At 44.8% G+C, this 210,103-nt stretch overlaps 2 protein-coding genes across 7 annotated transcripts; one reads left to right on the forward strand and one right to left on the reverse strand.

The window, feature by feature from the left end:
• Nucleotides 1-45,329: 45,329 nt before the first annotated feature.
• FLI1 (Fli-1 proto-oncogene, ETS transcription factor) lies at nucleotides 45,330-166,598 on the forward strand. Of its 5 annotated transcripts, none has more exons than XM_048512867.1 (10): nucleotides 45,330-45,608; nucleotides 49,742-49,849; nucleotides 118,413-118,624; nucleotides 125,139-125,296; nucleotides 130,861-131,064; nucleotides 136,930-136,998; nucleotides 161,856-161,921; nucleotides 162,237-162,299; nucleotides 163,147-163,194; nucleotides 164,994-166,598. In XM_048512867.1, the coding sequence occupies exons 2-10, from the start codon at nucleotides 49,784-49,786 to the stop codon at nucleotides 165,524-165,526; spliced, it is 1,419 nt and encodes a 472-aa protein (XP_048368824.1). In that variant the 5' UTR covers nucleotides 45,330-45,608; nucleotides 49,742-49,783; the 3' UTR covers nucleotides 165,527-166,598. The 5 variants fall into 5 exon arrangements, with proteins under 5 accessions (XP_048368824.1, XP_048368825.1, XP_048368828.1 ...); XM_048512868.1 differs by having other exon boundaries at nucleotides 49,742-49,822; XM_048512871.1 differs by lacking the exon at nucleotides 49,742-49,849 and having other exon boundaries at nucleotides 45,331-45,608.
• Nucleotides 166,599-182,641: 16,043 nt separating this feature from the next.
• On the reverse strand, nucleotides 182,642-196,594 carry KCNJ1 (potassium inwardly rectifying channel subfamily J member 1). 2 transcript variants are annotated; one of them, XM_048513153.1, is made up of 2 exons: nucleotides 196,535-196,594; nucleotides 182,642-183,916 (listed from the first exon to the last, which is right to left on the reverse strand). In XM_048513153.1, exons 1-2 carry the CDS (start codon nucleotides 196,542-196,544, stop codon nucleotides 182,778-182,780), a joined length of 1,149 nt encoding a protein of 382 aa, XP_048369110.1. In that variant the 5' UTR covers nucleotides 196,545-196,594; the 3' UTR covers nucleotides 182,642-182,777. The 2 variants fall into 2 exon arrangements, with proteins under 2 accessions (XP_048369110.1, XP_048369111.1); XM_048513154.1 differs by lacking the exon at nucleotides 196,535-196,594 and adding an exon at nucleotides 194,646-194,761.
• Between the last annotated feature and the right edge of the window lie 13,509 nt (nucleotides 196,595-210,103).

A 210,103-nucleotide genomic window follows, 5' to 3' on the forward strand; every position in this document is an offset into this window, starting at 1 on the left:
CTCCAAGAATTTCCCAACAGAGCCAAAGTAAATGTACCCCTTAGGGTTGTTTGCAAATGTGGCAGTCGGCAAACTGCTCACTACAGACCTACACAGTGTCATAGATTTGGAAGGGGTCATACAGGCCATTTAATCCAACCCCCTACTCAATGTAGGATCAGCCTCAGGCATCCCTGACAAGTCTCCTGCACAGCAGTTCACATTTTTAAAATCCAAACCTCTGATCTACCAAAGAGCAGCTGCATCAGGATTCAGAAGGGAAAAGCTGAGGCAAAACAAAACAATCTTACTATATTTTGCAGTCGAGAGATGCACTAAATTTTGACTGCTGAGTTGACACAGGCTTGCTTTGTTTTAGTTCAGCCTAAGTGGATGGAGCAGCCTACTTCAGCGAGAGTTTGGATTTATACCTCACCTTTCTCTCCTGAAGGAGACTCAAGATGGTGTACCAACTCATTTCCCTTTCTCTCCCCACAGCAGACACCTTGTGAGGTAGGTGGGGCTGAGAGAGTTCCAAAGAACTGTGACTGGCCCAAGGTCACCCAGCAGGAATGTAGGAGTGCAGAAACACATCTGGTTCCCCAGATAAAATAAAACCATGTAGTTCAATCTGCAGGCCTGAGAAGAGGACAGGATGTGTGTGCTAAAGAAGCCCGTGAGATGCAGAGGTGGGATCCAGCAGGTTCTCACCAGTTCCCGAGAGTGGGTTACTAATTATTTGTGTGTGCCGAGAGGGGGTTACTAATTGGGTCCGCTTTTCCATCTCCACACCCTCGCCTCCCCAAGAGGCATACTGCCTTTGAACATGAAGGTTCCATATAGCAATTGCGACTAATAATGTAACTCCCTGAACTGGGTTAATCCCTTTCAGGTACTGCAATTCATTGATTCTCAGCCTTTCGTACCTTTTATCTCACCAGTCTCTATTAAAGAACCTGTGTGTTTCACCATTGCTGTGTCAGATTTGTGAGTTGGGGCATTTTCTTTAATGTGATGATGATTTAGAAATGACCTGGTGCAAAAAAAATGTTGGGGTCGTGGTGGGGTGGCTGCCCATGGGGGGGGGCATCCAACTCAGGTTTTGCCCAGGGCTCAGGTTTGCCTAGGTATGCCTCTGCCCCCTTTGCTGAGGGGGGGGGGCTGGTGAGGGAACCTGTTACTAAAATGTTTGGATCCCACCACTGGTGAGATGCATATATAAAAATGTGGCGGCGGCAGAACCCATTTTGGCTTGTGGAGCCAGAACATCCCAGCAATCCAAACATTTGACTTATACATGGTAAAGTATGCCTGTACAATAGCGTATCCTGACTTGGATATCCCAGGCTAGCTCTATCTCTTCACATCTCAGAAGCTTAGCAAGGTTTGCCTTGGTTAGTGTTTGGAGGGGAGACCTCCAAGGAATACCTGGGCCAGAGGCAGGCAACGGCAAACTACCTCTGAATGTTGCTTGCCTTGAAAACCCTACAGGGTTGCTCTATGTCAACTGCAACTTGATAGTGCAAATTAAAATCAGGATCAGTCTACCTTCCCATCTTAAGCCCACCTACGTAACATGTGCATGATCCTCCTGGCTATTTTCATTCAGGAAATTATTCAAAGGGTTTTCTGGCCTTTGATGCAAATCTGAGCACCATAAGAATGGAACTGATCCAACATTTGGTATCTAATCTGGACCTCTCCTCATTTCTGCAAGCGCCCTCTGTCGGTAGGAAAACGCTTTGGAGGTGTGTTGTGGTTGCCTCTCTGATAGGTGGGCCTTTTTTTTGTCCTGTCAGTTCTTGATCACCTCCTTTTAAATTACAGTCCCAAATGCTACACCCACTTGTTCCTGAGTAAATCTTAAATCTGTGTTGGAGACCACAGGCAGTATTGTTGTAAAGGTGAGGGCCGTGCTGGAAGTCATGCCAAAGTGGAATTGAAACTGCTAAGAATCCCAGCTCATGATTTTCAGTAAATCATCATTTACTTTTATTTTCATTCGAATAGCATGAAACTCTGCAGCCATTACTCATAACAGCACCCCCATTTAAAAACCAAGTGGAGTTTCATCTTCACATTGTTTAACAGGCTTTTTTGGACCTATGTAGACAATGGCGCTGAGGGACTCTGACAACTGAGCTGGGAACCTGAAAAACTCACTGGCCTTCTCAATTATGTGGTCCCTGTGACCCACCCTAAATCAACATTCTTACCGCAGCATCCTGTACCAATGGTTAGTGTTTGGACACCCTTCAATGGCAGCCCCCATGCAGATCACATTGCAGTAGTCTATTCTCGATGTTAGCAGGACATGCACCACAGTGGCCAGATCTTTTTTTTACCCAGGAAAGGCCACAGTAGGCTCACCAGCTGAAGTTGGTAAAAGGTGTTCCTTGCAACCATTTCTACCTGCTCATCCAACAGGAGGCCTACATCTAGAAGCAACCCCAAGGTGTGACCTGGCTCTTCCAGGGAGACTGCAGATTAGCCCTCATCCTCATCCTGAAAATGCCTCCAGGTACTGAGTCAAGGTTTCCATGGCCTCTCTGGTATGAAGAGCAAGATAGAGCTGTCATCTGCATATTGGTGGTCCATATCTCTGGGTGACCTCATCCCAGCAGTTTCATGCAGGTGTTAAAAAGCAAGGGGGACAAGATGGATCCTTGCTGGACATCTTGGCTAATGGCCAATGGCCAAGGAGCTGACCATCACCCCCTTCAGAAACCTCCCTACCTGCCTGTTAAGGCTGAAACCCTGTCATATTGGTGACACCTACATTCAGAGTTACAGAGCATTTACATTTGGGCTGGCAGTGCTGTTTTCAGAAATCCCTTGAGATTTGAGTGGAGCCAGGGTGGGTGAAGTTTGGGGCGAGAAAGGACTTCAGAATGCTGAAGAGTCTGTCTCCAAACCTGTCACTTTTCCCAAGGGAGCTGAGCTCTGTAGTCTGGAAATTCTGGGAGATGGGCAGCTCTGATGTACACCAGGCTCCATATTTCTTGTAACTGTTATATGACCTGTATTTACCCATTATGTCCCCACAACAACCCTGTGATGTAGGTTAGGGTCAAGAATGTGACTGGCCCAAGGTCTTCTTGTGTGGATTCAAACCTAGGTTTCCCAGATCCTTGTCCAAGACTTTAACCTCTACACCACAGTGGCTCTCTAACTTCAATGCTCTGGGGACATCCTCCCTGCAAGCCACCAACTGGCTATCTTAAGTTACCAACAGCTGAGGCAAACACAACATAGCAAAGGTTTGATCATGACCAAGGATTGGACAAAACCCAAGGCTGTTGGTGGTGTTATGGTCTGGAAGAATCTGCTCTTCTTGCTGAACTGCTACTGCCCCCGGCTGTCTATTGCAGACTGCCCCCGAAGCCAATTATAGAGTGCCAGGGGAGGAATGTCAATGGAACAGATTTCCTTCCTCGTGGTCTAATTTGGACTTTAATAGATCCTTCTTCTTATCTCTTTTGGAATCAAAGCTATTGGCATGTGGCACATGGCACACATGTTCATCCTCTGTGATGCTGGCCCACATCTGGATTACAGGTGCTTGAACATCTCCGTTTGCCAGTAGCCTCAAGAAAGAAGTTGGAGTGTGTGGTGATATGGCTTCCCTTTCTTTCCCCTCCCACCCAATGTAATTAAAGATAGAGATTCTCTTATTGTAAGAGCTGTTTCCCCAAAGGGTGCATTCCAGGGTCAGGACTAATTCTCATCTAGTTCAACAGGAGTCGCTCTAGTTCTGCTACAGAAATCAAGCGTTGTTTTGTCAAACAGCTATGGCTGATCTATGTGCATAGGTATGCTAGAGTGCTCCAAGAGAGCAATCAGTATGCCAGTAGGAATGAATGAGGTTGTTAAAGGGTTCAAGTGGCCCTATAGCACCATTCACAGAGGAGGGTGCCTGCTGCAACTCTGCATGAGTCACAGTTCTGGTCTCACTTTCTCCCAATCACTTTCTGTTGGGAATAAGTTGTCTGCATTTCTGTCTAGTTGACTGGATCATTCTATTGCTGTGGTTGTGGAGAGACGGCAGAATTATCCTGTTTCGTAGAACACTGCATGTTGCATTTCTGCCTGCAGTAAACAAAGTAAATCAATTTACTGTACAATTCACTTAAAATACAAATTAAAAACATAGGTCTTGAATTTAACCTCTAGGTAGAAACCACAAAGTAGTCCTCAATGCACATTAAATAACACAAATAAATATCTACAGGTTCATGACATACAAATAAGACCACATTCACAATAAATAGAACAAAACATGTTTCAGCCCAGTGGGCCTTCTTCAGTGGTCACTAGCACACAGAGACACAGACACACTAAGGACAATTGTTGGTATAATAACCAAAAACAGGTATTGGATTATTCTTGCATGTTTTGTAGTGTGGGGCCAAACGGTGCCCTTATTAGATCAGACTGCCGGTTGATGTACACATACACAACACAAGGGAATGAATTGACAAAATTAGATGTAATTTTCAACAATATATTTTTATGCGTGAAATCATGGGTCCTAATAAGAATCACACATTATCAGAACAGAGAAGCTAAGCAGGATTGGCCACATTTAGCACTTGGGGTTTTTACCCAGAAGAAGACCACGACAAGCCACCTCTGCTCATTTCTTGCTTGAAAACCTCACGAGGGGTTGTCACTTCCAACTCCATGGGCACTCTTTGTCTTTGAGTTGTGGATCTCCCCTCCTCTACTCGGCATCCCACTGTGAGATTCCCCATCGTCACCGGCGAGTGGAGTGGTGTGTGGATAATGGGCAAAATAATTTTTGAAAAAAATGATGGCCTCTCTCTAAACAGTGAGTTCTCCTGGATAGCACAGTTAGGAAGGGGCAGAATTGCAAGGGAAAGATTTTTTTTTCTTATTGTAGCTTGGCAACCATACTATTGTATGGAGGAGAGGGAGACATGCTTTTACTGGAAGCCAGAGACCTTCCGGAGTCCTATAATAGCCACTAATAATGGCAAAACCTTAATCACTGCTTGCATTATATCTGGAGACCTACACTTAAAGCGGGAAGGGGAGATGTGTGGGTGAAAGGGCTGGTGTTGTCGCCCACAATCTGCACATGTGCAGTCAGTTTCCATCCATATAAAAAAGGTAAAGGTAGGCCCCTGTTCAATCACCGGGTCATTACTGACGCACAGGGTGAGGTCACATCACAGTGTTTACTAGGCAGGCAGACTGTGTTTATGGGGCGGTTCATCATTGCCTTCCCCAGTCGTCTACACTTTAACAGAGAAAGCTTGCGTTAATGCAGTGCTGATTCGCTGATTCTGCCACATCCCCAGAGGCATTTTAGCAGAGTAGAACAGAAGATGCTTTTTATAAATGAGTTTACCAACTATAAGGGAGGGTTGCATAAAGATAAAATAAGAAATCCTTTCTTTCCTGTTAACACATCTACATTACTGGACGTTTGGTTGCATCTTGCTGCTGCCTCACATGATGTCGTCTACCTCTTGTCTCCTCTGGTGTCGTGTCTGCACAAAGAAACAGAGTTAACTGTATAACTTCAAATGTACGTGCTCACTAACATGTAACCAATAGCTGTTTGACTGACCAATAGCTAATCAATAGATCAGGTCACAAACAGTGACTCCAGCAGCTTGTTTACATACAAACGGTTAACCCTTTCATAACTGAGTTGTGACAGGCACTTGCAAAATCCCAACAATTATTCAGTGAAAGAGCACTCATGCTCTAACCTCTGCTCATGAAGATGATCCCTTGGAAATTGCCTCCTCGTGTGCCGGCTGCTGGGGAGAAACAGGGAAGATGTGTTACCTTCAAAACCGCAGCATAGGTAGCACATATGATATAGGAAAGTCATTACATCAGACATCTGTTAGTGCGATCCTAAATAAATGTACACCCTTCTAATTTATTTATTTATTTATAATCAAATTTATATACCGCCCCTCCCCCGAAGGGCTCTGGGCGGTGAACAACACAATCATAACAGCAATAACATTAAAATCCCAGTTAAAACAGCGAATTAAATAAAATTACAGCGGCATCTGACAAAACTTCATAAAACGTAATACACCCACCCTGGAAACAGACCCAAAAAGCTGAGGGCCCCATAAAAATTAAGGGCCCAGAGCGTAAAAAAGGAGGGGAGGAGGGGGAGGGCGCACTTCAGCGGTCAGCCCCTCCAAACGCCCGGTGGAACAATTCGGTCTTACAGGCCCTGTGGAACTCTCCAAGATCCCGCAGGGCCCAGATAGCTGGTGGTAAAGTGTTCCACCAGGCAGGGGCCAGGGCTGTAAAGTAGAGTTAAGGAGTAGGAGATTGCCTGTAAGTAAAACTAATATCCAAATTATAGAGATCCGTTCCCCGGGAGAAAAGGGCTGCTATGGAAGGTAGATTCTGTGGCATTATACCCTGCTAGCTCACTCCATTCCACAGACCCCATCTCCAAAATCTCCAAGAATTCCCCCAGAACTGCCAACCCAATCCTAAGACCATCAAAATCAAGGGGCCACCCTTAGAAAGGTGCAAGTTTGCTTAATACTGCACTGTGAAGGTGCTTTTGATTCTGGGTTGTGGGAAGGAGCACATTTGGGGCCAAAATAGATGTCACACCAGGCCCGTGGCTGCTGATGCCCTTTTAGAGAAGAACTCGGGCATTTAAAAATGGTGCTCAGTGGGACCAGGTGAATCTTGTTCCTTCTCTATGCCATTTCAAGTGCAACAATGGCCATGCTGTTTTCCCCCTTGAAAGGGAGTAGGGGACACCATCTTCTGGTCCCCCTGTGTAGCATTTTTAAACAACCCATTTCTTCTCTCCAGCGGTGTCAGCAGCCACGGGTCAGACCAGCAGCTGCCATACAGGTCGAATCCCCACTACCGTCTTAGCCAGGTTTCAGAACACAAACTAACCAGGTTTGAGGTCATTTGTGTTCTGAAACCTGGCTAAGACGGTAGTGGGGATTCGACCGGGGAGGTCGTCCCTCAAACCTGGTTAGTTTGTGTTCTGAAACCTGGCTAAGACGGTAGTGGGGATTCGACCACAGTCTAGTTTTGCTCTCCAAACAAAGCTATGGTAAATATTCCCTCCGCAAATGGATTTTCCCAAACTCATGCTTTCCAAGTTTAAAGGACTCCTTCTGAAAAACCTTAACAGAACCTTAATCACTGCTTGCATTATTAATTTGGAAATCTGTCAGAACTGAGTCAGCTGGGCTGGGAGACAGAGCTGAAGAAAGACTGCTGACCAGGGATGGAGAAGAGCCAGAAAATCTCCCTCCTGGGGTGAAGAGCTGTTTCCCAGCAGACTTACACATCAAGGGGGAACCCTGCCTGCTGATCACAGCTTGTGGTTTCTACTCCACTGAGGACAAGAGGAGAATCGTGACTGTGTAGAGTCACGGGAAAATGTATCCCAGTACAAAATCTGAGTCTCCCCCTCCCCCTTTTGGGCGGCAACCCTCCCACATCATGACCAAACAATGTTTTTTTGCACCAGGTCTTGAAGTCAGTGTATGGACCCAGGGGGAAGGAGGAGGGGTGTGGGGGAGATTTTCCAACCCCCCCATGTGACTAAATGACCGCAGTCCAGGGACATATGTCCCCCTGGGTGGTGTGCCCCTGCTGTACTCACTGGACTGTGGTTGAGGGCAGCGATGGCTTCTATCTTGCTGGCCACCCTTCGCCTCCCCTTCTTTTGTTTCTTATTGCAAAATCCCTATTTATTAATTTATTAACTCTGTCCCTTCCTGATGAGTGAGCCCCTCACTGAGTGTGGCACATCTAGTTTTATTACCAGTCTGTGATCAGTTTTATCTTGGGGTTTACATATATTTATATATTTAATTGTTATACTGCTGTGTTTCTGTTGGATGCTGCCCGGAGCCCAACTTGTTGAGGAAGGATGGGGCATAAATCAATCAAAGATGTAAGCAAACCTGTGAGCCAAGATTTTGGATGCCCGCCCCAAAATCCAGCCCTGACTGCACCACTTCCAAGGGGTGGGAGCAAAAGCAAAGCAACACAATTTTGCCGCCCATCCTCTTGACGTTCCTCTCCTCCCAATTTGCATCCATCGGCTTCGGACAGCTCCTTCTGCAACTCTTTCATGTCCTCCAAATCAATGGGAGACGTATTATATCCGCTCTAGCTTATAGGCAAGGAACTGGGAGTAGGGGAAGAGGAAGGTCATTCTTGGGTTAGATGATGAAATGCAAAACACTGTCTGGAAATGCTGGGTCGCTGCTCTGCACCACCAAGATGGAGAACTCCCAAAGAAAGGGGTCACACAGCTGCCCGTGGATCGGAGCCTTTATTCTGCAACCTTCAAGGGGGGGGGGGATTCCTCTTTGTAAAACTCTTGCTGTCATTTTAAAGCAGGCTATTTAAAAGCTGTCTGACTTAGGAAAACAATCTTGCATTTGAAATCAAGCGAGGCTCTTAGCTCAAGATTTTTCCATTCTGTTCAGCGTAGCCTGGGCAATAAACAAGCCTTTAATGCTCCTGGGGGTGGGGTGGGGGGTTTGGTTTAGGAACCAAAGCAAAGAATTTTCCTCCTAATGGTGCCAAGTGGCACAGCCTGGGCCAGTGATGGTGAACCTTTTCGAGACCGAGTGCCCAAATTGCAACCCAAAACCCACTTATTTATCGCAAAGTGCCAACACGACAATTTAACCAGAATACTGAGGTTTTAGTTTAGAAAAACCGGTTGGCTCTGAGGTGCATGTTAAGAACATAAGAACATAAGAACAAGCCAGCTGGATCAGACCAGAGTCCATCTAGTCCAGCTCTCTGCTACTTGCAGTGGCCCACCAGGTGCCTTTGGGAGCTCACATGCAGGAGGTGAAAGCAATGGCCTTCTGCGGCTGTTGCTCCCGATCACCTGGTCTGTTAAGGCATTTGCAATCTCAGATCAAAGAGGATCAAGATTGGTAGCCATAAATCGACTTCTCCTCCATAAATCTGTCCAAGCCCCTTTTAAAGCTATCCAGGTTAGTGGCCATCACCACTACTCTGGAGTAAGCTTGGTGAAGCTCCGGAGTAAGCTTGGTGAAGCAACCATGCAACGCTTTGAATGGGTGAATCACGACCATAACCCGATTGCCAGCAACCGAGCTTACTCCCAGGTAAAGGAGTGTGCCCAGGCTAGCCTAGATGTGTGTTGGGGGTGTGTGTGTGATTTTCCGCCCCCCCCCCCACGATGAACTCTGGGCTCGCATGCCCACAGAGAAGGCACTGAGTGCCACCTCTGGCACCCGTGCCAGAGGTTCACCATCCACTGGCCTGGGCTAACCTGGCTATCCACTGGCATGATAAATTACACCGAGAACTTCAGTGTATCTCAAGGTATCAAAGACTCACTGAGCTGTAACTTTAAGGCTGATTCACCTATGTATTGGCAGCCACTTGAATTTGCATCGGTTACTTACCCATCATTTGGGGCTGGTGTGCACAGTCATGTACTTTACTTGGTAGCTCCACTCTTGATTTCTGCACCCTGAATGACGGTCGGGTCACATTGGTGGCACACCAGAGAGGTTTCTCTGTTGTGGCTCAACAAATTAAAGATGTGTAGTAGGAAGTGCTCACAGACTTTGTCCTTAGTGAGGAGTGCAGCAAGGGGTAATGGGGAAAGAGGGGCTCAAGCCCCGGGTACCACTTCCTGAGGGCGCAATGCAGGGCAGCATCCCCCCTTTGCAACTGTGCCCCATCCCCAAACTCCCTGTGGAGTTTGAGACAGGGGCACAGTTGAACGCCAGCCAGCAGGTCTGGGATCTTCTGCATGCCAAGCAGGCCCTTGACTACTGAGCCACACGTCGTCATTTACCGTGCCTCCACCTTTCACTCAGTTGGTAGCTGATGGTCATCTTCCAGCTGTGTGTTCCAGAGGAAAACCACACCTGCACTACTGAAAGAAAAGGTCCCAGCTGAGTATGGAAAGACCAGTTCAGAACTGGATTCAGAGCTGATTTGAGCTACTGAGTGTTGAGTTTCCAGGAAAGGATGATTAAAGGTAGCCCGGGAAAATACAATGGCACACGTATCTCCGTGACTGATCATTTTCCCAAGCATGATATTCATCAACTCTACTAGGAAATGCCTTTGCAAAGCAGACTGGCATTTGTGATAAACTACAACAGTCACGCAGGTATGATAGCTGGGCAGACCTTTTAAAATGAGTCACTTTCCATACCCGCCCTTATCAAAGGCCCCCTACCATCATTCTAAGGGCCTGGACTTCTCTTACGTTCCATATGCAGTTTTAGTATCTTGTGAGTTATGAAAAATGTCAAAGATTTTGTTCATTGTGACCTTCCGATTGGATTTGCATACTGATGCTTTGCTCCACTTGGCCATAGTTTCTCACCCAAGCCCTGCAGCCCCCACACAGTGCAGAAGAGAACTGTTTTCCTACCCGATCTTCTCAGCATCTGTGAAATTGTGCAACACTGGTTAATGGCTCAGTAATTTCCAAATCCTCCCCTAGGAATATGCCTCACTACCTTGTGCCATCAAAAAAAATTCCAGTTTTTCAGCGTATCTGCAAAGCAGGGTGGGGGAGGAATGCACATAAAAACAAATATGACCATCCAAACACTGAATTCCCTTGCCACTCTCTTGCCGTCACAAACCTTCAATCAGAGGAAGTGTTGGTTTAAATATAGAACTTCCAACTCAAACGCCAGACACTTCCCCCCTCCTAGAAGTTCATACTACAAAACATCTGCTGAACAGTTTCCTATAACTGTTTTTGGACAGCGAATCAAAGAAAGGCGAAACAATGCCCCTTTTTTTAAGGGGGGGGGGATAAGTAGGCCTTCCTCTGAGAACAGGAAGATAAAGATGGAAATAGAAAGGAGAAGCACCAAAACATCTTGAGCCCAGACAAGGGGGGCTGCAGGTTCAGGTATCTTGGCTTCACCTGGACACTTCCCCCATTCATATATCTCAATATTTGAAAGGGGGCAAGGAAAGGACAAAGCACAGCAGAAACCTCGCAGAAGAGTAAGAGCTGTTTTTAATACCCCACTTTCCTTTACCAAAAGCAATCTCAAAGTGGCTTCCAATCACCTACTCATCCTCTCCCCACAACTGGCACTATGTGAGATAGATTCTGTGAGTGTTTGGAGAAAACTACAACTAGCCCAAGATCACGCAACAGGCTTCATGTGCAGGAGCGGGGATTCAAACCCAGTTCTCCCGATTAGAGTCCACCACTCATGTGATGGATTGGGGGATCAAATGTGGTTCTCCAGATTAGAGTCCACCTCTTTTCACCTCTATGCCACGCTGTCTCTCTGTGTCTCTTTCTGAAAATGCCAATCAGCTCTGGGTGTTGGGTCTTTTCTGTTAAGTATATGAAGTTGATTTGAACAACAAAGTTCAACCATAGCTGAGCTCTGGACATCCAGGGCAACTCAACTAATATTGACCAAAGGACTGGTGTATGCAGACACTGTTTTAAAACAAGTTAATGGGTTACACATCCACAAGACCCCAATTCATTTCAATGTTTAGTTCTCGTTTAAGCCCATTCATTTCAGTGGGCTTTTGATCTGGTGTTGGGTTTTTCTGTTTGTTTGATATGGGTTTGGTTTGGTTTTTTTGCCATCAAGCCATAGCATTTTCAAGGCAGGAGTCATTCAGAGGTGGTTTGCCATTGCCTGCTTCTGCATCATGACCCTGGTATTCCTCAGAGGTCTCTCATCCAAATACTAGCCAGGGTCAGTGCTGAGTGTGTAACTGGCCCAAGATCACCCAGCGAGCTTCCATGGCACAAGCAGGGATTCTCATCTGGGCTTCTTGGGTCCTATTCCCAACTCCTGAACCACTACACCATTCTGGCTCTCTCAATAGACTTACCCTGGAATAAATCTACATAGGATAGGCTTGGTCAATACCCTAGAAATTTGATAAAATTCGGATTTATTGAGGCATAAAATTATCTGGGTATATCCCAAATATTCGGATATACCCAAATATTCGGATATACCCAAAAAATTCGGGTCCACTGTTTTTTTTTTGTTGGTATTTTGGTGTTTTTTTTCACGTTTCAGCATGCAGGGGGTGGATTTTTAAAGCTGGTGGCACCAAAATTTCAGGGTATCATCTGGAGACTGTCCTGTTGATACCAGCCAAGATTGGTGAAGTTTGGTTTAGTGGGGCAAAGTTATGAACCCTCAAAGGAGTAGCCAATCTCCTGTTAGCTCCCATTGAAAACAATGGGGTGGGACACCCCCTTTGGGGTCCATAACTTTGGTTCCCCCAAACAAAACCTCACCAAACTTGGGTGGTATCATCAGGACTGTCTATGGATGATACCCTTAAATTTTGGTGCCACTAGCTTTAAAAATGTGCCCCATGCAGGTCAAAAGGTAAACAAAACACTAAAAAATACTTTTAAAAAGGCCAAATACCTTGCATTTAGATTGTTCATATTTCGGCAGGACATATTTGGCCTATTTTTGCCTGAATATTCCCGAATTTGCCCAGATTCGGGCCGAATCTGGTATTTGTTGCATTTGAATCTCCTAGCCTGAATAGCACCATTTGTCTTGCTTTCTGCAAACTTTCCTAGCATTGTGAGATTGTTTTGAAAGGGGAGATAGCTTTTAAGCTTGGAAGAAGTGAGTGTGAACCACAACTTCGCTCTCACAATCCTACTCCCCCTGTGGACCTCCATCCCAGCTTGTTGCTCCTCTCCTCCAATCTTAACCATTCTTTTCATTCATTCACTCACTAATTCATTCACTCACTTCACGCAACACGTGATTGGTGTTTGGAATATGCTGCCACAGGAGGTGGTGATGGCCACTAACCTGGATAGCTTTAAAAGGGGCTTGGGCAGATTTATGGAGGAGAAGTCAATCTATGGCTACCAATCTTTTCCCGTGATTCTGGTCTGGATCTGGGGTAAAGTTTGGATTAGGAGAATTACAGAGGCACACTTACCCGGCTTAACAATTATCTAGAAGAAGAAGACTTTATTTACGGTCAATTACCAAATATAACAATTATCTAGGACACCTCTTGAGCAGTCAAATTATATCTGGAATGCTTACTATTAGGACGGGCCTAAGCATCGGCTCTGACGCAGCTAGACAGATCCGCACAACTGTGGAGCTCCAGAAACAGCGTATCTGGCACACTCCCATATTCTATTCCAAGGCTCCTACGCTTGTGAACCACAAAGATTATTTTAATACAGCTGCTTTCTGCCAGCATTTTCAGGGAAACAATTGGGCCCTTGACTTTAATTTTGGCACAGCCTTCCCTTAGCTTCAGTCTACTCCTGTGGTGGTGGGTGGGTAGCTTTCATGTCAGAGGGTTCCAGCTTCTCTTCAGAATGATGCTGTGGTCACACCTCTTTGGCTTCTTGGAAGCCGAGCTTTTCCCATTGCTGTTTCCAGCCAAGTCACAGGATGGAGTGACGGTGACTTCAAATGGCAACAGAGACAATCAAAGATTGTCTGCTGAGCAAATTCTAAAAATGGTTTGTTGGATTAACACCAGCTTCTCCCCTGAGGCCTTTGTCATGAGAGTAGGGTCCAAAATCTGGAAATGGGTGGGGGCAGTCTAATCTCGCTTCCCGTGCGTCAGGGGGATCACATTTATCCCAAACCCACTGACCCCTGGAAGTTCTAGCTTTTTTAGGAGGAGAATTTATACCCAAAGACTGAAGTGGTTTGCTGGCAAAGATACAACGTAAGGACTTGACTAAAGCAGTCGAAAGCAGGCGCATGGGATAGAAATCATTCAATACATTTATATTTTTAAAAGTCCCTTAAAAACTGTAATGAAGCTCAGCAGCCCCTCCCCCTTTTTCTGGTCACAGACAGGTTGATAATATTCACTGCAGCTCTGTGACCTTTTCTCCCAGCCTGCAGATAAATGTGGTACAGTCCTGACACAAGTTTCATGCATCTTCTGTTTCAATTCATTCAACAGTATGTAGTGATGTATGGAATTGCCCCTTTCCATAGTGGTGAAAATAAATTTCTTGCCAATGTTGTCTCTCTCAGAGTGCTTGAAGTAGAAGGTGGGAGGTCCAATTTGACCACTTCCTTTTTTATTTGTTGCCACTGTAAACCTGGGTTTTTGCTGTGACTTGGTAGCAAAAAGGACAGCATTATACCCAATTTATATTCTGTTTATACACAGAAATAAAAATTTTAAAATCTGTCATCATGTCTTAGGGTTGCCAGCTCTGGGTTGGGAAATACCTGGATATTTGAGGAACAGATCCTGGAGAGGGTGGGGTTTGGGAAGGAACCTCAGTGGGATAAAATGCCATATAGTTCATCTTTTAGAAACAGACATTTTCTTCAGGAGATGATCTCTGTAACCTGTACACTAGTTCTAATTCCAAGAGATCTCCACCTACTATTTAGAACTTGGCAACCGTAGCCAGAGATGCCATCAAAGCAATACCTGGGCCAACCAGCGTGGTGTAGTGGTTAAGAGCAGATAACAGACAAGTTGCACTGAAACAGAAATATTTCCCCAAAGAAACTTTTGGGGGGCTGGTTTCCAGGCAAAGGAGACTGATGGCAGCTGCCCCAGTTCCCCCACACCCTATCTCCAGGATTCTCACAAATAAATTTGGAATGAAAGCCAGGAGGACGGAAGTGGGAGGCGCAGGACTGTGTCGAATCAGTCTGATCCCGTAGCAGAGAGGCAGTAATTGAAACAAGGCCTCTGCACGTGCCCAGGAAAAGGATGAGTGCAGAGAAAGTGGCCTCCTCCTCAGCCTTTCCTCCCAAAGGAGGAATAGATCATCTAGTCCCCAGCCGAAGAACTGCTGCTATCAAACGCAGGGTTGATATTACAGAGTGAGGCAGTGCAGACAGAAAGACGGTGGAATCTGCTAGAAAGGCAGGCCATGCGTAGGTGTAGCTGGCTTGACCACAATATTTGGCCTAAGTGGGTGGGTCGAATTAATGATATCTTAGAAGACACTCAGGTGTTACAAGAGTTTTATTTTAAAAATATGGACACTTTTGGGGCTATCAGCGTGGTGTAGTGGTTAAGAGTAGGTGGCTTCTAATATGGAGAACAGGGTTTGATTCCCCACTCCTCTACCTGAGTGGCAGAGGCTTATCTGGTGAACCAGATGTGTTTCCGCACTCCTACATTCCTGCTGGATGACCTTGGTCAAGTCACAGTTCTTTGGAACTCTCTCAGTCTCACCTACCTCACAAGGTGTCTGTTATGGGGAGAGGAAGGGAAGGGAGTTTGTAAGCCACCTTGAGTCTCCTTACAGTAAGGTGACCAGACGTCCCGCTTTTGGCGGGACAGTCCCGCCTTAAACCAATCTGTCCCACATCCCGCTGGGTTTTTTAACTGTCCCGATTTTGCCTTCTGGGGCGCTCCCCTTTTCCCGCCCTGTGACAGGGCGGGAAAACAAGGAGCGCCCCAAAAGGCAGTGCGCTCCTGCGGCCGCACGCACATGCACGCGCGCGTGCCTGTCCCGGTTTAAAAAGGTGACAATCTGGTCACCTTACCTTACAGGAGAGAAAGGTGGGGTATAAATACAAACTCCTACTCCTCCTTCTAATTGCCCCACCCGGATCATCTTTCCTTTAGAATCCTCCGCTTGGGTCCTAGTGCTATTAGGGGCAACAGTGGGGTATAATGCCATATAGTACACTTTCCAAAGCAACCATTTTATCCCAAGAAACCTGCTTTTTGTCATCTGGCGATCAGTTGTAATTCTAGGAAATCTCCAGCTTCCACATAGAGCGTATAAAAGCAACAAACAAGATACCACTGCACAAATCCAAATGGTTTTTATGTATCACAAATTTTAAAATACTCAACCGTTAACTTCATGGATTAACATGTAAAGTTAATGGTTAAGTATTTTTTTAAAAAAAATTGTGATATATAAAAACCAATTTGGATTTGACTAACAAAGAGGTGCTCCAAAGGAGCGGCACGTGCAAACTCCATACCATTGTTGCACACAGAAGACTTTGACTGCTGACCACATCCTTCGCATGTGTTTGGGGCTGTGTAGGGATGGGTGGAGGAAGGGGAAAGTGAGGATGGGGTATGAGTCTGAAATTGTATGAGTATGATGTATTGTATGAAATTGTATGAGTATGATGTATGAGTCTGAAATTGTGTGCATCGAGGAATGCTGCTGTAAATTTCGTTGTGCGTGCACAATGACAATAAAATGCTTATGCTTATGCTTATGCATGGAGAGCTTTCAGATCCCAAAGACGGCGTTGAGGTACATACCTCTTGATGGCAAACAACAGCGAGGATGCCCCCAAAACACCTGGTGGAGAACATTCGAGCAAGATCTGAAGGCACTCAATGTTGCACAGGAAGAGGCTGAAACATTCACCCAAGACCGGAAATGCTGGAGAGCCATTGTTGCCTGATATGCTACTTAGTGTGATGGATTTGATGATGATGACGATGATGATGATGATGATGATAGTGGTATCTCATTTGCTACCTTTATAGACTTTGGATCCACTCTCTCATGCAAAGACATAATTTCAAGGCAGGGAAGAGAGGGCCTGCATTAATGTCTGGTCACCGGTGTGGCCCCCACCCCAATTTCTCCTTCCTTTTCTCTCTCATATCTTAGTTTTCTTATGCAAATTAAGGCAACCAGGCTTGCTCTCACTCAGACTGTGGTAGATTCATTCATTCAATCCTTTCACTTCCCTGCAGATCTTTCTTTCCTAGCACGGGCTTTATTTTTAGCTGTTTGAGCATTCTGAAGATGTCAACGTTATTATTATGCCCAAGTCATGACTTGGTAAGGAAACAGGCAAACACATCTCCCCATTACTGCTCGTAAAGGGCCTTATCATCTCCAAGTCAGACTCTCTGGGAGGGGTTTTTATCTCCAACTTCCTTTTCTGGATTCATACCTTTCTTGTGGGTTGCCTTGTTCATTCCTTCTTCCTCAAGCCTGGTTTTCAGCTTCCTGCTTCCAAGACAGGCAGAAGATGATCAAGGATTTGCTATCTTATGCTTCACAAGAAGTGAGTGTAATGTGTAAAACTCCCAAGGGGAAGTCAGTCCAACTAGCGATAATGTGACCCTCAGAGATGTGCCAACTCCAGGTTGGGCAATTCCTGGAGATTTGGTTGCCAACTCCAGGTTGGGAAATTCCTGGAGGTTTGGGTGGTGGAGCCTGGAGAAGGGGAAGGAGCTCAATGGAGTATAAGGTAGAGATAAGGTTACATATAGACTCATAAAGTTGAAAGAGGCCACAAGGGCCATCAAGTCCAACCTCATGCCATGCAGGAATGCACAGTCAAAGCACTCCTGACAGATGGCCATCCAGCCTCTGTTTGAAACCCTCTGAAGAAGGAGACTCTACCACATTTTACACTCCAGGATTCCTTCCTTATGTCCATTAGGCTTTTTATCATGACTGGTAAAGGCAGCCTCAATGGCAAATCTGGGTTTGTTTTTGTGAAATGGCCCTTATACTCTAGCCACCCCTATGGTTTCCAGGACTCCCCCCCCCCCAGGTCACTGACTTGCCAGGCTGAGAAGCACCTGGAGATTTGGGGACAGAGTTTGAGGTGGGCAAGAACCTCAGTAGGGTACAATGCCACAGTGCCCAGCCTCCAAAGCATCCATTTTCTCCAGGAGAATTCATCTCTGTAGTCTTAAGATCAGCTGTAGTCTGGATTTGAGGAGATCCCCAGGCCTCACCTGGAGGCTGGCATCTTTAGCCACCCCTGAACAAGCCTCTCTCTCCGAGGGTTGCAAGCTTTGGGCTGGGAAATGCCTTGAGATTTGGGGGCAGGGCCTGGGGAGGGGAAGATTTGGGGTATAGAAGGGAAGATTTGGGGTATAGAAGGGTATAATGTTGTGGAGTCCACCTTCCAAAGCAGTCATTTTTTTCCAGAGGAACTGATCTCTGGAGCCTGGAGATGAGTTGTAAAGCAGGAGATCTCCAGGTTTCACCTGGAGATTGGTAACCATGCTCTCTCCCACCTGTTGTGGTGGTCTGCCGCATATAGAAGTAGCTGGTTCCATTGTTTGTTAGAGAGGGAGAGGACCCTCCAGTGGATGGTGTTTGTCCAAAAAAAATCAGCCAGTTTACAATTGCAGAGTCAAAACACCCGGCATGAGGAAGCCAAGGTTTCCTGGGCTGTTCCCAGTTGCTAAAATAAAAGACAAAGGAAAGAGCAATTAGATGCCATTAATTGTTGTGAGTGGCCCAGGCTGTTTTCAGCCAGTGCTCTTCTCCAAGCGGATGCAGTCCCGGAGTTACCCAGCAAAGCTGCAATAACACTTGTCTGCAGATTGTGTTTGTTTTAAACTCAACCGTGCGGCTTTGGTCATTCTGCTTCTTTCCTACATGTCTTCAACCCCTCACCCCTCCAAGTCTCCATTGTTTCCCACTGATGGTCCAGGAGGGATTAAAACCACTAGCAATCATGTCTGATGTTGAAATCTGTAAGAGCTGGACTCAGGCAAGTCATCAGGGCGATTCCTTGGGTTGACAACCTCCAGGCGGGGGCTGGAGCTCTGTAATTACAATTGATCCCCAGACAACAGACGTTTAGTAGATTTTGATCCCGCCCTTCAAATACATCACAGGGCTGGTTACAAAGTCTAAAAATACATTTAAAATTACAATAAAAACGTTATATACCAGATTTTAAAAAAACTTCTAAAAACATGCCTAAAAACAATTACCTGGAACCCAAAAATGTACCCCCTCCTTAACCCCCCAGGTGTAGGTGGAGGGCAAGTACCAGGAAAGTCAGTGGTCTGATGGCATCAGACAGTCAAACGCTTGGGCGAAAATGACAGTCTTAGCCAGGTGCTGAAAAATGTCAGCGCCTGTATCTCTAATGGGAGGGCATCCCATAAAGTGGGGGCTATTGCAGAAAAAGCCCTCCACACAGCCCTGCCCCCTCACCTCAGAGGGGAAAGGAACCGCCAGCACCTGCTTACACATTTGATTCTTCTATACATAATGAGTACGTGCTTGAAGGCTGACAGTCGAATGTGTGAAGGGATTCCATGGGAAAAGATAGGAGGAATGACACAAGGTCACACCTAAATCCTGTCTGAAGGGCCAGACTGACCTGCGATGACCCATTCACACATTCTGTGCAAGTCTTCATTGGACACAGGAGGTCTGAAGCAACAGGAATGTGCTCATGACCCCTTTACTTGCGGGGCTTCCAACCAAATTGGACACAAACGTCTTGCTCGACAGCTTTAGTGTGCTACCAAACTCAGGCTGTAGAAGTTGTTTGTGTGATGTCAAAGTCCCCAGACTTTGTAGGTCACCCCTTAAGCTTCTCCCCACCGCTTTCTCAGAAAGCAGCATCTCCTGTAGAGAAGCCGGCGTAGCCACAAGACGTTTCTTTCTGTGGAATGAACAGGAGAGACCAAGAGGTGTTTTGAATGCCCTGGTTCCTTTCCCATATCACTGAGAGTGCTTCTTTCACAGGCAGCTGAAGTCTGCCCCCAAGAGGAAGCCTTGCACAACTCTGGACCAGAGGTGAAGGGCTTACCCAGCAAGCTGGACACCAGCCATAACGTTTAATTAGCGTGTCTTGTGTGATAACCAGGCTGCTGGCCCCTGGGACAAACTTCTGAGATTTATTTGAGTGTTTTGTCTTTACCTGTTAGCTGATCTCCTTGGCTATGACACTGACAAGGTGTCAGAAAATGCTATGCTCCATAATTTCATTTTTTATCTTACCATTTGGAGTCTGCAGGGTTGGGATATTCCTGGGTATAATGATAGAGGATGGCCTGCAGCCCCGCCTCCCAAGTTCCCTTCCAAGGTGCCCTGAAACTTTTGCTCTGCACAGAAGTTTATTTCATTTGATCTCACAACCATCCTGTATCGTGATAGTGACACATGTGACTGTGCTCTTGTCAGATGGGGACTGGAATGCACATGTCTCAGATACCGGATCACACATTGGTCTTCTGAACTCTCTGTCCTATCGCAGGGCTTACTGTCAAAACGATTCAAAAAATAGGGCTGCTAGGTTGCAGGGCAGAGATTTGCATTTCTGGTTAAACGTTGTGCAGTCGAGGGACAGGATGAGTCAGTATTTCCAGAGGGGTAGTCTGATGCAGAAAAAAAGAAAACAAAAAGGAGCTTGTGGGCACCTAAAGGCTGATTCACAGCCCACTTTATCTCACAACCATCCTGTAAGGCAGTCCAGGGTCATGATAGTAAGATGCAGAGTGGACCCTTGAATCCTGTCCCCAGCACACAAGCTTCCCCACATATGCCCCCACCGTCTTCACCATCCCCTGTGTACCCTTCAACATGTGGTGAGTAATTCTGACTGAACTTCTTTCCCACTAGACTAATCCCATGGCTGAAAAACGATAGCCATGTTTTACAAATATTCATTACTTTCCAACTGGCTCCCAGTTGCTAAAATGTGCAAAACGTGACAGAGAGCCCTCTGACGGCTGATGTGTGCTATTGCAACATCTGGATGGTGAAGCGGAACAAAACTTTTTTAAAACAAAGTCAAATGGTTCTCAGTCAAGCATGGCAAAAAAAATCCCCTCCCAAGATCAAGGTGTTTGATAAGTGCACACGCACTTCTAGCTTAGAAAAGAGCAAGCACACGGGCTGATTTCTCCTGTTTTTATTATTTGCTTATGCGATATACAATAACAGTTTCACGTAACACAGCTGTTTGAGATTATAGTGCTAAAGGTCCAGCCCTGTATATACTTTAGTTCCATTTCTGAGAAAACCCTGATAAGATTGTCAGTTAGGATTAAGCTACGCATCACATGGGAGATCCTTAATCTCACACACAGTGCTGCCTTCTGCTAGGTGAGGCCAAGGGTTTGTCATAGTCTACTCTGACAGGCAACGGCTGTCCAGGGACTCAGGCAGAGATGTTTCACATCACCTCCTACCTGTATTGGAATAAGAACCTGATCCTAGCATGATTCCCAAGCCTTGAACGGCTTTTGGAAGTGTTTTGGGAGACTGAAGATGGGACTCACCAGAGGTGGATTTAGGCACAAGTTAACAACCTGCAGTCCAGGGCCTCAAGGTATGTATGTATATGCCATCAAGTCATGACTAACTTATGGTGGCCCCAGCAAGGAGGTTTCAAGGCAAGTGAGAAGCAGAGGTGGTCTCCCATTGTCTTCTTCTGCAGTCTTCTTCGGTGGTCCCCCTTCCAAGTACTAATCAGTTTTCAAGATCTGATGAGATTAGGCTATCCCAGGGGTCTGCAACCTGTGGCTCTCCAGATATTCATAGACTACAATTCCCATCAGCCCATCAGCCCATCAGCCAATTGGCCATGGTGGCAGGGGCTGATGGGAATTGTAGTCTATGAACATCTGGAGAGCTGCAGGTTGCAGAACCCTGGGCTATCCCATTCTACCTTCCCTTCTCTGAAATTATAAGCAGCCTCTATTTTTTTTTAAAAAATTACTAAATGACCATTTTTGGAACAATAATACTATGAGGTCTCCAACGCTTGAAATAGTTTAGGCCGGTCACAGCAGCTAAATCTGGGCCAGTTGCTATCCAGAGGTTGTCCCAAACAGAGCTGATATGGTGTGAATCTCTCCTACAACAATCGCAAAATGGGAGAGAGATGTCTCCTTAAGTTTACCTTCTTGCCTGCCCTTCATAGGAGGTGTTGGGTGAAACTTGAGAGCTTCAAGGCTTGATATGAGGATTTCAATAAACTGAGGGTGCCAGTGTATTTTCCCCTCTTATCGCTTTTTTCAGCCAAACACTTTTCTTATCCCTCTTTACAGCTTCTAAATATTTCCCCAGGAGGGGAAATCATGAAAGATAATTACATTTCATTATACAACCTTCCTCAAGTGAGGGAATTATTAGCTGAAACTGGATCCAGGGATGATGGAGGGGTGTTGGCGTCTTCCCACCTCCCCCCATAGAGCACACCTAAGCCAGTTTCTATAAATCACATTTAGTATGAATCAGTGTCAAAATCTTTTATCGCACTCAAGTCCGGTTTACAGTCCCTCCTGAATGCTATTTTGAACCAGAATTCTGAGGTAAATTACCTCAGGTGTTGATTGCTGTTTCTCAGTTTCGTATAGAATTGGTTCAGTCAGTTCTGTGTAAAATCCATTGTTATATTTGGCTAAGTTTTTCCTCATGAAAGAAAAATAACATTAGTAAGTTTCAGGGAGCAAATTGAGTTCAATATTTGCAGAAAACCAGCTGAGAATCATGTGGGACATTAAAGCTTCATACCTTAGCTGCAGGTAGCAATGCTTTGTCCTGTTGACAGCAGTGTCAAACATAGGGCCTACAGGAGCAGCAGTGGCGTAGGAGGTTAGGAGCTCGTGTATCTAATCTGGAGGAACTGGGTTTGATTCCCAGCTCTGTCGCCTGAGCTGTGGAGGCTTATCTGGGGAATTCAGATTAGCCTGTACACTCCCACACACGCCAGCTGGGTGACCTTGGGCTAGTCACAGCTTCTCGGAGCTCTCTCAGCCCCACCTACCTCACAGGGTGTTTGTTGTGAGCGGGGAAGGGCAAGGAGATTGTCAGCCCCTTTGAGTCTCCTGCAGGAAAGGCGGGATATAAATCCAAACTCTTCTTCTTTATAAGGACACCTCTGCAAAAAAAACAACAACACTGATTAATGAACCATTTTTAGTAAAAGTTGTGGGTGGGGGAAAGAGAAAGGAGATTGTAAGCCCCTTAGAGTCTCCTTACAGGAGAGAAGGGGGGTATAAATCCAAACTCTTCTTCTTCAAATCGATCCTTGACATCTCTCAGCAAGGCTTCATGTGGAGCACTGGGAAATCAAACCCAGTTATCCAGATTAGAGTCCACCATTCATGTAGAAGAATGGGGAATCAAATCTGGTTCTCCAGATTAGTGTCCGCTGTCCTTAACCACTATAACACGTCTCTCTATCCCTTTTTGGATGTGACACTGGAAACTTGCAAAGCAGATTCCTTGCTTGATCATAATGGCCGAAGCCAGGCTGACCTCGCTTTTAATGCGGGTGACGGCCAACTGGGTTTTTTTTCATTTTGACATTCTTCATGTTAAAAAAAAAAGAAGACGCTTTCAAAACCTTGACAGTTGTAACTGATGCAATAAAAAAGCTTCTTCCTGCCCTTCATTTCATTTCTGTGTTATGTTTCAGAACCTTTTCACCAGACAGATGAAAGTAAAATACATCGCATTAACTGGGTGGAAAGATCATTTGCTGCAACTGCATTGACCCACCGAGACAATTTTACAACTAGAATTCTTTCATCTTTCTTTGATTTAGAAGAGGGAAGCACTTCAGGAATGAATGTATACCGTCAAGAGATGAATCAAATGCTTTTCCTTCATGACACCACTTTAGGCTGCTAAAGTGGTGTCATCCGGGTTGGAGAGATCCCTTTGATGATTCTGCTACAAAAAAAAATCTCCCTGCACACAGAAAGCCAGAGTGTCAAGGAGAAGATGAATTTCGGCTTTTTCTCCTGGCTTGCTAAGGGTATGTCCTGTGCAGGCATTCAGATATGCAGCCCTCCTGCTGCTGTAGTGGAACAGCAAGTATTGATTGTGCTGATTGTATCAAGTTGTTCAGTTCCTGTTGTTCTAATGTGGCAGGAAGCAGATGGAATCTTTGAAAATGCCTCACAGCCTTGACAACGGGGGTGGCAGGCAACAGTGCTCTCGCATGCAAATGTGCCCTAAAAATAAAGTGGAATCAAGTTAGAAGACAGAAAGCTTTACCTTGTTCGGGTTTAGTCTACAGCAGAGTAACATGGAAATATAGAAACATAGAGCTGGAAGGCATCTCAAGACTCATCTAGTCCAGCCCCTGCATAAAACAGGAAATTCACAACCACTTACTGTCCCCCCAAACCCTCTGTGTCCAGAAGAAGGGGGGAAAAGTGATCACTTGGGGGTAGGACCACTGCCATGTTGCCTGCTTCCCCCTCATATCACATCACATCACATCACATCAGAAGGGTGGTTCTACTCCAGGCATTAGTGTGCATGCGCATATGCTTTTAATGTTCATGCAGATACATTTTACTACATATGCATTAGAGTCATCCACCCACCTACTCAGAGGCTAAAACTTCTAGAGATGCGGGAGAAGGAAGCAGACTAAATTCTAGCAGTTCATAGTAACAAACTATTAACTAAGCATTCCCCAAAGACTATTTAAATCAGATTCTCGCCCCTGTTCTACCAGAGAGATCTCATACTGAGGTCGTTTTCCCACTTACCATCTGCTGTGTGCAACTGTTGCCAAGTTGTGTGGGGTCTCCCGGCACTCCCCACTACAGGGGCGGCGACAACGCAGCCGCCCCGATGCTGCCGCTCTTGCACCCCCTCAGTGCGCGTCATTCCTGGCGCTCCTCAAAACTGCACCTTTTGATGACCCGGCGCAGAGCGCGGGGTCGTGGGAAGCCCAGGAGCGCGCCAGAAATGACGCGTGCTGAGAGTAGCGCACAGCAAAGGGTTGTCATGGTAAGTGGGGAAATGCTCTGAATTATACCGGCCTTAAGCTCAGTCGTTTTAGGCTGGGAAAATTCTGCACAGGGCTGTGTTGTAAATTTAGCTTCCTTTTTTTAAATCACATTATTTGGTTTGTTTTTAAAAGGTGATTTTAATAACCATTCTGGGTGCGTTGTACACCCTCAAGAGTATAGCAAAGGGGTCTGCAACCTGCAGCTCTCCAGATGTTCATGGACTACAATTCCCATCAGCCCCTGCCAGCCTGAGAATTGTGATCCAGGGGAAAGAATGCAAAGCCAACTGACAGACAGGTCAGAAATTCTTAGACAATGAAACTAATTTGGCTTAAGTCTGATCAGCATTTCTTCGCAAACACTGTCTGCAGTCTAGGTAGACGATGAATTTGTGAATCTGGGCAGATGGACTCAGTCACTGTCAGCCAAAGTCGGGAGAAGGCATCCAACTCTGCTTTGCATTTTGTTTGAGTCTAAATCATTTTACTTGCTCAGCATCCAACTAAGATATGATCTGGGATGAATTCCAGCTGGCTTCAGTCCAGCACAGGCAAGCCAGAGGTAATACTCGAAGATACAGCATCTTTCAGAGCTTCACAAGGATTTTAATGGTCCAATCCTATCAATTTACCTGGAGGAAGTGAATTTCTCAACAGTCCTTTTCATGTAGCAATATGTTTATTTTATATTATTGACTTCATTTGTACCTCATCTTTCTCCCCAGTGTGGATCCAGCGTGTGTGTGACTGGCAGCAAGCTTCCCTGGAAGAGTGAGGGTCCAAATATGTGACTCTCAGATCCTAGTCTCTCTAACCATTATACCACACTGTCAAACAAATCTTCTGTAAGTGAACAAATATTGACAACAGATTTCTACGATTTTATTCGATCTATGCACTATGTCTCCACTTCAGTCAGAGTGAATGAATATCTTGACTGAGGATATATCTGTACTACATCATATGCTGTGAGAATTTACCAAGGACAATTCATATTTTTTCACATTCATATTTTTTTTTGTTCTTCCTTTTGCCTGTTAGGGAGAGTCTGGGGGGTATATGTTTAAAATTTGGTTAGGACAAATCTCTACTACAATTGCAAATTTTCTGCATATCTTTGACCTTTTAAAAGCCTCTTGGATTTTTCAAGCAGGGTGGAAAAATAAGGTTGCAGCTCTGAGCTGGCGATTTTGGGGAGGGAAGGAAACTCAGCAGGGATGAGACACCAAAAAGACCACCTTCCATAACTGCCATTTTTTCCCCAAGGGATTGGATCTGGAGATCATCAGAAGATCAGTTGGAATCCTGGGAGAACTCTCGCCACCACACCACGTACAGGGCAGACTTGTAAGAAAAAGCGACGTACAGTGAACAGAATGGAATCTTTACCAGTAGGAATTAGGCATTAAATCCTGAGATTCAGAGAGGTATAAGGATGTTTTCATTTGTGAAATGTAACATACTTTCCTACATGCTTATGCCAAAGAAATGCCAGTTCAACCAAAAAAAAAATTGGCTCCTGTAGTTTGACAAGGGGGTGAAAATTCTCAGAAGATTCCCTAGTTCTTTCACCTCTCAGAAATTCCATGCCCAGAGTTCCCAGAACAGCATTATTTATAATCCTTTTCCATGCTTCAGTGTAGTAATATTCTAAATAGTATTCTATTGTGTCTCTCAATTATCACAAGGGGGCAGTGTCTCAGAACATTTTTGTATATAATTCAGGCAGATGGATGGATAAATATATACATATCTAGCTGTTAGTTATTACTATTATATTTTGTTTAATATCTCAGCTGCTGGTTCTTTAGCTGGTAGTTGGCCTTTCATTAACATTCAAGCCCCACCCAGAGGCCTAGGATGTTGTAATCTATTGAAGTAGTATCCGTGCAGATCCAATCAGGGCTGCCTTTTGAATCTGACAGATGTTAATTTAGTCAATTTGAAGATGCAGCCTAATGTTTTCAGAATGTTTTCAGGGTACCAATTATCACTGGTTTGTGCCACAGTCGCTGAATCTCGATCTTCAAATCATGATGTTTAATGACCTTCTCATGTTCTTTTTCAACGATCACACCGTCACCAGGTACTGCTATGTCAATGGTGGTCCCTTTCTTGTCCTCAATCACTGTGATATCTGGTGTGTTATGTGCCAAAACTTTGTCCAATTGGATTTGAAAGTCCTACAATATTTTGACCTTTTTGTTTTCCAAGACTTTCTCTAGACAAGGTTCCCACCAGTTTTTTGCTGCCCTGATGTTGTAATTCTTGCGTGAATTCCACTGGATCATCTTGGCCACTGAGTTGTGCCTCTGTTTGTACTCAGTCTGGGTGATCTTTTTGCAGCAGCTGAGTTTGTGATCTATAGTTTCGTTGGCTTCCTTGCACAATCTGCAAGGCACCGTCCCTTTGCTTTCTGACATTCAGGCTTTGTTGAAGCACGGGTTGATTACTAACAAAAATGACTGAAAACACATTCCTATTTCCTAACGTTACATCCAGCAGTGTAATCCTAGCCTGCTATCCCTACATATGGATGTCAAGATGTAATTCCTCTAAGCTCCAAATAGTTCCCTGATCTCCAGATAGGGCCTAATTGGTGAGAGGCAGAAGCCGCAGGAGTCTCTCCTGGGATGTCAGGATTACCCATTTGATTAATGACTTCTGCTTTGACGCTCTCCCAAATCAGCCCAAATCTATGTCTTTAGCCCTTGAACGGCTTGTCTGAGGAAGCAGATGAGCCCCAAGATTTGCACTTGGCCTTGTTATCTGAAACCCAGCCGGGATCAAAAAAGGCCATGATAAATCCAGCCAGGGTGTGATTCCACAGCTCCTTTGCTTCAAAAAGATCGCTGTCTCTGAACCTCCATGTTGTAGAGTAGGGAACTGATATTCTTAGAGATATAGAGCACAGAATTCCTGGTTTGTAGCAGCGTATCTTAACCCTTTACAGGCATTCCGACAAGTAAGTGGAGAAGTAATTCAGAATTCAAGAAGTGAGAGCAAGTACTAGGAAAAATGGGCCAGTTAATGAATCTTGAAATACAGTTCTAAGGGTACTTCCGCACATGCCGAATAATACACTTTCAATGCACTTTGCAGCTGGATTTGACTGTGCAAAATAGAAAAATCTACTTGCAAACAATTGCGAAAGTGGATTGAAAGTGCATTATTCTGCATGTGTGGAAGTCCCCTAAGTTTGTCTTTCTATACAAAACAGTATGGGTTCCTTTGCTGTCTGACAGTGAAGGAACCCACCTTATATTTCCTCTATAAATTGAATATCATGACCAAGCTACCCTCATAGGTTATTATTAACATTTATCATTATTATTGTTGTTGCTGTTGTTGATGATGATGAATCCCTGCTTTTCTCCCCAATGGGGACCCAGAGCAACTTACCACATCATGCTTCCCTCTTTACAATTGCAGTCTGGAGGAGGGGGAAGTACCAAGTTTGAAGAAGTGGTCTCATTTTGGAAAGAGTTCAGTCCACAGTCTTGCATGCTTACCCAGGCATTCACCCTCTTTCACTCAGCAGTCATTACTTCTGAGCAAACGTGTGCAACTGATCTGCAACACTGACAGTAGAGAATATTTTGTGGTCTGAGAACATGCATTCCTGTAATTGACATGAATTGGGAATAAAATGGGAGATTAACTGCACAGCACTGGGCCTTTAAAAATCAGGTATATCTGTTGATTTCTGGGGTTCAACAAAGAACAACCAGGGTTTGACTGAAGGTTTGTCTTGTTAGTATTTGGCTGATGCTTTTTTGTGATATGAACACAATCCAGGACTTAGCATTTCTTTTCCCCTGTCAAACTATTTTGCAATGGTTTCTAAATCATGGGGGTTGAATGAGATGGCCCACAACAGCCCATCCAGCTTGTTGATTCTATGATCTTACACTCCCACCCCCTGAAAAATAATGATGCCCAAAAATTCCCCTTCTGTCCTCCCCTCCTCCCAACCGTAACTGGATGATGATGCTTAGCAGCCAAATGTGACTTCCTCTCTTCTGAAGGTTCCCAAGGGTGTCAAGAAGGCTAAACAGCTGGGCACAGGGCATAGCAGGTCGAGTTATCTGGCTACGAGATACCAGTACACATTTGGATTCTTTGGGTAAAACAGAGGGTAAAAAAGCTATCTCTTTCTTGTGTCTTCATTCAAGCCAGTTACACCAACTTGACAAGGGACCACTGGAAAGTACGGTATATGAAGGGCATGCCCCTGAATCTGAACAGGAGTTCCCAATTCTCAATATTTTTTAAGGACCCTCAAATGATGATATGGACTGAGAACAGGTGAATTTCAGTGGGAGGGAATTGACCTCCAGCTGGCTGCCCTTAAGTAAGCCATATTCTCAATGCAGTCCTATGCCGAGTTAGGCACTTCTAAGTCCATTGAAGTTGATTATCTTAGAAAGACATAACTCTGTTTAGAATTGCACTGAATTGGGGTCAAGTTGGACAGAACTGGTGAGCTGTGATCAGTGTCTCCAAAGGGACTGGGGATGCAGTTCATGGGAAAAGGATCTTTCTACCTTGTACTTCTCCCCAGACTGACAATCCCTCAATCTCTGTTGCATGTAGATGGGGGATAAAAGATTGTCTTTGGGTGTGTGTCTTTTTGTCTCTGGTGGTAAAAATTGCTGTCAAGTCTCTGCCAACTTATGACAACCCTGTAGGGTTTTCAAGGCAAGATATATTCAGAAGTAGTTTTCCATTCCCTGCCTTTGAGTATACCATAAAATGTAATACCAGTTCTGTAGTAACGTTGAGTACACTGTTCAGGTGTGTCTGTGTAAGCAGAAAATGAACTTTTGATTTATTGACATTCATTTACTTGCATAATGTTGCCCAAACATTATGCAAAATTTTAGCAGCAAAATCCTGAAGCTGGGGGAATTTGGAACCCAAAACTGGCAACATTTGCTAATGCCAGCTTCAGAAAATTTATTCTTCAGCATGGTATTACACTGCAGGTCAATTATTTCCATCTGGAGCTCCAGTGGAACCTCGTGGACATCCAGAGAAAATGAATTATAGAAGAGTCCAGAATCTCTGCATAGGTTTCTGAAGGCAGAAAACATTTCTTGGGATTAATTTCTCAGTTCTGATTATTTTTTCCCCCAGCACTTCTTTGTAATATATGGTCACTAAATAGAGATTTAATGGTTGGATAGTGTGCCAAATTATTTTCTTCAACTTCAAGAAAATAACTTCAAGAAAATAAAGCAGAAGCTTCAACTCAAAGACACAAAGACTGTCATAAAACTCACTGACAACCCAGCACCTTTCTGTTGAGACTGTCCAGGTGTTCTATAATGTCCACCATAAAAGCCAGATCTTGAAAACATTCATTATTCAGGGTCATCCTTTCCTTTCCTTTCCCTTCCCTTTTTCCTTCCCTTCCCTTCCCTTTCTTTTCCATGAACTCCTGTATTTCACTTTGGTAATCTTTCTAGAAAGATGAGAAACAGCTCAAATTTCATGCTAGGGCTGGCAGAGACTTTTCCTGGTACCAACCAAGTGTTTTTAGAAGTGGATGGGCAAGTTGGGGCTCTTACCTTGCCAGATTTCTGATTGACCCCTGGAGTCAATTTCATTGGCTGAGCTGATTAAAATCTTTCAGCGGCAGCAGCAGCTGCCAGTGTTGCTTTTATCATCTCGCACTCCTCTTTCCCAGGGTATTTTTTTAAAATTACCCCTCTTCTACTCTTCACCTGGTCTTCCAATGTATACATGGTTCTGCCTCCTGAGGCAACCATTTCCTAGTTGTACCCACTGCCCTATGCCGGTGCCCCCGGGCTCAAAAAGGTTGGCAACCCCTGTGCGAAGGCATGGAGTCTGCTGATTCCCAGCCTCTCCTTGCTACTGGAATAGCCAAAACCCGTGATTCCATGAGAGAGTGCATTTGTGTCTCAGAAGCTGCCGTTAGCAGTGGATTATTTATAATTTCATCCCTTCAGCCCACAGAAATGAATCATGTGGGTTTGAGGTGGGGCTCTCAGCCGGTGACAGACACTGGACTTGAAAGATGATTCCCTGCAGGAGACCTCAAAGCCAAGGCACAAATTTTAAAAAGAAGGGATATTATGTGGCCGTTTCATAACGGAGAACATAATGTGTCTCAGGTGGGCCGTCCCAGGGGCCAAGGAGCCGTCAGTCTAGCTGCTGAAATCTGGGCAGGACAGAATTACCTCGGCAGGCCCCTGAAAGAAACAACCTGTGAAGCGTTCCAAGTTAAATAAAACGGGCACTCCGCTTGGCTGCCTCCGCCACCTGCTGAAGTTCATTTGGAGGATGGGTGGGGGTGTTGGGCGGGTTTTGCATCCAAGCATGTTGCTAGAGACTTCTCCGTCCCTTCATCTGCCAAAGTGGCGCTGCCAAAGAGAGAGTGGGCGGGTTGGTTTTGGCCAAACGGCCTGAGCTCCTGGGGACTGCAGGCATGAATTGGGGTGGTCTCCTTTCCTTTCCATTCCCCATTGATGTGTAATTGGTAGGAGAGGAGAAAGCTGGTGACGTGGCGTTTAGAGGGCAGGCCAAAGCACATGTAATATATTTTATTACCACATTTATTCTGCTTATTGCATTTTTAAAAAAATGGAAACATCATATCCGCCAAGTTCTTTAGCGTTGTGAAGGGTGTCTGTGCTGGCAATACTGCTAGGCGTGCCCACCTATAGGTGGTGGCTAGAGATCTCCTGGGAGTACAACTGATCTCCAGGTGCTTTAGTTCAATTCATCTAGAGCAGGGGTGTCCAACTCTGGTGATCCAGATGTTCATGGGCTACAGTTCCCATCAGCCCCTCCTGGCATGGCCAAGAGCCTGACTTAGCACTTTTCAAGTTTCAAGTCCTGAGGTAAATTCTGTTCTTATTTATGGTGATCCCATAGAGTTTTCAAGTCAAGAGATGAGCATTGCTTGCCTCTACGTAGCAAACCTGGTATTCCTTGCTGGTCTCCCATCTAAATGCTGACCAAAGCCAACCCTACTCAGTTTGCAAGATCGATGAGGCTAACCCTAGGCTAAGCTAGGCCCCTTCCACACATGCAGAATAATGCACTTTCAATCCACTTTCACAATTGTTTGCAAGTGGATTTTGCTATTCCGCACAGTTGCAAAATGCATTGAAAGTGGATTGAAAGAACATTATTCTACATGTGTGGAAGGGGCCTTAGACTATGCATCTCAAAGCATAGGAGCATTCATGCTTCAATATTTTCCTTCCTTCCTTCCTTCCTTTTTTGTCAAGAGTTCCTGCTTTTCCCATTGCCTATCAATGTGCTGTTTCATTCATTTCAGTGTTGTTTCCTGTTCCCATGTTTTGTTTTTGGAATTCCACACACATTTTATAGATTAGCTATACACATTTGGGACATTTTATACATTAGCTATACACATTTGAGACAAATGTATATAGCTAACCATAAGAAATTGTTACAACACAGTGAAACAATCATTTAAAGATGTGTATTTTCTGATGAATGTAAACAGAGGAAAACACAATTTTCACCATGCTTGCTCCTTTTGGGTGTTGTGCTGGAATAGAAAGTGGTGTTTGAATTGCAGCCAATGAGATATTGAAAAGCATTGGTAGAGCGATAGCTAACGAACAGTTTAATAAACAGAAGCTGTTGTTTTTGTTTGAAGAGCTTTGGGGTTGAGCAAAGGCAGCCTTTTGGTCAGGCACCAATATAAGCTTTCTTGATTCAGGACAAACAAAAGAAACTACTTCTTCACTTGCCAAGGAATTAAACTGTGGAATTCACTGCAGATGGATGGATGGATGGATGGATGGATGGATGGATGGATGGATGGATGGATGGATGGATGGATGGATGGATGGATGGATGGATGGATGGATGGATGGATGGATGGATGAGGATGAGGATGAGGATGAGGATGAGGATGAGGATGAGGATGAGGATGAGGATGAGGATGATGGCGGCCAAGGTCATAGATGACTTTAAGTGAAGATTTGATGGTGTGTGTCACATTTCCGGTTATTTTAAGCCAGTCCCACTCTCTCAGACTAGCCTACCTTTCAGGGTTGTTATTGTTAAGAGAACAAAATGGGGAAAGGAAGGGATTTTTTAAAAAAATGTACTAAATAAGTAAATTGGGAGGAAAGGCGGCATGGTTTAGCTTGATCTTATCAGAAGCTAAGTAGGGTCAGTACTTGGAAAGAAGACCCCCCAGAAAAAAAAACCGAGGAAGGCTCTGCAGAGGAAAACATTGGCAAACCACCTCTGCTTAATAATTTGCCTTGAAAATCCAACCGGGGGTCCAACCGGGGGTCCAACCGGGGGTCGATATAAGTCAATTATTACTTGACAGCACTCTCCACATACAGCAATAAGCAAAGTAGAGGGCATTCCTATGCAGTTACTCCATTCTACACTCACTGAAATTAACAGACTGGAATTACTCAGCATACAATTGCATCATGTAGCACCTTCCTTGGCTCATAATGAGTGGTCAGTGCCACAAAGAAAAAGCAATTTCCTTGTAATTTTCTTTTAAAGAGATGGGGGGGGGGAAGACACTCAACAGTATTCCAGATATAAAATGCCCCAGGAAGCACTGCCTTCCCATTCTTTTTCTCAGGGTTGCTTCTGCTAAACTATTGCCCAGAAAAGTAATGGAATCTTATTTGGAATGGCTAACATTATATCTCAGCATTGTACTCATTTTCTCGTGTGTGTGTGTGTGTGTGTGTGTGTGCGTGCGTGCGTGCGTGCGTGCATGTGCGTGTGTGTGTGTGTGTGTGCGTGAGTGAGTGCAGGTAGGTGGAGGAACATCAAATAAAATCAGCCTCTTCCTTTGCCACTTGGATGGCCATGGTGCGTGCAAGCAATTAACTGATCCCAGTGTTTGAGATCAGTATGGACAATAGTGAGGGGAAAAAATGATGCAAGGCTTAAAAGGAATGATTTTTATCTTGGCCCTCTTTCCGCTTCCCCCAGGAAAGGATGCTTAGCACTGCTCCATTTCCCTAGGAGGTCATGGCTGGCTAGTCGGTACAGGGACAGGAAATAGAGTCCAGCACTGGAGAGCTGAGATGTAAACAGTGTCATTATAAATGGGATGTGGGACATGACAAAAGGATTCCCCTCCCCTCCCCCCCCCCCAGTATGGCTTGGCACCTATGGCAGCTAATGTTGGTGCTTATTCCTTGTACCATTTGAGCTAAGAAGGGATTAATGTGTCATATCCAAGTATTTTGCTCCCTTTTATGGATATGACACTGTTTGACTTGATCAAAAGATTAACTTGTACCTCTCTGACCACTATGGCTGACAGCAACTCTCCACAGTCTCAGGAAAAGTATTTCTCTGAGATCTTTCTGACTGGGGAAGCCAGTGATCAACTCTAGGACTTCATGCATAGAGACATACAGAATTACAAAGCCCACATCTAACCCAAGGACTTTGCATCTGGAGCTCAGTATGGGGGACTCAGTTCCTAGGCACATACAGACCTGATGTGGACTGGGACCGCTGGGTGCCAGGAGAACAACCTTCAAGCCTTCTCTCCTGCATTGTCCTCCCAACCTGAAATGGCTCCTGGGAACTATAGCTGGTGGTGCAGTGGTTAGGAACAGTGGAACCTGCAGAATAGGGTTTGATTCCCCACTCCTCCACATGAGTGGCAGACTCTTATCTGATGAACCAGATTGGTTTCCCCACTCCTACATTCTTGCTGGGTAACCTTGGGCTAGTCACAGTTCTCTCAGAACTCTCTTAGCTCAACCTACATCCCAAGGTGTCTGTTGTGGAGAGGGGAAGGGAAGCTGATTGTAAGCCACTCCAGTTAAGAAAAAGTAGAGTATAAATCCAAACTACTCCTCCTCCTCTTCTTTTTCTAATCTGGCAAACCAGATATGTTTTCCCACTCCTACCCAAGAAGCCTGTGGGGTATACATCCAAATTCAGCTTCTTCTTCTTTTTTCATTTGGGAAGCTTATGTGAACCCATCAAAAAAGTTTTCCTCATTTAAGTTTTGATTTTTTTTGCCACCTCGGGAATCTATGGTTTATACTTCCTTGTTTATTCTGTGGCACATCCTCGCCTTTGTAGCATCCCCTGCCTTCCAGGACTGTGCCAACAAAATGCCTCCACTTTCTTTTCCTGAAGCATTTCAGGATTGTAGAACTTATTCCCTGAAGTAGAAAAAAAATCTAGGGAAAGGGTAACAGTGTTCAGCAGCTTATCTCCCAGGGCTGGTGCTTACAAGAAGCTGTGAGCCTGGAAGGCAGGTTTTCGAGGCTCCTTTGACTGCAGGAGAGGGTGTCCGGAAGAAAGGGAAATCTGCTAGGCAAGATAAGTTGAGGAAACTGAGCTACTGACTGGGACAGAGACAAAGTCCACAAATCAGCTGAGATATCACACCGGCTGGATCCCCAAGAATGAATGACTCTCGGTCATGACACAATCCCAGCAGGGCAACTGTGTCAAAGGCTGCTGCAGCCAAAAGAACAAAGAGAATTGGCACCCCGAAGACTAATGAATTCATTGTGTTAGAGGCTTTTATGAGCCAGAGCCCGCTGCTCGCCAAAGCTGTGGCCACAGTAAGCTCAATAAAGCTGCATTGTCGCAAGACCTGTTCTTTGATTGTCACGACTCTCATTCCTGCACAAGAAGGTGTATCCAATTCATTGATGAATTCTCCTTTAAAAGGTTATGCATGGAAAGAGGGACCTATTTTTTTTTTAAAAAAAACAACACCTACCACCTTAGATGCCAGCAACCTTTTAGTATCAAAGAGCCAGATGATATCAAAATTCAGAGCAAGAAAGCAGCAGAGCCAGTGTGAGGAAATTTATTCACGTAACTGAAAACAAATGGTTAACCTTTTGATTAATAGTCCATGAAGTTTCTGCAGCCCAAATGTCTTTTATTACTAAAAACAAACAGAACATCACGAATAAGTAATAAATACATACAGGAGCACTCTGGGCAAATGTATTGGCATGCAGGTAGAAATCCTTATGTGATTCACACTTGGATAAAAGGCAACTGTTCACCTCTATCATTCTCCTTTCCATGGAGCATCTCTCAAGGGCCCTTTAGTCTTACAGGAATTAGTCCTTCAGCCCTGATTTGTAATTGCATTTAGCATTTTTAAAAGGCTTTGAAGTGTTTAAAGTGGTACATAAATATCTTGTGTAATGCATATGACAACTCTGTAAGTTTAGGTCATTTTAGGACCGCAGAGGTAACATCTGAACCAGGGACTTCCAGATTCATAGACCACTCTTATAGGCAGCAACCCCAAGTAGGTCTACTAAGAAGTTAGTCCCATTTCAATTAATATGGCTTTCTTCTAGGCAACTGTTCTTTAGATCGCAACCTTCCTGACTTTTTGGGAAGGGACTTCAGTTGAATAAAATGAAACTGATTTCTGAGTAGACCCATGCAGAGAGTTGCAGCAGCTGTAACTCTGAAGGAAGCAGTAGAGAGAGAGGTCTTCATTCCAGTCACATGACCTGGAAGGTTGTATTCTTCCTACCTATGAGTAGATCTGCTCAGGGGTTAGTGTTCTGGAGAAAAGAAATGTCTCTCCTGTGAGGATCTCTCTCACATGCACACATTTCTTGTCATGAAACCCTAAGAGAGATCTGAATAGAGGTAGATGTTTTCCAGCATTTACCACTAGATCATAAAGATTTCTCACTTTTTCCTCATTGTATATCCTGGTGAATTTTTAAAACACCATAAACAGTCTGTCTGGCATCCAGAAAGCAGAGCTTGTTCATTTGGGGCCTTGATATTGGCATTTATAACCCATGCTCGATCCATAAACTGCTAATTTTATATTGACCTGCTTGGGTTATAATTCATCCTAGAACAACCCCAGGGTTGAAGTATCAAGTAACCCCCCTGCCTTAAAGCAGCCCTTGTGATGGCTTTAATCAAATGCAGCTGCCTGCTCCTCGAAGCTCCGGTTGCTTCTTTTAACGCTTTGCTCCGTCTAGGGTTCCCTCCAGTCTGTCCTCTCTCAAAGCATCTTAGAAAAATGTGAGGCATATTTTTCGTGACTTGGAGCTGATCCATTTGTTTTAATAATTCTCAAGCACGATACTGTGGACAATCTATCATTCGCAACACTGGGTCCCTAGCTTACCAGAAAAGAAAATTATCTGGGTTCCTTAGCTTTAAAGGTTTGTCCAGCTCAAAAAAGGCATTTGTTCAGGTGGCTAGGCAGATCAATAACTGCTAACCATGGTAGCTAACAGGAACCACCATGTTCACTGGTACTGTATCTGAGTCCCAATGAATGCAGATGCTCTACACTGCCATGAAAATTTGCTTCCAGTCACTGTCTTACAGATTGATTGTTATGTATGGTTGCAAATTCCTGGCTGGGGAATTCTGGGAAATTTAGTAGGAGTGGAGCCTGGGGAAAGTGGGGTTCAGAACAAGAAGGAATTCAGCAGCAAGGGATAATGCCATAGAATTCACCCTTCTGGGCAGCTATCTGCTCCAGGGAAGGTATTCTCAGTACTATGGAAGCCACTTGAAATTCTGGGTAATCCCCAGGCCCTGCCTAAATATTGGCAACCCTAGTTGTTATAATAAAATGGTGGTGAGTGAGAATATGCTTTGAGTCTTCACTGGATAGAAAAGTTGGGCATAAGTGTCTAAACTAACAAAGACATTTAAGCCCCTAAAGTCTTCTAGGGATGAACAATGAACCTTCTAATTTGCCACAACCCAGCATCTGTCCTGTTCAGAGGAGTGTACCACCCAGGGGAACATAGGGGGTCAAATGTCCCTGGGCTATGGCCATTTAGTCAATTCAATTCAATTCAACCTTTAATAGCATATCTGCCATTTAGTCATGTGGGGGGGGGGCGGAAAATCACCCCACACCCCTCCTCTTCCCCCTCCCAGGTCCATACATTTTCATACTCCACACACTGGTGTGAGAGGGCGGCCGCCCATATGAGGGGGGGACACACTCAGATTTTGCACCAGGCTACATTTCCCCTAGATACGCCTCTGGTCCTGTGCGAGGTGTGGAAGTATGTCTTATGAGCTTCAGTGGAAGTTGCTTCCTAAGAAGTGTATGAGGTTCTCTGCTGAAGATTCCATAGACATCTTTAAGTGCTAACTGGGGATGGGAAGATTGAAATATTGCTTACATTCAGATCACTTAAAGATTGCCAGTGAACTCTTGAGAAGGCAGGTTGGACTGAATGCTTTGTGTCTGCATGCACAAAGCTTCTGTTAACTTTTGCTTGGGGTGATTTTTTCCCCCTTTTTTTTTGTTTCTGGGACTTCAGCTGTTTCCAATTTGCCTGCAATTTTCTTCTGGGCTAGTAAAGCTCTAGAGATGGCTTAAACTAGTCTCATGGCATCTGGACTCTACCAGAAGGGTTAGTTATAAAGACAGGACTTTGGGAGACTTCAAAAAGTCGGTCTGTTTTTTTTATTTACAAAAAAACAGAACTTTCATCAGCTCCTTAGACCTCCCTTCCCCACAAAATGTGATATTCATATACTTTCTGCAAGTTGCCTTTTAACTGAGTTTAAAATGCCCCCAACGTAGAAATGGGTCCTGGGACAAGGGCACCATTTGTAAAAAGAAAACCACTAAAACCCCCATGGGACGCTTTAAATTCTTTCATGGCTTCTAAGGAAATTCTTTCATGGCTTCTTAGGAAAGGTGGACATTTTGTATTTCAGATTTGGGCCTTAAAGTTTTGTTCTAAAATTTGTTTCCATACAATCCTGGATTACGCATGAGGGAGCTCACTGATTTCAGCAGCTTTAAACAAAGGCCCCTTCCGCACATGCAAAATAATGCATTTTCAAACCACTTTCACAACTGTTTGCAAGTGGGTTTTGCTATTCCGCACAGCTTCAAAGAGCACTGAAAGCAGTTTGAAAGTGCATTATTCTGCGTGTGCGGAATGAGCCCTAGTTAGGTGTTTTTAAGACCACTGAACTAAATTGGTTTACAGTCGCAATCCTAAGAGTACTTTCCCGGGATTAAGCCCCAGCTGCTAACATGGGGCATTGTCTGTATAAACCTGTTTATGAATACTCCTCAGCACTCAACCCTAAACAGGTCTATTTAGTGGGTCTTACTGCTAGGAAAGTGTCCTTAGGATTTCACTGTAATGCCAAACTCATTGTTGGATGGAGTCTATGTTGTTCATTGTGTACCAGTAGGATTATCAACATCAGGTTATTAAATCCCAGGAATGTTGGAGGTGGAGCCTGGGGAAAGTAGGACTTGAGGGTGAGGAGACATCTCAGTAGGGAATGATTCCATAGAACCACGGCACCTAGTGGCTTCCCTCTTTCCCCATCCCTCTTCTTCTCTGCCTTTCTGTGTAGGCTATAAGGATTTTAATGCCTTAAAGGTTGAATTTCTCCCCCATTGGGATTATATTTTTTTGCAGAGACGTGTTAGTTCTTGGGATGTTGTTATCTTACTGTGTTGCTTTATGATGGAAGCTGCCCTGAGACCACAAGGGGAAGGACAGCCTCCAAGTGAAATAAATAATAATGATGAGTTTGGATTTATACCCTGCTTTTTGCTCCTGTAAGGAGTCTCAGAGCAGCTTGCTAACTCTTTCCCTTCCTCTCCCCACAACAAATACCTTGTGAGGTTGGTGGGGCTGAGAGAGTTCTGAGAGGATTGTGATTAGTCTAAGGTCACTCAGCAGATTTCGTGGGTAGGAGTGGGGAAACAAACCTGGCTCACCAGATTAGAAGAGTCTGAACTCGTACCTCACTTTTCTGTACATTTAAGGAGTTTCAAGGTGGCTTACAATCACCTTTTTTCCTCTCCTCACAACAGACACCTTGTGAGGTAGGTAGGACTGAGGGAGTTCTGAGAGAACTGTGACTAGCCCAAGGCCACCAGGCAGCAAACTTCTCAGGGGTTCCTTGTATCTACATGTTGTCACCAGATTTCAGCCAAGACCTAAATGATGCAGTTGTTGTCTATGTATGGAGGAAGGTGGCTTGCAGTCTAGACAAGCATCACTTCATCAGGTTAGAATCCACCACTCTTAACCACTGAACCACAGTGACTATAGTGATAATAATCCATCCTTCAAAGCAGCCATTTTCTTCAGGGGTCCTGCCCTATACAGTCTGATATTAGCTGTAATTGCATGAGATGTCCAGCCCCCACCTGGAGGCTGGCAACCATGTGTGCCAGTGTAAATGTGACAGTCAAAAGTTTCCCTGGATTAAAGGGCACTTTATGCAGAACATAAATTGGAAAACATTTGAAATCCACAAGTTTTAATGGAGCTCCTTTAGAGTAAACAGATTGTGAAGTGGAGCCTTAGTTCCACTTAACCACATATGTGTTTGTGTGCATGCAGGTTTCAGTTACCATAAGTATCAATAAGCTATGAAAGTATAGTTTGCCCAACCTCTGGCAGAGCATACATTCAAGATGAAATTCAGCAAGGCTTGTTCTCAAATTAATATAAATAATATAATAGATTGCAGGTTTAATTTACCAAACTGCCAAGGAAATATTGCAGGGGTGGGGGAGGGTTGCGTTGCATTTTGTGTTTCAGCGAGCTGTAGTTTATAAACCTACCTCTCAGTTTAGTGTGCCATCTGTAAACTTTTAAAAATCTGGAAATCAGGAGAGTATTTGGGGGTCTGATCTTAAAACTAGTGTGTGAGTCAGTCTACTAGAATGGTACAGCTTGTGAATAAACATGGGGTCCTTCAAAACGGTGACCTGCATGCCTCTGGCACTTCTGCCTTCATAAAATGCAAGAATATTTTTTTCCTCGTGGCCTTTCTTTTCAAACACGCAACTTTTACTTTGCTTACAAAATGGGTTTTCATGACAATCGCCCTCAAAGGAGGGAAAAATCCCAAGAATGCCGTCGTCCAAAAATGTTTTTGCTAGCACTAGAATATACATATCAGCTGTGTTGTTTTCTTTAGGAATTGTCAGGAATTCTGTCTGGTGGAGAAGTAAATTGTATATAGGCACGACTCCTGCGCTGCCCTTTCACCCCGTCACTTTATACACCCCCCTTATTAAGGAGGAAAATGTTTCAATATGTTAGTCTTCAGGGGTAAACCTGAGAGAGAGGAGGGGGAAGTGTAAGCCAGGGGACCAGTTGCATTAAAACTGGTGCCATGCTAGATTCCCCTCATAAAAATCTAATAAATAAAACATTTTATCTATCAAAATATGCATTCACTTTTATAAGGCATCTCTTCTGGGGCAAATACATGTAAACATGCCCAGGGATAATCCCATATTGTCTGATTAGGGGAGATTAGGCCATACTGCTTTACACTCCTTGGATGATGGTTGCCAATTTCTAGATGGGGTCAGGAGATCTTCCAGAATTACCAGTGTTCTCCAGACTGTACAGATTTGTCCTCTGGAGAAAAGTCCTCTGGCTGCTTTGAAGCGTGGATTCTATTTTACTAAGGTTCACACAAATAATAACCAGAACAAATTCACTACGCCCAGGCTACAAACACAGGCAAACGGTTGCTAACAAACATGCAAATGTGTTCTAACCATGAGTAGAAACGAGATGTCCTATGTGAGAATCCAATGTCCTATGTGAGAATCTGCTTCCAAAATTCTCGTCTTATTGGGCAACTATCTTTAAAAAACGTTCAAAGAGTCCAATATGCAGATGAGCGTCCCTAAGTATACCCGTTTCATGAAAATCTTGTCCACTTCATCAGCGAGGTAATTCAGTCTTGCCCATAATATTCTAGGATCACCATCATATTGTATGCCATAAAATTCTAGAACCAATTTCATTGAACGTGTCTGTTCCAGTAGGGCTAAGATAATGGGCCTTTCCCCACGTTTCCCTTGGCCGCCGTCGCTGCGTGCAATTCCCAGCGCGCGGCATCCCAGGCTTGCGCCCGGGCGTCCCCACGACCCTGCGCTCTGCGCGGGGTCATCAAAAGGCGCCCTTTGCAAGGGCACCAGGGATGCCTTGCGCTGAGGTGGCGTGACAGCGGCCTCTCCTCAAGTAGCGCGGGGCTTAAGGTAAGTGGGGAAAGGCCCAATGACTATTCAGTGCTATGTTGCCAGTTCTGGGTTGGGAAATACCTAGAGAATCCAGGAATGGAGCCTGAGGAGGGTGGGATTTAGGGAAAGGAAGGACTTTAATGGGGCATAATGCCATAGAGTCCAACTTTCAAAGCAACTCGCAACTCTTCAGGAATTTCCCAGTCCATAGATTAAGGCAGAGAGGAGGAAGGCTCCCCCTTTTCCAGGGTACAATTCTGGTTTTGTAGGCCTTTACAATTATAGCCATGTGAGTCAGTGGGGTTAGCAGCTAGCTTCGAAGAAATGCATGGGAGATATAGGATTTAGTTTCCCTTGCCTGCATGCACCATCCTTGTTTTAAAATATGCCACTCCCTTATAGTTACCAACTTCCAGGTGGGGTCTGGAGATATCCTAGAATTACAACTGATCTCCAGATGACATACGTCAGTTCTCCTGAAGAAAATGGCTGTTTGGGAGGGTTGCCTGTATGGCATTATACCCCACTGAAGTCCCTCCCCAAATGTTCAAATATTTCCCAAGCAGGAGTTGGCAACTCTACTCTTCCATTAGAGTATGACCCTGGAAAATCCCCTTGCTACATCTAGTAGGAGCTTTGAAAATCTCCGTAATACATATAGTTTGGCCTTGTGTTGTTGAAGCTGTCTTGTGTCTTTTCCTTCCTCAAGGCAAATGGCAGCAAAAAGAGGTGATTTTGCTTAGCCTTCCAGTTTGGCTTCCCATAGCTGCTCTTCAGGAACATTAAATATCTTAATGGCTCTCAAGTCCTCATTGTAAATGTCTACCATCATGATTTGGCTCTGAATCTGTGTCTGCCTCTTGTGTTACTGACTGTAATAAACACACACACACACACACACACACACAGAGAGAGAGAGAGAGAGAGAGAGAGAGAGAGAGAGAGAGAGAGAGAGAGAGATGGCATTGCATGGCGTGGCGTGGCGTGGCGTGGCGTGGCGTGGCGTGGCGTGGCGTGGCGTGGCGTGGCGTGGCGTGGCGTGGCGTGGCGTGGCAGACACAGCTGAGCATCCCAGGGTGATTCTCTGTATTCCCCTCTGATTTGCGACACCTGCCTGTTTGTATACCAGCAAAATATTTGCCTCTGCATAACTACCCAGCATCAGCAATGACCACCACTGGGTCAGGGCAATAGTATTTACTGCATCCTTTCTCTGTCTGCAACATCACCTGTTCTTTTGCTAACCTGGGCAAGTAGAATATTTAACCTCTGCATACACAGTCACAGCATCAAAGCAAGCAGAGGATATCTAGTGCTTATAGGGCAGGAGTCCCCAATATGACACCTTTTCTGGTGTCCACCATATATTTTGGGGAAGTGGGTGGGACAAGATAGTGATTTTGCTTAACTAGGCTTCTGATTGACTGTTGTAGATTTGAGAGGCTGTGCAGATGTTTGTTTTTTAAATGTTGCTTTGATAAGAGTTGCCACCATAACCCAAGGATCACTGTGTTACTGAAACTGTAGCAATCTTTGTGACTGACTCCGCCTCCTGCAGCAGCCATTTTGTTGCTATGCCCACCATGTCTATGTCAGACTTCCAAATGTGCCTGCAAGTTCAAAAAGGTTGGGGACCTTATGGACCCCTGTTATAGTGAATGAGATCAAAGTCCTCACCAAGCAGTCAACATAATTTTTGTAAGCACCATTTTGGAAGGACAAACCTATCAATGTGGTTCTCTTTGGTGACAGGATCTGTGTGTAACTGTGAGGACTGATAAATGTCCCTGTAAGTTACCTAATTGCTTCACTGTGCCCATTCCGTCTGACCTTCTGGAACTCTATGACAGATGGTCACTTGCTAGAATAGCAACCTGATCCAATGGTTTCTGAATAATATTACTACTTTTTCAGTTTGGGTTAACTAAGGAACAGGACAATTTTAACTTCAACCTCAGTTAGTTAATACCTGCATACCTGAATATCTGAGTTCACACAGGCATGTACTTCACTTGATTGTTCAATTCCTGGGCAGTTCACTGCTGAATATGTGAATTGGGTCCATTTCAGTTGTTGAAACTTCTATAGTCCAACCCCTGTGCATGATCTTTTGTGCGGCCGCCATTTTGTGTGAATAGGAATATTTTTCCACTTTGGTATATGAGATCAGAGACCCAGGTTTTTGAGCATATGCTTTTTCTGCACACAAAGGCCAGAGAACACACACATTGCCTCAGTTACACAAAGTGGCAACCATGGGTTTGGAGAAGCATTCACTCCCACTATGCAGGACTCTTTGTAGATCACAGTGTGAAACGGTTGTATTGGAAGAGACAGAAATGTGACTTGGGGTGGTGTTGGGGGATGAATAATTTCATTGGCGGGAAGTCATGGTGGTGTGCTGGTTAGAGTGCCGGGCTAGGATGAGGAAATCTGGGTTTGGCTCACCTCTCAACCATGAAGTGCTCATTGGGTGACATCAGCCCACAGTCTCTCAGCCCAAACTGCCTTACAGGATTGTCGTGAGGAAGAAATTGAGGAACTCCTTGGATGACTTCAGGATAAAAATGTGATTGATTTGGTTGAACGTACATGTATGTGTGTGACAGAACCATCTCTGCCACCCCAAAACTGGGTTCTGTATAAGGATTCGAGCAGATCTGCTCAGAATCCTTTTTTGGGTCTATTCAGTGGGACTTACTCCCACAACAATGTTTTCAGGATTGCACTGCAGTCCTAAATAGAGGCCCATACCCTTCTAAGCACATTGAAATCAATGGCCTTAGTAGCCCTCATCTGGATAGCATCAGGCTAGAGTGATCTCCTCAGATGTCAGAAGCTAAGCAGGGTCAGCCCTGGTTAGTGTGTGGAATACTAGGGGCAGACGTGGAGAGAAGCAAATGGCAAACCACCTCCAGACATCTCTGGTCTTGAAAACCTTACAAAGTCAACATAAGTCAGTTGTGAAAACCTTATGAGCTCACCATAAGACAGTTGTGAGGCACCCAAAAAAAGAAAAAAGGCGTTACTGTCTAAGCATGTATACTCAAAAGTAAATATTGTTGAGTTTGATGGAACTTATTCCCTAGTAATGTTCTTAGGAAAACATCCTTGGAGAAGGACCAGTGATCCTGGAGATCCCCAGTACAAATTTTACCTCAGCTACACAGAGGAGAAAGTCTCAGGAAAGCCATTCTCCCTCAGAATTCATCCCCATTGCCAGTTTGGGGATAATAATCTGGGTCTGCCTGAAAAGCTGTTGCCCGTGATTGCCCCCAGATAGTGACTGTGAAACATTTTGAACCTTAAAAACTCTGTTTGTCTCCTAAATACTCTTTTTATGTGTCAAGTGCCTTTACCACACTGTTCAGTAACTAACAAGCTGCCACGTCACATCTGGAAACAGAGAGAATTTCTTTCTGGTTAAAGATTGTGAGTTATAGGGCAGCTTAAAGTCCTAACACCTCTCCTTTTGGAAATGAAATGCAGCTTTCCTTCCATGCAAGAGAAGTCCAGAATGAAGGACGATGATTTAAAAGTATCATTTCAAAGCATCGTTCTTTCAAACCCACGTCTTAAAATAGGACTTGAGCTCCACTCAGTGTCTCTTTTGGGGCTGGCTTTTCCACAGTGCTCCCCCCGCCTTCCCCAAAAAGTTGTTTATTGTTGTACTTTTATAGGTTTCTAGAAGATGAAAGCCGTTCCAGTGGAAAAGCCGAGTCATCGAGCAGAGCGGGCCGAGGCAAAGATGCCATCTCAGGGTGATTTATCAAAGAAGCAGTTGAAATATTGATAAGTGTGGGGGGGGGGAGAGGAAATTGACTGAAAAGAGGAAAGGAGGGAGGCTGCCTGGTGGAAGGAAGGGGGGGGGATTGGAAGCAGGCCGTTGGATGGAGAGCATTGCAGATACCCCCCTGAGGATATGTGAGAGCTGATGCCGTCTGTCTGGGAAGAAAGAGAAACTTTTCCTCGTTTTGGCCGGCTGGAATGCCACTGCCAGGTTAATCTCCCTACTGCAGACATTGCAGAGCGCAGCCAAAGAGAGTTATGTTGTAACACCAAATTGCTGGGGCCTTTCCTCGGTTTCCTCAACATCCTGGAACTTTATAGCTTGGTCTTCCAACCGGTGAAGGAGAGAGAGTGTGTGTGTGCATCAAAAGGTGAGTGTTTTATTTATTTTTTTAACACATTGTCAGCAGCACTATCAACAAGTAATTTTTTTTCAAATGGCTTGGAGTTGCAAGGGGGAAAGGATGTCTGTGGTGTTTCTGAGGATCTTGATATGATCCACTGAAAAGATTGCTCAATTTATTCCAGGCTTTATATAAGGTATGGAAATGTCCAGAGAGGGGGGAAATGACAATTTTGAAACCCATCCTGACCTTAAAAACCTTGACTCTCAAATCCCTCTTTTGTTGAAAGTTCAGATGTTACAAGTATGTGTCAGAAGGAGAAAATGTAGGATAAGCTAGAGCCAGTTTTACAGTTGGTTGCCTTATCAGGTGAGTTGGCTGGATATTATTTTTTAAAGGTAATATAAGTCACTAAGATGCAAATAAAATATGCTTTATGTGCAGGATTTTTTTAAAAAAATCAAGAGTTGTTTTAGGGAAAAGTTTAGTTTCAAAGACTTTGAGAAAAAAAACATAGGAAAGTTTTTGCTGCATCATGAATAGGGCCAGTATATAAAACCTTGGATCTGGTTTTGAAGAATTGCAATGGGGCCCCAGACACAATCCAGTCAGAATTTCTCAGCTAGAATGGGTGCGAGGTTGAACAGGTTCCATAAATGTGGACACAGGGACTGTGGTCTCATCAGTTTGTCTAACTTTCAGTGGGGTTTGCACAGGACATTGGTAGCAATCCTAAAGTCACTTTCTTGGGAATAAGCCCCGTTAAAATAACGTGAAATTTACTCCCGAGTATACATGCTTAGAATTTTTCGGTGTCCTAAAGCTAAAAAGGAAGCTGATGGCATGAAGCCTCAACATAAATTTCTGGTTTTGAAGCTCAATGCTATTATTTCAAAGATGGACCTTATTTTGTCAAACTGAACTGGGAAGGAGTAATAATGGCAGTAATGAGACTTGGGCTGAAAACCTAACACATTGGCTGTGTTTGTTACTGTAGAGCATCCATCTCAGTGCTAATCTATGTTTGAATTAGTTATCAAAAGGGAATATTGTGTGTATTTCCAAACATCTAAAATTAGCATAAAGATCATTTAAATCTTCAGGAATCAAGAATTCTGAGTAGCTCTGGCCTCTTGTTTCAGTAATTGAAAAGAGTGAGAAAACACAGTCACCCCATGGTTTCTGAAGCATTTTGTAAAAAGAGTCAGTCTTTTCCAGTTCAGGACTATACCAGCTGTATGAAGTGGTGTTACTCTGTTGTGTTACCTTCCACTTTATTTGGGGGCTTTACCGTGTTTCCCCGAATATAAGACAGTGTCTTATATTAATTTTTGCTCCCAAAGATGCGCTATGTCTTATTTTCAGGGGATGTCTTATTTTTCTGTGTTCTGTTTGTCGGGCATGCTTCCAAACAAAAATTTTGCTATGTCTTACTTTCGGGGGATGCCTTATATTTCACACTTCAGCAAAACCTCTACTATGTCTTATTTTTCAGGGATGTCTTATATTAGGGGAAACAGGGTAGCTGAAGACATAGTGTGAGGGGATCAGTAACTGGGATCTGTAACCTATGTATACCAGGATACTTCTGGGTGAAAACTCTCAAATGAGTAGACGGGGGTATAATTTACATTGGTTTTTATTAAAGAATAAAAATAGTAAAACAAGAACTATATATTAAGCAGTGAACACATGCACAGAAAGCTTACCGGAGCTGACTCAGAGAAAAGAGAGGAAGTCAGATAGGATTTCAGGGATGGGCAATAGTTACCAGCCTTGAAGGGACGTCCAGGAAAAACAGCGCTGAAGAGGAAATCGACCAGCATTTCTAACAGTAAAGGAAAGAGCCCACACACAAATGGGAGGTGCATGCCCAGATTCAAGACACACACACTGTGAATGGTCAAAGAACCAATAATTATATCCCCAAATGGGACTTGAGGTGGCATGAGGTAAGCTGGCAAGAAAGTCAGAAACAAAGAATTAATTGCTTTCCTAGGGTTCAAATAAAAAGATAGGAGAAGTTTGATGAGTCACCAGGTCCTTGGACTATTCTCCTAAGTACTGATTGATTGGTGGGATGGGAGCAGATAGGGTAAGTAATGGTCTGCTGAGAATGCTGATTAAATCACTTTAGGGTGGCATAATGGCAATTAGCTAGCCCAATTTGTCCAGCCAGGCACAACTTTGGGCCAAAAGAAATTTCAGTGAGAAAATCGCCTTCCTGCCCAGGCTAGACACACAAGATAGATTCAAAAATCCTCTGAGTGGTATCCATTTTGTGTGGAGTGGATCTTACGCCAGCCTTTGGTCCCCGTGCCTCCATGGCATATCTTAGCGGAAGGAGGGGATCATCTGCTTACAGTGGCTTATTCTAAGGATAAATAATCAGATACTGCATTTCCACTCTATTTATTTCTGCTCAGGGATGTTTCCCAAGACTAACATCCCAGTTTTAAAGAAATTGCTTGGAGGTACTATTGGAACCAGGCTTTTAACAGAATACAAAATGCACTACGCTTAAAAACGATCAAATCCATTCAAATTGAGCTTTGATATACTTTTCTTCCTTTTCTTTACACTCCTTTCTGCCTCGGGCAGTCCAATGCATTTACTCAGAAGTAAGCCCTATTAAATTCACTGGAATCTCTGCCCAAAACGGTGTGCACATGGTTATTGCTTGAAACCTATTCATGGTGAAGTTGAGAGTGGCATGTAGGTTTTACAGAATTCGACATTATCCAAAGGGATGTTATTTTGGCAGCAGTGGTAATGCTAGTAATGTTATCTCCAGTGTTGATAGGGCTCACTCAGAAGTGTTTACATGATAGAACTCAACAGTAGCCATGACTTCTGGGGAGCATTTCTGGAAGTCTGATGAAGAGGTCTGATGAACTTTCAAGTTTCTACAACGTTTTGTGTCATTTGAGTCAGCCCCAATAAAAGGCATTACAGGGATTCTTCAATTTTTTTCTCTGAATTCTGCACAAGCCAGTTTGGCTGTTTACAACTTTTCTCCTCAAATTGGAAGAGTCTCCTATTATGCTCATCTGGGAGTTGCTGTTGTGAACTCCTGTATCCCTGATACACATACCAATGATTATTTTACCCATCTAGTGAAGATATAACACCACCAATGCCTTCCTCTGAAATGTTGTGTATCTATGAGATGCAAGGAATCAGAGATGGCTGAGCTAAAGCATCGTGATTGATAATTTCTGATGTCTGCTTACAGCTGTTACCATTTGCACACCTACAGCTGATAGGTATCACCAGAGGGTATGATCCAGCCCAAAGTATACATGGTCAGTCCCCTTGATTTGTGACTGGCAAGAGTTATGCGTGTATTTTACTAACCAAAATGAATGGACTTTTGAAAGTGCTCCTTTTGGACTGGCTGTTGGCCAAACTGTTGACATGTATGCCTTTGTGTGTGGGCATCCGTGTATATTTGATCAGTGAGCAAATCAGTGACAGCAAGACCATTTATCACTGGATGTGTTCAGACATACATACATCCTATGCTCTGTTCCACTATCCTCCTATGATGTTTTCTCTCTTTAACTCGTGTGAAAATTGAATGATCAGCAAAATTTCATAAACTGTCACCTGTGAGTGTGAGGGATGGATTATCAATTATGCCCCCCCCCCCCCACACACTGGAGTTATTTGCTCTTTTCATTTATTGTTTCTGCAATCTGTATATAATCTAAATGTCATATTTTGGGGACAAATATATTTATATCAATGAGGCCAAGCTCTGGCAAAGAATACAATGAGCAGAACAAGGTTGTTGTTGTTTTTTTTAAAAGCAGAATTGGATACAATTGTGCTCCATTTTACAAAGTAAATCCTGAATGCAACCAGTCTTATTTTAAAGAAACGGATATGTCTTTTCATTTACTGTAAATGTAGAAATACAGTTCATCATAAATGAAATACAGACTATTTTGTTTCTCAGTCAGTCACCCTCAATCCACCCTCTTTCCCATCCTTGCAATCAAGCTTTGGAGGTCACAAAACAAATTTATTATTTCCATTATTATCTTAAAAGCAAGTTGTTCTTCAGATTGTTTGAAAATGTTTGCCTTTTTTATTATCAAAAATCAAACATTTTGGGGGGTGGACTTTTTCTTCACTCTTGTAAATTACTCTTCCAGGCCAATTTTGGGGCTTTAAGAAACGTCTGTTTCTGAATAAGGATGTTTCAGACGGTACCAGATACTTCGTCTTACGTCAAGGTAAGACTTGACAGCATCTTTAAACAGGTAATGTCAAACATTTACAATCCTCCCATCTTCAAAAGCTCTGTATTGTCTGTTTAAAGATGTGACTTGATGTTCAAAGGCATAAACTGAGTGGTGTGTGGCCGTGTCCTAAATGGGATCATCAGCCAGCTCCTGTTTCTGTCGCCATGTTTTGTGATGTAATTGCTGAATTAAATGGAACTGTAGGGGTTTCCTGGTAAATGTGATATGTGTATCATGTTGCTTCTAATTCTAACAAGGAACTCAGTATCGATAATACAATCCTTTCTGCTCATTGCAAGCGATTTTACATTATTGGGGGAATCATCCAGTATTGTGCACCAGTAATATCCTTGTCTGATGAAACAGCGTCTGAAAATCGATTTCTTTCCTAAACAGCAGCTGGAAATCGACATTGCTTTGAACTTAAGAACATAAGAACATAAGAACTAGCCTGCTGGATCAGACCAGAGTCCATCTAGTCCAGCATTCTGCTACTCGCAGTGGCCCACCAGGTGCCTTTGGGAGCTCACATGCAGGATGTGAAAGCAATGGCCTTCTGCTGCTGCTGCTCCTGAGCACCTGGTCTGCTAAGGCATTAGCAATCTGAGATCAAGGAGGATCAAGATTGGTAGCCATAGATTGACTTCTCCTCCATAAATCTGTCCAAGCCCTTTTTAAAGCTATCCAGGTTAGTGGCCATCACCACCTCCTGTGGCAGCATATTCCAAACACCAATCACACGTTGTGAAGAAGTGTTTCCTTTTATTAGTCCTAATTCTTCCCCCCAGCATTTTCAATGAATGCCCCCTGGTTCTAGTATTGTGAGAAAGAGAGAAAAATTTCTCTCTGTCAACATTTTCTACCCCATGCATAATTTTATAGACTTCAATCATATCCCCCCTCTGACGTCTCCTCTCCAAACTAAAGAGTCCCAAACGCTGCAGCCTCTCCTCATAAGGAAGGTGCTCCAATCCTTCAATCATCCTCGTTGCCCTTCTCTGCACTTTTTCTATCTCTTCGATATCCTTTTTGAGATGTGGCGACACATTTTCCGGTGCGGTCGCTGCAGCTATATAAGGGCATGACAATCTTTGCAGTTTTATTCTCAATTCCTTTCCTAATTATCCCCAGCATAGAGTTTGCCTTTTTCACCGCTGCCATGCATTGAGTTGACATTCCCATGGAACTATCAACTAAGACGCCCAAATCCCTTTCCTGGTCTGTGACTGATAGCACTGACCCCTGTAGCGTGTATGTGAAGTTTGGATTTTTTGCCCCTATGTGCATCACTTTACATTTCGCTACATTGAACTGCATTTGCCATTTCTTAGCCCACTCACCTAATTTATCAAGGTCCACTTGGAGCTCTTCGCAATCCTTTGTGGTTCTCACCACCCTACATAATTTGGTATCATCTGCAAACTTGGCCACCACACTACCCACCCCTACTTCCAGGTCATTTATGAATAGGTTAAAGAGCACTGGTCCCAAAACGGATCCTTGGGTGACACCACTCCCTACATCTCTCCATTGTGAGAACTTCCCATTTACACCCACTCTTTGTTTCCTGTTCCTCAACCAGTTTTTAATCCATAGGAGGACTTCCCCTCTTATTCCTTCATTGCTGAGTTTTCTCAACAGTCTCTGGTGAGGAACTTTGTCAAAAGCCTTTTGGAAATCCAAGTAGACAATGTCCACTGGTTCCCCCTTATCCACATGTCTGTTTACACCCTCAAAGAACTCTAGTAAGTTTGTAAGACAGGACTTGCCTCTACAAAAGCCATGCTGACTCTTCCTCAGCAGATCTTGCTTTTCTACATGTTTAATAATTTTATCTTTAATGACAGATTCTACTAATTTACCAGGAACAGATGTCAAACTGACTGGCCTGTAATTTCCCGGGTCCCCAATAGACCCTTTCTTAAAGATTGGTGTGACATTGGCCATCTTCCAGTCTTCAGGGATGGAGCCTGATTTCAGGGATAAGTTGCATATTAATGTGAGAACATCAGCAATTTCATGCTTGAGCTCTTTAAGAACTCTTGGATGAATGCAATCTGGGCCAGGGGATTTGGTAGCATTTAGTTTATCAATGGCTGCCAGAACTTCTTCCTTGTCTACCACTATCTTCGCTAGTTTCTCGGATTCACCTCCTAAGAAGCTTGGTTCAGGTGCAGGAATTTTCCTCACCTCCTCTTGGGTGAAGACAGATGCAAAGAATTCATTCAGCTTCTCTGCAATCTCCCTGTCACCTTTTAGCACACCTTTTGTTCCTTCATCGTCTAACGGACCTACCGCTTCCCTAGCTGGCTTCCTGCTTTTGATGTACTTGAAGAACTGTTTGTTGCTAGTCTTGATGTTCGCAGCCATACGTTCCTCATAATCGTTTTTTGCCTCCCTTACAACTAACTTGCTTCTCTTTTGCCACCATTTGTGTTCTCTCTGGTATTCTTCATCAGTTAAGTTGGACTTCCATTTTCTAAAAGACATCTTTTTTTCCTAATAATTACTTCAACCCCCCTTGTTAACCATGGTGTTTTTCTTTGGACTGGGTGCCTTTCCTAACCGCGGAACACATTCCAGCTGAGCTTTTAAGACTGTGTTTTTAAATAACCTCCAAGCACCTTGGACATTTTTGACTCTCTTGATTTTCCCTTTCAGCTTCCTCCGCACTATCCCCCTCATCTTTGAGAAATTTCCCTTTCTGAAGGCAAATGTAACTACATTAGTAGTTGTCACTTGTTACGCATGCAGAGATACTGAATCTGACAGCATTGTGGTCGCTGTTCCCTATCGGCTCAACAACACTGACTTCCCGCACCAGGTCCTGGGTCCCACATAGAATTAGATCTAGGATCACATCTCCCCTGGTTGGTTCTACAACCATCTGCTCTAAGCCACAGTCATTTAGCATATCCAGGAATGTTCTCTCCTTACTATGACCTGAACATGCATTTTTCCAGTTTATGTGGGGATAGTTAAAATGCCCATTACCCGCGACATTTTGCTTTTGTTGGCCTCTCTAATTTCTTTTCCATCTCAGAATCCTCTTGTGCACTTTGGTCAGGGGGACGATAATATATTCCTAATGTTAAACTTTGCTTCACCCCTGGTATTGATATCCACAGTGCTTCTGTAGAGGTAACTGGACCTGCATTGTCTATTTTATGTGACACTATGCTCTCTTTGATGTAGAGGGCCACCCCACCCCCAATACGCCCTGTCCTATCCTTCCTGTAGAGCCTGTAACCTGGGATAACAGCATCCCACTGGTTCTCCTCATTCCACCATGTCTCCGTGATGCCCACTATATCAATGTCCTCCTTCAAAACTCTGTACTCCAGCTCTCCCATTTTAGGTCGAATGCTTCTACTATTAGCATAGAGACCTCTGTCCTTAACCTGGGATTTATGTGTTTTGCCCTCTAGCCTTTTGTAGACACTATCACTTATCACATTGCTATACGCTTGTATGTGGTTGATTTAGAAAAACCTCTCTCTGTGTCTGCATCCCCATGGACTCTGTATTCGAACCGAAGTCACCTCAGCTCCTGTCGGCTTTCCCCCAAGGATCAGTTTAAAAGCTGTTCTGCCACCTTTTGCCAGCAGCCTGGTTCCTCTTTGGTTAAGATGAAGCCCGTCCCTTTTGTACAGAGCCTGCCTTATCCCAAAAGGTTCCCCAGTTCCTGACAAAGCTGAAACCCTCTGCCTTACACCACCTTCTCATCCACGCGGCCCCAGACCCTGTATCTCCTCTTGCCTAGCTCTCCCCTCGCGTGGAACAGGTAGCATTTCTATAGCCACCTTGGGGGTCCTGGATTTTAACCTTTTTCCTAGCAGCCTAAATTTGCTTCCAGAACCTCCGGCTACATTTCCCACTGTCACCGGTACCAATGTGGACCACAACTGCTGACTCCACCCCAGCACTGTCTAACAGCCTATCTAGACGAAGCCGTGACATCCGCAGCACCAGGCAGGCAAGTCACCATGCGGTCATCAATGCCTGTCACAAACCCAACTCTCTATATTCCTAATGGTCGAGATCACCCGCTACAAGGCCCACCTCCCGAGGGGTATCCTCAGTCTTGAGAGGATATCTGACCACCAGCTAAGGAAGGGGTCCCATCTAAGGGAGCATCTTCCACCACCTCAGACTGGCACCCTCCGTCACCCAGACTCTCATTCTCCATGACATCTGAAGAGATGTCACCTTGGGAGTGGGACCTGGCTGCTAGGTCCCCGAAAGCCTCGTTTGTTGCCCTCTCTGCCTCTCTCAGCTTCTCCAGGTCTGCCACCTTGGCTTCAAGAGAACGCACATGTTCCTTGAGTGCCAGGAACTCATTGCCAACTTCTGCCCTAGTGGCAGATAGTCATACATGCGACACTCGAGTGCAAAACACTGGAAAGCCCCCATCCCCCTGCTGGCTTCCTGTCTTCATATCTAATTTTGTTTAGATATTCAAATACTAATTTTAATTAGTGCCTCCCTCTTAAGATTTCTATACCTTCTACTATCCCTTAAAATATGTTTTTATTTAGTAAAACACCTGGTTCCAGAGACTAACTGAAAAGATTTAAAAATGTGAGAAGCCCCACCCCTTCAGCACTAACTGAAAAGATTTACAAATGTGAGAAGCCCCACCCTTCAGCAGCTTCCACCAATCAGCAGCCCTAGGACAAGGAGAAAAAAAGAGAAACCCCCTGTTTAAAATACACTGTTTAAAAGATGTGGCTTTGAGAAAAGCCCTCTGTCAAGCTCCTCAGCCCTTTCTGGCCCACTGCTGTCCTCCACTGCTCCTCTTCTCTGCTGGTTCCAGAGACTAACTGAAAAGATCTGTTCTGTTTGCTCCCATTTTGCTATTTACCTCTCGCCTTCCGAACTGGCATAATGGTAACCAGTTTTCCTGTTGTCTGTAACCAGTTCTTTTTTCTTAGTTTTATTAGCAAAATGGTCATGATTCTGATACCTCCAAGGAGGCAGAGGGTTTCTGTGCTCACTGCTTACAGACACTGTAACCCCTTGCCCCTCCAAATCAGTGAGAGCCTGCCATAGCGCAATGGTTCAGAGTGGTGGACTTTAATCTGGAGAATTGGGTTTGATTCCCTACTCCTCCACATGACGCCTGGTGGGTGGCCTTGGGCTACTCACAGTTCTCTCAGAATGGCCTTGGCCTCTCCAACCTCACAAGGTCACCCTTGCTCACATTATTCTTGACTGTCCGAGATATGTGGGCATTAGGAATGTCTCTCCCAGGCTGGCCCTAGGCAAATCTGAAAGAGACTCTGACAGTTCTGTTGTGGAGCCTCTGTTAAACAATACAGATGTCATGCTCTTGGAAACTTTCTAAGTAATGTACACTGCTATATACAGTCTTTCTGTCTGCATTTTGAATGTACTCTTGATTTGTACTTCATAAATGTCTGGTAATGCTCTAGAGCCCATTTTAAATGCCTAATAAAGGTTGTTGTTGTTGTTAGGTGTGTGTTGTAGGGAGAGGAAGGGAAGGAATTTGTAAGCCTCTTTGAGACTCCTTATAGTTGAGGACAAATCCAAACTCTTCTTCATGTCAGGGGTGTAGAAGAGGCTGAAGTTGGTTTCCCAGTTCCTTATTCAGAGCATCTGCCCAATTTAATCATAGATGTGGTGGAAAGTGCTGTCAAGTCACAACTGACTTATGGTGACCCCATAGGGTTTTCAAAGCAAAGTATATTTGGAGGTGGTTTGCCATTGCCTTCTTCTGTATGAGCTGAGAGAGTTCTGAGAGAGCTTTGACTGACCTGAGGTCACTCAGCAAGCATCACTGGGGAATTGAACCTGGTTCTCCAGATTACAGATCACTGCTCTTAATCATCCACACTGGCTCTAGAGCCGTGGTGGCGAACCTTTGGCACTCCAGATGTTATGGACTACAATTCCCATCAGCCCCTGCCAGCATGGCCAATATCCCCAAGTTCTTTCATCTGCATTTCTTCTGGGAGTACTCCACTTAGCAGCATTTACCACAAATACTAGACCTAGTCCCTGGGATGGCATAGGGCCTCTTATAGAACAGAGTTCCCTTGACGTGAGGGTGTGTGGTTTGTGGTAATCCAGTGCCTATATCTGGCTGCTGAGCTTTTTCAGTGTCATCATTGTGGTTGGATATGTGAATAAGGAACTGGGGACCAAATTCAGCCTTGTGAGTTGAGGGCAACCGTTAAATCCTTCCTGTGATGACCTTTCACCCAGAAGGTAAGATTCTGTGGCTGCCACTCACTTAGTTGGGAGAAAGCAAAAGGACATGGTTCATTGGGTTGCCAGCTCTGGGTTGGAAAATACCTGGAGATTGGGGGGGGGGGTGGAGCCTGGGAAAGGGAGGGCTTGGGGAGGGACTTCAATGGGGTATGATGCCATAGAGGCCATTTTCCAAAGTGCCCTTTTTCTCCAGGTAAACTGATTCTATGTTACTTGGAGATCAGTTGTAATCCAAGGAGATTCTCAGCCACCACATTCAGGTGAGGGCTAAGGTCCTTTCAGCACATGCAGAATAGTGCACTTTCAATCTACTTTCACAATTGTTTGCAAGTGGATTTTGCTATTCTGAACAGTAAAATCCAGCTGCAAAGTGCATTGAAAGTGGATTGAAAGTGTATTATTCTGCATGTTCGGAAGGGGCCTAAATCTTTTCCAGCCTTTGCAATCTTAATCATAAACAACCAAGCCTACTTTTACTTGCATTGCCTCTTATTCGGTCTCTGTTCCTTGGTCATGCTACGGTGTGATAGAAGTCTGGGGACCGGGGCGGGGGGATGGCACCTTATACTTAATAGAAGTCTCCAGGAGTAAGGCTGTGTCATCTGCAACTGTGTGCCGACAATCTGGATTAATGCAGTGAGAGGACAATATCCAACATCACTCGGGTGCACCTTGAGTTGGGTAACCTAGACCTAACCCAATCATCTAGTTTGGCACTCAGACAATTCTAAATTGAGTCCGTCAACAGTTCTTCTGCCTTGTCTTGGCCCATCAAAGCTACAAATGGCTAAGAACAGCATCTCCCAAATGTAGTCCATGCACCATGTACAAATGGCGAAGGACGCAGAGAGAGATTTTCTTAATGGACGCCTTGCATGTTTGGCTTTGCTCCCCTACGACATACACTGAGGCCTCAACCAGAATATTTTCCAGCCATAGTGTAAGCCTTTTTCTGTTTTCCTTGGCAACCTGAGTCTGACATGTAGACTGTTTTTGTTTTTAGACTTCCCCACCTTTTGAGCTCCATCAACTTAAAGAGTGCTTTGCAGAGTAATGAGGGTAAAAAGAGGGGGACCCACCCCGAGGAGTTTATGTTGAAGGGCCTAACAATGCAATCCTGAACACAGCTACATGCTTCTAAGCCCAGTTTTCTCAACAGACTTAGAATGGTGCAACAATGCTTAGGATACTATTGTCAGCACATAATATAAAGTTCTGAGATTAGGTTTGGGCCTGCCATGGGGACTGTCAGAGGTTGTGTTTGCATCAGTGAATCCGTAGGCTTCCTGGCACCATTTTGATCCAAACTGTGGCACATGCAAAGAGACTTTTTTTGCCAAGGTTGTCAGCTCTGTGTTGTGAAATACCTGTAGATTTGAGGGTAGAGCCTGATGAGGGCAGGGTTTAAGGAGGGGAGTGACATCAATGGGGTATAATGCCATAGAGCCAACTTTTCAAAGCAGCCATTCAACTGCGAGCCTGCCCCTGAACTCCATGTGGAATTCAAAGGCATGGGGTGGTACCCAGATCATGTGCCCTGCCTTGTCCCACCCTAGATACGCCTCTGCATGTGTCCCCATCTTTTTGAGCTTGATGGCATATTTGGAATTCTGACACAGCCTGTTGGATACAGTCACAAAATGGCTGCTACAATATGATCCCTGCAGGAGGCAGAGCCAGGCACGGAATGGCTTCTGCAGCTTACCTTCAGTCACACACTGAATATCCTTGTGCTCTGGGGCCAGCTGTCGCCAACGCAACATTTTTAAGAATCTGCATGCCAATGGAATTTTCAATGACAATGTACAAGCCTTGCCATTCAAAAGCTCCACCTAGCCCTGTTCACTTTCTAAAAACAATTGGAGGGCTCCCAAAAAGGTTTTGCAGGGATCATGGCGTCCATGGGCACCACATTGCAGACCCCTGATATAGCAGTTATCAGGCTGAGATTTTCTCCAAGGGGGTGAGAATGTTTGCATTGTAGAGTCAAACGAAGCAAATTTCAGGAGGTTTTCTTTGGATCTAAACTTTTTGCCTTTTGAGGGTGTTTGACCCAAGTTAATGTTCACAGTAGAGATGCAGAATCTGTGTTTTTTAAAAAAAGCTCATCATAGCCCATATATAGAGAGGAGGGAGGGAGGGGTTGTCCCTTTTCCACAACAGTTCTCAAGAATGTAAACAAACCAGGCCAGAGACATCTGGATTACACATTGAAATTGGGCTTGAGTACTTATGAGAATTTTTAAAAACAGGCAGTTTCTACTTTCTTAGCCTCTCTAAGCAAATAAGGGTGTGATCCAGCCATGCGCGGTGTGAAATTTGCCCCTTTCCTCTTTTTCTGGGTGTGTTGAGATTGTTTGCAAACAATAATAAAGTCGAAAGACAGACCCACAGAGTTAGACCGGTTCTGTCATCAGTGTAATCCAATCCTATGCATTAAAAAAAAAACCTGGCGAGTCTCACAGTCAGCGGCAAAGCACATGCTTTGCATACAGATGAACACAAGTTCAATCCCTGGTCTCTCTGGGTTTGTTTGTTTTTTTTAAATCCCCAGCAGTAAGTCTGGGAAGGGCCTCTGGGTGAAACTACTGCTGTTGGGTTCCCAATCTTGTGGAGCCCGTGGGCTGTTATCTGAAGCCCAGTTGTGGGTACCGCCATCAAATGGCTGCTGTATGGGAACTGGGGCCAGATCTAAACACTGGGAGAATCCAAGTTTAGCATCCTCAGTGATGAAGGTAACTGGCGTTCCATGCAGGCACAGAGATGGGTCCCTCTTGGGTCCCTCTGAAACCATTGTTGCTTTGAAAACAAACCCAGGATTGCTTTGATGAAGAAGGAAATGGGAACTGGAACACACATGAGAGGATGTCCCAGTGTCTGTAGGAACCATGCTTGGAATCACCAATCGAGACTAACTGTATAAGGTAGCTTAATGGAGTGGAAGTGACTTGGGAGAGTTTGTTCTGTAATAATGCTCAAAGACTGGCCAGGGGCTAATGTCAAGTATTCTTTGGTTGTGGGGTTGGGGTTGGGGGGAATTCCAGTGTGTTATATTGATAGACTTCCCACAGGCATACAACAGAGAAGCCACACCCCAAACCCATGCCCATATTGGCTATTTTGTGATGCAGATGGAAGAAGCATAGTTTTCAAGACTGAATTTGGTATGCTCCAATGTATTGTTGAAGGCTTTAATGGCTGGATTCTACTGGTTGTTGTGGGTTTTCTAGGCTGTGGGGCTGTGGTCTGGTAGATCTTGTTCCTAACATTTCGCCTGCATCTGTTGCTGGCATCTTCAGAGGTGTATCACTGAGATAAGTCTGTTACACACTGTGACCAGGTTGTAACACACATCTCTCTGTGATACACCTCTGAAAATGCAAGTCGCAGATGCAGGTGAAACGTTAGGAACAAGATTTACCAGACTACGGCCACACAGCCTGGAAAACCCATAACAACCAGTTGGCATGCTCTGTTTTAAAATATTCATAATTGGGAGGGGGGGTTCTAGGAGTATTCATGTACAGGTTGCCAGTATTTCCCTTCTCCCATCACCACCAGCTCGGTTCTCATCCCCATACTAGCTGATCCATCTTCTTTTGACATGGGTTATTAATATATTCCTCATAACATGAATATTTATGTCTCACTTAAATTCATCACACCAATCTGTGAGCTATGGATGACCCAGTGAAATGACAGAGACTTGTGCAATCCTTGTTGCAGATCAAGTGAAGGCTTATACAGTAGACAGCGCATGCAATTTGAACCCTGAAACTAGATTTACACCTGCTTTCTTCAATAAACGAAGTTTTTTCAACCCTGAGAATGTGAAACCTGAGGCAGGAAATTAACAAGTTTCCCTGTGCTTCTACAACAGCAAAATAACACTTTACTAGTCTTTAATGGTTCTGGAAAGCTGTCACTGGAAAGGGCTGCCTTACCCTGCCTCACTGTAAACAATACAACCCAATATTATCTCTTTACACAATGCATTTGTTTTTATCCCTCTGATTCACTATAAAGCTCAAGGAAGACATTGGTGGGTTCTGTAGGTAGAAGTAGGTTGACGAAGGGAAATATACTGGTTTGGGAAATTACTTCGCACAGGTCTCTGTTTTATCCTCCTGACTAATCTGTAGTTAGACTGAGATGGCATTACTGGCCCAAGGACTCTCAACAAACAACATGGCAGAGTCTAAATTTGAACCCCCTCGGGGATAGGGCGGTATAAACACCCTCGGGGATAGGGCGGAGCCCCTCTGGGATAGAGCGGTATAAAAATCGAAATAATAAATAAATAAACAAACAAACAAACAAACAAACAAACAAACAAACAAACAAACAAACAAACAAACAAACAAACCATATACCGATACTCTAACTACTATACTACATTGGTTCCCACTTCCGCTGTTGGATAACAATTGGATCAATGTGACCCTGAGGATAACAGAGTTCCTCAAGCTGATCTTTCCTTGGTTCCCGTTTGTTCCAAATCTTGCTTGCCTCCCCTGATGTCGATGGCGAAAAAAGCCCAAAGGCTCACCTATTGAATTCAATTACAGTTTGAATGAGTCATTTGTAATGAGACAGTTAACTGCATCTGATAGGCTGTGTTCCAAAGAAAAGGGCCTGCAGACGTTTTCTGAGTAATGCTCCCCAGACATTGCCAATAGGGGCTTTTCTCCCCCAACCTTGTTTGTTTGCTTCATGAGAAAGTCTTTCTAAGATTGGGCCTGTTTTCACTATTTCAGTAGTATAATGCTAAATGACTCATATAATGATGAACATGCACCCGTAGACACACATGCTGTGCGCTTTGATAAAAATCAAGTCTGAATGAAGTAAATCTATAGCATTAGCCATGGGTCTGCAACAGTTTACCAAATGTAAAAGGAGAAGAACATACAGAGATATTTTTTTAAATCCCGTTTATTATCCCACAAGTAATAATGTACAAGCCGGGCGGTGCGGAGGGGAGGTTCAGACAGTTTAAGCAGGTCTGAGAAAGCCACTGTGTGGGTGGCAGAATGGCTAGATCTCTCCCGTTGCTCCATAGATAATGCCTTCTGCAGTGTGCATCATTTGCAATTTGTTTCCAGGATGATTGGGAGTTTATGTCGAGTGCTTCTTTATGTCGAGTCATTCTCTCCAACGTGACTAAGGATGGCCTGCGATGGCTGGATGGCGGAGATGGGTTGGGGGAGGCAACTGGCATCCCTAGCGAGATTATGTCACATCTGGAATGACCTGGAAGTGATTTCATCATCGCCGTGGTAAAGCTGTAGTATTTGCCTAAACTTTTACGGGTTGACCATAGCAATTTGGGGCAAATACTGCAGTCACCCAGTGATGATGTCATGTCTGGGTTGGTTTCCTGCCAGCAGCAAGTAGCTGGTTACACTCACATTTCAGAGCATTTAGACAGGAGTAACTGCATAGGATTACACTGTGTTATATCATGAAGTGACATTATTGGTATGGCAGAGGGAATCATTCTGCTGTAAGAACACTCTTACCAGCCTGTTAAATTCAGATTCGAATTTCAATGCATAGTTGGGAGGGGTCTTAAGCCTCCACTCCTGACTCTTTTTTAACCAAAAAACACTTCCTAGGCACTGTTATTTCCCACTTAGGGTCCCACAAGTGGGTCAGATACCTGGGTCGCAGGGGCTGTTTCAAGTCAGAAAAGTGGTATTCCAGTATCCTGATGCTAATCATGCACCTGGGAATTAACTTTCAAACACATTAAGAACATAAGAAGAGCCCTGCTGGATCAGCACAGTGGCCCATCTAGTCCACATCCTCTTTCACACATGCCCAACCGGTTCCTTTGGCAGCCCAACAAACACAGCATAGAGGCCGAGGCCTTCCCCTGACGCTGCCTCCAGAAGCTGAATCACCATGACCAGTAGCCACTGGTAGACCTAGCCTCCATCAGTCTGTCTATCAGGGGTGTCAAACTCTGGCCCTCCAGAGGTTTATGGACTACAATTCCCATCAGTCCCTCCCAGCATGGGCATTGGCCATGCTGGCAAGGGCTGATGGGAATAGTAGTTCATGAACATCTGGAGGGCCAGAGTTTGACACTCCTGGTTTAATCCTTTCTAAAGATGTCTACTGCTCGTCGGCTTCTTCGGATGCCTTTCAGCATTCCCAATAGATAGGACCAGTGTGGGCCATAATAGCTTTGTCGGAGTGGAATCTCCTTTAAGACTTGAGAGAAGATGAATTCAAAAACATTGGCAAATGTGAGAGATATTAGCATATGAGAGATCTGAGAAGCCCATTATGAAATTCTGTTTCACCTTGACGTCTGACAACAGTCTCCTGGGCCAAGCCGACTCGTTTCATCCCAGAAACTGATTTTTTACCCTGGAATTAAACTAAGATCAAGAATCCTAGGTTGTGAGGAGGAAGCAAAGTGTGATTTGTCCGGATTTCCATCTTTAGATATCATGGAGTTTGAAGCAAGGTTTTGCAAGGATTCTCAGATCATTTATTGTGCCCATCATGAACATACCTCTGATGGTTGTGATTAATGATGGTTAATGCAGCACATGTGTTCTAGAAAACTAGTACAGAACTGTGGTTAAAAAAACTAATTAAGAAATTGGAAGCCTCCAATTGAATGCCATTGTCTTTATCACGATCTCTGTAGCGATGAGTGAAAGGTTGGCAGTGCGGTGAAATGATTAGAGCGTCATTTGGGAAGACCCAAGTGCAAACACCTGCTCTGCTCTCAGCCTAACCAGTCTAGAATGATGGTCTAACCTGCTTTGGGACCTACTGAAGAGAAAAGTCGGGTATAAATATCAGTGGGGGGAAGCAGGAGTATAAACGTCTTCAGCCCTGTCCAGTGGATGCTAGAATATATTATGGAATTGTAAAGTTTACTAAAATAAATACAATTCTATCAAATGTTGCCTATTGTGCAGTGTCCCATGAGAACTAGGTCCATGGCTCCATTTTGATAAAAGGATCTGGGTATATGGATTTTCACATTTGTTATTGGCTAAATTGTGTTTGGGGGTAAAGTCACGGGAGATAAGTTTAATCTTGTGCCATTATATAATACTTGATATCCATCTGTATATTAGATTTCCATATTACAGTGAAGTTGTGGTGTTCTGACTTACCTGTTGCTGTTGAGGGTGCAGTATGTGGAGTCTCTCGTCAAGATATATAATTCATTGTGATAGGCTGCATGATTTGAACTGCATCATGCCAAATCAATTGATTTTGCAGGTGGGGGTTCAGGAGGACAGTATTTGGGAGGGGAGAGACCTCATCAGGGTACAGCGGCATAAAGCCCACCCTCCAAAGTAACCATTTCCTCCAGGGGAAGTGATCTCTGTGGTCTGGAGAACAACTGTAATACCGGGTGGCAGCTTTACCTAGGATTGCACTAAAGGAAGATCAGGGGGCTCAGATGATGCCCACACATGGAACCCACTGGACTCTGCCCTCAGCTCAGGGGGAAGATGCCCACTAATCAAACCCTGTGGCAGCTGCTCCTCTTGCCCAGAACACAAGCCCAGAACACAAGCCCTCCGTGTTCTCCCCACAACTGGCAAGCCAATAAAAGGCAGTGCAGTAGCACAATGCTTGGCTTACAGTCCATACTCCTGCTTCAGCATCTGATCATGACTCTGTTGTGTGTAGTTCCTGGCACAATAGAGTCTCAGTCAAGCCCTACCTGGCTGGAGTTCAGGAGAATCCTAGAGCATCCCACAATGCAGTGACATCAGTTCTGGTTTCACAACTGCAAGTAATGTTCCAGGGCGATGTTTTGGGTTCCGTATTTGAAGGGGTGGCATGGAAATATTCTAAATAAATAATTTGCTTCTGATACACTTCAGAGATGGTTTGCAAGTGAATTTTCCAGTTTTACACAGGAAAATCCCATGTCAAATCATTGCTAAAGTGTCTTGTGAGTATATTATCCACTGTCCATGAAAAGAGCCGAATGAGATTAGAGAGAAGTGTCTTTTTAAAAAGTAGTTCATATGGCATGGTTTTCTTGGCAGAGCAAGCCACATTGAAATTCCCACTAAGTATCCCCAAGCTTTTGAATGCTGTTAAATAGTTCTTTCCTTCCCTGCAAATGCCACATATCTGTTGGTTTGGACTACAAATAATCTATAGTTTAAGGGTTAAAATGAGAGTGGGTCCAAATCTCTCCAAGATAAGTGCCCTGATGTTGTATCCGTGGTTCCTGATTCTGGCTGTGTTTTTTTAAGGCTAGTAAAATATACTCTGTACATGCTCAGAGGCAATGATTCCAATCCCAGTGCAGTTGAAGAGGAAGAGAGAAGCTAGAAGGGACTTTGTTGCCATGATTGCAGCCCAGTTTTGGAATACAGAATAGTGGGGCTCAACATTCGTTGATGAACCATGGCTGGAAATTAGATGCTGAAGTAAACTATTCTCTTGTTTTAATTATAAAGGTGATTCAGGGCTGCTTCATTCATTGAAATAACATATTTGCTGTCATCAAGTACCTTTGCAAATGGATGATAAATCAAAAAATCATTTCAGAGGAGCATTTATATTAACCTACAGATTTAAATCTCAGACTATAGCCCAGGATATATGACTCTATGGGGAGACAGCTGGTAGTGTAGCATGAGAGATAAAATAGAAGCGGAGGATACCTGCTGCACCTCTGCATGAGTCAGTGCTGTTCTCCTGCCACTTAGGGAGGGGTCATTCTTTCCTCTTTCCATCAGGGGTGTTTATATCATTCCATCAAGTTTGAGGCAAAGATGTTGCAGAATTATCCATTCTCAATGGAGGCTGCCTGCTGTATCTCTGTATGGGTTTGCTTCTTTCATTTCAGGAGGCACATCAAAACAGTGACATAAAAATATAAGAACAAACCTTCTGGCTCAGGCTAATGGTCCATCAGGTCAAGCATCTTGTTTCGGTTCAGTTCAGCAGGGAAACAGTTCATGTAAATCTCTGGTCAGAACTCTGTGGGTTGGGATCATGTATAACTGAGTCCCAGTGAGCCATGGCAAGAGACTGACTTTACCACACCTTGTAGAGATTCTGCACTACAATCCTCTTAGTAGCAATTGTTGCAGACACATCTGCGCTCCCTTTGCACCCAAATAGGGTTCCCAAGGTGACAAGCATCAAAACAGTAAAATATTTCCGCATCAAAACGTTTGAGATGTTAAAACAACATAGAAGAAGAAGAAGAAGAAGAAGAAGAAGAAGAAGAAGAAGAAGAAGAAGAAGAAGAAGAAGAAGAAGAAGAAGAAGAAGAAGAAGAAGAGGAGGAGGAGGAGGAGGAGGAGGAGGAGGAGGAGGAGGAGGAGGAGGAGGAGGAGGAGGAGGAGGAGGAGGAGGAGGAGGAGGAGGAGGAGGAGTTTGGATTTATATCCCCCCTTTCTCTCCTGTAGGAGACTCAAAGGGGCTTACAATCTCCTTGCCCTTCCCCGCTCACAACAAACACCCTGTGAGGTGGGTGGGGCTGAAAGAGCTCAGAAGAGCTGTGACTAGCCCAAGGTCACCCAGCTGGTGTGTGTGGGAGTGTACAGGCTAATCTGAATTCCCCAGATAAGCCTCCACAGCTCAGGCGGCAGAGCTGGGAATCAAACCCGGTTCCTCCAGATTAGATACATGAGCTCTTAACCTCCTACGCCACTGCTGCTCCTTGAAAGGAAAGTATACATGAAAAATGTAAACAATTCAATAAAACATATAAACACACAAAACAATTCAGTTAGGGAGGGGGGTTTAGAGGATTCAGGCAGCCCCACCCAATGAGTTGGGCACCTGGCATGGCGCCGTGGCTGTGCAGGCCTGCTGCCCCCCAGGAAGCTTCTCAGCAGCACTGGCAGACTCAAAATGCCAAAAAGCCTCCCTGCCACCGGGAACCCACCTTAGAACCCACTAACTAGTGAAACTAACATCGACTCCTCCCCCCAGCCACGTTCCTGGACGGTCCCCGATGTGCTACTGTGGATAGTAGCAGGGACACAGGAATGCCAGCAGATTTGTCCTGGGAAGGGCAAATCTGCCAATGCAGCCCCTGTGCCATCCCACTGATGGATTTATCCCTTCTCAATAGGGCTATAATAATCTTTGGGGGGTTTTTTTTGGAAGAAGAAAAGGAAGAGTTTGGATTTATACCCCACCTTTCTCTCCTTCAAGGAGACTCAAGGTGGCTTACAAGCTCCTTTCCCTTTCTCTCCACACAACAGACACCTTGGGAGGTAAGTGGGTCTGAGAGAGTTCCCAAGAACTGTGACTAGCCCAAGGTCACGCAGCAGGAATGTAGGAGTGTGGAAACATGTCTGGTTCACCAGATTAGCTTCTGCCACTCAGGTTGGGGAGTGGGGAATCAAACCCAGTTCTCCAGATTAGAATCTACCTGCTCTTAACCACTACACCACGCTGGCAGAGGATTAGGGTGCCAAATTTCCCCTTTGCTCACATCTCATTTTGTTTGGAGGGAGGTGATTTGTCTTCTCATTTTGTTTGGAGGGAGGTGATTTGTCTTCTCATAGCTAGCTCCACCTTTCTGTTTTATGGATGCATGGTGATGTCCAATCAACAATGTCCCTATATAATGGAGCTGGTGTGGTGTAGTGGTTAGGGTAGAACTAGGAGACTCAGGTTTGAATTCCCAGTTTTGTTATGGAAGATTGCTGGGTGCCCTCTGGAGCTGGCGCAGCCCTGCACCGGTGGAGGTTCCCACCCTGTCTGCACAAGGGACAAATACACCAGCAGAAGTGTGATTTAACTGGTCTGGTGTTCTGCCTTTCCCTAGGCCCACCACCGCAGAAAGCTGGGGGCATTCTGGGGGCAGGCCAAGGGGATCAGCTAACACTGATGGAGTCAGCCTTGGAGATATTCCATGTTACCCCTTATGGGGGATTTTTGCCATCTTTTTTGGGGCTTCCTGTGCCATCCCACCTGCCCACCCAATCTAGATGGGGATGTTAGACTATATCTTGTATGTGAGGGTTCAAATCCTGATTCATATAAACTCTTCCCATTTGACCTGGGCAAATCACTGGAGCATGGCTACACTTCTGTGCTTGTGAAAAAAGGAAGCAGCTGTGAGATGATTCTTTGAGGGTTAGCTGTAAATAAATTAAAAAAGATGCCCTATGAGGAGTGGCTTAGGGAGCTAGTTGTGTTTAGTCTGGAAAATGGAATGACATGGAAGCCATGTTTAAATATTTGAAGGGACACCATATCGAAGAGGGTGCAAGCTTGTTTTCTGCTGTTCTAGAGACTTGGGTGTGGAGTAATGGGTTCAAGGTGCAGGAAGAGAGATTCCACCTAAATGTTTGGAATAATTTTTTGATGGTAATGGCTGTTTGAAAGTGGAATACACTGCCTCAGAGTGTGGTGGAGTCTCTTTAAAGAGAGGCTGGATGGCCATCTATCAAGAATACTTTGATTGTGTCTTCCTCAATGGCAGGGGATTGAACTGGATGGCCCTTCTGGTTTCTTCCAACTCTATGATTCTATAAATACAAAAATCTATTATCGTATATTTCAGCATTTCCCACTTGTGGAAACTACTCCAAGCGGATTCTTTAATAGGGCGTTTAAGTCCACTAGGCTTGAAAAGGGACCTCTTCCCTGCTCAAATGAAATGAGAAGAAAGAAATCATAGTTCCTTACAGATTTTTTGCCTTTTTAAAATGGATTTTCATACTCCCATAATGTTTTTGGTATGGCACAAAGAAGCATATTCATGGAAGGAAAGCAACGGGGGAAACGGGAAACAATATTTGACTTGTTCTTAGCTTTGCCCTGTCTGGAAGTTTTGAGAAGCGGGTTTTTTCCCCCCAGAGAAGGAGAATTGTTAATAGCCAGAAAGGTTGACATATGCACCAAAAGGATAATATTAAAGTCACTGATGTGTCCTAACACTTCCAGGCTATCAATTTTGAACTTCATAGTATGATGAACTCATAGCAAAATTACAAATGAGAGGTCAGTGGAGTGATAATTATAACCAATGGTTTCTGTAACACTTCACATGGGGCAACATTTATTTATTGGGGGATAAAAGAATCTATTTATTGTGCTATGCCGCTGTTGAATAGCCCTTTCCATCCGGAAATTCTTTCCCTGCACCTTGAACCCATTACTCCATGCCCTAGCCTCTGGAGCAAAATGGTATAGTGGTTAGAGTGTCGGACTAGGATCTGGGAGGCACAAGTTTGAATCTCCACACTGCCGTGAAATCTTGCCAATAAAGAGGCAAAAAAGGCCCCCAGTGTACTACCACCAGATATGGCTTTTGCATGATCTTTGGAAGGGCTGTCTTCACACTCCTTGGACACCCACACTGTGATTCACTGTCATATCAGTTGGATCCAGACTCCATTTTTCATTGGTAGGCCCATGCTAAAATGCACATGGATACAGAGTTCAAAATGGGGGCTCCCCCTTTGAAGGAAACTCCCTGGTCATCATTAACAGCCATGCTCAGATCCTGCTGCCTTCCACTTTTCCTAGTATTATTGTCTTTTTCAGTGACTCTTATCTTTTTATAATGTGACCAAACTGTTTAGTCATTTTAGCTTCTAAGAACAGTGCAGGCTTGAGTTAATCTAGAACTTGCTTGTTTGTCTTTTTGGCAGTCCTAGGTAGCCGTAAAACTCTCCTCCAGCACTTAAAGGGGTCTGCTTTCTTCCAATCAGCTTTCTTCATTATTTCACACCCATACACAGTGAAGGAGAACACTATGGCACAGCAAAAGGTCAGTCAGTTTGCAAAGCCTGCAGCCCAAGCATCATTAGCTGGCTGAAATGAGCGGGAAAATCTGAGAGTATCTAACATGGCAACCGTTAGTTTTCCTGTCAGCAGTGCCGATTCATATATGATGTTTTCACCACTTAAATATTTCTGCCTGTTCATACCAAATCCTTGTTGCTTTTTAAAGGGCAGAGTTTGATTGTTTGTCCAGATGAACAATTTTAGGAAACCTGCATAAAGAAGGTTTTTCATGATTATCTGATCTGTCTCTTCTAAGAAACAAGAGAACTGTAGTGAATGCTTTCTTGAGCTGTCTTTTAAGGTATAAAGAACAGGCTTATTTGTCCTGGAAAACTCAACATGCTGAATTTGTAAAAAGAAAACAGGGTTTTTTTTAAGGGAGGCATAAGGGGTGAAGTTTAACACGGCAAGACTCCTGCTTTTCCAGACACCAAAATGCAAGTAACCAAATCCCTGTCAGTAATTCACTAACTCAACTGACCTTCTAAAGGTTCCATTACAGGCGAGAGTTAGAGAAAAGTACACCTTTAAGAAAACATGCTGTAGTTTCTAACAGTCTAGTCTGCTGAACTGCTCTCTCTCTCCCCCCCCCCCCACAACTCTGCCGGGGAGGTGGATACTGGAGGGGGGGGGCAAGCTTTAAATCTTTCCTTCAAATCTCCAAATATATGAAGTCTGAGGAACAAATTCAAAGCAGGCACGGATGCCTGAAGAGAAGCTGGAGAGAAATATTCCATTTCATTCAAGCGCATCAAGGGTCTAGCTGGAGTCTTGTTTGGCTAAGGTCAGACGAGACTGGGCTCTCCAATAAAAACAAATCTCAAATTAATTATGGCCTCAAGCGAGGGGCCAGACATTTGGAGCTGGTGCATTGCAGTCTGGTTTTCTGGGCTTCCATTTTTTTTCTCCCCACCCCCCACCTCCCCACCCCCAACCCCATTTTAGCATTTCGGCAATTGTCTGGTGGTTGAGCAAAATAGGGATGGAAAAACTGGATCTGTTGATAAGTATTGTGGTCAGATCCCTGATCTGTCCAGGAAAGCAACTTGTGGTGGCAACAAACAAAGTTTATTTTGACAAGAGCCAGAAGAGAATATATGACAAAATAATGATGAGGTAGTGCCTCTGAACATGTGCGAATTGCTTTTTTTGCTAATTAACTTCAGATAAAGATAACACAGTGAATAGACAACTTTTCAGTATAAGAAATATCTGGGTCTTCATTTTTTGTGTGTGTATGTGGACACTGTTGCAAGATGATGGTGCATCCTTATCTAAACACTCATGTATTAGTTTAGCATCAATACTCACCTGGAAACTTGTGTCACCAGAGCCAAGCAAATATACTATAAGGAATAGGTCTGCAGAATGTCTAATCCATTAAGAGATGAACCAAATGGTACTTCTTTTCTGTTTAATACCAGAATGACAGAAATTTTGTGATGTTGCTCTTGTTGCTATTCTGCAGAAATCTCCTCTGTTGAAAAGATAGCGCTGTGTAGTGATTAGATTCTTAGGCTAAGATCTAGGAGATCCAGATTCAGATCCCCACCCAGTCTTGGAAGCTTGCTGGGTGATCCAGGACTAGGGTCAAGACTGTGTCAAACCAGCTCCACACAAACACAGGATGACCATAGACAAAAGAAACAGGCCAGGATACTTCTATTCAGATGCTCCCACCAGTGACCTTGCTATCTACAGGGTTACTCCCAGGCTATAGTCTTCATTGTTACTCATACTTCTATTCAGATGCCCTCAACTATTGACCTGGTTGCCGCCTTTGTTACTCATAGACAAGGTTTCCCCACCCACCCTGGACACTCCCCACACACCCTGGACAGATATATACTCCACTTGCTTTTCCAACATCAGATCCTCTGAAGATGCCAGCCACAGATGCAGGCGAAACGTCAGGAGAGAATGCTGCTAGAACACGGCCATACAGCCCGGAAACCACACAGCACCCAAGTGTGGATTACTGTTGCTTTAGTCCTGTGCATACTGACCTGGGAGTAAGCCCCATGAAACACAGAGATATTTAGTTCACAGTAAACATGCATAGGCTGGTGATGAGAAAAAGAACTAGGATCTTGCCCATTGCCTTTATTTAACAAATTCGCCCTAAAACTAAAAACCAGTCCTGTTCCAAAGCTCTGAGCCTTGGATCCTAAGTTCATGAAGGCTGACTGTTTCCAACAGAAGTTAATTTCTACCTGATGTGTTTAGAATGGTGGCATAAGCAACGAATGACACATTTTGCTGCCAAAAATAGGATTTAACATGGCTAATGAACAGTGCTTTGATTTTTAACCCTGCCACCCTCATTCCCAGTCTTTGTGGGAAAACCTAAGTCATTTGCAGACTCCCCTGGCAGCCTTCCTATTGTAAGTTCCTTACAGGCAGAGAGTTTTTAGCTTCTGTCACAGCAGAGCGGCCTGAATATTCGTGGCATAAACACCAATAAATGTCTATGGGTTTTCCTAGCTTGCTTTTTTATCCTGGTATCTCAGCTTCACAAGATGTACTCCCCAATCCTGAGGCTGTTTTACTTCAAAGTAACTCTCACTGTCTTCAAAGTGAATTACTTCCAAGTAAATGAGCATGTGATTGCAGCCTCCATGTTCCTCTGTGAGCTTCTCTGCATACAGCAATGGATGCAAAGGTATGGAGTGGCATTTTAATTTTCATTCATCCATACCCCACCTTTCTCCCCAGTGGGAACTCTAGGCAGTTTACCTCATTTTCCTCTCCTTCATTTTAGCCTCACAACCACCCTGTGAGGTAGGTTAGTCTGCAGAGTGTGTAACTGGTCCAGTGTCACCCTGTGAGTTTCCATGGCAAGTGTATCGATCTGGGTCCCTCACATACTAGCCCAACACTCTTAACCGCAATATAATCAACGATAGCACGAAATTGTAATTTTGTAGGGTTCTCACTCTAAGAATCCATGCCTAAAATCCAGTATTGGCTGACACCACTGGAATTTATCTGCAGATAAATGTAGTCACAGGCTGATCCTGTGCAGGTTTGCTCAGAACTATTCTGTAGGGCTTGCTTGGAAATACATTTTGTGCACACAAGAGTGCTCCATATGCTCATGTACCATCTCTTGGCAATTATCTCCTTTACAAATTTCAGCCACATATTCCAAGCATTTCTCCCTGAATCAAATTGTCAGTCCTCCTGAGAGTCAAAAGAATTAACCCTTCTTGTGCTGGATGCTGGAAGAGGAGAGGAAGGGGGAAAAAGAACCCATCCTGAATTATTTAAGATCAACCCGATCCTGTGCTGGTAGGCACACCCTGATCCTATACAGTTAGGTGCACTGCTGCCTTGCCGCTCCCAATGAATGGTGTATTTAATTCTGCCTCAGCTCAGAATCCAGCTTTTGTATTAAGAAGAAAGCAAGGAACCTAGATGACTGGACTAATTTCTTGCTGTTGTTTCCAATGCATTTTGCAGTGGGACAAACGAAAAACCCATTGAAGAACAACCCCGCCCCCCAGTCTGCTTGTGGCGGGGCGAGCAGATGAGGCGCTAACCCTATTCAATCGCGTCTTGGACTATCCAGTCGATCTAACAACGATCGGGGAACGAATTTTTATTGTGCAAATCGGGAACCACCCCAACGACAACTGCTGCAGCCAAAAACCGCTGAGCTTAGGTACAGGTGATACTCCCAAGTTCGCATCGTCATGACTTGCGTCCTATTTCAATAGTCTTCCAGCGTGTTGAATTAACCCAACCATTTCTCCACTGGACGCAGCATTCCGCATTCTCGATGCGCTTTTTAATGCGCTGTTCAGTCTTGAACCAGACAGGCGAAGTGTTTTAAGAGGTATCTGACCAGGCGGGCCCACCCAAATGTTAAGGGTGCCGCAGGATGAAAGGGGTTGGCTGCCCAACCGGAATCCCTGGGTTAGAACCTGTCAAAAAGACATGTGTAGATGAGCAAAATCTACATGGCAGATGTGTCCACCCCTAGACAATCCTCATCTGCCCCATTTTACCCAAGTAATGTAGTGCACCCCACCCCACACATACAAAATGGGGAGATGGAAAATCCCTACAAGGGAGCTCTGTATTCCAGACTGGTCATTTCCCGCCTTTCCCTCCTGCCTCCACCTGTCCGCACTCGTGTTCAAGGGTGACACTTCGAAAGGAAATCGGCGGAGATTTCGGTTCCTAAAATAGAAATGCAGAACCAAAACTCTGAAAGCGGAGCAGCCAAACCCGCTTCTTGGTTTGTTCCAAATGAGCGACAACAATTTATATATTCAGATGCGGCGATTCCCCCCCCCCTTTTGCGTTTCTTGTAAATTTCAAAAGTTCTCCCTCCCCCCTGTGCCCCACCCCTCCCATTCCCGACGTAAAACTCTTGTCAATTTCAGACCCTGGAATTCACTAGCGACTTTTAATGGCTGCCAACGCGTAGGTCACCCGAAGGTCAATCATACCTTTTAAAAGGTCCCCCTCACTCTCGAAGTGACCTGGGGGGGGGGGCTGGAAGCTGACCTTGGTCATCATTGTATTTATTATTAATAACTGAGGCTAGTGAAACCTCCACGCACACTCTCCCTCCCCCCTCCTCCGGCTTTGATAGATCCAAAGTTTGGTCGGGGCTCAAAAGTTTTCTTGCCTTACGAGCAAAGCCCGCTGCTACTCCTGAGCAAGCAGGATGGAGGGAGTTGGAGCGTAACGTTGGAAAGCAGTTTGGGACGGGTGTGTGTGTGTGTGTGACTCCTAGCTTTGGCGGCGGCAAACGCTCCTTGCGGTTATAATGGGGGGGGGGGAAGAGTCTGGGAAAGGCAAGGCGGAGGGCAGCGAAGGGTTAACTGCGGTGCCTTTTAATTGAATGCCAATGCCCGTGGCCCCAGGCAGAGGGGGACCTGACCCCGCTAGCAGCATCCAGATGTGCAGCTCTCCGGGGACGCCGCTACAGACCCAAGGCTGGATTGTAAAGTAGACCGGGAGGGGGGATGGAGAGGACGGGGAGGAGGGAGGGGAGGGGAGGCGGCCGCTCTGTCGCCACCCCCCCCCGCACTGCCCCCCTGCCCCCGGCCTCCGCATCTCCCGGGCTGGAGGCGACTCCAGGCGCCGGAGCCAGCCACGTGTGCCCACCACTTCAGGTTCAGTCTCTGGGGGAGGGGGGCAGGTTGAAGCTCAACTGATTCAGGTTAATTTTGGAAGGGAGGGGCTGGGGGCAGGTCTGCTGCCGGGTCTCCTCTTGGAAAGCTGGGACGCCTCACCAGGATCTTGGCCTCGCAAAAGCCAAACACGTCCCTTGTGAAAGGGGAGGGGGCGATGGGGTCTGGCCTCTTCATTCGGGGGACCCACCGTTTTACCCCCTAGTTGGGCCCAACATCCGGGGCTGGGGGAGACTCCGGACGTTGCAAAAGGTAACGCGCTTCTTTGGATGGAGAGAGATACTGCAAAGGAAAAGCGGGAGACCCCCCCCCTACAGAATCCCCCCCCCCGTCCATTGCTCTCTAGAGCGACTGATCTGTTGCGTGATGGGGCAGACTTTGGGCTGTCGAGGGAAAAGAGAGGACTGTGATTTGTCTGTTGGAAAAAGTTTATAGTGTTTGGGGAGTTTGTCCAGATCTTGAAAGGGTGGGGGTGGGGGAGGGGGAATCCCAATCCCCAACAAGGAATAAATGTTGTCACTTTGGGGTTGGAGGAGGCGCTGCCCTTGGAAATGCACCCGGGGCTCGCCAGATGTGCATGTTGCTACAGAGGGGGTGTTCGCAAGTCCGCAGGAGGAAACGGGTAGCTTTTTTAAAACAAACCTGAGAATCTCTGGATTAATGAGTGGGAGGTGGGAATCACGGCCCCACCCAGCCATTATGGGATCGCCTTGTGCACGCTTACTTGGAAGTAAATCCCTTGGAAGGCAACCCCCTCCGTTTGACACAGAGACACTTACTTCCGAGTAAATCCGCACCGCGCTGACTTAAGTGGAACTTTGCGCACCGGCGTCTAGTATGAGGATCTGATTCCCTCGGTTGGACGTTCTTCCGAGCAAACGTGCACACGATCGGGCCTCGTTACAGGCGCCGTTTCTTGAGCGCGTTGCCCGCCCTGAGTCCTAAGACTAAGCGCAGGCTACCTGTTGTCGCACACACCCCCACACGCATCTAAAGCAAGAAGGCGGAAATAAAACTTCAACGCAAGAACCATCTGGAACTTCCATTTAGCCCCTTCTCGCTCCCGGGTCTGGAGTTTCTTTCAGCAGAGCTGTCCCGTGAAACGCAGCCAGGCGGGCATTGCCCATTTGCAAAGGAGACTCCGCTGAGATGCCAGTCTGAGATGCCGCGTTCCCAAAACACTCTGCAACACTCTTGGAATGGGGGTGAGCCCTGCTCACATGCAACTGCCAGACCCGGGAGAACTGCCAGACATACGGGAGAATTTGCTTTCTGGGGAGTCAGCAAGCGACCGTCTCCCTTGGTCAGAGGTGTGGGTTTGTTATCAGGCTGACTTTAGGTACCTCCAAGTGAAAGGTAGAAAAAGTCAAACCGGATCGGTGCCTGATGGAGGTTTGGGAATATTGTAACGGGGGGGGGGGGGCTTGCGTTGTTGTTGTTTTTTGCCTTAAGTGTGTGTGTATGTGGGTGTGTGGGTGTGATTCTGTTTAAATATAGGAAACATTTCCTATGCATTTGCAAGAAGTGTGTGCAGTTGTGCCCAGTTACCTGCGTATGCCCCATTGAGTCGAGAGGAACTGGTTTTCGACTGAACATCCATAAAGCTTTCATAATTTCGGGGGGGGGGGGGGAGCAGTTTTCCAAAATCCATTGAACATGTAGCTCTTGGCTATGCTGTTTGCTTTATTTAAAAAACCCCATCCGCTGAGAGGTACGCCCCTAAATAAAACAGCGACTTCGTCTCTTCCCCCCCCCCCCTTACCTTAGTTGCTCTTTTCCTGGCACTCACCGAGGGGGGTGGGGTCAGATCCTAAAACAGGCCGTCGAAATGTGGCTTTCTACTTTCAAAGCTTAACATCGACGGCTTTTAACCCGCCCCCCCCTCCTCCTAAGGACCGAGTTAGACAGATGCCTCCCAGCCCGAAATGTTGTGCGGGACTGGAAAAAACATTAGCGTTTTAAAACAAAGAAAAGTGTGGGAGGAAACGGCGATTTCGGACTGCGTTTCTAAGCCCCGCCGACTAGGGAGCGCGTCCCGCAGAGCGCAGGCGACTTGCTCGCGAGGAGCCGCGGTCAGGATCGCGCCGCGTGGCATCCCGGGCGCCGACTTCCCTGCCCCTGGATCGCGCCCTGGCCCGAGCCCACTTTTCCAGATGCCCCACAGCGGAGAGAAATAGTAGCAATCGGGGGCCGTCCCGGCGGAGGAGCAGCGCGCAGGGCCGCCTGGCCATTGTTCTGCGCCTTATCTAACGGGAGCAAATATCCTGCCTGGGGTGTACCCCCCCCGCCCGCCCGCCCGCAGTTCCCGATCCTATTTCTGACGGCGCAGGCAGGAGCCCTTCAACGTCAGGCACGGAGCGGCCTCCTCGAGTGACTTCACTTCCCAAAATTAGCAGGAGGGAAAAGTCCATCCGGTGAAACGTCCCTCTTTCGTTTTGCTGCGAGGCGCCCCGAGAGAGAGAGAGAGAGAGAGAGAGAGAGAGAGAGAGAGAGAGACGAGCGCGCAGAGGAGCCGCCGCCGCCGCCGCCAGCCCGACGGGGGGTGGGACAGTCGGGGACCGGTCGGCGGGGCTTCCTCAGGTCGCAAACCGAAGCCGGGTCAATGTGTGGACTAGCGGTGCCCTCGGCTGGGAAGCTGCCTCAATGGACGGGACTATTAAGGTGAGCGGCCTGAGAAGGGATGGGAGGGGGGAGACGGGGGAGGGCTATTTTTTGCGGGGGGGGGGGTAAGACTTGTTTGCGCGCTTTGGGGGCTGCGGAGGAATAGTTGAGCGGCCTTGCTCGTCCCTCCATCATCTCCCCCCCCGTTTCTCCCCCCCCCGGCTCGCGCCGCTGCCCGGCTGCGTACTTTTTGCACCGGGCCCCCGTGGGTGTGGCAGAGCGCCCCTCTACGCGGGCCGCGTTGATTTTTGCCGCCAGTTCCGCCGGCCTCCCGAGGGCTTTACAGTTCTTGGGGGGGGGGGCGCAATTACTGGCGCAACCCCCCACCTCATGGACGAGCAGATCGGGACTACTGGGAAGGGGGAGGGCAAACTGGAAGGAGCTGTGCGTGGGAGACTGGAGGCTGGCACGCTTTTCTTTGCGCGTAGCTTTTGGGACCGAACCGAAACTTGGGGAGGGGGGAGGTAGGGTTAAAAAGCGGGGCTTTGCGCGGGTCGGAAGGAGCGCGTCTGCCAAGAGCGGGGCGGGCGAGGCTTTCCTGCCAGGGTTGGCCTGCGAGAAGCCCAGCGGCGTCCCAGTCGTGGCGCTGCTCGCTCGGAGAGGAGGGCGAGGTTTGGGCTGGGCCCGGGCGCGTCTTTTGACCCGCGAATAGCGCGTCTGCAACCCCGTGCGGAACAGAGCCACTCTGCGCGGGTGAATGCCCCGATCCCACTGCGGCCACCATGTCATCCTGCCCCGCCGACGCCACGCACGTTCACACGTTCGGTCCGTAATCACGACCCAGCCGCCGTGGGGAGATGTCGCTGATGGAAGCCGTTGCCCCCTCCCACCCCGAACAACAGCCATGGTTGGGGAGCAACTTGTTCCTTTGGGGGGGGGGCAACCGGGTGGCTCAGAAGCCGGGATCGGGCCCCAGGGTCCCAACGCGCAAAGAGGCTTTGCCGCAGCCCTGCGATGAGATCGGGGACGGCGAACCTGGGCGGGAGGTGGGGAGCTCTGGGCATGTTTGGGGTTTGAAGGATCTGGGGGCGGGGGGGGGGCAGCACCCCTTCCTCCTCCCCTCCCCCGATCCATTGATCTCCACCTGCCCGAGAGGGGCAGGCTGCGAGAGCTCCGCCTGCGCCCACCTCGACGGCAACAAGTGCACGAGTTCGAGGCCGGAGGGAGGCAGGTCGAAGAACGTGCGGCGGATGGTGACCTGGCAGCCGCCTGGCTGTTACGAAGGCTCCAGCTATTCGGCTGCTAACCGCCGTTTACTGGAGGGGAGCCCAGTTCCCGAGTCAGCCGCCCGGGCTCTAACCGCAGTAGTTTTCTCCCAATTCCCTTTTTACACATGGCTCTGCGGCCTCCCGGTTAGGGAAGGGCAGATGGAGTGCGTTTGCACGCAAAGACTTTGGCCGAACTGGGTAGGGTATTTGCTGGCAAGTTGCAGGCGACTTTTGCCGGCCCTGTAGGTTTTCCAAGGCAAGAGGCATTGGGAGGAGATTTGCCATTGCCTGCCTCCGCCTGTAGGCTCTGGATTTGGCCCTGGGCTTTCTTAGTGGTCTCCCATCCAAATATTGATCAGAGCTGCCCCAGTTTAGCTTCAGAGAGGTGACAAGATCAGGCTGAGCCATCAGTAGCATTGCCTAGGGACATGGAGGAAAACGAGCGGCCCGTTTAGCACATGAAGACAGGCAGTTGAATAATCAGTTGAATAAAACGTATTTATTTATTTATTGGAGGAAAAACAAATTATTTGCTGGCAAGTTGCAGGCAACTTATGGCGGCCCTGTTGGTTTTCCAAGGCAAGAGGCATTGAAAGCTGGCTTGTCATTGTCTGCCTTGGCCTATAGACCCTGTATTTCCTTGGTGGTCTCCCATCTAAGTACCTAACGGAGCTGCCCCAAGTTAGCTTCAGAGATGTGACAAGATCAGGTCAGCCAGGGCCATCCAGAGCATTGCCTATGGGTGTGGAGAAAAATAGGCTGCCCCTTTAATGAAGGTTTTAATATGTGAAAACAACCAGTTGAAGCTTTCCAGGGCCTGGAGGTAAACAACATCCTGTTAAAGGGGCAGCACATTTTCTCCACACCTGATGGCAACTCTAAGTGTTCAGGTCGAGCAAATGGTGATTACAAAGAAGAGAAGAAGAAGAAGAGTTTGGATTTATATCCCCCCTTTCTCTCCTGTAGGAGACTCAAAAGGTCTTACAATCTCCTTGCCCTTCCCCCCTCACAACAAACACCCTGTGAGGTAGGTGGGGCTGAGAGAGCTCTGAGAAGCTGTGACTAGCCCAAGGTCACCCAGCTGGCATGTGTGGGAGTGTACAGGCTAATCTGAATTCCCCAGATAAGCCTCCACAGCTCAGGCGGCAGAGCGGAGAATCAAACCCGGTTCCTTCAGATTAGATATACAAGCTCTTAACCTCTTACGCCACTGCTGCTCCCTTTGCTTCACAAAGAAGTGAGTCTTAGAAAAAACCGAGAGCAATTGATCTCTTCAGCAATTATGTCCTGTTTACACATCCATCCACATGTGTAGTAGCAAACTTCCATTTGCCATGGAGAATATGCCTAAAAGGGATGCCAGCTCCTACATTATATGTCTTTCTCTGTTTATACATTACATTATTACAGTAAAAAAATCATTGGCTATACACTGAAAAACACCAAAAACACCTGAAGCGTCCCCTGATCAAATTTTTGTCACGTCCACTGTCAGAAGTGTGTTCCAGCCACAGAGGTGCAGTGCCAATTGTTTTGTGAAAAATCTCTGTGTTGCATAGATATGTGTATTGCCTTCAACAGGAAGGAAACAAATATACTTTGGTGTGTGTGCTTAATAGGATTCATAGCATAGAAATGTACAAGAGACTTGACATGGGGAAGCTAAGCTATGGAAACGAAGTTTATGCTAAGGTGCTTTGATAAGGATTGAATATTCCATTGTTTTTGTGACCTCAGGGAGGAGGAAGGAAAGTTGGTGAAATTGAGGTTACTCAGTAAAATAACTTTAGCTTGTTCCCATAAGGGGAAGGGTGGCATTCATATAACTACACTTAATTTTATAAAGTTGGGAAGACTGCTGATCACTGTTGCTATAGAATCAGCACCATGCTCTCTTCCCTTCCGCACAAAGCTGCTATAGAAATGCCCATTGGATGTGAGGATATCTAGGCAAACCTCCCCATAAAGTTGAGTGGAATGGTTTGGTCCTCCTTCCCTCCACTCCCTGTGGATGCTTCCATTCATCATATGATACTTTGCTTCCAGGCCTGAGAAACATACTTTCTAAGCATGCGGAATAAGGAGATGACTAGAGGTTGGTGGTGTAGCCAGTGTGATATAGTGGTTAAGAGCAGGTGGATTCTAATCTGGAGAGCAGGGTTTGATTCCCCACTCCTCCACATGAGCAGCAGACTCGTATCTGGTGAACCAGATGCGTTTCTGCACTCCTACATTCCTGTTGGGTGGCTTTGGGCTAGTCACAGTTCTTGGGAACTCTCTCAGCCCCACCTACCTCACAAGGGGTCTGTTGTGGGGAGAGGAAGGGAAAGGAGCTTGTAAGCCCCTTTGAGTCTCCTTACTTGAGAGAAAGGTGGGGTATAAATCCAAACTCCTCTTCTTCTTCCTCTTCTTCCTCTTCTTCTTCTGGTTGCTGATGTTACAGAAGCCTTGAGGTCTTCCTAATACAGTGATTGTTTCCCTCCTGTGCCAGCAGTCCTCATCCTGTTTGACGTGAGGCCAGTTTCAAAGGTTACTGTGTTTGAGGGCTTTCAAACTAACCCTGTGCTGTTTTCCCTTTCTCCCAGCATAGAAACCTAGAACATGGCATCATGTCCCCCCTCCCCAGTTTTGAATACTTTTAAACAGACGGTATGACTGAGCATCGGGCCTCATTCCTAGCTATTTCACATATTCTGAGGGGGGCAAACTTTAATTGTAGTTCATGAACATCTGGAGTGCCATAGGTTCACCACCACTGCCATAGAGCCTCTCAGAGCTCCTTATCTGGCTCAACCAGTTTCTCTTTCATCTTGCCCTCATGACCCACTTGCAAGAAAGTCCCAACTCATTTTTCAATCCTGACCTTCAGTTTGCCGTCTCCAGGAGGAAAGAGAGGTCCTTTCCTTGCTGGGGACATCAAAGCTCTTCCATTCAGTAAAAGTATTTAGGAGAAGATACATAGCTTTTGACTCAGAGTCATGGAATTGGAAGGGGCCATACTGGCCATTTACAGCAACCGCTTTAATGATTTGTCTATGCCGTGGTGGCGAACCTATGGCACTCCAGATGTTCATGGACTACAATTCCCCTCAGCCCCTGCCAGCATGGCCAATAGGTTCGCCACCCGGCATCTTTGACAAATGTTGGTCCAGCCACTGCTTGAAGACTGCCAGTACAGGGAAACTCACCATCTTCCTAGGCAGCCTAAGCCACTGCTGAACTACTGTAAATATTGCCCTAATGTCCAGCAGGTACCTTTCTGCCTTCAATTTATATCCATTATTGTGAGTACTATTCTTTGCAGATTTTTGTATATGTGTCGTTTAGGTGGCTTGGATTCTGTGGAAATTTACTGCAGGTGGTAAGATATTTACCCTTGAAACATGACTGTCTCGCATATCCTCTCCCACTGCACCCTGAAAAGCTCCTCTTGGGGGACAGCTCTCCTCCCCCCAGAAGAGCATGAAGATGGAGCTGCACTGGGAAATTCACAGTAATTACTCCCCATTTTGCCCCTGCAGATTTGTCCAGGATCCAACCTCAATCAACCATTCTGCACCTGTTGATGCTAGGTTTGCAAATAATAACAAGGCCCTTTGTGAAATGAAACTCTTCTCTACAAGTCGTCCGGTCCCTGCACTTAACCTATCCAGACAATGGTTTTTAGCCCTTCAGCAAACATCTGGAACTTAAAAAAAAATAACTGATATATTTAGAAAAAACAATTCAGATTGTTTGCCAGTTTATGCTGGTGGTTGCAGTGGTGAGAAACGTCCTCAAGCGCAATAACAGCTTTTGTATGGTCTCTCTGTTAAAAAGCCTCAGGAGATGGGAGGGAGGCCATGAGTCACATTGCTGGCTCTTGCCAAACAGGAGGCTCCTTTGGATGCACCTGGCAAAGTCCTAACGGTAACGGGCACTTGGCTGCAGCTGGCGCTCCTCTTCGGTACAAAGTTGGTTTGCCGCAGCATAACGGATTGAGGAGGGCAGCTCATTCAAAGGATGGGCAGGGAGCCGTTTGCACTGCCCCAAAACTACAGAACAGTTTTCCCTCAAACCTGTCCTTTCTGTTCATTCGTTGTCAAGTCTGTGTTCTGTGTCTGTCCTGTAGCACGGTGCCTGTTTCTGTAATCTGAACCATATCCCTGACCTGTACTGTCTGCACCTCATTTAGAAGGGGACTTCTGTGTGGTACTGTAAAGAACAAATCAAACTGTAAACAAATATAAAATGCATATAATCACGTGAATAAACAAAGCAAATTCAGATGTGGCGAAACTGGCAAAATGACACAACTGTTTCCGATAAATAATAAAAGTATCTCTTAAGTAGGGATGATGCAGCGGTCTGAAATGCATTGTATAAAAGAAACCAATCCAAGAGAATCCAGAACAAATGCCCAGATATTTATTCATTTTTGTGGAATTACTGTCCACTTTTTCAGCATGTACAAATCCCTATGCCCATTCTATCCCAGGAATACTAACTAACCACAAAAAGCACAATATGAACTACACTTCATGCATCCATTAACGTATAAACACTCAAATACATTGCATATATATGCGTCTAATGCTTAATATCCTTGCACATGCAATTTAAAATATTTTTCTCAGTATATAATGAATCTCATACACATGCATAATTAATAACTGCAGTAACATGCGATTTAAAATATTTTTCTCAGTATATAATACATCTCATACAAATGCATAATTAATAACTAACAATCAAATCACAGATGCAAAGTGATAACTACATATTTAGAGCATAATAAGCTTTGGGGTGTTGTGTGGTTTCAGGGCTGTATGGCTGTGTTCTAGTAGCATTTTCCCCTGACGCATCACCTGCATCTGAAGATGCCAGTCACAGATGCAGGCGAAACATCAGGAGAAAATGCTACTGGAACACGGCCATACAGCCTGGAAGCCACGCAACATCCCAGTGATTCCAGCTGTGAAAGCCTTTGACAATACATAACAAGTTTTGCTCTCTGCAATCCCCTGATGGTGATTTTACACAGGGCCCCAAGAGCCTTAACTGGTACATGTTAATCAGCCCTGTCGATCTTCTCTTCCTTAAACATTGGAAGAGATGTGTACATTTTAGTGTGTATGCGCCAGTTATTTATTCATTCTCTACCTTTTCCGCCAGTGGGGACCCAAAGCAGCTTACATTGTTCTTCCTGTCTCCATCCCCAAAACAACCCTGTGGAGTAGGTTAAGCTGAGAGGGTGTGACCTGCCAAAGGTCATGATCTGATACTGCTGCAACGTGCTGGCTCTTTCTCATGCTCCTTTTTCCACCCCTCATTCAGGTCACATCACCTGCCACCTGATCCTATGAGCTGCAGATGCTAACAATTGAGCCTGGGAACTTCTGCGTGCTAAGTAGATGCTCTAGTGCTGAGCCACAGCCTCACCTGCCCCTCCCCCCCAGAGGTTTAATCAGAATACTGATGCTTTCCATTTGTTAAGTGCAAACATAGAATCTGAATATGGGTTTATATTTCATTGGGATTATTCTCTAGCAGGTTGCTGAATCCAGCAGTCATGTATGTGTGGGCCCTCCATCCATTGTAGTGTCTCCGTATCTGCTGTATTTGGTTTGAGCTGTGTGCCCAAAGGAAGGCACACCCAGAGCCCCTGCTGAAATGCAACAAACTCGGGTATTGGGGTGGGATGATGCTAGCCCCGGATGCTAGCCCCACATCACTGAAACTGGGAGTGTGATGTGTTCCCATTTATGATTTCTGATTGCATATTCACAGCAAGAATTCACATTTGCTGTTTTACAAAAGAGAGGGAATAGAGTTTTTTGCTGTTTAACAAATAGAGGGAATGGGTTTTGAAAACCCATTTGGTCATGTGAAAACTCGGGCTGTTTCTCACCATGTGTCTCTGCTCAGAAACATGGCCTGTGATGCAGCAGTGTTCAAATGCTGTTCATCTTCTGTACCTCTCAAGAATTACTTTCATTTACTCGTTCAGAGTAACATTTGGTGATGGTTGTGATTCCCAGCCTGTGTGATCTTCCCGGAGCCTAAATCCTTGTTGCGTTCATTTGTGCGTTGGCTCCGTTGTTCTAAACCAAACTCATTTCCAAGAAAATTTGTTTAGGATTCTAATCCCCAGGCGTCAATCATACGCTCATTTATTTTATATTATGTCCTTGAACTTTCAAATTAGCAGGCATATAAATGGGTTGGCGGGTTGCTGTAATCCTAAGCAAGGTTTCTAAAGCACTAGGAGGAAAAACCCAACTTCTGAGCGGATGGTTTTGAATTGTCAAATCCTCAAAGTGTTTGGGTCATGATGGTCTCACCTTTTGCTTCCTGGGTGGAACCAGTATTGGAAGAGTCTGAGAACTGCAGAATTACAAAAGGAAACGTACCGATTTTCTCAGCTATAATCCTATTGATATTAATAGGAATTCCTTTCAAGGACCTCTGAACCTTAAAGGATGGTTGTGCAGCCTCAAAATCATAGAGGCTTCAGTTTCCAGAGTACTTGGCTGGTTTGCCCCCCCCCCCCCCCACTAAAAGTGAGTTTGATTTCTAGTCCTCATGAAGGGATGACCTTACAAAAAATTGGATGGGCTGAAGCCCCAGAACAGAACAGATTGCTTTAAAAAAAAAAAACCCTTCCAACAGTCAGAATTTCTAACCTTCTTTGGTTTTTGAGAATTTGACTACAGGGATTTCATATTTTCCCCAGTATGTGCTAAAACAATTTCTTGCACTGACTCAGCATGTGCAGTGCATTTTTGCACATTGAACGGAATGTAGTTAGTGGCACATCAGTCAAAAGAAGTGATGAAGCAATCCATTCACAATCCATTTTAAGTATGATTTCTCTCCCCACCCCCCTGCAGTATAAATTATGACCCCAGCCATGCACCGGAGTGAACAAAGAAACATTGAATTAAGCAGATGAAATCTGTAAGCCTTCATATTAGTGCTGCCATCTGTCTTTGGTCAAACACAACTTTGTTTGATTTCTCCCCTGCCGCAAATTGATGGCCAAACAAAATAATTGTCTGAAAAAACTGCAGGACGTGATGGTCCCGAGTTGTAACGTTTAAACAAAATTTGTATCTCTGCTCCTGGGCAACTGCTAGTGGTGCAACTCGACTGTTTTGCGTGGGACTGGACCACTACATCTCTAGCCACCACATGTGCCATAGTCTCCTTTTGCAAAGATGGCTGTCATCCAGAAAGGGGGCAGATTTTGCCCAGGGGCTACCAGTTGCGTATCCCTAATTAATACTGAGCAAAGTTACAATAAGCTATACTCGAATCAGCATCCTGCTCTTTTCCCAAGGAGTCATATGCAGTTTGTTTGTGTTCACTTTTATCTTGACAACAGCCCTTTCAGGTAGGTCAGGCTGAATGGGGGGCTGGCTGAAGGTCATTCAGTGAGCTCTGTGGCGAGGGGAGGCGCCTGGGCATACCTATATAGACACCAGGCTGTTGGGTGGCATTGCCTTAAGTGTTCAGGAATTGCATGCAATAATGTTTCATCTCTTTGTACGTGCATAGGGTAGACAGGGCCAGGAAAGAGAAGAAATGATGGGAGACCCATCTTTCAGGACAGCTGGATTGCCATTTCTGATCTTGCAACTAACTTTATATCTTACAGAGAACGCTAGGGTCCTAGAGACACAGCCTGGAAAGCAGGCCTGCACAACAAAATGCAAGATTTAGACAATAAAGAGAGGCCAGTTCTAACCCTCTAGTCTGCCCTAGGCTTGCTGGCTAAGTCAGTTCATCTTATGAAGATGGAAAAAGAAGAATTGCTTTCATAGCCTGCTTTTCTCTACCTATACGGTCTCAAAGCAGCTTACAATCAACCTTCCCTTCACCTCCCCACAACATTGTGTGGTAGGTGGGGGTGGGAAGGAGCTGTGTTGTAATTAGGCACATAGTTGACTATTATACAGAAGAATTACCCTTCAGCAAAGGCAGAGTAGAATGATCTGAGCAGTGACTCATTCAGAAATGCAGTAGGTGGAATCTTGGGGACAGTTAATTCTACTGCACCTTTGTCGTGAATGCATGTGAGATGTATCAAAATTGTCTGCTCTGATAGAGGTTGACTGAAGGGAAAGGAGGCCCAAATCAGTAACTCATGAAGAGATGCAACAGGCAGCCTCCTCTGTTGGCATTTTGGTTTCTCAAGGCACTCTAGAGTTTGAGAATGATTGTTCTGCATTAAGGTAAATGGAATACAAAGACAGCTGATGGCCACACTGATTGGACCGTGACCTCTCCTTTGCTTGCTTTGTTCAAAATATAGACTTGCAAGTGCCTGCCAGAGAAAGATGTGTTCTGATACCTGCAAGCTATCTCATCTGGTTGTCAGCGGAAACTGTCTCTCTGCCTGTATCATCTCTGCCATCCACCCATTTCTTCTTTCCCTTGAGAAAGAAAGTAAAATGCAGCAAAGAAAGGGTCCACTGCCTTTCATGGATTGAAAGCTTCTCCTCAATCGTTTCCGGACTTCCCCTTTTAAAAAGCACTTCAGAAAATTGGTTAAATATGTTACATAAAATGCTAGTCAGATAAATGGTCGACACATGTAAATCCTGAATCTGCTTTATCCATGTACTGTGGAGTTCAGAGGAGTCTCCTGTTCTTGTGTCCACCGATTCAGAGGAGAACTTGGGATTTGTCAACTTTTCTCACAGGGAGCCTTCTCAGTTTGCAAAGCAAAGAACTGAAGCCTGTCCGAGCAGGGCTGAGATGAGGTAGAAGAAAGTCATCTCGTTCTCAGTTAAGTTCAGGTCGGGGCAACGATCCTGGGAAGCATGAAGGAATACAACCTGTAGCTTGCGTTAATGTCTCAAAAGAGGTAGAGGGAGTTTCTGGTTGTAACTTTGCATTCCCCCCAGCCAACATGGAGGGAGAAGCAGGAACATGATCCCCCACTTAGGAAAGCACATGCAAGCCTGCAGGATTGATTCATACTGTCATTTCCCTTCAAGTAAGGGAAAGGACATTGCACACATTGTGGTTCAGTGGCTGGGATACCATCAACAAGCTTGGAGCTGCTTCCTCCTGAGTCAGACAACTATCAGTCCCTCAAGGCTAGTATTGTCTACTCCAGAGGCATAGCTGGGCCAAACTGCGCCCAGTGCACATTTTATATTTCCCCCCTTCCCACACTTACCTTAGTTCCTTTCCTTTTTGAGAACTTTTTCAGGCTGCAAAAGGCCTGTTCTCAGTAAAAATGGCTTGATGGGAACTATACTTCCCAGGAGACCTTGTGAGCCCCAAGGTCTCCTGGGAACTGTAGTTCCTCAGGGCGTTTTTACTGCAAACAGGCCGTTTGCAGCCTGAAAAAGTTCTCAAAAAGGACAGGAACTAAGGTAAGTGTGGGAAGGGGGCAGGGGGCGCCACGGGGGGGGGGGGGGGAAAGGGGGAAGGGCCTGGGGGTGATTTTCCGCTCCCCCCAAGCATGTGTTCGGTGCACGGTGCACCCCTCGTCCCCTTGTCTACTCCACTGTCAGTGGCCCTCCGGAGGTCTCACACATTGTATTCTACTAGATCCTTTTGAACTAGAGATGCTGAGATTAGAACCTGGGAACTCCTGCTTGCAAAGCTAGCCCTCAATCCTTCCCTTTACATGCAAGAAGTATCTGGTTCATCCTTCCCCAGAAAAGGGTGTCAGCTCTGTGTTAGCTTTGCAGAGGAAAAATGGATGTAGGAACCAGAAACTGTTAGATAACATACGTGGGACTCCCCATCTAAGTAAACACACATTGAGTCGGGCTGCGCCTTCGCTGTAGTGAATAGTTTTGCAGTTCTTTATGCAATTCTAATATTTTTTTTAAAAAGCTTCATAATTGCTTCTGAATGCCACCCCTTATTCTCCCAAGCTCGATTGACTTATAACTGCGTCCCACCCCACTGCGCATGAGCTCTTTTTATCAAACCAAGGGAGATTTCCTGTGCTCCGCAGCCTGGCTTCCTGATGTTCTTCCTTTTCCCTTTTAACAGAACAAAGGAAGCTATAACTCCTCGGCTGCTCCTGTTCCAACTCTCCGGGGGAACTTCACATAATGTTTGCATTGAATGTTAACCCCCCCCCTCCCCTTTCCCTTTTTAAAAAAAAAAAACAGGGATTGTCTAAACGCTGGCCAGTGTGTTTTTCATTTCTAATAATGCTTTTAACAGCAAAAGAAAACCACAGGCAGGAATTGTTATATTAGAGCACTATGCACCAAGCCTAGAAGGGGGAACACCAGCGAGTAAACTCCTCCTGAGAGTCTTATGTGGGGTCAGCGCAAAGAACATGGCCTTCCAAGTGAGAGATTCCACTCGGAAGTAGTTACATTAGCTTGCAGTCATACTTGTGTATACTTGGGAGTAAGCCTCATTGACTAAAATTCCAGCTGGGCAGGCAGCTGTATTCGTATGTATACTCTGTCTCAATTAAAGATGTTATATCCGTGGTGGCGAACCTTTGGCACTCCAGATGTTATGGACTACAATTCCCATCAGCCCCTGCCAGCATGGCCAATTGGTCATGCTGGCAGAGCTGTCAGGAGCAGTCCTAACATCTGGAGATCAAGAACCCTTCCTAATATTCCTATCAGTCAGTTAGCGAGGGTTCATGGGGTGGAGAAAATCGTGTGCTTCCACATTAGAATATAGTCCCGATGGAATATGAGAATTATCATTCATTTTTTTGTGCTGTCTTTGTCAAAACCATTATTTTGTGCATTATTGAATATAGTACTTCTTGATACAAGGGCATTTACAGTTCATTAAATGACTACCACCAATACTTGCCTTTTGCAAAGGAGAGAAGAGTTTGGATTTATATCCCCCCTTTCTCTCCTGCAGGAGACTCAAAGGGGCTGACAATCTCCTTGCCCTTCCCCCCTCACAACAAACACCCTGTGAGGTAGGTGGGGCTGAGAGAGCTCCGAGAAGCTGTGACTAGCCAAGGTCACCCAGCTGGCGGGTGTGGGAGTGTACAGCAGGCTATTCTGAATTATGAATAAGCCTCCACAGCTCAGATGGCAGAGCTGGGAATCAAACCCGGTTCCTCCAGATTAGATACACAAGCTCTTAACCTCCTACGCCACTGCTGCTCCACTGCTGCAAACAAGTAGACATTGGGACCCAGGCAGAGCATTCTACAACAAAGAAGGTCCGGCGTGTTGAGTTCTGTGGCAGAGAAATACACAATCTCATTATCATATTTTCTGAGTCAGATAGCAGAAAAAAAGCAACAGGTGGTCAGGGGCTCCATAAAGATTCAGGCAATGTATTGTGGTGCACAGTTCAGTGAGCTCCTTTGAATCTCCTTACAGGAGAGAAAGGGGATATAAATTCAACTCTTCTTAAATGGAATGCAAAATGAAAATGCATACTTGGGATTACTTACTGCAGATGAATTCATTCTTTCTTACTGGGAGATCCTCAATATGTACCCTTGCTTTATACATTTAAAACTTATTGTAAATGTTAGTTTTAAAAATGGACATTGTATTAGTAAAGTCAAGCCACCTCTATCAAAAAGATCAATGCAGACATGACTCTGTTTAACATAACCATGAATAGGGATAAGAGTGTCACATGAGTGGACCTGCCCCTTTATTTCTTTCTCCTCCTCTCTTACATAACTTCTTCCATTCCTTCCCAGAACTATACTCTGTTCAGATGAAGATGACAGGAGATTTGTGAATTCATCCACCATTTCCTGGACCTTCTTTGTTCTGGAATGCTGTGTTTGGATCCTGGTGTTTTGGGGACAGAACTAGGTAGGCACTAGGACCCAAGTGGAGCGTTCTAGAAGATCCAGAAAATGTCAGGTGAATTCACAAATCTTTATCCTGAACAGAGTGTATCCATGGTTAGTATTACATGTTTCCCCCAGATTTTCAACAACTCTGGCTATAGCCAGGCTTGAAAACTCTGGTTTGAGCTAACCATGGTTAGCATTGCGATAAGTTTATGTACAGTCCTAACCATGGATAGCACCTGCAACAAAAAGGCGAACTGCAGAAGATAGTTTGGTGTAGTGCTTAAGAGCAGCAGATTCTAGTCTGGAGAGTCAGATTTGATTCCCCAGTCCTCCACAAGAAGCCTGTTGGGTGATCACGGTTCACTCAGAACTCTTTCAGTCCCATCTACCTCACAAGGTGTTTGTTGTGGGGAGAGGAAAGGAAGGTGATTGTGAGCTGTTTTTGAGATTCCTTAAAGGGGGTAGAGGTAGAGAAGTGGGGTAAAGGTAGAGAAGAAGAAGAGTTTGGATTTCTACCCCACTTTTCTCAGCTGTGAGGATTTTCAAAGTGGCTTGCAATCCTTCCCTTCTTCTCCCCGTCTGAGTCTTCTAAGCATCCTTGATCTCCTAACCATGGTTCACAGTCTGGGTGGTGCTGCACCAGTACCGGCTCGAGATGGGTTGAATGCTGAGAGGTTGCGGAGGCATTGACTTTTCCCAAGCTTATTAGCATCCAAGCAGATGAACATGTCACTGCAAACCGAAGAAAAGCAGCCAGCCATGCGCCAAAGGGTCGTGTGAACTGACCCTGGATGGGAACTAATTAGCCTTTCTTTTATTATCTATTTGTATCATTTTTTTCCTCCTTGGTGCAAACGATGTTTGCAGATCGGGACTGTCTTCTGTACACAGCTCCTGAATGCCAGTGGGACACCTGGATCGGCACCTGCCAAAACACGATGCAAATAAGCCCCACAAATCTGGGCTCGATCAGTTTTGGCATAATAGAGGCGAGAAGGTCTCTGAATGGGCCACGCTGGGACGTAGCCTCAACTGCATTCATTAACAGTTTGCAGAAAGGCAGCATCGCTCTTGTGCAAAAAAGCAGCCGAGACAAAAAAGGACTTCTCAATGCCTTTTTGTCACTGTTTATATTTGTGCACGCTTATATATGTATGAATAAAGCAGGAACCTTCGTTACCACTTCAAATGATGTTTTTGGGGAGCTCTGATGTATTCCACATATAGAAGGAATGTCCGATTCTGTTGCCCGAACTGAAATAACGGGGAAATCATTACTGCTTGTTCATAGTAATAACAGTCCCAAACATTACAAGGCTGATTTTTTTTCAGACTGCTACTTTAAATCAGCATTTATGAGAGTGTGCAGGGCCTTCAGTGACTAAGAAGAGCCATTTTGGATGACCTTTTGTGATTTCTAAAAGTGACACTGATGAGATTGTGGACTAATATCTAAAACCCAGGTATAACCGTCTTTTTCAAAGATGTCTTTTCTGTGTCTTTTAGGTATCTTTATTTGCTGTGGTGGCTGAGTGTCCATTTTCAAGTTCTGTCATTTGATATTGCCGAACTATGACATGGGTTTCCCCCCTGCGGTTCCTTTTCTCTTCAGCTCTCTTCACTGTATTTAGAAATGCTGACTGGCGTTAGTAGGATTCTCTCTTTTTTTCGGTCCTGGTCTTTGGTTGAACTAATAAACTTCAGCAGAACTCGGTGCTAAACCTTTTCCTGTTCTATGCTAATTGAGGCTACTGGTGGGGAAACTGCATATTTGAGTTCCTCCCAATTGGAAAAAAGACTCCTCTAAGCAGAACCTCTTGCCCCAGGATGGAAAGCAGAAATCTAGTCTGAACGCTTTTTCTTGAAATGCTGATTTTCCAAGTATGGGAAATTTTAAAAACTGGATTTGATTCATAGGTGATGTTCCCTGCTCTGTTGCAGTCTAAAGTGGTCAGTAAATAATACTTGACTTGTTTCTGCCGCACGTATAAAATGACTGTACTGAAACGACATAAAGCAAAACATATGTTTGTACCCAGAATGTATTTATTAGAGCCCTGAGCTACCAGAATCAGCAAACCAACCATCCCTGATAAATAGCAACAGGTGGACTGTATGCCATACCAAGATGTATCACTGGTCTGCCCCAGTCTCAGCACCTCTGTATGTTCACATGGTTTAAGAACAGAAGAAAGGTTACAAAGCGAGCCTGCCGAAAAAGGTGCAGAGTGTGGTTTTGAGTGTTGAATTCACCTTCCGGGAAGTCTTCAGCTTTTGGGTTTGATTAGAAGCAAAAGACCGGTGACACTTGGAGGGCATGCTTCAACACACGGGGAGGGGCTGTGGCTCAGTGGCTGAGCGTCTGCTTGGTATGAAGAAGGTCGCAGGTTCAGTGCCAGCCACCTCCTATTAAAATAATTTGGTAGCAAGTGATGTGAAAGGCCTTTTACTGAAACCCTGGAGAACCCTGGAGTAGTCAGCATTGACTTTGATGGGCCAGTTATCTGCTTCTGCACGAAGCAGTTTCACGTGTGCCTGTTGTAACCTAAAGAGGAGGAATATGTCTTTAACAGTTATGGGAGGAGCTTTATTGCCCACCATGGCTTCCTGTCTTTCTGACAAGCCAGAGGCCAAACAATGCATGTCAAATGGTATCTTTCGAACTCCCCAAATAAACCCCGAAAGGGGTCCACATTTCTTGGTGCATGCTCTTATTTGTTACAATAAGTTGGTTATTTATTTTATTCTATCTGATCTATTCAGCCCTGATTATAAATCTTGCTGGACAGGGACACTTGCCACATTTCTTTAGTGTTTTCAGAGCTGCTTTGAACTGTAACTTGTGATATGGAGCCCTGTTTAATGTAAATACTAAATTCCTTTTCCTAAGCTCTGTGTTGTTGTCTTCCTGATAATTAGAGTTGTCTGTAGTCTTCTAAATACATTATATACCGTGTTTCCCCGAATATAAGACAGTGTCTTATATTAATTTTTGCTCCCAAAGATGCGCTATGTCTTATATTCAGGGGATGTCTTATTTTTCTGTGTTCTGTTCATCGGGCATGCTTCCAAACAAAAACTTTGCTACGTCTTACTTTCGGGGGATGCCTTATATTTCGCACTTCAGCAAAACCTCTACTATGTCTTATTTTTCGGGGATGTCTTATATTCGGGAAAACAGGGTACAAGCCATGTACAATGTACATACTGTTTTCTTGGAACATGCATGCAGGGCTTGTATGTAAGGGGGCAGAGGTCTCTCTCAGAGAATGCTGAGTGCATGCATCAAACTCCAGTTTTGCGGATTGGGGGAAAGGGATAAGCAATGATAGTTATCCAGAACTGAGATAAATCTGTACAGTCTTCACTTTGATGAGATCGGGGTAGGCTGGGTTATCCTGGTCGGGAGCCATAGCTTACTGGCAGCAGACATGCTACATATGAAGAATGTCCCAAATTCAGTCTCTGGCCCTTTATGCAGTCTTTACCCTGAGGCCGTTTGCTTTCCCAGGGAATCTCCCCACATTTCTTACACATGCAAGGAAATGCCCTGTTGATTCCTCTGAGCCCAGCTGCCATTCTGCTTCCAAATCAGGAAGCTGTTTGCTGTTTTGTAGGGAGCCGTTTTAACAATCTATAGCTCCTGCAATAGACCGAAAGTGTCAATTTTATTTAAAAAAGAAGCCCTATCAATCTCCCGGAAATGCCAGCTGAGAAGCAGGTGAAACTGCTCCTGCATGGGTGCAGGGAAACAGGGAGGGGCAGAAAACCCGAAGGGAGGCAAACGTACACTGGCAGGGGAAAGTCACACTTTGCCTGCTTTCGCAAGCCACGGGGCTTATCTAACCTGCAGCACGGGAGCAAGAAAAATGTGTGCAACCAAAAACCTGACCCAAAGAAAATGAAGGCTCACTGCAGGGCAGACCACATGTGCATAAATGGCCTCTGACAACTGCCACAAAAGGAGCTCTGCAGGTGTTTGGAAAGGATCCTCCTCTCCAGAGGTGGGATCCAGCAGGTTCTCACAGGTTCCCGAGAGTAGGTTACTATTGATTTGAGTGTGCCGAGAGGGGGTTACTAATTGGTGATTTTGCCACATGATTTTTTGCCTTAGTTACGCCCCTCCTCCGCTCCTCAGCAGTAGCAGCATGGGGCAAGCAGTCCCCAGCAGGAGGTGCACGGTGCGTGGCAGCCTAGCCTGCGTGCGACCGTTTCCATGGGACTGGCTGTGGCTGCGTCCTTGCCACAGCCCTTCCAGGAATGCCCATACGGGAATGCCAGGCCACGCCCGTGGAGTGCCCCACCCAGCCTACAGTTTGAATCCCCACCATGGGAACCTGTTACTAAAATTTTTGGATCCCACCACTGCTCCTTTCTGCCAGGGCTGAACAAGATAGGACAGTGACCTGGGCTCATCATGAGGCAGTGTCTCTTTTGAAAGCCTTATGCTGATGGACTTGGCACAGTTCACCTTTGCAGGGCTGTGCTGACCTCTTGGTCCTTGGCCCCCGGCCAGTACACTAGCATCCTTTGCCACCAAAAGTTTTTTCTTCTTTACCTTACCTCCATTTTTTTTCAAACTGTTCATCACAGTCACTTCAGAATGTCACATCAGGATAAACACAATAACTCTATAAATACCCAGGGCTGTTTCCTGTTGTTCTTCCTACAGCTTGTGAACACTTTGAGTCTGGGTGAGGGTGTGACTCTAATCCGCACCATGACACATTCACTAACCATCTCCTCGGCTTCTTGTGCCCTTTTGCCATGTGGCCTGGAATATTTTCTGCTGCTTGGTACTTATCCCATACCAGGTTTTCTTCCCATACGAGTAAGTCATTTTTGCAAAATGTGCTATGTATATTTAAGGAACAGATGCCTATATGGAGATTTTTTTGGGCATGCTATGGGTTTTTGTTAAGGAACTACTTTTGGAAACAGTTCAGCTAAAAGAGATGAATGATGTAGGTTTGGTTATTGCTCCTCTGAAGTGTGGTCACATGTAGCATTGGAGGGCCCACTTTAGCTCTGGCAGCATAGTAGATGGGAGCCAGCGTGGTGTAGTGGTTAAGAACCATGGACACTAATCTGCAGAACCAGGTTTGATTCCCCACTCCTTCAGAAGTTGATTCCCCACTCCTTTAGATCAGCAGAATCTTACCTGCTTTCCCGCTCCTCCACATGAAGCCTGCTGGGTGACCTTGGGCTAGTCACAGTTCTCTCAGAACTCTCTCAGCCCCACCTACCCCACAAGGTGCCTGTTGTGGGGAGGAAGGGAAAGGTGTTACTAAGCTGCTTAGAAACTCCTTAAAAAAGAGAAAGGCGGCATATAAATCCAAACATTTCTTCTAGATGTGGGAGAGAGTATTTCTGCCTTTCTTCCTCAGTTTTCTAGGGCAACTGCAATTATAGAGCAAAGCCCCCATCCTTTAATGCAATGTTGCTGAGTCACACTGAGCACTGGGTCACTTCCAAAGTACATTCCCTGATAGTACATATAATTGCTGAGTCAGGTCAGACGAAACCCCCCAGCCCTGCCCTAACATTACATTAATGGAGTGCAAGATGTGAACCCACATTTTGGCTGGGGGGAGGTAGAATTACATGCAATTCCCCATTGATTGGAATAGTTGATAGTCAATAGAAGCCCACTTAAGGAAGAACACTTGACTGTGCTTTGTTATCTACAACTAGGTGTAGCATGCTAGACCATTTTATTTGGCACACAGGACTCATTCTCCTCCAAATTTATTTATTTATTTAAGACATATTAATGACTCCTCACTGGGAACTTTCCTGAGATAGCTTAAGTCTCAGAGGAACCATTGGGACCCAGCTGGGATCCAGCTTAGTTCCAGTGTGTCTGGCCAAGTATAATCCGCATTTCCTTCACTCCTATGTTGATTCTTTGGCCAAATATCTTCACAGGTAGACATTGTATTGTATTGTATTATTTGATTTGTATACCACCCTCCCCCAAAAGGCTCAGGGTGGTGAACATTACAGGAGGATTGGCCCTTAGACCAAACATTTCATCTTCTCCCTATTGTATTTCTCTTATTGAGTGGAAACCTTTGATGCTGATTGGCTGAATTGGCATGACATCATGGAATGTTCATTTGCTCAGGGAGTGAGGCTGTTTATAGTCTAGCTTCTGTGAGGGAAGGGTAGATTGTCAACTGGGCTGGGATAAGAACCTCACATGGGCTGGAGAAGGGCAAGTGTTGGCATTTTGCAAGTGCCTGTCACAACTCAGTTATGAAGAAAGGGACCCAACTGTTTGTATGTAAAACAAGTTGCTGAAGTCACTGTTTATGATGACCCTGATCTATTGATTAGCTTTATTGGTCCAGTCAAGATAGCCATTTGCTTACAACCTTAGTGGTCATGTACATCTGAAGTTGCTCAAAGTTAACTCTGTTTCTTTGTTTGAGCTGACACAACCTTGCACTGGGGGAGAGAGGAGGCACAAGGAGTGGGCTGACATCATGTGAGACAACAGAATAGAGTACCAAAGATGTACAATAGGCGTACAGTGAAATGTAGACGTGCAACTTAGGGAAAGAAAGGATTTCTTATTTTTATCTCCATGCTTGACCCTCCCTTATACAGTGGGAGACCTCAGTTTTGCCTTTGGTAATCCGTCTAGAAAAAATCAATAGAAAACGAGAATGATGAAAACGGAGTCAAAGAGCTTTTCCATAGGAATCAATGTATAAATCCAATTAATCCGTTCAGGCACTCCAAGAGCAATACCCCAAACCACTTTTTTTTGGTGGAGATAAATATCAGGCCCGTTTCCATGCGGCCCATTGTTTACTAACGACCTGGGAAACCAAAGCGCCCCAAGGCGCCGCTTACGTCTCGCTGGCAGCTGCTGCAACGCAGCAGCGGCGACTCTTCTTCCTCCCCAGGGGTGAGCGTCAAGCCGCCCTGGCAACAACAACTGCTAAAGGGTTGTTGTTGTTGTTGAGAGGCCGTCTTCGCGGCCTTGGTGCAAACGGCGCCTCCGGAAGGAAAAAACGCTGTCTCCGATCTCCAGCTGTACTCCGCGGTGTCCTCCTGCATTATTACCTGCGAGCGTCGCCCAGCCCATGCCCACACTGTCCTCCGACCTCCAGGGGTCCGGAGGCAGCGTGGCGGGCAAAGACCACCGCTCAAGAGCGACGGCATTACCGTCGAGATGAAGGCGAGGGAGGCGCAGAGAAGCTGGCTCGTCGCGGAGCCAGCCTGCCCGTCTGGCCTCCGGCGCTTCTCCTGTTAAGCATTGCTTGCATGCGAGCAAGGACTTCGCCCTGCGCTGCCAGCACTCTTAGGCGTGATGAAGGCGCCTAAGAAACGTCTTGAAAGGAAAGCGGCCATAGTGTTTAATGCTGAAAACAGTAACAAACAATAACACTAGAACCAGCTTCAGAGCCAGTGGACCAATGTCACACCAGAAAGCTGTCCAAAGTGGTCTGTTTCTGACACCTCTTTAAGATTTGTCTGAAATGGGGCAAGAATTACCATTAAACAAGTTGCGAACCAAGCCCTGCAACAGCACATTTGTGGTTCAGGTGAATTTTTCCTCCACCAAACCCCTGCACCTTACTGCCGTCGATGAAAAGCCGAGAGCCGTCGACAGGTAAAACCGGTGATAAAATTTTTCTACTTTCAGAAAAGTGCGATGAAAACCAAAGGCAATGAAAAGTGAAGTTCCACAGCAGTTAGTAAACTCACTTGTAAAAAGTAACTGAGAATCTGTCTCTTCGGTTCTACTCTGCTAATACACACATACACAAACACACACACACACCCCAGCAAGAGGTTCCAGGACTATATAAATGAGGCTTATGAGGGAAGTGTGGGTGGAAGCTGAAGCTAAGGGAGGGATTGTGATACTGGCAGTAAATACGCTTCGGTTGAATTGCTATTTTGCTGGCACAGTCCCGGTTACTTTAAATAATATTTTTCTTAGACATGGGAATGATACTTGAGTACTAAATACATGCTGTAAACATCATAATTCATCCTGTTATCTCTATTTTTTTTTAATGAAAGAGGGTACCATATCTGTATTCCATCGGGGCTTGTATGAGTGGTGGGATTCAAATAATTTAACAACTGGTTGCTTACAAGCACCATTTTAACAACCGGTTCTGCCGAAGTGGAGCGAACCTGCTGAATCCCACCACTGGCTTGTATCTGTTTTAAAGAGGTCAGCTGCTAAAAATGCTTGCTTGCTTAGTGCAGATTTAATGCTTAAATTTTGTACTTGGGTATCATGCTCAATATACCCCACCCAGGTCTGAAGGTGGTTCAAAGACTTAGTTCTGGCATTAAATCGTCTATCCAATCCAAGTATGACAGCTTGACCTGGGAGTTTGTGAGTTGCAGCGTCAGACATAGAACTGAACTTGGCTTTACTTAGCATACAGCAATGACCCAGACACAACTTACAGGAAATACCTGGGCTGAAACAGGCTGAAAAGATTTTGGTGAGGGAACCCACAGGTATAGCAATGTGTGGAAATCGGAGCAGAAATGCCAGGGCTTAAATGCAGGTGACATTGTATGTGTAAAATGGTAAAGTTGTGTTAAAAATGCAATACGATTTTAGAAACCAGGGGTGCAAATATCCCATCCGTTCTCTCACTTTTATGCTTACTGGGATGTTGGAAGGTGGGTGTTGGGTTTAATAATCTCCAGGGAGTCCTCAACCCACAGTTGGTAATTGAATGTAAGAGGGAGAATTTGGGGCTAGATTTAGTTTAGCTTCAATCTGACCTAGCGTCTGTCTGTCTGTCTGTCTGTCTGTCTGTCTGTCTGTCTGCCTGTCTGTCGCCTGCCTGCCTGCCTGCCTGCCTGCCTCTCCCTCTCTCATTCTCTCTCATTCTCTCTCTCTGTCTCTCTTTCTCTCTTTATCCTTCCTTCTTTCTCTCCTTTTTCTCCAGTCGGATTGTGAAAAATATCTTGTTGTATTAGGCCAGTGAAACCAAGTTTTTTTGGCGTGGGCGGTGGGTGCTTAGGCTTACAGCAAAGAATCCCCCCATACATACACCCTCATGCAAAGTTAGTTTTGCGCACCCACACGTGGCCTGAGTCGCCTGCGCCATGAATAGACGCCTTTGTTCCCTGATGGGATCGGCAAGACAGGCTGTTTAGTTCATGTCTGTGCCTCGGCAGAGGAGGAGAAGCAGGCCTGCAAGACAGATGTGGCCTTTAATTGCATGGAAAGGTTAGCAGATTGTTTAAGCCCTTTTTGACGGGGGTTCCTCAAAGTGCTGGGGCAGCAAACTGCGGGGACGGCAGCAGCCCCCTTCTGTCCAACTGCCCCACAGTGCTTGTGATTCTCACACATAGATACCCATGTTATATATTTTGCAAAACCCTTTCTTCTGGTTTCCTTTTGATGCTCTCTTCGTCAGAGTAAAGGATCTTGTGGTGTAGTGGTTAAGAGCAGTGGACTCTAATCTGGAGAACTGGTTTTGCTTCCCCCACTCTGCCACACGAGTGGCAGACTTTTATTTCACTAACTGGGTCCCCCCCCCCCCCACACACACATGAGCAGTGGACTCTAATCTGGTAGACTTAATTTGTTTTCCCTGCTCCTCCACATGAAGCCCTCAGAGTGACCTTGAACTAGTCACAGTTCTCTCAAAACTCTCTCAGCCCCACCTATCTCACAAGATGTCTGTTGTGGGGAGAAGAAGGGAAGGAATCTGTAAGTTGCCTTGAGTCTCCTTACAGGATTCTTCTTCTTTAAGGTGTTCAAACAAAGCAAAGGAGTCCATTCCCTGTTAAGTGTGGCTGCGTAATGAAACCCCCCCACTTAGCAGATAAACACCCTGCCGTCATTTGTTCAACTGTCTGAAAAAGAATTTCTTCCTCTGGTACCTCAGGTAAGAACCTCTCAGGGTCTTAGGCTACCTCTCAGAGTTGTTGTGAGGCTAAAATAGAGAAGTGGAACTTGAACTCCTTTGAAGAAACTGGATAAAATGAACTGCACAGATAGAGTAGCTTGTGTGAAGCAGATATAAAGAAATGGAACTACAGAGAGGAGGTCCTTGGTTTAAATCTGGCCTTTTTCATAAGCCTTAGCTTCAGATCTCTGTTAAGTATAGCTGCATAATGAAACCCCCTTTTAGCAAAAGAATATAGGCGACCAGATAGTAATACTGACTTACCAATCGTATTGCCCTGACCTGCATGTTCCAGGCTGGCCCAATTTTGTCAGATCTTAGAGAACTAAATAGGGTCTGTCCTGGTTAGTACTTGAGTGATCACCAAGGAAGTAGGGTTGCTATGGAGAGGCAGAGAAGGGCAAATCACCTCTGTCTCATTCTCGAAAACCCCATGAGATCGCCATACGTTGGCTTTAACTTAACAGCACTTTCCACCACACTAATGGTATTGTTTCAAGGTTTACGGTATGAATATGTATGAAGTGTTTCCAACATTGAAGCAGCCAGTTCTAAATAGAAAAAGAACTCACATATATAGTTTCCCTGGCAGTGATTCTCACTTGCCATAGTTGAGCAGTAAGTAACATATTGTAAGGCTGAAATGGGGAGTTTTGAATTGAGATTGCCAAGACTTTTCAGTGGCATGGACTTTATCCATATGGGTAATTTGGAGATGTTTAATCTGAGAAATGTTGAAAATCTCCCCCCCCCCTTTTTTATTATAAATAAGCTAAAAACACAATAAGACTCCATGTGTATATTTGAAAATTTACACATACTTCATTCTTAGTGCCATTGACTAAATATAGAAGGGAAAAAGTAATCCTATTTCTGAAAATGATCACACTAAGAAAACATGCATACTTCTAATCCTTGAGCTAAGTGCATTGCAAAATCTGTCTCTCAGTTTTCATATGTTGGATTATTCCTATCCCAGTACTTTATAAGAGGTAACCATCTTGGGACAACCCTAAGATATTTTGGAAAGAAAGAAAAATACCCAAGGGGTCCTTTAGGGTTCTGTGTTCAGACAGTAGTAGACAGTACCAGGAGTATAGGGTAACTGCTTAAGTTTGCCAGAAAACTTTCCACTGTGCTGTGGATATAAAAACAGAGGGTGGTGCATGTAGATTTGAAGGAGAGGACACCACACTTACTGACCTGGCTGGCACAGAGGAGAGCCAGTTTTGATGTTTGAAGCAGGGTTTGGTGCCACAGAGGGTGGGAACGAACATAAGAGACCAAACATCTAGAGTATCCCTCTCTCCTTGGTATCTGATGAAGGGAACTTTGATCTTATTGCTCTCAAAGGGGCTGCTGGACTTGAATATAGTATCTCTCTTTGGTTGCCAGTTTGGTTTCCCCCACTCCTTTTCCTTGCGATCCTTTTCCTCAGAACTTTGTACTTGGGAATGTACCTTCTGCCAACTGAGCTTTTGGGTTTATGGGGTAACACCTGTCATCCTGGGACTGGGGGGGGGGGCTGGGGGAGGCTGATGTTCACATTTTGCAAACTATGTTTTCAGATTTAAAATATCTCCCACCTCCACTGACAGTTTGGATTGTGCAAAGGTAGTTTAGGAACCAAAGATTTGTGGCAGATTCCTCTTTTTCCCATCCCAGAGACTCTTTCTCCAGCTCAACCAGGGTTTTCCTTCCTCCACTTTGAGTGATGTGATTTGTCCCTATAATACTGTACTGTTTCCTGGGGAACTCTTTTCAGTGCTACAGGACTCCTGTTTTGTTTTGCTCTGGTAGACTAATATAGCTACTTTTCTAGAATCATTGCTTTGTTGGCAATAAAGTGCACCACTCTGGCTATTCAAACTAGTTCTCCACCTCTCCCTGTATTGTTCCTGCTTTATCAGATCACTGGGACATTAGGATTATTTTGTATCCTGAGATCCCTGAAGGATCCCAGGGTGGTCACTGGAAAGGAAGCTTGTTGATTACTTTCCCGAGTGCGCTACCCTGTTTGAAACTGAATCGCACATTGCTGTGTTACCCTTGGGTGTGAGCCCAGTTCTTGCCATGCGCCAGGAGCCCATGACTGCGACCCACGGAGTCCCACAGACACCTCCCCTCCATTTTTCAGAGACGGAATCTTTAATTTTTGCAGAAAGATGAGGTCAGTCAAACCACCCCGGAGAAGTTTCGGTGGTGAAAGGCTGGATTTTCTGTCCCCGTGGTGCAAATGTGACAGACAAAGAAAATATCTTGATGTAATCCTGTTGAGATGTTTTTGTTGGAATGCCTTGAACAGATGCGTTTGCAAAAAGAAAAAGCTATCCACCCCCCACCCCCCTGCCATAGGCGTGTGCAGAGGCAAGCTGGTCAGTGTGGAGCCAGAGTCTAGGTTGCCTGTGTCAAGAAAACACAGATGCCTGCCAGCCCAGTGGGGGCAGTTCTTCTGGGCTGCGTTGCCAAAGGAGGGGCCTACTCAGGGGCAGAGAGGTACAGCAGTTCAAGGGGGGAGAACACTTGAGGTGGCTTGCGGTTGCATTTCTGCAAAATCCAGATGGGCAGTACTGGCAATGTCCAGAACCATCCCTGGGCATGGCTAGGGACAGTCAATAGAGATGAAAGTTGAAGAAGGAGAAGGAGGAGGAGGAGGAGGAGGAGGAGAAGGAGAAGGAGAAGGAGAAGGAGAAGGAGAAGAAGAAGAAGAAGAAGAAGAAGAAGAAGAAGAAGAAGAGGAGGAGGAGGAGGAGGAGGAGGAGGAGGAGGAGGAGGAGGAGGAGGAGTTTTGATTTATATCCCCCCTTTCTCTCCTGCAGGAGACTCAAAGGGGCTCACAATCTCCTTGCCCTTCCCCCCTCACAACAAACACCCTGTGAGGTAGGTGGGGCTGAGAGAGCTCCGAGAAGCTATGACTAGCCCAAGGTCACCCAGCTGGCATGTGTGGGAGTGCACAGGCTGATCTGAATTCCCCAGATAAGCCTCCGGGAATAAAACCGGGAATCAAACCCGGTTCCTCCAGATTAGATACACGAGCTCTTAACCTCCTACCATCAAATCAACTTGCCACATGATCTTACCCAAAGTTGTGTCCTTTTAAGTTCACTGAAGTGAATGCTTACTTGTTTTCTTTTTATCTTTATTTTGTTTAAAACAATTGTCACCTGCCTGTCACCTGCCAATTAGGGCTCTCAAGGCAGCAAACAGCAATTAAACATACATTCAGAATCAACTTTAAACTATAAATATATGAAGCCAGCATTTAAAAACAAACAAAAAGGTTATGGGGTTGATTTTTATTGTCTTTTTCATTTTTTTTTCTGCCTTCAGGACCCCAATTGTGCAGAAAGGCTGTTTACAAATGTTTTAAATAAAATAAATGAAATGCCAAAATAGACAAGATAGAAAAGTTTTCACCCACGAACAGAGGACAGTGATTGATGGGAATAGACTAATTTTCCTCAGGAGAGGATTCAGCAGCAAGCTTTTATTGCATAGACAACAATACAGCAATAGTAAAGGACTGATTTAAAAAACACATAAATATACAATGCTGGAAATAAATGTTAAGTGAAAGGAAATCTACTGGCATTTAATAATGTCCAGGAGAAAGTCTGTCACTATCATACAGAGAAAAGGATCAGGATTGTCCAGCAAGTAGTGTAAATCTAAATAAATTGGGGAGATTGAGTAAGTGTAAAGGAGTAAGATTCACATACTTGGATCTGTTTTCCTTAAATAATTGGTGGGCCAGAGATTCAATTGAGCCAGCATTACACGGGCACAATCTTGTAGACTTTTCTTGCTTTTTAAATCTACCATATAACAAGGCGGCAGGCATAACATTAAACCTGTTGAGCATTATGGCTCTCCTTTGAACGGGGTTTATTAAGCAGTACAGGTAGTGTGCAAGGTGGCTCTGTTCAAACGGGATAGAAAAATACAGGGGGGAGCAAGTTTTCTCGGCTGCAGTGATTAGGATAGAGAACTCCAGGAGAGGATTTCATAATTTCCCTCAGGAGGAGATTCCATAATTCCCCTCAGGAGGGGATTCCATAATATTGGTGCCATGACCAAGAAGACCCTTTCTTGAGTTGCAGCTCATTTAAGCTCAGATGACAGAGCCACCTGAAGCATTTTCTCTGAAGGTTATACTGCTTAGGACTGCACTGCCAATTGCTCGCAGGTTGTACTCTAATCTGATAAGGGCATTTTGGTTCCTTTTTGTAAACAGATCTTTACAGTTCTTTGGAAATCTACATACCCCTGAACCAAGGTTTGTGAAGGCACATGGGACCCTCTAGGCACACTGGTGCCAATTTATTAAGAGGAGTCATGGATCAAAAACCAATCCAATGAATTGTGCCTAGAGCTCCACAGGAAGGCAGTGCAGATGTTGGAATGTGAATATAATGTGCTTCTGTGGCCTCTTTGCCCATTTCCTAGCAAGATAGGGTTGGCCACCAGACAGCTGTGAAGAACAGCCCTTCCCACAACATGTATGGAATACATCTAGATAGTTTGTAACCAGCAGTTTCTTCTTACCAACTAACTCAATTCCTGCTGCTGCAAATCAGAAGGGACAAGAGAAGATGCAGCGAGAAAGACAGGGTGCACATCCAATGCTTAATTAAAGGGTCTCACAGATCAGCCCCCAACAAATCCATAGATTTTCCAAGTGGAGTCTTCACATGGTCTTGATGGCACTAACAGATGCTCCCTTTTAGCCCCTACCTGAAATTGGATTGAAATGGCTATGTATGAAAATGCTTTTCCTGGTGGCAATTACTTCAGCATGCCAAGCAGTGGCATACCTAGGTAAACTGGAGCCCTGGGCAAAACCAACTCTGAGCCGAGCCCCCATGAAGTGCTGCCACCACCTCCCTACACATGTAACTAAACAAAGATTTTTTTCCACCAAGGTTGTTTCAAAGTCACTGCATCACATTTTATAGGACATGCCCCAACTCACAAATCTGGAACAAACTTTAGCAGGGAAATATTTTTTTTGAATTTTTTTTTCAAAGATGCTTTCCAAAGATGCCATTACTGCTATACAGGAAACATTTAGTAATGGTGTTGTATCCAGTTCCCCCAATTGGGGGAAACAGCATCACTTTCAATGTTATTTAAACTGGGGACCCCAGATTCTCCCTTTAAGGTGGATTTAAAAGGAGAATCTGGGCTCCCTAGTTTAAACAAGTGATGCTGGAATCCACCCCCAAACAGCATCATTTTCAATGGTGTTTAAACTAGGGAGCCCAGATTCTCCTTTTAAATCTAGAGGGAATTTGGGGTCCCCAGTTTAAATAACATTGAAAGTGATGCTATTTTGGGGTGGATTATCCCCCCACCCTGAAACAACATCACTTTCAATGTTTAAAGTGGGGACCTCAGATTCTCCCTTTAAATCCATGCCAAAGGGGGTGGATTTAATAATAACAATAATAATAATAATAATCATCATCATCATCTTTATTAGGTATTGAGAGAATAAAAGAAAGAAAGAAAGAAAGAAAGAAAGAAAGAAAGAAAGAAAGAAAGAAAGAAAGAAAGAAAGAAAGAAAGAAAGAAAGAAAGAAAGAAAGAAAGAAAACAAAGCATTGGCATGGAAGGGAAGGGTGGATTTAAAAGGAAAATCTGGGAAAATTTAGGGGGTGCCTGCTGTCAGGGATGCAATTATTAAGATAGCAGCACCAAAATTTTAGAGTATCTTTGTGAGACCCTACTGATGATACCACCCAGGTTTGGTGAAGTTTGGTTCAGGGAGTCCAAAGTTATGGACCCTCAAAGATGCAGCCCACATCTCCAATTATCTCCCATTGGAAACAATGGGGGATGGGGGCACTCCCTTTGGGAGACCATAACTTTGGACTCCCTAAACCAAACCTCACCAAATCTGGGTGATCTCATCAGCAGAGTCTCCTGAAAAATTCCCGAAATTTTGGTGCTGCTAGCCTAAAAACTGAGCCCTCTGCAGGCCAAAAACTGAAAAACACTGAAAACGCAAAAAATCTCACAAACGAACCTGCAGTTTTTGCGCTCCCCCACAAGGCGGCACCCTGGGCAACTGCCCACTTTGCCCAATGGGAGGAACGACTCTGATGCCAAGTATCAGAACTAGGAGCACTGTCTGTTAAGTTGGAACTCTCTGCATTCCACAAGAATGAGGTGGTCCTAAGACCAGACCCTACCATCCGACTGAAAGCAGCATCCAGGTTCCATCTGGCTCAAAAGCTGTCCTTCTGTCCAAAGAAGGAGGAAGTTTGGCAAAACCTGGATGTGCATAGAACCCTTGCATTTTACATGAAAAGGACTGAAAGCCTGAGGAAATCCAGTATGTTGCTTGATTCCATTAGCCCTCCAAAGATGGGCCACCCTATGTCTAAGGCCGCCATCAGTTCCACTTTGAAGGCTTGAAGACCCATAAAGCCAGAAACGCTTCAGTTCCAGCAAGCGTTACAGAACATTCTATCTATAAAGTGGCAACTAATGGGGTGCTAGTTAACCACACCACTCTGGTGGAAATTTGTAGTGCTGCCACCTGGCCACACCTTCATCAAACACTATAAACTCAACTCATATAGCTTGGCCAAGGCCACGTTCAGCTGTAGGGTTTTGCAGCATATCTTAGAACCACAATTGATAACCCACCCTGAATTGGGTACACTGCTGGGGGAGGACCCGCTCAAGATGTCCTCCTGTACTCAAGGGAGAAGGACCCTTCATGGTGAGGACTGTTCTCTATCTCTGCTCTATAAAAGCTACTCTAATCTGTGAGCTCATTTTATCCTCTTTCTCCAAGGATTGCATTTTCTCTGCTGGTGAGGATTTTCTTTGATTTTTTTCCTTTGTTTTTCTGCTTCCACTCCCTTAAGTCATCTCATGCTGGAAGTGAATGTTTTGGTCTCTGTCAGACCTCTATCAGCACCATGTGAATGTTTCCTCCTGGGCTTCCACTAATTGTTCTGGGAATGCTGTTGGGGTAACAAAACAGGATGTATTCACACAATGCTGATGATTTTAGATAGAAGACCGGTGTCGTGTGGTAGGCAAAATAAAAATGAATGGACGTTAGTTTGGGTGTCCAAGGAAGGAGGTGTTGAGTCACCATTCCAATCTACAAAAGGGTCTGAATGTTCTTATTTTTTTAAAAATAATCTGTATTACTTTTATAACATTTATAACAAAAACTAACATGAGAGGGGAAAAGACAGGTATCCAGTCACCTTATTTTATTTACTACATAGGTTGATACTACAAAGGCTAAATATGCTATAAATGGCTTCCCTCCCAAACCCTGTTGATCTTATCTATCACATTTCTTCATGGTTTATTTAACTTTCAAACCCAACCTAGATTCCTGCTTTTTATTAAATCTTTTCTGGTTTATCATCTTAAAATTTGTGGTAACTTATAAAAAGTAAAAAAGAAAATATGTTATTCTCCTAACCTAGTTTCCCATGGTCAAAAGTTTTTTTTAAACACACACCCCTCATAAATTTACCCTTTCTTCTCTTTCACCCTGCTCTTAACCTTATAATTAAATTCACCCTTCTAGCTTTATTTATCATTAATCTCCAGTAAGCTCATTTTGTTGAATCTTACAGAACATTTTGCTTTAAGGTATTTTTAAAATTCTCTTGGAGATCTCTTTGCCATTCAAAATTGACATTATTCTTTGCTGTTGTCCCTTGCAAGTGAAAAAAAAACCCTTCCCATCTAAGCCATGAAAATTTTATCTGGCTTCTTAAAATGTCCAGCAGAAATGTGCATTCTTTACTTTTATTTGTTTGTTTGTTTGTTTGATTTATATCCTGCCAAATTCCCGAAGGGCTCTTCATCACAGTCACAATGATTTCCTTGTCTTTTATCTTGATCGATGACTTCTTGTGCACTTCCAAAATCTGATCTGCCATTTCTTTAGAGTGGAAATAACAATGTCTCTACAAAATGCTTTCACTTTGGGGGAGGGGGAGTTATGTGACTCTACAGATTTTCTCAGTCTGAAACACAATTTCTTCTTCTTATTTAACTCCTCTTTTGCTGGATTTGAATCCTCTGGTACATTTCTCAGTCTTAAGACCTTCTCTTTAATTTGATATTCCAGTCAAAAAACAGTTAAATTATGCGTTGTAACCTCCAATTGTACAGGGACCACCTCCTGTTTTAAAGATTTTACTTCCTCTTTGGTCTTTTTCACTTTCTCTTCTATTTGTGCTACTTTTTGGAATTCATCTTTCATCTCTTTGATATCCTTGCTGAGCTGTGACAACATCTGGGGGATGCTGGTATTGACAGAATCTTTCAGCGAGTCTATTTCTGCTCTGAGACTTTGCATATTGGCAGATACGATCTTAAAATTTGTGGCTATCACAGTTTATTCAAGAGACACTGAGCTCTTTCTGGTTGCCAAGTCCAGTAGATCTTTCAGTTTCCACAGTTTCACCAAGTTTTCAGTTGTTTAATGTAGGGCTCAGATTTCTTCTTCGGTTGCCAACATAGTAGTAAAGTTGTTTCTTTTCCAGTTTTGTTTTGGCAACTTGGCAAATGCGAGGGGGAAAAAATCTGGAACTTTTTGTCTTAAAATGGCTATCTCTCTCAAATGCCTTCTCCTCTGGGATTATCTTTTAGTATAGCTTTTTAAAAAACTCTTTTTCTACATTCTGCAATTGCTCAACATTCTGTACCTTTTAGGAAGATCTCCAGTTTTTTGTTGGGCTTTTCAGCAGCAGTATAATGACTCATCTTCCAATCTCTTTATGCCTTCATTCCATAAGAAAGGGATACACAGCTTGGATGTTTCCTCTTGAAGGGGATCAATAGCTTAAGTTGGAAAAGATGGCGACTGCTGCTGCCTCCAACTTCTCAACTTTAGAGGACTGCTATGGTGAGTGTTTCCATGCAATCCTACTTGGAAGAAATTACTTCAGGAGTGCATGCAGCTTTCCCTTTCTCTCTCTCCTTCATCTGGAGAGGCTTATGCAGATCTTTTCAGAACTGCATCTTGAGCTTCAGTGCGTGGCAAAGCTAGAGGCAAAACAGGCTCAGCTACCCAGTACCGTATTCTGTGTTGGAAGTCAGCATCTGACTGATCTTTGACTTCTTGGAATGAGTGGTATAATCCAATGGTTTTCAGACTTGAGCTACTGACCCCCTTTATTTATTATTTGATTTATACGCTGCCCTTCCTCATGGGTAGAGCTCAGGGCAGCTTACAAAACAAACAAACCTCGATTAGAATCCCAGTTTCAATGTTCGGGTAGCACATTAATGCGCTGCCAACTTCAATGCACCACCCTTGCAAATTTCCTAACTGAAGAGATTGAAGGAAGATTAGATAAAAGGGAAAGGGGAAAAAACCAGGGACAGGGGAGGCCAGGTAAATCTCACAGGCCTGACTGATGCCTTATATGAACGGTGCACTCTCTAAAACATGTTCCTTATTGTTCCCTCTGTGAGATGCAGGGTTTTCTTGGCAAATGAATAGAGTCAGTTGAGTAAAGAAATCAACACAGCAAGCTAGGAAGTTTGAACAAAAACATCCCTGGTTTAGTTTTGTCAAGGGGACCTTGGATTTACATTGTGGTTTTGCATTGCTTTCTGATGCAACGTGTTTCAGAAAGGCAGATAACGCTCTGCCAGGAAGGTTGTCCTTTCCTAGTTTCCTATATTTATTTATCCTTTCTTAGTAGGGAAACCGAGCTTCAGGGGCAACAAACAGATAGACCCTTTGTTGTTTTGGCCTGGTTCAAACAGTACCATAGTAACTTGACCTTTCCTGTGCCAGGAATAATATAGAAGTTTCAAAATGTGGGGGGGGAGAAGGTGGGGAGGGCATGAAAACTAAATATACTTGACCTTGGGCTAGTCACAGTTCTCTCAGAACTCTCTCAGCTGCACTTTCAGAAGGTGCCTGTTGTGGGGAGAGGAAGGTATTATGACTGTAAACCTCTTTGAGACTTTAAGGTAGAGAAAAGTGGAGTACAAAAAAGGTTCTTTGTCATCGTCTTATTATTATTTGAACCAAAGTTTGGAGTTAAGTTGAGAAGCGATACCCAGTTGAAGTGGGATTCTCACCCAACTTAACTGAAAGCCAGTGTGGTGCATTTGATTCCTTACTCCTTTACCTGAGTGGCAGAGGCTTATCTGGTGAACCAGATGCGTTTCCACACTCCTACATTCCTGCTGGGTGACCTTGGGCTTGTCACAGTTCTTCGGAACTCTCTCAGCCCCGCCTACCTCACAAGGGGTCTGTTGCGGAGAGTGGGAGGGAAAGGAGCTTGTCAGCCATCTTGAGTCTCCTTAAAGGAGAGAAAGGTGGGGTATAAATCCAAACTGTGCTCTTCTTCTTATGTTGTTGTTGTTGAAAGTGCAGCAGAGGCTTACATTTGTGGAATCTTAGCCATTGAGGGTGGCCTCCTTGTTCAAGGGGATACTTGATGCCATTTCCTGGGGTTTTCAGCTTTCCTTTTTAAAAAGGTAGCCTGTAGCCCTGTTCATTAGAAAGGGAAAGATCCATATAGCAAAATTTTACCCCCTTGCTCAGTAGAAAAGAAAATTCCCATTTCTAGTATTCCAGCCAATTTGTGTAACGGAACCCAGGTGACTGATAAACACTTTTATTTCTGTTTTCAATAACATTATGAATAAATAAATGTAAATGATAAACCAAATAACATCAAGTGAAATTGGACTTTCATTTCCAGTTGCTTGTCTATATGTGTGTTTGTATATGTGTATTGCACTTTCACCGAGACACCCAATTGGCTACTATGTAAAAAAGAAGGGATTTCCCTTCCTCCTAAAGAGAGGATATAAATCCTGGCCTTCATCTGCCCATCCTTAGATATTGGGCTGTTGGTGCACTATAGTAATAACACGTGTGTGGACAAGTCAGTCTAGCTGCAGATGATTCCTGTCATATAATAAAAGCACAATATCCAAAGATTTGCAAGTATGTTTTGGACCACCCTGGTCTTAGTTCAATGCTCTAACCATTACACCACACTGACTTTCAAATTAGAAATAAATAAAACCGTTGCTTGGCGGCACTTTAAACATTAACATAATATATTCCAGCATAAACTCCAATGAGTCAGGCTCGCTTCACCCGATGTATTGAAATAAATTCAGTTTGATCCCTTGATCCAATTTCTTCCGAACTGCTCAGCATTAAAACTAAAGCATCTCTGAGAACTGTAATCGCTTCCAGTTCTTTCCATCAAAAGAAACCGTTTCAACTTCAGCTGTAAACAAGACAAAATAAAGCATCTTGCCGGTTTCTGCTGCGCAACGTGCTTCATATATTTATTTATCGGGGGAAGAGGTTTAGTTTGCAATGCAGCCAGTTCGCGAAACCATCTTCTCCCTGGCCCCGAGCATCTCCAGCTGAAAAGACCATAAAACCTGCTAAAACAATATTTACAACTGCGTCTGCAATATGTGACTGTGTATTTATAGCCCTGGGTCAATGCTGACAAATAGAGATGCCTAATTATTTCCCAAGAAAATGAAGGCAACAACTGGGGAGAGCAAGGGTGGGGGAATCGAATCAGTGCATACAAGCTTCTCGAGAGAACATGTTTCCCCAGGCGTGGTCTGTGGGCAATTGAGCAGTGCTGTAAATTGTTATGTACATACCAGATGTAAGCAAGCGTTCAGGGGAACATGGGGCGTCTCTGGTGAAGGAGGCAAGACTCGGAGCTTGAACTGATTTGCCGGCTTGGATCAAGCTGTTTGGCCCAGATGGTTATTGTTGGGATTAGCATGACAAGTTCAGCCGCATTGCCAAGTCAGCTGCAGCCTTTTTGGCTGGCGCTGCTCCGTTCCCAACCACGAACAGGACCCAGAAGCCCAGATATTTTGTTGATGCAGTCTAAACAGTGCCACATTCCCTCTTCCTCTTTTCCCATCGTGATGCATATAGCATCTGGAAGAGAAGGATTCTGAAAGCCATCCACCCCAAGACACGGTTGACTTGGGTCAGCCCCATGAGGTTTTAAAGGCAAGAGACATTCAGAGATGGCTTGCCATTGCCTGCATCTGTGTAGCAACTCTGAACGTTCTTGATGGTCTCCCATCCAAATACTGAACAGGGCTGCCCCCGCTTAGCTTCTGAAATCTGACAAGACCAAGTTAGCCGAGGGCGACTATCCTGATCAGGGCCAGAATGGAAAAGAGGAAGGTTGAGAAAAGCAGCTTACAATCTCCCTCCCTTCCTCTCCCCACATCAGACACCTTATCAAGTAGATGGGGCTGAGAGAGCTCTGAAGAACTGTGTCGACTCTAGCCCAAGGCTTCCTGTGTAGGAGTTGGGAAACAAACCTGGTCGACCAGATTAGAGTCAACTGCTCTTGTGGTGTAGTAGGGAATCAAACTTGGGCCGTTTCCGCATGGCCCATATAACTCAGTAACGGCACCAGGGGCGGTAAAAACGCCGCCCCCAGGCCGCCGTTCGCACAGGCGTTGCAGCAGCGGCGACCTGACTCCGCTTCCCTCCCCCCAGGGCGGCGTCCGGCCGCCCTAAACAACAACCCTTTAAAGGTTGTTGTCTCCCTTCTCCTTCCCACCCATTACTGGCTCCGGCTTGTAGCCTGCTGCCCATTGCGACCCATACGCTGTCCTCCTCGACCTCCAGGGTCGGAGGACAGCGCGGGCAGGGCTTCCACGCAAGCAGTGCATGGCCAACCGGGGACAAATAGTAATAGTGGGAAGGAGAAGAGAGGAGGGCGACTCCGCGGTGGAGCCGCCCGGCCCGTCTGGCGGCCTGCTGCTCGCCGTACGTTCATGCGGAGCGGGCTCTCGCTCTCACGCCAGTATGAACTCTCGCCCAAGGCGTAGAAGCTGACCGGAGGCCGTGTGGAAACGGCCTCTGTTCTTCGGATTAGAGCCCACCATTCTTAACCACCACACCATGCTGGCATGGGGGAGGTGGCACAGTTGCGAGAAAGGAAGGGGTTTCAGAATAAGCTTTGAAGATGGCTTCCATTGCAGCAAGATATGTATACTCTTAGATCAGACCAGCCATTTTGGAATTCAGGCCACCCTATGTATGCTAGGTTGCCAGATGCTTGACAGTTCTGGTGTTCTGCATCCCCAGAAAGGCAGCAAACTGGGAGGAATGTGGCTCTTTAGGAGAGCACATGATCAGCTTGTGGAGGGTATCTGTTCACTCTGCAGATTCCAGGTGTTGGAAAGGAAGACTTTGTTACGCTCAAGATCATGGACAGTTGCTGTCAGTCATAATTGAGGCTATTGAGTTGGGCGGTCAACTTGAGAGAAAGCTGTTCCATGCATTTGTATTGACCCCTGGTGGACTGGCTGGTGATGTGAGTTCTATGGGCCATGTTTGGATGCACAACGAAGCAAATGTAAACCAGATTGTGTACCAAAAAAAGCAGACTTCCCAGCTGTTTTTGCTTTAAAAGAAAAAAAAAGCTCTCTTCCATTGCCCTTAGCACAAACCTGATGTGCAAAGACTTAAAAGGTGAACCTTTGCAGGACAGAGAGAAGATGGCAGACAACGCCTTATGTCTGGTTGGCAGGTTGCTGAGAAAGGTGCAGGGTTAGGGCCAGACAAATGAGGCTGCTTCCCCACAGTGACCACACACACACACACACACACACACACACACACACACACACACACACACACACACACACACACACACACACACACACACACACACACACACACACACACACACACACACACACACACACACACACACACACACACACACACACACACACACACACACACACACGCAGGAATCCCTAACATTAGAGCCAGTGGGGTGTAGTGGTTCAGAGTGGTAGACTCTAATCTGGAGAATTGGATTTGATTCTCCACTCCCTCACATGAAGCCTGCTGGGTGACCTTGGGCTAGGCACAGTTCTCTCTGAACTCTCTCAGCCCCACCTCCCCTCTCACAAGGGGTCTGTTGTGGGGAGAGAAAGGGAAGGCATTTGTAAGCTGCTTTGAGTCTCCTTACGGTTGAGAAAACGAGGGTATAAATCCAAGCAATGTTCTTGTTCATTAAAAGAGAATGTTCACCTTGCAACAAAACATGATTGCCAAACATGATTGCTGACAGTTGCTGACAGACAAACATGATCATGGATGCATGCATATGTCCATTTACCTGGTTAAATAGGTATTTCAGGTTTCTGAAATAATCGAAAGCCTATTCATCCAGAACAGAAAGTATGGGGGTTCGTAATATGGGCAGCAATAATTTCCCCCAAGTGGCTTAAGCACTCTTAAATGAAAAGTATGGTTTCACTCTAAATAGCAGTATACACACACTTGAGACTGTACATTAGTTGGTCAAAAGCAAGCCTTATTCAGGAAAAAATGAATCCCATTTTGTTACACTTTATATGATCAACAAAGCATTCTCCCGTTTGTAAAAAAATATATATATTGAGTCAACCTTTCTAGGAGGAGGGCGAACCTTTGATCTTTTTGCAGGGTCCCTTGTAAATGAGGTCAGGACTGGAAAATTGACTGCGGTCCTGAACCAGGAATCCACACAATGTTGGAAGGTAGCAAAGAAAAGCCTTCTCATTGTGGACACATGACAAGCACACTGATGGCTTCTTACTGCGTCTCACTCCGCTGGATTTTGCAAACAAGCCAAAGAGGGAAGATGAGACACCCTGGATCAAAAAGCAGCAGAACACTAAAAAAAAAAAAAGAGAGAGAGAATTCTGAATATATAAAGACCATCCAAATACATGAGACAAAATTTCAAATGCAAAAATGTTATGCAGGATCTTAATCATGCCTTTTTTAAAAGTCTAGTGCTCTAACCTACAAACTTGCCCAACTTCTAAAGAGAGGTTGGACCGCTGTCCAGATTCTTCTTTATGGAGATGCTGCTTGGTATGCACCAGTGTGAATATCCTGCTCAAAATGGTTCATTGGAACAGGCTGCCACAGCGCTTGGGCAATGGCGTACCATGCAGAGGGACCTGGAGTGTTGCCCCAGACAGAGCAGGTGTTGCCCCAGGTGCCGTTTCCTCCTAGTACGACTCTGCACTTGGGGAAGGGTTTATTTCAAGACCAAACTGCATATGATGTTGAGGATCTGTGCATAATATATCTGTAACAAGTAACTGCAGGGAAGGTTGATATGCTCTGGTTTTCTTTAAGTCTTGACACCCATGATATCCCTTTCTTTTCTACCCATCAGATATAAAATCTGCCTGGGGGGTAATTTTTGATTACCTGTCTTGGGAGGGGAGAGTTAAGCTACTCATCCCCAGAGAACATATGCCCCTCCCATTTGAGGATGCTTTTTGTAACTACATGAGGAATCAGATCATAGATGCCCATGGTCATATGTATTTTTGTGGTAAACCCCCCTGTTTCACAGTTCTGCACTTAGTTATTGCATTTTGAATTGTTCTGTTTGGAATGTCTGGGTTGTTTGTTGTTAGCAGTGTTTCTGGTCATTTCGTTTGACCGCTTGGGAAGGGTTAGCAGTGTTGCTTTGATTGAATTTTTCTGCATGCAGTTGTTGCCCTTATGTTACTATATAGGTTGCTGTTTTATCAGTTTGCCCATTTCATCCTCTGTTTTTGGGGTGGTCGTTGGCCAACCTTTGGAAAGTGAATGTGCAATCTGGGGAGCACTGATTGGAGAAGCTGTCAACAGCAGCTCAAAAGGGCTCAGTAGCTTTGCCAGCAGAGGAGTCATTTTACCCTATCAGGAATCCAGAGGTTATTAACTCCCAGCTGTTATCTTGAAACAACAATCCCTGATTGCATGGACCAGCCGGGTCAGCCACACCCTCCTGTTGATTACTACGGTACCTTCATAGGGCACTTGTCTTTCTCCAGGGAACGCTTCACTCCACCTGCTTCTGTGCACAACAGATAACAATTCGGCTGCTGTTCACATGATTATGTAGCCAAAGATGACAATAATGTCAATTAAAAGTCCCTGATCATTACCCACAGGGTGTTGCTTCCATCTAACTTTAGCCTACTTGCTTCAATGTGTAATTGGATTTCTTCACAGACTCGCAAACTATAAGTACGGTTGCCAACTTGGGGTTGGGAAATTTTGGGAGATTTGGGACTGGGGCCTAGGAAAGGTGGGATTCGGGGAGGGGAAGGAGGACCATAGAGTAGATCCTCTGAAGTTGCCGTTTCTTCCAAGATGACCCATGTGTCTAGTTTGGAGATCAGTTGTCATTCCCAGAGTCTTCTTCAGGCCCCACCTGGAGGTTGGCAACTCTAAACTGTAACTTTATATTTAAATTCTACATTGCTATCTAAAGTGGGATGTTCAGAAGACCCTTCAGTTCAGAGTGTAAAATTACCTGACTTCTCTTGAATCACAGTCTTGCTGGAATCACAGTCTTGCGTGCTGTCACCAGCATGTGGTTTTTAACTATCCCAGAGATAGTTTTAAGAGGCCCAGGCTATTTCACAGTTATATAGAAGTGCTTTAATTTTTTTCCTTCTGAAAAAAGCAAATTTCTTCTTTGGTTAATTGTGAAGAAGTGCTTGCAAATAGGGTCATGTGTGCTGAAAGAAACCAGACAGGAAAGAGGGGGCAGAGATGAACAAGATTTCCTGCAGTCAGAGGTGGGGCTTCAGTGCCCCAAATAACTCTTAGCCCTGCCCCATCACTATCAAAAATAGAATAAATTTTATGTATTCAGGTTGCATGTTTAGCTTTTCTTGTTGCTGGATCATAATCTTTGTTTGGCATCAACTCTCTGTCGTTCAGTGAGCTTAGGGACAAAGACAGTTAGTTTGGAAGCAAGAATGAGACTTTTTGTGACAATTCAGAGACCTTTATATGATACCAGAGCAGTTTCTTATAAGCAGGGACAGAGCAAGGGAGGACTGCGCCTGGGGCACACATGTACCCTGCGCCCCTGCCACACCCCCATCTGCCCTGGAACGCCCCCAGAAAATCCTTACCATGCCCTTTAGAGGCGCACGCCTGGTGTATCATGCACCCCCCTCCCCCCAGTTCCCTTGGTACTACGCCACTGCTGATAAGTAATCACTGCTCTTAAGGTAAACTTTCTCTGGCTACTTTCACACATGCAGAATAATGCACTTTCAATCCACTTTCAATGTGCTTTGCAGCTGGATTTTACTGTGCGAAATAGCAAAATCCACTTGCAAACAATTGTGAAAGTGGATTGAAAGTGCATTATTCAGCATGTGTGAAAGTGCCCTCTGTCTCTCTCTCTCCAGTAGTGTATACTGAGCCCACAAGAGAAAGGGCAGCATATAAACATAATAAAATAAAGTTTACCTGCATCCAGATCTATAACACAATGTGAGATTTAACATTGGACTTCTATGGTAACTGGATTTTCTCTAGCTCTCTTTGGCTGATTTGATTTGCTTATTCTACCTTAGTTGGCCTAGCCCAAGGGTACAACTTTGAAAATCGAGTTTTAACCTTCAGTGTGATTTGATGGGCCAATCCTTGAATCTTGGTCTGCATGAAAGTTCAATACCCCACAAGTATTGCCAACCTCCACGTCAATCCTGCAGATTTCGTGGAATTCCAGCTGATCTCCAGACTACAGAAATCGGGTCTCCTGGAGAAAACACCTGCATTATATGCCACAAGTCCTTCCCAAAATACTGCCCTCCTCAGGCTCCGCCTCAAATCTCCAGAAGAAGAAGTAGATTCTCTCACCTGGAAGATGTTCTGTAGGGTTCTGAGCTTGGAAAAAGGTGGAAAGATAGCATAATGTCCAAAGCCAGGGACATGTTTTGGAAATGTTTAGGGGACTTTGAGTCCCAAACCAGCATCCTGTTTTGTTTTTGTTTTTGCTGCTTCACTTTAGAAACATGCTCTAGTTTTTCACCCCAGGAATGGAAATTATTCTTTCTAAGAATTCTCTCCATACCCCGTCTAGTTCTCAAGGTGTTTTTCCTAACCGTTCTTCAGTTCTTTAGCAGCCGCCGCCATCAAAGCCAGCATTCAGGATTCAGCTGCACATCTGGCTCAAGAAGACAGCAGCTGTTTTCTGTCGACAGTCGCAGGAACCTGGTCTGGGCTCAGCTCTGCCACAGACGGAGCCCACAGCGATATGCCAGGAATGTGACTTAAAATTAAGGAAAGCTGGGGCTGGCCCGTTCCCAAAGACCATACTGTGCGAGATATAAACACAAGGCTTCAGTCTCAGTCTAGCCAGCTTTGACAACGATCAAGGCAAGCAGTTGCATGGAGTGGAAAGAACTCTCATTAGATGGTGGTGGTAGGGACTTTATCACTCTGAGGAACTTACTGTTATATTACATGTAACTAAAGATTGCAGAGGAAACCCATATTGAAAATGACACATTTTGGGGGATTCGCTGGTCATTGCATGCTGACCATTGGTGTCTACCCATTCTTTCTTCCGTGTCAGTGTATATGCATGTGAGTCTGGGAATATATGTGTATGTTCATAGGCACTTATGTATGTTACAGCAAAAGTTCAACATTTACATGGAAGTTCAACATTTAATCACATGAGATGAGCTAGCCATCTCAGATTCATGAAGCATTTGAAGTTAAAGAACAGCAACTGTTAAAAGTTCAGTGCACTTCAAAAATAAGTCAATGATTTCATGACACCTTGAGATGTTCTCCTCCCAATTTTTGTCCTTGGATTAGTACAGCTTTTGTACTGCTCACATGAATCATTCCTTTTAGCTATTCCAAATTTAGCATCCTGCTCAAATAGGCAAGACCAGTTTTTTTGTGCTCTGTCAATCTTCTGTTCCTGACTTCAACAAAAATTATGGTACAAAACCCCAGAAGTTTTGCCTGGCAGCTGACAGATTCAGTCTGCAAGTCTTTGGCAAATGCCAGTTCGCCAGCACAAAAGCTATCTTGTCGTAATGAGGGAATTAATTCTTTCTTCCTCCCTTCTCTTTGATACGCAGGAGGCTCTCTCGGTGGTGAGTGAAGATCAGTCACTTTTTGATTCCACCTACGGAGCTGCAACGCACCTTCCCAAGGCAGACATGACGGCCTCAGGGAACCCGGATTATGGCCAACCGCACAAAATCAACCCGTTACCTCCTCAACAGGAGTGGATCAATCAGCCAGTCCGGGTGAATGTGAAGAGGGAATATGATCATATGAATGGATCCAGGTAAGAACAAGTGAAGTGTCCTGGAGATGTATGAACACTGAAGGAAGATTGTTGTCTTCCAGATTTTGTATTGATTTATTCATGCATATTAAAATATTAGTATAATAAAATACTGCTTTCCCATCCAAAAGCGAAACCCCAGGAGATTTATGCAATGGGTAATTTATGTGCAAATTTATGGACTACTAAAATAATAAAAACAGGTACATATGCACTATTAGGCCCCTTCCGCACGTGCAGAATAATGCACTTTCAACCCATTTTCAATGCACTTTGAAGCTGTGCAGAATAGCAAAATCCACTTGCAAACAGTTGTGAAAGTGGATTGAAAATGCATTATTCTGTGTGTGCGGAAGGGGCCAAAGAGTTCCATTGGTGCTGCAAATTGGAAAGCCCAGTTTTATGCAAAAGTGACAACAGAGTAAGGTGGACAAAAGAGTCGGAAAAAAAGTCAGTGTATGGGATTCTTTAGTACTTTTAAGGACACATGCAGTGTCCCCATGTTGCAAACTGGACACCCAACACTGCAGTAGGAAAAGAATTCCACTCTTAAAAGTTGTTTTGTCTTGAGTAAAGCCTTTTGCCTGGTACCTTTTGGCGATGTTGCAGGAATGAAGTGAGTGGTCAGTTGGTGATACATATTCGCCTGATATTTTTTTCACAGGAGTGATTGTCAAAGATGGATGGAGTCGTTATAAATGCTTCTCTCTCTTTTTTTGCACTCATGACCTTTTCATCCTGGTCAGTTTTCTTATGTGATTTTGCTGTTTCTGATGGAGTTCCATCTGTTTCGCTTGATATGTGAAAATTCAGAAGCAGAGCCCATGGGCAGATAGAAGAGGAAGAACTGGCACGTTCAAAGGAATCTCATCCTCCAAAAGAAATGGGGACAATATGTAAGGATCTGCAAGCCAAGCCATTTAAGAATTGTCCTCCTAGCAAGGAACCAGATAAATATTTTGAGTGCGTGTGTCTGCATTGGATTAGCAGCTGTTATTGTTTCAGAAATATGTCCTCAAGGAGTGCAGTTTAGTAGAAAGAATGTCTGACTTTCCTTTTTAAGGCTGATACGTGGGTGTAAGATGGTCAAGATGGCTATTTCAAACCTGGTATCTGATAAATTACAATGTCAGCTATAGTTGTGGGAGGGCAAATTAAGTATTGATTTACTGATCTATCCTGAGGTATCTAAATTTAAACCGATTCCATCCCCAGAGTTGTTATGTAACCAATTTAATCTCATTTTCATATCACATTTTTTTGTCCTTCTTACAAGTCTTATGTATGAACTTCCATGTTCCTGCTTAGGGATTCCAAGTGCTTGTAAAAGCACATCTTTTATTAGGATTGTGGTGTGGAAATGGTTTGTGGGGACAGGAAGGTGTTTTTTGGACTGTTGGGTGGCTGTGACTTATGTAGAAGAAGAAGAGTTTGAATTTATATCCCTTCCTTCTGTCTTGCAAGGAGACTCAAAGGGGCTTACAATCTCCTTTCCCTTCCCCCACCCCACAACAAACACCCTGTGAGGTGGGTGGGGCTGAGAGAGGGCTGAGAGAGCTCCGAAGAACTGTGACTAGCCCAAGGTCACCCAGCTGGCACGTGTTGGAGTGCATAAGCTAATCTGGTTCACCAAATAAGCACCCGCATTTCAAGTGGTAGAGCGGGGAATCAAACCCAGTTCTCCAGATTAGAGTGCACCTGCTCTTAACCATTATACCACGCTGGCTCTCTAACTGCTTGCACACACTAACTGCTTGCATATACTAACTGCTTGCACACGCAGCTGCCCTATGGAGCAAAGAACATCTCCTTGACTCCTTGGGCTGTTTTGGCTCTGTAAAACAGCATGGGGAGAAAGTCAAGACCCACCCCCTCCACTGCAGTCTCAGTAGTGTAAAGGTCGCCAATCCCCGTGTCAGCTCATGTAAATCATAACAGGAGCATCCACTTCACGTGCAGGAGGTCACAGGATCATTTCTCAGTATCTCCTCAGCCTGAGACACCTGCAGAGCTTCTACCAGTCAGAGCAAACACTGACCTTGACAGATCAGTTTCAGAAGGTAGCCATGTTGGTCTGCAGAAGGACAGCTGAGTTCAAGTCCAGTAGCAACCCACAAGGTTTTGGGGGATATAAGCTTTCAATACTCAAAGCTCCCTTCACCAGATTTGTATCTGACCAAAGGCACTTTTTGAGAGATCAAACCCCAAAAATCTTATTAGTCTTAAGGTGTATCTTGTGTCTAACTTGATAGACCCGTGGTTTAAGGCAGCTTCATATGGAACTGTTAGGGGCCAGTATAACTGGCCCTTCAGCCCTTAACTTTATTTTGTTGTTGTTGCTGCTGCTGCTGCTGCTGCTGCTGCAATGGAGGGGTGGGAGAATGGAACAAGGCAGGCACTAGGACCCAGTAGAACATTGAACTACAAATAAGATCCAGGAATAAGTAACTGATGAATTTAGAATTCTACTTAGATTTTTTGATGGAAAAGAATTTAGGGACATATATTCCTCCACCGTAGCATCAATAGGCCGGACCTTCTTTGTTGTAGAATGCTCCACCTAGGTCCTAGTGCCCATCTATCCATGCTTCCCCCCACATCCGTTTAAAAGTTTGAGAGTGAAAATACATTTTGGCATTTAGTTTAGTTATACAACACTATAATGCATAAATAATAGTTTATACTAGAACAGTGGTGGCGAACCTTTGGCACTCCAGATGTTATGGACAACAATCCCCATCAGCCCCTGGCCATGAAATTGGCCATGCTGGCAGGGACTGATGGGGATTGTAGTCCATAACATCTGGAGTGCCAAAGGTTTGCCACCACAGTACTAGAATGATAATTCTCATGTGATAATTCTCATATTCATTTGGGACTATATTCTAAAGCAGAAGCATATAATTTTCTCGACTGCTGCACCTCAACTGGCCATACTAACATCTTTTTCTGAGACAGAATATAGCAAAATAGCACAGTTCATACTGGGTCCATGGCTCTGGGAGAGGATGCAAAAACAAACCACTGCAAGGGTTTGTTCTGATGCATTTGGGTTATTCCAAGGGAAACACTCCCACCCGTTATGGAAGTCTCCCCATAAGCTTTTCTGACAAACAGAGATTATGCATCATTTTGAATTTTTCTCATGGCTTTTCCCCCCACTTACCCCATCTCTTGATGACATCCTTCCCTTCCATAATGCTTATCTGTTCCCCACCCCCTTGCTTAACTCATTAACAATGCCAGAGCCATCGCAGGAGAAATCCTGGCTCATTAACTTATTACTGGTTGCTGCGATTCTTTGTTTCCTGGCTTATTATTTTCCTTCCTCTAGCCACTTGGAGATGGGGACTCCTTGAAAAGCTGGGCAAATTATCACTATCTTTGTGCGGGAGAGAGGCCCCCTGGATTATTTTAGGTGTTCTGTGTTTCCCCACCGCAAGGAAGAGTCGGTAATGAAAACTGAGTCGTCTCGATACACTGTAACCTTTTAGCCTGAGTGACACAATCAGCAAATTAACCTGGATAACCAGCTTTGTGCTCTGTGAAAAGGCCTTCCCCGCTTCCTGTGATCACGCAGAGGTGTGAGCCTTTTGGTGGTTCATTGTCTCTTCTCCAACCTGTCCTCGCTCACCTGTTTTCTGTGCCCATCATCTGCCTGGTGAAGTTGTGACCTCTTTCGTGGCTTCAGCATACCCTGCCCTTTGGAATGAATAATCAATGCCTCTTTCTCTTCCTTTCTCCTCCCACCCCCCCGACCCCCGAGTGTTTCCTTTTTGTGGGCAGCTGCCTCCTTAGCAAATAGCCCTTATTCACCTTGCTATGTGAACTGTAAGCCCTGATGTGGTCACTAGATGGCTTGGATTCTCCAGGGGGGAGGGAGTGGTTAAGATCAGGTGGATTCTGATCTGGAGACCCAGGTTTGACTCCCCACTCCTTCACCGGAGTGGCAGAGTCTTTTCTGGGGAACCAGGTGTGTTTCCGCACGCCTACATTCCTGCTGGGTGGCCTTGGACCAGTCACAGTTCTTTGGAATTCTCTCATCCCCACCTACCTCACAAGGTGTCTGTTGTGGGGAGAGGAAGGGAAAGGAGCTTGTAAGTCACCCTGAGTCTCATCACAGGAGAGAAAGGTGGGGTATAAATCCAAACGAATCTTCCTCCTCCTCCTCCTCCTCCTCCTCCTCCTCCTCCTCCTCCTCCTCCTCCTCCTCCTCCTCCTCCTCCTCCTCCTCCTCCTTCTTCTTCTTCTTCTTCTTCTTCTTCTTCTTCTTCTTCTTCTTCTTCTTCTTCTTCTTCTTCTTCTTCTTCTTCTTCTTCAGCTGAATGAAGCTTCTCCAGCACCCCAAACACCACATGACACTGATTTACCACTTCTTGTGTGAAATAACTTCAATCCAAAGACTTTTGCACAACTCTGTTCTGTACTGAAACTAAGCATGTGGAATTACATAAATGCATATCTTCCCCTCTATAGCCCCACCATTGGCTTCCCTGCCTACCTGTTAACATATTTTCTATTTCAAATTTTATATTGTAAGTAAGCACTACTCTCTCCAAACATTCTAGCATTTGGGCAGAAACTCTGTGGTTATACTGTAGAGTTTTTGCAGGATACTAAAGCATTTTAAGTATGCCACCAGCGCACCCCTCTTTTCTTTCCCCCTCACCTCTTCACGCCAGTGCCAGGGCACTGGCTGGCATCCAAGCAAATTGCCAAGTGATTTCTTGCTACAGCAGGTATAAGGCCATATAATCTACCTTCCAAAGCATCTGTTTTCTCCAGGGTAACTGATTTCTGTAGTTGGTATCAGTTGTAATTTGGGGGGGGGGGGGGGTCTCCAGACTCTTACCTGGAGGTTAGTAACCCTATGTGTTAAGTGCCAGACAGCCTGTAGATTGAGGCAGCTGTAGTTATGTAAACCAGCACTCTGCTGCTTCACGCACCAGCCCTTTTAGGCCTGTTGGCAACCAAGACAGGGCTTTGGAGAGCAACTTAATCCCTCAGGATAAAACTCAGCGGAGCGCCAGACATCTTGCACTCCAAGTACTTGCAGCTTTTAACACCTGACACTGAGAATTTCTGCCGCGAGTGAAAAAAACCCCCTCTCTCTCCCATCGCTTGCAAGGCCGGCCTGCCCTGCAGTCGCTCAACCCCTTCCCTGATTGCCACGGGGACCTTAAAACTTCAGCAATTCGCCTCTCCAAAGACCGCCTTTGGTTCCGTGCCTGGAAAAACAGTAGGCGAAATAATACAACCTTAAATTTTAACATGTGTAAGTTGAATGTCTTATTTCCATTTCCAAGCCACGTTCCCCCTAGAAAAGACATGAGGAAAAAATTACCATCTGCCTCAGAATATCTCAGCAGAGTATTTATCTCCCAGCCATGATAACTACATTGGAGTAATTCTGCCTTCACAAACAAATGTGACGTTCTCCATTGGAAAATCCTCAAAGCTTGTTCAGCAGATAGTTTTTGCTTCCCAGGTTCTTTCGGAGCTGTTGAGTTGTTGTTTTCATGTGTGTTGTTGAAAAAACCTGTGTGGTGAGTTGGAGGGGGGCTATTGTGGGAGGAGTATGAAGCCTTAGGATCTAATTTATTGAATAACTGAGTTCAGTGTTATATTTCCTTGCAGCCATATTTTTTTTTGGGGGGGGGGGTGTTAGATGGGTACAAAAAATGTTGTGAGAGCCAGCATGGTATAATGGTTTACAGTGATGCACTCTAACGTGGAGAACCAGGTTCAATGCAATGATGCGTCCTGTAGATTTTAACTGGGGTGAAGAAACTATCAGGGAGAACTATTGCGTGCAGATGGTGAGACCCTTCTCCAGCAAATAAACACACCACAAACAGTGCTTGGAAAATGGATCCCTGCAGCTTCGGCTCTAGCGTCAATTCTGCCCACCACCGGGTCGGGTTCTTGTACAGTCGGGCCTGTCTGGGCCCGCACCCTGTTCAGGAGCGGCCTACCCCTTCCCTAAGGGCAGCTCCTTGCTCCTGCTCCGTTTTGGGGGCATCGTTCCACCCTTCCACTCGGCACCCGCAGGAAAGGGGGGGGTGAAGAGGGGGGAGGGGATTAAGGGGGGGTGAAGAGGGGGGAGGGGAAGTGTTCACGGCTGTCTGCCTGTACTGTAGCTGGCTCCCCTCACTGGGATCACAGCCTTCACCAGTCTGTTGATCTCGACCGCAGGATTCCAAAGCTCTTCTTGGCCCCGATCCGCGACTTGATCAGCTGACGCGTCACGCTGCTCTTGAGCCTCGGCAAGCCAAGAAGGCCGAGGCTCAGGGTGTGGCGCCTTTTATCTGCTTGCTCCTCCCGCCTTTTGGACAGGAACCAATTATTGCAGCTCCCTGCAGTTTGGTGCCTTTCGGCTGCAAGGTCCCTTTCTTTGCCTATTCTGCTCCCCACAGCCGCAATGGCTGCCCCCGTTGAATCGGTTGCTGCTATTTATATCTAAACCAAATTAGAAGATTGAATCGTTCATCAAACTTTGATGTTTTTATTGCAGGGAATCTCCAGTGGATTGCAGCGTCAGCAAATGCAACAAGTTGGTTGGTGCAGGGACAGAATCCAACCCCTTGAATTATGGCACCTACATGGATGAAAAGAATGGCCCTCCTCCCCCCAACATGACAACCAATGAAAGGAGAGTCATCGTTCCAGCAGGTAGGGTTTCTGGTTTTGATGCCAATCTTAGACAAAAGTGCTGACTGTATGAAGTTTGATCTTGGACCCAAACTTCATGGAATGTCAAAATAGCGTTTTCTTGTTTTACTCATAAACCAAGACCACAAGCCACTGTTGAATCTTGTTTTGAAATCTGATTTATAGGCAGCAGAACAAACTAGGCTTTGTTGTTTTGACCAGATTGGACATCATGACCAATGTGGTGCAAAGCAGAAGTTCTTAATCTCTGAACTCACTGGAAAAGACATTGACCGTTTCTGCACGGCGACGATTGGAAGGGTTGGAGTGAGCGGTATTCCCCGCGCCGACCTTCAACCCCTGCGGCTGGAAACCATCTTCGCACGAAACGGTCCTGGTAGAAACATGCCGGGAAGACGAGCGGCTGGCGGGCGCCGTTACAGCCCAGTCGACCTCACCATGTCCGTGGCAGTCACCAGCGCTGCGTTGCGAGCCTGGGGACAATGCCCCCCTTGCACCCTGCGCGAGTGCTGCGGCATCAAAAGGCGGGTATCGAGGCAGTGTCCCCAGGCACTCTCGGCGACACCTGGCAACGGACCGCCACGACACAGTAGGTAGGTAGAGGATGAAGGGCGGAAGGAGGGCGCCTTGGAGCCACTGCCGATCTCGCCGACGACAGCGGCTCCAAGCCGCCGTTTTTCCATAAAACCTCGCTTCCCAAAGCGAGGGTTGGGAAACAGCGACCGCTTCGCGCTTACCGCTCAGGCCCGGAAGGCGAGAGCCCGGTCACCGGCTTCACCGAAGCAGCTGCGCCCCCTGTGCGAATGGCTCCCTGGGGATGGCGTTTTTGCCGTCCCCAGGGCGCCATAATCTGCCCGTGTGGAAAGGGCCAGTAAAGCTAGGAAAACAGAAAGACCCAACATGAGATGGAATGATGGAATGTTCCCTTCAGACTTCTTGATGAATTCAGACATATTCTAAATTCTGGAGATAGCAATGTAAGAACCACCTTGTTGAATGATGGTTTATATGATGAAGGTCCACCTAGACTACTGTTCTGTTTCCAAAACTGGTCACCCGGATGCCTCTGGGACTATACCACAATGATATAACAATGATAGCTACACCCTATTGTTTGTCCCGGGTATCTGATATTTACAGTATACTGCCTCTATACATTGAGCTTGTAAAGCCATCTTAAATAATTTCAAAGCCATCTTGAACAAGTCTTGTGACGATTGCGATGTCTTGTAGGGGTCTTTAGTATGCATTTTGTGAAGAAATACCTCTTTTTGTCAGTCCTGGGCTCTTGCTTGCCCTTTGAAATTAAAAGAATGAGAGTCACAAATGTTAAGAAACAAGTCAAACTTTTTCAGGTGGAGGAGACTGGAAATCAAATATTTTGAACAGGGCTGCATGTCTAAAGGTCCCTGTGTCTAAACTGCTTACCCACCCCCCGTAGCTTGCACAAAAAGGAGAAAATGGTATATTTTGCATGGCACTCCATTCTCACAATTCATCTTCTCTGCTACTGAATCGCAACCCTTTTTCTCACAGTGTATCACCAAAATAGACCCTTGAGAGCAACTTCCGGATTGAGCACATATGTTTAAAATGTTGACTTATGCTTGACTGATCAAAGTTGTGCACTTGCAACAAAGATCACAAAGCCTCTTGGAAGAAGAGGAGGAGACCAAACATACTAGATAAATAAACAACATGGTGAAGATCTGGTACAGAGCTTGCTCTCACTTTGTAACAAGCAAAAGCTCTCAAACAAGTGTCTAGTCGTGTTTTAATTGAACAGCATTTTCTTTGGCCAGATGATGTTCCTACTACTATAGTTTCTTTACCCATACTGATTCCACACCCATGCCAACACCCTGTTTCCTCTCCAAGAATCTCTATTTTGCAAGGAGAAAGAAGTTGGTGAAGGAGGTAGACTTATTCAAATGGCAATTATTCAGAGGGCAGAAACCGCTGGAGCAAATGAGGAAGATAGAAGATAGCTGTTGATAATGTGTTGTGTGTGTGTGTTTTGATAGGGTAACTGGCATTTCAGATAAGAGTCATCACAGGAAGCAGCTAAAAATGCAGATATTTTGTGATAAGGCGAGCTGTAAAAATAGCAACCTGCTCTACTGGCGGAAATAACAGACATTTATAAAATTGTAAATGACACATAAATACCTTTTCTCCTTTCTCCCTCGTAGACTGGCAGTGTACTCAAGGTTAACTTAGTCCAGTCCACAACAATCCTGTGTCACAAGATATGGTGGTGGCCATGAGCATGGATGTTTTTAGAAAAATATGATTCATTTAGATCATAGGTGTCAAACTGCCCTCCAGGTGTTCATGAACTATGATTCCCATTAGCCCATGCCAGCTGGGCCAATTGGCCATGCTAGCAAGGGCTGCTGGGAATGATAGTCCATGAACATCTGGAGGGCCTGAGTTTGACACCTATGATTTAGATCATTAGGTCCCACTTTTCTTCCCAAAGGGGTCCCAAAGCAGCTCACAACATCACTTTCCCCCTGTATCCTCCTCCCTACATTTCTGCCTTCTCTCCTCCTGGCATCCCGCATAGCTCCATTCACCCTTTTCTCTGCCTCCTTCTCTCCTTCTCAGCCAGTTGCCAACCTGTCTTCTGTCTGCTTCCCATGTTCAGTTACATTCATTGTTTGTTTGCTTCATTTATACCACACCTTTTCTCCATAGTGGAGGCTATCCTTTTTTTTCTCCTCCTTTTTCTCCTTACAGTAGCCCTGTGGTGTAGATTAGGCTGAAGGTATATGAAGGGCATGTAGCCTGGAGAGCTTCCAGTTTGATTCAAACCTGGGTCTTCCATACCCTATTCTGAAATTCTAATTACTATACCACACTGGCCTTCATAGGGTGGCTGCTGTTGAACAGGAGCAAATGGCCAGGCCTATTTGAGTCATGCAAGTTGGCTGTTGTTCAGTCATCTAGATTCCTGGCTTAGGGCTGCCAACTAGAGGTGGGACTTGGATATCTCCCCGAATTACAGCTGAACTCCAGAGTCCAAACAATAGATGTCTGTCCCCCTAGAGGAATTTACTGCTTTGGAGGATGGTCTCTTCTGCATTATATTAGGTGAAGCCTCTTCTTTCCCCAAACCCTGCCCTCCTCAGACTCAACCACCAAATCTCCAGGAATTTCCCAGCCTGAAGCTGGTAAGCCTAGTCAAGCCTGGCCCCAACGAGTCCTCCCTGAACGTCCAAAAATATGTCTCTCCTTCTGCCTCTTTACTCACAGAAACCCAGCGTGAAAAGCTGTGTTTGCTGAGCAGCACCCATTGAGGGAATCAGTTTGTTTAAGCTACAGGCACTCCTTTTATCATTTGGGGGGCGGGGTTAAGACCCCCAGTGGTGGTGGAGAGGTTGTTTGCTTGTTTTTTTATTTTATAATGGGCAATCTTGGAGCCCCTTTCAAGTTTATCAAAAGATATGCCTTGTCCATTCATAGTTCCAGTCATCAGATTTAAGTTTCCTCAGAACTGGCCTACTTGGCTATTAGCATATTGATGATGATGGTGATGGTGATGGTGATGGTGATGGTGATGGTGATGGTGATGATGGAGTGGAACCTGCTGGATCAGACCAGTAATGCATCTAGTCCAGCATACTGTTTCATATCAGGAAAAGGGTAGGGGCATAAGGGAAGGTGAAAGCTTTCTTCACACATGCTATTGTCATAATCCTAATCAGCACAGGATGTGACTATTATGTGGGAAGCAGGGCAGGGCTTTAGACCCAACCTGTGTCATTTGTGAACCTGCCTGCCACAGTACCTTGTTGCCCTGACCTCCACCAGGCAGGGTGGCATTTCTTTCTCACCTGCTGCATTGCAGAAAACATCTGGGGCAGCCTCCAGGGAAAAATCAGCATCATACTTAACGTCACCACCAGTAACAGAAACCCTAAAGCTGGATCTTCATTTGACAGTTGGCACAAAAAGTGGCAGTTGTGGCCAGGATTCAGGGCCGTGTCCTCCTCCCTCTGTGTTGATTCAGAACGGCCTGCATTGCAAAAGGGTTGAGTGAGTGGGAGTGAAAAGTTTGTTTTTGTCAGTATGATTTGGAGCTACAAGTCAGACATATGAAGCAAAGTTGTCTGAGCGTGGAGAGGTCATTGAATAGAATTTACTACTTTCTGGAGCCTGGTCATAAGCAGCCCTCCAAAAAGTTTAATAACCATCTGTACAAAATTTATCATGGGCCAGATTGTTGGAACTCTCTGTACTCTTTTTCCACCGAAAGATCTAAGTAGAATTGTAACTTCATTCGCCACATGCTGGATCATCTTTGTTTTAGAATGCTCTGCTTGGGTCCTAGTGCCTACCTAGTTCTGTTAGGTAGGCACTAGGGCCCAAGCAGAGCATTCTAAAACAAAGATGGTCCCTCATATAGAGGCTCAGGAAAGGTAAGCTGGACAAAGGTGATTTAGGATGGGCTTTTAGACTATTCCAGAAATTATCTCCAATCAGTTACTTGACATGTAGTGCAAAAAGTTACAATTCTGCTTCGATCTTTTGCGGGGAAAGAGTATATCTCATAGAGACCTGAAAATGGAAAGAGGTAGAATGAAGGTTACCAGAGCAAGATTACCAGGCTAATGCAGTCCATTGACAGAGGACAGCAAAGCATCTCTTGTTCATGCCTGACTCAGCCACATACTTGCTATTTGTCCTTGGGTGAATTGCTTTCCCCTTTCTCTCTGCAGTCTTTGCAAACTGAAAGCACATTGCAGATCTAGTGGTAGCAAATAAGAGCATGGAGTCTAAAAGTCCAGCCTAAATCACCTTTGTCCAACTTACCTTTCCTGAGCCTCTATATTCCAGCATTCCCTTTTAAGAGATTGGGATCAATTTTATAAATATACTGCCTACATACCAAGCCTCTAAGGCAGCGGTGGCGAACCTATGGCACGGGTGCCAGAGATGGCACTCAGAGCCCTTTCTGTGGGCACACGTACACAGAGTTCATCATGTGGGGGGTGGAAAATCACCCCCCCACACACACACACATCTAGGCTAGCCTGGGCATGATCCTTTACCTGGGAGTAAGCTTGGTTGCTGGCAATGGGGCTTGCTTCTGAGTAAATCCTCCTAGGGTCGTGATTCACCCATTTGAAGCATTGCACGGTTGCTTCACCAAGCTTACTCCCGAGTAATGTGTTCCTCGGATCCAACTGTTTTTTCTAAACTAAAACCTCAGTATTCAGGTTAAATTGCCATGTGGATTGCAATTTGGGCACTCGGTCTCGAAAAGGTTCGCCATCACTGCTCTAAGGTTGTGCAGAGAGACATTGTCAGTGACTACCCCCTCATCTTTGGAATTTTCTTCCTTTTATTTTTTTTAAAACAGTTCTATCCTGCTTTAACTCCTTGGTAACAAAACAGCTTGGAGGTTTTCCAAAGCCTGCAGGAAACCTGGGTAGCTGTAGAATAGACAGAGTAATGGAAAGCAAAAGGCTATTATCTAAGTTAACGTGATTAGAAAAAAATACTTCTTTTTTGTCTTATAGTGAAAAATGGAATATTCCTCTTTCTTACCCCACTAGATCCCACATTATGGACCCAGGAGCATGTTCACCAATGGCTGGAATGGGCCATAAAAGAATATGGTTTGATGGAGATTGACACCAACCTTTTCCAGAACATGGATGGCAAAGAACTGTGCAAAATGAACAAGGATGATTTCCTCCGGACTACATCTCTATACAACACGGAAGTCCTGCTGTCTCACCTCAGTTACCTCAGGGAAAGTAAGCAGTAACTTTAGTCAGTTTTCTTACTGTTTTCCTGGCTACTGTTTTCTTGGCCTGTTGAATACATGAAATGTTCCTTTCAGCAGTGGCTTAGTGGTGTAGCAGCAGTGGCGTAGGAGGTTAGGTGGCATAGGAGGTTAAGAGCTCGTGTATCTAATCTGGAGGAACCGGGTTTGATTCCAAGCTCTGCCACCTGAGCTGTGGAGGCTTATCTGGGGAATTCAGATTAGCCTGTGCACTCCCACACATGCCAGCTGGGTGACCTTGGGCTAGTCACAGCTTCTCCGAGCTCTCTCAGCCCCACCCACCTCACAGGGTGTTTGTTGTGAGGGGGGAAGGGCAAGGAGATTGTAAGCCCCTTTGAGTCTCCTGCAGGAGAGAAAGGGGGAATATAAATCCAAACTCTTCTTCTCTTCTTCTTCTTCATTTGTAGAGGCAAATAACTGAGGTGGCAAAACAGTTGGGAGAGTAAAAAGCAAGGAGAATGAAAGGGAGGAAACAAGGAGGAAATTGTTAGAGGGGTGGCTGTCAATAACAATACAGTGAAATCTTAGCAAAACAAAGGATCCATTTGATGTCCATAAAGTGTTGGACTTTCGTGGGGATCCTCTTACGGCTACCCCATAGGGTTTTCAAGTCAAACATTCACAATTTGGTACTTTACACTCCCCCTTACCCCAACTTCTGTAGATGTTTAGTCCCAAGATTAACTCTCAGTGGATTAAGTGTTTGCAAAGATAGAAAATGAGTTTGCCAAGCAGAAGGTACCTAACAGACCTAGGACCCAAGGGGAATATTCCAAAGCAAAGATGGTCCAGCACGTGGCACATGCAGTTACAATTCTGTGTTGTTCTTTTTGTTGAAAGCGGGTAAGCAAGCCCACTCACATCTGATTTGGCCCCAGGAGAATTGTGCCAGTCCCGCTATATTGGTGTCCCTACCTTTCCGTAGAATGTTTCTAAGGAGGCTCACAACACAATTAAATGGATGGAAGTAAAACAGTTAAAAAACCCAGCAGTATAAAAATCCACAGGAGGGACAACAAAGTTACTGAAACCCACCATAAGACAAACTTTAAACAGCAGCAGGATTCTGATGTAAATTGTTAGCGAATGATGGTGGAAAGCATAGAGAAAACAATAGTTCGGTTTTAAAAGTTTTAAAAAAACATAGGAAGAGGTGGGGAGATAAAACAGTTTTTGCAGGACTTCTGTGAGATGACAAATAAGGTTCCTGGCTTATATTGACACAGGGTGATTTTCTGTGCTGGTTTAAGTCTCTTTTTGCACCTGATTCTGGCACCTTTTTTCCCTGGCGAGGTGGCCAGCAGTTAAGCGGCTGCCTTTTGCCAAACCAATGCAACGTGACCCTCTCCCTGCCAGTGTCTTTGGCCTGGATCTGGATGCCTTGAGGAAAATGTAAGCAACATCATCTTCATTAAAGCCAGCTCCTGCCTGCTCATGGGCCAGGCCAGTCAGCTGCTGGAGACAATTCCTTTTCCAAGTGGCTGTTCTATAGTTGTCTAATGACACTCTGGTCTCTGGATTTCTGGGTAACTCCCTTGTGGCGCTGTGCCTTTGAAGGGAATTTTTTTTTCCAGTCTTAAGTTCCAAGGGGAAGTTTGTTGCCGAGTTTCTCAACTGAAAAAAGGCCCTTTGAGAGACAGAGAGATCTTCAGACCCTTTCATCTGATAAAAATACCTGAGCTGCAGTTTGAAACTGGGGCAAGGAGGAGGTACCTAAACCCACCTGCTTGTATGGAAATCTGCCACCCCCTCTCTTTGCCGTGCCAGTGTTTTCACTGTGAAAGACCAAGCTTTATTTTCAAATGCTTGAAACCTTCAAGTCCTACATACTAAGCAAGCCCACTCACATCTGATTTGGGATAATCTCTAGACTGAAGGAGAAAATGGCTGCTTTGGAGGGTGGGCTGATAGCTGATAGCCCACTGAAGAGCCTCCTCTCTGCCCTCCCTAGCCAACCCCCCAAATCTCCAGGGATTTTCTCCAGGGAGTTGACTGCTTTAGCACCTTCTGCTAGGCAAATCCATTTTCTGTATTTGCAAACAGTTAAGCCGTTGAGAGAAGATTGGGGCTTGTTTGTTTTGCACTGATCGAATTAAGAAAAAAAGTTTGGTGGGGGTGGGGTGGAAGGGAAGGGTGAAGTACCAAACTGTGCATGCTTTCCTTGGAAGTAACAATGGAACTAGCAATTTATCTCTGGTTACTGAAGGACTTTGCACATAAATAATAGTGGTTTGGTATTAAATTAATGCCGGATGATCTAGCAGCTGCCTCGTACTCCTCTGGGGTGCTTGGAAACTGCCCTCAAAAGGAAGGTAGGAAATTACCAGGTATCCCTGCACACAGCTCTACCTGAGCCACGAGCTTCTACTCTTTCAGCTTCTGATGATGAGGCCATCCAACAGGGGCAGGAAGCAGCCAAGCTCCTTTCCATCACGTCTGCATCCAGCTCCAACTGAGTCCCTCCCTCGGGAGTATTTTATATTTAACTTTGTCATTTGGATTAGATTTTGATTCCCGTGAGCCACAATGGAATCCAACTTTGGAAAGAAAGGCCAGTCAAGGAAAGACAGCTCAAAATGTCAAGGGGGTAAATAGTGATGTCCTCTTGAGTGGAAATGTTTGTGTAGAGAGCACTTTCAAAAGGTGCAATCCGCTATTCTCTCTTATTGCTGGGGACTATGGGATGGCTGCTACTTTCTCTCTCAGTCTTGGGGCTGGGGTGGTCAGCAGAAGGCAAAAATGATTTCCAATCAATCTGTTAGTATATTATCTTATAATCCCACCATTCTTTCAAGGAGCTTGAGGCAGAGTGCCTAGTTCATCTTTCCTCCGTTTCGTTCTCTCAGCCATCCTGTCAGGTTGGCTTGGTTGGAGACTGTGTGACTGGCCCAAGTGAACCTCATAATGCATAGGTGTCAAACTCGCAGCCCTCCAGATGTTATGGACTACAATCCCCATCATCCCCTGCCAGCATCATGCTGGCATGGGATGATGGGAACTGTGGTCCATAACATCTGGAGGGCCACAAGTTTGACACCTGTGAAGTAGGGGAAATGTTTACTCCTCACTGAAGTAGGAGAGTGAACATTGCAGACCAGAGATACTTCTGGATCAACATTCCTGCTGAGATCAGTGTTCCTGCTTGGAGAAGCACTGAAAAGTATGAAGACCAATTTACTCTTTTCATGCAAGATTGGAATATATACACTTAATCAGAGATGAACAGAGGTAAGGACGGAACACCAGTAAGAAAGTGTTCCAAGGCCTTGACTTTATTTCATCTACATCCTGCCTTTCTCCTCAGTGGAGCCTAAAGTGCCATATATCATTCTCCTCATTTCCATTTTCTCCTCACAACATCCTGTGAGGTAGGTTAGGCAAGCTTCTTTGGCAGAGCAGGGATTTGAATCTGGAGTCTCCCAGATCTTAGTTTGACACTCAGACTACTATACCACGCTGGCCGTCAGGTAGCAGGCAGTGGTAAAGACCTCTATTTGAAACCCTGAAAAGTCAAGGTAGACAAGACCTTGGTAGACAAACCAGTGGTCCAGTTCAGTAAAAGGCAGCTTTTATATGTTTTGTGGGAAGGTCTTCAGAGAAGAATCAACCAATTTTATGTGTCACACATGATGGGACAGCAGGTATGGTACAGTGGTTAGAGTGTGGGACTAGAATCTGGGCAGCCTTTATTTAGATCCCTCATGTCACAGAGTGTGTAAGATGACCTTAGGCAGGGCTGTTGTGAAGATTAAATAAAGGAAGGAAACACATTCATGTCACCCTGTGATGCTTGGAGGATAGGTGGAACAACAGCGACAACAAAAGGACTCCATGCATGCATAGCCCTGGGAGCAGGGCTACCAATGATGATCTCAACAGAGCAAAGGTTCATATGAAAGATAGGGATTCTCTAGATACAGGAAGCCTTTCCCTTCATGGCAAGGATTACATAAGCAGGATATAATTGGAGCTCCAACACAGTTCTGGGATCTAAAGTCCGGGTTAGGACTCAGATTTGGGGAACGACAAGACAAGAACACTTTCTTGAGCATGTACAAAGTGATTTCCTCGTTATCACAAAGTCATGTGAGTCTTCAATGCCTTCCCAGTCTGGAGGGTGTGCCTATACTCCTCCCCCACCCCCCTTTCAGATATTAAACCCTGGCTTTCCCACCCTTCTTTTGCCTTCTCTTGCTGTCTGTGGTTTGCTTTCACTCTTCTTCCCCTCCCTTTTTTCATTTTAAGCTGTTAATAGGAAACACATTTCCTCCCCTTTTCTGGTATTCCCACCAGAAACCTCAGACTGTCAAAGGTGAGAACTTCTAGCAATAAACTGGGGCCGAGGCTGTCCTTTTCGGCTTGCCCAGCTGGTGCTATTCAGCGCAGAATGGCCTGAGCTTTATCTGACAGGTCCCTTTAATGGTAATTTCCCCCTTCCCCCCCCCCCCCGCCCCTGTCTCCTGCCTCCAGACCAATTCACAGCACCAGTCTGCACCTTCGTGGGCATAAGCAGGCTCTTTAATCACTGGGAATCTCATTTCTTGGCCCTTACAGGCCCTTTGCAATCAGCCTGAAAATATGTGAGGCATATATTATTTCCCTCTTGTGGGTTTTTGCAGAGCACATGTATCCCCTGCCCTCCCCCCAAAAAAACTACCTTTCATTCATGTAGGTATAAGTGCAGGCAGTCCTCATAGAGCCTGCCACAGAGTAGTGGTTACATTTTTGGTCCATTATCTGAGTGACCCATGTTCAAATCCCCATTTCACCCCAGAAGCTTTCTGGATGACCTTGGGCCTGTCATTCTCTTGCCCTGACCTAGCTCTGGTGGTGGTGGTGGTGATTGTGGGGATGAAATGAAGGAAGAACAGTGTTAGATGTGAGAGCCAGTGGTTAAGAGCAGGCTGATTCTAATCTGGAGAACCAGGTTTGATTTCACACTCCTCCACCTGAGTGGCAGAGACTTATCTGGTGAACCAGATGTGTTTCCGCGCTCCTACATTCTTGCTGGGTGACCTTGGGCTAGTCACAGTTCATTCAGAATTCTCTCAGCCCCACCTACTCTTTCAACTCCACCTACCTCACAACATGTTTGTTGTGGGGAGAGGAAGGGAAAGGAGTTTGTGAGCCACCTTGAGTCTCTTTACAGGAGAGAAAGGTGCGGTATAAATCCAAACTACTACTCCTTCCTTCGTCCTTCGTCCTTCGTCCTTCGTCCTTCGTCCTTCGTCCTTCGTCCTTCGTCCTTCTTCTTCTTCTTCTTCTTCTTCTTCTTCTTCTTCTTCTTCTTCTTCTTCTTCTTCTTCTTCTTCTTCTTCTTCTTCTTCTTCTTCTTCTTCTTCTTCTTCTTCTTCACTGGGGTGGAAAAAAGGGGATGTGCGTGAAGTGCCATGAGGTCGCAACTAACTTCTGGCAATTCCAGCAAGGGTTCAGCAGTTTATCTACCTAACAGGATAACTTTCCAACCAGCAGAGTTAGCAGATGTTCTTGCCTCCAAACTGCTAATGGTAACCGAGGTAGTTTCTCTTAAGCAAATAGCTGGGGAAAGCATGCTCCAACAACACGCTCACATCACAATGAACCTCCCTTTCTCACCCTGGTTTAATTGGATGGCGAATCCAATTATGGAACATGTACTTTGACAGTGAGATCAGAAATGCCACCCCACTGCTTCCTTCTTCTCCTTGGAGCCCAACTCCCCTGGAAGCCAAAAAAACTCCATTGTGCATAGCTATAATGTTACAACCCCCTCCCTAAATCTCTGTAGTGCTTTCTGTATCCATTGCAAAATTTGTCTGAGACTGAATTTATTTCTTTTTCCTTTGCCCCCTCCTAGGTAGCTCACTGTTGTCTTACAACACATCCACCCACACAGAGCCTTCCTCACGACTCAGTACCAAAGAAGGTGAGTTTCTTTCATTTACCGATTCCTCATCTTATGAATCGTTGCTGCAGTGCTGAAGTTCAGTTTCGAAATCGGCAGGCTTCTTCCTTATAGTTTGTACATCCATAAGGTCAACTACACCGAAATGCTGTTACCTTTCTATCCTAAGCATGTTTACTTTCATGTTTACCTGGAGGTAAACATATCTTTCCAAGCAAACATAAATAGGTTCAGTGTCCTACAGATGAGGTTGGCAGCTCAGTTCTGTAAGATAATAGGCAGGGTGGGGACCGACTAGATTGATGTCACATCAATGCAGGGAAGTCCCTTCCAGTGCTTATCAGAAGTGATATCATGGCATCAACATGACTTAACCATACAGTTTGGGTGACTCCTAGGCTGATTATACAGTGATGCTCTGCTCTGCAGCGCGGGTACATTTCCTTCAGGGCAGAGATTTCATTGCAGAAGTGCTCACGCTTACAGCACAAAAAATCCTGGAAGCTCCACAGTTTCTAACAGTGGGGAAACCCTGATATTTTCCCTTGCTTTGGGGTTTCTGCTCCTTCCGGTTCCCACCCTAGAGATATTTCCAGGGCCAGCTCCCTCCCCAAAAAATTTAGTAATGATGAGCCTGCTCAATGTAAAATTTGAAGGGCTCAAAAAAAAAAGGTGGCAATTTTGTGATTGATGGGGAGTGATCCCAAAGTGAGGACAGGCAAGTTACACAATGGGGTAAACAAGGAAATGCGAGGAGACCCACTACAAACACACTGTGGAGCAAGGAGCATCACAGAAAGGGCTCCATGGACAATAGAGGGACCTGCAGCCTAGGATGTTCAGAACTGTAATTCCCATCAGTTTTCTGCCTGCATGGCCCAATAGGCCATGCTGGTAGAGAACCTGCGGCTCTCAGATGTTCAGGAATTGTAGTTCCATCAGCCTCTGTCAGCATGGCCAATTGAACATGCTGGTAGAAAGCCTGATAGCATGGATTCCTAATTTCGGAAACGCGGATAGGCACCTAGAGTGTGATCTTCGATGATGTCACTTCCTGTTTAGGTCAAAAGTGACATCGTGGCATTGGCGTAATGCAAAATCACCCATTTCCCCTGCACCTCCCTGTAAAACAGTGACAAAGACCAGTCAAGCAGCGGCAGGAGGACCAGGGCAGGATTTGTCTTACCCTGACCTGGGAAAGGCAACATTGCTTACAGACCAAGGGAAAAAATGAATGGGGGATAATGTAAAATCTGTCAGGTGGCATCCCCCATGGACCTCTGCTTGCCTAGAGAATTCAAGTAGTTCACTGAGTGAAATATGCTTCCCTTTTCAGGCAGACTACACAACCCTTGATTGCTCTGTTCCGACAAGGGAGTTTTGGGCTTTAGCAAAGTCATGCCTTTGAGACTGCCGATTCCAGCACGAGGCACATGCTTTATTTAAAATAAATGCTGCAAAAGGTTACATCTCGTCATACTGCCTGATTCCCACATCCTGCAGCAGCTGACTCCATTTCCCTTAGCAATCAATTAATCTAAATCCCAGCTTCACCCTGGGTTTATAAGCCTAACCCTCTCTACCTACAGATGAGCCAGTGGAGTCTGTTTCAGTTTAAGGTTTGCCAGTCCTGAGCGTATGCGGCAAACTGATGAGTTTGGCTTAAGAAACATGCCTGGAACTTCATTCAAAGATCCAGCTTTTTCCCTCCCCCAAATTGTCTAAATGAATGTTTCTTTTAAAAAAAAAAAGTAAAAGTGAGTTTCCTTCTCTTAAAAAAAATCCCCTTGTGTGGAAATATAAACCTGTACAAGCTTGATGAACATTTGGCTTAAAAAACAAACCAACCCTGCTTCAACCTGGCCAGCAACACGAAAGCTGAATGGTAATAGCTTGGTTGTAGTACCTCCAATAGAAGAAGAAGAAGAAGAGTTTGGATTTATATCCCCCCTTTCTCTCCTGTAGGAGACTCAAAGGGGCTTACAATCTCCTTGCCCTTCCCCCCTCACAACAAACACCCTGTTAGGTAGGTGGGGCTGAGAGAGCTCCGAGAAGCTGTGATTAGCCCAAGGTCACCCAGCTGGCGCGTGTGGGAGTGTACAGGCTAATCTGAATTCCCCAGATAAGCCTCCACAGCTCAGGCGGCAGAGCTGGGAATCAAACCCAGTTCCTCCAGATTAGATACATGAGCTCTTAACCTCCTACGCCACTGCTGCTCCTATAGATGCTCACGCTTGTCCTTTAGATGCTCACGCTTGCCCTTTAGGAGATCCTCAAGGAGCAGAAGTTCCATAATTGTGGGGGTAATAATTATTTTGTTTTGCTGTACTTGCCATGATTCCTGCAAAGAAGAGCCTCATTAAGGCAGCTGGTTGAACAGTTCCCTTTGCCACGTTTCGATGCACTTGAACCCCTATGAGTGAAAAGGGCCCCCCCTCCTTGTTTACGAGGTAGTAAGTTTTGGCAGTGTGCTTTAATCACTCAAATACACGCATTTCAAAGTTAGTTGTGTCTGGATGAAATTTTAACCAAGAACTGTCCTTCTGAGCTAGTTTCTTACATGTAATGCCCTAAGTGGCTTGCGGCCAGGTTGTTTTGGAGGCTTCCTTCACCTTTATTGTCTGACCCACTATTTAAAATCCTTTTCTAAAACCCTGCTCTCTGCGCCCTCTTGAATTCATCTGGTGTTAGCCATAGACTTTTTCAGTGGTAGCCCCTCACCTTTGGAACGCCCTCTTGTCTGAGACTCACCTGGCACCTTCATTACATTCTTTAGGAGTAAGGGCAAAACATTTCTGTTAACCCAGAGGAGGGGGGCACTGCTGTTTCTTCAGGTAATGGCACCTGCCATTATGGTTTTTTTTGGTTCCATTTTGTGTTGCTAGTAAATGGAGGCTAAGATATTGTGTTTCAGTGTAACTGCGCAGTAATGCTAGACCGCCTCCACAAAAGGGGGAAAAAGAGGAAGGTTGTTCTTCTGCATCGCGGATGACATCCTACCTCCCATTAGGAATGATATGTTTAACATGCGGAATAAATGCAACTGTAGAGACAAGGGGAAAAACAGCAAGGGGAATGGAGGTGTGCGGAATGATTTTACTGGAAACATTTCCATGAAACAAGATTCGACCGCTGGAAAAATCTGTGGTGAGCTGTGCATGTGGAAACGACCAGTTACTCATGTTGAGGTTTCCTGCCTTTTGTTTAGAGGTCCTCTGTTTCTTGGCCCCTCAATGATGTGGCTGGCCTCTACTAGGGCCAGGGCCTTTACAGCCCTGGCCCCTGCCTGGTGGAACACTCTACCTCCAACTGTCTGGGCCCTGCGGGACCTTGGTGAGTTCTGCAGGGCATGTAAGACTGAGTTGTTCCACCGGGCTTTTGGGGAGGCTGGCTGCTGATGGCACCCCCCTTTAATTAGGTGGCCCTATTGCATCTGCGGGGCCTTCCGTTCTGTTTTTTTTTTATTGTTGGACGCTGTTTAATCTATATACACTGCATTTACTTGGTTTTAGTTATTATTTTAATGTTATAGAACTATATTTATTTTATATTTGTAATTTTGCTTATGCTCTTCCTGTATGTTGTGTTTTCCTCTATGTTGTACACCGCCAGAGCCCTCTGGGGGTGGGCAGTTTATAAAATGAATTAATAATAATAATAATAATAATAATAATAATAATAATAATAATAATAATAATAATAATAATAATAATAATGGGGGATTGATTGTATGAATGATTCTACCTGTGTGTTTAACCTCAACCATCTGCCTAAAGACAGATAGAGACAGATAGAGACACCAAAGAGTCAAAGGCTCTTTATGCATGAAACTCTTACCTCTGGGCTCTTTGCTGTGCAGTGGGGTAGTAGGGAGGTCTGTTGGCCTAGTGCACAGCGGAAGGACTAGGTGCCAACTCACCCTTGCTAGAACAGGAGGTAACTGCTTGCAGTATAAGAAAAAGAAACACTCAGACAGTAGATTTAGTTCCAACAGGAATACTTTATCTCTTGTTTCTCAAAGGAACAAAAATAACAATAACTATCCACTCACTACTCTGACAACAATCTGAGCCCGAACCTGAAGGTGAAGGAGAGGTACTGAATTGGGTATGCAGTCTTCTTATATAGTTTTGTCCAGAAAATTATTAGCTAGATGATCTAATCATCCTGGCCTGTGACCTTTTCACTTCTGCTGACTGTTACATGCCAATCACTGCAGACCCAGACAGAGAGGCTCCGACCTTTACAATTCTGCCCCTGACTGTTACATGCCAATTACTGCAAACCCAGACAGAGAGGCTCCGACCTTTACAATTCTGATGACTGTTACATTCCCGTCATTCTAGACCAGCATATGACCACCTTGCAATTTTCAATATCCTGGACACACTCTTCTCATATCTGGTTGGAATGTTGCCTCATTACATAATATTTACAAACAAAATAATTACAAACAAAAGTCATTCACATTATTTACACTCATTACATAGTTAGTACATAGTCAGTACACAGAGTTACTTATTTCACTCACTTTGTACAGAGTCCTTTGCCAAATTATTACATCTGCTAAAACCCCAAAACCAAAACACACCAAGTCATTATGTTTTTTTGTATTATGGTACGGCTTTGTTAAGATGTCGAGCTATGTTTGGTAGATGATTCACAAGTACTGCAACTTAATCATATTTGATCTGTATCCAGTTGTTTTACATTTTGGAATTTCACAGCCTACATGTTTAGGCACGACTTTTAAGGTTTTGGATTCTCTGCCATGGCTATACATGTCTGTGAGCCTTCAAAAACTGTTATAGGTTGTTCACATTTCTCACCCCAGGTCTTTTTAGCAACTGCATAACCCATTGTAGCTCATTGCATGCCTCATTAAGAGCACGCATACTCTGCCTCAGCAGTTGAAGTGGCAACCGTTGTTTGTTTCCGAGATCTCCAACAAATCGGATGGCTGCCATATTGCATATAATAACCACTCACTGACTTACATCCTGAGTCCTCTGCAAATGAGCTGTCCAAGATACACCACTAAGTCCTTGTTGTTTTGGTAAGAAAAGTGTGAAACCATAGTTAGCAGTTCCCTTCAAGTAACTTAATTACTCTTTTAGCCCCTGCCAGTCTTTTTCTCAGTAGGTTTTGCAACTGTTCTACTTAATAAAACCTTACATGCAAAAGCTATGTCTGGTCTTGTCCAGTTAGCAATGTGCAGCAGGCTGCCAATTAAGGAGACGATATAGGTCTTGCCTTTCAAATGCTTCTTTGCTGTTATCTTGCTTACAAAAAATCAGCCACCATTGGGGTTTGTGCCACTTTGGCATCTTGCATGACCAGCTTTTTTGTATGACACCCTCTATCTTTTGCTTTTTGTGTCAGAAAACACATCCCCTTCTTTTCTCAGATTTTACTGACTTGAATACCCAGGTATTGCTTTAGATACCCCAAAGTCTTTCAGCTTAAAGTGTTTACTCAACTCAGTGTAAAGTTGTTTGATTTGGTTGTCTGTTTTTGCAACCACACAGAGATCATCAACATAAATCATCAAAATGATACATTCCTCACCCGTCCCTCTGGTATATGTATGGGCGTCGGCCCCACTTTGGTCAAATTTCATTTCACACTTAATAGCTTTGTGTATGCACCTGTTCCAACATCTGGCTGGACTGTTTCAGCCCGCATTGCAAGCTTTGTTGAGCTTTATAAACTCTTTATCAACTTGTTCATGCTCATAACCTGGTGCTTGCTTCATGTATATGGTCTCTTGCAAATCTGCATTTAAATAAGCTTTGTTTCAAAATCAAAGTGCCTCTCATTTTAAAGTCTCTTTGCTCATGCCAGAGCAATCACTAATCCTCATGGATTCTGCCTTTGCAGTGGGTGCATAGAGTCTGATCATAACTGTCAAACTTCTGTTTGAGAGAAGCCTTGTCGACTAATCTTGCTTTATATTTTGCAAGTCCCATCGGGCATAGGTTTACATACCTGTATACCCATCTTGCACCTATGATCGGGCTTATCAGTAGGTTTATCAACAATGTTAAAGCACTTTTAAGTTCACCAAGGATTCAAACCTCATTGTCCATAGCCTGATTCCATTTTTTCCTGTTCCTCAGGTGGACATTTCAACATATCATGTGGAAACCTTGTGGTTCTTGTCCCTAATTGGCACACCTCTCACTTCTTGTACCATAAACCTTTTTGGTGGTATGCCTTTATTTGCTCTCTTTCTGGAGTCCTGGGCAAGTGCAGTATAGCTATTTCTCTCCAGTTTGCCTTCAGCCCCCCTCCTCTCCCCTGGCTTCCTTCCTGATCACTATCACTGTTCTGTTGTTGCTTAAGGCTCGGAGCAGATGTGTGACCTTGAACAGGGAGTGGGGGTTGTGTGTTGTCACTAGGTACTGTGTCATGGCTTACTGGTGGTAAGAACACTTCAGAGTTTTTTGATGCACATGTTCCCCAACCTGCATTCTTTTCAAAGTTGGCACCTCATGCGTGAGATAGCAGATTCTTCCATGACCCAAATGAAAATCTATAGCCTTTGGTATTCTGCGCATATCCTACAAAACGCAGTCTCTGCCATTTCTTTTTGTCCTTTTTTCCTGCTAAGCTGTCTGGGAATGAGGACGTTAGCAACACCCCCAAATATTCTAAGGTGTTTCAGGAGGAAGGGCCTTTTGCCAAAACATTCTGAAAAAATGGTGTTTCATTGATACTTGAACTCCACAACCTGTTTATTACATGTGTGGCAGCTAAGACAGCCTCTCCCCAGAAATGGAATGGAACCTTGGCATCATTTATCATGCAATCCTCAAGACGCATTGTTTGAAGAATGCCTAGTACTCCCCTCAGCCACCGCGCCATTTTCAGCCGGGCTGAACGGATTTGTTCTCCTGTGGCTAATACTCTTTCTGTGTCAGCCATGTTTTGGAATTTTGTTCCCCATGAACTCACCGCCTTCTGTCAGATTGCAGGCAAGCCACCTTTGTGAGAGGAACCTCCGCTCAATCATTATTGAGACCCATTCCTTAAACCTTGTAAAGAGGCTTCATCCTTAGATTTTCAACAAGCAAGCAGTAAGAATATCTGCTATAATCATCAATCAGCAGAAATATATATGGTGCACCCCCTTCGGCTTTGATTGGAAAGGACCAGCTAAGTCTGCATGGACTAGTTCAAATGGTCTTTCCATTTTGTCTGTAGCTCTTTTTAGAGGGATTGGATAGGATTTCACCTTTAACCCCACTACAGACTGAACAGTCTAGGAAATTAGTTGCTTCTGCAAGGCTTTTACAAGCACTCCCTAAATCACATACTTTTTGCCAACTGTTTGATGGTGGCAAAACTTGCATGTCCTAGGACTCTGTGAAAGATAGTGCACACAATCATCATGCATAGGCTTATTAGCTAGACTTGGAAACATTCATTACATTTTCATTTTGCCCTTTATCAGTCATAACATACATTTTGTCGCCCAGAGTGTACCTTTTGGCACACTCTATGTCATTCTGCCATACTGTACAACCCCTGTCTATCAAATATAAGTTTTGTACCCCTTTGTTCAGCTAAACTTGGGACGCTCAACAAACAAAAATCCAGTCCAGGAACACACAACACATTTTGGCAACTTTTACCTAGGGCATGGGTATGGTGGAAAGGCAGTTCCTTGCGAAGCGTAACAGCAGCTGGTGATCCATCGGCCAAGCTGACATGCTTCACCACTTTGCCTTGGACTCCTCCAGTCAATAGGTGATGAGCATTTACTTATTACATGCTTCTGAGCGGAGGCAGAGTCCAAGAGCCAGATGGGATTGGTTTCCTCTGGACATCGGGTTCTCAGCAATGCCGTCAAGTAGTGCTCCTTCTTTCCTCTTCCCCTCGTTGTCCTTTAGCTGGCCCCCTTCTTTCTCCCCTTCTGTGGGCATTCTCGGAAGAAGATGATTAGTAGAGCTCACAACGGAAACAACGAGGAACTGCATATGACCTTGGACAGTTCAGGGAAAGCTGGGTTTCACTTTTTGCCTCCTGGAAACAGCAGGCTTCTCTCTGGCTGTGGCTTCAAGGCAAAACTCTCTTTGTTTCTGGAGCTCCAGAAGCCCGTGCAGTCACATAGTCTAGAGTCAAATCATCTTCCTTTATGCTCTGCATACTATAGGACAAAATTGTCCCAGCTGTCATCTAGGAAGATAGTACAATATAGGCCCTATGCTGTTCAGTGAAAGAAGTCATGCTCTCTGTCTCTCCAGCCTCGGCTCAGCGAATAGTGTAATGCAGCTGTTGTTGGACATGGTTGGCACACATTTTCACCTCCTTTCAGCTTCAAATTGTATAAACGCCTGGTCAAGATTACCTTGGAACCAGCAGTTCACTGCGGCACTGGTCACAGGTCGCTTCAACACCTTCCAACCCAGTCCAGAAGCCTTCTCAGCAGCCCATAGATAGATGAGCTGGGAGTTTTCCACAGCCAACATTATGGACGCCTTGGCTCTGGCATCTGCCCTCTGCTCTGCTGCTGTGTGCCTGGAGTTACCGGTGGGGTCTCGACTGCAGCCCATAAATCTTCACGCATTAGCCAGAAAGCTCTGCATTTTCACACTCCATGCTGAGTAGTTCCCTGCAGTCAGCCGTTCAAAAGGCAAACTGCACATGGTGGATGTCATCGTGTCACACTGCTCTCGACACTCTCTAAGCTTCAGTGGATTTAGGATACTGGGGCCCATAACCAAATTGTTGGCCTAGTGCACAGCCCGGAAGGACTAGGTGCCAACTCACCCTTGCTAGGAACAGGAGGTAACTGCTTGCGGTATAAGAAAAAAGAAACACTCAGACAGTAGATTTTAGTTCCAACAGGAATACTTTTTTATCTCTTGTTTCTCAAAGGAACAAAAATAACAATAACTATCCACTCACTACTCTGACAACAATCTGAGCCCGAACCTGAAGGTGAAGGAGAGGTACTGAATTGGGTATGCAGTCTTCTTATATAGTTTTGTCCAGAAAATTATTAGCTAGATGATCTAATCATCCTGGCCTGTGACCTTTTCACTTCTGCTGACTGTTACATGCCAATCACTGCAGACCCAGACAGAGAGGCTCCGACCTTTACAATTCTGCTGACTGTTACATGCCAATCACTGCAGACCCAGACAGAGAGGCTCCGACCTTTACAATTCTGCTGACTGTTACATTCCAGTCATTCTAGACCAGCATATGACCACCTTGCAATTTTCAATATCCTGACAAGGTCTCCTCGTATTTCTCTGTTTGCATGCAAGGAGGCACCCCACTGCCTGCTGTGAGGTTTTCCTACTGAACTCTCCTGGGTCCCTTTTTCATGGTTCTCCTAACTCCACACATCAGCTCACTCTTAAAGGCACCCAGTCACAAGATTGCTGACTTTGTTAAAGCCCTTTAAGTTACTGTTATATCAATATAGCTGTTATTGTGGTTATATTGATATTGCAGCCCCTTTTAAATAATCCACCACCCAAATGAAAGAGGCAAAGCAGTTCCCTGGACCACACTGTACTGAGGAAGGGGACCATGTCCTAGAACTGATATTCCCTCCCTCCCTCCCTCCCTCCCTCCCCCCCACACACAAACACACACTTGTTGTTGTTGTTGCTGCTGCTGCTGCTGTTGTGGAAGGAGAGGCTTGTTATTTTGATATTCTTTGGTATTTCAATATTCCTGTATTATTTCGATAGATCTAGTATGGTACAAATATTGAAGCTGAGATAAAGTTTTTAAAAGCCCTCCTGATCATCAGGAAGGGTGAAAGTAGAGTCCTTCAGAGAAGGCTTAGATGTAATGGGGTTCAACCCAGCTGGCCGAACGGCTGGCGGAACAGGTCCGTTTTGCAGGCCCTGCGGGAACTTTGTAAGTCCCGCAGAGCCCTGATCTCGCTAGGGAGCCTGTTCCACCAGATAGGGGCCAGGGTCATAAAAACCCTGGCCATTGTGGAGGCCAACCACTTGTCTTTCGGGATGTGTGTGGTGGGGGGGGGGGGCATTCATTTCAGAACTCTGCCCTGATGTAAATCTCTCTTCAGCAAGGACCAGAACACCAGTGTATAATCAGCCAAAGCCTTTTAGCCTCAGTTCCATGGTCCCAATCCAAATCCTCCCCTCCCTCAGATGCTTTTTATTATTAAAGTACATGCTGAAGGATGCACCCCCAGCTGTCTCCTGGGTCCATTTTTTCCCCACTCCTCCGAAATGCCTAGGGCAATATAGGTGGTTTCCCCTCCCCCCTCATTTTCTCTTCACTATAAGGTATGTTAGGCTGAGAGAGATAGAGAAACTGCCTCAAGACCATCCCACAAGCTTCATGGCAGAGTAGGGATTTGAACCCAGGTCTCCCTGATCCATCTAATCCATACACCACACGGGCTCTCAGTGTAACAAATAGTTTGGCCTTGAGGAATAATATCATCGCCCCCCATGTGAATTTTCTTCCCCACATTATCAGCTGCTGTTGTGGGGGAGGAAAATGCAGAACAATACTCACACACACACACACACACTAACATGAAGCTCTTGGGTAACTTGAGGTGATCACTCTCAGCCTTATCTACTTTACAGCAATGTTGTAAAAATAAAACAGGGAATGGAGAAATACGTAAATAACCCTGAGCTCATTGGTAAAAGGGCAGAATAAAACATTGCATTGGGGAACAGCCTTCGTGTAGTTTTGCCATCGGAGGAGGACATTCTGTGATTCTACAGCCGTGCCTTTCACCTCAGTCATCTGCCTCGGAGACAGAAAAGGAGTGTGCGCCCTCACCCACCCAACGCACTGTGGATTAACGCAGCACTTCACAGCTGCTCCTTTTGTCTAGGAAGCAGCCATCCACTTCAGCTCGCCGTTTTCAGGCCCATTCCCCTCCGCACAGCCCCTCAGCCCTCAGAAGAGAAAGCACGTTTGCAAAGGTAATGATAAAGGTCCTCACTCTTCTCGTCTGACTCTCTTTCAAGCTGAACAGTTTGCCTATTTAAAAATAATAATAATAAGAGCTCGCTCAGACAAAGCAAACACCCGAGCCCAGCATCTCTGTCTGCCAAGCAGCCCGCGCACACCCGTGAACCTCTCCCTGGCGCTAGGCACTCTTCTGGTGGTGCGACAGGTGCGGCTGCCACAGTAAACACAGCCAGGGACGCAAAGAGAGAGCCAGTCTGCCAAAATGACACCTTCCACCTTTTCATTCGAGTGTCCCTTTGGTCATTTGCATGAGGCCGAATGAAATGGTTTTAGATTTTCTAGGCAGCTGATTCAGAGGGGTGCACTTGGAAAGGCTTTCCCCATTTTAGCTCTTGCTGCACGAAAACGAATAACAACAAACAGTGGAATGAATTGCCTGCAAAAGTGGCAGGAGCGATAAAGATATTGGGGGAGGGGGAGCTGATATCCAGAAAGCTCTTTATTCAAGACCCTGAACCAGGACATCTGTTGAGAAACCCATTCAGGAAAAAGCTGTCTCCTGTCCCCTGCATACAATGCATTAAATTAAAGCCAGATGCATTTATAATTACAGCAATAAAACAAAACTTGGTTGTCAGTTCTTGCAATTAGACTCAAAGAACTTATCAAACGGACCCCATATCCCATATTTGCATTCAGAGCTACCAAAGTATTTCGGATTTTCGTGACTATACTTCGCTCCTCAATGTACCTTATTGAACTTCTGAACGATTCTCATTTGCTGCAGCTATCTACATTTATACAGCCGCCATCTTGCAATGGTTGATTGGTCACTAATTTGCCAGTAAATCCAGGATACCGAATCTTGTAAAATAACCTCATAAACATATTGCTTTATACTCCCTGCTTCCATAAACAGTAGGAGATTCCAGTAATAGCTTCTGTTGTGTTTGTTTTCCTGTGAGTTATATGAAACCTGCAATGTAGGTTTGTTTGCAAATAAACATGTTGAGTGCTAGGGAGCCGCACAGCAATTGTGATTTTTTTTGTTTGCTCAATATTCCGAGCAAACAAATGCACACACTCTCCAAACTGTTCTTTGTTGGTAAGTTGCAAAAACATAAACATAATCTCCATTTACTTGCCACAATCCAAATTACCCCCCCCCACACACACACCCTTTCCTGCAACACAGGATCTAGTTTCATTAAAACTTTAAATTTGGTTCTTGAACAATTAATTGTCAGAGCCCCCTCCCTCAAGGGGAAGGGACTCAGTCCCCAAATAGGACAAGCAGCACTGCAGGACAAGCACAAATGTGTGTGCATTTGCACACACACACACAAATGACATACAAAGCATCCTTATATTGAACCAGACCATTTCTCCATCAAGGAGACTGGCAGTGACTCTCCAGCGTCACTGGCAGAGATCTTCTGCATTGCCTATTACATCTTTTAAACAGGAGATGCCCGGATCGAACCTGGAGCCATCTGCATGCCGAACAGAGGCTCTGCCACTGAGCCATGGCCTGAGGGGAAGCTGAAGCCCCTTCTCCGCACTCTGAGAAATGGTGTTTTGCATGAGAGGAAGGTGCTCCCATTAGTAGAACAGATCCAGGGGGTCCAATCCATTGGATGTGTTCCATGTGGGGGCCCAGGTCTTTTGCTGTAATGATTAAAGCCATTTCCCAGCAGTTGCTTCAGTAGCCTGCAGATGAGGTGGGGAAATCAGGAGGCACTAGTATTCATGATGTTGCTAGGATGAATCTTAGAGCATTGCCCCAGTATAATGACGTCACTTCGGCTCCTTCTGCACATGCAGAATAATGCCCTTTCAATCCACTTCCATTGCACTTTTCAACTGGATTTTACTGTGCGAAATAGCAAAATCCACTTGCAAACTATTGTGGAAGTGGATTGATAGTGCATTATTCTGCATGCGCAGAAGGGGCCTTCTGGGTTTTTGCAAAAGTGATATGATCAGTATGCCTGAGCTCACCCCCAGTTCCTCCCTATTTCCACAGTGCTGAGAGAGTCAGTATGGTGCACTGGTTAAAGTATCGGACTAAGACCTGGGACACACAGATTCGAATACGCGCTCTGCCAAGGAAGCTTGTTGGGTGACCTTGGGCCTAGCACACATTCTCAGCCCTGGCCCTGGCTAGTATGTGGATGGGAGACCTCCAAGGAATGCCTGGGGTGTGGCTTGGAAACAGGCAATGGCAAACCACCTTCAAAAAATTTTTGCCTGGAAAACCCTCCAGGGTTGCCATAAGTTAGCTGTGACTTGACAGCAATTGTTTTTAAAAGTGCAGCAGGAAGAGGGAATGGCTGTTAAGCCAACTTTAATGTAGAGATGTTCCCCCCCCACACACACACACACTGTCTTATACAATGGTCTTCTACCACCCAGGTAGGTAGTAATCATGTATACCCTTAGCTGACCTTCACTGGCTGTTAATCAGTGTTCAGTGTGAGTTTCCAAGCCACTATGGCTCATAACCTGTGCAGTTGTGGAACTGTTTAGGAACACACCAGTCTGTTTTGTGGTTCAGGTGGCAGGTTCCTTTGGGATCAAACCCAAACTTTTTAGAACACTGGCTACGATTCCACACTGGCAAGCACCTCAACTCTCCAGTGCAAGGCATCTAGCCTCCTTCGTACAAATTGTCTTCATTAGACCAAAATTGGTCTAATGAGAATCATCAGGCTTTCCTGGCCAAGGAGCAATTTCCTTGTAAATGAAATGAGGCTCCTCTTATCGCTAAGTAGAATGATTTGGACCTACCTGCTTATTTTGTTTTAATGGGAAAGAGCCCATTCCGATTTTCTTGACTTGGGGGTTTGCTTAATACGTTGCAGCCATTCAAGGCACATAAAGAAAACAGGAAACGTTGCTCAAATGGTTGGATAATTTGGCAAGGAGCATCCTAAAATACATTCAATAAGGGAGTGAAAAACTGCAGATATTAAGCAACTGAAGATGTTGTGTGGGTGGGGGAAGATGGGAAGGAGTGAGAAAACCCCAAGAAAGCTTAACCCCAGGCAACCCCATCCAAGAGCTGGCTTCTTGGTAGTGTGGGGAGGCTTGAAACATCAAAAAGCCTCCCTGAAGCTGAGAAGCTTCCATGGGCCTCGATGGATTTACACCACCCAAAAGGGTGACTTAAGACCACTGTCCAGGCGGCTGGCCTAGCACCATCAAAGACCAGGAGGGAACTGACATAAGTCGGATCCTCCCCGGCCATGCCTCTGGCCCATCCCCACCAAGCCAGCAGTGGCAGGGGCCCTGGGATGCCCCGTTGCTGGGGTAAGTGCCCCAGGGCGGGCAAATCTGCTGATGCAAGTGCACACCACTCCCATGAGCAGATTCACACACACACACAGACACACAGACACACACACACACACACACACACACACACACACCATTGAATGGGGCTCACAGTGATCTCCTTTGCTTTCCCTGCAAGGGGAGAGAAACCACAGAGACCGCAGGGATTCAGAGACCACAGGGATTCTCTGATCTGAGAGTGCAGTAAGTTCTGAAGAGGGGAAAATGTGTGTGTAACTGAGAATCAAACCTGGAGGCAATGTACACAGGAGATGAAGAAGACCACAAGTGCATAAATGAGGAAGGAAGGAAGGAAGGAAGGAAGGAAGGAAGGAAGGAAGGAAGGAAGGAAGGAAGGAAGGAAGGAAGGAAGGAAGGAAGGAAGGAAGGAAGGAAGGAAGGAAGGAAGGAAGGAAGGAAGGAAGGAAGGAAGGAAGGAAGGAAGGAAGGAAGGAAGGAAGGAAGGAAGGAAGGAAGGAAGGACATAGTATCAGTTGTAAATATAGGGAATCTCCAGACCCCACCTGGAAGTCACATGGAAAAGCTGTGCAGAAATGTTTCTTTCCTTCATATGCTTCATTTACTGGCTGCCTTTCTTGTTGACTCAAGGCAGGTTACAAGTTACAAAACAATGCACTGAAGACTAATAAAATACATATAATAAACAATGAAGTAAAAGTGGATTACATGGTTAGAGAAACAATGAAATAAAACCAGTAGAACATAACCAATAAACAGTTCAAATGAGAAGAGAAAGCAAGCAACTCAGCAGCTAGGAATAGAAGCTGTTTGAAAACTAGGAAAACCAGGCTGGCGATAGCCACAATAACTCACTATATGTAATTGTCCTAGATATGGATGTATATAAATTCTGTATAGATGCGTATAGATTCTGTGTAGATATTATAGCCAGGCCTTTTCCTTTCTAAAAAGTCCCCATAAGCTCCGGTGTGTAGTGGCACAACAGTAGATAATCCTATCACGAAGCCTTTCCCCTAACTATATGGAATGGCTGTTCTCCATGTTTAAATTACCTCTCCCTGCGAGTTGCAACATTTTTCATTACGCTGATTCTTTTCATGACAACATGGCCGGCATCCATTTTAGCACCACTGCAGCCCAAAGGCGCCATAGGCGTGGGGGGTGGCTGTTGTTTTTATTGTAACTTTGTGGTTCAAAAGCACAGATTTATGATTCCAGGAGAGACAGTCGCTCACTCTTTTGGGGTTTTTAAAAAAATGTTTTCCTTTGAAATTCCAGAGCTAGTGTTGTGTCTGCTTTCTCCCTGCCCCTCTTTGGAGGCAGCCGTGTATGTGCGTGTGTATGTGTGTGTGTGTGTTTTTAAAGTCCCAAACCCCAACTACCCTTCTGGAAACAAAGGTCTGTTGTCTGTAAGCCGAAGCGTGCAGGAAACTCTACTCACAGGGGATCACGGTGGGCCAGTTCTGCCCCAGAGCTAGACTCCAGTTCTCTGAATTCAACCTGACAGCTTGTCTGGAACACTTTCTAAGTAACCATTATCCTTCCTCTCCCCCCTCTCCCCAGCAAAATACATGCAGGCTTGCCTCCCTCTCTGCCTTGGGTATGCGGTATGTAGTGTTAATGCACATGTGTGCGGGTTATGAGCTGGCTGGCTTGTATTTGTTCGTTTCAAAACGATCTCAGGACAGGCAGTGCCGTTTCCTAAAACGAAGTAGATTTGGTTCCCAGCGGTTTGGTTTTTGCATAACTGCAGGGCATGTGCTTCTCCTGGCTGCATTATGTCTGTGTTTGTCTGTTGTGAACTGTGCGTGTCCGTCTGTTGTACTCAAGGGTCTCTTTGGAAGGGACTATGTGCTTTCTTTAACCTGTTCACCCTGCAAATATGAAACTTGCCATCTGAAGTGAAATTCAGCATCTGTTTGTAACCTTAGGATTTCAGGTTTTGTTTGTTATTTAGTTTAGCTAGGTTTTTATTTGCCATATTTCCAGTCCTAAGACAGCATATCCTTACTTGCAAATAATCACTACTGTAAAACTAAATCCATCAACTATATATCCATCATTTCAGACTTAGGTGGGAGCTAGTTTAAAAAGGCTCTCTGGATTTTAAAAAAAGTTTCATCTGTATTTGGAAGGTCTATAGTGATGTGGTGGGGGTGGGGTGAGACATAGTTTATGGAATTGAGAGTTTCAGATTTGTTCAGTGTGTGTCCTGAGTCACAGCTGACATTTTTGTTTTTAAAAAAGTGTTCTGTAGTCCCTGTGGATGTTCAGGAAATTTAGAAATGCAACTGGGAAATGGCCATCTTGTCTGTTAGATCATGGTGAATGTAGCAGCTGTTCAAGTCTACACCTGGACAGTGAAAATCTGCCAGTCTCATTTTCCAGTATGCATCTGTGCACTTTTAGGAGTATATCTAATATATGCAACGTGATGAAAGCACTACATGCAAGTCCCAGCCTGGCCGAGGGGTTTTCTGGTCAGCTGACAACCATAATAGAGGACTTCAGTCTAGATGACCGATTACCCGCTGTCCCACTGAAAAATCACACTAGAAGTGCTCTCTGTGGAAAGTGAGAAGCACGCGTGGGGCAAGAGGATGTGCTTTGGGACAAGAAATCTTGCCCCGATGCACCTCCTCGCTTGGCTTGCCAGAGCACCGGTGGGCAATTGGCCAATGTTTACTTTCTGGGATCAGGTCAGAGGAAGCATATGGGTGAAAAAGAAATCACATCCTGTTATTCCTGACTCAAAACCTCAAAAGTAATTCAAGGCCATTCTGAATCCTACAGAAATGAAAATGAGTATTTGGGAAATTCCTGGAGATTCCTGGAGATTCAGTAGGTAGATTCTGCACAGGCAAAATATAATAGGTGTAGAATATTATATAAATCATTGGGGGGGGGGGGACTTCACACTGGTCCTGTTCCCAGAATGAGTTTGGCCCGTTTTATTCCCCTCAACCTGGAATTCTCGAAGATCGCTAAATCAGCCATGGTTTTGCACAATCCCGGGTTGGAGGTGCTCCTGCGTGCGAGGCAGGAAATGCATTATTTCCCTCCCTTCCACCTGTTCACTTTAAGTTCCTCGCCATCCACTGTCAGGGAGAATCCTCCTCCCACCATTCTGTGCAGGTCACCCAGCAGGTTGTGGGAAGGTTCTCTGAGCGCTCGACAAGGTACAAAATCCCCCAAGCGTGTTTTCAGATCAGCAAGTATGACTGATCTACAGCAACAGGTTCATTATTGTCCAGCCGTTACAAGGAGGTCCCATTTTCTTTTTTTTTCTCTTTTGTGTGTTGCACATGCACAGCTACACAGGTGCAGCCGATCGTATTGTGGGACGACCAGCATGGCTGCAGGGGTTCATTTCTGTATGCCTGTGCAGCTACGCATGTGTTGCAGGATTTTTTTTTTAAAAAAGAGAGAACCATCTCTTGTGCAAAGTCATGAAAGCCGCCCAGATCGTTTCCATGGGCTCCAGTTGCTGCCTGAATGGATGAAGGGCACACATGTGAATGGGAAAAAAGGAAAACGGGTCCAGCTGAAATTCTGACAGATCTCCAGCCTGAAAGATGCAAACATGAAAGATGCAAACATTTTAGCCACTGTCAGTCTGTATAAATATACTTCAGATTCTGGCCCTTTGAAAATGGCTTTTTGCCTAGCGCCGGGGGGGTGGGGGGGTGTCGAAAAGACTGGCCAGGGGAGAGAAGAGAAAACCAAACCAAATGCAGCCCAGAAAAATCCCCTTCTCTGAGGCTGGTTTTAAACTGGCCAGGTGGCAGCCTGAAAAAGAACAGAGAAAGGCAGAACCCTGACTCGGTGCCGGTTTTCCTTTTATGAGACATTATTAGAAGAGAAAGTATCGGGTTCTGACTTGGTTTAGCTGAATTGTGCTGCTGAGGAAACAAAGTGGACTAAAAGCCTGTCAGCACTCAATGAGCAGGTTGGGACGCTGGGATTCTGCGATGTCTCTTACTTAGTTCTGCAAAACGCCTACCTCTTGTGGCTCTTAGCATCAGGGAAAAAAATGATGGCTTTTCAAAAAGCGCCTTTTCTTTTCCTGCCAGGAGTTTGTTTCTAATAAGAAATGTCCTTAACAGCTGCATCATTATTTCTCCCATGCCTCAGTTGCCAGGAGGAGGTGGGTGGAGGATCAGGCCCGTTGCCAGACATTCGGTGGTGGTGGGGAAATAGGATGGGGTTGGCCGCTTGCAGGTCGAAGCAAAATCCTTAATGTGAGTCACCGAAGCTTCATTTATTAAATCATTCGAATAGATCTTTTAAAAATGATTTAATAACGTTTAAAATACAAAGTGTGGAATGACCACCAAGTGGGAACACATTTATTGCCCACTGACAGATCTGAGGAGAATATGGTTTCCTCCACCTACCTCTGTGAGGAAAGGGGTGAGAGGCCTAAAATATCCACAAAGAAGCCTGACCCTGCAGATTCTACCACTGTTCCCCCGCAGCCACTGCTTCCATTATGGTGAATCAAAATGCGTTGGAATGTAATTTTGTTTGTTTGATTTTGTTCAATTGTATCCAATCTGATCATAAGCATAAGCATTTTATTGTCATTGTGCACGCACAACGAAAATTTACAGCAGCATTCCTTGATGCACACAATTTCAGACTCATACCCCATCCTCACTTTCCCCTTCCTCCAGCCATCACTACACAGCCCCAAACACATCAATACGAAGCCCTGGAGTTCAGCATCACCACAGCTCTAGAGTAGAAGCTGTCTCTAAGCCTCTTTGTCCTTGTTTTTATAGACCTGTATCGTCTGCCAGATGGTAACAGTTCAAAAAGAGAGTGTTCTGGATGAGACGGATCTCTCAGAATATTTTGGGTTTTCTTTAGGCTTCGGGAATTATAAAATTCTTCCAAGGAGGGGAGAGGGCAGCCGATAATCCTCTGTGCAGTAGTGATCACCCTTTGGAGCGCCTTCCTATCCGCCACTGTGCAACTGGAGAACCATACACAGATGCAGTAGGTTAAGACACTCTCCATAGCACAGCGGTAAAAGGACACCAGGAGTTTTCCATTCAGTTGTTGTTTCCTTAACAGTCTAAGATAGTACAGTCTTTGCTGGGCCTTCTTAACCACCGCGGCAGTCTGTACGCCCCAGGTCAAGTCCTCTTTAACCATACCGCCCAGAAATTTAAAACTAGCCACCCGCTCTACTTGATCTCCATTTATAGTCAAGGGCTGAATTTCTGAGCTATTCCTTCTATAGTCCACTCTAAGCTCCTTTGCCTTGTTGGTATTAAGAACCAGGTTAAGAACTTGGACTTCATGAGAAATAACCATTCCTTGCACATGGATCTTTTTTGGCTGGAGAGCCGCTTGCCTGGGGTACCTCATGGCATGGTTGGCAAGCGTCAGGCTCTTTAACAGGGCTGGTGTCAGGAATCGACATGGGCCCTTTCCCCACTTACCTTAAGCCCCGCGCTACTCTCCTCAAGTAGCGCGGGGTCCAGCTGCACTCCCCACTTCAGGGGCGGCGAGAATGCAGCCGCCTCGACGCTGCCTCTCTCGCGCCCCCTCAGGGTGCGGCATCCCTGGCGCTGGAGAAAACGGCGCCTTTTGATGACCCCGCACAGAGCGCAGGGTCATGGGGAAGCCGGGGCGCATGCCAGAAATGACGCGCACAGTGAGTGGAGCACAGCGACGGTGGTGGAGGGAAAAGTGGGGAAAGGCCCATGGCTGGAGACTCACTGCCCAGGAGAAAATCTACCCTGCACTAAATTCACTTGGTCAGTCTCCCATTTCCGCTTGCAAACAATTGTCAAAGTGGATTGAAAGTGCATTATTCTGCATGTGCGGAAGGGGCTTCAGACATCACAGAGATGTCAGGCGCCACAGTTCATTTATTGGTGGGAACAGTGCTGAAGGGACTTTCGAACTTGCTGTCACCAGTGAGGCTACACAAAGTGCAAAAAAGTTTTGGTCCATTGCTTCTGCTACAACTAAGGGGAGGGGATAAGAAAGAAATGCCTGGGGGTCCGGATGACCATTCTTGGAGGGGAGAGGAAAACCATTGGATGGGAAAGAATAGAGGGGTGGCAGGGAAGAAAGGGGTCACAACTGTGAAGGAATGGAAGGGAGGGACAAACATTCTACTTCTTGGAACCCAGAAAAAAATATGCCCGTTAGCCTCCATGGCCCTGCAAACATTTGACAAAAACTCTCAGAAAAGATGCTGAAAATCAAGCGATACTGAATTGAGGGTAGCAGGCAGATATTTGCTGCATTTGCAAAGAAATTGCCTTCTGGGAATCTGTAAAGTTAGAAGGCAGGAAAGTGTTTCCAAACATGCCATGGCCATGCATGGTTCTCTGGCACACAGTGCGTCAATTGTCCCCTGAACGTTTAGAGACGTTTGGCTACCTCTTGCAGCAATCATAAACGTTTATTTATTTTGTTTGAAGCGTTTTTAAAGCTGCCTTTCTGCCCAACTTAGGGTTCCCAAGGCAGCCAATAAATCATTTGCACAAGAGATGATTCTTGCAGAGTTGCTAACTCCATGTTTGTAATTTCTGGAGATTTGGGGGGTTTGACTTTGAAGACCGTAGGTTTGGGGAGGGGGCTTAGGAGAGTGTAATGACACAGAATCCACAGCCATTTTTTGGTAGGGAAACTAGAGTAATACAAAGTCCTCTACCCCAGAGAATGAACAATCTGAACTTGAACTAAAGGCCAACTAAAAAAAAGGGAAACAGGGAGGAAACAGAGCAGTGTGGGTAGTATGGGATGATTCATACTTTTAGCATTCCCTGCAGGAAGCGCCAGTGTAAAAGCAGCAAACACACCCATCCCAATAAACTATGAATGAGCCCTAAATGATTTACAAAAACAGGCAGCTACACCAGACATTCCATTGGGAGATCTGTGAATGGAGTTCTCGAAAGCTTTTGAAAGGAAAGCAGTAGCAGAGTGGGACACCAGTTCAAAGTTGAGCAAACCTACTTGGGCAGAGCCTTTTCTGCATTCTGCCTTTACCCCATATTTTAGGGGTTGTCAATCCAATAATTTACCTCTAATTTTGTACACACACTTCCCTTCCAAACGTTTTTTGTTTATTCCATTTCATCTGGACCACACTGGAAGGGGTGAATGAGGCAGGACGTCAATTCAAAATGGAGCAAAAATACAGGGGTAGGGAAAGAGTTTAGCCTTCCTTCCCATGCAGTTTTGATCGTTTGAAACATCACCACCCTGGGCTGCTGTTATCTGGGGGAAACTGGCATGGGAAAAAACAAGGAATACACTTTGTCATTTTATTTTATCTGATAATAACCCTGGTCATTTTCAAGAAAGGAGGAGAGTTGAGCCTGGTTCACCTGCCTATTCCCCCTCTGAAAAATGCTGAGAAGATTTGTCCACGGGTCTCCCAGTATTGTACTTGGTTTAATCCTAAGAGACCTTTGGGTGACAAGGCCCATAAATCCGTAAACATTGCTGATACTCTTTTACCTGGACTGCAATAGAGTCTGCATTCATTCAAGGACCTTTCTAGACATAAAGCAGACAGCTGCTGAATATCTTGAAAGCCTTGCATGATTTATCACGAGCTTTAATTTTATTTGGAATTGAAGCACGCCTTCGTCAGAGGAGCCGCGGTTTCAAATGTGACGCTGCCGAAGTTGGTGGATACTCGACACCCAAGGGCGGGCCTTTTCTTAATAACTTTCAATATAAACTTCATCGCTCAGTGTAGCAGGAGGGTTGTGTGTATGTGTGTGTGTGTTTAAAAAAACAGCCCAGGCCGCTTCTGACAACTTTGTTTAATTCAACAGTCTGGCTGGAGTTCTTCAAAAGCTATTTGAGCCACTGAATATCAGGTCATGAGAATGGTATTGTTTCCCCCCCCCCCCCACAAAAAAAAAAGTCTCTGGATGGAGTCCCTGGCTCAAGTTAGCCCATTGTGTTTCAGGCACATTTAGCAAAAGAGACTTGGATTGTCAGGGCTGCTGCAGTACACATTGCACTCATTTTTGGCAGGGGAATTGTGGGCAGGGATAACCCAGATCTTGTTGGCTCCTCTGAGCAACTATTGTGGGTGTTTTGGAAAGACGTGGAAATTTGCACCCGCGAAGCCCGGTTTCCAGATGTCCCATATTTCAGATTCTTAATTCAGATTGCAACATGTCACCACGCAGCAATAACTCAGTGGATTAAACTGTCACATCTTTTCCTCTTGAAGAACCCTCTGAATTGTGCACATCATCATCATCATCATCATCATCATCATCATCATCATCATCATCATCATAATTTGGCATTCAGACTGTTCTGGATTCATCTAAAAGCATCTTTATATATATATAGCCTGTATTTATATATAGCCCATTGGGGTTCCAAAGCAAATTAGAACACGCTTGTTCCCTCCTCCAGTTGAAAGAGGTGACTGGCCCAGTGTTACGCAATGAGCTCCCATAGCTGAATGGGCCTCCCTTTTTCAAGTCTGACATTCTTACCATTAAGGTCCATTCCTGCCCTCAGCAGGCAGTCTTGGTGATGGCAAGGAATTCCAAAACCTGGAGGCTACTACCAAAAAAGCCCATTCCCTTGTATTCACCAAACTGCACCTCAACTGTAAAGAGTCTCCAAGCAGCTTACAAACTCCTTCCCTTCATCTTCCACAAAAGGCACCCTGTGACGTAGGTGGGGCTGAGAGAGTTCTGAGAGGACTGTGACTAGCCCAAAGTCACCCAGCAGACTTCCCATGGAGGAGTGGGGAAACTAACCTGCTTTTCTACATTAGAGTCCTCTGTTCTTAATCACTACACCATGTGGCATATAAAAAACGCTGAAATTGATCCTGAAGGCAAATTGGTTTATGTGCCATGGAAGCTTCCTTGGTGACCTTCACAAACTCTCAGCTTGTTCTACCTCACAGGGTTGCTGTTGTCAGAAAATGGAGGAGGGAAGAACAATGTTCTAAAAGCCAATTAATCGTAGGGACTAAATATGCAATTGGCAACATTCTTCTAATTTGGCCAGCAGACGCAACATCTGCATTGATTGGCTTCGATTCCATTCATGCCAACGATGTTAGCTGCATGCAAGGATACTAATATGGGTCATGAATCATGGATCTGTTTTCAACATGGACTTCAGCGTTTAAGCATACTGTTCTTGATTAGAAGAATCCCGTCCTGCATGCTAATGTGAAGCCCAAGTCTGTTTTTCCAGTACTTCATCTTACACAATTCTTGAAAAACAAAGTGATGTGGTTTCTGCTTTTACCCGTATTTTTCTGAGACTAGCCTCGCCTGCCTTGGGATTTGCATGTTAAATTGCTTTTCATGTGTCCCATGTGAAAGGCGTCGTTTCACCTCTAACCTGGTCTCACAAAGTTACCTTTTAAAGCCACCTTCCAATATAAATCAAATCTAATATAAATTAATCTCTGTGAGAGAAAAGAAGGCAACCAGGTGTGACACTGATCTCACTCTGAATATTGTAAGCCAAGTGGATGTATCTGTACTATGGAGGTGGATTGCAGGTCTCTTAGGACGAACTTGGTCTACATGCATGGAATTATAATTTTGCAGAAAATGAGTGTTCCCTTTAGCCCAAAGACTGATATTACATATCAACAGATGCTTGTCCAGTCTTCGCTTTAAAACCTCAAAAAAAAGAAGATTGTGTGACTTAACTTCTCCTGCTTCAGCAAAAGACAAGCAGTAAAATGTGGACTCACATACACATTGCCAGGGCTCCCTGTTGTCTGTCTGGAACTGGTCTTGCTCTCTATCTGTTGATTGATTAGTCTGTCTGTCTGTCTGTCTGTCTGTCTGTCTGTCTGTCTGTCTGTCTGTCTGTCTGTCACTAAACAGCAAGATCAAGTAAACCATGAAATGCAATAAGGTGAGAGGCAATTTTGTAATGAACGTAATGAAGAAAAGCAAAGAAACCATGTAATAGTAGTAATTGATGACAATGCAGCTTAGCTAAAGTGATTAACAGCTGCAATGACTAAGGGACCTTAGATTGAGGGTTGCCAGCTCCAGGTTGGGACATTCCTGGAGATCTGGGGGTGGAGTCTGGGGAGAGTTTGAAAAGAGGAGGGAGCTCTTACTCAGGGATATGGTGCCATACAGTCCACACTGCAAAGCAGCCATTTTTTCCAGGGGAAATGATCAATGTTGTCTGGAGATCAGTAGTGATTCCAGGAGATCTCAAGGCCCCACCTGGAGGCTGGCAACCCTACAATCTTCCTTATCTTGATCAAATTTCCTAATGAAATCTCATTGTTTATTTCCCACACTGGAGCCTTTCTTTGCAGCATTTCTCTTTTTTTGCTTAAAGTGGTAAGCTTGTGTGTGTTTAGATTGTGTGTGTTTGTGTGTGTGTGTGTACGTACGTATGTAAGTACATACGTACGTACGTACATGCATGCATACATACATACATATGTGTGTGAGTATATGAAAGCTTCCAAGCTATGATTGATGTTGTCCACCTATACTAGATAAAAAGTGTTTGCTGCAGCACAGTTCATAAGAACATAAAAGGGCATTTCAGCAGCACACATGTAATCCAATGTCTTGCTTTTCTGCTTCCCATATTCAATGGCATGACCTCTGCCTGTCTCTCTTTTCGCTTCCTTTTACTAGATGTCTCTTACGATGCTGTCAGGAGATCTGGATGGGGCAATAACATGAATTCCAGCCACAACAAAAGTGAGTTGATGCGATACCCCTTTTACCTAGATTGGCTGTCAGTTAAGATTTTTTTTTTAAACAGGAGCAATGTTTTAAGACAGCAAAGAGACAACATGGGCTCCCTTCACCCCTGATTCATACCCCCATTAGCTGAGATGCAGGCCAAGGGTGAAACATTAGGAGCAAAAATTACCAAACTTCAAACGCACAATCCAGAAAAGCCACAACAGCCTGTTCTGGTTAAATTGCAGCTTCTGAGTGCACGGTTTATCCTGACTTAAAAACGGTTTACAGCTGACTTAAAAACATTTCCCTTTTCTCTGTTATTCTTAGGTCCACCATTGGGAGGGTCACAAAATGTGAGCAAAAATCCAGAGCAGCAGCGGCCCCAGCCAGGTAAGAGTCCTGAATGGTCAGGCATCTATGAAACAAATATATGTACCAGTATCCCCCTGTGGGATATGCGCTGGCAGCTAGCTAAGTAGGAACCACCAGATTCAACCCCTGTTGTTCTGCCAGGGACAGAAAGGAAGCTAGGACCCAGAAGAGCCTAAGCTGACTTTTAACCCTAAGACTGCAGTGTTGTAGATCAGGACTTCTGCAGAACTGAGCTAGTTGGACCCTGGCTGATAGTTCTGAAGGGCACAAGTTGAAGCAACTTCTACTTCCTCTATTTGAGGTGTTAGACATGTGAAAAATTGATAACCTTCATGTTCTGAACTCACACCAGTGGTTAAGACCAGTGGAATTTAAACTGGAGAACTTTGATTCCCCACTCCTCCACATGAACGGGGGACTCTTATCTGGTGAACCAGATTTGTTTATCTTCTCCTACCCATGAAGCCTGAGTGACCTTGGGGTGGTCACAGTTCTTTAGAACTCTCTCAGCCCCACCTTTCTCACAAGGTGTCTGTTGTGAGGAGATGAAAGGAAAGGAGTTTGTAAGATGCCTTGAGTCTCCTTTTAGGAGAGAAAGGCAGAGTATAAATCCAAATTCCTCCTCTTCTCCTCTCCTTCTTCACTGTACTTATGATTCTAGTGCATGTTAATTTCTTTATATTGGTGCCTGTCTTTCAGACTACTGTCAGATAGAAGCTTCTCAGATGTTTGATCTGATGGGCCAAGAGGAATGTCCTGTTCCTGTTGAGAGTTAAAAAGGGTTAAACACTTGCATTCTCTGTCTCTTGAGCCAGATGTCTTAATAGTGTCTCATTTGCATTTTCTTTTTGCCCTTCTTTTGTAGATCCTTACCAGATTTTGGGACCAACCAGCAGCCGTTTAGCTAACCCAGGTGAGTTGATGGGGCTCAACAGGCCACCAACCTGTGGGTAACTCTTGTCTTTGGGATATGTGAATCTTGTCTATTTAGTTTCTTTTTATATTGGTTGTTATCTTTGTCAATGGTTTTTGTTCTGTCTTTAATGGTTATTGGAAGAATAATGCTGACTTACTGATGGTCAAATAACATTTCACATATTTACATTTTATGGGGGAAATTGGCTGCAGGGAAATTCAAAACATGGAAATAAAAACTTACAATTTCCAATTGCATAATGGAGAAATGAAAACAAAATGGGGATTTTCAGGTTTGAACTGTGAGAAAGCCCAAATCATTTGTACTCTAACCTTCTACTTCTTAGAGCTCAGGCAGATTAATGAAGATGACATGTCTTCATCTGCCTATAAAATGCCAATCTGCAGGCTTCTGAACCCTCAATTTGCCTTGGAACCATGGGTGGGGCGGAAGAAGCTTTAACCCCTAAGCTTCTGTTTGGGTTTAATACTGTTATCAGAATTGGCTCCCCCACTCTGCTACTAGCATTTTAAGGGGGGGAAAGTGTACGTCCTTTAAAATACAACTTTTCCCTTTTGAAATGTGAATCATGAAGTGAGGAACCTGGTTTTGATTAGTGAACCAACCTTTTCTCCTCCCAGCATGACCCTGAGGCAAACTGAGGCTATAGTTTCCATTTTATATACAGATGGAGATACATGATCTCCTTTCCATCTCTTTGAGCTATTAGGCTAATACTTTATTATTATTGTACTGTGTGTGGGTATAGCTATGTCATGCTTCAATGAAATAAAAATGCAATAACTGTATGTTATATTCTGAATGCAGAGTTTTGTACGGGGACACACCTGTTAGCTGAAACCTACTTGAATTCACCAGATCAAGCTGTGCTTGGTCTATAAATTTACATCCCTCCTCACGTGATGTTCTTGAAGCAGCACACTATAATTCTGATTTAGTGCTTTTGAGATGCTCAAAGCCCATCACAATACAATATCTTACTGTAATACATACAACAACCTTGTAGGGCAATGTTATGGTTTCAGTAACTGCAGAGTCTCCAAGAATCAGGGCCAAATCAGATGCATTATGTCCAGAGCTTCCATGTTCAGAACTTCTGGCAATTTGGAAAAGTCAATTCTCAGTGATGAAAGAGCATGATTCAGAGTGGAACCATGGGGTGAGGCATTAAATCCTCCCCCCTCCGCTCCCAAGCCGTTTTTTTTTTCACAGTTTCATTTCTGGAAAACATTTACATTCACAGTGAGTCAAACCAAATATTAAATAGGCTTTATTGAATTGACACTTCTGAACATTAATCAGGGAAGCAAGCAGACCACAAACAAAGGAGCATTTTTAAAAAGGAGAGTCTTGCCTCTGTCTCATCTGAATGTTCCTTCTGTGAGGGATTTGCATCTAGGTTTCCTAGAGAGCCAGCCTGGTGTAGTGATTAAGAGCAGGTGGAGTCTAATCTGGAGAACCAGGTTTGATTCCTTACTCCTCCACATGAGCAGCAGACTCTAATCTGGTGAACCAGGTTTGTTTCCCCACTTCTACATATGAAGCCTGCTGGGTTACCTTGGCCTAGCCACAGTTTTCTCAAAAATCTCTCAGTCCCATCTATCTCACAAGGTGTCTGTTTTGGGGAGAGGAAGGAATTTGTGAGCTGCCTTGAGACTCCTCAAGGTTGAGAAAGGCAGGGTATAAATCCAAAATCCTCATCGTCTTCCTCATCCTCTTCCAACCGTTCAAAACTGCACAGAAAGTCACTGCCATTTCTCTGTGTCCTCTTGCAGGGAGCGGACAAATCCAGCTATGGCAATTTCTACTCGAGTTACTGTCAGATAGCTCCAACGCCAGCTGCATCACATGGGAAGGAACTAACGGGGAATTCAAGATGACGGATCCCGACGAGGTGGCCAGGCGCTGGGGAGAACGCAAGAGCAAACCCAACATGAATTACGACAAGCTGAGCCGAGCCCTCCGATACTACTATGACAAGAACATCATGACCAAAGTACACGGCAAGAGGTATGCCTACAAATTTGACTTTCATGGCATTGCTCAAGCTCTTCAGCCTCACCCAACTGAATCATCAATGTACAAATATCCATCGGATCTGTCCTACATGCCTTCGTATCACGCACACCAGCAGAAAGTGAACTTTGTGCCTCCACACGTGCCTTCCTCTATGCCTGTCACTTCTTCCAGTTTTTTTGGAGCTGCGTCGCCATATTGGACTTCCCCCACAGGAAGCATATACCCAAACCCCAACGTATCGCGTCATCCAAACTCCCATATGCCGTCACACTTAGGCAGCTACTACTAGATGCTTTTCACTATCTGTGGCCTTTCAGTTGGTTGTTCTCTTCCCTTCTTAGATATCTACGGACTTTTTGGTGGACTTCCATCTTTTTGTCATGGAGAAAAGCTGAGAAACTGGATATTGTTATTGTTATTATTATTATTATTATTGGAGTAAACCTTTTTTATTTTTGTGACTGTGCTTCTTCAGTCTCAAATGGGCAGATGGATTTTCCGATGGGCCAGTATTATATATAATTATATATTTTCTATTTTGGTTCCAAGCCTTATATCCTCTATTGGACCAAGTCGAGTGCTTTAGAGATCGGTGGTGGTTACCATCACTCCAACTCATAACAGATAATGGAGAGCATTGTCAAAGTCAAGGGGGAAACAGACTCATGGGTCTTAGAAGATGGATGTTTGTTTGTCCCAGAAAAATGACGGTTCTTTTTGTTGAGTTTGGGGAAGCGGAAGGAAGATCCAAATATTGCTTGGAGAGGACATGGTTTGGAGGATCCAACTGGAAGCTAAGCTTTAAAGCCAACAAAGGCTCATCTTTCACCCAACTGGAAAAAAAAGAAATACACATACATATATATATATATATATTATATATATTCATATAAATAAATATGTATATTTTAAGACTATCAAGGGCATTGAAGGGACCTGTCAAGAGCATTGTGTTATGTTTTGTGTCTTTTTTAAAAACTGCAGGAACATCCAAGACCAAGAGGTGCGGGGAGGGGGGGGGGGTGGACTCACAATGCATCAAGGGCAGATATTCTTATGAATGCAGAATGGGACTAATATAAATGACAGCTGCTCCCAGTGCTTGGCTTCAGGGCAGGGAGTTGCGAAAACACAACTGATTCACAAACGCTGTGCGTTTGTCAGACAGCCACTCAGAGGGTCAACCAAACCAGAAGGCAATTTACTGTATAAATTATGCAGAGTTATGTTTTTACCTATATCTCACAGTGTTAAGAAAACGATAAAAAATTTAAACGAGTTGACCTCGGTCACAAATGCAAGTTGTTTGGGTTTTTTTTAGTTGTTTTTTTACTATCGGATCCATTGTTGGGGTTTTTTTTTTAAGAAATGTAATTTGTACATCTTTTCTATCTGTACATTTGGGTTCCAGCTTTGTAATTTTTTTTGCTAAAAAATAAAGTTAAAAAAAGAAAAATGTAATGTCTCTGTCGGTGAAAAAATAAAATGCCTCAGTTCTAAAGGGAACAATGTATCTATTCTAAAATGAAAGGCGGCCCCTTCCGCACATGCAGAATAATGCACTTTCAATCCACTTTCATTGCACCTTGCAGTTGGAATTTACTGGATGGAATAGCAAAATCCGCTTGCAAACAATTGTGGAAGTGGATTTAAAGTGCATTATTCTGCATGCGTGGAAGGGGCCATAGATACACTATAAACGTATGCCAGTTTTCTAACAGCTTAAACCAGAGATCTCCAAGATGGAGCCTGTGAACCTTTCTTGGCACCTACAAGTGTTTTTGTAAAGTGAGTGGAGCCAGGAGTGGAGCCCTGCCTTGACCAGGGCTTCTGATTGGCCCCTTAAGATCTGATTGATGGGGCGGATTTAAATAACATTATATGCCTCCACGTTGCTTTAATTCTCTCTCCTCTTTCCCAATTTACCTTTTAAATTACTCTTCTTCTCTCCCCTTAGACTTTTCTGTGTTTATGGCTCCACTTCCTTAGGCCGCCATTTTGTGGTTGTGCTCACCACTGCCTGGCACAATTCCAGTGGTGTCCACAGGCTCAAAGAGGTTGGGGACCCCTGTCTTGAACTGTTGTGGTTTCCCCACAAAGAAACCTGGGATTTACAAATTGATGAGGCTGCTGAGAGACCTCTATTAGAATCTCTTGCTCTACTCACAGAACTGTGGTGCCCAGGGAGAGGGATTCAGTGATAAAACCAGGTTTTATCATAGATATGCCCTAAAATTCTCTGGGTGAACGCCTGCTATCCAAAGCAGCACAGTATTTCAGATTGCACTACAAAATGTATTTTGGATCCTCTTTAGTTGATCCCTGATTCATTTGTTATTTAATATCTGTATCAAAAAAACCCCATCCTATCCCAGACATGATTAACTGGAGTTGGATCCCTGTACAAAAGAAACTGCATTCTCTAATTTAGTTCAAGGCAGCGTCATGTGTTCATGCGAAATGACAGGAATTAAATGCGGCATCTTTTGCAGGCAAACCATGAGCTTTGCCAATAAGAGCCAACATGGTGTAGTGGTTAAGAGTGGCGGAGAAATGGACTTGATTCCCCACTGTTCCATGTGAAGCCTGTTGGGTGACCTCGGGCCAGTCACAGCTCTCTCAGAACTCTCTCAGCTTCACCTACTTCACAAGGTGCCAGGCAAGGGGGAGAGGGAAGAAAAGGCAATTGGAAGCTGCTTTGAGACTCCTTATGGCAGAGAAAAATGGTATTAAAAAAACTTTTCTTCTTCTTCTACAGTCCTTCTCCGACTTGCTAAGTAGCATCTTAGAGGCCCCACAAGAATTTGGAGGGAATCTGGTTTTGAGAGTCAAAGCTCCTTTTGTCAGATAACTTTTCCAGCCAGTTGACTCTGGATAGAAATGGCTTATTTCATAGGGACCACACTAGACGATCAGGTGAATATGCCTTTAATAATATATAATTCCCCCCTCCTGAGACCTCTAGCATTAGTCACCAACAGAGAACCAACATATGAGACTCTGTGGACCAATAGTCTAATATTTATACACTTAAGGATTGCGTTTCGCCAGTTCTGACAATGAACTTCCTGGCAACTGCAGTCTTTTTAAAATGTAAAGGCTTTTCCTGTCTTAACACCTTCTTGTTTTCACATTAGTAAAGGGGAGAAAGGGGAGGAAATATTAAATGTATATTGTACCCTTAACCAGTTTAAACAATTCCTTCAGATCTGATGCCACTAGGAGTGGAATGCTTGCTGGCTGGGATAACAGCCAGATCTGACTTCCTTTAGCACAAACGTTGCTTCTGTCACCCTGCATGTGAGCTGAGAGGTTTGAAATATTTTCCTCCATTATGATGAGGAAGGAAATGACCATCTACCTTGTGTAAATATTATTTCTTAACTGGGAAATTCACATCTCTTATTTCTGGAGAAAGCAGCAGAATTCATCCGAGGGAGTGAGAAAGAGAGAGTCTGCCTTGACCAGAAGAATTAACTTTTTAAAAAATTGGGATACAATTTAGTGGTGGCAGATGCCATCGAATTGCAGCGGCCCATGGGACGCCATATAGAGTTGTCAACGCAAGAGGTGTCCAAAGGTGGTTTGCCTTGTCTACTTCTTTGTAGTAAGTCTGAACTTCCTTGGTGGTCCCCCATCCATATAACAACCAGGGCTAACCCTGCATAGCTTTTGAGATCTAACAAGATCAGACTATGCTGGGCAATCTAGGTGAAGAGTATCTCCAATAGGTAGTTGTGTCATCACAGGCCATGCCATACAAATGTACCTCTATACAAACAGTCCATTTTTACAGTTTGGTGTCTCCTAGAAAGCTCAACCCTCTTCTTGGACCAGCAAGAGACATGTTTCAGGAACAAATTTTGTTTCAGTGACTTGGGCTCATTCCGCACATGCAGAATAATGCACTTTCAAACTGCTTTTAGTGCTCTTTGAAGCTGTGCGGAATAGCAAAATCCACTTGCAAACAGTTGTGAAAGTGGTTTGAAAATACATTATTTTGCGTGTGCGGAAGGGGCCTTGCTTAGATACAAACTGTACTTCAGGCTGGAGATCCATGATTGAGGAATGTGTCTAAGTAGAATCAGAGAGTTGGAAGAGACCCCAAGGGCCATCGTCCAACCCCCTGCAGTGCAGGAGCACACAATCAAAGCACTCCTGATAGATGGCCATCCAGCCTCTCCTTAAAAACCTCCAAAGAAGGAGACTCCACCACACTACAAGGTAGTGCAGTCCACTGTCAAACAGCCCTTACTGTCAGGAAGTTTTTCCTTATGTTTAGGTGGATTCTCTTTTCCTTCCCCTTGAATCTGTGACTCCTGGTCCTAGTCTCTAGAGCCGCAGAAAACAAGTTTGCTCCCTCACCAACATGACATCCCTTCAAATATCTAAACACGGCTATCATGTCACCTCTTAACCTTCTGTTCACCAAACTAAACATCCCCAGCTCCCTAAGTCTCTCCTTGTAGGGCATGGATTCCAGACCTTTCACCATCTTGGCTGCCCTCGTCCAAAACAGCAGGGCTATGCCAGTGGGGTTCAGCAGGTTCACACCACTTCGGCAGAACCGGTTGTTAAAATGGTGCTTGTGAACAACCAATTGTTAAATTATTTGAATCCCACCACTGGGCTATGCCCTTTTCCTATCAGGCCTTCGTTGCATGGCCAACCTCTATTATTAGGCTGCAATGACACTGCAGTTCTTAACGGGCGCAACGAATTCAGCGCTGCATCTGGCCAACAGTTTCTTATACAGACCACCGCACCACAAACTTCCTGCAGTTCTTGTTTTCATAAATAGCCCCTTCCCTCTCCTTCCCATCTTCTTTGTACAAAGCTGCAGAATTATGGCAGTTCCAACAAGTCAAACTCGCAGCTTACAGCAACGCCGAGGTTTTTAAAGCAAGAGGGATTCAGAGGTGGTTTGCCATTGCCTTCCTCGACACTACAACCCTGGACTTCCCTGCTGGTCTCCCATTCTAGAACTAACCAGGGCCAACTTTGCTGAGCTTCTGAGTTCTGATTAGATTGGGCAAACCTGTGCTACCCAGGTCAAAGAGTATTGTGGTGCATGTGCAAAATGCCATCTATTCAATGCCAACTTATGGCAACCTAGCCTAGCATGGGGCAGATTTTAACCCTGGCAGCAGGCAGAGAAGATCCAATGTGAGATTTATTTATTTTATTTTATTTATGAATATTTTGACCCCCACCTTATACAGAGGTATTGAGGCAACTCACAATGAAGTTAAAATAATAAAACATGCCAATAGAAGCATAATAAATAAAGCAGTAACAATAAAACATGGCAAGAAAACATCATAAAGTTAATCCCAACCTCACTCCCTCACCCCCACCCTCACGCTCCAGACCAGCTGCTGCAGAGAACCAGCGTGGTGTAGTGGTTAAGAGTGGTGGGTTCTAATCTGGAGAACCGGGTTTGATTTCCCATTCCTCTACATGAGCGGTGGACTCATATCTGGTGAACTGGATTTGTTTCCTCGCTCCTACACATGAAGCTGCTGGGTGACTGTGGGCTAGTCACAGTTCTCTCAGAACTGTGCCCTTTGGGGGTGGGCGGTCTAATAAATAAATAAACTCACTCCCTTAGTCCCACCCACCTCACAAGGTGTCTATTGTGGGGAGAGGGAGGGAAAGAAGTTTGAAAGCCGCCTTGAGCCTCTTTGCAGGAGAGAAAGGCAGGGTATAAATCCAAATTCTTCCTCCTCCTCTTCTCCCAGGGAGGCGAGCCAAACACCCGGGTGAAGAGAATAGACTTTGCTATGCACCTAAACCAGTGGTGGCGAACCTATGGCACGGGTGCCAGAGGTGGCACTCAGAGCCCTCTCTGTGGGCACGCGTACCCAGAGTTCATCATGTGGGCGGGGCGGAAAATCACCCCCCCCACACACACACACATCTAGGCTGGCCTGGGCACAATCCTTTACCTGTCCTGGGAGTAAGCTCGGTTGCTGGCAATGGGGCTTGCTGCTGAGTAAACCCTCCTAGGGTCGTGATTCACCCATTCGAAGTGTTGCATGGTTGCTTCACCAAGCTTACTCCTGAGTAACGCGCACCTCGGAGCCAACCGTTTTTTTCTAAATTAAAACCTCAGTATTTAGGTTAAATTGCCGTATTGGCACTTTGCGATAAATAAGTGGGTTTTGGGCTGCAGTTTGGGCACTCGGTCTCGAAAAGGTTCGCCATCACTGACCTAAACCCCTAAAGGGTAGGCACCTGACAAAAACTCCAAGGAGAGAGAATTCCAGACAGACCCTGGGGGAAATCACACAGAAATCCATCAGAGATGGATCGACTCAGTTAAGAAAAATATGGCCCTCAGCTTTCAAGACAGGATGTTTTGGAGGTCATTAATTGATAGGGCTGCCATAAGTCAAAAGTGTTGTCATGGCCCTTAACATACACACATACAAAAGGGAAAGGGCTGGGATTATGCCTGAAATTGTTCTTTACTTTTGGCTAAAAGCAGCCCAAGTTGTCCATTCACATCTGGGGGCTAGGGAGTGTGTGTGTACATGGCAGTGTATTATTGATGCTTCTCCTCCCCCCTTGTAACATATGCTGGGAGATCCAGGCTGCAAACCAAATACCAGTTTCCTGGGGGTAGGCCCCATGACTAAAATAGCACATACTTCTGAGTAGACCTAAGAGGAGACACTTAGGGACAGAGGGTAAGAAATGCCCTATTTCTATTTAAACTCTGGTTCTGACACTGAGACCTCTTGATCCATTTGAATCCAACAGTTTGATCCTAGAGTGCTTTTACTTGTGATATTCAGACTGTGGTGCTAAAACAGTGCTACGTATTCCAAAGATCACAAACAGCTTTCCCCTCCTCCTTCACTTTTTCTGTACCTTTTCAATGATCTGGGTGACTCAGGATAGCCTAGTCTCCGTCAGTTCTTGGGAGGTTAAGCAGGGTTAGCCCTGGTTTGTATTTGGATGGGAGACCACTAATGAAGTCCAGGGTCCCTGTGCAAAAGAAAGCAGTAGCAAAGTACCTCTAAATGTCTCTTGCCTTGAGAACTCTATGGGGGTATCATAAGTTGTTTGTGACTTGGTGGCACTTTACACACAGAGAGAGCTTTAGCTAACTTTCCACTGAAAGAGTTCAGATGTGCCACCTGGCGGCTATCTTACTGTGAAAATGTGATCATTCACTCACTTTGTTTAATCCTGTAGCACCCCTCTGTGGTCTTTCTTGCTCACTGTCTCTCCTACCTTGGATCCCTGCTCTCAGAGCTCCAGAATTCCTGTGTCAGACCCAAGATGCATTTCGCAATCCAGCATCCACCTAAATTTAGGATAAGAGAATATGCTTATTCCAGGTTTGTTACTCAATAGTATTGCATTGGGATGAGGGTTGAATTATCTGAGTCAGTTATAGTTTCTAACTGCAGTCTGGGAGACCTAGGATTGAATTCCTGCTCTGCCAGGGAGATTTGTTGGGCGGACCTTGCACCGGTCATGCATCTTCAGTCAAGTCAATCTTATTTGGAGATTAAGGTGAAGAGGAGGAGCAGGAGCAGGAGCAGGAGGAGGAGGAGGAGAGTTTGGATTTATACCCCACTTTTCTCTCCTGTAATGAGACTCAAGGTGGCTTACAAGCTCCTTCCCCTTCCTCTCCCAACGATACCTTGGGAGGTAGGTGGGGCTGAGAGAGTTCCAAAGAACTGTGACTAGCCCAAGGTCACCCAGCAGGAATGTAGGAGTGCTGAAACACATCTGATTCACCAGATAACCCTCTGCCATTCAGGCAGAGGAGGGGGGAATCAAGCTCGGTTCTCCAGAATCCACCTGTTCTTAACCACTACACCACACTGGCTCTCAGACTAGTATAAGTTACTTTTGTTCCTCACTGGAAAAACAGGAGGATATAAATAAAGTGAATAAAGAAATCTAATACAGTATAGACACTTCTGTGCTTAACAAGGAAGAGTCTGAAACAGTGATACTCCCTTACCAATTCACAAAGAACTATATTCACATTTACCAACAACTAGACTGGCCAACCTCCTGGTGGGAACTGGAGATCTCCTGGAATTGTGACTGATCTTCAGACTGCAGTGACAGCCTCTCCTGATGTCGAATATAAATGAGGGAGGTAAATAAGTAAATATGTTTAAGAAAAAACTGTGTATGAAAGGAACGGCTAGGAAGACTGTGTCAAAAAAAAAAATCCAGCACCACTCCAAACCCTACACAAAGCTTGCACAATGAACCAAAAAGGTCCCTTCTCTCCCTATTTCATATGTAAATATGCATACACACCCATGGCTGTATATCTGGGAAGGCACTGTGGTGTGGTGGTTAGAATGTTGGGTTCAGATTTCAGCCAGACAATGCAGGGAAATGAAAGACCTGCATTTAAGTCCCTGCTTCTGTGTTCTCACCAAATATCCTCGGGCAAGTCTCCTTTCTCAGCCTAGCCTGCTCCACAGGACTGTCGTACATTTGGACCCTAAAGACATAGCAATAAGTGGTAAAGAAAATAAGATGGAGCAGTTCGAGCAAGAGTGTGACACAATGCACTGGTGAAACCAATCCAAGGGAAAAAAATCATTTTAATTAAAAGAAACACACACACACACATTCTGATTCCAGGACCACCGAAAGGTCTTGGACAATCTTGCTTTCTTCTTGTAAGTCGGGCATGGGGACTCGCTTTGGCCACGCTTATTCCTTGCAAACTACTGCTCTCTGATTGTCACAGCACACAACAGGCAAGATAACAAGCTTGATGCCGGCAGAGGATCAAGCAATTGTTAGCTGTTGCAAGGTGCCATTAAGGTCTTATCCTGCTGCGCCTGGACTGGAAGATTACATTTATTTTCGTTCTCCTAACTGAACTTTCTCTTAATGGCTGTGAAATGACAGGCACTGAAATAGATTTCCTCCTTGGTGGGGGCTGAATTCCCCTGATAACCTTTCTTCCTCAACGGGGGAACTTTTATCTGGCTGCTAACAAAGAGCCCAAGCTGGATCAAGAAGAAATTCCACTTATTATTTGCTAGTTGTTTGGCTCTGTCTGGAAGGCTCTATCACCTCCCTCCTGGCCCGCTGCCGTCACACTGGGATTGTCAGCCGCTTCCTGCTGTGGCAATCAGCAGGAACCCTGTGGGCAGGATTCGCCCCCAGAGCCCTAGTTAGCCAACACTGTGTTCTTTCCAACTCACAACAGCACTGCATTGGTTCTGATCCTGCAAACTCAAACACAGCCAAAGAAATAAATACCTTCAGTTTTTTAGGATCGCCAAAGACCATCTGGGGTCAGGAGGTCACCCAGAATTACAGGTGATCTCTAGACTACAGAGATCAGTTCACCAGAAGAAAATGGCTGTTCTAGAGAGGGAAGTGTATGTTATTACACCCTGCTGCAATCCCTACCCAGAGTGAACCCCCCAAATCTCAGGGAACTTCCCATCCTAGAGTTGGAAAACCTTGGTTTCATAGGCAAGTGCAAAACATGATACCTGGCACAAAAGATGCCAGATGATCGTAGAATTATAGAGTTGGAAGGGGCCATACAGGCCATATAGCCCAATCCCCTGCTCAACCCATCTTGCCTTAGGTCTCTAAAAAGATTAATAGCTACAAGGCTTAAAAAAATTCACCCCTGCATAATCACTTTTTGCTCTCTAAGCCATTCCGGTGGTCTTCCTGATCACATAGAATCATTGAGCTGGAAGATGCCACAAGGGCCATCAAGTCCAACCCCCTGGCATGTAGGAACACACAATCAAAGCACTCCCGACATATGATCATCCAGCCTCTGTTTAAAAACCTCCAGAGAGGGAGATTCTACCACTCTCCGAGGCAGTGAATTCCACTGTCAAACAGCCCTGACAGTAAGTTCTTCCTAGTGTTTTGGTGGAATCTCTTTTCCTGCACCTTGAATCCATTACTCCGTGTCCTAGTCTCTGAAGCAGCAGAAAACAAGCTTGCTCCCTCTTCAACATGACATCCCTTCAAATATTTAAACAAGGCTATCATGTCCCCCCTTAACCTTCGCTTCCCCAGACTAAACATCCCCAGCTCCCTAAGTCTCTATTTATTTTATTTATTTATTAGATTTTGTAGACTGCCTCATCCCCAAAGGGCTCTTTGTGGGGCATGGATTCCAGACCTTTCCCCATTTTGGTTGCCCTCCTCTGGACACGTTCCAACTTGTCAATATCCTTCTTAAATTGCAGTGCCCAGAACTGAACACAGTACTCCAGGTGGCCAGTGGCACAATTACTTCCCTCGATCTAGACACTATACTCTTATTGATGCATCCCAGAATTGCATTGGTTTTCTTGACTGCCATGATACAGTAAACACATGAGCCTTCCCCCCACCCCCGGGCATGTTGATTGACCACAGGGGAAACAAAGTGGGTGTGAACACACTGGCTGGTCCCGCCCCCTGCAATCACCAAGTCATTTGCATAGTGTGAATGCTATAGAGCCGTGGTGGCGAACCTTTGGCACTCCAGATGTTATGGACTACAATTCCCATCAGCCCCTTCCAACATGGCCAATTGGCCATGCTGGAAGGGGCTGATGGGAATTGTAGTCCATAACATCTGGAGTGCCAAAGGTTCGCCACCACTGCTATAGAGTTACCAGGTCCCCCTGGCCACTAGTGGGTGATAGGGAGGTAGGGTTGGGAAACTCCTGCAGGTTTAGGGATGGCGTCAGGGGAGGACAGGGATCTCAGTGCGGTACGACGCCATAGAGGTGGTGTGAACTTGCTTCATACCATGTCACTCAACTGCTGCTTCATCCACATTATTTTGAAGGTCTTCGCTATGAGACGATGACACAAAGCTGTATTGCTAATCAAATGTGGCCACATGTCATCGGTGGCAAATTAAAACCCATACACAGTGAGGGCAGGAAGCATAGTCCACGTCTAAATTGTTTTGGCTTTGCTGGGCCCCAGTGACTCTCCGCGAAGTCAAATCTGTTGGATGTCATAGGAGTGTGATTAAACGGGCAAATACTTTAGACCCCATTTCATTCCAGCACACATACAGATGCACACAAAAGGTACCATCTGACAAGTGCCACATTTTTGTGAAATTGCCAACTGGACATCTGAGCACCCAGTGGAAACACACAGTAGGGTCAACCCAGCTTCATGAAGTGCTTTTAGTCTACAGCCATGTAATTTTCACATGCTGGTTTCTACCTTCTAACACTAGAGAAACTTAATTGTCGTATCAATCACGTTTACAGAGAACAACTTCAACCACCTTTTTAAAAATAAAAATGGCAAAGGGTAGAAATTCTCAGCAATTTGTGCCGCTTCCTGCTTTCTGAAATAGACTTTGTACTGTGAATCCACAGAAACTCTTTGAAGAACCCATGGAACTGTTGTGTTCATGGCAAAAGAAACTTCTCACGGCTGCCAGAGGTGAGCAACTTGCCAAAAAGGTAAGGCTCCTTGTGCTGAAGAAAGAGTTACCAGCAGAGGCATATCTTGGGGACAGAAGAAGAAGAAGAAGAAGAAGAAGAAGGAGGAGGAGGAGGAGGAGGAGGAGGAGGAGGAGGAGGAGGAGGAGGAGGAGGAGAAGAAGAAGAAGAAGAAGAAGAAGAAGAAGAAGAAGAAGAAGAAGAGGAGGAGGAGGAGGAGGAGGAGGAGGAGTAGGAGTTTGGATTTATATCCCCCCCTTCTCTCCTGCAGGAGACTCAAAGGGGCTTACAATCTCCTTTCCCTTCCCCCCTCACAACAAACACCCTGTGAGGTAGGTGGGGCTGAGAGAGCTCCGAAAAGCTGTGACTAGTCCAAGGTCATCCAGCTGGGAGTTCAAAGACTAATCTGTGGGAGTTCAAAGGCTAATCTGAATTCCCCAGATAAGCCTCAACAGCTCAGATGGTAGAGCGGGGAATCAAACCCGGTTCCTCCAGATTAGAATGCACCTGCTCTTAACTCACTGCATTACTGCTGCTCCCATAAGAACATAAGAAAATGAAACCTGGTGCAAAATCTGAGTTTTCCGCCACCCTCCCCACCATGACCAAACAATGTTCTTTTGCATGAGGTCTTGAAGTCAGTGTATGGATCCGGGGAGGAGTGGTATGGGGGTGATTTTCCAAAAAAAACCCCATGTGACTAAGTGGCCGCAGCCCAGGGGCATTTGACCCCATATGTCCCCCTGGGCGGTACGCCCCCGGCTACCAGAGCCAGCAATAGCATACCTTGAGACCATGTCCTATGAGGAAAGGTTGAAAGAGCTGGGTATGTTTAGCATGGAGAGAAGATGTCTGAGAGTTGCTGTGATAGCCATTTTCAAGTATATAGAGGATGTCATACAGAGGATGGTGCAAAAATGTTTTCTGTTGTCCCAGAAGGTCAGGCCAGAAGCAAAGGAGTGAAATTAAGTCTAAAAGAGTTTTTGTCTGAATGTAAGGAAGAACTTCCAGACAGAGCGGTTCCTCAGTGGACAGGCTTTCTCAGGAAAGGGTGGGTTCTCCTCCTTAGGAGGTTTCAAAGCAGAGGCTCATTCCGCACATGCAGAATAATGCACTTTCAAACTGCTTTCAGTGCTCTTTGAAGCTGTGCGGAATAGCAAAATCCACTTGCAAACAGTTGTGGAAGTGGTTTGAAAATGCATTATTTTGCCTGTGCGGAAGGGGCCAGAGGCTATCTGATAGCAATGCTGAGTCTGTGCACTTAGCTCGTGAGAGGTAGGGCTGAGTCAGTGCTCGGCTCTTGTGCCCAGGGAAATGCTGATTGCCACCGTGGGGTCAGGAAGGAATTTTCCTCCAGGCCAGATTAGCCAGGGATCCTGGAGGCTTTTTTTTTTTTGGCCTTCCTGTGGGCATAGAGCAGAGGTCACTGGGGGGATGGAGGGGCAGGTGGTTATGAATTCCCTGCATTGTACAGAGGACTGGACTAGATGACTCTTGAGGTCTCTTCCAGCTCTATGTTTCTAGGTGAGGCCGCTGCCAGGGCTGGTGAGCTTCTTTACTACTGACTACTGCCCACGTGCCCTTCCTCTATCCAATTCCTTGCCAGCACTCTGCCATCCATGCTCCCAATAGGCTGCACTACCCAGCATTATCACAGAATAAGTGCGTGGGTAGTGCAGGAATCTGTGAGTACAGGTGATGAGAGGGGGTGGGGGAAGGATGCCCAGGCAGCAGGGAAGAGGGGCATGAGCAGCGGGTTTGATGATAGGTGGAGGAGAGGGGAGGCTGGACACTCTTTGCCCACAGCCTCCCCCCAAAAATAGTGGAACTGGTTCTGAGTGCCACTATTTGTGGACCAGATCTACAGGACCCAAAGGTTGGTAGTTATTGTTCAGAAATAGGGAACGTTATGCTTTATAAAGCACATTTTTAAAAACAACACATCACTTTTTTGTTGCAAGTTTATTCCAAGAATTAAGGCTCAACTGAAAAAATAAAGGCCAATTTTGACCTGAAAGGGGCAGCCAGCTGCTGCAAAGAGAATCCGTTTCTTGACATGGATGGGGCTGTTGAAGAAGAAGAAGAAGAAGGAGAAGAAGAAGAAGAAGGAGAAGAAGAAGAAGAAGAAGAAGAAGAAGAAGAAGAAGAAGAAGAAGAAGAAGAAGAAGAAGAAGAAGAAGAAGAAGAAGAAGAAGAAGAAGAAGAAGAAGAGAAGGAAGAGGAGGAGGAGATGGTTTTTATACCTCACTTTCCTCTATTTTAAAGGGTCTCAAAGTGGCTTGCAATGGCCTCCCCTTCTCCTCCACACAACAGACACCTTGTGAAGTAGGTGGGGCTGAGAGAGTTCAGAGAGAACTATGACTTCATGTAAAGGAGTGGGGAAACAAACCCAGTTTATTGGGTTAGAGTCTGCTGCTCGTATGGAAGAGTGGGGTATCAAACCTGTCTCTCCAGATTAGAGACTGCTGCTATTAACCACCATACCGCGCTGATTCCTGTGTATACCACATTGGACCTTGGAGGTCAGTATCCCCAACTTGACCAGAGGCTACTTCATGGTCTTGGACAAAGAAAGTTCTTTCCCATTGCCAGCTGCCTGAGATCCCCTCCTAAAGGACATCCCAGGGTTCCAAGTAATTACTCTGAATGTAAAGATCTGACTGTAAAGATCAGCATGAAAGGGCAAGCTGAATTATGGATGATTTCATGCTTAATGTCACATCTCTGTGTCCTTGCCTGGAATTTAAGGAAAATAGCCAATGCTTATGACTGTTTCAGTATATTGATGCCTATTGCTAAAAACATCCTTGGGTTTTCACAGGTTCAGCTCTGCAGGACAAATAAAACAGCAGCACACTTACAAAGAAAATTTCCTGTATTAAGCTGGGATTCCTCTTTTCCTGTAGCCATGCATTGTCACAGAAATGAGCGCTTAAGGGGTATTCACTGTAGGTCCAGTGGTCAGGCTCCCCTGTGGACAGTGGCCATAGTATTAAGAGCAGTTTTAATAATGTAAATATTGGTATAGGATGTGCTTTGTCCATTTGACCTCTAGAGGGAGGTGTAATGCTTGTTTCTGAACATATCGAGAGCTTCCTCTTTTATTTTTGTTTGTGCCTGGATTTGTGCTTCTGCTCTGCCTGGAAGCTGGGCTTATCCTGGGCTTATCCTAGTGGAAGGCCATGAGTGCTTCCACTAGAAGTGAGTGCTTCTTGCATTTCTCTTGTTTTGGTAAACTTTGTCAACTGCTTCAACGTCAACTCTGGTTTTCCTTTCCCCAACTCTGCTAACAGACGTGTCTCGGATTGCACGGTTGATGGGGAGAAGAGAGAAGGTTGTCTCATGACGCGGCAACATCATTTCAAGCAGGAAATCCAGAAGTAATGTCACTGCACCATACAATGTTCTAAGAGTCCTCCAGATCACTATGGCAAAAACCATTTTTTCCTGTCCTGTCCCACTGAGTTCTGACAGGGGCGAACTGACAGGGCTCGTTTGCCCATGGTGGGGGAAATAGTGAGCCTAGATTAAATGCTAATGTTGTCCACCCATTTGATCTGATTCAGCTTATTATAGTTGTTCCATTGCTGCTTCATTTGTGGGCAAAAAACCCGCTTTCGACTGACCTACAATTGCAACTGGATTATACTTCCCTTCCAATGGGGAAAAAAGATGACTGAAAAAAAGAAGTGAAGGGAGGATAAAAGAGACTGTGAGGCAATTGTATGAGACAGCATGGTGTAGTGGTCAAAAGAGGCAGACTTCAATCTGGAGAACCAATTTTGATTCTCCTTTCCTCTACATGATGCCTGCTGGGTGACCTTGGGCCAGTCACAGTTCTTCAGAATTCTCTCAGCCCGTGCAAAGGCATAAAACAGCAAACCATCTCTGAATATCTCATGGTATAGTTGTTAAGAGTGGCAGACTTTGATCTGGAGAACTGGGTTTGATTCCTCCCTCCTTCGCATGGAGCCTGCTGGGTGACCTTGAGCTAGTCGCAGTTCTCTCAGGACTCTCTCAGCCCCACCTACCTCATAAGGTGTCTGTCATGGGGAGGAGATGGGAAGGTGACTTTAAGCCATTTTAAGACTCCTTAAAGATAGGAAGAATCGAGGTACAAAACCCAACTCTTCTTCTTCATTATAGGGCAGTGGCAGAGCTACAACGGGACTGGGGGGGACAAATGCCCTAGACGCAGGCACGGGGGGGGGGGAGAATTGCTCCCCCACCCCTCTCCACCCCTTGCCTCAGGCCACCTCCACAGCCTGCAGAAGCCCCCATGGACCACAGCAAGCTGCTTTTTTCACATTAAAAAGGTAGGTAAGGGGTGTTTGAGGGGTGGGGACACAGGGGGGTACACAGGGGACATGGCCGTCATTTCGCCTCAGTCACCATTTTTCCTTCCTATGGCTCTGGTGTAGGGGTGCTTTATCTTCAAGCTGTCAAATGGTCCTACTGGGATTTACTAATCTAATTGGTATGATCACAGTAAACACCCATAGCAGGTAAAGAAGGAACCAGCCTTTATGTTGCTAGATGCGCAGGGTAGATTAAATACGCAAAACTCAAGTCAATCTTACAGATCAAATTGCTGTTCCCTACCTGTCGGACCATGCGACCATTTGCATCCCTGCCCCTTTCCCCACACATTTTGAATATGGCTGTCTCTGTTTCAGTTCTGTTTCAGTTCTCAACATCCTGACAGCATCCTCAACTTGTATACATTTAGGAATAAGGTGTGCTTGCTGGCTTTGCCAGAGGGAACACATTGGAGGAGGGCTCGGAAGGAGTCCCAAGGAAGAAAGGCATTTCAAGGCTGTTCATCCTATTTGTCAAGATGAATGCCTAGAGGCACCCTTTTTGCTGGTTTTTGGAAGGACATGCTGCTAATGTGCCTACAAAGAGAGCACCAGCTCTGTGTCTCCTGACTGTTTGTATAATTGCTGAGAAGAGCAGCAGTAGGGGAAAGGGTACTGTTCCAGCCCAGGTAAGTTCAGATCATCCTCCTTCCTGTCACATGATTGTGACTTCCTGTTTTGTCCAGCTGGAGAAAAAATGCCCTGTCCCTTGAATAGAAGTTGGATGTGTGGAAAGGGGTAGGTGAAATTTTTCAGGTCTGCAGGTAAGTGACATTACCTGGTAAATAATGTCCCAGCAGGCTACTGTTAAAGGGACAGGACATCCCCTCCCCCGCACTCATCTGTCTAGTTGGTAGCTCTCAGAACTGCAAAAGGTTGAACATCTGCAAAGGTTGAAGACCATCTAACACAAAGGTGTCTCCCTATTACCTGGGCAAATCCCAACAGAACTACAGTTGTGCTTAGTGTGGAGTGTGATCATTTTCATTAATCTGTCAGCTAGTATTTGGAAAGATATATGTCTTCTGACACCATTCATAGTTTTACAAACCTGGACCATGTTCTGCCTTTTATATTAAAAAACCTCAACACCCAAAAACCAGTGGGAGGCCACTTTCGCCTTCCAGACGATTCTCTTGCTGACCTAAGAGCGGCAGTCATCTAACAAAGATATTTCAAAAGGAGATTGCTGAACTTAAGGGAATTCAGAAGTTCTGAACACTGGAAACCCCCCCCCCCCCAGCTGAATAGGGACATAGGAGTCTTATCTCATTATAGATGCTAATGTTCTGCCCCCAAGCATTTCCCCTCTGCTCCAGTCAAGCTGATTACAACATCTGCATCCTTTACATTCTTAACAGCACCATGGTGGGAGACAAAAAAAGGAAGGGGGCAGAGATTGTGGGTTCCCACTTATAGTTACTAGTACAGAATTTTCTTTTTTCATTACCTCCGCATACAGTTTCTTGTTTGCTCGCATATTATCAAAACTAGTTCCAATATCATTAGATTTTTCTTTTTCCTTAAAAAAATGTGTCAACCAATTTATGTAACAATTCCAGTAATATTTATATATATAAAAATACATTCTGTGAAATAAACACATAGTTCAGAAACATTCAAGAAATGGCGGCTGTATGTCCTGTTTTCATTAGATGAGAAGAACTTCTTTGGTACTCAAAACGCCTCATTCTTTGTTACACTCAGCATGTTAATCTCAGCATGGCACACTAGCTATGACCAGTCCCACCAACATTCAAAGTTACATTTTTGTATCAGTGGTTTCACTGACCTCTTGAAGTTGGAAGCCAAGGTTTTCATATCCCATTTTGGCCTTGGCTTTAGCTTTAGCATCTTTCTCATTGTAGAGGCAAAAGGCACAGTGCGGAGTTTCCACTTCCACCGTTTTGCTGAAATTATGGAAGTCTACTCTGTACTTTCCTTCTTTGGTCTTGGAAACGATAGGCGCAAAGCGATAGCCCCACAGTACCTCCTCTGCTAAGTAGGATGTCCTGACTTGACAAGTGGCACTGGTGGATTCCACAGTCCCATCTAGGAACACCAACAACTCAAACTCCTGTTGAAGGATTGTATCTGCTGCCATATGAAAGAAGGGGCTGTTCTTGTCGATGACGTGGTAGATTGTCAAGGGCGAGATGAAGAATAAGTTCTCATTCCCAGCATCAACTACAAAGTCCACACTGACTTGATCTAAGATGATTGTCTCTCCTTCTGGTGTGACAGTGGTCTTCAGCAGCTTGCCATAGATATGGCTGCCAATCAAAAGGCTTTTCCTGAGATTGGCTACTCTGATGAGAAGGCATAATTTCCCCCCTCGCTTGCTGATAACAGCATTCTTACTGAAGGTGATAGTTTTTGCTCTCCTTTTGGGTCTAGATATCTTGGCCAAGATAGCGCCACACATGAAAGAGTTTATGACGACTCCTAAGATAGACTGGAAGATCAACAGGAAAATCGCCATGGCACACTGCTCTGTGACACACCTGAAGCCGTAGCCAATAGTGACTTGGGTCTCCAGAGAGAACAGAAAGGCAGAAGTCAAGCCATTGATGTTGTCAACACATGGGGTGTGATTTGCTGAAGGGCTGAACTCTGGCAAATCTTGATGTACATATGCCACTATGTACCACAGCAGGCCAAAAAGAAACCAGCTGCCTAAGAAGGCTGAAATGAAAATGGTCATCTGGTACCTCCATTTGAGATCCAGGATGGTGGTCCAGATGTCAATCAAGAAAACAAACCTTGACTGTTCTTCAACATTCCCAAACTCTATGTTACATCTTCCGTCTTTGGACACCAACCGTGACCTTCGTCTTTTGCATTCTGTTAAGCGATTGACAAAATGGTTCCGGAAGTATTTAAACATTCTCACCAGCTGCACTGAATGAAAAAAATAAAAGAACATTGAATAAACATCGGGGCTGCAAACAGTTTGTTGTTCTTCTCTTTGCTGAAATCTGACCCCTTTGGAAGGGATTCTAGTGGATGAATGAACAAAATGTGTACTTGCCTAAGGGAGAATTCCGCAAGGTACTTAACTTTGTACAGTATAAAAATATGACCTCATGACTGACCTGGAGAGTTACTAAGTATCAGCGATTTATCTGCCACTTGAGTGCAGAAGAAAATAAAAGTCATTAAAAGGTCACATGAGCTTTACAAAGCTGGCAATGTTCAGTACTCTAGATTTGATTAGCACATTTATAATGGAGGGAGTTGATCTGGGATTCAACTAACACATGCTTCACAGTGAGTATACATTTCTTTCAGGTCAGATCCTTGGTTGTGCACACATTTTCCCTGCTCCTGAACTCACCATGCCACAGATCAGAGAATGCATATGGTTTCAAAAGTTGGTAAAGGAGATGGCCATACATTTTCTGGGTTTCCTTGTTTCTCCCTGCTTTCTCCCTTCCACCAAACAGCTCTTCTGGCCATGCTGTTTTTATGCTGCTGGCCAATAGACCAGTGAAATCGACACAGTCTGCTGAATTATTAATAGGCTCAAGATAGCAAACACCCCCCCCCCCACACACACACACACACACGGCTGCAGGCAAACTCCCTAAGGAAGATTCCACAGAAAGGGAAGGATGGAGCAGGTGGGCAAAATCCTGTGCTAGGAAGTAGCATCTGTGGAAGATCTTGGCCTCTGTGGCCTGTTTGTCTGGTCCTCCAGCAGGCTCTGCTTAAGTTCTGTTCATGCCATTACAGCCTAACCAGTGTGGTGTAGTGGTTAGAGTGTCAGACTAAGATCAGGTTCAAACCCCACTCTGCCATGGAAGTTTGCAAGGGACTTGGATTGATGTAAGATATTTTAGGGAGAAAAAATGGGATAGAAATGAAGTAAATAAATAGTCCATGGCTTGTGTTTGGTTGCAAATGTGAAACATGATGTAGCCAATATATGCCAGTTACTCTGAGCTTCCTAGGAGGCTGAAAGGATAATACAATAATTATGAAAAACTTGGAAGTTATCAAACTTTTGCTGCATTCTTTGCCATTAAAGAGAACAGGATAACCAGCATGGTGTAGTGGTTAAAGGGAGGTGGACTCTAATCCAGTGAACTGGATTTGTTTCCCTGCTCTTACACATGAAGTCTGTGGGGTGACGTCGGGCTAGTCACGGTTCTCTCAGAACTCTTACAGTCCCACCTACCTCACAAGGTGACTGTTGTTGAGAGAGGAATGGAAATGAGTTTGTAAGCTCCCTTTAGTCTCCTTACAGAAGAAAAATGGCAAGGTATAAATCCAAACTCTTTTTATTTGCATACAAAGTTCTGTTCCTCTTTCAGATTTACTCCATGCTGCCCTGGGACACTGGTGGAAGCTTGTAAAACCCAAAGAATGTTGTCTTCAAAAGGGGACCCCCACACACACCCAAAAAAGCTTTTAAACAAACATTAGATGATCTCAGGGATCCAAGTACTTTCTTTCACATTCTGAGCACTGCAGCAGAAGGAAAACCTCAAATATATGACTGATTAGAAGAGAAGAAAATGACCAAGAATTTGTTATTTTGCAACACTTGGGAATAGCAAATCTCCAGCTGAGCTGGTCCTCGTGTTTCCATTCAATCATGAAAGGCCCTACGGTCATACTTGTTCTGACTTTAGACTGTTCATTTGAGGCAGGGGGGTTCCAGTTAAACTTTAAGCAGGTGTGTGAACAGAGGAACAGGAACAAGGTCATTCTTCAAGGCAGTCCATGAGTTTTATTTCCTCCCACTCACTTCATGTGTTCGTGCTAAAAGTCATGTTGGAACAAAAATAAAACTTTCCCAGTAATTTCCCAGTATTTACGCAAACACAGAAACACACACACACACACACACACACACACACACACACACACAAATGCATTTTGCTACTTCGCACAATGAAATCCAGCTACACAGTGCATTGAAAGTGGATTGAAAGTACATTATTCTGCATGTGCGGAAGGAACCCCAGTTTGGGGTAGGGATGGCATATTCCTTTTGGGTTTGAGAAACCTAAGTCGAGATCCTTATTCAGCCAAATTTCACGGCTGGCTTTGGGCTCTTCGCAGTCCTTTACATGGCTGAATTGTTCTCACTGAATGGTCCTTTACACAAATCTGGGTCTTCTGGTTCTGTCTGGACAGATGAAAGAGCTGTCTGTGATTGATACTACAATAGAAGCGTAATATGAAACATAATCCTTGGTTTTTCTTTTCAGCAAAGGTTTTCAGAAGAGGTATAAGTTTTTCAGAACAAAGCATACATCTTGGGCAGTACACAGTGATCATCAGAACCCCTTAGTTCCAGCCTGATTGGGTAGCATTATAGGGGAAGTTTTTGGTCTGCTTTTCAGAAAAGGTTATCTAACGTGTGTTGTATAATGCAAGATGTTTATAAAGGATAGTGTGGTTTAAATCAGCAAACAGTAACTCAAGCTTGTCTTATCTAATTTACCAATGTGTACTAATTGCTTGGGAAGGACACACACATTCTTGCTGTTGGTGTTGTTTGCAAGTAGATTCCTTGTTGGTTTTAGTCAGTGAAACGTGAGAATTTCTTGTTCCAAGAAGTTTGGAAGTGTTTGTATAATGTGGTTCATTGCCTGGTGCACTGTAAAGATAAACTCTGTTAACTTTTAGATCAATAATTTCCAAAAGGTAGACCTAAATCAAATGATTGAAGGTTCTATGCAAGTCCAAATGACCCACCCCGTTGGGGCTCAGCATGCTCTACCGTTCTGGCCTCAACGCCTGTCCATCAGCCTCCAACTGTGAGTGACTTTGCTACAATTTTGTATGAATTATGACAAAATCGCTCAATCACTCGGCATGCTAAGAAATTCCAGATTTACCCATTCTTGTAGGAGGAGCTCTGTTGCATCTCAGAATGAATCACTGCTCTAGGTTTGCTTCTTTCCAGCCAGAAGGCAGTGCCCAGATCAGTGACTCAGGCTGAAACACTGAGTATAAGCTGGCTCTTATGCAGGAGACATTTCTTGCTATTTGATATGCTCTAAAAGTTGAACCTTTGCGGGAAGAAGGTTGGGGGGATAGGCCATCAATTTTAAATCAGAAATCAGCAGCCGATGGGAAACACAGCTTGCTCCCTCAAAATATGGAGCACCTGCTTATCTTTTCCAGATTTTTAATCTAATAGCTCTACCTGGAACAAACCTATAACCTTTTATTAGTTTACTGCAATAATTCACCCTGCACAAACACGCACATGCACATTAGCCAGTTCTACTAAATCAAACATTTATTTTATTTCCTCTGGCTTTAAAATGGTCATGGTAGATTCATCCTTTCCTCTTCTCTACATAGAAGTAGCAGTAATTATTTTTTTAAAAAATTTTTCAGATGTTGACATAGCAGCTGCAGCTCTTCTGTGTGCTGGAAATAAAACTGAAAATGTTTCGTTCCTGTTACTTTCTTCCAGTAGGTTTAGGAGTGGAAGAATTAGGGGAACATGAGCAGTCAGTGAACAGCGTTTCTCCCCCTCTCTGCTGAAATGACTTCAACCTGTGTCAGTGGCGTACCAGGGGTAAATGGTGCCCGGAGACAAATTGTCTCCAGGACGCCCCCCAGGCTCTGCCGCCCCCAGGCTCTGCCGTCCCCAGGCTCTGCCGCCCATTACCCCAGCTCTGCCCCCTGATGCTCCAGGCTCCATTCCAACTCCTCAACCCGCCCATGTCACCATGGACATGGACATGGGCAAGGTCTAGAATGCTTGGAGGCAGCAGGAAGTCCTGTTGCCTCATCATTTTTGCATGCCTCGGACAGGGTTGAGGCGCGCAAAAATGACAAGACATCAGGACTTCTGGTCACATGTGACCAGAAGAGTGGCGCCCGGGGACAAGGGGTCCCCCTTGTCCGTAGGCAGATACGCCACTGACCTGTGTCCCATGCAAGCAGCTGAGTGATTTTTTGTTTGTACAACCCAAAGGTTTTTCTTACTTATTATTTTTATATTACTTTCTTCTCCCTAATGGCAGTCCAAAGCAGCTTGCAACATCATTTTCTCTTCCTGCATTTTATACTCACAACCACCACCCTGTGAAGTAGGTTAGGCTGAGAGTGACTAGCCCAGCATTGCCCAGAGAGTGGGGAATTGAACGTGGATTTGTCAGGTCCCGTCCCAGCCTAAACACTAAGCTCAGACTGACTTTTTTGATGTTTGGAAAGGAATATTCAAATGCTTCATAACCTGATCATCTATCTATCCTTATGGCATAGCCAGATTGGAAAGGTGCAATGTATTTCTTTTGAAAATGTATATGGTGCCTTTCTAGCAACTGGCTTAAAGACAGTACACAACTAAATCAGTACCCACCCTCCTCCCCACAAAAAGCTAAAGCAATAAAAACAGCATAATAATAAACAATAAAAACAGCATAATAATAAACAATAAAAACTATGAACAGCCTCAAATGATATTCTTAAAAGGGTCTCTGAGCTAGACGCATACCATCAGATTTTCTTCATGGTTTGGATTGATCAAAAGGGATCAAAAGCTAGGGTTGCCAATTGACAGGTGGGGCCTGGAATTCTCCTAGAATTACAACTGATCTCTAGGTTGTAGAGATCAGTTCCCATGGAGAACACGGCAGCTTTCGAGGTTGACATACCACAGAGACTAGGAAAAAGCAGAAGTCCTAGAACGTCATCACATCACTCTTTAACTTCTTCCTCTTCCCAAACACTGCCCACCCCAGGCACTGATCTCTGGGTATTTCTCAAGTCAGAACTGGCAACCTTAAATTAACCCTCTTACCTTTCCCATATTCGAAAAAGAGAATAGCATTCACAGCCATCTGCTTTTAAAATGTGTCATCAGCCATCTTAGTAAGCTATTAAGTCAGAATACCTGTTGGCGAGAACCTCTGTCCCTGTGGCAGAGTTGCCATCCTCCAGGTATGCCCAGAATCACAACTGTTCTCCAGAGTCCAGACTACAGAGATCAGTTCCTTCAAGATATGAACTCTATGGCTTTATACCCTACTGATATTTTCTCCTCTCCCCGGACTCTGCCTCCTCAGGCTTCACACCAAGCAATTTTCAAATCTGGAGTTGACCTTCCTCGCTGGGTTTTGTGCTGTCCGCTCTATCTGAAGCTTGGATCTAAATTTATTGGGGCAATCTTAGACAGCCTTGACCTAGGTACGTTGGGAGAGAAAATTACATTTCTTCTAACTGATATAGACCTGCATGTTACCCATAAGGCCTCACTGTTTGTGTTGGCTGTTATGAAAACCAGAGCCAAAGCCAGGTGCCTGGACTAATGAGAAGCGGTTAGATTTGTGCATTTGGGCCTGGATACCTTCATTTTGTTCCCTATTATCTAATCTGTTTTTTATTGTCAGGTTTTTTTTCTTCTTTGTTAACCTTTGTATTATGTGTATTCATAATTTAATGTAAGAGTGTAATGGCCTTTGGCAGTTTGCAATAAAATTTTATTACGACTAACTGGAAGCCAGACCTATAGCCAAAACAGAAGGAGGCAGCATAGTCCCTAGATAATAGAGTGGCCCATGTCATTTTTAAGGTTGCCAGCTCCAGGTTGGGAAATTCCTGGAGATTTGTGGGTGGAGCTTGAGGAGGGCAGGCTTTGGGTAGGCAGTGGACCTCAGCAGAGTACAATGCCATAAAGTGATCAAAGGGATGTACACTCCAATCCATCCAATGAAGTGAGTTCAGACTTGCGTATGCTTACCTCAGAATAGACGGTGTTAGTCTTCAAGGTTGTAATGGGTTCCAATTTTATTCTAATCCCTTCAAAAATCCCCTGTTATTAAGGGGAGGGGAGTAAATCAATGGAATTCAAAAACAGATTGGATACATGACTGTCCACCAGCTCTTTTTAGAATGTAATAGGACTGCCAGCTCCAGGTTGGGAAATATCTGGAGATTTTGGGGGTGGAGCCTGATGGGGGGTGGGGGAGGGGAGGGACTTCAGGGGAGTGCGATGCCATCTTCCATCTTCCACAGCTGCCATTTTCTCCAGGGCAGGGCTCTGCAACCTGCGGCTCTCCAGATTTTCATGGACTACAATTCCCATCAGCCCCTGCCACCATGGCCAATTGGTTATGTTGGCAGGGGCTGATGGGAATTCTAGTCCATGAACATCTGGAGAGCCGCAGGTTGCAAGCCCCTGCTCCAGGGGAACTGATATCTGCTGACTAGAGATCAGTGTAATAGCAGGAGATCTCCAGCCAACCCCCAAAGGTTGGCAACCCAATTACCCCATGCCATTTTTCAAAGGGGAGCTTAGCTATGTTTCTGCATGGACAAAGTCCTCATGGTAACTCTGAAAATTCACTTTTAAATGGGAGAAAAACAACTTTAGTTTTTCCTCAGGTGAAGGTGAGAATGCCACACATTGTGCTGAGAAAGAGTACAAACTCGTGAGAATCTGGAAACTTCCTGCTTTCTATAACCGGGGGAAAAAATCCCCACCTGGAATCAACCTCTCCTTCTTTGTGTTCCTTTGTTCCAGAAATCTGATCTGTTTGCTGATTAAATCCTTGTTTAAATTTAATGTCACTGTACCTTTGATATATGCTTTACATGGGTTTTTTTTTATTTTGTGGGGGAGGGGAAAGGCACGTCTGCCTTGCAAAATCACAAGGACTTGGCTTTTGCAATATGCTTCAGCTGTAGTGGTTTTGGGATTCTGGCAACACAAGCTGTGCTCTGCCTCGAGGAGTGACCTGCTCACCACCAAAGGACGAAAAATAGCTATGTTCATCAAGGAAAACTTTGAATGTGATGCAGCTGCAAAAAAGGCTAACGCAATCTTGGGATGTATCAATAGGGCCAGAGCATCCTGACGGCAAGAGGTTGAGGGGGGCACAGTTTGAGAGCTTGCTCTGGGCGCCATTTTCCGTAGATACACCTCTGCCTGTAGACTGGCATCCCAAATTCTAGCTAGAGCTAATTTTATTTAGCTGGAGATACTATTGGTAGCGTTCTAGCTGGAGTTGCTAGTAAGAAGGGGTGCCCTCTTAGAGGGCTGACTCAGTTGCCCCTGCTGCTCTCTTATGCCTTGTAGGAAAGCCTGTTCGCTTCCACTTATCTGTTGGTTTATAAACACTGCAAACAGCCTTTAAAAAAGAAGAATCTCCCCCACTGAAATGACTGAGCAAAGCTCCAATTTGACCGTTGCTATATGCTGATCATGCCCCACTTCCTGGGCTCATTTGGGAGTGTTGGTTCCTTCAAAAGAACAAGATCAGAGAGGCAAGTCAGGCTGGCTTTAATCACTTCAGAAACCAGCTGGGTGGTGATACAGAGGGATGCAAAAGCTTATATATGATGTATATTTCATCAGAGTTGATTATAAGCATACACACATACACACAGCCAAAACCCATGTCTAAGTATTCAGATTCACAAAACTGAGCTGGAATGTTGAAAAAAAAACCCAACAAATACTTGAAATAATATATATATATTTAAAATCACCATTAGAACTGAAAAGAGCATACAAAAATGTTAAATTCTGCCTGACATAGATACTTTGGGTTTGGGAACAAATTCTCAAAGATCTTAGCTGCAGGACATAAAAATAAGTCAATTTCTTCTTTAGAAGAAGAAGAAGAGTTTGGATTTATATCCCCCCTTTCTCTCCTCTTTCGCTTACAACCTCCTTTCCCTCCTCCCCCCCCCCACAATAAACACCCTGTGAGGTGGATGGGGCTGAGAGAGCTCTGAAGAACTGTGACTACTAGTCCAAGGCCACCCAGATGCACCAAAAAACAACATGGCAGGCCACCTCCTTGGAGGGAAGTTGCCCAAGAAGTTAAAGGAAGTAGGTGGGTGTGCAAAATGGCAGATCAGATTGGTGTGACTGGGGACACCCCGCAGCAGAGGACTTCCCTTTCAAATAGAAAACCTTGAGAAAACCTCACTGCAACGCAAACTGTTGCGCTGAAAGTAGTGCGTACACAATAGCCCGCCCCTTAGTGGATTATAAAAGTTTTATTTTAACTTTCTATTGATTATACAATAGAAAGATCACTGCTTTTCATGTTGCCACTGTGTTTATTACATTGTAACCATTACCTGGAACTTCATCAGATTTTCTTCAGGAGGTACATGGTCAAAGAGAAAACTGCTGACCTCAGAAGGATTTATCAACGTACAAATGATTTGTTGAGAGTGGTTAGATGCCAATTTTTCATCCAGCCTTGTAGAATTTTTCCCCATCAGACTAAAGTTTATGACTAAGCTGGGAATGAAAGAGAAGCTTAATAAATGCCCCTTCACTCTCTGGATTTCCATGTGGATCTCACCATGGTATGATGGGAAAAGTCTGACCTGGATAGCCCAGGCCAGCTTGCTGTCATCAGATCTTGGAAGCTAAGCAGGGTCAGCCCTGTAAGTACTTGAATAGGAGACCACCAAGGAAGTCCAGGGCTGTTACGCAGAGGCAGGCAATGGCAAATCACCTTGAACGCCCAATGGGATCTCCAAAAGTTCGCTGTGATATGATGGTTCTCCCCATGACCACCACATGACCACCATAATGGGGAAAATATCAATTGTCTATGAAGCCTTCCACAGCGTGGCCCATTATGACACCAGTTAATTATTTTCTGAGGAACTTCTGAAGACCTTCATTGTTCTTGAGGAAAACTCCTTGATGGGAAAAGGTGCCACTACAGCATGACTTAATTAAGCTTTCCTTCATTGGGCTCAGTATTGTTATTTATTTCATTAAATAAATGTTCAATTATTTTTCTGTTAAGTATATAATTGTCTTCGCAAAATGTTGCTGGTTTTTAAGCTACATTGAGTGAGTTATCGACCCATCAAATGGGTCACTGATGGAAAAAGATGGTTAAGCAAAAGAGATGCAAAGAGTACTTTGCATTTGCGATCACAAGGGCAACCATTAATAACTTTTTGCCACATGGTGCACTAAGAGCCTTCATCTTTTCAACTGAAATGCATTTGGCCAACTCCAGCCTTGGGGAAACTTTGGTAGAACTCCAGGAATTCTTCACCTTGATGACTGTCAGCAGGGCTAAAAGTTCAAAAACACCTACCTGTACCCAAAAAAGACTGCTAAATGTCCCAGGGTCAATATTGGTGGCTCTTGTTTAATTACAGGGGAGTTTAAATGTTCATTAGCAATTAAAGTAAAAAATTGTTATCATCAGGAAGATGATCAAAGATGCATACTTTCCAACACAACTTTGCTCTTGGACATCCCATAAAAGACTGAAATGAGACAGATTGATGTAGTGCTTATAGTGCCAGACTAGGATACTGGGGCTTGTAGGGTGACATTGGGGCTGTTTCTTTCTGGGCACTTTCGCACATGCAGAATAATGCCCTTTCAATCCACTTCCAATGCATTTTGCAGCTGGATTTTACTGTGCGGAAGAGCAAAATCCACTTGCGAACAATTGTGAAAGTGGGTTGGAAGTGCATTATTCTGCATGTGCAAAAGTGCCTCCCCCTCTCACTCTCTCTGTTTAACCTATTTGTTGTGGTGGTGGGGAAACATAAAATGGGTGGGGTGGGAATGAAGGTGTAAGCCATTTGGCATTCCTAGTGGGGTGGGGGGCGGGGGACCTGGTAGAATGGCCTGCCTACGGATATCAGTCCTTTTATAGAAAATGACATTTTGATCAAGCATTTCAATAAAGGAAACTAGATTTCCAATGAAATAGAAAAGCTCAGGAGGGTGCTATTTGTTTATTATTCAATTTCTAGACCACCCCTCCCCTTTGGGGCTTGGGGCAGTTAATAACATGATAAGCACATAAACATTAAGTCAATAACAATAGCATAAAACTAGTAACAATGAAACAGTCTAATCCTATATGATTATATGGTTTTTGGTGGTTGCAAGATCCCCCTGGCCACTAGGAGAAAATGGAAGCTTAGGATTGCCAGATCCAGGTTGGGAAATTCCTGGAGATTTAGACATGGAGCCTGGAAAGGGTAGAAACTTTGGTGGGGCAACAATGCCCTAGAGCCCACCCCCCAAAGCATCTCTTTTCTCCAAGGGAACTGATCTCTGTCGTCTGGAGAGGAGCTGGCTTTCCTTGCACAAATAGTGTAGGGCTGTATTTTATTGTATTATTATCTTGTGTCTAATGTATTTTCTACACTCATAGTCCAATTTCTACAGTCTATGGCATGTTGCACTTTCTTATTGAATTGTTGGCAGATTTCAAAATGGCCCTCCCTTGAGAATGCATGAGAGCAGCTTAACCTTCTAGTGGCACCCCACCTTCCTCCAAGGCTGATTTATGGGGACCAAACCATTTGTTATCCTCACAACAGTCTTGCAAAGTAGGTCAGGTTGAGAGAGAGAATAAGCATCCCCAGCTCGACCAGAATGTAAATGTCTGGTTCTAGCCTAGTGCTGTGAAAAAGGAGTGGCCCATGGTCACCGTGTCAGTTAGATGGATGAGCAAGGATTCAAACCCAAGTCTGAATCCTGTATTATCTTAGATGAGCTCTCCACCTTTCACTCTGCCTGGCAGATCCAGAAGCAGAGAGAATTTGAAGCAAAGCAACATATGGAAAACACAGCACATCACACCGTGCCTCTGCAAATTGCCTGCAAGAAACAAATCATCTATCAAGAAGGTCATATGGAATTCTCTCTTACCTTCCTTGCTCTGAAGAGTGGGGGGGAAGAAGAAAGCAGTTGCCCGTCTTTACCCAGAGATTAGCCTTTAGGACCCCAGAGGCTGTGAAATCATTTGCTACCGTGGTCCACCAGCTGCTGCAGCCAATGGGAAGGAGCCCCCAACTTCCTTTGGTATTTATGTATCTTTGTGTTAGATCAGACTGGTTGCCAGCTAATCTATATGCAATGGCACAGTTAGGACTGTGGTTTACTTGATAACTTCGCTGGAAGGAGAAAGGTGTGGCCACTTGAAAGGTTTAGATACAGCACAGGTGTCAAACTTCCAACCCTTTAAAAAAAAGCTCTAATATAATAATTTTTCAGATTTTTCATAATTTTACTGTCTCAAACTTAACTTAATTTCAGAGTTTGTCAACTTTCTGCATTCTAAAGGTTACTTTAAAAGGAACTGGTACACATTGCCTAGGGTCTTGTGGAATGCTTTTAGGGCATCTACCCTGTCAATGGTGCATTCTGCACAGCTCATTCATACTCATTATGAATGAACCTGTTTCTCCCTCTCCTCCTTTGTTCATGAGAAGCTTATTCATTCGGAAACTTATTCCTTCTCACCAAATTGGGGTTCATTTGCCTTCCCAGGATGCATCTGTGGCCATACAGTACCCAGGCAAGAAGAAAAAGTATCTCTCCCACCCCATGCTTGGGACCTTTGAATGGTGGGCAGCAAGAGACTCCCGACAACAACCGAGAATCTCCCCTCCCCCCCCCCGCTCAATTGAGAATCTCCCCACATCTGAACATGACAGCTGACCACCATGTTCAGATGCAGGGAAATTCTCAGAGGGGGGGAGGAGATTCTCAGTTGTGGTGCGGAGGCTCTTGCTGCCCACCATTCAAAGGTCCCAAGCATGGGATTCTCTAGAGAATCCACTCAAATGGTGGACGGAAGCGAGGGAAATCGGATGCTTCATGTTGTCGTAGTTTGCACAGACAAGCAGGAAGCGTTTAAACCCTAGGATTTTGCAAAATTTTGCAAAAAATTTAGTGATTTTGTAAAAACCCAGGTTGAAATAAGTACAACAGACTGAGAAGAGACCTGTGCAACATTCTTCCCCAAAACGGGCTATTTTCCTTCCTCAGCCCATGGTGTTTGTGCTGTGTGGAATCCACCAGTGTGAAATGCAGGCCTGATCAATTGTGTGGTATAGTGGATAGAGTGGTGGGCCAGAACCTGGGGCAACCCTACCTGGGTTCCCCACTTCTCCCATGGAAGCTTGCTGGGTGACTTTGGGCCTGGCACAAACTCTCAGCCTGGTCTACCTCACAGGGATGCTGTGATGAGAGAATGGAGGAGGAAAGAATAATGTTCTTTCTGTTTTGAATTCTGAATAATCTGTTTTGAATTCCAGCTGGGGAGAAAAGTGGTTTATAAATACATGCAAATACATGCATAAATGCAATACAGTTGGCGTTCCACCATCTCTCTCTGAGTCTTGACGTGTGTGTGTGTGTGTGCGTGTGTGTGTATTTATATATAAAGTTTTGTCATTTTTACTTGTAAAGGTTTATTCAGTATATATTGTTATATTTATAATTATATTATTTGTCTTTAAATATAAAATTAATTATATTAAAAAGAGAATTGTATAAGAAATGACATACCATAATGCAGTAAAAGCAAGGTAATACATACAATAAACACTGCAATGGACTACCATCCTATGCCCTTGCAAAACTAACCTCCTAAATTATTCCATTGCGCTACAGTTTAAACCACTTTATAGATATGGCCTATTCAACATCCAGTGTGTACAATACCCTATTGCCGTTCAGCACTATGTAAAAATCAACTTCATGCTGGATTACAGACAGTAAAACACACAAAGAACAGCTTGCTGCTGACTCACGAGTATCCATGAGAGTTCACCACAGCACAGAAGGCCACCCCTCTGAGCGTTGTGTCCTGCATGTCCCTTTTTGTCTCTTTTGGGCTGCAGGACAGAGCTGATATAAATATGTCTTGAAACCCTACCCGATTGCACCTGCATGTAATGACCTGTGTCGAATGGACAGCCAGGATGCCACATTTGCTTATAAGCCACGAGGAAATTCCATCCCCCCCAGATTTCCAGGTGGCGGACGCTGCTTTTACGGGTCGCTAAGTGTTCCCAGGCACTGCCCTTCTCACAGCTGAATCTGAAGAGCCCCATGGGGTCTGCACTCAGAGATTCTCATTATGATGAAATTGCTCTTTATCTTTACCTCCCTTCTGACCAGGAATCCAAATGCTTGGCAAACAGCCATTTCTGCCCCAGCCAGCGTGAATGCTTAAGTTCCTATTCTGAAGCAAAAGGGATTATATTAATATTGCAGGCAGCTATTGACCAGTACCCATGAAGTCGCGGTCGCTAGATGAAAGAATGGGTTGAAAAAAATGGGGAATATTCAAACAATTACACTGTGAAGGGGAAACATTTCTTTTTTTTAAAATTCACTTTTATTAATAAAATTAAAATGCAATACAACGTTAAATCACTTAATTTGTACATACAAAAAAAATTACTAAATATAATTGTACATACATTCTCTTTGTAGTCAAGCGGCATATTTCTTATAACCTCTAAATTAAGTCTCCCACTGTGGGGTATATGTTTGCCGTGTAATTAATAAACTTCTCTTCCTTACTATCGTATTATCTACCAAAGATGCTTACGGAAAGTATATCCATAAGAGTTTCACACATATAACAGTTCACAATTAATATTGTAACATTAAGTATTGAGTTCATCCAGTTTGGTTCTGTCTTTTTTGTAAAAAGAATTGTTTTAGGGGTGTCCATATCTTTTCTCTCTTCTTTGTGTCTTCTTCCTGCAAAGATAGTGCAATACAGTCCATATCCATGAGAATATACATTTTTTCTAGCCATTCTTCTACAGTTGGAATCTTTTTTGATTTCCAATTGGCTGCAATTAATAGCCTTGCTGCCGCCGTCAGGTAGGTAATAAGTTTAGAGTGTGGTTGGAGTTCTTTTATGTTGTATAACCCCAACAAATATAACCCTGGTTCCATATTGTATTGAAAGTTAAGGGGAAACATTTCTATCCCTACTAAAATGGTTGTTTTTTGACCTGAAACTGGAGGATATGTGCCACAGTACTGTAACCCTGTGTTCCTCATTCTATCCAGCTCTTGTACATACCTACATGCCATCAAGTTGCAACTGACCTCTGGCAACCACAGCAAGGGGCTATCAAGGCAAGTGAGAAGCAGAGGTGGTCGGCCATTGCCTTCCTCTGCAGAGTCTGCCTTGGTGGTCTCCCATCCAAGTTTTGACTCTGCTTAGCTTCTGAGAGCTCCCAAGGTCGTTCTGTGCTGTGTTGCTTCCATTCCCCCAACTTCTGTAGGTCATGCAAAATTCTTTTTTTTTCTCCATTCATGCATCAGCCCAGCACTAAATCGGTGGTTTGTTGACATACGTTAAGTTTAAAAGCTGCCCCACAGCCAGAAGCTGGAGAGTGTTTTGCTTGTCATTTCCATAGGGGAGAGCTTTCAGCAGGAAAAAACATTATCATAATCATGTGGAGGTTATGACGATCCGCTGTCTTTTAATCTTTCACCATTGTTGAGTAGCAAACAGCCTTCTCACTTGGTTGCATTCGCTTCTGTCCATATCGCACGGGAAATTTTTCCCTTTTCCCTGCTTGGCAGGTAAGGAAGGGGGTTTCAGAGCAGCGCAGGTCAGTTTGAGAAAGGGTGGGGTGGCTGCTCTCTGATCTTTTTTTATTTTAGAAAATGGCCCCTGGTCCCTTCCGCACACGCAAAATAATGCGTTTTCAAACCACTTTCACAACTGTTTGCAAGTGGATTTTGCCATTCCGCACAGCTTCAAAGAGCACTGAAAGCAGTTTGGAAGTGAATTATTCTGCATGTGTGGAATGAGCCCCTGTTGGTTATTAGCAGCTGATGTTTTCACATGTCAGGAGAAACATTTGTGTTTGTAAGGAAACTGAGATCTGACTGCATTCCAATCCCAAATCTGAAAGGTACACCTGTTAATCATGGGGAGAGCAGAGTTTTGAAATGGAAGTACAGGTGTTGAAGGCTGGTAGCATTAATTCAAAACACAGCATGGCCCCTCATCACCAAAGACAAGAACGTTTCAGGGCCTGTGATACTTTCCTTGAAACAATGGGCAGGAATTTTCCCCTCCCCTAAAGGGGGACATTAAAATACCGCATTAATGGTTATTTTTCTGGGATATTGAACAGATCGGGGGCTACTTAAAGGAGTCTATTTACAAGGCAGAAAAACACAATAAGCAAAATAACAACAACAACCCAGACTGCCATTTTCTGACGGGTTAGGTTGAAAAATGTCCGTGAATTGGGATGGGATACAGTTCAGAAATAACAGGGGACTAGTGCTCAATGTATCCTTCCATCTCCACTAAGTTCTACCTCCCTTTTACAAGATAGATTCTGGATAAGATGAGCAGTGAATATTTGAGGTGCTTTTGGTACTAAATAATAAATCTTCAGTTTAAATCTGTTTGTAATGTCTGTATAACTCTCCCGTGCCCTCTGCTGGCAAAAGTTATGATGACAGCGATTCCCATAACTGTGTTTGTCAGTTAGAAAAAGAATTCTGCACAGCAACTTTTCAATTCAGGACAAACATTTTGCTACCTGAGGTTCTGAACTTCTGACTCTCCAGAATTCTTGGTCACACTGGATATTTAGTACAAAAAAGAAGAAGAAGGTGGGACCTCAGGGCACTATGGAAAAGCCTAAGTATACAGTTTATAGATGTTGTAAAATAAACACCAGAAGGTGCTACGGAGTTAGCTAGGTGAGATGTCGCAGATGCAAAAGAGCTTCCAAAATGAGTTGGCATTAGAGAAGCAAAAAATAGCCACTCATACCTTGGGTCATGTAAAAATTAGCCCTTAATATGATCTCTTTTCTTGCACTGTTCAGGGTTGCCGTTGAAGTCAAGGAGCAGAAGAGAAACGTGGTGTTCTTATACTGACAGAGATGGAGAAAGATTGTTGTGGGTGATTCACTAGTGCAGAGTCAATCGCAACCAAACTGTGTAGAATTACCTAGTAGCCAGAGGTCTTAGTAAAGAATCAGTAAGACAGCATGTTAAACTTTGTACATATCAGGCACTATAAAATAAATGAACAATATTTCCACAAGTTTTTAAGTATAGAAAAAAGGCTTTCCTGTAAGTTTTTTTTTCAGATAAAGCAATCAAATACTGATTATTTTTATTTTTAAAGTTTTTTAGAGATGTGCATTCACACATCGACCCAGAGAAAGAACCAAAGTGTGCCATACTTTAATAAAGATATTGTAATAACTAATCCAATAACCTCCAGAGGATATTTATTCTGTGGTAATTGCTGGTACTTTGCTGTCTGGTAGCTTGACAAACACAATGGGGAAGGAAGAAGATGGGAGAGAGTGAGGTGGCAGATAATGTAAGTGACATGGACGTTATCCTCCCAGCAGTGCTATATCAGTCTTGTCCCCAAACAAGAATGGTAGCTGGGTTCCTTAGCAGTTAATATAAATGCAGTTAATAATTTGTGCGAAGAGAGAGGCACAATCTTCTGAGCAACCATTCTGTTTCTGCAACGGATGGGATTCAAATTCTCTCTGGAACAAAGCAGTTATCAAGGTCAGCCGCTGCTGCAGATCTGACTCTGCCAAGAGCAAGATGTACAGATGAGCCCAGAGATGAAGTACCTGGCTGTGCAAATCCTGGGTGGGTGCCAAGTCAAAGAGACAATGAAGATACAGCTGGCTGAAAATATGTCTGTCAAGAGCTATGGCACGATGCTGCATGCTCAAAAGAATAATGTTTTTTAATGTCGCCCTCTTTGGGAAGATGGACTACAGGTATTTATGCAGCAATCTAATTTTCTTGAATTATGAAAACCAATCAGCAACCCAGATCAAAAGCCTGGTCACTGCACAGCGCAGACGTTGCCCTCCGCCAAAAAAAAAAAAACCCCTCTGGATCCTTCTAGAATATTTTCATGCCCTTTTGCTGTCAGTTGCCTTCTGTGCATCATCTATCTGCTTCAGAAGGAGAAAGGAACATGATGTAGGAGTCTATTCTTGGAAGATGCATAACCTCATCAAAACGAGGGGCATATCAGATCTTGGACTAGAAATCAGACCTGACGCAGTGTCCAGCCAGATCCCCCCCCCCCCCACACACACACACCCTTCCTGCAAACTCAGGGAATTCGGACACAGGATTTTGAAGTCATCTATGACCCTGAAATCTGTGTGGTGGAATGGCCGCGTTCTGGAAGGAGAAGCATGGCTCTGAAGATGGATTTCAGAAGCATAGGCGGTATGAAAGGAGTACAGATTTTCACTTCTTGTCATGTGTCTGTGGCCCTGGTGATTGTGCAGGGCCATCACTGCTAGGGTATGGTTAGAAAATTCATCATATGGTATCAGGGGTATAACTTTGGCCCCTTCCGCACACGCAAAATAATGCGTTTTCAAACCACTTTCACAACTGTTTGCAAGTGAATTTTGCTATTCCGCACAGCTTCAAAGAGCACTGAAAGCAGTTTGAAAGTGCATTATTTTGCATGTGCGGAATGAGCCTTAGACTCCTTTGAGTTTCGTGTTGGGAGACAAGAGGGATAGAAATATAGTGAACCGGAATCAAAATAAACAACATCAGAACACATGATAGCTAAAGAAGCGGTGATCCACTCATCTTTCAGAGGGGATTGATCCAATTTGGGGAGGGGTGCCCACTGCTGGCCTTCCTTTAATGGCTACCTGGTTTACCTTTGATAGAGCACCTCATTGGTAGTGTGGAATCCAAGTTCTGAAAAAATGTCTCAAATCTTCAGAGGCCTGTTTTGAGCCCTGTTTCTTGGCATGATGCTTCACAGAACTCTGGGGATCAGCTTCCTTTCCACAGGTCGTTCCAGAAGGATAGCAATGCCTTGGAATAGTTTTTGGAGAAAATGAAGAAAATTCTTTGACTTGTTGAAGGAAATTCTGCCAATATGCGCTGCTTAGATGAGGCCCTGACAGTTTCTTAGTGGTATTCCAGGCAAGAGACAAGCAGAGGTGGTTTGCCATTGGCTTTCCTATATAGCAACCCCCTCTTCCTTGATTGTTTCCCATCCATGTATTGGCTGTGGCCCACCCTGCTTGGCTTCCAACCTCTGATGAGCTCAGGCTAAGTTGGCCTATTCAGACTGCATGGATGCATGAAGGGGTCAATTATGTGTGTCTGTGGCCCTTTCCGCACAGCCCAACAAACCTGGGACAACAACGGATTAAACCTGGAATTGGGGGAAACTTTTCATGGTTCCCGCCCCTAAACCGAGTCTGCCCCATGTTTTCCGCCCCAACCCAGGTTTTTGCTTTAACACTCCTTGCAGCCATAGCTGAGCGAATGGCCACAGCTGCGAGATGCATTCGCAAAACTCTTACTCGGCTCCCATCTGCGGAGCCATGCAGGGAAAATGGGCCGTACCATGGCCTGGGGGGTCAGTCCTGCTGCAGTTTTGCAGGCAGCACTAGCGTAACGTCCATTGGGCAGGATGGGCGGCTGCCCAGGGCATGAGACCAGCGAATCCGTGGGGGGGCATCGTAGGGATGGTAGTCGACGGCAGAGGTGGGGATGCAGCTGCCCGAAAGAGGGGTGGTTACTCATTTTTTAGTGCCGAGAAGGAGGTTTGCTATAGGGCTAGCCTGGCCCCTCCCCTTCCCCCCCCTCACCGGCAGCTCGCATCCCTGCCCCAAGCCAGGCAAACAGACTTGCAGCCAGGGCAGCACCTCTCAGAGTTCGAAGGCTGTGAAGGAAGTTGAAGTGTAAACGTGAGTGAGGTGGTGTGAAGCCAGCCAGCCAACGGTCGACTCTCAGCAGTCACCGATCTTTCAGCTCCCTCCGCCCCTCCCTTCTTCACACACACAGAGACTCCTTTCTGGGAGCCAGGGCAGGCGAGGCCAGCTTGCAGGCAACGAACGTGGGTCAAAAAACGCAGTAGAGGAGAGACTCCGTCTGGAGTCTGGAGAGAAAGCGGTAAATTGCGGGAAGCATAAGGTAACTAGCTTCAAGACTCAATTTGGGTCGGGGAGGCAAGCCAGGGGACCTTTCCTCAGCTAAAGTTTGCTCCTCTCCTCTGGGATGCAAAGCAAATCCCCTTCTTCTTTTCCCTCTCTTCTGTCTGCAAAACGGGCTTTGCATTTGCTATGGGGATGAAAAGGAGGGAGCAGCAGGTCTGAGGCTCTCGGTGGTTGGCAAACACAGGTGCAGGCATCTCTCCCAGTGACCTTGCAATACCCTAGCTTCCTGCAAGTTTCCTGAAAATTGCACATTCCCTCTTTGGAAAAGATTCTCCCCTTCCTGCTTTTGTTTATCAGGATAGACTCTTGGCTCTTTGGAGTCAGAAAGGATTAATGGGACATCAACCCCTCTGGATTTTTTGTGATCTATCATCCTTGGGAAGTTCTCTGGGTTCCCATTCAATTCCCACTGGTTCTCTACAACCCTGTACAACAATCATTGAATTAAGCTTACTTTTTGGTACTCAAAAAACAAATTTTTAAAAAAATATCCATTTTATTTTAATCTGTAAGACCCCCCCTTGGAGTTCTGGTAAAATGGAAAGGAGGTTAAGAAACATTTAAAATAAATAAGTAAAATTAATAAAGAGCTTCCTTGACATTCTAAAACTTTGTATGTTGCTATTCATTTTCCATTGGTCTACTCATTACAGAAGGGAGAGGCTCTGCACCCTCTGATTGAATTGGTGGGGACTCTGCTGCCAGAGCCTTTGCCAATGGCTAGGGGTGGGTGGGGATGTTGGCAGCTCTTGCTTTTGTTCACAGAGCCCTCCGGCAGCCCTTAGGGCAGGGTGCAGAGCCGCTGCAGGTATGAAATGCCTGGGCAGGCTGGAGTCCAGCATCTTTGACTGGATGGTGCTTTGGGGAGTCTGGAGGATGGTGGAGGGGGGGCTGAAGGATTTCTCCCACTTCCTGAGACCTAGAGCCTTTCAGTGGTTCTGTTGGTGAGGAAAATAACAGTTCTATTCTTGGGGACTCTTTGTACCTGGATTTCTGTTAATGTAATGGGTCATTCACTCTTTTAATTGTTGTCCTTGCAGTGGTATTCACAAGGTGATGGTTCCTCACCCTTAAACATTCCCCACTTCTGGTTAGTGGCTCTTCCAGACTGTGCAAAGGCCTTGGTCTGCAGTAGATCTTTGTTCCTAACGCTTCACCAGCATCTGTGGCTGGCATCTTCTTGTGAGGTGTATCCCAGAGAACTACTGGTTGTTGTCGGGCTTCAAATGTACCGCGGGTCTGGCAGATCTTGTTCCTACCGTGTTTCTCACTTCTGCATCTGTATTGGCATCTTGCAGAGGTGCATCACAGAGAAACTAAGTTGTGGTAGGTTTTCCTGGCTGTGTGGCCGTGGTCTGGTAGATCTAGTGAATGAGCCTATAATTGTTATAGTGAATGAGCCTAATGACTTTGTCATTAATATCCTTCTTTGATGGTCTTTTGTTTGAGCCTGTGTGGTGCGGTATGCTTTTCCGTTTTGTCACCAAGCTGTCACATCGCATACCACCATTGTTTTGTTTGTTGGTAATATTGGAACAATTGTAAAACAGCTTCTTTGGTTTCTCCACTTAAGAACATAAGAACTAGCCTCGCTGTATCAGTAATTAGAAGTCTGGCATCTAGTCCAGCACTCTGCTACTGTGAGTGGCCTCACCAGGTGCCTTTTGGGAGCTCTCATGCAGGAGGTGAAAGCAATGGCTTCTTCATAGGCTGCTGCTCCTGAGAGCACCTGGTCTGCTAAGGCATTTGGCAATCTGAGATCATGGAGGGATCAAGGATTACAGCCATAACCATCAATTCTCCTCCATAAATCTGTCCAACCCTTTTTAAAGCTATCCAGGTTAGTGGGCCATCACCACCTCCTGTGGTGCATATTCCAAAACACCAATCACATCACGTTGCATGAAGAAGTGTTTCCTTTATTAGTTCTAATTCTTCCTCGCATTTTCAATGTATATGCCCCTGGTTCTAGTAGACAGTGAGAAAGAGAGAAAAATTCCTCTCTGTCAACATTTTCTACCCCATGGCTACCTTGTGTAGACTCTGATCATATCCCCCCCTCAGACGCTTCCTCTCCAAACCAAAGAGTCCTAAACGCTGCAGCTCTTCTCCTCATAAGGAAGGTGCTGCAGTCCCTCAATCATCCTCAAGGTTGCCCTTTCATGCTTTTTCTGTCTCTTCGATATCCTTTTTTGAGATGTATACCAGAACTGAACACATTAGCACCTTAAGTGCGGCTTCCATTCACGGGTTTTATATAAGGGCATGATACAACTCTTGTAGTTTTATTATCAACTCCTTTCCCAATGATCCCCAGCATAGAGTTTTGCCTTCTTTTCAAAGCCGTTAGCTGCATTGAGTTGATATCTCACATGGCACCATCAACTAAGGACGCTTCAAATCCCTTCCCAGTCTGTGACTGATAGCACCTGACCCTTGTGTATGTGAAGTTTGACATTTCTGCCCCTATGTGTGCATCACTTTGCCTCTCATTTGCTACATTGAACTGTGCATTTGCCATTTCTTAGCCCACTCACCCACTTATCAAGGTCCGCTGGAGCTCTTTCAGAATCCTTTTGTGGTTCTCCTACCCACCCTACATAATTTGGTATCATCTGCAAACTTGGCCAAATTGGCTAATTCACACTACCCACCCCTACCTCAGGTCATTTATGAATAGGTTAAAGAGCACTGGTCCCATAACGGATCCTTGAGGACACCACTCCTATATCTCTTTCAGCCAGAGAACTTCCCATTTATACCCACTCCTGTTGCTCTGTTCCTCAACCAGTTTTTTAAATCCATAGGAGGACTTCCTCTTATTCCTTCTCATATTGCTGAGTTTTCAACTGTCCCTGGTGAGGGAACTTTATTTCAAAGCCTTTTGGAAATCCAAGTAGACAATGTCCACACTGGTTCCCCCCTTATCCACATGCCTGTTGGCACCTCAAAGAACTCTAGTAAGTTTGTCAGACAGGGACTTCCAGCTCTGCAAAGTTGGTGTGTGTGTGTGTGTGTGGACTCCTTCCTCAGCAGGTCTCTGTCACACGTTTAATAATTTTTTATCTTTAATGATAGATTCTACTAATTTACCAGGAACAGATGTCAAACTGACTGGTCTGTAATTCCGGGTCCCCCCTAGACCCTTCTTCTTTAAAGACAGTGTGACACATTGGCCATCTCTCCAGCCTTCAGGATGGAGGCTTACTTCCTCAGGGATAAGTTTATTGGCACAAAGTGAGAAGATCAGTACTTCATGCTTGAGCTCTTCTTAAAGAACTCTTTGGATGAATGCACTCCGGGCCAGGGGATTTGGTAGTACTTCAGCTAACAATGGCTGCCAGAACTTCTCTCCTTTGTCTACCATTATTCGCTTAGTTCCTGATTCACCTCCTAAGTTAGCTTTTGGAACAAATGTGCAGGAATTTTCCTCACCTCTTTTCTTGGGTGTAGCATAGATGTGCAAAGAATTTGTTCAGCTTCTCTGCAACTTCCCCTGTCATCTTTAGTACACCTTTTATTCCCTTTGTCATCTAACCGGCCTACCTCCGCTCTCTAGCTGGCTTCCTGGGTTTTTGACAAAAATTTGAAGAACTGTTTGTTACTATCCATGTTCACTGCAGCCATGCTCCTCATAATTCTTTTGCCCCCTTTACAGCTAACTTGCTTCTTTTGCCACCATTCTTGTGTTCCTCTCTGGTATTCTTCATCAGTTGTTGGACTTCCATTTTCTTAAAAGACATCTTTTTTTCCCCACAATTTCCCTAACCTCCCCTTTGTGCCAACCATGGTGGCTTTCTTTTTGACTGGGCGCTGCTCTTTCCAAACCAAGGCGGAACACATTCCAGCTGAGCTTGAAGCACTGTGTTTCAAATGTCCTCCAAGCTATCTTGGACAGTTTCTTGACTCTCTCTTGATTTTCCCCTTTCAGCTTCCCAAGTGCATTCATCCTTCATCTCTTTGAGAAATTTCCTTTCTGAAGGCAAATGTAACTACATTAGTAGTTGTCACTCTTATTCACATGCAGAGATACTGAATCTGGACAGCATTGTGGTCGCTGTCTCCCACTTGCTCAACAACACCGACTTCCCAAGCACTAGTATCCTGGGTACCACATCACTGGAACATCTAGGATCACCTCTCTCCTGGTTGGTTCCACAACCATCTGCTCTAAGTCACAGTCATTTAGCATATCTTTGCTGTTCTTCCTACTATGAATCGAGGATGCATTTTTCCCATGAGTATGGGGATAGTTAAAATCTACTTGTCAATACCTCTGCTACATTTTTGCTTTCTTTATTGGCCTCTCTGATTTTTCTTTTTCCATCTCAGAATCCCTCTTTGTGCACTTTCTTGGCTGTGGGACTCCATAATATATCCCTAACGTTAAATCCATGCTTCACCCCCTGATATTGATAACTACAGTGCTTCTGTAGAGGGAACTAGCTCCTCCTTGCATTGCCTATTTTATATGACACTATGCCTCTTTGGATGCAGAGGGCCACCCCACCCCCAATACGCCCTGTCCCATCCTTCCTGTAGAACCTGTAACCTGGGATAACAGCATCCCACTGGTTCTCCTATATTCCAATCTCATGTCTCTGTGATGCCCACTATATCAATGTCCCTCCCTTCAAAACCCCGTACTCCAGCTCCCCATTTTAGGGTCAAGGCTTCTACTATTGGGGCATAGAGACACTTGTATGATTCTGTCTCTCATCCTAACCCTGGGATTTATGTGCTTTTTCCCTCTAGCCTTTGGTAGACACTCCATCACTTCTATCACATTGCTATGCACCTTGCTTGTATGTGGCTGGATTTAGAAAAACCTCTCTGTCTGCATCCCCATAGATACCTGTATTCTGAACCGGTCAAATTCTCTGCTCCTACGGCTTCCCCCAGGGATCAAGGCTTGGGGTGTTGTTCACACCTTTTAATGTTGAGCCGCCAGCAGCCTGGTTCCTCTTTGTTACATGAAGTCTGGCCCCGCTTGTACACAGGCCTGCCTTGTCCCAAAAGGTTCCCCAGTTCCTGACAAATCTGAAAAACCCTCTGCCCATACACCCTCACCTTTCATCCACACATATGAGACCCCTGTATCTGGGTTGCCCAGCTTTCCCGCCTATGCTAGTGGAACAGGGTAGCATTTCTCGAGAATGCCACCTTTGGGGTCCTGATTTTAACCTTGTTTCCTAGCAGCCTAAATTTAGCTTCCAGGAACCTCTCCGCTGCATTTCCCAATGTCATTGATGCCAATGTGGACTACAAGCAACTGCTGACCTGCCCCTGGTGCACTGTCTAACAGCCCATTCAGACTAGTTTTATTGGACATCCGCGAACCTTCTCGCGATCAGTAAGTCAAGTCACCATGCGGCCATCATGCCTCTCACAAAACCCAACTCTCTAAGTATTCCTAATGGTCAACCCACCCACTACAAGGGAGCTTCCCCACCTCCCCGAGGTATCCCCACTGCTAGAGGATGTCTGACTTGTCAGCTACATGGGTCCCATCTAAGGGAGCTTTTTCCACCGTTCCCCAGACTGGTACCTCTGTCTCATGAACCTATTTCCAAAGACTAAGTTATTAAGTTGTTGTATTTTCTAAAAGTTATTTTCTAAAGCATCTTCTTTTCACAGTAAAAAATTCTTTAAAGCATTTTTTTATTTCCTACAGTGTGGCATGCGCCCATTGCTGTGCTCAGATTTTAGAGTTGGGGCATATTCCTAAGTAATGTGATGATTTAGAAAATGACCTGGTGCAACAAAAAAAATTTACGGTCGTGGTGGGTGGCCTGGGGCATACAATTTGTGTTTCCGGCTCCAGGGCTGCAGTCATTGCTCTGGCATGCCTCTGGCAGGTGCAGGGGAAGAAAAAAAGATGCGCCTTCATGCGAAGGCGCCTGCCCTGGCCAACGCAGTGGCTGACCACTGGACAGCCAACCGTGCGAACAGGTTGGGACAAGAGCAGATTCATGTAACCTGCCTTTCCCCCGCTTTTATTGGCCCATGCAGAAAGGGCCTCTCTCTTTCTATGAGAGTACTCATGTGTGTATACCCACAGCCTGGTGACAGAAAAGGGGTGGGGGAACTTTTTGTCCAAATGAGTCCACAACAAATGGAAATGAATGGAAAGCCAAAGCAGTGTGAAAGGTTACTAGGCAGGGCATTGTATTTTACTAGTTTTCTCAAGAAAAGCCATGTTTGAGAGGCAGAGCGTGTGCCGTGCATACAGAAGGTCCCAAAGCGCATGGTTTGCATGCAGAATATCCCAAGTTCAGTCCTCTGTGTATCCTTAAAAAAAAGGAGAAGCTGTCAGCAAGGTTGGGAGAAAATCTCCGCTTGACAACCTGGAGAACTGCTGCCACTCAGAAAATGTTGAGAGAGATATTGCACACAGGTGCATGTCCCCAGATAAGTAGACACATGAATGATCTTAGCATAGCAAAGATGCTCATGTTTGCATGTATACAGTGATATACAAAATGAGTACACAATTGAAAGGTTCCTGCCTTGGGAACTTACAGTTCTAAAGGAGACTCGGGAGAGGAAAAAGAAAGAATAATGAATAGTAAAGGTTATATGGAATGAGTGTACTGCGCCAGTGTAAGGTATTTTCAAATGTCTGTCACAAGCAGTCATGAAAGTGTTAACTATCTGTTTGTGTGTAAACAGGATGTTGAGGACACATTCTCATGAGAGCCAGCGTGGTGTAGTGGTTAAAAGCAGGTGGATTCTAATCTGGAGAACCAGGTTTGATTCCCCACTCCTCTACCTGAGTGGTAGAGGCTTATCTGGTGAACCAGATGTGTTTCCCCACTCCTACATTAATGCTGGGAGACCTTGGGTTCTTCAGAGCTCTCTCAGCCCCACCTACCTCACAAGGTGTCTGTTGTGGGGAGAGGAAGGGAAAGGAGCTTGTAAGTCAACTTACAGGAGAGAAAGGTGGAGTATAAATCCAAACTCCTCCTCCTCCTCCTCCTCCTTCTTCGCTGACCTATTGATTAGCTATTGGCCTGTTTGATCATCATTACTTTCATGTCTGTGTGCATGTATACCAGAAATTATAAAGTTATCTTGTTTCCTTTGTTCCAGTTAGTTGCAAATGATGACCACTGAGATAGCCATTTGCTGAGAGAACCGTAAATGTATAACATTGTAGTATGGCATTTGTTGTTTTATCTTCATGTGACCCTACTATTTTAGCTAACAAACTTTTATAAAAAGCAACTCATTAGTATCTGGGTCTTTATTGGTATCCTCTAAACTCTGCTAATTATGTATACCTACCAGCAGCCGGCTATATTAAATTGCTCTACCAATTGCCAAGGTTATAAAAGAAACATTCTGGTCTGACATTCTGGATTT

Source organism: Sphaerodactylus townsendi, linkage group LG12, assembly GCF_021028975.2.
Source record: "Sphaerodactylus townsendi isolate TG3544 linkage group LG12, MPM_Stown_v2.3, whole genome shotgun sequence".
NCBI classification, from domain to species: Eukaryota; Metazoa; Chordata; class Lepidosauria; order Squamata; family Sphaerodactylidae; genus Sphaerodactylus; species Sphaerodactylus townsendi.

Coding starts and splice junctions, on each gene's coding strand:
- FLI1 (XM_048512867.1), top strand. CDS start 49,784: ATGTTTCAGACGGTACCAGATACTTCGTCTTACGTCAAGGTAAGACTT. Junction 125,297..130,860: donor GAGAGTCATCGTTCCAGCAG/GTAGGGTTTCTG, acceptor TTACCCCACTAG/ATCCCACATTATGGACCCAG. Junction 161,922..162,236: donor GAATTCCAGCCACAACAAAA/GTGAGTTGATGC, acceptor TGTTATTCTTAG/GTCCACCATTGGGAGGGTCA.